Source organism: Xiphophorus maculatus, chromosome 22 (assembly GCF_002775205.1).
Source record: "Xiphophorus maculatus strain JP 163 A chromosome 22, X_maculatus-5.0-male, whole genome shotgun sequence".
NCBI lineage: Eukaryota > Metazoa > Chordata > Actinopteri > Cyprinodontiformes > Poeciliidae > Xiphophorus > Xiphophorus maculatus.
The window spans coordinates 16,295,081-16,554,123 of record NC_036464.1 but is presented as its reverse complement, the minus strand read 5'-3'; the positions used below and the strand labels follow the sequence as shown (position 1 = coordinate 16,554,123).

Below are 259,043 nucleotides of genomic sequence, written 5' to 3'. Positions count from 1 at the left end.
TTCCTGTTTATGATATTTAATTTCTTTTATGAAGACACTAATTTAAAAAAAATTACCTGACTTAGCTGCAGTGACATGCTTTTCTCTTCTTCTGTGATCTTCTGTGAAATGAAGAAATCAATCACTTATGGCCTGATATGAAACACCAGTGAGCATTAATTATAATCCAGAAGGTCCACCCATCACTTGTTACAGCCATGAAATCTTAACAATCAGAGAAGGCAAGAATGATTTGCAGTTATAACACACAATTTCAACCTGAAGTTTGTTGTTTATTAGAACTGAAATATCTGTCTTTCCTAATAAAAGTCAAGGTCATTTAATCATTATTTCTTGGGTGATGAAAAAGAATGGGAATGTTATTTGTGTAAATAAAGATTTTATGTATGCGTTTGTTTATGTTTACCACAAAGCCTTATGTTTGTCCTCTCCAATCTCAAGGAGTTTTATTTTTGTTCTCAAATGCCTTTTATCAGTCCTGTGTTATTTTTTCCTGTTATTTACTTTTGCAGAGTGCCACGTGTCAGATTTTTAAAAAAATACTGTATATAGAGAGAGAGTAAAAAAAAACCCAATGCTTTTGAGTCATGCTTGTCTGTTGTAGTTTTTGTCTTAACTGATTAGGGTTAAGAACAAGACAAAGAAGTGGATGCAAGTTCTTAATATCATCATGAAACCTTTCAGTTGGTGGGGTATAATTCAAAGCCAACATTTTGTCCTTAAAGTTGATGAAGCAGGAAAAATGAACAGGGGACAAGGGAGATTGAAAGAAAGAAATCAAAACCTGGGCATTCACAGTTTGTGGTGCATGGGACATTTGGTCATCTGTTTAAAACATATGGTACTATATAAAAACATTCTGGTTGAGTGGTTGATTGAAAAGAGTAAACCAACTACCAGTCAGTTGCAGTTTGCCGAAACTGCCACTTGAGGGAGCGCCTGGCTAGAAAAATTTCCTTTAGGTGAAGAGCCAGGGTCTTCTGCGAACTGTAATAATCAGTCCTGGAGTTAATGACATGCACTTTAGAGGGAAATGGAAATGATTCAGCTCGATGTTTTTCGCACAACTGAAATCCGTTTGGGGGGCAGGGAACTGGCTTCGCTCATAACAACAGGGTGACATATAGGAGATCAAAGGGGATCTACTGCATCAAAGGACCTCCACCTTACCTGCTCTGACATTTAGTAAGGTGGAGATAAAAGCGCCACTTCAAAAGATATGCACCAATTCAGACGCGCAAAGTACTGCGTGTTTGTCAGATGTCCAAGGACGACCATGCGTGCTCACACAAACGCATGCACCCCCACGCAATCCGATTGGTTCGCTCAGACACATTCTTATCGAAATTGACCAGCAGGTGACGTTCAAGAGCATATCTGTCTGTCTGTCCGTACGTCCGTCCGTTTTTTGTATATTGCTGAACACAAATCCTCTCTTCATTGACATCTGTCGCGATGCTGGAGCCCAACAGGTCATGGGGCAGATCAGAGTCGCCTTTAATCTCAAAGTGCCAGTCACTCCTTGAAGGCCTCCCCTACGGAAGTCCGTTAATTCGGCAAACTATTCACACCCCATAATGCCCCGCATATCCTAAACACATTGATGTCCGCCGCTGGTGTAATCAAGCACACTTTGGTGGATAATTGCCACCTTTTGGCAAATCAGAAGGATCAAATGAAGTGGTTAATCGACCAAAGTAACTTCAATCACTTTGGTCCTGAAAGTGCCAAAGGGTACTTTAGAGTTATCTTGGATGTGAAAGAGGCTGGAAGAATCAAATGTGCCGGTATTTTGCACCGTCATAAAGATTGCTTATGGCTGCTATTGAAACGATAGATGAAAGTTTTTTTTGTTTGTTGGTTTTAAATTTTTATTTTAAGAAAATGCTTACAATTTTACGAACTGAAAGGTGATTTTTTTTTATAATCTCAACAATCTCTATAAAAGTATAGAAAAATTAAACGTGCATATTTGATGCTGTATTTGCAAAGAGGACGGATAATACCAGCCTAAACTTTAAAATGTTGTTCAGTTTTTGTATTCAAAAGACAAATAGATGAGATATTCAATAGAGATTTTGTTAATGACTCTAAAGTCTGATCGTGTCTTGTGGAATCTAGGGGTGTTGCTGAATGTCCCCTGCGCGCCGCTGATGGGTATTCAGACAGACTCTGCGGGTCATTATCTTTCCACAAACACCACGAAATGTAGTCCTGTGCAAAGGATGGCTATTTCCGTACAGTGTGGCTCTGTTTGAAATTCCTCCCCCTCCGCCTTTGTTGTGCACAGCGAGGGGCGGGAAGACAAACAGGTCTGCATGTATAAAGAGATCACCCCAGGACTTTTCTGAGTCAGGAGGCATCCGAGCATCGTGCCGAAACTAGATAAGATTTTATCTAGATTTGATCAAAGGAAACTTTGGGATACCCACGCCGTTTGGACTTTGTCACTTTTTGCTATTCAGCATAACATAAGGGATATCTTTTTTTTTTTTTCGTTCTTTCTCTATGTTTGTTAAAGAATTGAAGAGAAGAATCATGCAGATGCCCCTTGCGCACCATATTTTGGCTGTGCAGCTCTTTCTGTTTGGATACTGTGGAGACGTTTACGCGGGAGCAGTCCTGATGAATTCCAACGCGATTAAAACCTTACCCGGTGCGGGGAAAGGTGCAGACACCGTCAGTCCAAGTCCGCGCACCTCACCGCCTGGTGGCATGGGACACAAATTACCCCCTGACACCTTGCAGGTAAACTAACTCTAGTATGAGTAAAAGTCAAAACCATGCGTAAGAACATAAACATGTTCGGCTTTTTTAATTAACTTTTTTTTATGCTGCAGCAGTCAGGTGCTTGCACAGATGACGAAGATTGCGGAGGTGATGAATTCTGCAACGACGCCCGGGGTGTTTGTCTCCCGTGCCGTAAGTGCCGGAAGCGCTGTGTGAGGGATTCCATGTGTTGCGCAGGAAACCGCTGCATCAATGGTGAGCAGACATCAGAGATGTGATCATTTCTGTGATTCATCTGATTCACGTAGTTTGAGTTTTCTCTGTGCTCACTTTACATGTTTATCATTCAAACTTTCCATTTGCCATCTTCTGTCGCAAACAGTTCTTTAACACTCTTATTTGCTGTCTTCTTAAAGGTGTTTGTCAGGTGAATGACATTCACAGCTCAGACTTATCTGTCACCACTGGCTGGAATAAACACAACAACACCATGGAGCATCAAGGAAAGAGGACACCCACAGCCTCTGGCTTCCAACCGAACACTGTCAAAGGTGTGTTACCTGTCAGATATGACCGGCCTCGTGTCACAGAGTCAACAAAATGTTTTCAGACGTGTTATATGTGACAAATGTCAATTCTATCCCTGTCTCCAGGCCAGGAGGGTGATGCATGTCTGAGATCCACAGACTGCTCCGAAGGTCTGTGCTGTGCCAGGCACTTTTGGTCCCGCATCTGCAAGCCTGTGCTGACAGAGGGCCAGGTGTGCACTCGCCACCGCAGGAAAGGCAATCATGGCTTGGAGCTGTTCCAGCGCTGCGACTGCGGCGAGGGCCTGGTGTGCCGGGCAGAGAAAGGAGAGCGAGACCACGGAGTCAGCCGAGACCACGGAGTCAGCCGAGACCACGGTGTCAGCCGAGACCACGGTGTCAGCAGGACTGCAGCCCGGAACTTACACACCTGTCAGAGACGCTGACACAACCACACAGGCGCATACAGGGGCATAAAAACTCACACACAAAGACACACATCGATAAATCAGTGCAGACTCTGCAGACACTGACAAATCCTCCACTTCCAATTTTGTGTTTACCAAAGATGCTGACACACACTCATATGCACGCGCGCACACACAAGACACTCTACACCTGAGACATTCTTTCCTGCTAAATTTGCTGACACCAACACATCACCCGGAAGGATGGACATGAATCCTGGAAAAACGAGACACCCGCAGGGACACAACATTGTGAGACCAGCATCTCCGATTCCCCATCATCAGGTGAAGAATCTGAAATCAGGAAGTGACATTCCAGAAGGATTTGGGGAATCGATTTGTGTCGTCAGTGGCAGAGCTGCTTTTGTTTCTCTTTTATGGAACTTTGAGCCACTGTTATTGCAGTAAATTACTGTAGTGTAAATAATATCCTGTAAGTGGCACTTATTTGTCCCATTGAATTAAGTCAACACCAGTATTATAAAAGACATGGTGCTGCATGTTTTGTAAATATGTGACATATAAATATATTAAAATATATTGTTTTATATGAAACTATGTAAAGAAAATGTGAATATTTGTTTTATTATTAAATGTCTCATGATAACCTCACTCTTGCTGTCCATCATTTCATAAAACTTTTGCAGAACAGATTTAGCCCAAAATTTATTGGGATTAACTGTTGCCTGTGCAGGAAAGGTGTGTTTACAGTAAAATAGTTACTATATTGTGGAAAGTAAAAATTTGTGAAATAAGAAGGGTTGGTTTAAGTACAATGTCAAGCCCTAATGGCGTTTTTATTGAAAGCAAATCCAAATTAGTTGATGTTTCAGATCAAATCTGATCTCCAAAACTTTATGCTGCTTTCTGATAATACAATTTTATGAAACTTCAAGCTATTCTGAGACTATAAATACCGATTAGAGTGTCTTAAAGGGAATCCCACAGTCTGTCAGAGGGCGACCAAGACCAAAGTGCACTTAAGCTCTTTAGAAACAACTTCAGTCTTAGAAACATCACTGTGTTTTATCCAAATGACATTTTACGTGCCTTAAATCGGTTGTCACTTTTGCCATGGATTTAGAGAGAATCCTATAATTATTTACACAGGAAATGGAGGAAGAAAGAAGTTTACCACCATTGATCTTTAAAAATAAAACGCTTACTGAAAACAAAACAGCAAAGTGTTTTTAATCAGAGTAATTTCCTAGTATTAAAGAAAAGCAGTGTATTATGCAAACATATTATAGTAGGTTAAATTATTGTCAGTTTGCTGATTTGTATTATGCCTAACTCTTCTGACAGAGTCGAATGTGATTCTCAGTGTATCATGCAAGAGAATAATTGCTGGCACAGTTCTTCCTATTTCCATTTGCCCTTTAAAGAAAAGATTTACATGACTCCTTTAAATGTTTGAACAAGACCTACTCCCCATTCATAACATCTGTCAAAAATATGCACTGAATATCTCCTTAAATCATCCAAACATTAGTCACAGCAGGAGAATAAGTTGTTCATTTTAACACAACTGAATTGTAAGTGTGATTTGAGAAGGCTACATCACAGGGAGAGCACAGGACAGGATGTGGTCATATCAAATGTTAACACCAAAGTGGTAATAACAAAGTATGTGTGTTGCAGTGAGTGTTTGTAACCTAAACCTTTGGTGTTGGCTAGTTTCTAATTATGACTTATTTATATGTAGCAGAACAGATAGTTGCCTATCTGGTTTAAAGCCTCTAATTACTTCATCTTTCTCAATCTGCACCAGCATTCATGAACTAAAGTGCAGAACAACACTTACATTTTTTGTGTGATGCAACCCCAAAAAGGATCTTGCCTCTCAATCTCTGTAATCTCTCGAGTTGCACAGCACAGCCTGCTTCCTGACATGTTGTGCAATCTGTGTGCTCTAATATATAGGCTATAAAACCTCTCAAATTCACATGGGTGCCTGTAATTAGGCCTGTTTAGATTAGAAGATGGTGAGAAAATGACTGTACTTTTTGCTTGATTTTCTTGTCAGATCAAAGGAAACGTGAGACTCTGTTGATATCTGAGTGTGGCAGATGACCTCTATCTGTTTGGAATCATGTAGACACAGATGTTAAGTTTTGCAAACAAAACAAGAGCGGTATTACTCTGTTATTAAAGAGCTATACAATATAAGAACTGGTCATTATTTCTATACTCTCCCCCAAACTCACCAAATTTACATGCTAAAGAGTTAGTTCAGTAAGATTCTATTTAAAGGCTGTAAACAGTTCAAATATTACCTGCCGTTGATAACTCTCTTGCTATCATGTAATATAAATCCAGATTAGAAGTTACCAGAATATGCAGTTAACAAGGACTCTGAGACAGGCCAAGAATAAATTTCGTTTTTTGTATACTTTACACAGATTCCGATGATTAATCACATAGATAATAGAAATAGGAGGAAGTCTGTCACCAATGATTTTTCTGTGTGAAAGATTTACTTAGGACAGGACTTGTAACGCATTTATTCAGTGAATAGACCTGATTAAAAAAAGGATAGGGTGTAACACTACTCAGACTACTATATAATTTTTTCATGTCATACTTCTTTACTTTGTTGACAGTTTCTGACAGTTTATCTGAAGTTTTTCCGAAAATGCTTCTTATGATCCCTTCTGAATTGGGATGTTTCACTCAAGAAGCTCATTAGTGGTGCACTAGTTCCTGCCTGTATTTCCATTATAAACATCTGTTTCTAAGTAAATTACCATTCAATGCAAATCATCTGTTTATGACTAAATATCCAATGCAAAAATTTAAATATAGAGAAATTTATGATTTTTTTCACATGGTTCTGGAGTCAGTGCACCATCAATGATCGTCCTGCTTGAAACATACTTTAGTTTCCAATTGGAGTAAGTGGAAAAATAAGGCAGTGTAAAAATCATTAGAATATTGTTCACCAAAACTGTGGTCACATTTTTAACCTTCTAAACTGCTCTACTTTTAACTCAGCTGATGCTCAGTTTTTTACATGGGAATATCACTGGTGGCACACCACCTCCATGTTCCCAGTAAATAATCAACAAAGGCTGATGGTTTAAAGGTCAATAAAATGCTATTCACTTAAACCACCATGATGTTTTTAACAATGGAGTTGTTTTGAGGCAGTAGAAGAGGGCTTTGGTCTTCACATCTTTCAGAATACCTGTTAGTCTCTGTCTACAAGGCTAACTCATATGTATTTATATCATCACAGTGATTTGAAGACTCATAAAATAGTGATTGCATAAGCCCTGATTTGTCTTGGGTCAACCTCCAACACAAACTAAACTAAATTTATAGTAAATGACAGGATAAAAAGAGTAAGATACTAACTTCTTATAACCCTGGAGCTGGATTGAAATATTCCAGTCTATTGGTTTAATGCATGATAAATAATTGGAAAATAGTAGAGTTTCATACACTGTCATATAATGCCAGGAGCCATTCTATCTCCGTAATGACTGTTCATGATTAAAGTGTATGGGCTCAGGCAGATTATGATTAAAGCTACCACGGATAATATTTACAATTAACTTTTCATGGAGCACTTTCACATTGTGGTATTGCTATTTTTACTCTTGTACACAAGTATGTTTTATTACTGTTGAGACACAACCATTTAAAAAATTTAATGTCCATTCTTCAGAGTAATTGAGAGTAATTAGAGCATTGTCAGCAGCACAATATACCACACGGAGGCCCAGCCAAGTCATGTGTGTGGTGGTCCTGGAATCTGTGTGCTTGTGAGCCTGTCATCATTACACCAGCCACAGACTAAGTCAGGCCACAGGCATGTGCCCCAACTGAAGGACGGCCAGACTGTGTTTATATATTTATAAGTGTGTTTGTGAGTGTGTATACTTTATACACACAGCTATGGTACATTTCGTGGACTTTGGAAAAAGCAACAATGCACCACACACACACAGAGCCATGTTGCTACATGCTGCTTTGCAGCATTTTACACATTTATAAACACAACTCCACAAGCTTATTGAGGTGTGAACGATTTAGGGAATAGTGCATTCACCCACACAGTGGAAAACAGCAACAGTTGATATTTTTATGCCAGAAGAATGAATCATCTCGTCTACTGGCATGCATTTTACCTCCTTCCATGCATGTCCAATTTGGAGCTACAACAAACATCTATCTAAATAGCAGATATGCTATTTAGATAGATGTGTGATTGTCAGTCTGTTTGAAAAGACTGACAATCATTACCACAAATATTTGTTGGTTCATTTTGCATGTCAGAATAGGTGATCTACTGAGAGCGATAGAGCGCGACAGTTCCCACATGCAACTCCAACAAGCAATGCACTTTCCAGAAGCCATAGGTACCATGCCAAACTCAGGCGCATTGCATATAGAAATCCATGCTGATATGTATATAAATATATATATATATATACAGTATATGTATATACACAATTCATTTGAAGAAATACCACACAAATGACTCAACTTTATGTGCATTTCCCTACTACTCCACATGTATTTACATATTTGTGCGTATTATATGTGTTCTTATTACATCACCTTATAAGAATGCATAAACTAAAACAAACTGCACTTTGATCTAGATAGATGGGCATTCTGCAAGAATCTTGTCATGATAACACTTACTGGATTATAAAATCCAGATATTTGTTTTTATTGCAGTTGTTAAATAGAACGTTCTATCTCCCCTCATGATCTTGGACTCACAATAAACCTTTTATCTTCATTGGTGTGATGTTTGACTGTTGTTGTTGTGCTGGTAATGGTGCCAACCATTGCTGACTGACATCCAACATGTAACAAATTCATAAGTCAACCATCGGAGATCAAACGTCTAAAGAAATAAAGCCAGAGCGCACAAGTGCAATGTGTTTTATTTTGTCAGATGAAAAAGATAGGATAGATAGTGTTATGATCAAAATCAAGCTCTTATGTAAACATTTCATTAGAAGGTGTCACACTTCTGGTTGCTGGCAAAGATCATGTAATAGAAATGAAACACAATGCTTGCCATTCATCTTTGAGGTATAGCAATCACCTCGATTGAGCAACTCAGGCAATCTCCCTATCCTTGGGGAAATAATAATTAAACAAAGGACAATGTGTTCAGTGTGTGAATACAGGTGAAGAACAGGTTTGCTCCACTAATTTGGGGCCTGCGTGATGTCAACACAACAGAGCAAACAAGGGTTTCACAGATCGAGGTGATGACGCGCTGTGCTTTCGTCGGGTGTCATGTTACGCTCCTGGTTCTTAGTCACTTCCTGTGTCTTTGTTTATGTTTGCTGTTGCGCACTCCTCGTCGACCCCTATCTTTTTTTTTTGTCTTTCTGTACATCCTTATCCAACTCACAGACCTAAGCACTGCTTCCGCTCGCGAGATGAGAACATCAACATCACTCATGTTAGTGGGCTAGAAAAAAGGAATCCAGATCTGCTGACCTCAGTGCTGTAAAGATGTTGGATTTAGATCTGATATTCAACCTTAACTAAAAGAAAAAAAAAGATGAATGAAAAAGATTAACGGTCTTAGTTAAAATCAAATGGGTGGGTTCTAAATACTTTGATTACAGAGTGGAACCACAAACACGTTTGATAAGTTTTGTTGTGGTATTCATTTGCACATTTGTTTTTGCTTTTTGTCACACGTAAGTGCTTCAGATTATTAAACACATTTTAAAATCACATCAACAGAAAAGTGAGCAAATAAAATAAAATACAGTTTTCAAATATTGATGCTCTTACTTGTTATGTTATAAGTTAAAATTTTCACTACGTTTTCTTGAAAATACAAAGTTTGCAAAAGTCAACTGGAGAAAAATAAGTACTTAATTGATGACATCACAAGAGACACAATAATAAACACCATGACAGATTATATTTTTTTGCTAGTCTCATCATTCTGATTCCATTCCAGTCTGTCCCATTAACCTTAACAAACTTTGTCTATGTGTGATTAAAATAATTTAGGGGGTTCTACTAATTTTTCATGTCAGCTTCCCACACATTTTCATACTTAATATTCAAAGCACTCTTAGCTGGCTAATATTTGCTATAAATACACTAGTTCAATATAAATTTAGCTAAAGATAGTTCTACAGTGTTGAGGCTGAATTTTAAAAAAGTAGCACATCTTTGTACTTTAACAATTTTTTGTCAGCTGACACAAATATAAATTGCACATTTCACAGGATGGCTTGGCAGCTGATTGCTGGGGTAAAACTTTCAGGCTACAAAAGTTAAGTGCAAATTTACTACTCCAGTTGTAAAACATAAATTCTAGAAATGTTATTAGCATTTTTCAGAGGTCAGCAGATACATTCATAGATTTATTAACATAAAAAAAAGTTTCAGCAGTATTTTTTTTTTTACTGTACCTACTTTTTACTTCTATTTGAGTAATATTGTTATGAATTATTACTATTTTTAATTGAGTAATATTTCAGTCACTGAATAAAAAACAAGCTTTCTTTATCCTAGATATGACCAGACACAAACTTACATTTTAGGTAGAGTGAGACTTCTTGTTTGCTCACAAGATTTGTTGTTTTAATGCTATTTTCTGTCTGCGGATGTAAAAGCTTAGTTCTCTTTTGGAGGGATGTGCTTGCTCATTATCCCCAGAAAGAAAACCTAGTAGTGACAGGATTCGAGTATCATGCTGGCAACATGTACCACCTGTTGGCCTCAAATGAATTTAACTCATTGTTATTCTGTCCAATATAGTTTGCCCTTACACAGGTGTAAGAGTTAGACCATTGATTTTATGAATAATATCCCAGCATGCAATGTCTGCCTGCTCTGTCAGGCAAGCAGGGGGCAAACAGATGCACCAGGGGATAAAAATGCCTACTCTTCATTATGGTTTGTCCAAAAGCTTGCTGGTGGCGGCATGAGGCTGAGACATGAGCCAGTGCCAGGGGCTGGCAAACTTCCTAGCTTCTATGTAAAGTCTGCCTCAGCCACAGGCACATTGAGAAAAGATGTCTTACACATATAATTGCATATAATTTACTCATTATTTAAGTTTCGAAGAAGTTTAAAAAAATGCTTTCGCAAAGTGGGACAGTTGTTGAAACTCCAGCAGAGTGAGTTACTACTCAGTAAGAAATAAACTTATATTAAGTCGTGCAACATAGGACGATGGCAACTTTATGGAGTCACAGTCAATTAGCCAAGATGACTGACAGCAGGTTACCGCAAAACCAGTATTCTGTGAAAAATAACTTTCTAGCTCTAAGGAGAGACAATTTAAGCAGTGACTCGCAAACCCCAACATAAGTGCATGCCATCAGTAAGAATTGCTGGTGACCGTATCTAATTCAGAATGCATAGAGCAGACTGACTATTGCTTTTATGGGGCATAAGAAATAGATGTCTCTAAGCTTGTGAATGCAAATGGAAAAGCAGTGTTTCTTAAATGTTTTTAGAGCAAATATCTCCTTGGTCAATTCAACATTCTCACAACTTCCATGGTGCAGGCAGAAATTCGAAACCTGAAAACGAGATGAAAAATGTTCCCTGCTTGACTGGTATTAGCATTTGCTGTGATTATGAGTTTTATTTCCAGTCAGAGGTTTAATTTTTCTTTCGATTTTGAATTTTGTATTCTTAACAGTAAAATTTCTAGAAGTTGGAATTTTGAGTTGGAGTTATTACCAAACTCAAACCTCAGTTATTATTCATTCTTCAGGGGATTTTTATCTTATTAAATCATTCGCACCCACGGACCACTTTGGTGAAACTTTTGGTAGTATTTTGTACAACAAACAACTAGAAATGCTACCTACATCTAATTTAGCTACCTACAGGAGATACATTAGATACTCAACTAATATCTGCTTGGTGGTCTCTGACTTTCCTACTTGAAATTCCAACTTCAGAAAATATTCTTGTGATTCCAAAAGGAAATTCTAAAAATCCTACTTTCAGGTATCAACATATAGCCCAAGTACTGCCAGTGGTAAATTGAATCATAACTTAAGAGCCATAGTTCTAAAGCTTCCAAATTTGGAAGTGAGTGTATTGGTTTAAGACAAAATATCTTTGGCTGAGAGCATCGAAGGCCCAAGTTGTTGTGTAATGGCAAAGGTTTACTCAATGGGGTAGCAATTTCTCAGACAAAAGCACATTAATGGCCCCAGTTCAACCATTGTCCCATTAATAGTCATCAGACCTTAATCAGAGCTTTTTGCCACTCACCACCTCCTTTCATGCCACCTTTCTCCCCCAGTCTCTCTTGTCTTGGTCAACACCCAAACTCTTTAATGTTCCTGCTTGTTTTTTCTGTCCTTTCAAAAACACTGTCTTTAACCCCGCCAAAGATAAAGGCACAATCTTATTTGTGCGGAGACTTTACAAAGGTGGAGTCCTTAGAAACAGAATGATGTGGAGGAGGCAAACGCTTTGATCTCTGTAGGGGGCAAATGGATTGGATTGTCTTGCCCCTGCTGGCGGGGCTAAGCCGAGGACAGTTTGAGTCACAGGGGGTCATATCAAAGGTAGTTATCTTCACTGGGCCTTCTCAGCAGCACATTAGTACGGTATCTAAATGTTGATTTGTTGACACCAACATCTAAGCAGCTTAAAATGAGCTGACAAAAAAGGGAGGCCTTACAAATGTAAACGAGTAAAGTGGTCAAGTTCACTCTGGAAACATGGGGTGCTCTTATCTTCTCTCTGGCAGCGTTGACTGATAAACATGACCAAAGCACAAGATTTTAAAAGGTATTCTATGAATCAAAATGTCAAACAAATTACAACCTGACTTGCATCTGCCTTTTCTTCTGTGCAGCCTGGCCTTCTACTCACAGAATCAAATCTTAATAGGACAGCATGCTTATTGTCTGTGTTGTGGGTAAGAAAATGATTAGGAACACCCTATAGCCACAGCAAACAGCTACGCTGAGGTCGCTAACTGTGTGTGTGTTCCCCCCACATTGTGTGTGGGAAACACTCTCACAACCGACTTTGGGGAAAAGTATAAATCATACATGCACACACCCCAACATTTCTCCTAGCTGCAGCCGGAGACAAAGAAGTTAGTTTATCATGCATGACAAGTTTGACCGTAATTTGGTACACTGTGGATACTGAGAGAGTTTGTTCGTTCTGCTGTTACAAACCACATACTACACATGCATTTGTTTAAGAGAGTCAATGCTGGTTTTCATGTTATCCCATTTGCTGAGCAAAAGAGCATTTCCTCAGTAAGGTAATATAAAAGAATTCTTTCATTACAGCTACTGTACAGGTTTAAGATGCTCATGTTTGTCTCCAGTACTGTGAGCGTTCAAATAATTTGCTTATTATTATTACTATTATTATTATTCCATGCTTATTTGAAAAAAAACAGAGACATTGGCTGGTGTCATCACTTGCCATGCTCTGTTTACTGGTAGCTGTGGGACTGCAAAAAAAAAAAACATCTCTATTTTTAGTCGTTTTATGACCAGTAGCGCCCATCTCAGGCCACTCCATGTCATTAGAAACAGCTCTGGAGATGAACATTTTCTGCTGGCACTAAAATATAATTCTGGTCCTTGAGTCTATAAAGCCCTGAATCAAAGCCAAGTCTGAAAACTCCCTGCAACCTTGGTGTTATTTTTGAATTCCTACTGAAATTTAGGTTGACGTGATGATTGAAAGGGACTTGTTCTTTGCCTATCTCATACATCAAACGTCCAACTCAGCACATGCACCGGGGGGTTGACAAACCTCAGTCTCACCCCACTGTTACTGAAATGCACATTTTAACTTCTCTAACTTCCCCAGGCTCAGTCATTAACCATGTTCCAGTATTTTTCTTGGTAAATATTTGCTAGACAATAATTGTAATCCAAGTTTCTACTCCTTTACTATTTACTCTGAAGGCCTATGTTGTATTATTTAAACTGACCACATTCTGTAATTGTGTGATGTTGGCCAGGTTTTTCTTCTCAATCTCTCTAATTAGCATTCCTTCCTGATAAAACAATGATCACTCTAAGACGACTGAGGTAAGCTTGCAGGAAGTGATCTGAAGAGCTGATAGGTGCTCATGATTACCAAGCAAGTAATTCCAGTCCTCCATGCATAATGTTTTAATTCAACATCAGCCCCCAATATCATTTCGTTTTGTCCCATCTCTAATCTTAAGTTATCTTCAAACTACCGCTTTGCCTTGTGGCTACGACTCTTATCAATTATTGATTATGTCTCTAAGATTAAAGGAGCTGCTTTCATTTCCACAAGAATGTGCCCTGCTCTTTGCGTCCATATGGAAGCATTTGCCAGACAGATGGGTAATTTTTCCTTCTGGACAAGGTTCCACTGGTCAGAAAGGGATGCATAGGGCTTGTGAGGAATTGCTCTGTAGACGTTGAATTGTTGCTAAATTTGAAGTGCAAGTGCTTGGTAAAATTTTCACTTTTCATGTAAATTTACAAGATATCATTGTGATAATGCAGTGCAGTTCCAGTCATCTCAAGGATGTCAAATGGTTGCTTTTGTATTATTCAAAAACCTCCGAAGCCTCCCAGACATAATTCTATGTGCTGAGAAGCTGAATTGCCTGTAAGTGGGTTACACACAAATGACGGACATTTTGTCTTGGGGTAATTACTAATATGCCACTGTTGTTGCCCAGACTGCCCGTATCTGGTTTTTGGTTTAAATGTTTGGTTTACTCTCCCTGGGCTGTGTGGTTTGCAGCAGCTTAATCATGAAGCCACAAGCATTTCAGCCATTTTGATTGGAGCCAAACTGAGAGAACTTTATATGTAACAGTTTTTTTTTTCTGTTTTTTGCTGCATCTTCATGATCATGCAGCCTTTTCTGCATTATCAGCAGAAGAATGAGGCTGAAAATTTTCCAATTCAAACAAGAAAATGTGAGTACATTATTGTAAAATTTAAATACACAAATAAGCATACTTAAGCTTTTTTGTATGTAAAAATATTAGAGATTATTGCAATTTGTTATATTTATCAAATTAACTAAAAAATTGACCTTATTTACTGTAAAGGGAGGCACACTTGAGTTTGTTGCTTTTTTAATTTTTAATTTTGTTCTTAGCCATATCTATATACATGTATTTATATGTGCATTATGTACTATTTACAAAACATCTATTAAAACAAAAACAAAATAGAAAAAAAATACTGTGATGCTAATAGCTCAGTACTTTGCTGTTTTTTTGGCATAATGTCTTGTCTTTCTTGTCAGTAACAACAGCTGGAGCATCTGGAGACGGTTTCCGGGCACTTTCAATGTTTAAAAAAGAAGATGAGTAAGTACCCGAAGCACGGTTTTAAGATTAAAGAGAATAACGTGATGATAGATCTTCAAATGGAGATTAATGACCGCAAACTTCTACTTCTGTAAGATAGCACAAATCACCAGTCTGTAGGCACATGGATGGCATTACACTTATCAGTCTGGGACAAACTTGTGAGCATCCAAGTGTCCTGATCACACATGATATTTTCCAGCACACAGGTGCTTCCAATGGCTTTCTGCAAAGATATCTTACAAGAAAATAACAACAAGGTCAGTTGATTAAAATAGAAAAAAGGAATCTTGGGAAGAGTGTGTTTTAAAACCAGATCTGTATGTGGATGAGTGTTATGGTTGGATTAATTTTTAAACTGAAAACATAGAGATGTGTTTGTACATTTGTTAATTTGACTGTGAACTGAATTTAGGATTATGCAAATAGATTGAGAATAGTGCCTTTGCGACTCCTGCAGTGAAATCGTGCACATGCTCCTTTTTTTATTAGTATCTACACTAATTACAGTTAAAGCATTTTTGACAGAAAAAAACAAAACAAATAACTTGACATCTTCATAAAGAGACCAAGCTTTTGCGTGAACACCAAAGGTCTCAAGAATAGCAGCTGGTTTGATCTGGGTATATACTTTTTCAGGCGCTTTTGTTCATTTTGGTGTGGCCAGTTAACTAGTTAATACCACACATGGTTTTATAGTAGGGGTATTAGGGCAGTGAGGGCAAATACTAATACCATTGTACAAATAGACAATATAGGGTCAAAAGCACAATCTAAGCAAACATCCATGTGCTGTTCTGCTTACAGCCACCTGTGATGAAACCAAAATTAACAGAACATTTACCGGACAGAAATACCTCCTGCTACTTGTGTGTAAGGGCAATCTATGACATGATGAAGTAACATTCTCCAGAGGTAGTCTGTGAAAACGGCTTTAAGCTGTTATCCATCATTTTTCCTTACATGGTACTTTCTCTTTTTACATCCCTCCTTTCCACTGATGTGTCAAATGCATTTTGAGGAAGCTGAGTCCCATGCTTTAGAGGTCTGAGACTCCATTGTGAGGAATGTGTGTCCTTCCTGGCATTACAGCGTTCTTTATCAACTAACAAGATGGAGAGAAGAGGATGTTAAGATGAGGGGAAAAAAGAAAAAAGAGAGCTCTTTGTGGCTGCTTATCTGACAGGAAATGAAGGAAACCAATGGCTTTGGCATTTGACAAAATAGCTTCCTTCAAAAGGCAGTCACAGGAAGAGGCATCCATTGACATGACGCCACATGTGTTTGAGGAGCTGATGGGTGAGGAGAGAAAGAAAGAATGAATTTTGGGGTTGGAAAAAAGATAACCAAAGGGTGTTTTAGAAGTTCCGTATTTTCTTAATTGCCCATGATAAGATGCAGAAATTAGACGGTAGTTGCGATGATTATCAACAGCAGCAATTTGACAGATGTTGGTGAATGGTCAGAACTTTTAATTACATCAGTCGTTCCAGTGCTGAGTGAGGACAATACTGACATGTTTGTGAATGCGGCAGCATTACTGGTGATAGACCAAGGCAAAAGCATTGCACACTTGTGAAGTGGAGGGGAAATGAAACATGGACCTATCACATATATTAAGCACCCATGTGTCAATGCTTTCCAGAACCTTGTTTTGCTTCTGTTTGAATAAGGCTTTATCTTTTACCAACTTAGCCTATCTAGAGTCTGAAATCTATACCAAATCTTTGTAAAGCAGCTCAAGCTATGTCAGATTGAGAAAAGAGTTTTGTAAGAGTTAATTTCTAAATGGTGCCACAGATCTGTATTAGACTGGGAAATTCATAACATAAATATGATTTGATCAAAGCTATTCCATTGCAGCTCTAGCTGGTGGTTAAAGGGTCATTTTTCTGCTACCAATTTAACATAAATATTTGCAACCCTTAATTGTCATTCTTCTGGGATTGCTCTATTGTGCTCCCCATCTTTCCTTTAACTGTGATCAACTTAACTGGATCTTTAAATGAAAAGTATCCCCATAGAATGATGGCTCATGGAGAGACGGAGAGATGGAGAGATGGTATTGTTGGGATTATTCACACATTTAGCTTCCCTCTTAACATAGTGCTTTGCATGAGGCTGGAAACTTTTTAAAAAAATTTATTCTACATGACTTGTGGCTTTCTCTAATCGATTCCTTGTGGTTTTCTTTCAGCAATTTAACTTTTCCATCATAGCCAGATTTATAAAGTCATTGGCTAATAATTGTCCTGGTGACAGAGTCTCCTGGCTAAGTTGTGGGTCTCTGCAGTTCTAAACAGTCATCAGTAGATTGTACACTTTTTCTCTGATCAATCATCTCGTTGTTCTGCCTGTAGATGGCTGAGTCTATGTGGGTTTATAGTTTTTTAGGACTCTTTCCATTTTTGGATGATGGACTGAGCAGTGCTCCGTTAAATGTTCAAAGTTAATTATATTGTTTTACAACCTAATCCTGCTTTAAACTTCTGAACAACACAACTCCTACCATCACTCATGTGTTTTCTTTGGTTTTCATGACATTGTTTATTTCTCTAATATTCCCTAACAAGTTTCTGATGTCTAAGAAGAATGGGTTTATATATGATGAAATTAATTTGCATATAGAGGCCGAAACACATGTATGACACACTTTTCTAATTTTTATCTGTATATTTGCAAATAAATAAAAAGGATAAATAGGTATCCATAGGTACATAGGTATCCCTTTACATCAACTTCAAAATTACAAGATACTGTGATAGTGATGTGACGTGGTCTGTCACATAAATATCAATACAAAACTGCAGTTTGTGTTTATAGCACAACATATTGTGAAATATTTCTTTGGGAATCACTTTTTGCAAAGCACTGCATGAAGTTATTTTTACACCAGTGAACATGCATAAGGCTTCTAGCACACAAATACACATATAGTATGTACACACAGATTACAACTAGAAAATATTTTTTGTTAATGGGATCCAAGAGGACATTGCTTTCCTCATGTGGTGTAATTGAAGCTGCTCTATTAAAGGGCTGCCTTCCTCTCCTGCTGCTGAGACACAAAGTAATGCAAACCTCATCCCAGTTATTAACCCAGGAAGTCCCCACAGTGCATTGCAGTCTAATGAAAGAGGCCATAATGTATTTTATATTTTTTATTTAGATGTTGCTCTTCTGACCTAGGTGAAGTTTATTCAGTACTCAGTGGTCCATGTCTGTCCCCGTGGATAGCTTATAGTATAAATTATAAAATACTTTTAAGTGGTTCCTTTAATATCTCATTTTCCATGCAATAAGGGGTTAGACAAAAACCCCCACATCATTTAAATATCCACCTTTATCCCCTTTATTCATTTATACCTTTTCTATAAAGGAAATAGTCTATAAACTTTGGCGAAAGTGAAGAATTTTGATGGTGTGGTCATTTCAGATTTTTTCCCCTTAAACTCTCAAATTTACTCTGTACTGTGTGTATTCTGTGATCTGCATGGATTCCACACACACCGGATGATTAAGATTTCATACTGAAGTGAACTGATTGTATACATTTCTTGTGACAAGTTCCTTCATTTCCCACAATCCAAATGGACGCTGGTATGATTGATGTGCTAGTTGTGTGCCTATCACTGATTCTTCTCAACCAAACAACTGTCGCACAAAAACGGTTCAATGTGAAAATGTTTTCTCACTGAGCATTTTATTATGCGACAATTTGAAGAAAAAAAAAAAAACTAGCTTTTTTTATCAAGTGAAATTAAATATATAGAACTAAAATAATGTTGCTCAAAGGTCCACACTATTAAACTAATGCTTTGATCTGATTTGGCCTGTTGATGCTGCTTTCAGTGTTTTTGGGAAAAAATCTACCATTCTCTCACATTGTTTTGGGGGAGATGTTTTGAGAAAATTTACTTGCAACATAGGTCCGTTTGGGTCAGTTCTCCTCTTATACCTCTGCAGACTCCAGTCTTCAGCCCATCTCACAGAAGTAGATTTTTGTGCTGACTCACCATGCTGACTGACCACAACTGGTGCAGACTGACACAGACTTTCCCTGAGACAGAATCAAGTGTAGAATTAGACTGAAAATCATGCAGTGTGTCCCCAGCATCATAAAATATCAGGAAAAAACAGAAGAACAGTGGAATACACTGTATTGTTTTATTTTAATTAATACTCTCCCTAAATAATTTTTGTTTTTCTAGATAAGAAAAGTTCTAAAATAATAAGAATTTTTACATGATATGAAAATGGATCTATACCAGGCAACAGCAGATAATTTAAATGCAATGGAATATTGTTTTAAGCAGAGTAAGCAAAGAATCTGAAAGTGAAAGAGAAGAAAAGTTAATGCAGGTGTCTGCTGTACCTGTCACCAAACCAGAAGCGTTGCTGTTTGAACTCCATGAGAAAGATACACAGTGGATTTACTGCAGCGTGGATCAGCCATGTCATCTCAAAGATACACACCTATAGTGTCTCATTATGTGGTTAGAGGGTAATTTGTGTAACAGGCAGTCCCCATTCAGTCCTTCAGCTTTTTCAATTCAAAACAGTTCTCTCTTTTTTTTTTTTTTTTACATATTTTTATTGTTCTCTTATCCAAAGGAAACCTTGTTTTAAATTAAAATTGTCAGTGGATTTCTGCCCCTTTTAACCACCCATGCTCACATATCCCCATTCATTAAGATTTTTTTTCTTATTGATGAACATAATCAGCAATAACATTCTTTCTAGACACAATTATTATTATTACTTTTATTTATTTATATATATATATATATATATATTTTTTTTTTTACAAATCAATAGCCTTTTGTTTTGTTAGTTTCTTTTTTTTCCTCTAGGATAAATCCTGATTGGAGCTGTGAATTTTTGATAACATTTTGATTTTCTCTGCTATTTGTTGTCTGATCTATTTACTAATTTTTTAAAATAATTTTTCTTTATTTATTGGTTCGCTTTTTACCTCACCGTATTTTTTTTTTTTTTTTTTTTTTAGAGTGTGACTCCAGGAGAATGCCTCCACTGTTGTGTATCCAAAGAAGAGATTAACTGCACTCAAAACACTCCAGATTTTCTCACACCAGGACAAAAAAGAAAAATCCTGCTTGCAGTCGTATCGTTTCCTTTGCTTTGATGTAGGGCTTGAGCTCTGACGGACGCGCATGATCACTTACAGTCCGAATCAGGGGTGGTCCTTCACTGGTGTCAACGGCTCACGCTGCTTTTGTCACGCCAATTCCGGCAGGCCAGGTTTTTATGAAGCGATTGAACATTTACTGAGTGCTTTAATTACAAGCAGATTGAGAGAAATTAATATTTGAATCATGCTGAGTAAAATCGTGGCTCCATCTGTGTTTGATAACGTCCATGAATGAATACCATCTGAAGCGTTACACTTCAAACAGTTGCATTAATTCCAGGGCACCTACTATGCTCTGACTGTGGAGTGAACAGTTAACTAATCATAAAGCAGACACATGGTTGGACGAAGTGTAGTTTCATGTTGTGAACACATTCCAGCTTGACTTGTATTGCACACCGTGAAAGAAAAAAACCCACAAGATTAAAAAACACATGGATACTGCTATAAATAGAACATAAATACAAGACCTTATTCAAACCCCCATTATTTTCTTCCCCCACTTTTTTGTCATGTTAACCTGTATGTTTTTGTGGGGACATTATTTCATAGGCGAACATAAAGTACTGCAGTAAAGTAGAAAAGAAAGTTACCTATTTTTCAAAATTTACAACAATTCTGAAAATTTGACAAGTTTGTCTTAAGCTCCCTTAAATGCATATTTAGTAGAATTACCTTTCACTATAACCACAGGAGGGCATGTTTTGAAGATTTTCCATTTGTTTTCTCTAGATCCAGTTCAACCAGACTGGATGCAGAGTGAACATCAATTTCTTGCCAATACAAAAATGTTCAATTGGATTTGAATCCAGACTTTGACTGGGTCGTTCTAAGACATGAATAGGCATTGATAGAAAGTATGCCACATCAACTATGAATGTAGTTATTTCCCTGGAAGAAGAACTCCGCCCCAGTTTCAACTCATCCATTTTCTAATCAGTTCTGTCTAGCGTGGGGTGGTGTGTTCAGGGTTATGTGTATTGTTAATTGTCCCCTAGCCTGATCACTGCCTTCCTATGCAATTCTGGTCAATTCTAATCTCACTTAACTGCTCAGTCTGGGCTTTCTCCCATTGAAATGGATTTCAACTGCAGCAATCAGAGAACAGAAGGAGAAGCTGTGAACAATGATGTTGGGTTTTCTGCACTGTTTTAGAATTGTAGTCTGTCTGTAGTTTCAGCAATGGCAGCAGAGGAAGTGAAGGAAGCCGTTCAGTCTGTGTTGGCCACGCTTCTTACTGTTGAATCAACATCAACGCCAGCCTTGTTTGGCTCGACACTTCTCTCTCTGCAGTAGGCAATGGTTTCCAGCAAGCTTCATAGCATTGAACTGGCGCACTGCATATGCCATGAGCACATGTTAGCAATTGGGTAAAAATTAAAAGTTCAACTGAACTAAAGCAAATGGCCTAGAACAGAGTTGTCAAAATCCAGGCCTCAAGGGCCACTGTCCTGCAGTTTTTAGGTGTGTAACGGGTACAAAATACCGGAATCAAATGGCTGAATTGCCTTCTTATTGTGTAGATTAGTTATCCAGAGTTCTGCTAATGACCTAATTATTCTATTCAGGTGTGATGCAGCAGAGGCACATCTAAAAGTTGCAGGACACTGGCCCTCCAGGACTGGAGTTTGACACCTCTGGCCTAGAACAACGATCTGGTTTTTACCACCCTAGTTGTTTCCTTCATATAGCGTCTGGCACCTAAGCACTATGTTCTGACAAGAGCACATTCTTCCCTGTTTGCTTGATAGTCTTGATAGATTTACAATATTTCAGATGATGCATTGCATAGTGCTTTGTGAGAGAAGTAAAGATTGGGATGTATAACTAAACCGTGGTTTAAACGACTCCAAAGCTTTATCCCTGATCCCTGTGCTGTGTTCCTTCATTTTCACGATACTGCTTATTCAATGTTCTCTAACAAACCTCTGAGGCCTTCACAGAACAGCTGGATTAACACTGAGATTAAATTATGCACCGCAGGCCTCTACATGCTAACTCAGAGACTTCTGGAGGCAATAAACTGCTTTGAAATTTATTTAGGTGTGTCAGAGCAAATAAGCCTGATGCAAATCTTCATATTTTTAGTAGTAAAACAGAATAACAACTATGTAGCCTTGCTGTTTGAATTTGATGTTGTAACAACAAAATGGGACAAGCTCATGGAGTATGAATACTATTCCATTTCACTGCAGATAATATTTGCTTCCTTGTCACGGAGAACAATATGACATTAAAAAGGTCTTCTTCTTGCATTCAAGTGATTAAAGGTTTGTCACTTTAACAAAAAAATTTAATCAGTAATGAAGACAAAAGATAATTTGGCCAAAAGACGTGCTTCAATTTAAGTAAATAACATTTCAATGCTGACAGCTCTCTTCTCAAGAATTTATGAAAATGTGTCAAAACAAGCTGCAAGAGGTAGCATGACTATAATTATATAGATGGTATAATTATGAATCAAGCACATATATGATTCATGGTATAATTATGAACCATTTCATGATATGCCACTAATGGTAACTGAAAGTATAGAGTTATTCAACATGCAGACAGCTAATTACTGTGTAGGCCTTGTTAATTGGTTACGCTCTCTGTTTAGATTTGGAGCCCTATCAGGTTGGCAGATTTATGGAGCAGAAGAACATGCGCACAAAGCCGACGTTTTAAAAAGGCACTTGTTTGGTTTATTTCAGCTGATTTGTTAAATGTATGTAAATAAAAAAGTGGCACAGAGGGCTTAAACTGAGATTATCGTCAGTCATAGTTGTGACTTTCAATTTCTGACAGCAACTGAGAGTGACAAAAATTACCACGTCACCCTGAGACCTTCACACATAACACAAACACAGCAGCCTCGCAGATACATCCAAGCAATTAGCTTTGTGGTAGTATAAAAGAGGGAAAAAGTGTCGGGATAACCAAAGCAGCTTGGTTCGGAATGGAAACAACTGCGGCTGGATGCTTGGTTCTCATGGAAGCCACATGACAAAGAGGTCATGAGAGAGACAGCAGGCTCGGCGCTGTGTGTGATCTTACCACACTCGTTCTTCACCGTGTCTTTGATGTTTTCCTGTCGTCTTTTATCGAGACTTTCTTGAAAGACCCCTCACTCTCGTTGTCGAGAAAGTAGACACGCATTCCCCCTTCAACCTCCGTCCTGGCTACTTTTACATCTGTACAGAGGCTTGGCCACTGTCCCTCATTTCTTGCCTCACACAACTATTTTAACAAGAACAGAAATCATTTAGTGGACACTTTCCTGGAGCATAAAATGCCAAATGAAAGCTTTTGGGCTTCTATTGATTTGCATTCTCTGATCAAATGGGTGCATCATGGGCCAAGTTTAGTCAGCTTGTAGGAGAGGAAAAGGAGGTGGACGAGAATGATGGCGTGCGTGTGTGTGTGCGTGTCTGGTGTGGGGTGCGCTCATGTGGGGCTGAAATGCGATATGAAGCCTGTGTCGCATTAGCCTTAACGGGTCGTGTGGCAGACGCACTGGCACCACAGCACAGAAAAGACGAATGGAGGAGAGCTCGAAGGAAGATGACTGAAGCAAATCTCCTGACAGACACCCTGATGCAGGAGGAGCATGAGAAGCATTTATCACCATCCCTCTGGAAGTGTTTCTATGACAGAAACTGAAAATGACGCTCATCACTGCATCTAAGTCACCTTTGTACCCAAGACACACACACACGCATACACACACCCCATCACACATCCCGTGTCAGTCTCTCATCCCAGAGGGTCATGGTCAAGCTGGCGCTCTTTCTCAACACTGTGTCATGTTGTCTCCCTCCTACTCTGTAATTTCCTTTTTTTTCTCCCCCTCCTCTTCTCTTTCCCAGAAAGTATGCGTCTCCCGTCGCTCTAGCAGTCAGTGTCAGTGAGTAAAAACAACCCCATTTTGGTGTCTGACTCCGTCACAGAGTCTTTACGGTGCCTTAAGGATTCCATGAATTCCTACTTTTCCTCCCTCGACTGTGACGCCACCTGAGGGAATGCAACACAGACCATACCAGACACTTCCTGTACACAGGCAGGACTCATCTTCCTGCTGTTTCAGTTCAGGTAAAACACAGACATGAGGTAACAAAGTGATGGACGCAAATGTGGACAAAACATTCTTGCTTTGCACACCCATGACTGTGAATATACGGGAGAGTGGTAAAATTGGAATAGAGGCAGAAAAAGCAACAGAGGAGAGGAGACAGAGCCAGAGCAGGAATAGTGGAGGGAGTAATGACTATGTCTGCTCAGGACAGACGAGGCGACAGAGGGGGAAGCGTCTCCGATCGTCTCCTCGTGGCTCCTCTTTGGCGTCTGTGATCCTCGGACCCTTCACGCAATCTCTTTTATTACAAGGCTTCCCCTCTCCACACGGGCACCACTACAAAATGGAGCAATTACATTTAATTAGGCTGCAGAGGGTAGCTAGCCTGCCTCAGCCCAAAACCTCAGAGAAGCACAGACTTCAGGTAACACAACGGTCGGGGAGAACTTCAAAGAGATGCAAAATTACAGCGCCATTAGTGGAGCCACCACAGAACTGCTGTGAAGCCAGGGAATCATTTGACCCAGAGAGGCACATTCAAAGGAGTTAAAGTGAAAAGCAGAGCAGGAGAGACAAAAACACATCAACAACAAAGATGAAGGGGCTGACGGAGTGCTTTTCTAAACATTGTTTTTGTTGGATGGTAGTCTTGAATAACTAAGGAGTCATCTGTATGTCTATTAGTTATTCCATACCATGCTAGCAGGAAGGAAGTCAAGTATTCAAAAACACACACAGCTAAAAGGACAGCACAGCTTAACTCAATTTTAACACCATGTAAATAAATCTTCTTATACTGATAGCAACACCATAGAAAACAATATGATTTGACAAAAAATTGGTTTGATGATGACAGTCTTGGTCTCAAACAAAAAGTAAAAATTGTAAAATTAGCAGTCAGACAATCTCCTGTTTGTGTCATTAGCGTCAGCTTAGTTAGGAGAACTGTCAAGTAACTAAATTAATTAACAAGCTATTTTTTCAAGGGTTTGGCTTAATTAGTTAAAGATTTTTTTTACGCATGCAATATATATTTCTTCCAGCATTGAACAGTTGGCGCAAAAATAAAAAATTGTTTTGTATTTCAATAATATCAATAGCATTACTTGAGATACTTACATAACATTTATTTAGGTTATTTAGGCTCAATTAAGATCAAGCCCTAAAATTTAAACCTACAAAAATATGTTTTATGATGTTTTTAGTAATTCTGGATCTCACTGACGTTTATCTCACTTTGCCTTCAGTATGTCTTAGAAAAGGTAACTGAAACTTTTTCTCTGTTTGAGCAACATCCTGTTATAATCCTCGGTGGTTTTGTTTTTGTTTTTCATTTGTTGTTTATTTTGTTCTTTAAGTCTTGCTAAATTTTGTTCATTGCTCGTTATTGTTGATATGGTGTCATCATATGAGTTAATGCAGTGGTTCCCAAAGTGTGGGGTGCGCCCCCAAGGGGGGAAGCAGTGCCATTGCAGGGTGGGGGGGGGCGTGGAAAGCGGTATGGATGAATGAAAAAAAAAAAACAGCGACATAAAAGTGTTTCACTGTAAAGATGGTTTGTAGTGTTTTTTGTTGCAACCTGAAGTGTGAAATAAGCTTCAGTGAAGTTTGAAAACAAAATATGTGTGTAGGTTTATGTCTGGTTGAACAATGTGTGTGCCCAGTTGATTTGTTTTTCTTTTTTGGGGGGGATTTTATTGTAATCTATAGGGGGGATCAGAAAATCTTTGGGAACCACTGAGTTAATGTCATTGTGTTCAGTTTCTCAATTTCTTTTTTTTTTTTTTTTTTTACTCTAATGTCTCAGTATTTGGATTTAGTTCCAATAAATCAGTATTGCTCTTTTCTCTTTTGGTTTGTAGTTTCTTTGAGTCCTAATTCAGCTCGTTTGTGTTAATTATCCACTTCCTGAGTCAGTGTGTTTGCTCCCTTTTACAGATGATCGGCTAATTTCCTCGCCTCCATTCAATCATTCTTCATTAATTTCTCAGTATTTAAGCTGACCAGTTTCCATTCCTCCTCTCTGGTTCCTTGAGTTACTGTACTTGCTCTGCATGTCCTCATCATTCTGTGAAACTGTTGTACCAGCTGTACAGTATATCCACACTACATCACAAATTAGCAAAATTATATCTAATGAATAAATATAATAATGAGTGAGTAGTGATGTACTAGTAAAGTACTAGTAGTATCTTTTCAATCTTAAAGAGGAGGACACTTCTTTAGTGTTTCTATCCAGCCAGGAAACTAGACAAAAAGTCTCATTTTGGTGTCTCTGGTAACACAACTATTTTATTTCTCAATCAAGATTATTGCACAAATGTTTATGTCCTCGTTCGAAAATTTTACCGCTTCATCTAAGTGGTGTTATTATGGGCTGAACTAGATAAATGAGACAAACTGAGATATTGCAACATTTCAATGTGACAAGATCTTGTGCTGTGATTTTTGGGTTTCACCAGTTTCCCAATTTTTTAAAAGTTAACCCAAAGTGCAAAAAAAGCACAAAGTCAACCATGTTATTATGAACCAAAGAGAAAGAAAAATGGAAAGACTTGTGAAAAGCCTAGTACACAAACTACAGTACAACAAATTGCATGTAATCTGTAACTTAAAGGTGTCTTAACATGACTGTATTTATATTTATTGCAAGTCAATCAAAAAAAAAGTTGTCAGATGATTTTCAGATTGCTAGATATGAACTTCAGTACTAATCCAAAGGCTCACCATCAGCCTTTGAAATGCACCTCCTTTTTGGGATTTTTTGTTTTTATGGCAAAATGTTGATCGTGCAAATAGAATTTAATGCACATTTGGATCTATGTAAATTGGAGCTAATTTTCCATCTCATGTTGGCACAACACCTTAACAAGTCCCACAGCATGGCCTTGATTTTCCACCAATATGCACGCCCTGAACATACTGGGGTTGTAGATTTCTTCACTCTTTTTTCATGGCTGCTGCGCTCTGTCTCTCTGCCAGTGAAATGTTCTTTTGCATGTGTTCTTATGTGTATTTTACAGTTAACTGCATCTCCATAAAGAATTAAAGAATAAGTTCTTTTTTTGCCTTGCCACAAATTAGTCTCATGCAGAGTCATGATTTACTGTCTCCGTTATAGTAATTATAAGCAGGTCTGTGCTTGAAGACGGTGACCAACTGCTGGAAACTTTGAAAGTCGGCCAGTAGGCCTGTTGTCGCCTGAGCCACTGTGGCTCATGGGATGCAAGGAGCCATACTTCATTGACTGGGCTCAATGCGACATCAACAGTTTTTGAATCTATAAAACCTCCATGATACCTATTTGTTTGCTGTTATGTTGTTAATGGCACAGTTATGCATCAAAGTAATGTTACCCATAAAATATAGATATTAAATGATGATTAAAAACAGTAACTGAGTACTTCAACAGAAAGTATTATTATCTGTGGAAAACATTCAGGCTTGTAAGCAGTAAAACATTCAAATTAATAAGCTGGGCGACTGAAACTTTTTACGACACACTATACCCTAATAAAACTCAAATGTATCAATAAACATATTCAGAGACCCACATGGTTATTAAATTCATCAAGTAAAACATCTTTTTATTATTTAAGTGATACATAAATACATTTTACACTCCATTAAAAATGGATTGGATTGAACCAGACTCAAAAATATAAAACCCTTTTTTATTGCGTGATGAGAAGAAAACGTTCATAGCGTGATTGGGAATGCAGCAAGTTCTTAGAAAGTTTGATTCCTTTTTTTTACTTCCCGAGTGTCTGTGGCTGGATCTTCATGACAATACCATAAGACTAAAAGCATTCCATTGTGCATCAGCTGCTATCTCTAACAAGGCCTGCCTCCACTTTAGACAGCGCTGCCTCTTTAAAGAGAACTTGAACTAAATTGCAGTGTCTGATGATGGGATCAAAGTGAGATATCAATCCAGATGCTATTTAGACTGAAGTTCTCTGGCATATCTCCAGTTTTGCACCTCAGACTGTTTGGATTTGCTTATTTATTTGGAAATACAATCATATATAGAGTGGCAGTTCTTGCAGGGATACTTTCTGTGGACAAGCTGCTCCTTGCTGTTCAGAATGTGAAAAGAGATAATTATTTACATTTTTGGAACAACTACGTTTCTCCACAGATTTTACAAGCTAACACGGTGTTTTAAAGAATCTGGGGTCTGTGTGAAATTATGCTGTTCTGTTATTTTTATGCTTGACTCAACATAACATTGTGTTGATGTCAGAAAAGCAGAAATATCTGGTGTTTTCACAAAAAGTATAAATATTTAATGAATCTCAAACTGGGCTTTACAGAGTCAGTTCAGTGAGTCCGTTCAGTTCCCTACTTTCATTTCCCCATTTATATCTTGACATGCTAATAAGCAATAGAAAACTTGTTTAGGATGGAATTATAATATGACCTTTTTTGCACTATAAAAAGTGCAAAAAAGTGTTGCCCCAGCACTATGACGCCCTGAGTCAAGAGCCATATCACCGACATCAAAAACTGCCACTGCATGCATGCTCCATTCAGGAGAGGAGTGAAGTTTGGTATCACTTGACGTCATTATGGGTTATCAGAGTAAAAAAGGCAGAAAACAAAATGTAAGTAACACGCTTTTTATAGGTAGAAAAATGTTAATTTTATTCATTATGATTTAATTTGGTTATTTTGCTTCAGTTGGTAAGTCACAATACATTCCAATAAAGTACTTTGAAGTTTAACTTGACAAAAAGTGAAAGGTTCACAGAGAATTAAACCCATTTCCAGCCCTTAGTTTAAACCAGGCAGTGTGCAAAACGTATTTATAAGCTAGCAAAGATGCTTCAGACTAAGAAATATTTAAGACATGGTAATTACTTTTGGATTTGGGTTTCAACAGTGTGTGTCCAGAGGGCGATATCTCTCAAATGCTACGGTTGAATTGGCATAACTCTTCCAAAACAAAGATCTGACCTTGCACTTTTTGTGCAGAATCCATTATTTTACTTAAAATTGAAATTGCTAAACGCCATGCCCAAAGCACAGGAAATGTGCAGATGTTGGCAAACTAGTCTGGCTTGTAGAAGGTAAGAGGACACTAGAGTGAAACAATGGCGGGAACAATATCCCTGAGTGCTTAGTTTAAATGCAGATATGAGGCATGTGGTGTCCAGCTGTGCTTAACCTGAGCCCTGAGGCAACCCAAAATATTACTCCAATAATGGTTTTCCTGGAGAGCAAAGTTGAACTAATATATTTGGTTGTGTGAAGTGACATGGTTAATGTCTGAGATTAGTAAGGGCAATGCAGTGACTCAAAGAAAGCAAATACAAAGTGGATTTATCTCAGGTGATCAAAGATAAGTAAGAAAAAGAAAAAACTATGCAAGTCGCTGGGAGGAATACTTTATATCATACACTGTCTTAAAAGTATGCAGACTAACCTTTGTATAAAACAATAAACATATAATTGGTCACTTAGGTGAAGCATTTAATAAAATTCAACTAGTCATGTGTCATACATCCCTCTGAATGATCATCCAAAAATTACGACCCAGTTTCTTTCAAAGCTAAACATGTCAGAATTTATTCTAGCAGCCTTCTTGGAGACATGAAAGGTTTCTGAGATATGGGGGCCATAATTTTCTTTAAATTGATGACATAAAGATATTTTCCATTAAAGAAAAAAAAACTAATTTAAACAGTATTTAATAAACAACAAATCACAACCCCTCTTCTCCCACTGTCATTTCTCATTTCTTATTATCACAGAGATAAAAAAAATAATAAAAAAACCTGACTCCTGCTCTCCTTAACATTAGCTGGTAAGATGTGGGGGAAAAAAAACCTGACGCATTGTGCAATACATCAATCGCAGCTGAGACCACGATGCTTTCAGACTACATCATGTTCCTCCTATAGAGCGTAACATTCACTCAAACCACTCGCTATAAAAGATTAGAAACATAGACCCTCTGTGAAATTTTACATTTCAGATCTGGTCACTCCTCTGGACTTTCAAATATAACACATTAGTTGGGACTTTAGGGTTGCTCAGTGAAATAGATGGTAGAACTTTTGCCTAAAAACAGAAAAAAAGAACAATTAAACATATCTTTAACTTAGCATTAAATAAGAAGCTTGAAAATAAGACACTAACTTCAATAATAACAGTACGATGTATGCACATATTCTACTACAAGACCTACGCTTAGCACAACACAGGAGAACGCTCACTCCTTATTAACTGGACATGCAAAATAAGAAATAATAAACTCATCCAGGGTGGATATAACAGTTTTGTATTTGGAGGGGGGAATGCATGTGTCGTTCTTCCAGGCTAGGCTGCTGTGGGCAGTGGAGCACAACACCCATTTCAAGAACTACTGCTGATAAGCAGTGCCATTTTAAGAATGCTGAAGGATTTAAACATGTTTCACTGCTGAACCTGACTCATGTCAAAACATGACATCAGAGAGACATTGGGATAAAAGTAGATGGAAAGAAGCACCAATTAGATTTGAAGTGATACTCTATTAGAGGAGGATGAAGGAAATTAATAGTGTCACTGTCACTGATATACTGACTGTTAACTCAAGCATAAAACCAGAAAATATTTTGGCAATTCTGATATTCTCAGAGTGTGGGCCTAATTCAGGCTGAGAGGGAGAATGTTTATACAGCAGGAAAAAGTCAAAATACATCAATTTTGAAGAACTGAAATGCAGGAAAAGTGTCCTGCCCAAGGAAATAAAAACTAAGACAAACAGAGTGGGGATTTGAACCAGCAACCCTCCAGTTACAGGATGAATTCCTACCACTGTCTCCACTGCCAACCCATTTATATTAATCCTTTGGTAAACTGCCACTTGACTCAGTTTCAGCCTTCTTTGGTATAGGATTCTATCATCTCCCATTTCCCATCTTGCCCTGGCAATGCTCGCACATTTTGAATTTGTTTTGCAAAAGCTCTCAACATTTATCAAATTGCAATAAAATCTCTTGTTCACAAACCTCTTCCTGGTGAGAACAAAATTCAAATTTAGCTTTGTAAAACTATTCTTTTCTTTTCTTTTGATGATTTTGACAGAACTGAACACTCAAACAAATTTTAAGATCTGTTCAAGATTTTATCCATCATGACCAACAGCCCAGCAAAAGTTACCCCAGAGCATGATGATGGCACCACTATACTTCTCGGTGTATCATTTTCTTTAGTTAGTGTATTGAGGGCTTTTGTTGTTTTATTTTTCCCAATGCTGTGCCAAACATTTCATAATTTATCACATTATAACACATACTGTAACAAACTTTTTCAGTTTCTTAGACTGACCATAAATAACCACAGCTGTGTACAACTGAAGCCTGAATGCTGATGAATAATCAAAATATGCCTTAATAAAGTGCTAGTTTAAGGGTGTGGCCATGACTGGCTGTGTAAAAATACCCTAGCTAACAGATTTAGTTGTTTTTTGCTGAATAATATTTATTATATGATACATTAAAGATCAAAAAAGTTTTGAAATGATTTATCTTTATATTTCAAAAGCCTGGTAATTTGTGAACTTTTGTATAAAGTGCATACTGGTGAATACAGTATGTACAAAAGTGGCTGCATGAGTAATTGTTGCAATTACTGATAGTTGAGGGATTCATTATAACTATTACTACTAAATTCATTTGACGTAATATTGGAAAAAAAATACATATTAATCTCCTGCAAGTTGCCTAGTAGGTAGCTTACGTATTTATTAATAAAAAAAAATCTGAATTAAAGCCTAATCATCATCTTTGGTGAGTTCTGGCTGCACCCTTAAAATTCCTGGCCTTATCAGCCAAATTCATTCGCTATGCTTGTTTGTCTTGTGCATCAAATAAGTTGCATAACTCTCTCTCTTTCTCACTCTCATAAGGCCTCCATGTCTTTTTTTCTCATTCATGCGTGTCCTCCTTTCAGTAAATACATCTATTTTGACATGAGTGGCAATTTTCATTGCACTGATTGAAGAGTAAAGCTACTAATGGTCCGCCACACAGACTCCTGCCCTGCCCTGCATTGCTACCTCTCACACTTTGCACCATCAGTCATTTGAAAGAACCTCCCCCATAATCTTAATCCTTCATCTCACAAAACCCCTTAGGACTGAGTCCCTTAGTCCTCTGTGTCTCCTGGGCCCTCTTGTTGTTAATATTGGAGACTGTAAGCAAAAAAAAAATAAAAAGAGACAGTTTTCCATACTAAAAACTGTCACAGAATAATAAAATCAAAGGGCTATTTTTCCTAGAGTGCAACTTTGCGCATAAATCTTCTCGTGTCAGCTAATAAGAAAATTAGGAGTCCTGAACAACAAACTCAAAAACTCAAGTTTTAATGAGTCGACTGCCAGCAATAACACAAAGAGTCACTTCATGTCTCCTCACTTAATCTGCCAGTAGCCTGTCGCTTTAATAACACAGTTTAATTGTAATGACTGTGTCTGTTTGTCTTGGGATGAAAGCAGCTCTTGGATAGGAGGGAGGCGGCAGGCCTAAAACCACATCAGCGAGGCCAGGCAGTCATGACGACTCACAGCTCATCAGTTTTAAAGACGATGGGCACCTCTTCAAAGACTGAATCAATTGAAATCTCCCCCCACAGATTAGAACCACTAGTGGCCGAAGGCCGAAGCCTCCAACGACTGAGGATAATCTTAACCTCACCAAAGCCTTAACTAATATGAAGAGAAAACACAAAACTAACCACAGATTGTGTCTAGACAGAGCCTTAATCTGCTCTGATGACTTACTCTAACAGCTTGAAGTTAAGTAGATTGACATCATGAGTCTAGAGTGAAAAAGACACATACAGGCTCTCAGGAAGAACCTAATTGGTTCACACAGCATGTTTTAGCACTTTAGGCGAGTACTGAAAGAAACAGACAGGTGGAAATAAAAACAATCTTCATAATAAACTTAAGCTTAACAGGTCAAAACGTTTTTTGTGATCCATCAAAAATGATTAAAACACACTCGTAACTTTGCAGTACTTTTGGCCTGTTCTCACTTATTTAAAAGATCATTTGTTTTCAACATTTAAGAAATAAAATGTGTAAGAGGAATATGCATTTTCCTGCCACCCCTCAGAGTAGATGATGTGAAGGATCATCTTTTGCTGCAATTGAAGCAGCAAGTCTCTCGTGGAAAAGGTTATACCAGCTTTGCAGCAGTTGTTAAGTTTTGCCATATATTCTTTATTGGATTTAGGGCTGGTCTTTAACTTGGCCATTTCTAACATAATAATACGATTTGATTTAAACCATTCCACCGGAGCTGTATTTTTAAGGTCTTACTGGAAAGTGAACGCCTCCATTTTCAAGTCTTTACAGCTTCAAAAAGTTGTTCTTCCAGGATTGAGGTGTTTTTGGCTCCAAACATCTTCCCACCAACTCCGGCCAGCTTCCTCATCTTTGCTGAAAAATCATCTTCTCATTATGAAACATAGTAAGGGATTGTGTGTTCAGGGTGATGTGCAGCATTAGTTTTCTGAAGTGTTAAGACTTCTGCATGTTGACCAAACAGTTCACTTTTGGTCAGTTTGTCCCCTGCATAGTTACAAGTCCCTGAAGTTTGTTTTGGTAATGTAACAAAGTGTAAAAAATCTCAAGCGGTATTTTAGGTTCTCATATATATATTTTTATCTACAATATTTTTCCAGAACTTGTGATCAATGCTATAAATATTATGTTGTATAATATGCTGTATTTGCATAGATGGACAGAAGACTAGCGACAAAAATAATAATTAGTTTCAAGAGTAATTCCAGACCTCAGGGTTCATGTGATGATAACACCACATTTGACGAAAGGAGCAAACCAGTAAATCTCTTTTGCATTTTCCACACAGTGATGTTTCTGTATGATGAAAGCGTCCCGTAATCCTGTTGGAATGACAGTGGACAAAACATGGATAAGACTGGGGAGGAAATTGCAGTACAAACAGCCTGATGAGTGCCAGAGACACAGCCCAGTGAGAATGGGCTGATCTGTGTTTGCACAGGACCAAAGCATGCAGATTGATGCTGAAAGCTTTTCTGTGTGTGTGTGTGTGAGGGGGTGTGTGTGTGTGGGTGTTGAGCAACAAGCTGAGGTTGATGTACAAACAGTGAGCAGGGGCAACAGGTGATTCAGGGGAAGACACTTCTGCAGAAAAGGATTCCCGTGGGATTTGTAGTCAACCATTTTATCTTCAGCCTGTTTCCTCTCACAGATCCCTTAGGTGTGACCTGAATGACTTTACCTGAGATCTGTTGTGGATTATTGACAGGCAGGTTCTCACTTAAAATAAACAGTTTTTTCTCCGAGTGAATTGGGCAAGGCACACAATTTGGGAGGCTAATCTTTTCTTCCTCCCAGAAAGCGTCTAATTGCAATTGGCTGGTAAGCCCACACAGAAAGGAATGCAGTTATGAATGATATGTTTACGCAGGTCTTTTTTTATGTGAAGTGTATGTTTGCTCTCATATTGCATATAATTTTCCCAATAACACTCAGATCTGCTATTAGCTTACCGCAGAGTTAGTTCAGACAAAGTCTCAGGGGATTAACTATTTGTTTCCCCGTTTTGTGCAGCTTGAACAGCAATACAATCCACAACAACATCTCTTAAAGACAGCAAATATCAAACAATTTCAAATTTCAAATTCAATTCATGGCTCACTTATCTAATAACTTTATCTCCATTTATCCATCATTGGAAGTTTAGAGGGCTGTGAGAAATTAAACAGTGCACTTTCAACTAGAACATTGAAGTTTTGGGTACTTTACTATTTACTGCATCAGAAATCCATCAAGACAGACATGTAGTGGAGAATATAAGAACAAATTATTTCTGTTACCTTTGATCTTTCACATGAATTGCACTGACAGCCTTCAGACAACTATTTTCACATGTAAACAAATTGTCTTTCACAGACTAAATATGGTTAAATACTTTGAAAGAAGGCATAATTAGCTTTCATTTAAAAATGTCTAGTAGATTTTTCCAATATTATGAGGATGACGTGAAGAAATTTTGATTATGCGTATTATCATATTTAGCTACTTAATCTAATCACTATGGGGAAAAAAGCAGAGACGAAAAAATATTAATTTAAAATAAATCAGCTTTTTTTCCCTATGCTTTCAAATCAATACATTACCAATCTACATCCAGCCATTTCTTAAACCTAAATTGAATTGCTGTACCTATTTCAATTCTAGACAGATATGACTAGAAAGTAAAACAGTCCACTGATCGCAGAGTCCTGTTTCACTCTGGCTGCATGTCTAACAAGTCCCTACTGAAGCCATAAATTAAGCTTTGACTGATTATATGAGCAGTAGCTAACAGTATAACATGTGGTCATGTTCAAACATGCCTGAGCTTTGTAGGGACATGCACCTGAGCGTGTGAATATTAGGACAAAAAAAAAAAGAAGCGATTTGGTTAATTTGCAAACCCATTAGCTACTTTTAAAAACATAACTTAAAATAAACTGCTTTACTGTAGCCAAGAAATTGGAGCCATCACTAGCGAAAAAGGTGAAGATGCTAGTGGCTCATTTAGCTGTGTAACCTTTACCTGTAAAGTTGGAACTTGGATTTGGGAGTGACATCAAACCCAAGTTTGAAAAGCAGCAGCATTTACTTTATGATATGTTCAGTGTTCAGGCCAAAAACGTCTAACAATGCAAGCTAATAACAAAGCAATGCCTTGCAATTTATAGTTATGTTTACTTAGAGTGGTTTGATAAATACGATTTCGCAAGATAAAAATCATCAAAAGTGTAAAAGAAAACCCTCTTATATTGTAGATGTAATGTCAAGGTAGCATTATTAGATTTTATTAGATGTTAGAACATCTATCAATTTTTCTAACTTGATACTTGGAAGTATCAACTTCTGAGTGAACATGACATTCATAATTCAAACAATCAGGCAGTGCAATATGTCAAAATATGAAAATATGCACATTTTTATTCTTATTTTTCTTCCATTTTAAAACATCACATCAAATAAGTTGTGTTTAAACTGTACTGTTGTTTTAAAGTGTCTGTCAGTGATGATACTAGGAAAAGTTGGGATTTACTGAATAGGTACTTGTTATAAATAATTTGGGAAGCATCATGTTAAGCTAATTGTTCTTTGCAAAGAACAATCCATCAAGAAGACTGAACTGTATTTCAAGTTGATTCAACTCATTTTCCTAGGTGCAACTGGGATCTAAGCATATTGAAAAACCACATTAACTGAATGATAAAAACATGTTGATATAAACAGCAGACTTGAATAAATAATGAGAGATCAGTTGTAATTGGCGGACACTGTCTATTCCCATGCTAACAATTTACCTAGAAAAACAGCCATGGCTAAATCAGTGGCGCCATAGCCACAGAAGCAGGTAGTAATAAGGCTCTGGATGGTGGCCCATAGATGTGTTAGCTGATGTGTTACTCAGAGGGCCCCAATGAAAAGACCCCAGGCGCCTATCCCTGTGCCTGTCTCCACAGCCCTAAGCGACCATTAGGCTTGATTTAAAGGGCAAGACATTTAGGCTGCTGTCATCTTGTGTCAGTTCACCACAGGGACTGCATCGTGGTTAAACAGGCTCGTAAATAAGCACCACAGGCGCACAGGCAGGGAGCTGGGCTGCGGCATTGCTGCCGCTGGTGGTGGGGTATAGCTGACCGCAGTTTTGGACCAAAACTCTTTTCAGCTCCCCTCTTCCCTACACCGCTGGCATCTCTGTGATTACCAGACCTAACCTTCAGCTTCATAAGTTATCTGCTAGAATGACAGCTCCCCACGCATCTGATATGACCCAGTCTTGCTTTCTCCTCTTCATCTCCCCCAGACAGAGCCACAGACCTCACATCTGCCTCACACCGTCCTTTGGCTCTGCTCTCAGGCAACACCGCCGCTGCGGTGGTGGAGACAGAAGTGATGGAAAAACTGAAGGCGTCTTTCTGAGCAATGCTGGGGTCCCTTCACTCTTCCCCTCCCCTTCTCTGTTCCTCACCCTCTCTGTCTCTCTCCTGTCTGTCTTCAGATGGAGTGTGGACCACACAGATGTTCCAAACCACATCCAAGCAGTCTGGCTGTGATGAGCACATTTGCACACAGAGTGTAAGCTAACAATCTGCCAACAGCTAAAATGTGTCTGGCGATGGCCTAGCACTAATCTTTGTCTAAGACAACGACCATTAGAACTAAACTTAGAGCTGCTTACGTAACTCCTGCAGAATTACTCAGAGTCGTGCACATATAACAGCAAATTATTACATAGACTACAGGATGAGCTGTTGCTTTGGAAACAGGGAGAACAACTTAATACCTCAGAACTGGTTGATGAAGACTCTCGGCTGTCATCAGTAATGTTTTGATCATCAGAAGTAAGACTGAGTCTAACACTGTTTGCAGAAAGGCTTGTGCCTGAAATCGCTAAAGAAATGAGGGTAAAGAGAAAGAAAGCCGTGGATTAGGAATGCATTACTGTCAGGAACAGCTTAAATGGTGTGATTCAGTCAAACTCCACTAAATATAAAAGGAATTTAATAAGAGTTACTGAATGCCACGTCCTCTTTGAGTAATCAGCCATTTTTACCAGCCTTGCAGGCATCAATGCAAGTATGTCTCAGCCCCTATCATTTAAAGCAGCTACTGTTTTAATGCACCAAAAACTAGTCAAACCCCTCAATTACTCTTCATGTGAATACTCTATGTGTGTGTGTTGTGTATGAGTCTGTGCAAAAGTGTGTGTGTGGTGCACATTGCTGAAGTCTGTGGTTTGGTATGGTTTGGCGGGTGTGGGAAAGTGTGGTTGCAGCTACATTCACACAAATAGCGGTTTGCTGTGTGAGCAGACAGTGAAATACTCTGTTTAAGACGACAACAACACAGCATCGTACCTCAGGGCTTGCCAGTGTCCAAACCACACAATGTTTAAATCATTTTGGCTTAATTGCTTTTTAACAAGGCTCCCTACTGCGTTGACATTATACATTAACACTGTGGGTGCTGAAAGCTCGCAGTCTGACAAGTTTGGCCAAGTACTGATGTGCCAAAGTCACAACAACAAAAGGAACACTTTTCGCAAATGAAAAGGAATCCACGATGTGATGTTATGAGAATTTATAAGAAATGTAGCAAAACAATGTTTCAAAACAGCTTTATGCCCAATTTTATATGAAATTAGTTTTAAAAACAACTCCTTAATGAATATCTATAACTGTTCAGCATTCAGAGTGACTCAGGTCAATATACATGCCTCACAAAAGCATTGTTAAGTTTACAGTTTAATTCTCACATTTTGCCACTTAAAAACCACAAAGTTCAATAGATCTTACTGGAATTTGTTTGAAACAACATAAAGTAGTGCATAATTATGTGGTAAAAGGAAAATGATACATGTTTTTTTTTTTAATTATTTCTCAAGAACAAAAATCTAAAAAATGTTGCAAAAATGTGCATTTATTAACTAAAAGTCTTCAAAAGTTTCCTAATTTGCTAGAAGAGTTCATTGGGGTGGAGTTTGATTTCAGTATTAACACAACTGTTATAAGAAGACCAAAAAATTGTAAAACAGCATCATCCAGACCACAGCAAAACACAGCAGAAAGGTCAGTGATGACGTTGTGGAGAAGACTAAAGCAGGGTTAGGTTATAAAACCATAACCTCAACTTTGGATATCTGAGAAAGAACAGTTTGCACATCTTCAAGCCTATCAACCCCACCTAAATCAGAAAGCATGGAAAGGCTAAACTTAAGAAGAAAACAGATGAACATCTAGAGGAGCTGCAAGAATCCACAACATCCACTTTATGGAAAAGTGCCAATACTGTTGAATTGTGAAATATAAGCCATAAGAAGTCTGATTTGCAGTTTTTCACAAGCCATGTGAGACATAGCAAGTAGTAGGAGAAAGAATGAGACCAACACGCAAAATGTTATGTGTAGCAAAATGTATCACCTTACCACCCCCAATAATGACACACAGTGGTGGCAGCATGAAGCTGTTTGTGTTTTATTTTTTTGTTTTTTTCTAAAGGGATAGAGTAAGAGTTCATAGAAAGTTTGATTGAGCTAAATGCAGAACAATCCTAGATCAAAACTGTTTAGAGGCTGCAAATGGCTTGAAAGCAGGGTGGAGGTTGTCCCCCCCTCCACACCTCCAACAGAACAACGACCCTATACATACAGTCAGAGCTTCAGCTAGATGAAAGCAGGTTCATGTGTCAGAATTTGCCACACAGTACAGATCTAAATCCAATGGAGAATTTATAGTAAAACTTAAAAGCTGCCTGACTAAGCCATTGGCAATCGTGAGCTATTTTACAAAGAATGAGCAAAAAAAATTCAGTTCTTAACAGGGCTAAGTTGATTTAAACATACCCAAACATACTTGTTGTGACCGTTGCAGAAAATGGTGGTGCATTATACAGCATTCTGTTTCTTTTTGGAGAAAATGCCTGACCCTTTTTTGCAAAATATTTTGAGAGTATAATAATTGTTGTTCCTCTCCACAGTGATGCTCTACTTTGTGTATGTTTGTCATATTAGATCCAAAAATGAAAAAAGTTAAAAAAAAATCATCAATATTTGTAGCTGTAACATCAGAATGTGTAAAGGAAAAGGTATGAATACTTTTGCAAGCCACTGTGTATAGAATGAGTAGAATGAGACTGGATGTGAGCATTAAAGCAGCGCAGGGTATATGGTACTAACATCGGACTACCAGCCACACACCCCTTCATTAGCAGAGCCAGACAGTGTGGAGCGTGTACTTTACAGCACACCTAACATTTCAGCTAGAATACAACCCTTGGGTGAGATGTCAGAGAACTGGGCTCAGCGAGCAATGGCATGTGTGCATATGGGAGTGTGTTTATGTGAGACCTCTCTGTCAGTTAAACCTTACTTTAGATTTTGAGTTCATTTCTAAAATAACAATGTGCAGCACAGAAATTATAAAGCACTCAAGATGTACAATATATAGTTAAGAAAGCCCAAATGGATCTGAGAAGACATGGATGGCAGCAAGTCAGAGGGCGCACACTCAGCGCACGTGCGGCAGTCGATGAAGATTTAGCAATGTCAAAGCAAAACAGTCGGAGACATCCTAATATCCTTGAATTAGTATGGAAGCTGGTCCCCAGATAGCTCCGACTGCGGTCATCGGGCGCCTGTTTTGGGACAGGCGCAGTCTTAAATAGCTGCAGGAAATGAGAAGATGATGATGGACTTCTACTCACTGCCGGAGCATGGCTCTATAAAAAGAGGAGTGTTGTGTTGTTTTCAACATAGTAAGCAAAAAATATGAAAATAATTGGTTTAAGCCAATTAGAACGGAATACTATCCTTCACAATGTTATTTTTATAGGAACAGGGTATAAAATATTTTACTTTTATGCTGATGTTTAACTTTGTAAATATATTAACGGGTAAGAAAGAGGTTCAATAAATCTACAGTAGAACCCCTCATCACACACAACAAAATGCCAAAACGAGTCTGCATAATTTCAGTTTTCACAGAGCATAGCTAGCTAAAGCATAAGCCAATCTGCAATATGTCTAAATTGTATATACTGCAGCAGGCATGAACATAATCTTCAGATTCCTCATCACTTCATTTAAATGCCCATTTCAGAGGTACACTTCATCTCAGTTGTTGGTATCAGGCGCCATCTTGTGGTTGTGCATGCATTGCAGCTAGTAAAAACACTTCATAAATTAAAACAACAACAACAAAAAAACTTTCAGGTCAGTCAGATGGGACTTCTTTTGCTTCTTCACGTTTTGTTTTATTTTACTGTATTTTCAAATATTTACTTGATATGTATATTTTAATCCCTTCATTGTATTATTTGCATCTCAGAAATGTAATGCAGAGTAAAAACCTTAAAATAAGACAGACTTGCACACAGTGATGCTCCTCAAAAACAAATGACCCCATATTTCTAAACCACCTCAGTATTCATTATCATCTCTCTTTACAGCTTTGCAAATCCTTCATGTGACAATCAAATGCTGTGTTAATGTATTCTGCATGAGTGACAGCCAGAAGTACCCAGTAACTGGCACATAATGCCTGAAATCTCAACAGAATGTAGAATAATTATCACTAGCTTAATGCTATACATAAAAAAAAGCAACAACGGTTTTTGACACACTGCAGATTTCAAATGTTCAACCGTTCAATTTGCTTCTGCTGGTTAGCATCTTTGAGAACATCATGAGGCGCTTTTGTTTCTTAGTTTGTAAAAAAAGTCTGGCCGGCATTAATTCCTTGGAAGGCTTCATTTCAGTCATGGACTGCGAGTTCAATTTTGATGTTTTAAGGATGAAGCATTTTGTGTAAATTTAGACTGGAAAATTTTAAGGAGGCACATTAACTGCATCGTAGGGTGCATTAAGTAATGCATTGAATGTGGCAATGCATATGCTTCTAACGTATTGTGACCAATACTTATTTCAGAGTGCATCTTCAACTCTCCACTGTAGAGAAAAAAAAAAGATTTCCACCATTTATGTCATAAAATAAGTCAAAATCATTTAATAATCCCTGTTTTAAATTTGAAGAAAACCATATGTTTTCAACTTTTACATTGGTAAGTATTAATGACTTTCTAGTATTACCATGTAAACCTAAAGCAAACATTTTATTAATATAGACATATTTTCAGAAACATGACATTAAGTTGGCCCATTAGATCAATGGCTCTCAAAGTTTCTGAAATAAAATAGCACAATTGAAAACTATTTTTATTTACTTTAGTTAGAATGAAGAATGAAAAGTTAAAACTTTTAATTAAAAAACAATTATCAGAAAATATGAGTATTATGGAAGATATTTTTACCAAATCTCTGTTGCATCTTAAGAATTTGCATCAAATACTTAAGATGCAAATACATCTTAAGTATTTGCATTTATTCATTGCTTGAAAAAAAAAACAGAATTTTATGAATTAAAGATATATAATTTTACTTAAAGATATGCAAAACAGTTTGCTTTCACATATTTTATACAAAGTTTGCAGATTTGAAAGGAATTTACCATTTCAAAAGTAGCTAGCTAGAGAGAATTTTGCTATCCACTAGCCGTCATCTTTTGACGCAAGTAAATGTGACAGAATGAATCTTGCTCACTTTAGAAAAAGAGGACAACTTCAAAGTTAAATTAGCAGCAAGGATCCTCAGTTCACACTTTTACTGTTTATCAAAAAAATTGACCTGGAGCAGATGGTGCAGCCTGTCTTTGATGACACCACAGCACAGCACCCTCTAATGTCACTTCTCTGAAATACCAGCCTCAGTCTGCCCTGCAGGACTAAACTATCCCCATCTGCCCGTCTGCTGGCTGCAGGGCAGTTTGGATCTAATCCAGTTGGTAAAGTCGGAGATCACAGAGACAGAGAGAGAGAAAAAAACCACAATGACATAGACGGTGGTTCTCCTGCACAACTGCTCTGATGTATTCTCAAAGTCTCTTAATTTTTTGATCAGAATTTTGTGTAGCAGAGACATGTGGGATCATTCATTTCACCTTCTCAGGTTGCCATTTTTCCTCTTAAATACTTACGCAGTAAAGTAGCTTCCTTATTTCGGAGTCAGGCTTTGGACGAAAAGGAAGAAAAAAAAAAACCTCCAGGTCTGAGCTTGCAAAAAGCGATGGTGACGGATAAGTATTATGAGGAGTTTCCTTCTGCCTCCTTTTGGGATTTGTGATAATCTCTTTCAAACTGAGTTATAGGTAGATTACCGTACAACTTGTTGTAGGTCAGGATATCCTAAGTACACATGCATACATACATACATGTTTATAAGTTAATTTATTGAGTTATCTCCTCTTCACACTAACCGATGTCTAGGTATTTTTGTATTTTAAGATCTGTTTGGTGTCTTAAAATGATTCATGACTATGAGATTCTTCTTAGTCCCTCATGTGGAGAATCTTATTTAATATTAGTGATGATTTAAGGAAATAAGCCCTTAGCAAAACTTTCACGATGGAGAAAGAATAGAATGTTTTCCTCTTTATTTGATAAATATTGCAGTTTAAAATTTCTCACATCAAAAGTAATGAGATAAATACCTACAGTCCCAGTAGGGTATCATTATTCTTCTGGGCTGTTTCATATCAGTCTAATCTGACTCCTGTGTATTTGAAAAATAAAAAAGAATAATGTTAATTCAGGCTGGCTATTAAGCCTATGTCCTGGTTTTACTTTCACTATGAATATTTGATTGCCAAGTGATTTGATATTGATAAATGTTCTTGTAAAGAACAATATCTAGCTATTGCCAGTTTGTATGTTAACAAATCAGAGGCTAAATGACTACGCACTGTCATTCACATTCCCGTGAAGCCACTCCAAAGAGGCATCAGACAAGTGACTGAATGGATGCTGGGGGTCTTTTCTGGTTTAACAGCAGGTCAGTCAGAGGTCCTCAAAAGTCCAATTAGAATAAGAAATTTATATATGGACCATGACCCTGGTGTAGCTTTGCTCATTGGATACATACCATTACTAACTTAGCAAGCTCCCAGTGAATCCATAAAAATCTTTAAAGTTTATGAATTACTGTGAAGCATAGCAGAATTTTTATGTCAAGATTTATCTCCACAGGGATATTGCAGAAGATGGTTTCACATGAACACAAACTGCAGCTGAAGTTGTTGTGAAGGTTGCATGAATATATTTAAATCAACCCTACGGTAAAGATTATATAATGAAAGGGTACAGAGAAACCGCTTACCCCTTCCGTGATTAGTTGATAATTTAAGTTTTTAAATATGCTGTAAAGCCAAAAATTGCTTGTGGCAATATCAATTTAAAATAAGAAAAGGAGGGATTTTTTAATGTGTGCACAATGAAAAAAAGAGGCACTGCATCTAATTTTCCTTCTATTTTATCTGGACTGAATTAAATAAAGCTTCTTCAGATTTCAAAATGGACACAAAACAAATTCAAAAGATTTGGTCATCAATGTTCTCTAGCTAATGCATTTGCAAATTCACCACTGATGATCTTGATCTTACTTTCATTTATAAAAATATACTCGTGTTTTACTATGACTGTAGGTTTTCAGTCAGACCATGAAAACAAAAATCAGTTCAGACTTAAGACTGTACTATGTAAATATAAAAAAAAAACAATAAACAAATCAAACTACTTATGCCAGTTGTACGATATAAAGGTGGAGGACCTAAAGCAGGGGTCTCAAACTCCAGTCCTCGAGTGCTGCTGTCCTGCACCTTTTAGATGTGCCTCTGCTGCACCACACCTGAATAGAATAATTAGGTCATTAAGGCTCTGGAGAACTGATCTACACAAGGAGGAGGTAATTAAGCCATTTCATCCCAGTGTTTTGTATCTGTGGCACATCTAAAAACTGCAGGACAGCGGCCCTCGAGGACTGGAGTTTGAGACCCCTGACCTAAAGCAAAGCAAAATTTGACAGTAGAAAGTTAATTTGTGGCAATTAGGGGTATATTTTTAGGGGTATGCAGCATCTGTCCTATCACTTTAATGTTCATTCCTATAGCATCCATTTCAGTTGAATGCACATGGCCAATTATGGGAATTAGTAGTGGCATCATTTAGTAACAGAGCAACTTTTTCCTTGGTGAGGAGACCACAACATTAGCTACTTTACTAAGTAAAACAATGGTGACGACGGTGGTAGTTGTTCACCTGGTAATTGGTGGGTTGCTGCTTCAAGAACCCACTCTGTACGTCTCGGTTGTTCTTGCTTAATCGCAAGTGTCCACTTCACCCACCTTTCCTGCTGGTGGGTCAGACGTACCAGTGGCACCGCTGGATGGAAGCCTTGCTTCTGTCAGACTGTCCCAGGACAGCTGTGGCTAGAATCCAGCAGCTTGCCACCATCAGTGTGTGAATGGGTGAATGACTGAATGTAGTGTTAAGCACTTTGGGGGCATCTGGAAGTGATAAATTACTATACAAGTACAGGTTATTTACCTTTTAAAACTGGTGAGGCATAAAATCTGTGCATTAGCTTTTACAACTTAATAGCTCAATTTGCAGTTACACTTTAAACTTGGAAACATGTTCCAGGTAGATGCACATAGAAAATGTCCCATTATATTTAACTTGAATTTAAAAACGATTATGAATAATTCAAAGAATAACATGATTTTACAATAAATACTTTACCTGAAAGGCCAACTTTGTGAGGCGTCTGTATGAGTCAAATTCTGTTCCAGCGTGAAAACTTATTCCAGCTGACAAATTGGAGACTCTTTTCAAGACTTTTCATTCTGGCATTCAGTCCCTGATCCCTTTTATTAACAAAACTTTCTGCAGTCTGCAATTTTGACTGGTATTTTTAAGATTTTGATTGACTGCAGGAAACGTTTATTTGAATGTCATTATGCACGTGTCTTATATGGTGTTCTGATAGAACTAGTAGAGACAGTTGGTCTCTGAATGCAAAAGTATTTCTTTCAGCATTTTTCTTCAGATAATTGTATGATGAAAAAAACTTTTTCCTTTCAGTCAGCTTACGAGGTGAGGAAGTGAACGTAATACTGGAATTTCCAGACACGTTTCAGATGTATAGCACATTTTTTATGTGATTGCTTGGTGACCTTTCATTGCTTTTCTTTCTGGTGAAAAGCCACTTAAATTAACAATCTTCATTCTGTTGGGAACAACATTAAAACTGCACTTGTGTCTTTTTTAACTTCAAACATAGTGCTCGTGCAGCTGCTAAAGATAAAGAAAAAAATCTACTTTAGTTTGTGAATAACTTTTAGCATTTTCTTTTTAGGTCATTTTTACATAAAGTGCAGCACCAAATTGGAGAACTGATGCATGCTTGCAATTGTTACTCTCTGAACAAAGAAACAGATTAGAGATTTATTGTGGAATGTGACACCAATTTTGGTGTTCCATACTCATGACAAGAACAGAGTGAATCTGCATCATGTAAAGGGATTGAAAATACCACATTCTATAAGTACAAATGCAGATATAAAAACACTATGACCATACTGCCACGTTTCACTGTTGAAAGTCAGCGATGGCAGTCATGTTTATATATTTATTCTTAATGATATTGTAGATTTTTCATCTCTCTTGGATATAAAATAGACAAAAATAATTTACTATATTGCTCAGAAATTTCTAAAAACATTTCCAGGTGGTCACAACATTAAATAATCAGCAACATTCTGGAGTTTTTGCAAGTAAAACACAAATAGCAAAATATGTTGATTTTTATCATAGACTACATAATTACGGGTTCTTTGATCACCAATATTTATCTGTAAATGTCTTCAGCAACACTTTGGAATGACCAGGAATCTCTCGTGTTTAACGATTAAAACAAGAATAATAACAAACAACTCTGTTTAACAAAAAGGGCCATTCAGTGTTTTCAAGAGATGAAATTAAGAGTCGAGCATAACTCGTATAAAATTCTCAATTTGCTGGAGGCATTCATTGTCTTTATCTACTATAGCCCTGTCAGTAATAAAAATCTGGTACTAGTATTCTCTGTCTTATAATTCTCTCAATAAAATATGATTATATGTCCAACCACCTGTCAGTGATTGAAGCTTTAATAGCTGAGGCACACATTTCAAGTTGATTTTCTTAACATATGTGCAAAAACAAGAGAAGATGAACAAAAGGGGATTTCAGTTTGTAAATGACCAGTCATAGTTTTGTCATAGGTATGTGCAGATTGTTCCAGGGTCCCATCCACAGTTCTTCTTCATCTGATATTGTGCGGTCACTGTGTTGTGACTCCAGTGTTTCCCTACTACTGTTGTGGTTGTCGACAGATGTCTCTTGCTCCCCGCTGACACACTGCCCGCTGTCAATTATGGCCTTGGTAATACTGGCTTTGGACCCAAAGGTTTTTAGATTTGTAATGGTGGATCCCAAAGAGCCACAAGAGGACAGAGTGTTGAGGTTTACGTCTTTGTTAGAATGTAAACCCGAGCTCGTTCCATCCTCCGTGTTGTTTTCTATAGCCTCGTTGTCTACAGTAGGAGGGGGTTCCTCGTGAGTCACACCTAATTTGTCGAGTCTTTTGAAATGCTTACTTAGTCGGCACGGAGAGCCCATTTTTAGGTTGTTTAGATGGGCTGGCCTCCTGGTTCGAACGATAGTGCCATTCTGCGCGAGGTAGATATTCCCATTGATGTTGCTATGACTGTTGGGCAGTCTATTCTGTTGACTCTCTGTAGTGCTTTCCTCTCCAGTAGAGCTGGACTCGTTCTCCCGATCAACCACAAGTTTGATCCGTTTCTTTCTTCCAGGCTGTGAAAAAGAAAATTAAAAGGTCAAAGTCAATGCATTGCTTTTTTTTTTTTTTTTTTTGGAAGATAGAGCAAGTTGTGGTTAAAAAAAATACATAAAAATGCAGGCATAGAAATCAAGTTCTCACAGCACAGCAATCAAACAAAAAAGCGTAGACTCTTTATTGAGGCTTTATGTTTCCATTAAAATCAAAAAGTATGTGAAAGTATAGGTAAACGTGGAGTGGTAGGATGATCTTGGTTTTATGCAAAAACTGAGAACAAAAACATGGATAACAGTTTCATTTACGTATTTTAATACAGAAAATCAACAAATGTCCCTGCAATTGTTAAATTATTTCCATTAAATAATCATGGTATCACTAAATATGTCTACCCTGTAAGCATGGAAAAAAATATTTTTTTTTTAGCCAGCTGATTGGTAATGTGCAATAAAAATTCACAAGGCTGGTGCCACATGCACACAATGGTTTTGGTAAAAAAAAAAAAAAACATGCCAGAATGGGGATTTTAAGAAAGCTCAGGTTTTGGTGTGCTCATGTGAATTGGAGATCTGGATAAAAACTAAAAAACAAAAAAACACACTACTGATTTTTAATTTTAGCATCATAATAATGAAGAGGTTTTTGCGTTCTCCCCTTCTATATGCAGTGGAATAGATAGACTGGATATTTCTTGAAGCAGATTTTTTTTTCCCGAGTAAAAAACAAGTTCTCATACTATACGACATCAAGCAAAAGTTAAAGAGCATATTGAGAAAACATCTGTCAGTTAACAGTGAGAAACCATTTTTCAGTTAAGTATAATATTAACATTCAGGGAAAACTGATATAAAAAAGAACATGTAAAATTATACTGTAGAAATAGCACTACAATATTGTACAAAAAAACCAAAATTATGAAAAGCACACAGAGAACATCAAAGAGAGAAAAAAGTCAACGCTAGAAAAAGGAGAGTCAGACTCAGATAATGTGCAGTAGGAAACCAGCTTTTCCCCTACTCAGGGAAAATGAGAAAAAGCAGACATTTGAAACAGTCCGTAGAAGCAAGCAATATTTTTCACTCCCATGCAAAGGTAATTGATTTTATTCACTCTTACTTCACAGGGACAATAAATCTTGCTAGAAGGCCGTTGAGCTCCCTTCAGATTCTGAAACACCATCTGATGTTTCTTCAGTGCCTTCTGAGCCCTTTGATGCACTGACTGAAGATTTATCAGATGAGATGGCGTCCTCGTCCACTTCAGTGATAGGGGACAAGCCTCCGTATGTCTCATCAGAGGTGCTTCTGATCTCAGGACTATAAGTCTGACCACGGTAGGGAGCAGAGGGTCCTGGGCCTTCAGAAACTACACTAGATCTTCTTGATGATGATTCATCACTGACCTCACTCGCAGAGTCTTTGCTCTCATCAGCAGTCCCAGATTCTTCCTCATCCTCACTCTCCTCTGTGATTGCATCCTCTGAACCATGGCTCAGGAGAGACTTTCGAGAACGTCGACTTCCGCCAGTGGACTGGGAGCCAGCAGAACTCCCCTCACTTCCAAGGGAATGCTGGCTGCCAGATGAAGATCTTTTACTCAGCTCTGAACCGGATGTTTTTTTCTTGCTGGACCCCCAAGATGAAGACCGTTCACTTCCTGACCCTGAACCTGACCCTGATCCCGATTCTGCATCACTAGCTGTCCCTGTTCCTGACTCAGCTTCACTGAGTTCTTCGCTGGACTTCTCTGAGGATGCTCTTGTTGAGCTTGTTCTCTGTGTTGATCTCGCACTTGATCTAGAGGAAGATCTACCGCTTCTGACACTACCACTGCCACTCTCACTTGCACTTTCACTACCTTTACTGTCAGTCCCACTAACAGTAGTGGAAGCGCTGCTCCTTCTGCTGGCCTCAGTAGCTGAAGATCTTATAGAAGTGCGTGCAGAAGATCCACTTTCTCTAGTGCTTTCAGACACCTCTTCTTCCTCAGACTCTTCATCTGAGTCTTTTTCTGTTGCTGAATCCCTTTCTGTACTCGTTTCCTTTTCTGTTGCTGTTCCTGATTCTGTTTCCTTGTCAGAGCTGGACTCTTCATCAGACTCTGACTCTTTCTCTGTTTCTGACTCTTTCTCTGTAGCTGAGGACTTCTCAGACACTGATTCCTTTTCTGACTCTGACTCTCCCTCAGTCTCTGATTCTTTTTCACTGCCTGAGTCCTTCTCTGTTTCCTCATCCTCTTCAGATTTGGACCTGCTTTCCTCATCAGAATCACCTGGCTCTTCATCAGGCTCTTCCTCTGAGTCCACAGTGCTTTCATTTGTGTCATCTCTATCCAAGTCAACTTTAAGATAATCTCTGTCAACACTACTTTTCTCAGAGGATTCTTCATCAGAGTCTTTCTCCTTACTGCTTCCACTTGCACCTTCTTCTGGCTCACTTTCGGTCACACTAATAGATACTTTAGACTTCCTTTCATCCTCGCTGGCTGCCTGCGAAGCCTCCTCATCTTTCTCGCTGCCTGTGGCTGAGCCATGACTCACACTACTCTGTGACTTCCTCCTGACCTGCAACTTGTTGCCAATGGTAATTCTCTTTAAAACTTTGCTAAGCCGGCTGCGAGCATCCGACTTGCTATCTATTGGCCCAATAACTGCCGGTCTGTCCGTAAGACTATCCTGGCTGTCAATACGGCGGGCTGACATCAGTTTGGCATAATCCTTGTCCTTCTTTCCAGCGCCAAACATCTTGAGCATCTTGGCTTTCTTCCATGGAGATGGGCCAGGAGGGCCGGCATCAGATGGTTGCTTTCCTCCCTTGCCGGCTGCCAGGAGTTTGCTGAGTTTCATGACAGACTTCAGTCTCTTGGCAGCCTTAGAAGGTTCACCTTCCTCTGCTGCCTGAGGTTGCACTATTTCATCCTCTGGTGGCACGTCCCTAAAGGCAACTCTCTTTGGTGGACCTCTACCTCTCATGCCACCCCGGCCTCTGCCACGGCCCTAAGACAATCATATTTTATTTAGGAATCTTTGTAATGATATAACCAGGGTATTGTTGTGTCACACACTGAATACAATTTAAATGATTGGGTATTCACTGCATATTAATGGTTGTTTTTGCTAATACCATTAGTACTTAAAATATACAATATACAATTCAAGGATCGGTAATACCTCTGGGCCATGTGGACTGTAGTAATACCCATCATCCTCCATGATCACCTCACCATATTCATCATACATGGGTGTTATCAGCCTCCTCCGACTCCCATACTGAGGAAAGTCATATCTGAGAAAAACAGACAACATACATAAATATATGTATTAAATAATGCTCTGCATTGCATTTAATCCTTGTTTATTTAACCGTTCCTTTAATAAACCATATGCAGAAATATCAGTACACAACTTGAAAATGGAATTGCCCCTAGACAAGCGTATGCAGTGTTTTGCAAAAATACCAACCACAAATTTCAATGTATTTTATTTTGTATGTCACAGAAACAACACAATGTACCCTATGGGTATCTGAGATGAAGAAAGGAAGTGATGAATAGTTTTAACAATTTCCCAAATAAAATTCGGAAGTGTGCATATATATTCAGCCTCCTTACTCAGTGTGGGTGTAGGATATTAATAAGCCACCAGAGGGGGAGAATGATATAAAGCTAATGCACTGAGTGGCTTAGCTAATTTGACACAACAACACAAAATAACTGCGGGTAGGTCACAGTGTTTCAATTGAAGCCCCCCTCTTACATAACATTTTTATAATATCTAGTAATGCATGATTAAACAGCAAGATTAAAATGCATCATTAAATTAGTGACTGGGGTGAATGAGAAATAGTCATTTAATTTAACTAGTATGTTTCTTGACATACACAATCTGCATTGCACTGCAATAAATTTATAAACTTATCCACGTGTTCTTCTAAATGTTGTAATGCAGGGCAATGTTAAAAAAAAGCAAAAGAAGATTAAATATATTGTTAGAATTTCATCAATGTGTGCAAAGATTCTTTATATAAATTATTTTCTGTTGGATTCGCTCTGCAAAAACCATGATCCAAGACAACATAAAGTTTTATGACATAGTTCCACAGTCAGCCTCAACCCAAACCCTAAACGTTGAAATACTGCTTTCTTCAGTGGCACTGTGATAAATTCTGTTTACATTTTCAGGATTATTAAAAATATAATGACTATAAATCCACACTCCTAAAGATCCTAACTAATGAATTTTATCTGCACAACCCAATGGGTAAAACAGCTACAAATCTCACTAAGGAATCTACATGTAAATACTTTGAATAAAAAGTAAAATACGAGTATATTGCTTATATTGTGCTTAACTTCGAGGACATTCTGCATCACATTACATTTAATCTAGTAGATTTTCAGCAGATAAACATATGCATGACTGTACTTTCCCATGTTTAGTTGATATGTAAGATATTTAATATCCAAAATTAAGGAAAGGGCTCGTGGAAAACAGGCCACTGGCTGTCTGTGTTTGTACAACCCTCTCAACATTTCATGTTCCCTGTGAAGCCCAAACTGCTGATTGCTGGATTAAAAGCTTATCCAGTAGGTAAGTGTTCTCTGCAAAAATAAAAACATCAAAGGATCCACTTTCATCTACTGTCATTTGTAGTTTTTACAATAAACATGAGGTCATATCACTGGATACATGCAGTGACAATTTCTTGTAAATGGATGTCAGTGTGCTTTAGACACTATAATTAGGATTGCTAAAGGTGACTCATAAAATAAGCTAGAGCGTAATGACATTGAGAATTACCATAAGCATAAGTTAGATCTCCTCTCTTTGAACTAAGCTTGTAATGTGCAAAAGTTCCTCTCTGTTCTGATAAAACTGCAATGTAATTCCCAAAGTGGTGCAAGTCAGCTGCGACAGGAGCAAGCTGACTAATGAATAACAATTTCGCTGCAGCAGCTTCGCCTCCAATTGACATGCTTTTCCTCTTCAGGCCCTATGGGTCATGTAAGACGCAAGCCAAAACAACCTGAATACAATAAAATAAAATATGCTTTCAGAGGTGTGAAGACAGCATCCAGTTAAACGATCTTGTTTGGTTGGAGAAGAGTTTGATATGCAAGCTCTGGGGGTATGGAATGCAAAAGTGGGATGAAATGAACCATACTTCTGGAAAACATGTGAAAATCATCCCCGCGTCTCCAAGAAAGACCTTACCACGAAGAGACTTTAAGAACATTGTTAAATAAACTAATACAGTATAGTCAATGCTCACCCTTGGTCATAATTATAATAGTCCTGTGCGTAATAGTCTTGGCCTGGGTCAATGCCCGACTCCATGGAGAGTTCCTGTGTTTCAGAGAGAAAGACACAGAAATTACTCAGCATTCTTTAACTAGAGAGCTGGGAGACAGGAGGAGCTCAGTAAAGAGTGCGTATACAACAGAAGGAATGCAGTTCCTATGAATTAGGGAAAGCAGGGGAGTTTCTACCTCTGGTCTCAGAAGAGATGGCCTCAGCAGTTGTTGTTGCTGCTAAAGGTTAGTGCAGAGAAAGGGTAAGGCAATGAAAGTGAGGCATAGCCAGGAAAGAGACAAACGCATGACGAATTTCCAGTTTGTAATGAAAAGTCAGAAAGCCCTTTTCATCTTTGTTTACAAATAGGCTTATTTTATAAACCACTGTGGATAAAGGTTAAAACACTAATAAAATAGAAAGGAATGAAAAGAAATATTGTCACTAAGCAATGTGATTAGGAAATTGGACAGAAATTAACATTAAAAACCTTAAACAATAAGAATCAATATACATTTTGAATCCTGATATATTGTTAGGTTTTTAATTAGCTTTTTTACAATCAAATATGCTTTCCCGTTTCTGTAAAAGATGTAAAAAAAAAGAGGAAAAAAAGGTAAAAACTACCAATTGTTTAACACAATTGAAATCTGGTATTTTAAATTAATTTATTCATGTTTTATACAGTAACAACACCATCAAATGAATTGCATGCAAGAAGATTGGGATATAATTCACCACCAGACACCATTAGAACAAAACTGCTTACCTTTCTGCCAGGGCCACGCCTCCTGAGCAGCACAGAAAAAAAAAAAAGACATCTGACTATTGGGTGACAGCAAGATTTAAAGTGCTTTTAAATATGAAATTCTAAGTCTACATCACTAGTGTATTTATTTTCTGCAGACCAGTAAGGAAGTTGCAGCTTTACTTACTGTGCATTTTCATCTGTTTAATGAGAGTTGCAGATATTGTTTTCAAAAGGTTGCAAAGTTGTGATGCTGATAAAAGCAGTTTTTTTTCCAACATCACTATCTCAATTAAAAAGAGAGAAAGAAAGATGCAGTGAATGCAAACATCAAAACAGAAATAAGGATTGTAAAGGGAGACTCGGTGTTTAAATGGTCATAGTGGGGGATGCTGCTGGCAGACATAACAGAGACAATACAATAAGATGCTTGTGGTCAGAATTATTAATTTATAGATTTCTATCATGATACTACCAAAAGCAACAGCAATCCCTCTCCTGGACTCTTTCTTTATCACAAACATCAGCTGTTAATTTTTCATGTTAACTTGAAGTGAGCTGATCTTCAATAGTCTATCTGACATAAAATAAATATTTCAATGCTACTTTTGAGAACAATGGGCATCTGCAGTGGCATTAAATAAAAAGTCACAGAAAAATAGCGAGTAAACAAATCACTCCATTCAAACCTCCAGCTTGTCAGGGCAAATAAATAATGATCACTTTTATGCTCTTGGATATATGGCCAGGCAATGATGTGAGATTCCTCAGGAGAGCTGTAATCTGTTGTTATGGGCAGGGACCATGGGGCAGGGACAGGGCACAGCCATATGCCACACCTCCCAGGCACAGCTGATGATGGGAATGGGATCTGATTGATGACCTGTTCGCTTGGCTGCTACCCGTTGCTGCTTCATACTACATGAAGAAAAATAACCCAGTGAACAGCCTTAGGAGGTCTGCACACAAAGAGACTTGGTGGAAGATAATAAAGCACAACGAGTTAAGAATATTGACCTAAGTACCACATTAAGACAATAACTTTGAAATTATTAGATTATATTCTACTGTAGAGTTCACAAATGAGAAAGTTAATAAGTCTTGTTAAGTTAGTTTCTTTATAAAAATAAATAATTTAGCAAAATTAAGTAAACTGCTAAATTAGCTGGCAGTGGAGCTGCCTGTGGTTATATGCCACACCTCCCAGGCACAGCTGACTTATCTCTGGCTATATGAGTTTTTTAGACAAACAAGTTCCAAATAACAGACCACTAAAGATTAAAAAACCACAAACATGGGGAGAATGTGGTTGTGGTCACCCTTAAAAAATTGCTGGCTGCTCCACTGGCTCCCTCAGAAAAGACCAAATGCCCTCTTAAACACTGAAATGGGCATGGTGTCATTTTGACTGTTTTACAAAATGACACTAGCGGGAAAGTGAAAAAAAACAAATCGCCTGGTGGTTCCGGGATTTTCCTAAAAATTGTCAATTTGAATAAAAATAGAATACATGTAGTCTGTTAAGAACAAATAAATGGTGCCAAAGGGAAGATCAGTTTATTGGTGGCAGTGGAAAATAAAGGATGGGACTGTGTGGACAGTTGTTGAGCCTGCTGAACATCCAGCAGGCTGCCACCTTTCCTCCCTCCTGGCTGAATGGAAGAGAGAAAAGGTGGCAGAGTCAAAATATACACATGAAAGCTGCCTTGCCTACACCCTAGGCAAAGTGAAAAATCAATGGTTGCATTCACAGCTTCACAGTGGTTGAGGTGCATCAAAATATTGCGACTGTTTTTGTGTTAAATGATGTTAGGTGTCCTTGAGTGCCAAGAAAGGCACATAGAAATAAAAAGTATTGATAGTATTATTGTTATTATTATTATTAACTTCATGGTGACAGCTCAAGTCACATGCCGAACTGAAAGGATTCTTTGTCCTATAGTATATCCGAGGAACACAGAGAACAAAACATGTAGACACGGACAGTCTTTGGTGGGAAAAGTAGAGCTTCCAGTTCTTTCAAAGAAATTTTATCCTGAAATAGATTGAGATCATTAGATTTCTTCGTTTTGCTAAGAATGAAACCTGACGTGCATAACTTTTGCAAGCAGACTTGAACAGCCGTGTAGAGAAAACTAAAACTCCATCACCACCTTATCGCCAACGCTCACATGCCATTCCCACAGGTGTCCACTAGGTGGCGCATAAAGCAAACCTTTGAAAGTGCTTTCAGTACCCTTCAGTACGGATACAGCAGCAAGTCTTAAGTGTTGATGAAATCCTACCATCCAAACAGGAGCTATGGTCACTACCTGTTCCATTGGGAAGGATTGGTGACGACGTTCTGTAGGCTTTGGAACACATCATGTGTGGTTATGAATTGTTAGTGGACACCGTTTTAAGTTTATATCATGCAAAGCGAAAAAGCTGGAGGAGTTATCAAAGAAATCTAACTTTGCTCCATGGAGTGGTGTTAAGGTGGTGCCATCAATCTACCACACTAATGTGTTGTGCAATGGTAACTAATGATGCACCAAAAAATTTGGTGCAAATCTGGTGGAGATGTATGAGGGAGATGTAGCTGTAAATTTTTTATCATATAGTCACTGTTCTCCAAAACACACCTTATTATGATAAGTATGCTAATACTGGTTTTGTTGTCACACAAAACACAACTTCAACTGATCCTTTGCAATTCATAATTCTGAATCATTTTTTGAATGGATTTAAAAAACTATACTTTTCTAGATCAGTTAAAAATAATCAATTATAACCAAAAGGAATTAAAAAATGATGACAGAATGCTAAAACATACTATCCATTCAGATTCGCTCCACTTTCAGGTTGACAGAAACAGCATGTGAGCTGATAGTCTCTTTAAAAAAGAGATTACCCCATGTAGTGAACACGGAATACAGAATTAGCTAGGCTTTGATCTGCCCATCAGGGGTAACATATGATGAATCAAACATTACATTGGTCTGGATGTGAGGTATGCTAAGTCCATTTGCCTGGGGGCATCACAGATGAAACAAAAACAACAAAAAGTAAGTGGGAGAAAATAAAAAGTGGAGAAAGTAAAGAGGCCAAGTGCAAAAAGGATGGAATTTAGAACAACTCAACTGCATAAAAAATATTCTAAAAATCTAGTAGGGACTGCTGGAAACCAAAAACAAAGATTACCTAGTAGAAGCCAAGCATTAGAGAGATATCTGCGAAGAGAGTCGAGGGTAAGTAAAGGAGAAAAACACAGTCACAGGGTCACAAGAATAGGAGAGGAAAAAAGGAAGAAAGCACTTGTTGATAGTCCCAGAGGCAATGGCTTTGAATAACAATTGATTAGGTCTCCAATTAGCCTTTTTTTCATTGAGCTAACATAATAGTTACTACTTTTTCAAGCTGAGAGGCTGAGATCTCCAGGGGAATGTGAAACGAAACTTTTTATCCACACAAGTAGACATATTTCCACATTATTTGTGTGTATTTGTGTATATTATCCAGTTGTGTATATTGCCCATGAGACACTATTTCTGAGATTCCTACAGCTCTGCAGTTTAAAATCATTCATTCCTGTATGTATTTTGAAGCAGCTGCAGATAATTACATACTCCAAGCGTCTTCAGGGACACCACCGCATCTTTCTGAATGTGGTTAAGTATAAAATATCTGACGAACCTTACTGAATCTATGACCTATTTCACAACTTGGCATTCACTAAGGGTAATTAAGAGAAAACAGATGAAATATAGTAATAGCGTAAAGCACAAAATTAGTTATACATTTCTATAGGAGGCATTTTCTAACGTAAAATTCCAGTATCAAGAAACATACATGAGAACTGGGAGCTGTGAGCGGCTTGCTAGGGCCTAGCCTAGAGCTTATATGATATAAAGTAACAAAATGTGGCTGTGAAATATTAATACTAAGATGGTTAAATGAAAAAAAAACACCTTTCTAAGACCACAACCTAGATAATATGTTAATGCCAGTTTATTTTTAACACTAATATCAAAACCTTTCAAAAAAATCAAACATTTTCATTTTCCTTTTGAATGTCTCTTGCAAGCTTTCAAGCATATTACGCAGGTAGTACGGCAAGTTTGTTAACATGTTCTTGGCAAGTTGCTAAAATTTGTTAAGCACACAAAAAATAAGTAAAAAAAAACAACATTTTTGTCTAAAAAACTGTCAATTGTTTAAAATATTAGACATGAGTCAGATACTGCACATAATAATCCATACAAACAATATAAAAATGACAGGCATAGAGATGCAGACGTGAAAGAAGATATGAAAATAATAATAAAAAATACTAGAATACTGTGGACTGAGAAGAATTGAGTTCACCGAGTTCTGCAGGATCGGAGCTGTTTGTGTTCAGTTGGCTGGTTGGCTGAAACTCCTTTGCACTGTCTGATTTACTTGGTCCATTTTCAGCACAGTTCAAACTTGTTGAATCACTTTGAATTTCACAGCTGGTGTCGATTTGTTTTGGCGAGCTCTGCTCATCACCTGGATCAGAGCTTTGCCATTTGTTAGCACCATCTGATTCCTCAGTCGCTTGTGGCTTCTTGTTAAACTTGGGCACCTTGCAGTTTTTGTCTACTTGGCTATAAAGGTTGGCAACAGATCGCTCGATGTCAGCCAGATTCTGGATGTTCTTCAGGATTCCTTTCAGCTCCTTTTTCCCAATATCGTTTTCTGATGAGGTTAGAGGAGGAGGGTATTTTCGCTCCGACACTGGACGAAGAGAGGATATAGGTGGTAGAGAGGTCGGGACAAACTGGATCACTGGTCGTGGCTGGTTGCTAGTAGGTGAGGGAGGAGGAGGAAGCGGTGGGGGCGGTGGGGGAGCGACTGGCTTTCTAAAAGAAGGAGGCGACAAAGGATTGGTATTCTGAGGTTCATCAAAGCGGGGAAAGGAAGGTGGATTGGAGCAAAGAGATGGTGGAGGAGATGAGGGTGGAGAGGGTGGAGGAGATGTGAGTGGGGATGGTGGCCGCGAATGTCGAGGAGGAGGGGGCGGTGGATTTTCTGGTGGATCCGGTATGATTTCGACAGTGATCTGACAGGGCTGCACTGTCATGTAGCTGGAGATGCTTGAGCTGAACTTTCTCAGAACAGGCGGCGTTGGTCTCTGGTTTGATGGGGACCATGAAGGATTTTTCTGCGTAATGATAATGCTTGGGGGCACATCTCTGCCGACACTCATGGGGCTATGAGGGTTATCCATGATGGAGAGCAGAGTTTCTGAGGTCAGCTCCAGCACGTCATCGCTGTCCATATCTCTGATAAGGATGGAAGAAAGGGAGCCAATCGAGTCTCTGTTTTGTTTATGTTCTTGAAAAGCTTGCTGCTCAAACTGCCTGGCCTGCTGACGAACTGATAACTTAGACTCCATGCTGTCACTCAGGTATGGTCTATCCATACTCTTGAGATTCTGTTGGGCTCTTCTGTCTGCTTGGAGAAGCTGCAGCTCCCACTCATTTTGGTCCATAAGACCTTGCCTTCTTGACACATCGTTGCCCTGCAGCCCTCTGTGAATGCGAGCAGGCATTGACCAGGCACACCCTGACCCGGCTGAATGGGAGGGAGAAAAGGCAAACCAGTTTTCATTTGGATTCTCCTCCCTTGCAAAAAGAACAGGACTGCTAAGTGGGCTGCTGTCATCATACACAGGGTTGTGGGTGGTGAGTGGATTTCCATCAGAGAGATAAGTTACGTTGCTCTCTGATTTGGGCAAGTTGACAAGGAGTGCTCCGTTGCTGTGGGTTGCAATGGTGCGATAGGTGAGGGTGCTAAAAATCCTCTGATGGTTGGTTTCCTCAGTGGCAGACTTTTTAGCCCTATCCCAGCAGAAGTTGAAGGTGAAAAGAAAAAAAGAACTTAAAAGAGGTGAAAAACAGCAGTGGAGGGGTGAGAATGCAGAGAAAGTTTGAAAAGAATAAAGCAGCGGTGCTATTCAAACTAAGCTCATTAGTATTGTGACAGATTTTAAAAGCAAATCATTTTGCTATAAAAGTCCAAGTTCACAAATACAACTAGTCAACCCACCTGGGCTATTGCCATCTGCACCCTCTTCAAAGTTAAGAAGGCAACTTGTCTACATAACCAAGGTTGCCAAGGTTGGTTGATTTTCTGTGCATAATGACCTCTTATGCTTCCTTGAACAGGTTAGGATCAGTGTCTGGGCTATACAAAACATCTACATTAGAATATTTGCAAAAAATATTCTTAGATAATAAGAGTTCAGTCTGGTCAGTTCTGCCTATTTTGAACTCCTTTCATAATGAGCTGTTTTAGGGCCTCTTATTCCAGCAGACATTAAAAACTAACTAACATGCTGGAGATCCGCTTGGGTTGCTAGGTTAACAGAGCAGTGCTTCTTGTTAGTGACTTAACAATTAGGGAGTTTTTGACATCATTACTGTCTAGAAAGTTGGAAATATAAAGTAGTACGTGCGGATAGTAGGTCCACCTTGCCCTTCTCACCCACACCAACAGGCAAGGTGGGCAAAGTCTCCTGTCCATGGACACAAACAACAAGACTGGGTGGACCAGGAATCAAACCATTGATACACTGATTGCAGGGTGAACTCCTACCGCCATTTCCACCATTGCTATGTGAGAAGAATTAATCAATTTTATTTTGAATGTTGCTTTAACCCTAAAATTTGTCCTTCATGGGGGTTTTGTTGACCAATGTCCTTAAACAGACCTCTGAGATCTTTATAAAGTAGTTGGTTCAACTGGAATTAAAAGACACTCAGGTGAGTTCAATTTAGTAACTAGGGGAGTTCTGAAGTCCGTGTTTAAATTTAATAGGGTTTTCAGAGGAAAGACCATGTATTACAAATGCATGGTTCACTTTTGCCATCCCATTAAAGTATAATGAAGTTTGTGACTGTGATGTGACAAAATGTGAAAAATTGTGTATGCTTTTGCCCTGTGATTTAGTTTTAGTCTGACGAGGTAAAATCCTCAAAAATATTCAAAATAGAGCACCATCCTTTGGATGGCTTTAAAAAAAACAAGACAATATTAAGACTGAAACACACTGGGTTTTGCTAGAAATAGCTAATGAAGCACAAGTCCATACATCTGCATTTTCAAAATCAGTCACAACACAAGGATATATGGAGAAATATGAATATAAGAAATGACATAAAGCAAAAGAGTGGCCTAATTGGATGGGAGAGAGGATGGATATCTTTAGAAGTGCACTACTACAGCTAATAAAGCACATTCTGATTCTCTTGACATACACAAAAGAATAAGTCTAAAAAATACCAACACATGGTAGTGCATGAAACTACCACTCCTTCACAAAGCTCATTTAACACTGACGCAGAAATCATTCAATGTTAAGAAGAAGCCCGGTATTAAGATAACCTCTGCACCAAAACATATTCTTACATTTTTTCAATATGCATATCTTTACCTAAAGCTATAGGCGACAGTGGAGACGAGGGAACAGCTGTTAAGTGGTAATTACTCACAATATTCATAAAGCTCACAAGGGAGGATTACTTACTGCAGTCTGAATCCAGAGAGACAAGAAATGATGGGAATACAAAAACAGACAGATGGTAAGAAGACTAATACACAAATGTGAGAGGTGTTGATGATGAAATAAGGGTACTCAAAAAAAGGTGTGGGAATGTAGCACATCTCTGCAAAGAGACTCATTAGTAGTGAGGTTTGTTTGACTTAGACATAAAGGACATATAGACTTTGTTTTTTCTTTTGTTTCTGAAACATATTAGGAAAAAACTCCAGAAATGAATAGTGCTATCTAAAAACCCTTGCCTTGTTTTCTGTAAGTAAACTTTATGTTTTTCAAAGACAAATAGTAGCATTACTGCCAGAAATATTTCATTCTACTGCACATGCAAACAGCTACATTCAGCACACATGTGAACTCGAACAGCAAGTATTAACACTGCATTATACCCTCACGGCCGTGTTTTATTGTGGGAAATTCAATTTTGCTGATGGCATAGTACTCTGGACAGACATGGAAGCTAAGTAAGCAGTTGAAGCACTGTGTGTATTAATCAAAGGAAGGTTTATAGCAATTTATGAACTCAGATACTCTTACCTTGAGAGAGGGTTTTGCAAAAATGCATACACTGTCATATTAGAAATACATACATAAGCTATTTTGTTTTATCGCCAGATGTTCTGTGTCAAGTATAGAACTTGGATAAGAAGACAAACGGCACAGGGGTTCAGTGATGCAAAGAGGCATCTACTATTATGTCATGGGTAGCAGCGACATTTCTCAGGTTAACATCTAGAATAACCAGCAACATTATTTAGAAGAATGCACTAATGCTTAGAATCTGAAACTGTAGTTGTATAAAGCAGGAAGGATAAAGCCAAGACAACAACAGAAGCTTTCATTTCAGAGCAACACCTCTGAGCCAAACCTCAGTGGAAGAAAATCTGCACAACTAGATAAAGTACCTGCACATCACTGTAGTTAGTGGGATGTGCGGGACAAGTGACAGACTCCAAAGGGACATAACTCACATGCTGCTGTCGCCCAGCTCCTCATAGAGGTTAGCGGTAGGGGCAGCGGCTGGAGCTGTTTTCCCTCCCGGTGGCAAAGCCATCTGGATCCTGGCAGTTTTGGCACACTCTGCTTGCCGCCTACGGAAAGTGTTTACATCCACACAAAAAATGATAAGCAATTCACATTGCAATGCAGAACAGAAAGACACAACCTGGAACAATTAAAACACAAAAATCTTTTATACATCAAATGCGGTTTTGGTGAATCAGTGATGTTACAGACAATGGTGTCCTGTTCGTTGCTCAGCTGCCAGAAGTAAACCGTTTCCATTTTCGAGATCCACTTTTTTCCCCTTCAGCAATAATGCATGTTATTGACAAGTTTTAAGGCCTATAGTTGTATTAGGAGAGATTTCTGGAATGCCTAGTGTGACAACTAATTATCATTTTCTTTTAAGTCAATGCAAAGCTTGCTTTGAAATTAAAATTCTTTGGACTGAATTTTAGGAAAGACACTGGCACAGCATATATTGAGAAGAATGAGTGCATATTTTCTTCACTTACCGGTACATCTGGAAAAATACCACAGTAGCATAGTTTTTTGCCTCATATGATTTTAACTTCCTATTTGTTTTCCCAGAAACTACAGTGTTTCTATTTTCTCACACTTTCAGATAAGTTTATATGTTGAACCTAAATAGGTTCGACAGCCCTTTCACTATTTTCCAAGGCATTTATTTAGTCACAAGAAAAATATTGCTAAGTGGAACTTTCTGTCTGAGAACACAACAATAGACACAATGTTAGAATGCTTTAGAATGCATAAAGAAGCAGTGATGATAAACCTCTTCCCAGACCTTTTGGGTGAAAAATCTCCTCCATATTCACAACTGCTGTGTGTGCTTTTTAGAAGCAATTTTTTATTTTAAAAGAACGAAAGAGAAAAACTTTACGGTACACGCAGTTAAGCATAAATGATATGTCAGATCAACTATTTCCAACAGAACGATCACGTGTGTTGGCTTTGGGTTCATTTTCCATTTGAATTTTATCGGATTTTCTGCATGAGAAGAACTGTTCTGCCAAATTACCCATCCAGCCTGTAATCCACAAGTTGAGTCAGTGTTGCTCCATGTCGTCATGTCAGCAACATTACAGAAAGGTGGCACTAATGGGCAAACATTTTTTTTACGTGACAGTTGCAATATTTGGTCTAGGCTTAAAAAATGAAGAAGAATGGAGAAAGAAGAAACCTAAATTTCTATAACACACTGAACAGTGAATTTAAAAAATATTACTTACTCTTTGAATCTGATGAAAGTTTCCAAGAAGCAGAGAAAAGGAGATGAGTTAGACAAAAAGACACGTTAGATAGAATTATATACATTTGAATCACAAATAAAATCATGTTGAACCTATGTGGGTAATGTTTTCAAAGGTATTTTTGACATGTTAAGTAGTTTTTTGCTTTTAAAAAGAAAAAAAAAGCAATAAAGACCAACAATTAAAGAAAAAAAAAATAGACCCAAATTGATGTAAGCCATTAGCCCTGCTTGGATGACTGCAGGGCTCCCAGCTAAAGCTCATTTGTGAAGTGAATCTTGTATGCTTCATATTGCTTATTAAAAACAAAATTCAATTATTCCGCACGAGTAAGCAAATTGATGTTGTAAGTATTATAGTGATTTCCAGATTTATGCAGCATCAAATTATGTTGACAAACATCAATGAGAAAATTACATTGTAATGTCATCACCTACAAAGTGCCATCTGCCATGACAGTTTGCATTTCATCTCTAATGTCGCCATCAACAGCTTTCAGATGTGTTTGGTGCATTCATTTGGATGTGGACAACCAATCCACCCATCTGCCGTGAATAAACATTTGCCACACATAACCTTTAGAAGCACATCAACTTCTACAAAGAGAAGGAATGTCGCTCTTGCAAAAATTACAGCACGTCTACTTCACCAAAGTGGATGCCGTTTAAAAAAAACCCAACAAAAAACAAAGACGGCAAACTCTTGCATATTGCAGCACAACCTGGAAAATAAGGGGTGCAATGCCCATTGTATGTGTGCATCGGGTAGAGTTGATTAAGTAGAGCAAAGACGCGCTGCGACAATAACAATTGGCTGTAGATGTTTGTCGCAAATGAGTGCTAATTAATCAGCTTTCACAGAGAATGAGCAAGAGATTAGCCCAGCAGAGTGCGCAGTCAGCATGTCAGATGAAAGATACATAATCAGAGAGAGAAAGCAAGAGAGCTAGAGGTGGCATTGAAGCGGGAAGTGCTTCCCCTTTATCCACAACACTTCACAAGTACTCTTTTCAGTGAATTTGTTTGTGTTTTTCCTGGCTTTCCCTCAACAGCCTACAGGGTGTAGGATGTTAAAAACACATTGAAACATCAATTATAAATATCTGACTTGTCTACACAAGGCAAACCCTTTGGCAAAAACTGCAAAATGGCATTTCCCAAGATAGTTTACAGCCTTAACTGTTACAAATTTCCTTGTGAAATTCCTTCAAAAAAGACTGCTAAAAGTTTGTCTATTAATTTCACAAAATCAAGAATTGTGGCTGACGAATTTAGGCACTAACTGTTTGTAGGTGACCATGACGATGAGGATGGCAGGAATGCAGCAGAGGATAATGATGATGGCCAGGGCCAGAAGCGCTCCCTCTGTGTAGCCCACAGCTTGAGCAGCCTTCTTCACACTGGCCACAATGTCTGGTGAGCGGATCTCAAGGATGCGGCCACCCTCGCCCACATGTGGCTGGACCTCTTTATTGATCTCCAAGACATTGCCATCAAGAAACCTGGAAACAGAGAAATCATGACAGGGGAACAAGATTATTTATTGTACTCAACCAAATAAACAGCATTTCTTTGTGTATTCAAGTCTATACACAAACAAATGCTGTTTATTTCTTTGCTTTCACACAGTTGTTAACATAAGAGACTTACACTTACACATTTGGTTTTATACCCACTTTTAAAGTTTCTAGTTGGCCGATGTCAGTACATATCAGACTAACCACACAATAATCGTTTCAATTAATGGAGAAGAGTCAAGTTAAATGAAAGGATAGTTCTTTGAAAAAAGTGTTAATTTTTTTGTGACTCTGCACAAAGGTTCCACACAAGCAGGTAGTGCCTTGCTTTTTTTTTAACAACCACATTTTGTAAAAGTAATATCCAACAAATCCATCTATTTGTTGTCTATACAAGATTATCCTTGCGGAGTTTCAGGTGGGCAGGTGCCCATCTCCAGCAGTTCTTGAGCGAGAGATGGGTTACACCCCTGACAGCTTGTCAGTCCATCACAGGGAGTGCAACCAAATTATTCACAATATTAATAGTAAAGCGAGAATGAAAAAAAATAAGACTCATAAAACCTGATTGAAAAAACAAAAAAAAACTTAAGAGAATGCCAGAGATAACTATAGAAATTTGCTGGTCAGAAACTTAAAAGTAAAATCTTAGTCCGATCAATGATCATAGCTAAACACTACCAAGCTTTACTGACAGCAGCCTTTAAAGTGAGGAAGTTATTACGGTCAATATTAGTGATATGTAATAACTCAGAGAAAGGAGAAGAGATGCTATTGTAAAAGAAGCTGTGTTTGTTATGGAGACATGCCAGGTGTTAAATTAGGCTGTTACTATAGAGAGCTAGACCAGCAGGTGCTGGACATTTTACTCATTCACCATGTTTTAATTTTGCATTTCTGGTTGTTTCATACCCAGACTTTTTGGATTCAAGAAGGGACCCTCCATCATATAACTTTGTGCCTCCCTTAGAGATGTTTTGTCAGGCTGTAGAAAGATTGAAGAGATCTAGACCTGATCTCACTCATCACAGGAAGATGTCTGACAGTAAAGCAGTTCTGTTTTAATCTTTTGAGCTTTCAGCACGTTTCTTTTGGAACACAATGTATTGGAGATGTTGGCAGCCTCTGGAAATCTTTGACCTAAGAGAAGAGTCTGTAGGTTCTAGAAAAGAGCCACAGAAAATAATTTTTACAGTAATCCAAGTCTAAAAGGAAAAAAAGAGTAAGATTTACAATCCGTCTGACTTTATTTTACTTTTACTTTATTGTAAATTGAGCAAATGATGATGACTGATGCACTTCTAGAAATTAACACTCAAAATCCCTAGAGTTTGAGAAAAAAAATCTATTTTTATCTTCAAATTTTAATGTCGGTAACACTGACATTTAATATTATGATAACATAAAAGCTAACTGTGGATTTGATCAGACAAAAATATTAAAATATTTACATGAGCAAAATTTAACATCCATGGTTATAATCACTGCTTCAGTTTTATTAACAGACATGTAGCTAAAATAGCATCTATATTGTAGAAATATTATGTTGTTAAAGAAGCAAAAAGATAATAGCTTTCAAACATCCTCCATCACAAAGAAGCACACATGATGCCACGTCCAATTACTGTCATTTCTCTTTTTACATAGGTGGAAAAATAAGTCTAGATGAAGGTCATTAACTGGTTTGTGGCAATCAATCCTCTAGAGAGCTGAAATAGTTGTGAGTGTTGCATTCAAGGTGGAACAGGGACAGGCTGTACAACACTCGCTAACAACACCGTCTTTCTCCTTCTGTGACAAAGTCACAGCCATATAACATGCAATTACCCCTCAGCACTGTCAGACATGTGTTGCATGCATAAATAGCTTTTCATTTTGAATTTATATGGGTTTCTGGCTGCATTTAAAGGAAGGAGATGCTTATAAAACAGCACTAATGTATTAAAACTAGCTACAATCTCTTTTTATTGGCTTCACCACCATTGCAACTGATAGTTTGGTAAATGCCAAAAAAGCAGCTTACAAAACACAAGTAATACCCTTCACTTGGCTCAAAGTCCTGTCTTGTCTCTAGTGCTCCTTAGATTGTGAAAAGTACACATGTATTTTTCAAATGAACTTAGTTTTTTTTGTCTCAAATGTGAAAGATGGGTTTCTTTCAGCATAAAAAAAGGAATGACCATCAACAAGGATTCATAGAAATATACATGGATAGTATTAGACTGATCAATATGAACTATGCAGGAAACTAAAAAAACTGTTTCATGTGTAAATGCTGTGTGACTACTACATGATGAATACATTATATTGTAAAATTCCAAAATGCTTTAAACCTTAGAATGAAAGATTAGTCGCTGAAATTCTTAGTGACAAAGCTTCTGACAAACTTCACTACGGTTTTATTACGTAACTGAAAATGTTAAATATTGGAACTCAAGGTGTCACAATCCTGACCACCTAATTAGCTTGAAGCACAAGCAAAGATTTTCTGAGCCTTTAAATAATCTTTTAGTCTGGGTCTGTTGGTTACACACTCATGGAGAAGACTGTTGATGTGACATGTCCAGAAAACAGGCATTGGTGCCCTACTCTAGGAAAGAAAGTCACAAGATTGCAAAATAACTATACTTCATTCACAGAATGCTGTATCCAAGCATATTAAAGAGCTGAGTGGGGTAGGAAAAGACACAGCGAGGATAATCTGTCAAGAAAAATCCATTCAAGAACTTGAGGGAGCTTCATAAAGGGAGAATGAGGTAGGAGTTAGCAGATCAAGAGCCAATACACCGAAACAATTCCTTTCCTGAACCAGAGACAACATCAGAGGTGTGGGCTGAGGGGAAAAAGAAATGGGCTCAAACATTTCTCAGTGGTCCACAATACTCTTTTCAGATGAAAATAAAGTTTGTATTCATAAAAAAATCAAGGTCCCAAGTTCTGGAGGAATATTGGAAAGGCACAGAATCCACATTCTATGAAGTCCAGCATGAAACTTTAACTATCAGTGATGTTTTGGGATGCCACATCATCTGCTGGTGTTTTCTGAAGTCCACAGTCAACACAGCCTTGTATCTGTCATGATTTTTCTGTTCTCTGCCATGTTTTGTACTGCTTCACTACTTGTCCCACTCCTGCTGATTAGTTCATTGCTCTTTCCCGTGCAGATGTCTATTTAAACACCTGCTCCTCAGTCGCCCCTCAGTCATGCAAGTCAAAGCCTTGGAGCATTCCTGTCCTATGTTTTTTTATTCTGAAAGTCTGTTTTCAGGATCTTTATCACCGTCTTGTGTCTGCTCCTCGTCGGTACTGTGAGTGACATTGATTCTGGCACTGAAACTTGTTTCATGTACCTGAAAGCTGATTATAGCCTCACAGATTTTTCTCCAATGAATCTCTAAGGAGGAGTGCCCAGGAAACCATCTTTACAAAGTAAAGGTTTTCTTATTGAAAACCTTTACTTTGTAAAGCTTGTAAACTTGTAGTGTAGCCAAGTTTGTTGTCTACACTACTCACCTGATTGTTTGTTCCACAGAGTTTTACCAGATAGCAGATTCGGCGGACAAGTTGCTAATCATCTTACACATTTCTATTATTATCAATAAATTTATTTAACCATTCCTGGATTACCTGAACCTGAATTCTTGTACCAGCAGGACCTGGAACTAGTCCTATTGGAAAGTAGGTGATAACAAGTGTTTAGGCACCCCTGAGTGGTTGCCATGGGAGATTCAATATTTCTTAAACATGCATTAAAGAATAAAAGAGAACTTTTTGATGAAGGAATGAAATTATAACATGATATGAAGTCAAAACAGTCAATTTTACATCATACCTCACTTTAAAGTATACATCTTTCAATTATCTTATGCAATATTCTATTTTTGAGACATTGATATTTGGGGTTTTGTTGCCTGTAAGACAGAATCATCAAAATAAGAAGAAACAGTATTTGACCCTATATGCAAGGAATCTGGGAAAAAAAACCAACAAAAAAACAAACCCTTTTTTAAATGTAACAATGCGATATTTGATCAGTCATCACACTTAAACTAGGAATTTTACAGAAAAAGGTGAATGATATTAATAAGCTGAATCATTTATGAAATAGGCCACTATTTACAGTTCAAATGGTGTGTCTAGTAGAATGGTAAATGGCCTATACAAGTATCACATTTTATCAAATCCGGAGGACCCCACAGCAGTTCACACTACAGTCAGTCATTCACACACACATTTACATGCTGTTCCTTCTACTATCTCCTGAAAGTATAAGGAAGCAGTTAGCTTTCAAAGATTACAAGCCAGAGAAATAATTTGACACCCTCCTCAATTTTTTTTTTCTATGAGGATTTCTTTAGAGCCAAGAAAAATATGTACAAAGCTAAACATCAAAAGCTATAGCACACATATATAGAAGGAGCTCACAGTTGTAAGTGCAGGATGGGTAAAATAGCACAAATTCAAATCTACTCAGTTTATTTACAGCACCATTTAACAACAAATTTCATCTCAAGATATTTTACAAAAAATGTAATTTCCATTCAATTCCACATACATTACAATTAATATTGATTATCAATCAGTGAACTAGGCTCATCTTATTATTCCAATTAGTTTAAAATGTTCACTGCCTAAAGAAACTCAGCAGAGTTAGATGGAAAATAAGAAATTTAAAATAGGTCCCAATAGTATTAATGTACTGTTCCATCAGAAAAGTGAAGAGATGTATTTTAGTAAGTTAGGAATTCTGTCTATAAAACTAAAATGAAAGATTGTTATATGATCACTTTGACAGGCAGAATACAGAACATGGCAACTGTGTGTGCAAGGATAGTTTTGAGTTTTACCTATGTATGTTCTCGTTGTGCAAAATATATTGCACCCATCTGGCTATAATGATTGTTTTCTTTTGCATTCTAGGACACTCTGAGGTCTGTTTGTTATGTTTTCCCAGCTCTGAGGTCCTTTAAGGGCTTTTGAGGTACTGGAATGATAGGTTGTTCAACAGATTGGGAATGACTCTTCACTAGACTCTCAGTTAATATTACTTTGACCTCACTCGATCCTCTTCACCTACATACTGTGACTTCCAATATTGACAGATATTGTACACCTGCAGGATAATCAAGGCTGTGAAGAAACAAGAAAGAGGTAGTAGAGGGAAATCCCTGTAAAGAAAATGCCTAGAGGAACTTGAGAAAGAAATTTTTGTTGTTCAAAAAAGACAAAGGTCAATAGAGGCTACAGGCAAAACACATTTATGTTTAAGCCAAAACCCAACATTCCTGAGGATTCATTTATACAAAGAACATTTGGACTTTAGTATACACAAAATGGTTTACTGAAAATCTTGTGACAAATTTCACCCACTTACTTGAAGAGCTCCTGTCGTGAAATGGCTCTGTTTGTTAGTGGATCGATGGCATACACCATTAGATCTGACTTAGTGTAGTCCTCCAGCTCATAGCCATCGCCATAACGACGTGGCCCGATAGACTCAACGATCACCTTGGCACCGGGAATTTGGTCCTGCACATGACGCTCCAGAATGCTAAAACCAAAAATTTATTTAAATTTAATGAACAGAGGGGAAAAATGGCCTACCTATTAAAAAATTGTTATTTTAGACAAACATAAAGATGATTTTGGTTGGAAATATAAAATTTGCACTGTTGGGTTTCATCAACTTTCTGACATTTATAACCTTTGCAGTCAAGACACTTGCACCTTGATAACTGTTTGATGGCTCTTAAAAGCACTGAAAAGCAACTGGGAATGTTCTCCCAGTTGCATAAACTTCAACTCTATCAATATTAACAAAGGCAGGAATATGAACAATTATCTTCTTTATTAATGGGCTAACTCTCTTTACAGAGAATCACTGTCTGTAAGGTGGACAAGTGAGTTTTCAAAAGATATTTGTTTATATATTGGTGTGGTAATGTTTTAGAGGGACTGAATTTGGGGTTTTCATTAGGTTATAAATCACAATAATAAAGAAAACAGAAATACAGGCTGGAAATATATTACTATGTGTCATAAATTTATGAGTTTCAAATGTTGAGTTGAGCAACTGAAGACTCTTGTTCACAAATTAAGGAAACATGGAGTGAGTGAAAAATAATACAGGTCAAGAAAATGTACTATTTTGCAGCTCAATTACACGTCACCTGACAGTATTCATAGATGCACATTTATATGTTTAATATTGCATAGGGTAAATATTTAACATATTTGTACTTCAGACAACATGAAAATGAGCACAGACATAATTTATAGTTTTGCATACTCTCAACCATGCTTTTCTTTTTACGTGAAATTGACATTTACTTTCAAATTTGAAGATTGACTCATGTCTTACCTAATGAGCTCTTCCTTCTTCTCTTCTACTAAGTAGGGAGGGACAGAAGAGACAACAACCTGCATGTCTAATGCATTGACTACTGAAACCTAAGAAAGTGAGTGGAGCACAGAGGAGAGAGGTGGTGGGGGGACAGAAAAAAATGGGACCGTGAGTTAAAAAGACCACAGGAAATCAAGATAAATTGTGATTAGGGGAGTTATTCATATGCCCTACTGTGAGTTTGGCCGACTCATTTAAATGATTCTTTTGATGCAGCAAGTCAGACCCTGTAATTGCCTGCTTGTATTGGAGCCATGCGGCAAACCTAGCAGGTCTATAATTCTGATGCCACAGTTAAGTGCATAGGCAATGGCCTCTGTGCTCTGAAGCCAAATCTCCCATGTGGCTCTTGGAAAATTAGGTTTCCCCTTGAAAATTAACGAGTGCCATGCTTATGCACTCGCCGCTCTCTCATATTCAGGCAATGTCCCAGACCCTCCTTCTGTCTCATTAGAGACCTGTTAGCCAGACATATTTCACTACCCAGCCTCCCCAGAGTAAGGACAAAAAAAGAAAAAAATAAACTGCATTTGGGGAACAGCAGAAAAGAAACAGTGGGTGCATGGGCAAATTATTTCAATAATAGGCAAACATAAAGCAAGGCAGATGCACATATAATTTTGAGTTAATTTCTGTACTGAAACAAAGAACTTGAATTGGATTATGAGCTAGTGGCCAAGGCCACACATTGAGAGCTTTTGCCCTCTGTGAATGATGTAGTTGACTAAACTATAACACACCGCATAAGCATTTTAAGGCAAAAGATAAAAGTCCTTTAACAAGTTAGCAGTAATACTAAGAGCAGCTTTAACGAAGGTAAAACCAATTTTACCTTTACATATAACCAGCACCCGTTCTTAAGAATCTTTTTAATGATTGTTGTGAATAACATATTTTGCCACTACTCGTTAAAGAATAAAGTAAATCTTTATTCTTTAAACCAAACCAAAATAAACTGTAAATGTCAATATAATCATATGTTGCAATTCCAAAATTAAGCACAATAAATATATAGTTTTTTTAAAAAAAGTTCATAGCTCAAAGTCAAAGTCTTCAAACCAGTTCTGAAGGTTTTGAGTTACATGTTTTCTTGTGAGGGCATGGGATTGTGTGTTTGTGTTCTTGTAAAAAATAAGGTATGTATATTTATGTTTTCTTTTTGTGTAAAACTGTTTGTGTGTATTTGTTTTTGCAACCAGTTGTGGACTTTCTCAGTAATATTGATGTGGCCTTTGAAAATAAGTCTTACAGGGAGTTTTCAGATTTCACGACTGAGAAACAAACATCCTTTTACCTGAAAAAATCTGAGATGCCTTCTAATGTTTTCAACTGAACATTTTTTGATGCCTCAAGTAGAACAAGTCTATAAGATTGTTTAATACAAACTTAATAGGATTGATATTCGATAAGAATTGTTTGTCTTCTGCATCATTTATGACTGAAAGTTCTGTGATTTCTGGTCATGTACAGTGTGATTGAAAACAGCATCAATGATAGCTAAAATAGCATTTTCTTAAATTCTACCTATAAAGATATGAAAGGTTTTTGGTCTGAGTTTGACTCAAGTTATTAATAACATAGGGAAATTAAATAGTATTTAATCAAAATCCCATATAAAATATGAGGCAAGTAGATCAGCTGTCTAAAACAAATGTTATATTTTGTACAGGAATTGTGAGGGGAAAAAAATCTGACAATGTATGCATCGGTTTGCTCTGTAAGCTGCTCTTAGAATAAATCAATAGGCTGCTACTATACTGGTGACATGTTAGTCAACAACTAGGAGTACATAATCACCTTGAAAATTGTTCTTAGTAATGTGTACACACTCACAGTGTAGACTGCAAAAACCTAAAAACAGAATACTCACCACCACTTCAGCACTGTTGCTGAAACCTTTCCCATAGTTATCAGTGGCAATGACTTCAAACTTGAAGTAGGACCTTCGCATATTTCGAAACATGATGGCTGACTTAATGATCCCAGTGTAGGCCTCGATGACAAAGCTGTTCTGGCCCTCTGCTGTGGGAGGTATAATTAGGCGGTATGCCATGGCGCTGAAGTTCCCTGTGTCCTTATCAGTGGCCTGTAATAAAAAAGCAGCATGCAGTAACAAAGTGGAAAAGAAATTAAATACTATCAACATAATATTTAGAAAAGAGGTCAAATGGCAATGTTGCTTTAAGTGCTCTAATTCCCTTTTAATAAATACCAAGCATGTGCCAAGGTGGCCTAGAGCTATGAGTAATATACCTGCCCATTACCTACTTGAATACATTTAATGTGTACTGTGAAAAAGTCAAATTGACATGGTGGAAAAGTGTCTTGCTGGTATTTATAAGCAACAAATCCAAATTCGTCTCCAGTGACATTATGTGCATCCAATTATTGCTATGTGCCTGACACTTGGTTTTGATGAGGTAGAGAAGAGTGATATTTTCAGAGAAAACTGCAGCCTGGTGTGCTTGATAATGGGAGTGTAGGGACTGAACAAAATTGTTTGGTCAGGCAGCCTAACAATGAGCTCATTTTTAGCTTAAAACAAACACCAAAAAGCAGAGGGTATATGTATATGTTCTTTAAAATGCATATTTTATTTACATTCTCACCATCAAGGACTGAGCAAATCTCATCAGAAACTGAGCTCAGATACAAGCGTGTTTTGTTTGGTGACACTGATAAATTGCAGCAATCTCTTTTTTTTGGTCTTGCAATTGAAACAGAGGGGATACATAGCATTGGATGCAGTCTTGAAGTGCATAAGTCAATATAGTCAGATATTCTCACCAGTGTAGATTTTATGAATTACATTTGCCAACATTCCAGATAGAGAGAAATCCCTTAAATTGTTATGGACACACAGTGAGGTGCTTAAAGTAGGGCACTAGAAGTCTGTGCTTCAGGTTTGGCATACATTTAGTTATTCTTTAAAGGCAGCAAAGAATGAACTTTTATGAAATAAGCCTGGGAGCTTCTCATGCTTAAGTACAACTATTCACAGTTTTAAAAGGCATGGGAACAGGCAGTCACAAGGGAACCCCAAAAGAGTAATTTGCATTGCCATGAGTCTGGTTAGTCTTTGAATAAAATTACGTTTCCCAAGGAAATATACTTTTTAAACCAAAGAACAGCTTTATCTGATTAATTGAACATTCATTATCTTAAGTACACACTACCAAAATTAAACCTTAAAAATATAATTAAATGTATTTATAAAATACTTGCAATACTCGTGTGTTTCTGTGGAGCAAAGTGAGACGTAAACTTTACTTTTTATAATCTTTATCTTCAAATATCATCCAGTGGAGGGGAAAATAGCTCTCAGTTTTGTAACTATGGTATATAACGAACTGACACACTTGGTAATAAACACTTTGGCACATTCCAAGTTAAATAAGACAAAAAGAAGTTGCCTTTTTGTTTTATTCCAATACTACATACAAACATTCAACAAAATACTTTGAAAGGTTCTGCAATAAACACTGTTATAGAAAGTTTAAATAACCATGTCTACCGTTTGGGTTTATATATGATTACTTTATAGACTAGTTGTCTGGGGCTCTACTGTTACCTAATCACAAACAATTCTTGACAAGTGAAGAGGTTTTAAAAAGGAACTATTGTTTTACTTTTCTGCTTGTTTTGCTGTTGGAGAAGTTACCAAGCAATGATCTTATTGATGTGTGGATCAATAAAAACACTGTCACAGCCTGTCAGAGTATAGACATTGGATTTTTCTTGCAGCAAACATTTCACTTCTGTCAGTTGAGCTCAAATGCATCAAAACCGTCAATGATGTATTCTTTTTATTTCATCTTCTGTGAAAGGAAGGCTAGTATTGACCCCTGGAGTAATACAAGTGAGAAAAATACAAATATTTAGTTAAAATGGTAATTATCAAGAGAGATTTTATTATATCTATACAATAAATAGAAATGCCATTTTGAGAAAGGTTGGAAAGCATGAACTAAAAATTGGTTTTATCAGTTTGCTCTATCTTACATTGTGAACTTCTTTTTTTTTATTCAGGAAAACTCAGGTAAGTAATATTGAAAGTCTGGCTTCAATAACTCATTTCACTCCTCCTGTTAGTTGTAAGGTGGACTTTCTATGGCTCGGTCTAGAGACCTGGAGAATCTGAGGGGCCAAATCATCACCTCAACTGTATATAAAGCAGCACTTAGGATCAATGGCAACATTATGTTAGAGAATGGCCAAAGTTTCATAAGTTAAATATCACAGGGGATCCCAGTAACAAAACATATGACCAACATATTCCAACATATTTCTATTGTATATATGTTGTATATTGAAGACAATGTGCAGGTTTTACCTGCTTGTGAATGAAAGTAGACAACAAATAGAGCAAAACTGAAAAAGAGATGTAACCAGAGATAGTGGAACAGAACAAACTGTGTGGAGTAAAGCTGATCGGATGAATTGTCACACCGAGGCTGCCAGAGAAGGGAATCAGGCACTGGAGGTTCAGCCAATTCCCTCAACATATATGGCATAAGCCCCCCCCAAAAAACGAACTTATTTTCTATGTTTTCTATTTTCTTACCACTATTTTGAGAACAGAGCTAAAAATCTTGGTGTCTTCAGTCACACCACCAATGTAGAGCTTTCTGGAGAAGACGGGCGGGTGATCATTTTCATCCTCTATGTAAATAAACACCTTGGCAGTGTTGGCTGCAAAAAGCAAAAAACAACAGTATAAATGTAAATAAATAAATGAACATATAAAGTTCTAGACAGACTTTCACTTGAGCTAAAAATGCAGGTCTAATTTCCATTTCTCCTAGGCAATGTGAAACCAAAAAACTTTGGCATGTACTGTGAGAAACACCAATTTGAGTGAGTCACTGTATTTCAAGAGTCTAATAAGCCAGGTTTGCTGAACCCTCATACATTTATAAATGAAAAAAAAGAATATCTGTTAGGAAACTTTCTTCTTTAACAGCCAGAAGCTTATTCAGTCACATGGCCTGTAGATCATCAGATGCTGTATAATCTGGCCTTGAAAATGTCAGATCAGAGTAAGTTTTTCTGTTCCCAAGACTACTCTGAAATGCATTACTTCATGGAAAATAACCCAAAAGTATTTTTTTTAAAGAAACCCACATCATCACATTAGGATTTTTTTTATTTCATACTTTCAAAGATCGTCACTTCTGAAACGATTTCTATCAGCTTTTAAATTGTTGTAAAAATGTAAAAACAAAACATGAAAAGCAAACTTTTCATTATGTATTTTTTAATTAGCTATGATAACTATCTGAACTGATTTTATATATGTTCTTTTCAAAATAGCTCAAACTCAGTCTGATTGGATGGAGAATTCATACAGATTGTCCAATGGTTTTAGGCTTGGTCTTTGACTGGGCCGTTCTAGTGCATTGAAATTCTGTGATCTAAACCTTATTGTAGCTCTATCAGTTTATTAGCCCTCCTACTGTCTTAGGCTTTATGGCAGAAAATGTGGGAAAGACTCCCTAAACCAATCCCTTATTTGAAGCTTTAGATAATCTTAGAACAATTACATTCTACACAAAATTTAAAATTTAGCAATAGCCTTTTAGTGAAGCTTCACATATTTCATTGCTTGCATTTTTCTTAAGCAATCGTCAGCACTCATACAATCCATCCAGGTCTGCCTGTTGGGCAAATATAATATCAAGAATATCTTTTTCTTCACAAAAATGTAAAATCATCCTGCAGTGAAACTAAGGATGCATCAAGGGAGTTGGAAAGAAACCCAAACACATCACATTGAATTACATACACACTGGCTACAGTGTGAATTACATATGAACAGGGCTCAAGGGAATGAGTTCATCTCTCCTCCCTCTTTGTTTTTAAAAGTGCCCATTTTCCTCCCAGACTTTTAAAACATAAATACAGCAAAGGCCCTTCTGTAGCTTTCTTTCACACACTCATAATGTAAATGCAAGGAAAAAACAGGCCCATTAAATGAAAGGATCACTTCAAAACAAGCTGGAGAGCAGTAAGGGGTGTGTTCCCATCTACAAAGCATGGCTGTCTTACACTCTGACCTTACGATAAATTAATGTGTGTATACAGAATGTATTACATAGATAAACTCTGCACTAGTCCTAAGACTAGCAATCACATACCCAGAGTATTCGCCCTTCTGGGTAAGTGAGATAGTTTCACTGACCCAAAAGTACACCAATGGTGTACAACCTAACTCAATTATCATAACCCTGAGATAAAAGCTGTTCTTTATTGTAAAGCCTCCATAATTGGTTACAAGTGAGGAAAGAAAAATACATCTACCCACTCAAAAACTCTCCCTTATGTGTGAGACAAGAGCCCTCTTATGGTTTGTGTGCCTGACTACTGTTTACTTGTAATTACTTGTAATTTACAATGTGAGGGCCACACAGAGTGAGAAGATGAGAGGCGTGAAGAGCAGGCCATTGATTACTCCTTGACCAAGTTTGGAGGCAGCATATTATTTGTCATCGTAGGGAACTTATATGTCAGTAAACTGGCCATTAACAAGCCTAATAAAAACCTAGTTGTAGTAATGATATCAGAGAAAGTGTTATCTAAAGTCTCTGTCAGCTACAAACAAAACAAAATAAATCCACAACAGCATTTAAAACTTGCATTTGTGGAAAAGGGCACACAGCAAAGTATATAGAGAAATCTGTAAAACCTACAATTTAACTCACATGGACACTGAAAAGATCTAAAATATGAAATTCTGTCATTAGCTTGCAGATGCAGTTCAATACAAAAGAGTATATTGAAAAGAAAAAATATTAATTTCAGCAATTTAAAGTAAAGAAAGAAACCCTTATGTTAATACATTTGATATAAGCATAGTGACATTTTTCAGTTTTTTATCCTCCTGATTTTGCGGTGAACAACGTAGGATATTTTATTTATGCATTAAAAATCTCTTCTTTTTTAATGGTCTTATGATGCATTTAATTTATCTGAGAAACTGGGTTTTCAGCAGCTCCAAGCCATAATCAAAAAACCTACCCAAATTAACCATTTGAAATATGCCCCTGACTGTGCAAGGGAATTATATGACAGTTTTCTTTAAATGATAGCCTTAATTAATAATGATAATATAAAAATGCTAATAGATTAGATTATTAAGGCCATTTCTAAATTCATATAACTGCAACAACCCAAACTAAGTAATTATATTTTAACAGAAATGTGGGAATCACGACCCTTAAATCAACAAGCACATTTTTTAAGCATATTTCACTTAAAAACAAAAAAAAGAAAGCACAAGATGAATTAATTAAATATTCTTTTTCTATGAATAATCTCACACATGCCCCATATAGAGAAGAAAAGCATAAATTAAAACAAATGATGATGAATATATTATTAAAATACAGTTAAAGCAGGGACAGGTGAATAAATGTCATAATAATTATGTATCAGACAAACCTTTTCCAGTAGTTTCTGCTATTGCTGCCCATTTTAAATCTCACTGGAATGTTTTTATTAATCTTAAACAATAGGTAAAAAAAAATAAAAATTAAACTTCGCGATTAAACTTACACACACTAAATAATCTATCTGGTTATGTGAAGATGTTGCTTTTCTGTGTCAGAATATGTTCTGAGTAAAAAGAAAAAAAAAACATGTCAAAGTATTTGACATGTTTTAAAACACATCAATAAAACAAACCACACAAAGCAGCTTGTGATGGAGGAATGCAGTGAAGATTTAAGTCAAATATGATTTTACTGTTATAGTCACAAAACCATGGTAAAACACCTAGATTTAAAAGTTATTTCTTACTTTTAGAAGGCACACGCAGGTTGGACATGACAACTCTCAAAGAATCTGCTTGCACCCTGAGAACGTAGCTGGTTATATTCTCATAGTCCAGAGGTTGGGCAATGGAGATGACACCTTTACTGCTGTTCACCTTAAAGTGACCTGAAAACAAGACAACATAGTGACTATTAAGTAAAGGGTTGTTTCCTCTTTTTTATATTTTGAGGTTCACATGCCTGTTTTCTGCTTTTGATTGAATTTGATTTGTCACTTTTCAAATGTAAAATAATTTTTGTTTCTCTTTGCCAACAAGTTTAGCAAACCATTTAAAGTTTGAGTGCAACAGAAATTTGATTTTCTATATCTATGCAAAGATGGAGTTAATATAAACTCTGTCGCCTTCAATATTAAGAAAAAATCCTGTTGCTATTGTTTTTCTCAGGGACACTTTACAAAAAAATAAAAATACTCATTCGCAGTATGTGGTAGTACAGACAATTTTGTACCTAAGATAGGAGTTTCTCTCTAATGAAATTACAAATAAAAAGCTTTTTTTTTCAAAGCCATAGTCTGTGTCACAGACAATCCTAGTTAGGAAGTGTGTGGAAAAGACTATTTGTATCTTGTACCCAGAGGAAATTCAATTAATCTTCATTTCCTGCACCGTATTTGATCTGTAGGCCATACCTAGTTCATTTCCTCCAACAATGGAGTAGAAGATCGTTTGATTCATAGCAGCAGCTAAAATAGTCCCCACTGCAGTGCCAACTGGAGACAGCTCTTTCACTGGCAGAAACCTGGAAAGACATCAAACAAATGGTAAGGCAGCCATTGCTGTCCAGCACTTTGGTGAAATCAGTATAAAGAAAGTAGAAGAAAGTATAACATCTTCTTCTCCTTTAAAGTTTTAATGTCTCTAAAATGTCGGAATAGATTTCTGCACATCTGTACAAACACTAGACGATGACATGAATCCCCAAATCATTACTGAATGTAGAAACCCATTTTGGTACTGTGGTTAATAAGTAAATGATCTGACCTTTCCCCGCTTCTAAGATCATATCTAACCTTAAATGAATACAACCCTACTGTACATCACAATGCTGCAATTTATTGAATAAAAAAAATATTTTAAAAGTTTGTAAAAAACAAAACAAAACACACACAAAAAAACACCAAAATACAAAGTACAGGCCAAAGGACAAGAACACAATATGAAAAAAAGAAAAATCCTAGAATACAGCAACTGTAGATGCAGATGACTAATCTGAAGTACTTTTTTACCTTCCATACTTTTTGGATTGACCAAACAAATATACCACAGCATCAGCAGTTTGATGTTAGCAGTGGTGTCCAGTGTGGCTTGTTCCAAATCAAAGACATTGATTCATCACAGTTACTACTTTTGCTGCTTTGGAGGTGCAACAAATGTCTGTCTCTGCACTTTCCACACAAAATAATGAGGTGCAATGACCCCCGGAGTGAGACTACTGAAAAATGTCTGCATGAAAGAGGCTTCTCACATAGCAAAACGAGGGAATACAACTTTAAGATTGAATGTTTTCAGTCTTCTCAGATTAAAAATGAGTTTGGTTTGTTGAAACACATACTGTAGCATCGCTCAGCGAGATATGCTGATTTTTCTTAGGGTTATCTTTCAATTTAAGAAGAAAATGAAGGCAGTCTGGAGCAGACACAATGTGAATTCCAGGAGGAGGCAACACTGTTATCACCTTCCTACAAAGTGGCTTTGCCTGAGGGTTGAAAACTGCTGAGGAATGCTAAGGTGGATATTATTATGACTAAAGTATGCCAATTATTATAAAAGTGGAACCACATGTAAACAGGACCTTGGACATTTAAATTGGGTGATTTAGACAGACAAGTGGAATAATCTTGCTTTGATAGATTGTTGCTCTACTAGTATCCAGATATTTGCATAAAAGCTGGCTTAAACAATGAAATGTATTTATTTATTTTTTTACAAAGGTCAATTCGTGAGGAATTCTATTACATCCAATCTGTTATTTTTTTCCTAAGTGGGGCCAAAGTTACTTTTCAATTGAGATGAAAAAAACCCCAACTAATCTAGAGCAAGAAGAGTGGCATAGACAGAAGAGCAACCTGACATGTCTATAGACAGCAGAGGGTCCCGGTGTCAACATGAGAGAGTGAATGACATGCCGCTGAGAGATGCGGGCGGCTCACATGTGTCAGCAAGCACTCTGCCCCAGGGCCAATGGCAGAGTGATGCTTACGAGACAAGGCAGAGGCGGATAAACCTTGTTACACACCACAGGGGCAGCTGTTGCCGTGTCTACCATACTCCACTTTATACCTCGGTTGCTTTGTTGCAATGCACAACAGACTGAAAAACAAGTAATGAGCCTAACATGAGAGTGTCAGATGTGACCTTCCTGTGCTTGATGAATTTTTTTAATACACTAAATTCAGATGTGCATCATGTGAATGAAGTGTACTTCCAAGATTGCACAAAACGTTCATCATAACACATAGGGTAAATCATGAATTTTTGTTTATTTTGCTACCCAGTTGTTCAGCATTTATCAGTTCAATTTACTGAGTGAGATGGATGAATTGAAGTCTTGTTTTGTACGTTTTGTTAGTAAGCTGATGTGCCACCCTGGTGTGTCTCTGCCTACAAGCAAATATTCAAATGATGAATGATGATTACAAATCTGAAAAACATTTCAGCTTCTGTTTCTATAAAAGCTGATGGAAAGAAAAATTCTTTGAGAGCTTAGTTTTTCAGTCAATACCACATTTAACAGCAAACTCAAAGTCAACCTACTTAAGATTTCCCAGTGGATTAAAGGTGTGATATAACTTTAAAAGACAAAATTTAAATGCTCTTTGCAGTTCTGCGGGTAGGCTAGGACCCCTTCCGTATTTAATGCCAACAAATGCGAAACAAGAAAGATCAAAACAATACTCAGTAACTGGATTTCAGTTTTTATTTTGTTTCCTACTGTCAGTGTTAAGATCCAGCCATGGGAAAAATATTTTACAAAATAATAGCCATCCAACCATTACGCACTTGTCCTTGGAGGGTCACAGGAGACCTGGTGTTCATCTCTGGGGATTATGAGGAAAGTGGAAGCAGAGTATTCCCTGCACAGGGCACCAGTCCATCACAGGGCAACACAGAGACACACATAACAGGCAACCATACACAGTCGTACCTAAGAGAATCTTAGAGTAACCAATTGACCGAACAGACATGCTTGTAGACTATTGGAGAGCTGGCATTTGTGCAAAGAGAAAACTCACAAGGAGAACATGTAAACTCCTTGTGGAACGACAACATGCGGGGAATAAATTCCAAGACCTTTTTATTGCAAGACGACATTGATACCAACTGCGCCACCATGCATTTTCTTGCTTATTTCATACATGATAATAATAAGACAAAACTGACCTTATAAGCATTATATTTGTCAAGATTGCGCATGCACTACATTTACAAACACTTATCTAAAAAGTCAGGGTGAGCCCTTAATGATAGGTTATGCTGCTTGTCTCCTCTGTCTTTCTGCATTGACCTTTATCTGATATTTGGATGTGTACAATGATGACTTTGTGTCAGTTAGACAGCTGCATGATGCCTGTCTATTGAGCAGATTTGAGCAAAAGGTCAGCAAACCTCTGGAGTTCACATGTTTAAGGCTCAATGCTACAGATTCAAACCTGCAGCTGGAAATCAATCATGCCCTTCAGTTACATTAAGAAGCCCCACGCCCTAAAACTACAAGTCAAGAAAGAAAGGAAGGAACTAAAGAACAAATGTTCACCGACAAACAGATTACAGAGAAGTTGATTTATTTAAATGTAGATTTTCAGTGAGGCATAAAGCCAATGTGTGGGAGAATGCAGTGTAATTTTCACAGCTCAGCCTTGAAATGCATGGCAGTGAGCATAAATATGTGGGCTCAGAGAACCTCTATAACTTTTATAAACAGCTGGCAAATCGCTAAAAATGCCACTAAAAGAGATGCATAGAATGGGAGCATGTCATCTGCTAATTTATGTAAGAACCGTAGCCGTGTTGAAATTTGGGAGGTGATTCTTAGCTACAGTTTAGTTACCAAAATATCAAGGAATGCTTTTAAGAATATATTTTTACTAAGTAATATATTGACTAGTACAAAGCGTTTGATCAGGTCTAGCTAAAATTTGGGCTATTTCTCATGTTATATGGATATTTCTCAGGGAATTTTTCAATATAATATCCTGGATTGATATTATTAGATGTATTTTATTCAAAAAGCATCTTAATAACAGGCTTAGGAACTTGCTGAATAAGGAAATGAAGAAAAAAAATCAATTCTGCTTAACACAAGAATTCAATAGTTGTAGTCCTTAGAGTTCTCACCTTGTGTATTGCCAGCAAACTCATGAATGGACTTTCTTTTCCCAATCCTAGTTATTCCTCTTATTTGCACAACTTTATGTCCTGCATGTTTTTCATAAACTCACATTTCCAAAAATATGCTTATACTTGGTGAACAGTAAATTATTTGTTCTTAACATTTTGTAGCTCATCCTAATAACTTTTGCTCAACTACTGTCAAATAAGTAGCCTTCAACATGGTTACATACATCATAACATGGCCATAACATTGTATTTATGTCTTAAAAATGATTTTTGCTTCTGTACTGTAATTCCTCTGGAAGGGACTTGTCAGTTTATATAAGCTGTAAGCCAAACTCATAAAATCTCTAATATACTCACTTGAAATATATCACTCTGTGTATTGAATTATATCATCTTCTTTTGCTTTTAAAACTGATTTTTTTATTAATTATATTTTTGATTATATTCTAATTCCTTAAGATGCACCTGTATCTGTTGTTGGCGTGTGTGTGTGTGTGTGTTTTCAAATGCAGAATTGGGAAATAGCACAGGGGCAGATAATTAAAAGAACATTTAGCTACTGGGATTATAGTAACAATGTTTTTATTACTCACTGAACCTGTCCCTGTCATGACTATAAAAATAAATATTGAAACTGATTTGTATTTAAGTAGAGCAAGCAAAGCTAACTTCAATGATGAGGACATTTTATATATATATAAAAAATCCCTGTTTATTCACCCCTTTAGAAAAGTGATGGTCCTCTGACTGTCAAGTGGGGAGTAACACAAAGGGAAGAAAAAGCGAAATAGTAATAGGCTGAGAAGAAAAACTCAAGGGACGTGGAAGCTTGGCTGCGAGTGAACAGAGGGGACGAGGAGAAGGAAACATAAAATGACATAGTCAGAATCAGTCAGGCAAAAGTCTCAAGCGATTTAGAGTAGATATATAAAGGGAAGTGCTGAGGGGAGATAAGCAGCACAAAAAACTGCTCAGATAGCAGGTTTGTAACACCAGGCCAGAAAACATAGCCTTAGAGCAACTGAAGGTAGGGAGGGACTCACATATCTGGTCTATGTTATACAGCAAGCTAACCCCCTATCTCCAGTTACACAGAAGGAGAAATATGTGTCCATTTGCTTGCTTTATGACCAAAACTTAAGACTTCCCTTAAGGATTGTGCTCCTGACTTGGAAAAAAGCAAAAGGCTTCAGTATAGTTCACCAGGATGCTCCCTGGGGCTCCAGGACAGTCTTCACCAGGCATGTGGAGGAGGAGAAGGGCTCCAGGGGAGTGACATGTGGAAGATTGGTTCAATCCGAGAGAAAAAAAATGCTTCTGCTCCAATATTCACCGAATCATATTTGTTTCCTGTTGGACAGGTATTATATACATGCTCCATGTTCAACATGATCAATGAGGGTGGTTAAAATTAATGGCTGCCAAACAACTACTGGGTAAGTGGATATGGGCCAGCATTTGGACTGAAATGTCAATGACTCCACCAGAGCTCCCTCAATCCTGCCGTAGGTCTGAGTGTCAGGGTCTTTGGCCTGACAAATTCTCTAGGAGTAGGAAGGGCAAATACTAATTTGAGGCAGTCTCGGGGAAAGAGGCAGAGATTAGCAAAAAGACGAGCTGAGGAAACCACCAACTCACTTTCTCCAAGCTACTACACATTTTACAGAGGTGTGTACTGCTGAAGGCAGATAGTTTTCTAGGGATTCTACTACTTACTCTCTGAAAATGATGTAGACAATGAAATTAATGTCTGTCATCAGAAACAAAATTATCATGGAATATGCATTTGGAAATGTGGTCCTGTTAAATCCTAAATGCATGATTGTGCCCGTATGTAAATACTTATTGGTCAGAACAAGGCCACCATTTTTGCATAGCTTATAAAAAGTAATTAATTGAAAGAGCTCACTTTAAGCAGCTGAATCCAATTAGTGAGTTGATACTCATTTTGCTACTTTAATTGTTGGAGAAAATACCTTTTTAATTGAAAGTTCTGTTTGTTGTCTTCAAACCACTTCTGTGTAGCTTTTGCTGGATGCTTTGGGTGGTTTTCTTCAAGGTTTGATATGGATTTTCTTTAACAGTGACTTTCTCATTGCCACTTTTCCATAAAGCTTTGACTGTTGAAGAACCAAGGCAAATGCTGTTTGGCCTCTCTCACTAGTCTCCTTCTTGCACAGTCACTCAGTTTGGGAGGATGGCCTGATCCGGGCAGATTTACGCATCTGCTATATTCCTTTCATTTCTTCATGAAAGGAATATGAAGAAATTTAACTGAATTCCAGGGGTGGCTAAGTACCTCAGATATTCTTTGTATCCATCTCCTGACTAATACTTTTCAATAACATTCCCTGATTTGTTTGAAGAGTTCTTTTGTCTTCATGCTGTAATGTCAGCTGGGAATTCTGATTAACCAGTGAATGGACCGTCCAGACAAATGCAATCATAAGTGATTGCATTTATGATGCAATCACTTCAGGCAAGCTCACTACACTCAGGTGATCTCTATCCAACTCATTGTGATACTATTAGCCAATTGGTAATAAAATCAGCCAATCGCTTATTTGATGTTACATATCTTTATGTAGTTTGTATTTTATTTTGTATACATCAGTTTTCACTTTGATGTCAAACGGATATTTTAAGTTGTTTATTTTTTTTTTATCAAAAAAGCCAAATTTTGTTGATCGTGTTTGATTTGTGTAAACTATAAAAGACAGTGTTGTGATGGTTAGCCAAACATCTAATGCATATGTGATGCTACAAAAAATATATACAAGATGTTTAGTTCCATAATTTAAAAACAAAACAAAAAGAAAAAAAAACAAGTAGCAACACAATGCTCAAAAAGCAACAACAGTACAAGTAATTTGTTTTCAATGACTTAACAATGACTAGAGCACCTAATTTCCCTTTGACAGATGGGGAATGGCAACCATAAAGCAGGAGAAGAAATCATTAAGTCAGCCAAGGCCCGCTGAGATGTTTTAATTGTGTACCCCAGAGCTATAGGCATAGCTTACCTGATTCCTGCTATAACTAACTGGGGCAGACAAGAACTTCTGTGAACATTTAAAAAGTGATTTGTGTTGGAAAGATTTCTTAAGGGAGAAGACAATCATTAGAGATTGAGAGGAGAGGAATGAGTAGATGGTTAATCGCAAAGGAAGCAGATTGTATACTCTCCACTGGAGAGAGGCTAGTTCTGCAGGAGAGGCTTGAGCACCTGGCTAATGATTTCATGCTCATAATTTACAGTAGGCCTCCCACTGTGTGGTAACGTTGGAGGTGTGACCAAAGATCCCGACCAGTTTGCAAAGCGTTTCAGGCTCGCCACTCATTCAAAATGTCAATCAATGGGCTTTTCAATGGCTACATTGCTGTCCCGGTGTATTAATCATTGAATAAAACTGCGTGGAGGTGCACGCTGCCTTATAAATATGTACTTAACACTTTTTTCAAAACTTGTCAAGTTAAAACCACAAGCTTTTTTTTTTTTACTGGGACCACCACAAAGCTGTACACTACCTGTAAATTTGAAAGAATAATGTTAAAGTTTTAATTGTGCTTTATTTCAACCAGCTTACAACACTTTGAAAATGAAATAAAAATGTGGAACTTTCTTCCACATTTTTGCTTGTGGAAATATGTAAACATAATTCTTTAGACTTCTTTCCAGTAGTAGCTTACTCCCTGATCTGAAGCCTGTGTGCCCACCTGTGGTACTGAGCACAGATTCTTTATTTAACAGTATTCAGACATTAAGGGTCCAGAGTGAGAAGGGGGGAAAGACATGCGGCAACAGATCCAAGTTGAAGTTGGGATGGCCGCGTCGAGTCTGCAGCCTCTGTGCTTAGAACAGTCTCCGCCTGCTCCAACCACTGCACCATGCAGTGCCCCTGTTCACTTATCTCGTAAGACAAACTTTAGATACCTACAAAGAACAGCTGTATTTAAACTGAGACCAAATTAAACACAGATGAACTCTATTTACAGAGAAAGCCATGTCTTAAGGCAACTGGCTGCACTAGATTTTAAATAAGGATGACAGAGAAAAGGGGGTTTTATTTAAGCAATTCTTGAGAACCATGTATCATTTTCTTTCTACTTCCAATAAAGGCATCTCACATCAAATCACATTAAAATACATTAAAGTGTTTCTGATGTCACAAAATGTAAAGAAGCACAAATGGCATTAATGATAGACTTTTTAAACCCCAATAAAAGCACACAAACTTCAGACATACACAAACTCTCAACAAGCCATAGTTTAACTAATACCTGCAACATGGACAAGAAAGCAAAGCCGTGAAAAAAGATGCAACATCTCAAGTGACGTGTTGACAGTTTAAGCCACACTTACATTACCCCTTCCATGCATAGATAGACTTGTTAAATTCGCACACAAAAGAGAGTCTGCCAGGACTCTAAACATACAAGATACTAAATCAATCCACTTAAAGTAAGCTGTACTTTAAGCTCCTAATGACTAACTACATGCCAGATGACTTTGCCACGAGACCTTGGAAGCTTAAAAGTCTGGCAAGGATCCTCTAAATCTCTGCAGAACAGTACCTACGGCAGCATGACATAATAGCCGACAAGAATCAGCTCTATTGCTTCATCATACAATATTTTTCCAAGCAGCTTAAACCGGCCTGTTAATAATGTGTTTATATTTAATAAAACATTTCTTTTTGGCATCCTCCCAAGCTTCAGTACCATCATTAGTGAAAAACTCCACCCAACCATGGCCTAGTAAAGCTGTGTGTTGCATTTCAGAGCAGTGGGGAGAATATTTTCCTCATCTGCTCTCTGCCATTTTAACCATCTAAATAGTTCATCTTTTTTAAAAGTGACTCTTTACAGACTGAGAGTGTAGCCTAGTTATCTGCTATGATGGAAACAAATGGGGATTAAAGTGGTGCTGAAATGTACAGTCTGCTCCGGTATATAAATACATATAAAACTTGATCAGTCATGCTAAAAAGAGAGCCATATAAAAGCTGAGCTTGAGAAACTAGAGCTGAAAACAACAAGCCATATACAGATAGCTAAAATTTTCTTAAACATAATGAATGCATGAGGAGAAGTGCCATCATTGTAGCGCAAATCAAAATATATAATTTATGAGGTCATTATGGTTCAGATTGTCAAAAAAGTGGAATAAATGACAGGATATCAAATAAGCTGTTCTTGCCCACTCTTTCTAATCGTTGTCAGCTACCCCCCTTTGTCTAGCAGCACATCTAAAGCTGCTCCAAGGTGTGAGAGTGTACAGGAGCAGTCAGCTGCATCAACAGCATGTCAGTGATACTCACGTATACTCTTCCTCAGTGAAGATCGGGATGAGAGAGGGCTGAAGGACAGTGATCTCCACCAAAGTACTGTTTGACTTCACCGGCTCCCCGTTATCAAAGGCAATCACAAACAGCTACAAAGAGACATCAGAACGATATACTCATGAAAGCGCAAACACACAATTATCACAACTCCAAACCACACTGCATCTCTCTAACTCCTCTTTTGAAGTTCTTGCCAGGTGTTTTTGGTAGACATGTTCAGCATCTTAATAAAGACATGATATCAAAACCTTGCAAAACTAATACAGGGAAACTGTGATTGCACTGATCTACATTCATAGACTGTGCAAAGGGGCTGAGAGAGTGAGCCAGCAGAGTGAGAGAGATAAGTAGAAAGAATAGACATAGAACTTTTGAAAAAATATACGAAGAACAAGAGTTGAAAAAATAAACAGAAAGACAGACACATTAATAATGAAAAGCAATCTGCAACACTACAGCTGATTGACAAACTTATGTTTCAAATAGTTCTATCTAAAGAGATAGATAGATAGATAGATAGATAGATAGATAGATAGATAGATAGATAGATAGATAGATAGATAGATAGATAGATAGATAGATAGATAGATAGATAGATAGATAGATAGATAGATAGATAGATAGATAGATAGATAGATAGATAGATAGATAGATAGATAGATAGATAGATAGATAGATAGATAGATAGATACTAATTAGAGAATCAGTTTTTGTGCTTATCCTGACTACTTTCATTATGTCCTCCTTAAAATAACAACAACTATATTTTAAATCCGATATGAAATCATCCAATGTGTGTATGGATTTTCAAATGTAAAATAAAAAGTAGCATTTACTTTGTGTTTCATTTCTGCCCGCTGACCACCCAGCCGGCTGAAGAATTTGGCTGCCCTCATCAACTATTTCTACCAGAGCTTTGTTCCAATTAAAATTCTTTTCAATGTCATCACCCATCTTGCACATGTTTGGACCAGGGGATTTAATTAAAGGGGTTTGTCAGTTCCCTTCATTTGGCCATTTTAGAGAAACATTTTCACAAATTGGCACTTTTATGGTCGCTAAATTATTGAAATTGAGTGTACTGATTATATTTGGAATGATTTGCACTATAGTAAATTAGAAACAACTGAGCTGAACTAGACAGTAAGACTGGGCTTTAAATCAATTTTTTTTTTGCTGGTCCATGGAGTTTGTTTTGAATTAACTCAACCAAGATGAATAGACATACAAAACTTATGGCAAAATATAAGATTAAGGAATGCTTCTGAATACATATGATATCGTTTTAAGGGGACAAAATCATATGGGTTAAATAACTAATGTCAAGAAATAAACAAAAAACGTAATTTCATTAGAGTGACTGAATTTAATACTTTTTTTTTATGTAAGACCCTCTTGAGCATAGTAGACCTGTAATCAAGTTTCCACTGGTGACTAAATACTGATCAGGAATGATAGAGGCAAGGCAAGGTCACCTCCTGGGAGTGATAGTGATTTATGTGAGTACCTGGGATTGTGGTGTGAAAACAACCCCAGTTCTTGTTTCAATATTAGCAGATATTACCCATTTACAATATATCAGTACAATTTCATACATTTTAGTCAAGCTCTTTCAACAACTGAACAACGAAAATCTATTTCTTTTAAGCTTTAAATTTTCACTATCACACTGTGAAAATCAAGACAACACGGGTTCCTGCGACACAACCAACCCAGCCTTCTCCTTCTGTGCTATATATAGCTACTATGACTCAACTTGGATTCCACGGGAGCCCTTTTAAGTAGCGCATTTTTTTCCCACTCCTCAATACATCACTGCACCTCCTTCTGAATATCTGTGTCAATGTCTGGCAAGGCTCCAGTTAACATGACAACCACAAGGACAATATAAGTAAAATGTATGAAATGATGCATGTATACATATCTATCATGCATGTTATATACGTAGCAACTTACTTTAAAGGTAACGCTAGGCTCTTCATTGAGGTTGACCTTGGTGATGATTCTCCCAGTTTCCTGCTCTACATCAAAGATGCTCCCGCTGTAAGGAGACCTTTCCTGGTCAACTCTGTAGCGCACAAAACTGGCCGGAGTGCCCTGTAAAAGCAAGAAAAGAGTTAACATAGCTCATAATGGATCATTCTATCAATATCAAAAGTAACCTTCACAAGTTTAAAAAATGGAAAAAGGCGGCATAAAAAATAATGTTATGATTCAAGCCACAAAAATGTAGAAACATTGTTTTTCTGAGCGTACATGTAACTATTTAATTGACTTTTTCGTTGAGCTGAAACGGATTCTGAAGAAAAAAAGCAGATCTGCTCTTTGCCTCTCCTGTGTGGAGCTGCCATAATGCATAACTACATTCTTGTCTTTTTTTTTAAAAAAACGCTTAGCCTATTATATCCACCATTAGCCTGCCCCTCACCAAACATCTGTATATGCCCTCACTTTGATTCACTTAACTATGCTATTCATCAGAGACTTAACAGAGAAAAAAATATATTTAAATGTATCCCTTTGTCCAGCTTAGCACAATCCAGTTCATCTACGGCAATATGGACTTTACCATGACCCTTGATTATGATTAATCATGGATCCTGATTAACAATCATTTCACAGTTAATCTTATTCAAGACCTATCCATCCAGCATTCACGCCCACAGTAGTGAGGAACAGTCCATAATGTAAAACATTGCAAACTGGGGTAGAACCGAACCAGACATTAAGCAGCTTGAGGAAGACTTGGTAATGGACAAGCAGCTATAAGGATGATGGCCACCTCTCTCAGAGGTACTCAAGGCATGTCACACTGGAGAGGGATGTGTAGGTTTCCTCCCAGATATAGTATGCTTCATCCCGACCACAAATAACCAGAAGAAAATGAAAATATACAGTAGGCTGATCTTGCAAATTCAATAAATTTTAAACAAGTATTTATTTGAAGCAACTGAAGGGCCAGAGCTGAGTGAGTGGAATGTCTTAATTTGGTTATTTTATTTGTAAATGGATTATTGACTAATCAGATCTGTGACTAAAAAACTACAGGGAATATAAGAGCTGCCAGAATCAATTATAGTAAATTTGCACTTCTGCAACAGACAGAAAAAAAAGGACTTTCATTTTCAGCTACAAAATAGCAGATTTCTTACATCTTGTTCTGAAGAAAAACAAATATTTATCACCATGGAAACCTCTTGTTCAGACAGTTATAAATGCCACCTCTTTCGAGGAACAGGTAATGAGAAAGGAGGTAATTATCAGTATTTACGGCTTTTTATACACCATATTACTATGAGACTTTCTTTGTGAGTGCAGTTTGCTTATGGCCTGGTGCAAATGTTTAAGCAAGGGTGTCTGTGTGTGTCATGCTGTCAGTTAAATATCAAATCCAGGCCAGGAAAATTCTGGGATTAGTTTGGGGACCTGGGTTGTCAAACCATTTTCTCTCATCTCTATTACACCACTCATACTGTCACTGTGCTTCTGGCTTTGTTTTTCAGGTTTTAGCACTATTGAATATTTACTGTGGTGAAAAACGTCCCTTGTGAGGTTCAGAATGATAACAGCAACAATGTCAAAGTTCAACTTAAAAAAAAAAAAAGTTTTAGTTTTACAAAAACTTGGCGAGGGCGAGCAACAGGAGGGAGAGCCTCCTTCCCAGGTAAAGTGAGACGTAGAACAGCCAGGGTGACATTGTGAAGATGTTCTACCACCCACAGCTAGAATTGACAGCCATCCGCTTCCCTCAGTGTCCATGTGCAGTAGAGAGAATACAAGCTTATTCAGCCTTGGTGAGATCCCACCAGCAGGAGAGCCACTAATAGCATAGGAGTCCAGCCATGCACAACTTTACAAAAAAACCAACTCAGAGCTGAAGACATTTTCCGTTCCACTTTTTAACATAGGATGCCTAAAAAAAAGCTAATAAAGGAAAAACTTAAATATCAGAAGTAGCATTGCCACATAAAAAAGAAAAGTTTTAGACCAAAAGCATGTTACTGAGCAATCTCAGAAATAGTAGAGGCCTCATACAAGGACAGATGCACACAAAGATAATCTTACATACTGTATATAAGTAAGTGCAAAGTGAATACACACACAGCTCTGTATCTCCAATGAGAGGATTGCAGTCTTGAACACACCATGAAAATGGTTTGTGTAATATACTGCAGCTGAAAATGATTCATTTTCTGACAGCAGTATGCAGTCACTAGGAAATATTTTGCTTCTTATTAATTTCACCTAAGCTGTATACAGAGACTGCAATGGACTGGCGACCTGTCCAGGGCGTACCCTGCCTCTCGCCTATTGACAGCTGGAGTTAGGCACTAGCACCCTTACTGACCACAATGGTATAACGGTGTAAGAAAATGGATAGATGGATGAATGGATGGATGGATGTCTACAGAGGAGGTGTAAAATGTGAGTTTGTCGTGTAGCTCATTTTTTAATCTGCACTCACTGGTGGATCTTGGTCCGCAGCAAAAACGGTGGTGATGACTGTTCCCTTCTCTGCATTGGGGGCCACCAAGCCCTTGTACAGATCTTGACTGAAGACAGGTGAGAAGTCATTCATGTCCTGGAATTGCAAGATTTTTTTTTTTCAGCACAAAACTCTGAATTAGTCTCTCGTACAAACATCAATAAATTGCTTGTAAGCAGTGCAACTAGGAAAGAGCGAGTTTGAGAATCTCACTGCGTGAAAAAAGGTTAACAATACGGTTAGATATTATCAACACAAAGCTTTAAATAAACGTGTAAAATAATTCTGACACTGAAAAGCTTCAGCTAAATATAGCACAACCACATAATAAATGTAGAAATAGGTTTTGATTCAATGTGCTTGTCTAAGAATATTATTCCTACTTGTCCTGCTGCTTTTTATGTTTTTTAAATGGAATTAGAACAGGCTGATATTAGCTGGCTAAAAAAAAAAAAAACATTGGTTCACTTACAGTCTGATGCTTAACAAACATGATATTTTATCAAGTCAGATGTACTTTCAGCAACAGCACTACCTTAAAAACAGTAATGGGCAACAGGCTTTTAGATTTCATGGCATGACATTTTTTTGTGAACAGAGATGAGTGACCAGTAGTGTGCTGATTCCTTTTAAAGAATATACACAGCATGTTCTCAGTTTATAGTGTTTAAATATTATGGAAGGGAGATCAAGTTTTTATTCAAGTTTTATTCAGCTTGTTCAAATGATGCAATGTTTAAGAGAGAGTCAGAATCTCACGGCTTAGTTTTATGAAAAAACCCTAAGGAGCCAATCTTGTTATTAAAATGGCAGATTGGAGCTTTTCAAGTAAGAAAATATATTTTCAAATATCAGCAATAAGACAGTATTTTGCTAAAAGTCAAGCCATGGAAGTTAAGACAATTTAAACAAGATCAAGTGTTAAAAGCAGTAGCAACAAAGATGAGATTCCACAAACTGCATTAAGGCATGCAGTCCAGAAAAATGAACAGCTGTCCAATTAGATTAGGAAGCCTGTTTAAATATTAATTTTAGTTTGTATTTTCTACCGTAAATAGTAAAGTTTCAGACTTGTGTGCAATGCATCCACTCAAACCCCTCACTCTCTGAAAAGATAGTTATAATTAGAAAGGTACATTTATGAGCCAATTATGACTTTTATATCGATTTATTTATTGTTTAGAGAGATATTTCAGGGACCCAGATAATTTCACATTTGGAAATGGAAAACTTCCTTGAAATAACAAAAAAAAATTCTTCTCACTTTTTATAGGAAAAGCTATGGATTTCAGTTGAAAGCAACTAAACTTAAAGGTCAAGGTAGTTTAGGTGGTATCCAGGTCTTGTTAAATTGTAATAACACATGTAACACTTTTAATCAGCTTTCTTAGGTTAAATAAAACAAAACAGTGCAAAACACTGCATAAAAAGTTAGAAAATAAACATCTTGCTAGGTGATTTGCCATGTGAAAATAGGAAAAACGACAGGAGCAAAATCAAATATTTGTTAGTATTTAAACCTATCCAATAAATAAACTCTTCCTTGTCTTGATTTTTCCTCTTCTGAAAAGTCAGAGCCATGAGCAGTAGTCTCGCGCTTTGATCTTTTTTGTAGGTTTTGGGATTTTTTTTTTGCAGGATCATATTTATGCTTTGAACAAAAAAGCTTGATTTTTTAGCAACAAATGTTACAGTGGATCATTCAGTTTGTCTTACCTGTACTACACTGAAAATCCTTTAATGTAATAAACATGTGCAAATGTATAATCTCAAACATTTGAGATACACAGAGTAATAAAAGGAACATTGAGAGCTGCAAGACAGGTGCAACAGAAAATCCATCACAGCTAGTAATACAATGTAAACAGATAGCATCAACAGCATAAAAGGAAAGATACGGAAATTACTTCAAATAACTCTCTTGAGGTGTTACATAAAAGACAGAGTGAAATCAGTGGAATCAACTCAATCTTTAGTCCCCTTGAGGCTAGACTGAATCCATTAGACTCATTCGTAGTCATTTCAAATGGCAGAGACAGGTTTGGTGTTGATGCCTGTGCCATTCCTTTACCCTTGGTGACGGCGCACATAATGCCACAAAGCGTGTTTTTATCAGGACATGTTAGAAAACCTTCTCATAGCTTAATTCTGCGAATCTTAAAGAGATAGGCCAGATTCATGAGCAGAGACACTGTGAATGTGCACACATTTTGAAGAACTAATCAGAGCAAAAAAAAAAACACACATTGTTAAATAGAGATGCATGGTCTCACAACACAATCCTTTTGTTCGCTCAGCTTATAAAAGGCTGCAAAGAAAAGACAAGCTTCTGCAAAACCTGCCATAATTGCTGTCACAAAGCTAATGAGTCATTCAGATCGTGAATAGCAGTGCATGCGAGGCAGAAACACCAATCCATCAAAGCTCTTTTTTGTGGTGTTGCAGTGTGGGTGAGTAGGTCAGCAGGCTAAAATGTGTTTTACAAAGGTAATTCAATCACCCACTGCAGTGAGAGACATAGCGCAATGACAGCACAGCTGCACTACTTTAATGTTTTCAATTCAGTTTGGCATTATGGTCTCTGTGTTGTGCCCTTTGAAAGATATTATGACTGCGAAACCTTGCTAATGACTCACTGCATAGTTGCTTATCAAGGCCACATCTCCAGAGCAACAATGAAGGTGTAGAGAGAGTAGGAGGTACAGAGAACAGAGAACTGAGAGGAGGCGCTGCACAGGCAGTCTTTGGGCTCTTACTGTGATGCGAACTGTGACAGTAGCTTGTCCCGGCGGCATTCGGGCTCCTTGGTTGACAGCTTCTACCTGGAAAGTGTAAGAAGCCCCCATACCCATAGCTGCCAGACCCTCGAAGTCCAGGGTCTGCAGCACAGCTAGTTCCCCAGTGATAGGGTTAAGAGAGAACAGCTGCCTGGCTGACTCAGTCTTGATGCGGTATGTGATGTTGGAAAAGAGGTCTACGTCCACAGCCTGCAAGAAGAATGAAGAGAAGCAGAGATATGAGGATTCTAGAAGACGAGAGATGTTGGAAAAAAAAAAATCAGCAGGATGTTTAAAAAAAGCTAGGGTTGTGTTTTAATTTAAAATTTTGCAGCTCCAGGGATTACCCAAATCATTCATTAATCAGTTTCTCATTAAATTAAGCCGCTGAGGAAAGCCAAAGTTCATAAGAATGAAATCCCAACTCACAAAGCAGATATAATTTCCAAAGGCTAATGCAATATATTATAAGATTAAGCCTGCAGGTATTGAAATTATTCAAACCCAGGCCAAATTCAATTTACTGGAAATGTTTACTCAGAAAAAGTTTATTCAGGCAGGAAAACAATAAGTTCAAAATAGTATTGTGTCAAAGTTCTTAAATTACATCTTCTATAAAGAGCTGTGTAAATTCCCATGAGTTCAAGAAAAATAAAAAAATTAAAAAATCTGCAAGCAGATTACACTGCCACCATAAAAGCCATAGGAATGCAGTCAGTTAGAAGAAACCCTTAATGGATAACATAGACATTTTAAAGAAACTAAACCTTGAATTTAGATTTGATGTAACTGATTCAATATGTCCAACTTCTTGCAAAAATATTCACATCCCTTAACTTTTTTCCCCATTTTCTTATGTAATTCATTGGGGTTTTATGTGAAAAACCAGCACCTAGTGGGCAATTCTGAAGTAAAAGGAACACAATACATGGTTTTTGACATTGTTTATTAATAGAAACCTGTAAAAATGTAAGCATCTGCCTTTTCTGTCATAGATCTAATCCCTTAGGGTGGGAAGCTTGGTCATCCAGAAAGGGCTCAGTGTAAAGTCACTGCTTCTCCACATTGAGAAGAGCTCATTTAAGTGGCTCATACATCTGGTTAGAATGCCTCCTGGATTCCTCCCTGATGAGGTGTTCCAGGCACATCCCACCCAGGGGAGACCCTCAGGGAACCCCAGAACACGCAGGAGGGATTATGTTTCTCAGCTGACCTGGAAACACCTTGGGAGTTCCCTGGAGGTGCTGGCCCAAGTGGCTGGGGAAAAGGAAGTCAGGGTTTCTCTGCTTAGGTTACTGCCCCTGAGACCCGATCCCAGTTCAGCATAAAATAATGGATGGACGGATGAAGTTCTGTGCGTTACGGAAGTTTGTATATGCCTGAAGGCATCTTTATATTGATAAAAATAACAAAATGCTGCCAATGCTAATGTAAATCTGGTACATATTTGACTCTGGTTTGTTTTCCCTTTGCCCAGTGGGTATCTACCCTGCCACCAGTGTCAGTTCAGGGGTGATGTGTTGTATAGTTTATGAAGGTGTCACACTGCCACTGTCACTCAAGTACCTTGCCTTCTTTACCTCCCTATTCTTCTTACTCTCCCCACCTCCTGCTATATCCCTGTCTGGGAGATGTCATTCACGATATGCCAGCAATTATTCGACCCCCTGCTAGTGTTTGCTCTACGTGAGACCGGTTTCTCTATGCCTCACCTCACTGCACATATTTATGTTGATATTCAACAGTGTTAGGGCCAGATGCAAACACCTTCAGTTTTTTTTATTATTTATTTTATCTTGTGGAGTGTGTTGATGTTTGCCAGTTAGGATGGATCTACCGAAGTTTGGATATGACTCACGAAAAAAAAAAGCTTCAGGTCTTGTTCTGTCAAAAAGTGCCTGTGGTAAGAGAGAAAGTGTGTCTCTCCAAGAAGACTGTATTTTGGTTGCCACAGATTTTGCCAATTTTGACAATTTTCTCACTGAATAACCAGCCTAACTACTACTTTTGGATATAGGAAGGGGAAAATGGTGACTTTGATGGTAAAAACTTACACTTAGTTTCAGAACCACAGTCCCCACTGGGCTGTTCTCAGGTACATTCACCACATAGTCTCGCTGTGAGAAGACCGGGCTGTTGTCATCTACATCCAAAATCTGGACTAAGAGCGTCAAGGTGGTTCTTCTAGGGTCTACCGCCCCATCTGAGGCCTCAACTATGAGGCTATACTGATCTCTTAACTCTCTGTCTAGAGGTCGTTTTGTGTAGATGCTTCCATTGGCACTGATTACAAACAAGTCAGGATGATTGACAATCCGGTAGTAAACCTGACCATTGGCTCCTGCATCAGGGTCAGTGGCCTAAGGAGAAAAAAAACCAAACAGGGTGTTTAAATGAGTGTACTTCTACAAGAAAAACTAAAATGAGTCAGTGACTTTAGTTTGTTTCGTCTCATGCCAACCAGTTGCAACTGCTGTTTGTTTTTTTTAAACAGACAGACTTTAAGTGCTGGCACTAGTAAGGTGCTCTTGAAGTAAGGTGACCATAACTAGCTCCGTTTATTGCACTAGCAATTTAGCAACAAAATGAAAGGAAATGGTGGAAAACAGATCTGAAATAATCAGAGGAAAGCTTAATAACAGAAAAGTAACGTTCTGTAAAATTGAACATCACAAAAATAAATATTTATGATAAACAGTGGAAAACACTGAATCTTTTTAAATTCACTAGTAATAATAAAAAGATAGATATTCACAAAGAATTAGCAGATGATTAACAGGCTTTAAAACAGCACTGAACACATATTTCACTTCATGCAAACAGCAACTGGGTTGGAGTTGGATCCATTACATGATTTGTTAGAGCTTGGCTTTGTCTCGATGCCTTGCATATTTACAAAGCTTTCAACAACAAAGCCCTGAAGCTTCAGTGATGCAGCCGAGCAAAAACAACAACCTTTAAGTCTCATTTCTCCTCTTGATATGGAAACTCAAGCAAATGTGTGATTTGTAAACCTTGCAATAAAAGAATAAATCTTTAATAATCTATTTCTGAATAAAACATTCGATAAAGAAACAGAGTCAAACATGACCACAGAAAAAAATAGAGATTAGTGGCTGAAAACCACAAGAAACAATGGGCTACTCAGTGGTAATGCAGACATGTAGAGGAACTTACATAGTTCCCTATTCGATTCTACATGTTTAGCACTTTCCTGTAACAGAATGTTAGGGGCATCGTAGATCAAATAAAAAAAATGAAGCCACAAAAGGAGTAGATGTGTGAAATAATGTGCCATAAGTCCTTTAAGGTTTAAGTGACACATTTAGGAGTTGTTCATGTGGATAAATGGAAGTGGTACAGCCCAGGTGCGGACTCGATTTAGCCATGTAGCAGCTTCTTATTTACTGTCTGAGGCCAACGCAACATTTCTCCTTCAAAGTGTTCATGGTGAGTCTACACCTGGGAGATATTGTTCTGATATAGAAAAAGAGCCACTTTTTTCTCAGCTTTACGAAGATTTCTTTTTTTTGTTTTTGGGGGAAAGTTAGTCAAGTTCACCCCGTGTGCACAAACATCTTGTGGTCGTTAGACACGGTTTCAATCATCAAACAGAGTTTATCCAGAACACAACAAAACATAAATCAAATTGCTGCAGAATTTTACATGACGCCTTTATGATGATCCTGACACAAGCTCTTATGAATTTGTCCACCAGTTGTCAGCACTGATGAGTCTATGGCTCCCCTGCTGAGAGCAGGGAGAATGGGTTTAAATGTTGCATGAGTTATCGGTTCCAGAACAACGACTGTCAGTGGCGGTAGCCAAATTTTTGCTAATCTATTCAAGTGTGTGTAAAAAAAGAACAGGTGGGAACTGGTTCCAATTACTGTCACGATAATCCAAAGCACTTTAAGGCTAGCATTAAGCTACTTAATAGCATTATGTATTTAGACTCCAGTCATCCAAACCCATGGCAACTGCCTGGAGCCTCATTGCTGCCTCCATTATGTCTCCAATCCTGCAGGTGAATTCAAGGCAGATGATTTTACTATAACTTCATGTTTTAAAAGAAAATGCTTAAATGGACACAAATAGTAGCTTATTTTCAACACTCTTGCTTCTCATCCACTTGCTCTTCTGTCACTCGGACAGTTACTTAACATATCATGCAATAGGGAGCTGGAGGCTCCTGTTTTGAAAGGAGTAAAATGTGTTCAGCTAGGCACAGGATCTTCATCTCAAGAAGTTACTCAGGCTTGGGAAAAGGCACAGAGCAATTACTGATCACTTCTCAGCTTATCAGAAAGGAATGATGAAACTGAGAGCAATGCTTGGTATTCATGTAACACTGTCAGTTAACAAAAAAATCTATCAGGCTTCACAGCTTTTAGCAAATGTTGGCCAGTTCAGGTGTGTTCAACGCTATGTCATAAATGGCATATCCTGGGATCTGGGCAGACCGTCTTTACGCTCTATATGTTATCTCAGGGCAAAATACGATCACTTAGCAACATAATGACACACTTCACAAATGAACTCTACGAGTCAAGATTATTTAGAAGCTGCATCCCGAGGGGAACGGTCTCTTCAAATGCTGTGCAATGAGCATGATGTCTTAAAATGCAAATCTGTGCTCCCTGCATGAAAAATAGCATAGCATCTCTCTCTCTGAAGACATATGTCTCTCCACCATGAAAGGATTACCTCAAGATAGATAAACCAGAAGGAAACTAAAATATACTGAAGGCAGACACAGAAATAATAGTTAACACAAATTTAAAGGCAGGTACTGCAAAAGTGCTCAATTTCCAACATGTAAAGACATTTTGAGTGCTTCTTATTTATATGAACACATTTCTATTGGACTTTAAAGAACGCCAATTTGACTTTATTTAAAAAAATGAAAGGGTTTATGCTGCTGTAGATGGGCTGAGGTGAGACAATGAAGCAGTCATGAGGTTCAAAGAAGTTCAGGGAAGGTTCTGTAGAATTACAAAATGTATTCTTATCTGTCTGAAGAACAGATATGCATGAAAATAAGATTTTCTGTATTTTCAGTACTTAAATTTGAGCCAGCTGTACTTTTAGTTATTACAGCTCAGCAGAGGGAAACCATACACAGGGTATGTACTCTGCCTTGCAACATCACAGTTAAGTTGGATTAGTGAAGCAAGTTGGACCTTGTATTTGTGCACTATAACTCAGTGACGGGATGTTTGTTACTGTAGTATAAATCATTTAAAATGAAAAGAACAACACAACACTTAATTTTGATCTTTCATTTCCAGGAGGACTTTCGACTTTCCCACTTCAGTTAGCTTTTCTGGATTATATAATTTTTCCAAAATCAATCTAGAGTTTAGCCATTAAAGCAGTTCTCTTTAAGCTGGTTTCTCAAAACAATTCTATATTTTTTGCTTACATCAAAACTACCATTACTGTGGCGCTACTTTTAATAATCTCCATCAATCAGATGCAGTAACAGACATCCGTATTTGATAATATAAGTCTTCTTCCATCAACCTGTTCCTGCAGCTACGCCATAATCCATGTTTATTGGCAAATGAGTCTCTCGTGACAACTTCTCTCCACAAAGCCTCTGGTTGCCAAGAAACTACTGATTTTAAAGAGACTCAGCAAGAAACTTTGTCCAATCAAATCAAAACCAAGACTGATCACCACGTTTTGTGCATTACACAACACTGTAAGTTGTTCATTTTTGAGGAGAGCTCTTTTTATTTAATATATCTCTGATACCTCAGGAAATGTTTTTTCAAACACTTTTTTTTAAGTTAATCTGATTCGGACATGACCCAAAGTGCGAAACCTTCAGGACATCCATCATAAGGTACCGAAAATAAACAAGCACCGCTATTGCATCCTAAAGTCTCCCAATGCAACATAGAGAGTAGGTTAGCGCTGAGTTAAGCACTTTAATGTACTTTTCTAGTTGGTGACAATCTCAGCTCAAGATGGTGAGTTGCCAGCTCAGAAAGGCTTTCAAACCAGGGCAAGACGTAGGGAGTTTGTGCACTGGACTAAGCCCCTTTCTAGCTGCTCACTGTATTTGTGAGGAAACACTTGCAAGGGAGACTAAAGAAAGCTTTACTGCTTGCAAACACCAAGTTTCTTTCATGTGTCCTTTTGTTCTCTTTCACACTTCATAAACTCATAATGCTTTCTCATATAACAGTGTGTACAGCTAAACTGAAGACACTAACAACTTACAGACATGAACATCTGTTTGCACTTGTATGTAATAGAACGCAATAAAAGAGAGACCAGTTAACAAATAACCAATGTCAAAAGATATATAGTAACCTAAATATCTTGGCCAACTTTTTCTGGACTTCAATAAGTACAGGAATGTCTGCGTATTCTGTAGAGTAAACCTATAACAATGGTTACAAAAACAAGAATAACAGGCTGGTTTATATTCTTCTTCTGGGTCATATTGCATATACTGGGAGACAATGTCAACTATCTCAATACCCTGATTAATCCACTGACAGAATTCAGGCCCTTTAATCTACATGAGTAATAAGAAAATATGACTACGCATGGCAGCTCAGCCAAGGCAGCCATCAGGGAGGCAACTGTGAGTCAACTGTGTTGAATAAAATCAGGTAATTCTCAATGGACAGCAACAATAACTAAGTCATACCTTACTTTGCAATCTGTATCAGAAATGTAGCTGTGTAGTGGTTAAAATGAAAAATATATTACTACTTTAAAATACACAATTATCATATTTAAGTAACATTTCACTTACCCTGACTTGTCCAACAAATAGATCGCCTTGTTCTTCTTGAACAGTAAAATTGGTGCCGAGGGTGATGTTAAATTTTGGGTCGTTGTCATTGACATCAGTCACCACTATGCTCACGGTAGCAGTGGACGTCTAAAACAGAAAGGAAAAGAAACACCAGGATTAAAAAGAGTTTCTCACATGTTGATTTAAAAGAAAAATGAGTGTAGAGACAATGAAAGAAACTAATAACCCTATCACACTTCTGAGTACCTGCTTTCCATTCCAGTTGTGTTTTCCAGCATCACCTTGTGCATTTGGCATAAGGTGAAGCAACAATGAAATCAAGCAGTCACAAATATTAGGGGCATTATTTTGTTGTTTCGTTATGGACATGTTAAACAATTTGGTGGCAAGATAGTTGCAACTGAGCCCATTTGCACCACTGCTATTGAAAAAGCTCTCTGAGATGGTGCAGCAATGAAACAATACCTTAATTTCATATACACTACACAAATAGTATACACTGAAAAAGATTTACTCACTTTTGGACACTGAATGCTCTCAGGTTCCATCTAAATCATTCTAACCTACTTTTGGATTAGTGCAGCTAGCAACAGTTCGAACATTGCACTGCGGGCTGCCTTTTGGGCACTGGATTAGGTAGAGAAAACAATGAAAAAAAGATATGGAATAAAAATTAAAATGAGAGGATTACTTCTTCTAGAAAAGCAACCTACCCCATTCTACAGCAGTAGAACAATAATAAAGTGTAAATTGTACATCCTTCATCCTTTTACATCCAGATTATACAAACTGTGACATGCAGGTTTTCACACCTTGCACATGTGAAAACATGTAAGGTATGAGCAAAAAAAAAACAAAAAAAAACCTTTCAGACATTTTATGATTTTTTATTTATTATTTTTTGTCAACTGATGATGTTTTTAAAGTAGGAAATAAATTTAAAGATAGCATTGCAAACTGTTAATTTGATTGTTCATGTAGAGTTAGGACAGACAGAGTCTATGTGTTGCCCTGTGATGAATTGGTAAATTGTCCAGGGTGTACCCTGCTTCTCGCCCAATCACTGCTAGAGATAAACACCAGCTCCACCTTTACCCCTTCTCCCACAACCCTGCAAAGATAAGTTTGTATAGATGATAAGTTTGCATAGATGATGACTCGATGGATGATTGAAAACTGTGAGATATAACAACACAATATATCAACACACAAAGTCAAACAGATCCACATTTTATCGCACAATAAGTACTTCCTATTAGAGGAGCCCAACTGTTCTGTGGAATACTTGGTTATATTTAGTAAAAAATAATCACCAAAAAGATTGCTTAAAGCATCTCTGTAAGGGTTAAAACACTTTGACTGCTTATTCACTGATTTCGAATTACTCCTGTGTTTTCTGCCTTTCTGCATTAAAAGCAAGAAAAAAAAAATCAAATCAATTGTTTTAAACTCATTCTGTTTCACAGATTAGTCCAACTGTCTGACATCTTTGTCTCATTTAGGATATATATTTTTTTAATGCTGGCTGTAAAAGATCAATTAATTTCAACTGCCTCCATAAATTGCTTATTAGTTGAAAGAATGAATCTTGGAATCACTCCTGCTTGATTTCATGTTCTAAAGAAAAAATTATTCATTCTGAATATTTTGCAAAGTTTACTTCAGCTATGTCAACATCATTATTCTGTTCTTCCTCCTGCCAAAAACTCTATTAGATATGAGGATAAAATTCAAATCAGACAATCTGATAGTTTGGCTGATTTCTGTTGTTTTTTTCTACACTGTCACACAAAAAGAAAAACATTATGTTTTAAGTGTGCCTAGATTGAACTCAAATGATGTAAATTATTCTTTCATCAACTGTGCAACTCAAAAATGTTTAAAGCCAGTACAAATAATTTGGATAGTTCAAATGACGTAAAAATCTAAATATTTAGTATGATATTAGTCAGAGAAAAAGATGTATATTTTTATACAGTCCATGTAAATACATGGTTTGAATTGTAATGTTAAAAACAACACTATTTGCAAAAAGACATCCAAAATACTGCTGTTTGTTGATTTAAAAAATGACTGCACATCCTTAACATTGAATTTAATGATTTTAGTTATTAGATGATTAGATGATTTTAGCTTGTGTCAAAGAAAGAATTTAATTACCTTTGGGTTTTGATTAAAAGAGGAAGGTGCTTTTATATTTATTCTCAGACTGTAGTTAGTCTGAGAATAAAGCAACATTTTAAAATATTGATTAAATTTTTAACTGTGTTTTTAGTACATTATATAATCGCATAACAACAATCTGTGTTTTTCTCACCACATTGATTTCAGTGAATCAAATTACATTTGTATCTTGCCATCTGTTTTCAATTAGTATTTCTGTGGGTTTTTTGATCCCATAGCTCACTTGGCTAAACCAATTCCCCACTGCACCACTCATTAGCACAGCCTCTGAGGACAAGTGTATAGCTTATGACCTTCATATAGGAACAAAGTTCAAACCCCTGTGGTGCTTCGATAAATCAACATAGAAAATGACACAATGTGAAGAAGCTGTAATTGTTGCAGGGCAAATATGCCTGCAAATAAGGGTATGGACTGCATTTCTTTGGGGATGGAAAGATGTGTGATTGTGGTGTGGCCCCAGTGGGTGAAAATACCTGCGAGAAGGCAGCCGTTTGAAGCTTCCCTGCCAAACAGGACAATTGTCACATGGTATAGTTATTGTAAGCCTCCCCACACTATCGTTGGGGAATCCTTTGTTATTGTTTTTCTTTGTTGTTAATTATCATTGGCACTGTAACATCTATAAAAGACGCGCCAAGGGAATGTTGAGATTGTTTACAAGAGTGTCTTCATTTCCAAAGGAAAAGACAATGTGAATGCATGCAGGACGCTGTTGTAATAAGATCAACTCATTTTCCATTTCAAAAGACCATTTGGTAAATTAAGGTCAACTCCCAACTGTGGTTTGACTTATATATGACAAAGAAGAAACAAAATAATCACAAGCCATTGGACTTGTGATCCAATGGCTGGTTAATGTCTGGTTAATGAGATATGATTTTTGATTTAATGTTAGATAGATGAGGCTCTTTGATGTCTGACCTTCTAAATCAGATGTCTGATAGATACAGAGGTGGTTGCTGACATATTCGCTTTTAAGAGATAATCTTGACCAGAAACGTCGTTTAGCAACGACTGATACGATCAGACTATTAGAAGTCTGGTACTCATTCTCGCCAGGAGCGATCCAACTTGCCAGGGTGAATACTTGGGATCCAAGTCAGCTTGGTAGTTTTCACTAAAGTCTGACGAGAATACAAATTTAGAAATCTGTTAAAAGTGGAGGACAATTTGTTTTGTGCAAAACTAGTTGACAGAAAAGAAAAATATCACAAACAAATGCTTGCTTTCTTCTTTCACTTTTCCACACACATATGAAGGTTTATAGTTTTGGTCGTTTTGTTTGTTCCCAACCGTGAGTTCTCTTAACTTTATTGGCACTGGAGTGGTCAGAAAATCATTTAAGTGTATTTGTTAGTGAGTATATACTTAACAACGCCTCCAAAAAGGAATTGGTGTAGCCTTGTGAAATTCAATATTTAAATCTGATTTGAAATGCTTTTACAGGGAACCAGGTTAGTTTGGATAGTTGTTTTCCTTTGTAAAGGAAATTCTCATTTGAAAACTAACATAATCTGAGTTACGAGTTTTGTCGCACCCCCGGTCACTGGGAAGTTTTCTTTTTAATAAATCAATAATGTGCAGAGCAAAAGGCCACGGGGTGGGTTACTAAGGTCTTTTACTAGAGATGCACTCATCTCTAGCTTCTCCTTCTGTTTTTCTTTGCAGTCTAACATTCCAATTTGTAAGGACTATAACACAAACAAATGTGCAGTAAGTCTTTTGATAGAAGTAATAGTTTCAAATCTAACTTAACATAAAAGAATAACCTAATTTATGCATCAAAAAATATACTCAAAAAGCACGTGAAACTACATGTCAAGGTCAAGGATGATGTGTTTATAGATTGGTGTAGGAGTCAGTATTGGACCAGCCAATCAATGTTCAGAATAAAAAGAACATTTGTAGAATATGATCTCTTATCAGTCGATTGCAGCGTTCTTAATGTGATCAAAAATTTCTCTTCATTGATCTACACTTTATATTTATAACACAAATAAGGCAAACTGCATGAAAGTATTCAATGAACGTTTGATCGTTGCCTTCTGCACACCACCTGCATCAGGGGCATCAATTATTTAAACTTTCAGAGAGCAAGGAAACAGCTTAGTGGAGATTACAGCTGCTGATTTTTGATATGTGGTGAAAACTCCTGTAATTGCTACTAAATATCAGAATTCAGATCCATCACCCTTTACTTTGAAGAAGCAATGGTGCTTGCATGTAAATTAAGATCTGAGATGTTAAGAAATATAATTCACTTTTGACCTCCTTATGGGACCTAAACTTCACAATGTCTATTTGCACAAAAAGTATATAAAGCAAAACATAGGTCCTTAAAGTCTAAAAAAAATATAATGTTGCACTTCTGATCCTTTTTGTGTTTCTGGCCAAAATGGCAGCACTGAATGAGTTCCTCACCTCCACACTCCCACAAGCCTTTTCTCCTCTCTCATTTAATTTTCTTGCTGTTGTAACAGGATTACTCTCTAGCTGTGACATAGAACCTACACAAATCAAACGTTAATACATGAGAAAGATTTTGTGCAACAGAAAAAATATTCTTTATATAGCTGTGTGCACAACATTTAGACTGTAAATTCACACTGGGAATTGACGCCTCAACCTACATGGACCTCAATTACCTCCTATTTTCACTCTTACCAAGGCGCCGTCCTACTGTGCCTCTCTCACTCTGTGATGTATCACATAAACGCAGGAACATAGAGTTCGATGCACTATGCCTGCCAATGAGTTACGAGTGTGCAGGTGAGGGGGCAGCAATCAACATCACTCTTGTGACAGCTCATCAGCTAATGTTCATTGCCCATCATACACTGCATCTTAAAAGGGAAAATGCCTTTCACCTCTGCCTGGAATGAAGACAGCTGCTCAAAAGTGAGCCAATTGAGGTGAAGTCTAATTAAATTAAGACAGTTTACGCTATTATCAGCTCTCAGAGGGAGAAACCACAACCAGCATCAATGTTTGTTGATGTCTTTTCTTTCTCAAGGCTGAGGTGTCCTGTTAAGAGCCTACTTGTCGTTTATTTTTTATGAAATGAGCAGGCCTCAACTTTGTGAAAATCTTACACTGCAAATTATACATTATGGCTATGGTTAAGTGAATATACTAATTTTGATTCTACTTTTTAAAATGCAGATTCATGATAACTTTAGGAAAAATAATACGGTATATGACTTTGACTAGGATAATTTAAAAGAAACAGGGAATTCAAATAAAATGAACTAATCCATGAATGTCTAAAAGTATGAACTAGTGAAAAACAAAGCAGGCGGGCATAAAAATAACAATCTAACGTATACAAAAATGTTAAATAGTGAAGAAAACATTACTAAGTAAACACTGAGAAATTAAACTTGGAAAAAAAATAACTTTTTAGCTCTAACACTCTCAGTGGTTTAATGTCTGTCTTCATCTGCCAGTATTAAGCTCCAACAATTAACAGGAAATCAACTGATGTTCTCTACCAGTTGTAAAGATAAAAACTTGGTGAGTCATGTGTTTCTAATTTGAATAAATTGAAAAGACTTATCTTATACTCTGAATGAACACAGCATGGACAATGAAAATCTAGTACAATTTTTTTAACTGTCATTTCTTGGTTTGTAAGTGAGGTAACAAAATCCGACTTTTCACTTTCACTTCATTTGGGTTCCTTTTGAACCCAAATGGTGGTACAAGTACCACTGGTGATACACACCTGCATCTAGTAGGGGTGGTAATTACGTGTAACTGGAAATTTAAAACGTTAATGCAACAAAGTGGACTGTGGTGAACGGGCACCAAGACTCTGGAGGCATGTCTGTGGCTCCTCTCTTCCTAATGTCAGCCCTGCGATTATGTGTGGGCCCGTAAATCCACATTTAACCTTCTATACACAAACACACTCCCAACTACACACACCTACAGGTGTTTAGATTGAGGTGTTTTTCCAGATACATTCACAGGTTGAGCAGCGGTTGCCACTGAATATATCTTGTATAAAATTGTATGGTGTACTTTTCAGTAGTGTCAATGTGTTGGTTGTTGCTATGGTTTCTCAATTTTGTTTTTTTCCTCTCTCTGCAGGTGTAGAGGCAGACTTCTAGGGTCTTAACTTGTATTCTCTTCATGCTCATTTCTCTTCTCTACTCTTGGTTCCTTTTCCCTTTAAATCCTTTCCCCACCTTTCTACCGTTGTTTTCTCCTTCTCCATTTCTATGTCCATTACATTTAAGATAGAACAAATTCTAATAGTTTTATACACATACATGTATATGCATATGTACTGTATATATCCATCCATCATGGAGCATCAGAAACGAACGGAAGCCATAATGCTCCGCTTGTGAAAATAAACTTGTCAAACTCAAACAATGATTCACAGTCATCCAGAACATGATTTGTTTTGTTAATTTAAAAGTTTTGTTGGCTTAAGTAGTCTTTGTTTGACAGTTGTGGGACAGGAAAGTAGGTTGTGAAAGACCAAGAGAACATGCACCAAAGGTCATCAGGCCGGGACTCGATCATGTTACCTTCAAGTCAAGGACTAGGGTTTTCATAAATGGGTCACTCTTTAAATAAAATTAACAAAATAAAATAAGGTAAATAAGCAGAATGTTGTTATTTAACCTCAGCTCTAATTTGGTTTCTCCTGACAGTTAATGCAACAAAATGCATTTTGATGAAAATCACAAACTTTAGTCTCTTAGATCAAAATCCCTACCCATGTACTTTTATTAATCTTTGTTTCTCTCAAGAGAGCAGCTCTCTAAACGAATCCAGTTGATAAGTGAAAAGAATTGTGCCTCACCCCTCCAGGGTTACCGTCTGAAGCAGTGACAATCAGACGGTACTGGTCTGTGATCTCTCTGTCCAGAGGCTTGCCCAGAAGTAAAAGGCCAATCCTGTTGATAGAGGGCAGAGCAGATATTACAGAACAGCACATTCAGATTTTACTTTTTCCCTCAATTGCTTTATTGTAAAACATGAGCAGCTTATTCATGTTCAGAACTTCATTACATATTTTACCTTTGATACAGTATAAAAGAGTCAAGAAGAGAAGAATTCAAAACATTGTATTTAAATCAAGGTTTATTAAACATGGTCTTTGATCATAGAACATTGGTGGTGGGTAAAGAACAAGTGGGAGTTTAACTGCTCTCTTAGTCTTTCCCTTCAAGAAGGGACGCCATACTTCCCTTGGCTTCCCAATGGGAAGCCATACTTCCTTTCCTTTTAGGAAGAGAAGTATGGTTCGTGCGGCACAAACGAGCCCTCCTGCTCATTCGTGCCACTAAGTTTGACCCTGGCATTCCAAGTAAAAAGTGTAGATGGAGTCCTATGCATGAGGCTGAATTATCTCTGTTTGCACACAGAACACACAAGGGCAAGTCAAGCCACACACAAACTCGGAGACAACAATTTTGTTCCTGCACTCAAGAGAGCCTCTGCCAGAAGGATAAGCGGAAAGAAAGATGAATGCATCTGAACTCGGTGCTAAATTAATGCCCGTAGCAATTCCCCACTGTCCCCCGCTCCTTCCCATTTCTGATTTAAAGCTCTTGTGGTGAGGCAGTCCAAGCAAAACCTGACCACTCCATTCCTCTGCAGACCCTGACCATTATACCACAGTGCCTCATTTTAAACTCTGACAGGCAAATTACTGAAATTCTGTCAATGTTATCTATTCCTCTAAACAGATGCCACGAGGTTAGAAGGAGAGAACTGTTTTAAATTCCTCACACTCAATGATCCTTGAATTAAGAGGGCAAAAAGAGCTTTGCAAAAACACAATAAAACTGTCTGTAAAATTAATATTTTACAGACTGGTATTAATATATGAAAAAAAGGGTAGAAACCTGCACTTTGAGTTCAGTGGAGATATCCTATACATTACCATGATAACGATTATCTTGATGGGTGATAATGGCATCAGACAAAATGATTAATGCAGAAAAGCCAACCTGGGGAGTTTATTCCTCACTGAAGCTGGATAGTTGCACTACACTCAATGGAATGAGTCTGAGAGGTTCACTGATCATGTGCGATAACATCCCGCCTTCTCTGCCCAGCCGCCATAAATGAAAAGATGTTGTCAGATGTATGGGACACTATTAACAGCATTGTCTGGGGTGTTGGCAGTGTGGTCCAGAGGCTATCCTCCTCAGTCACACTAACAGTTGATCTTTCATTCTGCTCAGATCATGTCTCTCAATGCTACATTGGACTTGATGCAGAAGGTGCGAGTTCCCAGTGGCAAAAATGCTTTACTTGAGGCAAGACAAGCAAGATAAGTCACAAAACTGAAACTCAATTTCAGACTCACTAAGTCTCAGTTTTCACATTCAGCAGAAGACGGTGCCATATATTTAAGAGAACAAGCAGCTTTTCATAGATCATAAAATTGTGATTGAATTTTAGTAGTGTGTATTGCTGTATTAAGTCTTATTATCTATTAATGGACATGCATGGACATATGACAAAGTCAGTGGCGGATAGCATTGTGGGTTTGGTGCTACATAACCTGTTCAGTTAAAAACATTGTTGATAAGTGGAGATGTAGAAAGGTTGTTTTCTAAATGAGGTGAAAGCTAAGGGTCAAAAGCACGTTTTGTCGTCTTGCTAAAAGAACAACGTCATGACAACTACAGCAGATTCAAGGTGTCTTGTTGGTCATCCAAAAATACCAGGAGTTTCCTGACAGAGGGCCTTGTGTAAACGTAGCTTTAGCTTTGTTCTCGTACTTTGTTTGTCTATGCATTAAAATCTAAATACCAATAAAAAAAGTCAGAAGTAAAATTTTAACTGCAGCAATTAATGTTATAATATTCTAGCAGAGACTACAAATAATAGTATTTTTCTGTTGTAAATAATAGCAACGAGATCATGTTATATATTCCTGTTTAAGATTTTGTGTTACTATAAAAGAAATTAAGATTGAAATTGTGTACAAATGTACACAGGGCAGTTAAAACAGCAGCAAGATATGTTGTCAGAAAGTCTACATTCATCCATGTAGTGATGTGTGTTTTCAGATTAGCTGTAGGGGAAGATCTTCTACAGGAGGTGAGATATCGAGGCACAGCTGTGACCTGTTTGTAAGCACCCTCTCTGTCTTTATCTGGAATGGTGTACGAAGGTCCAATGACACATTTTGCCTTAGAGCTGTGGACAGCTGCTTCCACTGAGTGTGTCACAAACCTTGTGAGAACATAAATAAATAAAACAATTCCCCCCCCCCCTTTAATACACTGTGTGTGTGAGGTTGGCGTAAGGCCAGAGGGAAGGCTAAACGAGCATGTACTAAAATTACACTTCTGCATCTTATGAGATTCCTAAGTTGAAAGCTATAGTTTCATCTTCAGTTATTTAGAATGATACATCTCTGGCAGAACCTTTTCTGCAATAAAAAATATCTTTAGCTTTTAGTAGAGATACAGTACTTGAGCACATTTTAAATCTGACTAAATTAATTTCTTCCCCAAAAAACAAGATCTTCTGCATTGGCTTGTTGTATTCATTAGCTAGATTCTAAAACGAACTGAATTTATCTGACTTTCTTCCCTTTGATACTGTCTTTTATCAGTAGCAAAAAAGAAAATATTTCTCTGAATCAAATTCTATTTTGTTCTCAAATCTTTAAAATTGAAAGCATCAACCAGGCATGCACCACAAAATTAGGCTTTTTTAAAACCACAGGAACCATAAGTTGTCTTTGTATGTTGCATTTTGCTTATCAAAGAAACAAAATCAAAATAAACAATATATTAAAATGAAGTGGAATATTTTATCTTTAATTGTGAATATTATTCTTTAATCATTCATCATACATTCATCCACACTGTTTTCAGAAAAAGTGTGGATACAACAAATACTTTAAAAAAAAAAAAGACTAGATTAAGCTACAACTTAACTTGCAAACAAGTAGAGAAAGCCGGGGGACAAATTTTTGCACTCACGTTCGAGAGAGGTTGAAGACATTCTGGGAATCTCCGCTCACAATTTGATACGTGATTGGATCATTTTCTCTGTCTGTTGCCTGGAAGAATAAAATGACACCAGAACCAGATAATTTTATCAGCCTACAGAAGAACATGACAAGGAGAGAGATAGGATGCATAAGCATAACATAAACATTGATATTAAACTGTCATATGAAAGGAAAACATGCTACGTGTGAAATCTATGCTGTGAGTCAAGTCTAACCTGGACAAACTGTAGCAAAATTTGAACACTTCTGCATCTTATAATGCAGGAATGTGCGTCATACACTGGGGATTTGAATTAGTGACTTACTTGCAGATTGAGGAGAATAGCTCCAATCCTCATGGCCTCGCTGATCTCCAGGTTGTAGGTGATGAGGGGGAAGCGGGGAGGACTCTGGTTGTTGGGTGGTAAAACCTCAATATAGACTGTAGTGATCGAGCTCCTGAATAACAGAAGTGCCCAACGATGGTATCAGTTTTTGCTTGAACTTTTTTTTTTGCCTAACTGACGATGTTCATTTCCAACACTTCCCCACATCTCAGAGAAAATTTTAAAGTTAGTTCACTCAAAGGCAAAGCTCTCATCAGAGCTGGAATGCATAGACCTTTTCCCTCAAAGCTTTCACTTACAGTTCATTTTCTAGTGAGATCACAAACACTTCTTCAAACAGTGAACACTAAAACTGATGAAATACACGCCAGAAGACTTAAGACTGGGAAAAAAATTACAAGTCTTTGCTTCTTGATCAGAAAAACTTCAAAATACAAAAGGAACAGAAGCAGGTCGTTAGTTTCCGAAACCACACACACACAAAAAAAACCTTGTACAAGCACATATGGTGTCAGTAAGACCCCACCGGACAAAGTTAAAAACTGGCGGGATCTAAATTAGCGCTTTTAGATCCCAAACCAAGTCGCACATTAACCCTAGGTGGTGAGCTTCTCCATTACAGTCTGTTCCTCACTATTGAGGCATCCAGCAGCTCTGGTCAAGTCTCTGCTGATGTTTGCAGTGACATTCAGAGATGGAGAACCTCAAGGTTCTGGTTCTGATGGACTCAAATAAATCTAGATATTGCATTTTGTTTTATAGAAGTTCATCGCTGCCCCAAACAGATCACACATATATATATATATATATATATATATATATATATATATATATATATATATACAGTACAGACCAAAAGTTTGGACACACCTTTTAATCCAATGAGTTTCCTTTATTTTTATGACTATTGACATTGTAGATTCACACTGAAGGCATCAAAACTATGAATAACACATGTGGAAATATGCACTAAACAAAAAAGTGTAAAACAACTGAAAATACCCCTTATATTCTAGTTTCTTCAAAGTAGCAACCTTTTGCTGTGATTACTGCTTTGCACACACACTGCATTTTCTTGATGAGCTTCAAGAGGTAGTCACCTGAAATGGTTTTCACTTCATAGGTGTGTCCTGTCAGGTTAATAAGTGGGATTTCTTGCCTTATAAATATAATATAAATATAATATAATAATAAAATAAAGAAAACCCATTGAATTAGAAAGGTGTGTCCAAACCTTTGGTCTGTACTGTGTGTATATACCGTATATATATATATAACCCAGTCAAAAGATGTAACCGAATAGCCACTCATGGTCTTTACACATATTTTATTTTTAATACAAAAAATTTAATTCACATCACAAGCTAACATTATGTAGTCTGCGCAATCCTGCAGCTCCTAAAAAATGCAGCAAAACAAGTAATTAAGAAATATCAATCAATTTAACTATATTAAATAGACTGATGATATATAAGCTAAAATTAAGAGCAAGTTTCATGAGAAGAAAAACTTAAAATCTGTTCTTTTATCATTATTAATCTTATTATTAATCTGAAATAACTATATGTCTCCGTTATGGCCTGGTAATACTGCTTAAACCCAAAAACTATGCTGGCAAAAGTAACAATTTCTGACAACCAGGAGATGGATAGCTTGTATTCAGCTTCTATTGCTTAATCATCTACAAAGCAGCTCTTACATTCCGCCAAAACCTCTATTCAGAAAAGTATTTCAATGTGTTCACCTACAGAAAACTTTTAGAGTCAAAGTTGAATAGCATATTGCATGTTAAAAACAACTTAGTAAACAGTAATCATTGAAGGGATGACTAGTCTATCACAGTTCACAACAAACTGAAACCAACTAACAAAACATTAAGAGAAAGAGAAAATCTGCCCCCCTTTAATGTGTTAATGACCCATATGATTAATAACAACAAAATAAAGTTCTTATTTCATCATTGTTATGTGACAAAGTTGTTGTATATCTGTACCTTCTCTGGGTATCAGGCGCATTATCAGAGGCTTTGACCGTCAGTGCATAAGATCGTCCCACAGATAAGACGACACCAGGCACCACAGTGATGCGTCCAGAGCGATTATTAATAACAAAATCTCCCTGGGCTCCAGCCAGAATCTCATACGTTACCAGGCCATTCAGCCCCTCATCAGCATCCGCTGCAGTTAACTGAGAAAACAGAACAAGAAAAATAGTACGATAACACATTATCAGCACGATTTGTCTGCTTTCTGTACTGCAGTTTGTAGTTTTAACCGGAGGGGGTTACAGCTAACATTACTTGTGAAACAGTCAAACAGCCAATGTATTTTTTCACAGGGGTTTGTGAGGCTTGTTTCTGTGTAACATTTTTTTAATGGACATGTGACATTTATGTAAAAATTAAGAGCTGTGTATTCTACTGTTAAAAACTATAAATTAATGGTCACATTCCACTTCACATTAAGTAGATTATAGATTTGTAAAGAAATAGATTAAATATTCTTTTTTTAAAGGTAATAAGTAAACTCAAACAGCGCATTTCTCCAACATTCAAACTCCAAATGCAATAAGGACATTCTGCTGTTTGTGATTATTAGCCTTCGTGCTGCAGCTGACCTCATATCGTTAAAGCTTTGAAACTTTAATCCAAGCTTTCACGACCTCCTTTTTCCATGACACTGACACTGGAGTAAAAGTTGTAGCATCAAATAAGCTTCAGCATGCTCAGGGGGGACTCCAGCTCACATAAACAGCTTATAAAATCGGTTAAGCGGTCAGAGCAGACACTCTGTAACCTCTGGCCTCATTTCAGGCAGGGTGAACTGGCTGCTTAAAAAATAAAGATTAAACTTGACCTTTTCTGTGTCTTATTCTTTTATTTTGTTTTGGAGAGGCTGTGCTGTAAGAACAGATCAACTAAAGAAGAGAAAGAAGAAGAAAAAACAGGCTCAAGCAAAATGCACTTAGTAGAGTTGGTTTATAAAAGCGTACACACGCTTGTATTTGTGTACGCTGACTCGCAAAAGCCACCATAATTTTTGATTCTTTTCACAAGTTGCTACACTAAAACTTATTTTTATTTAATTGCAAGTTTATGAGCTAGACCAGAATTAAGTAGTGCATAATTATAAAGTAAAAGTAAAATGATACATGGTCTTCTATTTTTTAAAAATAAAAATCTGAAAACTTTGGGTTGCATTTGCAACCAGCTCCCTTAAATTGATCAAACCAGTCAGAGCTGGTAAACTCCATCTGTATGAATAAGTACAACTGTTCTGCAAAGGCCTCTAATGTTATTAGAAAAGGTTATTGAACTAACAGCATCTTGAAACCCAAGATTTGGCACTCTTTTGCACTTTTATTTGTACTCTACTTCCCTAGAATGAACTACTTTGTGTGATCGATCACATTCTTCATATTAAAATACACTGACGTTTGAGAAAAGTCTGAAAACAGTTAAAGTGGTATGGATACTCTCTATACATGTTTGATTGTCTTTGGATATGTTTGACAGAAATAAAAATAAAGACACGGAACCCTTTAAAGTCAGTGTAGTAATTAAATCAAAACAATGACCCAAATCCACAGAGCAATAAAAATGATTGAAGTAATAGAAAAGCAATCCTGCTTTATTTCCAAATCCTGTTGTATGCTGTAAGAGGGGTTGATAAATTGACATCACAAAATCCTTCCGCTATGACTTACTGATGCCAGAGAAAAAAACATTTTCTCTTCCATGTCTGTTACGACTGCAGATAAGACAAAGGGATATGCTCTTGGGCTTTGCCTGTCAACACAATGGCTGTTGTGGTTATTCTTGCTGAGCATGAAAAAGCATTTGAAAGAGAGATTCTGTGTGATGAGGACAAAGTCCAGTGTCTCAGCAGTAGATGAAAAAAAGAAAGAAAAAAAAACACAAAAAAACGGAAGGCAGAATGGAAGAGAATGATCGCTCTGGATTGATTACCTGTAGCACCGTCTCCCCTGGCTGCATGTCTGTAAAGACTTCAACGCTGTAGGAGACCTGAGCAAACGTAGGCGTATTGTCATTGGCATCAATAACAAGGATGTTGACAGTTACTGGACTACTCTGTTGGACACCATCTGATGCCACCATCTGAAAACACAAAAAAGAGAAACACATATAAAACTGAAGACCTGTAAACAAAGAACACTTATGCAAAGGAATCATAGATTATTTGTTTTATTCAAACTTCAAAGATGTATGGTTCTGGTATGTCACTGTGTTTAAGAAACTCCTCTCTATATCTTTGTTTTCCACTTTGTGAGAGTAAAAGAAATGCCTTCAAAGGCGATTGCTACCAGTAAGTTTGCCTGAAGGATGTTTTTCAAACTGAGCAATCTATGTTTACTTGTTTGTGGCAGCTCTGATCTGCAGCTTTTCTGAAAGAAGCAAGGAAACGGACTAAGCAGAACAACAAATCAAGAGCAGAAAGCAGAGAGGATCGAACCTATAGCTGTGTCAGGAACACTAACAATATACAGTATATCTCAATGCAGACAAGAAATCTCTCCACAAAACTGAACAGCTAAGCTTAAAATTTACAGTACATTAATAGCTTTTTGTTGCAGGGCAAAATATGTGTAGTAAAGATATTCTTCTGTTTCAGAGACATACATCAAACAACTCTGCTTTTCACTTTTGATAGCCTTGTTTGGTCTTACATAAAGCCTACTGAGATTTGCATAACTAATTACTAAGTACTGGTTGTGTAAAAATCTGGCATTTAAATATATTGCACACATTTTCAGTAGGGTGGATGTAGAAGCTTGATTTAACCTTTACAACACCAATTTTAATATACGTCTTGAATCACAATTAGCACAATATTAGATAAGTCAATTATGGGTAAATTTTTTAATCTTAACATCAATATCTTTACTGTGACCACTTCATATTATTTAGATGGCAAAGCTTCTTTTTATTGAACAGGCTTTGTAACAACACCTTCATAAACCTTCTATTCAGTGTTTGAGAGCACAACCACTTAAGTTTTCTTTTTCTACTTTGGCATATTTGCTTCAACTGAAGATATTGCTCTTAATGAGATATCTAATTATTTGCATTTTTAAAAAATGGCGTAATAGATACATTTTGCCCCCCCCAAAAAAAAGTCACATTTTCAACAACCCATTCAGTTTGTGTCTCTGCTGCATTGATTAATATAACTTTGTGAAGCACTTGTGTAAAAGCAGAAAAACACACACTGAATGCTACGCCTACTCGTTACAGTATTACAGAGCCTAGACAGATAGCAGCATGGATTACAACAGAAGCGTATTGATTCTGGGAATTGTTTCAGAAACGTGAAAGTACAATTACCGATACAGCTTGTTAGGAATGCAAAGACAAACTACTCTCATGACACTAAACAGTATGTAAACAAACTTCTTGCACTAGTTATGTCTGCCTATTCTACCTGGAACATTTTAATAAAAAGTTTTGCCATGTAATGTTCCCAATGTCTTGAGTGCTAAAACATTAAAATCTTTCACACAAGGACAGCCTTTGTTTGAATTGCGACCTATTTATGACAACCAAGTGTTATGAATACGCCATAGTGAAAATGTTCACAGTAATTCCATCTCTTTGGTAGTTTTTTACTTTTAATTGGATTTATTTTAATATATTGACATCTCTTTGCTCTCCTACTAATCTGTTTTCAGTATCCAGTCTTTGTGTCTGCAAGAGACATGAATGCTTTTGAGGATCATTTATTGAACACAAACACATTATATGTTGTTTTTCACATATAATATTGTCCTTCTAAAAATAGAAGTTTTAATTGCAAAGTTCAGCTGTCAGCTTACAATGTCAACAATTATCACTGTCAGACAGGGCCTAGAGCTGAGAACTTGTCAGTCACTTACCAGTACTGGGCTTCAAACAAAACAAACCACATATTTCAGTGTACTGACAAAAGCAAACCTGACCACAGCACAGTGACAGAAAAAGGTCAACCTTGCACACACACAATAAACTCAAACTCCTTCAGTTTCTATATAGAATATGAGCTCACTAATCCAAGGAAAGGAATCCTTTATGGGTGCAGCTCCTGTACTGTCAGAGACACATTTCAGCAACAAGGCAGTCCAAAGTGCTTTACATGAGAAAAACAAAACACGGTAATCTATTTCTAGAATAGGGAAAGGGGGTGTTATGTGTGCATTTTTGAGCTACACATCATGTTATGATGGTATGATTATTTAATGCATGTTTAAGTAATCATTTAATCTCCTATTGCAGCCAATCTGGGTGCATAAACATTTTCCCTCATCAAGCGCCACCTTTTCCACACAGCTCCTCCTTGGAGCTGCAGTCTCTAGTTGAGCCTCGGCGTCACAGAGCAACCCCTCTTCCACTCAACTCGTTCAGACCAGTGGCAGCAGCCATTAGCAAACACCTGGTGGAACTGGACATCTACTGAGCTCATCATAGGAATTATTTCTCAGTGGAATGCTTCCAAGAACATTGTAAATGACTTAACAGAGAAAAGTTGTAATGGTGTGATGAAGGTGGAGTGTCAGAAAGAGCAAGAGCTTCTTAAAGTGACAAAACCAAGGTGTTAATTTGCAAAGTCAAATGTTTTTAAAGTCACGGTTGATATGTATTACATTTTTATAATAGGTTAAGAAAAATAAATTTTTTTGATTGTCACAGATAGTGTGACTTTATGTAATTTTTTATTCTATCTATTCTATTTATTTTCAAGGAGAGCAATATTTTCTTTAAATGGTAGTATTTCCCAAATGTATACCTGATAAAATAGGGTCCTGAACACATTTTAAAGGCTTCAAGACATGCTTCTATTTGTTAAATCAATACCAAATTAAAAGCAAAGTATAGAAATTCATGACATTTACAGCGTCATAATAAACAGTGTCCAAATTTTGTCCATTGGTACCCATCTCCAAGTACCTCTTGGTTTAACAGTAACAAGATAACACAGAGAGATGTTAGACCTCAGGGCTGTTTTGAGGATGCCTGCACTGAGCTTGAGACTCACCGTGAAAGTATAGGTCATCTGCTTCTCCCGGTCCACAGGTTTCAGAATCCTCAGGTAGCGGATTATACCAGTTGGGGTCAGGCTGAAAATTGTGGTGTAGTCATCCAGGGTAATCTTCACCATAGGGTCTTTGGTCTTTCCGACGGAAAGAGACACCAAAAGAGACATGTAACCATGGTGACACTCGTGCTGTATCACTTTTTTCACGCCTAAGGTTGCAGATGTGGGACTCGGAAACCTATCAAAAATATATTTTGATGTGCTGAAGTGTTGGAAAAAAGTCATTTGCTGGCAGGTGTCTCCACAAAAAGAAAGCATAAGCAGAGGACAAAATCATTAAATTACGTCAGTTAAAGTACAGTTACAGCGAAAATGTTTACGTACCACATCCACGTAGCCGTAGTTTTTAATTTTGTGCTTTTAATGATCCACTTGACTCATTTTTAAGGGTCAATGATAATATTAGTTACACCATCAATACATTTCTGTGAAAGTATGATAACATAATAAAAAAATGCTGTTTATGTTGTCTCATTTGTTAGTTTTACAATTCTGTAATGTCAGAATAAATTGAAAGATGTAAAAAAAAATTAAGACGGGTACACATTTGAAGTTAGACCACCGCATCATTGGAATACCAAAATTTATGTCTATGAATAGTACAGTCTATAAACTGCTAACTGGCTTTAAACTCAGAAATATTGTTCTGTTCATAAAAGATGGTGCTTCTGTTTCTGTAAAAAGAAAGCAAGCAGTTAAGCCTGTGAATCAAATGAAAATGTCATATTTATTTTAGCCTCCATATGAAGATGAAGGCAAAATCCTTTCAAACATTTTAAGAAAGTCTATTTCACTGAAGACATATCTTTGTGTCCATTTTCAGAAAAAAAGCTGGAGTTTATTATGCTCCGTTGCTGCTGGTCAGCTTCGATTCATGCCAACAAAGACTCGTCCTCAGAAAGGTTGGTAAACATTAAGCCTGGGTAGCTTATTGATTTTATCTGCGACTCCACTTTGATTTGTTCATTTTCTCCAAGTAAGGGGCAGAGAAACGGGATATTTTGAAAGTTGAATTAAAGGTAGTGATCAGTTCTTCTCAGTTTTATGTAAACACAGTCACACTGCAAACTGCTAAATTTGTCAACTTTGTAAAAACAAGTACAATGAATATACGTTTTTTTTTTTTTTTTTTTACAAATTACACACCCAAATATCAAGTCACAAAACCATGCCAGAGAAAAGATAACATTCCAAGAGAACAGTTGAATATGTTTGTACAGAAATATCAATCCAAATAAAAAGAGCAGTGAAGAAAAAAACTATAAAGGACTTCAAACACACGCAGGCTCATTGATATATAATATGAGAATACACTTCTCTAAAACTACAAATATTATGATAAAGAAAAACATCCATCACAACTGGAGACCTGCTTGACACTTCATCAGTTGTTAGGGTTTTCTTTTCCCTTTTTAATAAAAGTCTTAATTTTCCATGTGTGTGCTAAAGATCTCCAGCAATGAGGAATGACTTTAATTTATTTACAACTTCCTCAGAGTGATGCATGCATTAACAGCAGGGATGTCCTGAGTCAACTTGTTGGAGCGTAGAAAAAGATCTGGTTGAGAAATATAATTGGACTGGGGTTGCCTGAGTAAAGCTTTTACCCTTCGGTTCTTGTTTTTATTGTAACTTCTGCTTCATGTATGGAACATGAAAATCAGTTTTTGAAAAAAAAAAAAAAAAACACAGGACAAATGAACAACACGTGTCCAGATGGTGAGAACAATGAAGTTGTTTCATTGAGCAATGCAAAAGTTTTTTTTTTTGTTTTTTCCCCCCCCCCCATTATATTATATGGGGGAATATAATATAATTCCCCCATATAATATAATTATATGGGGGATATAAATCATTACTTTAATCTGCACATATTTTGCTCTAAATTGATTACAAAATATCTCTTCAAAGTTGAAGAAATTACGTAAAAACTGTTGAGCACTGTTAATCAAACTAAGTTCAGGTTTGTGACACTGAATTAATGCAGCGTTACTAATGCCATCAAATTCCTTGAATTTGATTAACATACTGTATTGTACTATATAATATACTTTACTGGCATATTTTAAGTTCCTACGTGCAGTGCAGATGTGTATAACTTTTTAGACCATAAATACTGGATAAAACTAATCAGAAGGCACTAAAAAACGTTTAAAAATTACTCAAATCATTGGGAAATTTGGAGCAATAGAAATTGGGTCAGGACATCCTTGCATTACACAGTGTGTCATTTCATGGAACATCACCCGCTTTTACCCACAGGTCTATCACCAGGAGCCAGCTATGTGTGAAAAAAACACAAAAATAAATAAATAAATGGCTAAATATGTGAAAATTAAAAGGATTAATAAATAAAAAAGAAATAAATGAATAAAAGAAATTAATGAACAAGTAAGTAAATAATTAAAAAGAAGCAATGACTAAAGAGAATGAATGAATAAAACAAGCAAAGAAATGAACATAATGTATATAAATAAATACTGAGAAACACATCTAATTTAAGAAATAATGAATGAATGAATAAATTAAATTAATGACTAAATACATAAGTACATACAATATTGAAGTTTGTAGAGCGCTTGATGCGCTAAAGGCTTTTCTCTGTTTCTACCTCTTCAATGTCATTATCCAAAGCGATGATTCCTAGCGGGGCCGTGAGGTTGGCACTGGCAGAGATGGTGGTGCCCACTGGGGAGGCCTCACTCACGTATCCCTGATAGGTGGCAAACTGGAAATATGGCGCCTGGTTGTTCTCGTCCAGGATTTCAATAATGAGGTCAGCATAAGCTGGCAGGGGATGTCCATTGTCCTGTTCTGCCTGCATAGAAAAAAAAACAGAACAAAAAAGAAGTACAAGAGAAAAATGTCATTATGGAAAACTTCCAAATGAAAGATATTATGTTCCACCTTTTATAGCAGGTAAATACAGGATAAAAGATAGACATGTTACCTAGTTTAATTTCAATTAGAAATGAATCTATATTGACAAAGTTTATCAGGTGCCCCACTAAGGACTGGTACTTACTAATTGCCAGGGCACTTAATGCAAATACCAATGTTTGAGGCAGAGAGCCCATAATTACTGGCTCTCCCACTTTGTCAAATGAGTGATCACCAATAGAAGGAGAGGAGAATTCTAGCAGAGTCGAAGCTAAAATTAACCTCTTAACTATTTAATGTATTTCTACTGCATCAAACTCTGTCTCCCTGGTGTGCAGGGGTGGGTGGGTGTGTGTGAAGTCAATTATGAATCTCCAGTCTTAGTTTCTGTGCTGTGTTTCTGTTCTGCCTGAAACCTGATTGATTAACCATGCAACAATCTGATAAAATAAAATCCCTACTAATCGCCTTACCACGTTGATTAACTTTCTCCAAAAAACTAGATAGCTGCATCTGTCTGGCAATGTTGTTCTAATATTTTACCCCACAATAAAGTTGGGGAAAACAAATAATATCTAATCAGATATTTTTATGTTTTTGTATAAAAATCTGTAAAAGTAAAAAAAAAAAAAAAAAAAAAAAAAAAAAAAATATATATATATATATATATATATATATATATATATATATATATATATATATATATTTCATAAAGCTTCATCTAAAAATTCAGATTTTGCTGATCTCGTCTTCTGAAAATGAATATTTAGCAACTGACAACTTTCTTTACCTCTTACTGGTTGTTTAGTTGTGCAAAGAGGGAAGAAGCAAGCAAGCTGCCAAATGTTAAATGTGTGCCAAACATTTTGCAAATGTGTTTCATGGTGATGTTGGCCAGAAAGTAGAGAGATTTTTTTTTTAGTTTGGTTTTGCCAAGGTTCTCCGGCTCTGCAACTCTGCGTCCTTTTTACATACATAAAGCAAAAAAACACACTGAACGAGAAGAGATAAAAAGAACAAACCTTAATGTTAATATCTCCTTTTGTCTAATTTTCTTTCTAACACATACCTGAAAGGGTTTCACTAAAAACCTATTAAATTGTTCGGGGACCCAATTAATATGTTCCGGTGAGTTCACAACACAGACCAATATTTCAGCATTTCATATAAAACTTAAGAAGCTATTTGTTGGGCAGTCAAAGGTAAAGCGGACAGCCTAGGCCTTTATTTTCACCCACTCCAGCGGAGTGGATCAGACTCCCACTCTGTGGTCATACGGGACAGCTCTGAATGCAACCACACGTGAAAATATGTGTAACATCACAGATGTTTTCTGTTTCAGAGGAGGAGAGTTATTTGACAAGATAGTATTCCTACCCAACTATTTCGTGCTTGTAGTGAACAAACTTGAAATAAAAAAATACAAGACTTTTTTTTATTTATTCAAATATAATAGCAAAAGTTGCAAAGTGCATGCGTATATATGCTGCTCCTTCGCCTAAAAGACTTGCAAATCAGCTCAAAGTCTTTTAAGGTGTACCTTACCAGCTTTGCACATCTACGGAATCCATTTTTAATCATTCTTTGCAACACAGTGCAGTTCAATAAGTTTGGATGGATTGTGTCTGTAGATTTTATGTCTCAATTAGTTTTATAGTTAATAACCATTTCATTAGATACCAACATTTTATGTGTAAAGAATCATCAAAAGTTTTCCAAAGCAACTCTGGCTATATGTCATTTTTATGTAAGAACTTTAGCTACATAAAATTTAGATTTGCAGTCTGCATGTCAAATAGTTGCTTTGTCAAGGGATCCCCGGAGATGTGGTTAATTACTGCTCATAAATTACTGCTCATAAAATTGGCCTTTTCGCTGCTTGATGTAGGTTTACACTACTGCCCTACTCTTTCCATTTTAGAGGTTGGCTTAAAAGTTCAGAACTTGTAATGCTGTTTTATAACCTAAATTTGTTTTAAACACTTGTATTGCTCTTTCTCTTTAGCTGTCTGGTGGTTTCCTCTGTGTTCATAGAGCAATTTCACTAATGTTCTGTGACAAACCTCTGAGACCTTTACAGAACAGCTCTATTTGTACCTAGCTAAAATTAGACCTAGCTGGGCTCTATAGGGGGTACTATGAAGGCAACTGGTTTTGCAGGATATTTTAGGGGTATCAGAGCCAGCAGGATGAATATAAATGTATCCTGTGTGCTAAAGGTGGTATTACGCAAAATTGACATTTTTAGCTTTATATTATTTAATCTTATGCCCTCATCAAAAACAAACCTGGAGTGTTGCTTTGATTTGCATGTCTGACAACTCCTTGAATCTCCTGTGTCAACCATTTGGGGGTGCCTAATCGATTGCTTTCACAAAGCACCACCTTTTCCACAAAGCTCCTTCTTGGAGCTGCAGTCTCCAGCCAAGTTTCCACCATACAGAACACCCAGCCCCTGCACCTTCCCCACTCAGACTAGCGGCAGCAGGAAATAGCAAACACCTGGTGGAAGTGTGCTTCAGCTGATCTCATCAGCTGAACTTCTTCTCAGTTTAATGCTTGATTATAAAAGGCATGACGGAGGAACATTGTTGTAATGATGTGCTGAAGGCAGAGGGTTGGAAGGAGAAGGAGCTTCTTAAAGAGACAGAGACCAATTTCAAGATGGCTATTGTGAAGTGAAATTTCTTTTAAGTTATGCTTGATATAAACAGCATTTTTATCATTGAATTTAACAAACTTGCTTGATTGTGCTATAAAACGGCACCATCTGCCTACATCATACTGCTCCTTCAAGAATTGCTAAAACAAGCAAAAAACATAAAAAAATGTTCACATATGCACTACAAAGTGCGGCTCTGTCACATAAAATGTATGAATGCATATCTGAAATTACTGCTGAAGTGTGTTAGGTTTCCATTTTAGAAACCACTTTTTATAAAATTCAAATAAATTAGAGGCAGCGGAATAAAACTATTCCACAAAATCTACAAAGTAAGTTTAATTTACAGAAGATGTTTATGTGAATTTCCTCTGCAGTGTATAGTCATTGTATTTGACTTAAATATATTTTGTATATTATGAAAACAATTATAACAAAGTGTTCTTTACTCTCATTACTTAAAAAAAACCAGTAATGAAAATGCTAAAACTGTTTCTATGCTTAATAATTACCAATATTTAAAAACATTGTTGTCTCTTCTTCCTGCACAGCTGGCCGCTAACAGCTGCTTCAGCAGCAATAAATTAGCACAAATCAGAAACAGCACCCTCTCAGCTTTACAAATTGTTTAAAAGCTGCAAATTACACCTGACACTAACATAGAGACTAAAGCAAATGAATGTGATCCAGTTAAGCTGGTGCTGAAGTCTTTCCCCCCACTGTAAGCACGAATGTCACAACTGCCTCCCACACCGGGGAAGCTTCACACAAATGGCGAGGCTTTGAAAATCCAGATGGAGAGGGAGAGAGAGGCAACATCAGTTTAGGTCATGACCTGGAACAAATTTTGTGAATTAGCTTGATTTTGATGGCCTTGTGTTTCAGAATGTGGATTGCAGCACAAGGATATACATGTGCATCTGAATTCCAGAAGTGAGCAGAGTGTTCTCCTAGTTGTCTGTAAATTCAGTTTTGTCCACTTACAAATTTTACTTTTTTGTTACACTTACTAAAATTGGGTGATTCACTGCTGTTCTGCTTTTTCTCTATTTGTGAACAATTTCTCTCACTGGGGTTTGCTGGTGATCCAAAGCCACCTATTCCAGGTTGATAGATGCCAATGACTGTTCTTCATCTAACCTGGAATTTCTTTAGATCAGTGGAAAATGTGTCTATTTTTATTACCTCATTGCTACAGAGTCTAGAGAAGTACTTTTTTGTTCGTACAGGCAGTCACACTCAGGCTTGATCCCGACAGTAATTTTGGAGGTAATTTTGATAATTTTTCTCCTTACAAAATGCAATAAATTTAGATTTATTTGGGTTATATTGTGTAGTATGAAACCTTGTTTGATAATTTGAAACATTTACATGGGACAGAAAAGCAAAAACCAAAGCACTGCATGAAGGAATCCTGCACCTCAACATTTGACCCATCCAATTAAACGTCTTCTAAGGTAAACATCACATCTGTTATTGTCTGTCACAATGTTTTTTCAGGCCATGCCTCTAAATCTTCAGCCATTTTTCCTTTTTCCCAGTGATAAAACAGAAAACCCACAGCATGTCGAACCAGAGATCCAATCTGTGCACAAAAACACTGGAGGAGGGGAAAGCTCTCTTATTGACGTGCATTCTACATCTACACACACTTGCACAAAGACATGTATACATTTCTGTCTATAAGAGCTAAAACAGAGCGTATTATTACATCGTTCCCTGGTGATTTTACTCTTTAACGGTGTCCTTATTTTACTGAGGCGCTGTTCAATGAGCCACGCTTTACAGCAGCAACACACAGTCCAGATTTAAAATTCAACGCTAACAAAAGGCCCCGCTCATCAATCAATCTTGATTTTCCTGTCCTGATTCCATCATCCTTTAAGTGTCACGCGGCTCCTCTTCCTCTCCCTCTTTTCATTTCTTACCTCCCTAATTTTCCAAACAGTGTTTCTCCGTCTCCATGCGGCTTGCACACCTGTCTTCATCTCCTACAAGTCATATTGGTGGATGTGCCTCTATCAAGATCAGTGATGACCATTAAAGAATAACAGATGTGTTTTTCTGCAACCCGGACTCGAAGTGAACTATGTATTTACAGGAAGCATTAGGCATGTATGCCACATACACCAAATGTGCTGTATCAGTAAACCCTCACTTCTCATTTCCCTGATCTTCTGAGTTCTCCATCTCCTCTAAATGACTTAGATAGATACGGCCTCCTACATTCTAAATACACATCCCCCTCCATCTATCATAGTTTCCACCTGCCTCCTCTTTGAACTGTCTCTCTTCTTTTCCTGATCTACACCATAACCTGCACACATGCAAAAGTTCATATGTGACCAACCTGCCTTTATGTCTCATCTTGAAATAAAATCGTTCGCTCATCTCTTTGATCACTAGCCATCCTGGTTAAATAGCAGGTAGTAAAGTGCTTGGAGGTGCCTGGAGGTTAGCGATAGAAAGTTCATCTGCACTACTGCTCTGCCACAGCAACACTGAACGCTCGCTGCTCAAAATTACGATTCAGAGCGTTGAAGCTGCCTATCCTCCTGTTAAGTCAATAAATCATAGCATCTTTCGCTCTCATGTTTTCTAAGCAGGCAAAGATAAGCTCACTGACCTTCGGGACTCAGGTTATCTAGGTAGAACAGGTGAACATGAACACCAAAGTATAAAATAAACTGTATGTTTCACTTGCTCTGATAGCAACACATTGATAGTATAAAAAATATTTAAGGTGTATAGTTGTGGAGTCAACAGATATGTTAGCTTTGACTAGATCAAGAATATTAAAGTCTATAATATAATTTATTTATTTTTTTTTTCAAATTGAGCATTTACAAACTTTGAAGGCCCGAACACATTGCAACCAAATAAATACTTGCTTTGAACACATTTTAAAAATAAATTTAAAGTTATTACTACCTTAAAAAATGCAACACTGACATGCTGAGCAAGTGAAATTTAATCTCAGCTGTTACCTTTATGATAAGAGTGAACCTCTGATACAAGTCTCTGCTGATTGGTTTCAGAACGCGCAACTCTGCAGTGGTCCGGTTCAGGGAGAAATACTCTGAATATGTGTTTGGTTGACCTGCAAAAAGCAAAAAGGCAACACCAGCAACATCAGAGTAAACATTCAAAGTACAAATCATGACATAGGTGACCCAGAAGGACCCTTTTTTTCAATAAAGGTTTCTAAGGAACCTACCAACCAAGATGTAATAAAGAATGCCAGGTCTCTCCGATGGGGGCTGGATGTTTCTGTCCATGTCCACGGCACGGATAGGTGGGGTCACATTCAGTGGGTTCAGTTTAATCTGCATCAAAGGAGAAGATGGGAGTCAGAATCAGGATGAAAAATAGATGTAATAAAATACAGTTAGGAACAAAATCCTCCATACCCCTGGCAAATATAGATTTAAAGAAATCTGTTTATTTAACCAACATGTTTAATCTAACTGGAAGTAACATTTACACTGTGAAGTGACCCGGCAACAATCCCAACTAGAATTTTTTACAGAATCTGTGAAGGCTCATAATCAAAGTTGATCCTAAAATACCAGCAGAAGCATGCAAGAAGCTCCTCGGCAACTATAAAAAGGGCTTGACTGTTATAATGCAAATAAAAGTTAAACCATAAATTAACTTCCAAACAGACTGGTATTATGACAGTAAAGGGGTTAAAGTGTGCCATTTTTATTCAAATGTAGAGGTTTTATATGTTTTTTTGCTGTTGTTTGTTTTGTTTTTTTAAATTGAGATACCTTTTAATTTTTTATTAAAGAAATAAATTATTGGTTGAATGGACATTTTCATTTAAATGTGTCTACAATATAATTAACGTTAAATAAATAAAGATAATTAAAAAGTAAATGTACAGCACCTCTGCAAGTAGTTTGTCATCACTGGGCCCTTAAAAAAATTTCTATGCAGTACCACAATATTTTCTAAAATGCTGAATGTAAATAAATAAATGAAAAAAATCTTTCCAGGTTATTGGGCACATCATAAGCACAACCAGGTAACCTTGATAGTGGCACTCTTCAGTATGGACACAGTGACTGAGAAAAGTTTCACTTTGAATCTGACTTTTGCCCCAGTGTAGAACTGAACTTGTTGAATGTATTACTCTTTGGTTGATTACTCTTATAGATTAATCAATCTAAAAGATGAGATTAAAAAACAAAAAGAAAATAAATTGGTGAGAAAATTCTGATAACCTCAAACATAAGTCAATGTTGCTTTTATTTTTGGCAGTAATAATCAACCAGATAAGTTGATTATCTGCAATGTCATACAACACTTTTGGAGCAGTTTCTCATCACCACATTCCTCAATGTGCCTAACAGTAATGTACATCAAGGATATTATGTTATAATGATTTTGGCTACTTCCCCTGCTCCTGTATACAGCTAAGCACATATTTACTCCAGTTCCACCTCCGCACTAATGCACTAACATATGGTTAAGAGAAAAAATGTTGAGTACTCTGCATTAAAGAATTTCTCTCCTCATGTGAAATGCCTCCATGTTGCTGCTACAGTATGTGCAAGCATTAAAAAAAAGCCTGTGACGAACCTCCTTAGCAGACAGAGACAAGGCAAGGAGCTCTCGGTAAAAGACCTCCTCCCTGAGGGGGTATATTTATATCTTTCAGCTCTGGAGTAATCCTTACACCCCTCACCAATCAGCCCTCTCGCTTTTACAATGTATGGAGGTGTACTAAATCAAATCCCCCTAGCTCTGCACAATGATGATTAGCTATAATACCCTCCTCCAGCAGTCATTATCCAGGGGACTCCACAGCCCACACTGTATCCCCCCAGGACAAAAAATAAATACGGATCAACTTAATATTGCCTGTCTCCCCATTGTGATTAATTGTATTCACTCATCAATTACGAGAAGACAAATCCCCCAGTGGACAGACATGTTAGTATAACGATTACAACAGAACGGAGAGGAGACTGAAATAAAATTTGAATGAGAACTGCAAAGCTTGCGTTGGTCACTCATCTTATATGCTCCAAAGAAATCAAGAACCTGTTCTGGGTGCTTAACAAAGATGAGTGGCATCAATACACTGATAGACCAGTTAGCTAGGAAGTATATTCCAGCATGCTGATGATGGCACTTTTAAAATTCCGTTGTTCTTGTGACAGTAACAATAAAGATTTATCTATCTATCTATATGAATACTGTAGTATACAGTACAGACCAAAAGTTTGGACACACAGTTGTGTCCAAACTTTTGGTCTGTACTGTATATGTCAAAAAGTAACAGTGTCTTTAACATCTATCAGCATGAACCTACAACTCCTATATAGATTTGAAGTAAAAATAAGATTACATGGGAGGAAATGTCAACATTCTTAAAATCGACAATAATAATAAAAAAGTGGAACAGAGGTTCATTGATCAATATTCTTCAATATTAGGGGTAATTTTATTTAACATCTATTCCTTCCTTTCTTTCTCACTTGAAAATGTCTTTTAATTTAGTCTACCGTGTTTCTAGGGTTTTAGCTTCCTTGTCTTGGTAAAACTGTCCAAAAATACTCCCTTAAATAGAAATTCTGTGGCCAAAACCAATAAACCAATCCTCCACTCCAACTGAGGTGACACAAGAGGATATGCGTTGACAATTAGGGAACCTGAAAGGTGCATAATGAGAGATACCCAAGTAGACTAAATTTGAAGGTGATGACAGTTGTGTCTCCGTCTTCTTCTCACCGGTTCAGTAAATTCAGGGATAGCAGCACGATAGGTGAGTGGGTTGCAGTCACGGGTGTTGTTCACCAAAATGCAAGGCAGAAACATGGGACCCAGGTCATCTCCATCTAAGATATCCACAGTCAGAGTTGTGGTAGCGGTGAGTCTGTTTGGTGGGTAAGGAGCACGGTCCTGGTGGGAAAAAATAGAAATTAACTCCTCGACATTGATCCAAACAATCCTTTAACATACAAAAGTAATCCATTGTCCATCATCTTCTGCCCAATCCACTTCAAGCTAATGCCGTGTTCTGCTTTGCTCTATGGGGGTCGTTTGTGAAGAAATGTGAGGTCAAATGGTGCCAAGGTTGGCGTGGTTGAGTGATGTTATCATGTAAAACTTACATTTCAACAATGATATCATTGCTCATAGTCTGTCAAACATTTTGTTGAGGAAAACAACTCAGAGAAAACATCCAGGAAAAGAGCTGTTCTCAAGAAAGCTTCCCTGTTGAAATAAATCTGCTTTGCAGCAGGAGTTTAAAAAAAGACTAATCAGCACAGCTTTTCAAAGATTTACCTTTTCACTATAAATGAACCCTTGACACAAGTGGAGCAGAGATTGATCATATTACTTCCTTGCATTCTGTAATTTGACAAGTACATGTCAAATTCAACAGTTTAGTCAGGTAACCATTGCCAGCTAAGAAGAGCGACATGTAAAAGTTGCTGAATGCTAAATTAATATCAGTGGGGCTGAGCAACTGTCCATTCTTCTGAAAATATTGATGAGCATAAAGCATAAGGAAAGTATAATGATGCTTTCTGTCTCCCTCAGAAGTCAAAGATGGGAATAAGGTCCCATTCCAATAGATACTGTTCCAGCTGCAAGACAGAAAACCAATGTGTTCAGTTTGTTGCTGAACTAAATGACCGGGCTTGCTACTATTACTATGAGAATACAAGATGACAACAATGTTGCACAATGGGTGTATTGATTGACCTTAACACAATTACTGCATAATGTTTTCACACATAGAGTATCATTCTCTTCATCGCTTGTTTCTGAGTGATTTAATGAGGTGAAAACTGAAAAGAGCTGTCGAATATTATCAATATGGGGATAACGGGATACAAAAATAACTTTTCAGTTTGCATCTTGGTTTTGCAGCCGCAAACATTTCTACATTTCTTTGAAGTCAAACAAAGAAGTTCATAAGAATAAAGTAAGAGAAAACATCATGACCACACTTTTTTCTTCCACCAATTAATATCTCTGCTACACCAATAGCCAGCTTCATTAGCGATGGTCTTTTGCAGCTCATCCTTCTTATGAAGAGTGTCAATCACTGCTCAAAAACTTGAGCTAAACAATTGAAATGCACTTTTTGAATATATTCTAATTTATTGAGATGCACCAGTCAGCCACAGCTGAGGAAGACATCTTGAATATTACAAAACAACTGTATTCAAAAATACCTGTAAGCATAAAGGTTAGTTCACTTACACTGGCTCGGACCAATACCAGGTAGCGAGTTTTGTCCTCGTAGTTTAGCCTCCCAGCCAGGAGAATAATTCCTGAAAGTGTGTTCCCAACCCTTACTGTGTTGTTAGATACCTTAAAATGAAAAAAAGAAAGCAAAGTAGGGTGATAAATCAGAAATTCTGATGAAATTACAGCAGCTTAAAAGGTCCTTAATCTGCTCTAACTTGTCCATATACCGGATCATCGGGATTGTAAAGGATGCTGTATTCTATTTGTCCATTGGGCCCGTCATCAATGTCTGTCGCACCATTATTTCCTGAAAAGCCGCTGAAAATGGTAGTTCCAACTGGCGTGAGCTGAAAAAAAAAAAAAAAAAAAGTGGGAGAGAAGGAAAAGAATAAAAATCAGCTCATGAAGCTTCCTCTGGGCAGAACATGAGCTTACAGGAGAGAGCTATCTTATTCAACCAGCACTATTGCCACTCTATCCCATTAATACAGAAAAAATAAAAATAAAAAGGGAAATGTAGCAGTCAGCAGCAGTCTGAAGGCTTTCGTGCGCCACTGACAGAATAACAAAACCTAAGTATGAGAACCACTGCTGTTCCCCAGAGCCCTGAGCAAAGTCCACAGGACCAGGCAGCAGGCAAGAAATGTTGTTCAGGGAAGTTGACAGCAATGTAGAATGACTCACTATACTGTTGGGGTAGCTGCAGATGGCAACATTAACAAAGTGTGACAGAAATTTTGAACTTGCAATGCACAAAAGCACTGAAAGCACTGTGAGGAGTAACAACTGCAGAGCTCTGCAGGGAGCTATATTTGATCTCAAAAACATAACTTCAAAGACTAAAGATTCACTTTCTAACTACTAGTTATATCAGCAGGTCAAAATGTACTGAAAAAGTACTGCTAGTAGAACATACACATTTACAATATGAGAAGAAGCTCCTGTAGTGCACGTCGCTAATGTGCAAAATTATTTGCTAATAGCAACTTGTCCATAACCAAAACTAGAAAAAAAATACAATTATTTGCATGAAAGAAATGAGCTAAAAAAATTATATGAACACAGGTGCATCTCCATGAATTAGAATATTATCAGAAGTTAATTTATTTCTCAATTTAAAAAGAAATAATAATAATAATAATAATAATAATAATAATAATAATAATAATAATAATAATAATAATAATAATAATAATAATAATAGTTATTATTATTATTGTTTTTATTTCTAATAAAACCCCATGTTAAGTTAAAAAAATTACTTGAGGTCCAAAGGAAACAAAATTTTGTGAAGAAAATTCCATACTACTACTGTGAGTGTTAAAGACTCAAAATTTGGTTGAATTTTTCTTTTTTTGTTAGTGTGGGCATCACAATCATCTTGAAACAAAAACTCTTTTTTTTAAACCACAGTTTCTTTCTTCCATTTAACTTTCTCTTTACATATAACTTTGTGAACATTTTAGCAACCACCTTTTCTACCTTACTTTTCTTGGAGGGTTTCAATGACAGTTTGCTGGACAATTGTTGAGCCAGCAGTCTTCCCCATAGCAGTGTAAGCCATAACGTGGCCACAACGTGATATTTCCGTATATACGAATATTTGTTTTCGTTTGTCTTGCATAACACTGACAATTTGTGAGAAACTGTATTTTGTATTTTTGATGAGATGTGTACCATGATTATCTTATTGGTCCATACAATATAAACAATTTACACTTTGAAGTGTATATAGAAATAAATCAACTTTCGAATGGCTACCCAGTTCATTGGGATCCATCTGTATCCAAGCAGATTAATAAAATTTTTAAGTTTTAAAGGAAACCATAAGGATTTGAGTCTGTTGTTGGATTTTTATGTAAAATTTTGTTTCTTCATACTTGATTATTCTTCATAATAATCAATTGATTATCGATCTATTCAATAATCAATTGACACCAGCGGGTTAAGGTAAGAAGCACTCAGTGTATGTTGGAATTTAAAATTCTCTGACAAACTCAAAAAAATTAAAAATAAAATTCTGGCCAACGGCAATATAAATGACAGTAGTATATTCCTGGATCCTTTTCAAGAACTCCATGACTGAGCTGAAACAAATTTATTGGACAGATGTTAAAGCAAAATTGGTTCACTATGTTTGTGCATATTGTTTTGTTTATTTATTTAGGTTTATTGAAATATGTCTATGCATGCAGAGCAAGAACTGCTCCGTTACCTCATTTATTGAAACATAGTAGCGTGGCTGCTGAAACTGGGGGCTGTTGTCATTCTTGTCCCTCACAACAATTCGAACTTCGTGTAAAATAACCGTACCAACCAGCTCATTGGTGCATTGGACCTGAACCACAATCGTTGTGATGTAATTAGGTGGCTGCAAGACAGGAAAGAAAGACAAAAAAAAAAAAAATTAGTCATTGCACTGATCTAATTTGTTGTTCTTGGCAAGAAAATTTATTTCATGAGAAAATATTATCATATTTTCTTAGATTGTTAACTGTCTAAACACAAAGCACATCTCTAGAACGCAGAAGAGACCACTGAGAGTCCCAAATTATTTTAAAATATTTCTGGTAAAAATGATGTTCTGTTAGGATGTAAATAGAAAGCACTAGCCTGTTATATTAACAACAGTATTTGTCAGTCATAATGTAAACTTAGCAACAGAGGTTAATGTGCCCTTTAATTAAAGCATCAAGTTATACCTAACCTCTTCATTTGTAGTGAAGTGTATGTTGTAATTTCTCCAATTGATCTTTCTGAGCGTTCCCATCAATAGCATAACATAAAATCCACCTCACTGCACTTAGTGCATTTAATCTAACCACTAGCCTTAAAATGGTCTTTAATGTGCTAACTACTTTGCTTCCATCTCTCACATTCTAAACTGCACCATTCAGCCTGATCTATGTGAACAGCATTTTTTTATGTGCACCAACGAAAGATTAACCAAGCATATTATCCAAGATGCAGGTATGCATATTGGTCTGCATGAAGTCGTCAAATGACTGTAAACCTATTACAGTAATTATCTAATTCTAGGCAGAAAATGCTCTCAATTACCCCCAATTCTGTTGTAAAATAATTTATGACTTACTGCAAAAATAAACAGCAGCGAAATGCAATAAAGACCAATAATAAATAATAAACTGTCCAATTTAAGAACTGAAAATGACTATTATTGTTTTAAGCAGATTAAAAAGGTAAAAGAAAACGTATACGTATCAGAAATGAAATGTTTTTGCTTAAAAGTGTCTTGACAAATTTTAACCTCTCCTGTACTCACATCTCTGTCCAGAATGCGCCCGGTGCTGTTGAGATAAAGTCTCTGCCGTGATGGTTCCAGTATAACCCAGTAATCATAGTTGTCAAGTAGAGTCAGAGAGATGGTTCTGCCTGGGTCCTGGGCCCTGCCATTGATTTGCATGTTTTCCACCAAAACCGTACCTGTTCACACAGAAATGTATCCATTTAATGCAAGACACTTTACTTTTGTCATTTTATTTGAGGACCTGTTGATCAGTGAATATGTCAGCAGGACACTAATGACAATGCAGTTCATTTCAGTTTATTTATATAGCCCAAAGTCACAACAAATGTCATCTCAATGCTCTTTACAACACAAAAAAGCCAAATACATATAATCAAACCAATACAACAAAATCAAATTCAATCATAATTATTATTATATAATAACATAGTTCCACTCTTTGGAGCAATCACTCCTTAAAGACAAGTACGTGGCAACACTGGAAAATTTAACAACACTTCTGTCAGGTGCTTTTGAGTGTGCGTGTACAACCATTTTTAACTAGAAAAGTGGCAGCATTTTATGTGTTATATTTTATCACTGTAACATTTCCAAAAATGAAAACAACCGATTGTACAACCTTTTGGTAAACTTTGCAAAGAAAACCTTGAGGACGAATATTAAGATTTATCTCATGTGATCGTTCAGCGATTGACCAATCATATGAAGATCATATGTCTTCCAAGTACTAGAAGACGTTGCAATTTTTTGTTTTTACATTATACACTTAGAATTAATTAATTACCAATGTTTGTAGGCTTTTTTGTTTACATAGGAAAAACTCAAAACTTTATCAGCTTACAGTAAATTTTCCCTGGCTCTTCTCATTCAAGTCGTGAGTTCTTTTATTTACACACTGAATTCAGGCTAATAAAGTGCAATTGAAAATACCAAATTTAGAAGTTATATTCCAACTGACTTCCAGCAGTGCCTCAATGAAAATTTAATGGCATGTGTAAACAGAGGGATGGTATAGTGAAAGTCTTCTGTCAGTATAACTTAAATATAAAAAGCTTGTCCACAGCTGTTTGTGTTTTGATTATCTCTCAATTTCTTAGTTCTTTTTTGTTTCCTGTTCTTCATATTGTGGTTTAGACTCTTCTGCTTCTATTTGTCCTTATAGCGTTTTGTTAGTAAGACCCTCTAAATTTCCATTAAGTTTCTCCTGTATTCACTCTTCATCCTTTCCTCAGTTCACTACTTTCATGACTGATTTTTATGTTACTCATCACATCCCCACAGTATTTAACTTTCTTGGTTTCTTTCTCTCACTGCTGGATTCAACTTTTACTCCTGTCCTGCTTCCCCAGTGGTTTTTTGATGTGTCTCTAACTTCTTTGTTATTAAAATTATCATTCTACAGTACACTGTGCATCAATCAATTCTCTTTTTGTTGAGGTCATTTCAGTCGGACTAAAAAAATATAATTTGTCTTGTTGCTGTTTGAGTCCTCAACATGCACTGATCACATATGCCAAGCATCCAGTCATTTTAAGAATGCCCATTTGTCCACTGCAAACAATGAAATCCCGGACATTATCATCAATTAATAAAATCGGACCAGACCGAACTTAAAAGTCGGACGCAATGCTATTAGCACCTAGCATTTGTCAATAACTCAGGTGGAAGTGAGAACATTGCACAACATAAATAATCACCTGGGTGAAACACAGTGTGCTAAGTAGTAAAACATTATTCAATGAAGCTTTGAGGCAGAGAATTTGCCCTGAGAAATTTTTATAATCAAGGTAATCAAATCCTTTAAAGAATTGCGAAAGCCCCATTTTATAATGTATTATTTTGCTAGAAGTAGACATCAGATGATGGACTCACTGTTGTCAAAAGGATGGGCATATTCTGCAGTAATACTCAGACAGGCCATAGCGTCTGGTATGGTGTTTAAAAAATCGGTTTCTATGGTACTAAGTGCCACAAGGAAAAAGCTATAACACCATAAAACGTCAATTCAAGTCAGAGCATGTTAATACTTTTATACCAAATTATAACACTACCATCTGAAAATGGATAAAATTGACCAACTGGACCAGGTAACACTTTGAAAATTCAATTTGTGGTAATCCTTCACAGTTCAAGTTTTTGTGAGCTCAAAGATGATATTCTCCATACTTTTACGAACATTCTCAGAGATGGTTGTGCATGAGAATCCCAGTAGATCAGCAGTTTTTGAAATATTTAGTCTACCCAGCTGGCGCCAGCAACAACACCACATTCCAAATCATTTTAGTGATTCTTTTGACCATGCTCTAGCTCGGTTTGATCATCATCAAGTCACATCCACCATACTCAAATGCTTAAATATATTGAGTTACTACCATATGATTGGCTGATTTGCTATTTGTGCGAACAAACACTTGGATATATGCACTAAGATCTAAAATTATGTTTAAGCTTACAATCTGAACCTTAAAAAAAACACAAACTAAGGCCCCACAGGCTGAACTAATCTATTGCATGTAAAACAGAGGATGCTGTTGTTTTAATGTGTTTTTTTAATTACAGACTTTAACATCTTGTGCTTCATAATTTCATAAAGCAGGTCTAACCATCAAGTCATTAGTCACTCTGACTCAGATCCTCAAGAAGGAGCACAGATGGTGGTGTGATGGACGCTCCCACATTGTAATTTAAAATCCCACGACTGCATTTTTATGCTTTTATTAATGACAGAGCTCCTTGTTTCAAGTAGTCAAGATTTGATGCATCTCTGCATGTTGTGATTGCAAGAACCAGTAATTATCTTTATCACTTGGACTCAACTGTATCTGAAAAATGGTTCTTCTGAAAATTTAATTTAAAAGTCAAAAGCGCCCCATGTTGCAAGTTCATTAATCTGAAACGCAGCTTTACATAAATATGACTGCCTCAGTAGCTCAAGAGGAAAACTACATATTTTTTTCTCCCAAAGTCTAAGGTTGTAATTTAGAAGGCTGCTATTACAAAGGAAGGGAGAGAACCTCTTATTTCTCAAGTTAATTGAACAACAGTTTACCTGCTTTGACAGGCAATTCTACCACAGTTTTGGCTACATCCTATCTCTGTTGTCCTCTTCCTAGTCTGTTGTTAGGCTGTCTCTTGTCAAACATGGCTCCGTCCTATGTGCTGCTTTTATTGTACTTGTAAATAAGTAAAACCCTTTTAGTTGCTTGAAACCCAGCCAGTTCCATTAGTAGTTAGAGCAATTCTCTGATCTGGATTTCACAGAGTCTACAACCCACAAAGACAGCACACATGACTTACATATATCCAAATATTATTATTTGCGGCATCCACCCATAACTGCACCAGAAAAAGAAAAAAAAAATGGAGAACCACTTTCAGTCTCAGAGCAATGAAAGAATAATTATAATTTAAAAATCAGTATGTAGGATGGAGTTTTGTTTAAAAGAGGTTTAAATCGAATACATAAAAGGGTCTCTGTGTCACAAGAAAGAACATCAAATGTGTTTTCTCTCAGTCTGCTACTAGTCAGACGCATGTTATTGGGCTTATTGTTCAATAATTCTAGAATTAAACAGTTATAAAAATATAAAAGTAGAGATAAAGAAAAGAAAAAACAGGAAAAAAATAATACCTTTACACTAAAAAAATATAAGGTAATTTCAGTTAAGGTCTTGCTTCACTGTATAAATGAACCAATAAGACTAAGATGAATAAGAATGAACAAATTAATGAAGTACACATGACATACTTGAAGGAAAATCTGTGTACTCACTTAATGTGCTGTTCGACCTGCAGGTATGGAAATGTAAGTTTGTTCGTCAGTCGAGAGGGCAAATGACTCAGAAAAGTTTGTGTTTAATTGTTTAATTTTACTTAAGACACATTTAATTAAGTTCCCTTTCTCTAAGTCATGTGTGACTGCTGTTCCTCAGGCATGCACTCAAACAAACATTAACAATACAAACTTGCACCAGCTGCCAAGGGACCTGGGAAGAAATATTAAAATAGGAATTTTGAATTCTGTTTAACCAAATGAGGAAAGATGTAATATTGTTGCCATCTTACCACTTGCCATCTTGTCACATGTAATTACATACTTATTTCAGTATTCCAATACTGATCATGCAACATTGAAAAAGCTGTCAGTCAGCAATATTTGAAGGTATAGCTGCTATACTTATGACATAGATAATCAGAAACATGTCAAAACACTTTTTATGAATATTTTAAATTAAAAATAAAATATATATTTATACAAATATGAATATAAACTGCCAAAGTTAGGATAAAATCTCAAGGTTAAAATTGTGTTTGGTTAATTCATTTATTTATTTATTTTTAAGACAAAAATGCTCCTTGCCATTAAGTCTTTTACTGTTGGAAATCCTGTTAAGTTTAGTCAAAGACTGTGAAGATAAAAGATTGGCACTAGATGCAGAATGTGATCTTGATTTCTTAATGCATAGAGTCTGCCTTCAACACTAACAGGTCTTACTTTTATTGAGGGAGAATCTATCCCACACCAGCAAACTACTTTCACAAAAAGCTGTGAGGCATTGGCAGAGAGGATTAGGCAAACCCACAAGTCACAGATTCAACTCTGCTGCTCATCTCAGGGATGTGTTGATATTACAAAACTGCTCAGTGTAAGGGGAAATAAACTGGTCTTCCAACAGCACCAGATCTAATTCTAAAAAGCTTAGATAGAAGAAAAGTGAAACTGACCAAGCAGAAATCGCTTTACTTTTTGGACAAGATTTATATTCGTTGCACATGTAGTCATACTTTCCAAGCATTTACTTTTTTTAAAAAAAGATTGGGTTTTTTAAAATGCTGATATTGATTATTTAATCACAGACAAAATGACATGTTCAAAAATAATGCATTTAAACACACTGTGGAATGCAAATCTACATGCATTTGTGTATTTTAATTAGTAAATGTTAGATGTCCAATTGCAAGTAAATGAAGTACATAATGATCTGCGGACTAGTAGTGCTCACGTGTCAATGGAGGGGAGCAGGTGAGGAGCATTAAATGAATGGGTTATGTGATTAAACAGCGCTGATAACAGGGTGGAAGTACATTGAACTCTGCTTTGGTGAGTAAACGTCACCTCTGATTGTGAAAAATAGAGGCCTAACTTTTAAATCCTCAAAGGTGAAAGTTATCTCAAAATGTTACTCTACTAGTTTTTCACTTTTTTGTTACTGGCTTTGATTGAGACTGAATGGTAGATCTCCATAAAATACACCAAGTGTAGATGGTGTAAAATGACTAAAACGTGTGGCACAAAGAGAGCCAGAATACTTCTAAATATAGGACTAAATGACAGAAATCCTATTCTGTGAAATAACTTTCCTTTTTTCAGTTTTTCCAGACATACAGTAGGTACTGATTTAGGAGAGTGCAAAGTGTAAAGCTGCTGGTTTATGAGCCTTCAGAAGCATCGCATGTACTTATTGTGTCAAATTGATGTTTGATGAAAATAAATATGAATAGTCATGATTAATTAATGACAAACACTTATTAATTTGGTATTTCTTTAAGGATGTACCATCACTAATTTTTAATACAGAGAGGCATGGTGTGGCCTAAATCATGGGGAAAAGTGCAGACTTGACATTTTAATGAAACTCTCCACAAGGAGTGTAAGTTACAAAAAGTCATTGCTGAAGAGACACACACCAAAGGACTTGCAACTGTAATTGCAGCAAAAGGTGGTTACACAAAGGATAGTCTCAGAGGGACTGAATACTTTTGCACACCGCACTTTTCAGTTTTTTTATTTGCATAAAATGTTTTGAATCATTTTCTTTCCACTCCACAATACCACGTTTTTTCACATTACATTCCAATGGAATATGTGCACGTTTGTGGTTGTAATGTGGCACAATATGGAAAAGTTCAAGGGGTATGAATACTTCTGCAAGCTACTGTATGAGAGTTTCAAGAGAGAAAGAGAGAATAGAAAAGCAAGTCATCTACATGCAAAGTATCCAAGGTTATGTACAATGGTTTACAGACACTTTTGGTAGATCAGCAAATTTACCCTTTTTTGGCCTGTTTAAAGCCATTTAAACAGGCCAAAACCCTCAACCAGTAAACACGTAGTCTTGGAAGAGAAAACATTCATTTTGTCCAGACTTAATACAGACCTAGTTTAGGAGAGTACTGGGATGAACTGAAAAGTTGTTTTAATTGCTATTTCTAAAATACTAACCCAGCTGTTTGGAACTGGTGCAATATTTTTTTGTTTGTTTTGTTTCTTGAGAACTGAGCAAATTACTGTTAAAAAAATAGTTCATCCTGCATCAGCATCTGTTAATGAATATCTGCATAAGAAATAATATTTCTCCAAAGCTCAGATTTCAAGAATAAAGCTTCATATCTTATTTAAGGTTCTAATTTATAATCAACTGAGGTTTCATTAATAATAAATAAGGTTTTGCTAAGACGGATAGCAAAAGAGTGATACAGCGGTCATATTTTTTAAGCACATACTTGCGCAAATAATATGAGACCCCCAGAAAAAAAAAATTGTTTTAAATGTGTTTTTGCATGTTATCAAGCGACAAATATTCCTGGGAATAGCGAAACTACTACAGAGTAAAGAAATGCCATTTAATTTTTATTGCAGCAAAAAGAATTGGCTTTTAAAGATCTGGCTCAATTAATTTCCAGTCTGTAACTACTATAAAATATATGACAAAAGATTCTGTCTAAATCTATATAGTCACGGTTCAGTGTGGACAAAATGAAAAATATTTTTTCAACAAAATAGCTGTATATTTGCAGTTATACAGCAAGAGTAATAATACAAAAAATTCAAAAACACAGCTTGCTCAAAGAGGAAAAAAAGGCACAGCTTAATTTAAAATATTCTTAATATTGCCAAGACATTAATAGAAACTTGTTGAGCAAAGCAAGCTTTATGAAGACATAAGAGATAGCACTGCTACTTGTGCTCAAATATCCAAAGAATCACTCTCCTTGAGCTTAGGTGACACAGTGTCATGGTATACTTATGAGTATTTCAGACTTAATCCGGATATATGGCAAAAGACACCATGGGCGGGTGGGGAGTGAATCAGTTACAAAACACTGATTTTGTGGCAACGGGGTTACTGCTGTGCATGCAGAATCTAATTTACGACCTTAACCAGAACTGCAATCCAAACACAAGTGTAATCTGCTTTGTGGAAAACCCTCACTCACGAACAGAAGGCATCACCTGCCTGTGCCTTTTATATTCATTCCACCCTCATTTGTAACTAGATTAAAAAAAGGGAGAACACAGAGATGAAGAAAGATGGATGCACACAACAATAAGCCCCTAACCAGTGAACCACCAACCAGCATTCTATGAATGAATCCTATTTATGAATCACCGCCATTTTTACCTGCAACTGAATCACTGTAAGAAGGTGGTTATACCACCTGCTGGTAAATTTGACAAGACTACACACTTGATTTCCAAATGTCAGACATACTTATTTACTTAATCAAGTTGCATGACATCTTTGACACATCATAGTTGAGAGCTAATGTACACTAGAACTACTACATCTTCAATACCACTGATATGGGAAAAAGTTTTCACTCTGTCAGATCGAAGTGCCACAGCTTTAAAGACGGCTGTATATGGTTTGTTCTGTACATGCAGGCAATCAAAGGTAAAATTTAAATTACATCAGACTAATGTTTTAAAGAGGTTGTCTTGTAAAATCTACTTTTTTGAGCTTTGTGTGTGTGCCACAAAGTTCTAAGTATTTTTACAACATACCTAAAACCTTCATAAATATCTCACCACAATGGCAATTAAATTGAGAGCAAAAATATATCTTTTGTTGTTTTCTGGTGTGAAAGACATAGCCCTCTCTAACCCTAACCTCCACTGGAGATAAGCATCATTAGTCCTTGAACATCATTAGATAGATTTGGGCAATGGATAGATTTTTGTGAAGGAAGCATCTAACGAAGAGTGACAGATAAATCAGGAGTGATCCAGTTGACCCTGAGTCAAGTCATGCAACCTGTGTAGAATAGAATTATATACGTTTCAGCCAGACTCTTTAGATTCCAAACAAACACCATGAAAATGGATTATATCATGCCACTCCCTAAATAGTATTAGTATTTATCCATGTGTATCAGAGAATATATTTAAACATATTGTAATTGGTCTATAAATTATTTATAAAACAAATGTTTTATAAACCAAAATACATTTTTGAGTTGCATGTTAAGTACAAACCGGCCGTCAGGACTTCAGAGAACCAGAACCAGAACAAAGCAAGCTGCGATTTCTATAAACTAATACAAATGAATCTGTTTTGATTAGCAATGGAATACCAGTTAAATAAAAAAAAATAGTTTTGAAATACAAATGATGCCTGAATTTCACACACAATACATGCATTCATTGAGAATTTAACTAATATTTCTACAACAAATCAGTAGTAAATCAAAAATCTAACAAACTGTATGTTTAGAGGATATTAACTTGTTTTCTGATTCTTCTTTCAAGGTTAAAAGCTGAGTGAGGAAGGATTTCAGTTTTTCAGTTGGTCTGTGACACAGTGCAGAGTAGAGAAAGCCTGAGCCATCTTTCTGCTCTGCAGTCTCTTCACGTACAAGGAAAGGGAGGCTGCAGTAAAACAAAACCAGGATTCCCTAAGAGAGACGTGAATAAAAAAAGCATACGCTATTATGACACTATTAATCTAACATGACAGTCCTACTATATTCTGGGAGAAACCAACTGAATAAGATAGTAAGAGCGGTGAGCTCACACTGGCAGCACCACTCATAAAATATCCATTGCCGTCTCCTGCCAATGATACAGGAAAAATCTGCTAAGAGAACAACAATATTGCCCAGTGAACATAGTGCAGACCATTTATGTAGCATATTGTGATTTTCTGAATCCTTGATCACACATAAACATTAAATTAGATTAAGCATTTGGAGACGGATAAGATTTACATCTGAAAAGCCACTTTTTTGCATTCCTATTTATACTCCCAAAAATCCAAGTATTCTCATGCAGATAATAATGCAATGCATTGTAACACATGAACGGCCTGTTTTAAAGGGATAATGAGGATAAACAACAAGTGATTTACAACATAAACAGAGGTAATTATGCTCTCTGTTGATCTCCACAATATACTGTAATTGCTGCCTGTAAATGCACATTAAGATGTAAAACATGCTGTTCACATCCAGAGAAAGAAACAGCCCCAACACTTCATGGAATCCCATTTAAAACATGCAGAAATATAAGTAATAGCAGTTATGGTAAGTTCCGTGTTTTTTAGATTAAAAAATGTATTGTTGTACATGTAAAACATGTACTCTTCCGTTATATCAAACTGAGCAATAAACCAATCTTTCGGCTTTTGTCTCTAATTCACAAGAAGCATGTACAGTATACACTAATCCAACTTATATATTGATGACTAATAAGCCGGCAAATTATAGATTTATAAGTTTAAAACAGACCAAAGACCACTGAGAAAGTGTTGCAACTTCAATCAGACATCTACAGAACAGTATTTTAAAAAAGTAAAATCCATATACTACAGCAAATTCCTGGTGACGCATCAGTCTTTAACTCAATGAAACCACAGTTGAACATAAACAAGCACAGACTCAGGCTACATCAGACAGGCCTGCAGTCCAGGCAGTACTACTTACTCTATAGGTAACAGATTAATATATATTTTAATGATCAATGATTTATTAAACTGAAGATTTTATCTAAAGCTTATGAGAACTCCTTATTTGTTGGATATTCTCTCTCTGAATAGGATCCAGACTTAGCTCAGTACAGGTGCATCTACAGTCATGGAAAAAGAAAGTTGACCGTCTGCCAAGTTGACAGTTTTATGCATCAGGACTTAATAAAAATGCCATCAGCTGTGAAGCAACCTTTGCTGGATATCAGCCTTGGAAAGCAATTTGAAGTCCTTCACTGCAAAGCAACATAAATTAGTCCAGATAAATTAGTGCTATATTTATCCCCTGCATGTACTATGCACTATGTGTGGTGGCAACATAACTCTAAGTCCTAGAACAGGCTTGTTGTCCATTTGTTTAAGTTTTAGTTTTTGTTCTGATTGTAGATATTTTGAGGTTTTTCTTTGAGTAGCTATTTTCTTTAAGCCATTTCGAGACATATAAAGATCAAAACATATCTCTCTTACTTGAATGACATTGGCATGTTTTGACAATAATAGTTTATAGCATTCTACTAGCCTTACAAGAAGAAAGAGCATTTGATATGCTAGGAGTGAGTTGTGGAAATATTATCCCCGCTACAGAATGCAAGACATTAAGACAAACTGCAACATATGTTTAGAGGGCATTGTAGGTCTTTATGGGTTAATCGGATAATAATGAACAAAGCGCATGTATAAACCCTGAGTCTTGCCAATCTCATTAACTACCACATGTTTATATGCAGTTTACCCTCTTGTTGTACAGAACTTTGAGATAGTAGCTCACGTAAATCTTTTTAAAGTGCATCTAAAAACTTATGCTGGCAGTTTTGGTTGGTTTATTACAAAAGAGCTTATTTAATGACACCATGCTAAAAATGTATCAAGATTTTTTCACAAGCTTAGCTCTAACTTTGCTGATCAAGGTCTATGATTGTCAACTCCACACGGAGGGTGATTGACAGTGTCGAGACTCTCCTCCTGGCTCTGATTGGTTGTTTCTAGTTAGCATGGGAGACAGCAGAGGAGCTCAATTTTTTTCAGATTGTCCATCTTATACCATTCATTCATTCATTCATGACATAGTGACAGTTTCAACAAATATGTAAAAACAATATTTTTTTTTTGTAAAAGTTACAGACTGCAACTTTGAAAGCTGATGAATAACTAAATATTTATGAAGGATGTCACTTGCTTCAAAGTGAAATTCAAAATACTAACATTATGTGGTAAATGCAGTTGCACCAGGAGGAGATCCAGAGGAAGACCCAGGACATGGATGGCAGATGATGCAAGTCATTGCATTAGTAAAAGTGAATCTGTTACATGGACTTTTCAACAGTGATAAAAACACAATAGCAACTCCTTCATCAGTCATTGACAATGAATATTCTTTTCTCATCAGACTAACTTCAATATTAGTTTTTTTTTAAAAGAGGTTCTACCTTGGCAACATACTCACTACAAATACGCTATATCAACCTCCTTTTTACTGCAGCCCCTTGGGTAGGCATAGTTCTGATTTTATGTGAACTGGTGCTGGGTAATTTGAAAAGGACTAGGAGGATGTGTGTACTGTATGCTTCACACAACACTTGATGCAAATCATAAATTTACCCTGACAAGATAAAAGCAAGAACTCAGCATCCTAATTTATGGTCACAATGATTTCCCTTTGCTCCCGTAACAAGCTCTCTGTCAATAAAAGGATATACACCTACCCTCTTTATTTTCCCCCTCTCACTCCATATATATGTAACTCCCACATCACAATGGGATAAAAAAAACCTTCTGAATCCAATTAAATGCTTTAGGACACCAAAGGAGTATATACAAATGATGTTCTTTTTATCCCAACTCCTGAAGGGAGTGAGACTTCATATGTGGTGTATGGTGTATACCCACCTATCAGCGGGTCTGCAGATGTACCGGTTAAGATAAATTAAACATGTTACGCTTGATTTGAGCAACAGACTTGCAGTGCCCTTGTGGTTTTGCTTTTTCTAAAGTGAAAACTTCCCAGAATAAAAAAAAAAAACAGCAAGCTGAAATAAAAAAGAAGGTGGTATTGATTTTTCAATCTCTAAAGGCAGACCAATTCCCTTAACACAGTCAGACATATCTCTGTCCAGACAATTAATAAATACATAGCAGCTAACAAAGATTAGTGACACAAGTATTGAATTTTCATGAACACCAAACCCAACACTTTGTGGACTTGTTTGCTTCAAATCCAAATGTACAGGTGGTACTGCAGTTGGAAATTGATGTTTTAGAGAAAAATGTGAATATTTATTCAGAGAATATACGACTTAATAACTTTGGTCAAAAATAATGACAAATTGATCAATGTTTTAAAATATAATGCTGGCTTTAGCGGTATTTCCAAGGCATCTTGATGGAACACATGTATAACATTTATGCAAAGAATAACACAAATGACTCCCTTGGTGGAAATCTACTTACTCTTTTGACAGCATTTTTGTAAAAGAAAAAAAAAAGAACAATGAAACCACATTTCACTACTCTCAATCAACAAAGTTTGATGACTTACAATATGTTAAAACCTAAAATAAAGAAGAAAATTCTTATTTTGTCTATGTCAAAGCTGCCATCATGGTTATACAGTATATATTGTAAAAGTAAGCTTCATGTAGCTTTAGTGACTCCAAACAAATTTAGCTTACTGAGGGAAAAATGGTTCTCGGAGTTGTAAGGGTTGCCCTGGCCTCTGCTGTCACTGTTTGTTTGTTTTTTAAGCTTTGTGGCTCTTAATGACTTTATTTTGCTTATTTAAACTATCCAATATTGGATCAGAAAAAAGACAGAAACACTTTTGAAAAAATGAAATGTGAAGTCTTAAAAACGTTCCATCTAAGTAAACACTGTAAAATGTGTTTTTAGATGTAAGCCACAGCTGATCATAAATGCCACATCACCACTTGCTTAGATGGGTCATGTTGATGCGACAAGAAAAAGCTGTGCCTGTATTGCTGATGAATTAAAAGTTGGTAATCATCAGCTTTGCTCGTTTGTTCCTTATTATTTTGTCTATCTCAAACCTGTTATCATGGTATGAAATACATATTTCTGTCTGCACAATAGATAATTTATGAGTATATGCCAATTTCCCTGGCTACTACACGATTATTCCTGTACAGTTGTATCTCAGTAAATTACAACTGAATTTGTGTCAGTAATTAAATTTAAAAAAGTGAAATTAACATAGATTCATTAATAACAGAGATATGATTCATTTTTTGTTAGTTTTGAAGACTCAGGTAATGAAAACTTAACATTTAGTTAATATACAACATAAGTGCAAAAATCAACCAAATTCTTGACTTTGTCCAGCATCCAGCCATGATCACTTTCCACAAGAAGGGTAAGACACAAAGTAAAAAGAACATGGCTATTCACAAGAGTTCTCATAAAGATGTTAATAGAAAGCTAAATGGAAGGAAAAATGTGTTTAAAAAAAAGGTTAAGAAGCAGCAAAGATAACTGCAGCCTACAGGTAAATGTGAAGCAAACCCCATTCAACAGTTCTGCATCGACTGTAAGCAAAATGAGTCCAAACAAGTCTGAAGCACAAGCACTTTACAATGCATATACATTATTTCCGTTGGCCAACATCAGTGTAATAAAATAAATAAAATAATTTATTTTATTGGTCTTATGTAATATGTTTAATTTTCTAAGAAACATTTTTTTCCAAATATATGAAATTTCTAATTGACCCCTTACAACCTGGTTGGAAATATAGAAAAAAAAAAATCGATACCTTGGTCATTTTGCATAATACAAGTCGGTCCGCCAAGATCACAACCCGCTTTCAAATATAACATACAACTTAGACACAATTGTCTAAGTTGAATCTCAGTCAAAATCCAGCTAATTATTGTGCTCCATCCTCATGTTTTCAACATTATATTGTACTGATTAGCATAGGCCCCGAAGGCTGTAGAGGATCATCTTGTTTCAAGTTTTAAATTGACTTGATAAAATAAATTCAATATATTCCAATTTCTTGAGATACACCTGCACATGCTTAACTGTAAGTCTTTCTATTCTGACTTGGAGAATTAAGTCAAACAGACTTATGAGCTTTACAACTCAAAGTTATAATGTAACATAAGAACTTATAGTATATGACAACTTGCACAGTGTCAATGTAACAGAACAAAAAAAAGGCACAACACATTACACAGCATAATTGCTTTGGTCAATAAAGGCAGGTTGCCTCTTTTTACATTCCCGTACTGGGAGGGCGAGCTGAGGCACATTTCATTACAAAAAGATAAACAAACCATGGTGGAGCTAGAGGAGACCCACATCCCAGGTAAATGAGAGCTTTATGAAAAAGATTAGTGCAAATCCCTCTCAAAAAGCACTAGGACATGTCGGGTGAGAGGCTTTCGGATACAGACTTGGCTACCTCCATCAAGCGAATTCCCTTAGTGATCGATCAAAATACAAAAATCACAGCCTTGGTCACAGAGGGGGAAGGACGAGCTGAGACCCAAAGAGCAGTGAGCAACTGCAATAACTAATGGGTGGATTTATCTGAATTCTCATAATAAAAACAACACATAGATAAAGCATAAGTGTGCAATTTTGTCTCCAGACAGAGAGGCTCTCACAACGACAGTACAGCAGGTAAGCTGAACATCTGTGGAAACTACTCTGCCTGTAAGCTGCGGTTGCCATCTTTACTAAGAGCTGATCATTAAGCTCTGTTAACCTGCTGTACTAATATCTGCAGGGAGAACTGAGTGACACAAACACACACCTGCTCCATTTAGAGGGAAATCATTTCTTATTCCCCTAGCGAACATATAACTCCTCCCCAAGTAGAAGTCTCATTCCCCTTCCTCTCCACAGGACATGTCTGCATGTGCACACCTACTGCTCCCTAAATTGTTGATGGTAAACACTTGAAACCCAAAGAGAAAAAGGGAGAAATAAATCTGAGCGAGGAATGTAAGGAAAATAAAGATGAGAAAAATCAGAAGCAGGCAAAAAGTAGGTGCAGGCGATGGGGATATCTGAAAGAAGATGAAGGAAGGGAAGGAGCAAAACTAAAATGGAGGAGTTTCATCTGACCCACTCAAGTGCTGCATGTCTGAAGTGTGCTTCATTGCCTCCTGTACTGAAGTAGCACAGGTACACCACAGTAAGTACAATCTGCAGAGGGAGCAGACAACTCATTACTGGAGCCCTAAAAATTTTGATATGCCAAACACCATCTGTATGTCCTCAGATATAAATACAAACTCAGTTTCCCTCGTAAGTGAATCTAGTGGAATTAGAACCTATTTATCTTCAGCCTAAAAGAAGAGCACAAGTACATGTCAGTGTCTGAATAAACATCCCTCTAAGAAGAGTCACCACCTATAAGCCAGTGCACATCATTCATCCTGCAGAGTTTATTGGTTACAACATGTATTAATATGCATTACATTAGGTGAACAACATTCCCTGTAGCACAGAAACAATTTCACAGAGCACACCACTCCACTTGAGTGCAGCAGCAGTTACTGTAATCTGATAAACTATGAATAAGAAGAAATACGTGTGAATCATCGGTGGATAAATACATACCATTGGGACTCTCCTCATCAATGGTCACTATGGTTGCAGGAGGGCCCGGCCGAGACAGCTTACACTCTGAATACAGAAGGAGAGAAAGAAATATCAGAAGACAAACATAAAACTCAACCTGCTTTTTTTTCCACAAGAAACATTCCAGCAAAATATTAATTTTAATATGATGCGTGAGGACGGCATAGCTGGCATAGCTTCCACATAAAGATGACACCCTTCATAAAGGTGTGTAAGATATCTTAAGAGATTAATCTTCCACAATTGCCACAATTTTTTTTTCCTCTTAACAATTTCTATGAAATATTGTAGCTGAAGTGGTTTTCTTGTGTAAATTTATGCTCTTCTTTTTTAAGTTGATCGGAGTGTTTAGTATCTTAATTGGCTATCAGTGTCTTTTTTGCTAAAGAGACACAGATTCAAATTGTTCCTAGGTATTCTCCAAACTGGAACTGTAACAAACTAAGGCTGAATAAACCGTCAGGTTTATCATGTCACCGCACACAGTAAGGAGATAGTCAGTAAAAGAGTGCAGCAGAGAGTGACATTTTGGAGTTGCCAAGTGTCTATAACAAGTATTTATTTTAAGACTTTTGCCCACAGCTTTACCAGGAGCACAGTTATTGTGCACTATGATAAGACAGTTCATTTTTAAATATGAGAACGCACATTATACTAGAATATATATTGAGAATATTTGATGTACAGCTGAGTAATGAAATGTCCTTTCAGTTTATAACATGTTATAATAAATTTATCAATGAAATATCTATCCAGCCATTCTCTACACCTGCTTATCCTTGCAGAGTTGCAGGGGTGCCTATCTCCAGCAGTCATTGGGGGAGAGGTGGGACAAACCTTGGATGGGGTACAAGTCCATCGGGGGGCAAGACAGAGACACACAGGACAAACAACCACGAACACACTCATACTCACACCTAAGGACAATTTAGAGAGAGAAATTAATCTAACAGTCATGTTTTTGGACTGTGGGAGGAAGCCAGTGTACCTAGAGAGCCCACGCATGCATAGTGAGTACATGCAAATATCACACAGAAAGACCGCAGGCAGGGATTTGAACCCAGGACCTCCTTGCTGTAATGCAACGGTACTACGAACTAGGTGTATTTGTCTATCTATGAAACAAATACACCTTTTCTGGATAAAAAAAATATAGTTTTGAAGATATTTTATCAAAAGCTTGATAACAAAACATCATCAAATATAGTGGAACTGTGATGATCAACCCACAGTTTAGATCGGTTCACATAATCAGAAAATGAATTGATGTACTTTTAGGGGTGCCCCAATCTAATCCCTACAATTTTTAAACAAGCTGTACTGGTAGTCCCTGACAAACTCAACTCCAGTGATACCTGCAAAAGATACAGCTGGTAAGATCTGTTTTATAAAACATGGCCTTTTATGTAAGGGGCTTCCATATCTGAATTATTGTTCTTGGGCATTATATTAATGATTACACCTTGATTTCCTGCTAAGAAGACGCTCTAAGACCTTTTTCAACTTTTTAAAAGTCACTGACAATAGCAGTAACTGAGAAACTCCCTGGACTATCTGTCTGTATCATGTGACCAGCTGTGCCCACAGTATTATTTACCGACGTCAAATGTGCACCAGAGGGAGCTCTGGTTAGTGCATCTTAAAATCAACATATTAAACTTTATCAATTTAAAAATAGAGGGTTTTTTTGTCCTATCTGCAAATAATTACCTAGAATCACCTTAAAGATGATAAGAACAACATTGTGAAAGATTCATATCAAAATAGAGCTGTGGTTGTAAACACTATCAGCAGGAGCAAGGTGAGTGTGTGTCAAGACAAATATACAGAATCTTTAGAATCAAAGGATAAATCTATGAGTACTTTAGGTTACATGCTGTCAGAATACCACGGTAGCTTTTTAAACTGAGCTAAACCTGTTTGGGAGAAACATATTACTGCTATCTCATAGAAGCTCCGCTCAGGGTTAAAATATCTGTGAGAGTGAAGGAACTGAAGCAACCCAAACTGTCAACATGTAGTGTATGCTGCAATGAAAGGTCACAGTGTGTTAAAGAATGTAAACGGCATGGATTTCAATAAATCACGTGGAGTACCAGCCTGGAACTTGGCACTGGGTAATTTTCAAATGTATATATTTTTCTTCTGCCCATTTTGAGATTTGCAATAAGCACCACTTGTACAAACAAGAATCATCTTGTAAATATTAGCATATAATAAGATCACAGACAGATGTATTTCTAAGAAATGTAACATAGCATTTGGAGATTCACAGAGTTGTGAGAATTGCAAGCAGTTTCTGTTTATTTTCGGATACTACAGACAGTGAAGGCGATTTAATAGGTGTTTATGCACAGTTTCCCACAAAACAATAATTAACAAGGAAGGTTTTATAACTTGTAAACTTGTAAAACGAGCATCTGTTTTTGTTTTCTGCACATTGATTTATATTTCATGAGGGTTAAGCAAATACAGCTGTAGTCCATAAAAATGGTATTCAATTAGCGTTTGAGTATTAAGGGAGAGATAACTCCCAAATTCAAGTATAAATATATTTTTTATATGTTAATGTGATGTAGTATTGTTATCAAGTCATTTTAAAGTGTCATGTAATTTGCATAACAGCTCATGATTCGCACTGCACACCTCGAAGAACTGTTTGAGCATCTTCCTGTCACACAGATGGATCCTCTTACAGCAAGTGCAATCAATAAGTCCTGTAGCTGCATCATCAAGAGTAACTGGCTGTACAACTCGGGCAACTAGACAAAGGGTGGTGAAAAGCACAAGGCAACATTGTGAACAGAACAAGAGGGAGAAAAGCTTTGCAGATGGAGGTCACAACAGCTAGATGGTATAAGCACCTGGGACACAGGTGATGGCAGCTTGACAAACGGCACCAGATGGGGTAGTGAAGGGGGTGGGACATGTCATTCTATATAAACAAGCACTGAAAGGTAACTTTGCTGATGTAAGGAATGCTTGGGATTACATGTCTTTCAGCATGGGGGGGAAACGCAAGAAGAAAACAGCAAAATACCGAAGTTAATAAAACAAAGGGAAAACAGACAAAATAATTTTGCCCTCTTACCCTCATACTGCCAGTCTGAAGGAGTCAGAGCACAGTTTAGCCAGAGGGAAGGAGAGCAGGAAGGAAAAAAAGGAAAATAAAATAAAAAAAGCAAACATCAAACATTTAAGAAACAGCTCTGAAGTTAGGGGAAAAAAAGAGAAAAAAGTCCTTGCAAGAATACAGTGATATTAAGGAAAAGAGAAGGAGACATGTTATAAGCAGAGAAAATGTTAAACAGGGATTGAGATTTTAGAGGAAAAATATTAAGCAATCCAAAAATGGCAGCTTTTAAGATGCTGTCACAGCATTTATCTTAGTAGTTTGTTAAAGATAAAGTCCCGTCACATATATGAATGATGTGACTCTGTTAACACACCCATCTGTGGTAGAAGCCACATATATTGGAAGAAGGTTGTTACCTTCACACTGTGCTACAATATGAAGATAAAATGTGTTATATTTTATCTTGCTTATTTGTTTGTTAATTTTTTATACCTAATGATGTCTTGACCACTTAAAGTTGAAAGGTAAATCTATAAGGGCCCCCAAGATGTATCAGTGAGTACCAGTTGAATACTCTACATTAGGTCCGACTGTCCTGCTGGAAAAGCCACTTTCACCATACAGAGTTGAATAAATCTTTATTAGGGAGTGTCCAAATGTGAGGTTTTTTACATGTGTGACAAAAGAGGAAAAACAGAATAAATTGGTAGACCATACTGTCACTACATGCTGACAGATTTAACAAACATGTAAGAAACTGTTTATTTAGTTATTTCATATATATATATATATATATATAAGTTATATACTGCTCACCCCAAAGAAGGAAGCCTATTTTAAGATTATTTTTACTAATAATTATTTGATCCCTTGGGGGCCCTCAGACTATGTATAAACAATTTCCAATCCAAAATGATCGGATAATAGAATTAGGATTATGCCAAAGGGATCATGACCTGTTCAGCATTACAGTGTAAATTTTACACATCTTTTTACAATATATATTCACTATAATTAACGAGGTCAAAGCAGACAAAAATCAAATACATTTTTAGATACACAAAAACATGTGGCATGATAAGAAACTGTGTGATAGTAGCTCAAAGATTTGGTTAACAGGTGTCTTGACATTGCTATTTCCTTTTGTTTGAAATAGATTCTACAGCAGACGTTCATTAAAACATTCAATCAAGAAACACACATTTTGTCTATAAAGTAATTGTTATACACAAATTGTCTCTCTTTTCCTAAAATGCTCTTTCAAACATTTTGAACTTTGTGAGGCTTGTTACCAAGTTGGGTCATCTTAGATTACATGTTATCAGAGATGGGCAGGACAACACATCAACAACCACCGGTCTAGTATTTCACACCCACCTTCTGTCGCAGACCTTAGTTGTGCAACAGTGCACCTGTTAGTAGGTGCATAACAGGATAGTTTTCTCATTAAATATGCATACCCATGAGCCATGTTTTAGAAGCACATAATGCTCAGAGGAAAGGTTTTGGATGTGACAGCCTTAAGAAATGTTCAAATTTGTAGATTATTTGAAACAAATTTATTGAAAAATTTACATTTTATATGATTGTATGTTAGGATGCTGTTGTGCTAAATATTTGCAATGAAATGAGACATACAGTTGTTTTCCATATGTATACATCCATCTTTAAAAGCTCCTTAAGACATGTGCACTGTTAATTTTCAGTCAACAATTTTGGAGCAATTAGAAAATCCATACCTCTTTACTAAGGAAATGGAGTCTCCCACAATAGCAACATGATGAACAGAGGAAGTGGGTCACACCTTGAAATCTGAGTCACAAACAAGCAAAATAGAAAAAAAAACAAAAAAACAAAAGAACTCTGCAAGTCTGATCTGAAAAAAATCTTTGCGAACCCAAAGAGCATGCATGTGTATGTGAGTGTACAGGGCATAAGAGTTTCCTGCACTCACATCTTTTTAGAGGATCACATGATCTGTTTTGGATGTGCGCAAAGGTGTGTGTAGGTTTTAAGTGATAGTCGTGGCAGTAGGGGAGAGATATCTGAGGAGTCAGGTTCCAAGAAAAGAGGAAGAACCAAGCAGAGATAAAGAATAGCACCTCCATTTGCAGTGACAACAGGCGTATACTATGATCAGAGCACTGCATGTGAATACATACACAAAAACTCAAAGCAAAAACTGATGCTCACATTCCCACTGCTTGACATATTTAAAGCTTTTAACAACAAGTGATCTATTCTATTTAAGATGCTTTTCAGCATAATGGGACGTTATATTTGATGTTTGCCATTGTATCGTATATACTTAGGTCTGCATAGAGACTGGAAACATATGGAGTTGGATTTCTGCTGGATAATTGTAAAAAATAAAACAATTTTAAAAAAGCATGAAGAGTATAGAAAAATATTTGTAGTTACAAATTTCTTTGTCCACATTTCCTTTTGTCCTTCATTCATTCCTTTCTTAGCCCCTTAAGTCCTTAATTCCTTGTTATGTTAACTTTCTGCATGGAGATTTTATGTTCCTGTGTGATGGACTGGTCATCTGATCAAGACACACCCTGCCCATCACACATTGACTGATGAAACCATCTATTGTTTGATAGGATAAGGTGAATGAATGAATGAATGAATGAATAAGTGAACAAATGAATGGATTGATGGTAAAATGGGAGTAAAAAACTTAGAATTACAGAAATAGATAGAGTAACAATCCATCACATCCTCAGCCTCTGGGTGATAAAAAATACTAATGAAACGGCTGAAATTTCAGGTTTCAATACATGTAACACCTGTGACAATCTACAAAGCTCATCTTGATCGTGTTCTGAGCTTAGACTGCATGCTACTTTTTAACTTGAAGGTTTCTCTGAACTGCAAATAAAACAGAAGCCGTCTCATGTCTCATTCAGTGCTGCAGCAACAGGAGACAGCTTGACCTCATCTAGCCTCACTTGCACCTTTTAATCCCCAGCACATTTGAAAGGAGCCACCAAGAGCTAACAAGGACCATTCTGACTGTGCTCTTTATCCCACCTGTGCTGTACAAATACACTTGTGCTGCGCATTAACAGTCGATGGTGCCAGAAGGTGAGAAGTATCCAACTTGTGTGAAGCACGATGGGACTACAGCTCTCCTATTTCAGGCCTTACAACTCCATCGAGTTCACATCAATCAAACCTGTCTGTGTATGTCTTTGTGAGAGATGGTGAAACGCCAGGATAAAGCTGGTTGCCTTCTATGGAAGGGAAACCAAGTGTGAAGTATATGCTCTATGGGATGGAGAACAGTCAATCTTGGAAAACCTTCAGTAGAATTTTTACTGCAAACTTCACCACTGCTGGGGATTGCTAAACATTATCAAAAGTAAAAATAATCACTGTACCGAGTCTGAAAGAATTTGTAAAAAAATCTTTTTTTGCAAAAACCATTCAACAAAATATCAAAGTTACACACAGAAACAATTATCACAAAATGTACATGACATTTACTCTTAGAAAAAATGCATTCTTCAAAAATGTGCCAGTGCTGGTGTAACAAATTGGAAATAATAAAAATCTGAATATTTGAGCCATGTAGCAAAACTCTAGCAGTACTGCATCGCCACTCACTGAGGTCTGTAGATTTTCAACAAGGTTACTTATTAGCCAGGCTTACATCGTGGAAGGAGCTAGATTTGTTTGTTAACAGTGCATCTCTCGAGTCCACCATTCACTGGACTTCATGGTCCCATGAATAAAAAGGCAGGTTCAGGTGTTTTGCAGCTTTCATAAACACCTTTGACTACTTTAAATATGCAGAAATGCTTTAGGCATACAATATTGTTTATGGAAAGTTCAACAGTTCAGAAATATTTTGAATTATTCATACTTAATGATAATTTCTACCTGCCTATTTGGATACAAATCATATTTTTCTGGATCTAGTCACTTTATTTCTCTGAACAGAGTCTCTGTATATTTATCTAAACAAAGTTTGACCGTTTTTGTAACTGAGAATTTTCTAAGATGTTAAATAAAGATGTGCCATGTAATTCACTAATACGATGGCACAGGTTTGAAAAAAAGACTGAAGGCTCTACTGTCAAATAATATCTGTCAGTTTAATCTAGCAATGAAAAAAAGCTTATCTTTAGAAAATGCAAAGTAATTTCCAAGTCAATAGAGCAAAGTGGAGTGTATTTGTCTTTCTCACAGGTTCATCACAGACAATTAAGAAGTCATTGAAAAGTTTGTTTACTGTCTATTGATGAAAGCTGTTCATAAAATGGCCACCGACATCATCAGCAATGAGGAAAAGCATCAAAAGGTCATTGCCTTGCTAATCTGGCTGGCTAGTCACCATTTCAAGAAAATCTTTAAACGGAAGGTATGCAGTCAAATGTACGACTGAAGACTGTTCTTAAGCCAGACACTCTTCTGCTGCATAAACAGACGTTTTGTCCTTACTTTTTGACATTGCATCAGACTTGTCCTATATCAATTCAGTTAAGAATATTAACAATATTCTATTTTCTGAACAAACGTTCAACATGCATAGCTTAGACAGTGATCATTAGTCAGCCAGATCTAGAGAAACTCATCCATGCGTTTATCTTCAGTTGTATTGATTATTGCAACAGAGTCTTCACAGGTCTGTCCAACAAATCAATCAAACAGCTGCAGCTGATCCAGAATGCTGCTGCTCGCGTTCTCACTAAAACCAGGAAGATAGAGCACATAACACCAGTTTTAAAGTCCCTACACTGGCTCCCTGTAGCTCAAAGAATAGACTTTAAAATACTGTTAGTTTACAAATCACTGAACGGCTTAGCACCACAATACATTAAAGATCTGCTTTTATTGTATCAACCTTCCAGACCTCTCAGGTCTTCCAGTTCTGGTCTGCTCTGCATCCCCAGAACCAGAACCAAACGAGGAGAAGCAGCTTTCAGCATCTATGCACCACCAATTTGGAACAAACTTCCAGAAAACTGTAAAACAGCTGAAACACTGACTTCTTTTAAATCCCAACTAAAAACCCACATGTTTAGAATTGTATTTGAAATGTAATCAATTACAAATTTATTGATGGAACTTGACTTAATGTCGTGTTTTGATTATTGATTCTATGTTGCTTTGTGTTTCTGTGTTTGTAATGATGTAAAGCACTTTGAAATGCCTTGCTGCTGAAATGTGCTATGCAAATAAAATTTGATTGATTGATTGATAGTCATCCTCAGTTGTACCGCAGCAGTACTGTAGCATAAATGACAGCTGTGTGAATTCAGTCATGCGGCTCTGGTGACAGAGTTCAGGGATTTATTCAAGGGAAACATCATCCAGCTTGCTTAACACCTACATAATGCAGCTAACGCTAAAACCCAACCAGTGTTTGCAAAATGTGAGTTTTTGAAGTATTTATGCATTGTTCTTCTCAAAGTTGAAATAACCTTTCTAAATAGTTCCAATTTTTTAATAAAAGACGGCTAATAATGAGGCTATGGAGACAGCCTGGGTCACTCATGATTTTTAAACTGGGTCTTTACATAGAGGAAAAAGAAGATGCATTACTTCTCTGACTCCAACTGTATCTTTTGTAGATAATTTTTGAATTGATATTGGTTCAGAGTCCAAGGTGGAAATGATAAATTGATGTGATGTAAATTATTAGTGGCTAATAATGGACAGAGGGTATACTTTACTTTTCTCCTGGGCAGATTCCACTTTCCCAGTTAAGATTACCCCCTCATTGCCCCGCTCCCTTTATTCCCCTATAGGGAAACCACACAGAGCGCAGGGCAAATATTGCAATCACAGTTTAAGTGCACAGATCAGCACGCACACACTGTGTTCCAGGATGGGCCTGTTGGAACACACCACAGGCGGGTCACACTTCACAACAGTGTCCTCCCTCTCCCCCTCCTTTTTTGTAAAGCCCAGAGCCTGATTACAGCCTGGTGGCAAACAGATTAAAAACCCCTCCTCCTCCCCTCATTTCTCCACTGCATCCCCCACCCCACAGACTGCAACAGCTGCTGTCAGACACAGTCTGCACATCTGGCTCCTGATCAGACAATCCCAAAAATAGACAAACGATTGTGGGTCAGAATAGAAGTGCAGATGTGAAAGGCTGGGAAGGATTGGCTCGAGATGGAGGAAGACTGAAAGGGAAGGCTGATGGCAGAAGTGTCCACAACCACATTAACTAATGCACAATCCCAGATACTGCTAAGCGGAGTTAAGCACCTGTGAGTGTACGTGGATTTGGGTGACATCTGGATTTGTGGAGTGGGAGATTTGCATGTATAGATACAGTGTGTCCCTCTGTCAAGCATTGGGATGGATTTAAATATGTCATTAGTCACTGATGAAGTGCTGTAAAACACTGGACTTAAAGTCACAAAAAAAAGATTAGGATTTGTCTATTTCATTGCTTATTGGGAAATAGTTAGATATTGATGCATAATCAAAATGTTATTCAGAGAAAAAGGTGATTCATTTGAAATTAAACATTAGCAACTTTTGCAATAATTTTGCAGATTAATGAGATGTTGGAAATCGGCCTGTAATTCTGCAAAAGTGACTTGTCCAGATTGTCCTGGACAATCAGATTCCCACTGATTTATTCTAACAAGCATGAATACATTACTTCTGATTATTCACACCGATTAGATCTATGAGAGACCAAGTCAGGCCAGTGGTCCTCAGGGATCAGTGCCCTGCATATTTTAGATGTGTCTCTGCTCCTGCACATCCGACTCAAATGATAGCATTAGCTGCTGCATACCATTAAGTGCTGCAGAAGCCTGTTAATCACCCACTTATTCAGGCCAGGTGTTTGGCAGAAGGGAAACTCCAAACAGAGCAGTGGTCCCTGAGGACCACAGTTGAGAAACACTGGCCTAAGTATAGTTCTTTATAAAAAGCATTCATAATTATTTTAACTTACAATCAAAGACTTATGCGTTTTAGTGTGATGTAATGTGACACTATCACAAAGAATTCAACACTTTGAAGAGCTACCAATTGCTCCAATTACAGCTGTTGTTGTGGAGTGTGTCTCCACCAGTTTTATACTGGTGAGGCTAAAAGATGTCCCTGTTCTTTTTAGCAAAATTGGTTAAGCTCAGTCAGACTAAATGGATGGTATCAGTAGATACTAATTTCCAAGTCGTAACACAGGTACTTGATCTGATTTATGCTCTAAAGATTGACTGGGTCATTTGGACACATGGATACAATTCAAATCATTACTCTGCAGATCTGACCATTTGGCATCACTGTCCTCCTGAGGGTCAAGCTTTTACGCCTGTTTCAAGTCATCCTCTAAAAGGTTTTCCTCCAGTATTGTCCTGTATTTAGTGACGACCACAACGCTGTTCAAACCTCTTAGGGCTTCACAGAACAGCTGTGTTTATTTTGAGGTAAAATTAAACACAGGTGAATTCTGTTCACTTGTTTGGTCACTAATGAAGATGGGTGGTTATGTTTTATTTAAATGTATCAGACCGGAAGGAAATTAACACAAATATCCGTTTCACAGCTTTATGTTTTTTTTTATCCAAAAGAACAAGTATAATTTTTCCTTCACTATATTGGTAAACATTGCAGTGATTATGTCAGTTGTGATATATGCCTATTTTATTCTTTCTTCTCTTTCTCATCTGTGCTTTTGTGAGTCTGTGATCTTTAGCATTTTGGATCAGCATCACTTGTGTCCTGTGTGAGGATCTGTTGCCGTGCAACGCTTTTCAGCCAGCCCCAGCTGATGTTGAGCGGAAAATTCACCATCAGAGACCCACACTCTTCATAGTCAGACTATGGCATTGTGGGTAATTTGGGCTTCCAGATTAAAGATAGAAATGTGTGAGGACACCAATTCTCAACCAATAAATGCCCTGAAAAATGAAAAAAATAAAATACAGCAGTGCTTGAACAGATTTTTTTCTTCCACACACTTTTTACTCCTCTTTTATCCTCCTTTTAAAGACAGATACTCAGAAATTTAAACCAGTATTAAGAAATGGTAAATTACTGTAAATGATTATTAAGTCATGGTCACACTCATGCCTTTCGATGAATAATGGAATACCTGAACACACATTTGACATAAGTTAAAATCTTAAGACATTAAGGCAAGGGTGCCCAAAGTTGGTCCTCGAGGGCCGGCATCCTGCGTTTTTCAGTTCTCTCCATGGTTTAACACACCTGGATCCAATGATGGCTCATTAGATGGCCTAAGAAGAACACTGACATATTGAAAAGGTTGTTGGTATTACCAGGGAGAGAACTAAAACGTGCAGGATGCCGGCCCTCGAGTACCGATTTTGGGCAACCCTGCATTAAGGAGATGTTTCACATTTTGTAAGTGACATGAGGACAAAGTCACTTACTATTTGCAGTGACATCACCATATCCTTTATTCTTTTTCCGTACTCAATGACCTGTTACAGGTGATCAAAGTTCAATATTTTATACATGGTCAGTGAGCACCCGTAAGTTATCAAATGTTTACGAGCTGAATCATGTAGGTTGTAGATCAGACAGCTGTCACCTGCTTCAAGCATTTAGTATGTCGAAGTGAGTTTAACTTTATCAGTGCATTAAGAGCCTCTGCAAAGCATAGAAATATATTAGGTCATTGCTATATCATTTAAACTAGCACTTGCAGCTGTTCTTTATCAGTTGTCCATGTCTGGTATCTCAGTTACAATATTTTTTAACGTCCACAAAAATCTGTAGGAGGGAGGTTTAACTTGTCATCAGACTGTATTTGAAAAATATAACAAGACACATGGGAAAATGATGTTTTGAAAAAATAAGACATGTGGAAAAATTGTGTCTCAGCCACAATACTGAGAGAGACAGCAAGACTGAGGCAAAATAGTGTAATGTGGATATTAAGTGCTGTCTAAACAACTGAACTCTTATACTCTATCTTATAAACTATTCAGCAAGTATATCTCTAATCTAAGTGTTTTCAATCTGTGAAACATTCAAAGAAGCCAAGCAAGGAAAGACTAAATGAAACAGTTTTAAAACAAAAGAGCATAAGGTTTTGAGAGAGTAGATAAGTGACAATATTGCCATTCACGTAAGAGACTCTGGCATATCTCACTCTGTGTGCAGCTTTGGGCCGCCCCTGTGTTTAAGCAAAAATGTCAATCTCATCCAGTTGGAGTTTGCTTTTAACTGGCACTTGCCACAAACTCACTGAGCTGAGACTGGAAGATTAAAAACTGCAGTCTCAGCATGAAAACCTAAAATATTCAAAGAGAATCCTCTGTGATCAGTGAACCGTGAAGCAAAAAAAGCTGAATTCAAACTCATCCTTTAAATAATGACTTTTTAAAGTTTTGGATAAGACGATGGTGAGGATTTTGTAAGAGTGATGTACTTTTCATAGCACAACTTTGTACAGTGTTGGGGGATCGTTTGACTTCTCAGTGGTCTCTACATCAAATTTTGTGAACCTCTTCAACTTCAACAAGTGAAATAAAATAACTTGCTTTATCTGCAGCATATTGGATATTATTAGCATAATTTATGCTGTATTTATTTCTCAGACATCATTATGAATGAAGAATCTTTAAGTAGCGACTTTTACCTCTCAAAATTTTAGAACGATTTTCCAAACGTGTCCACAAAGAACAGCACCAGTTTCTGGCGAATCATTTTCCAAAAACAACAGACTGTGCCAGTGGGAGATAAAAACAGGTCATATTACAGAGAAAATAAGAATTACTTAACACATTCTGCGTGTTCCCTCTTTGCAGTGTGGAAAAAGGAGAAGCCAGAGAATGATGGAGTAGGTACAGGCCACTCATACCTTCTGTATTCTGGCCCCAGCTGTGGGTAAGCAAAGCGAGGATTGCCATTCCGGTCCCCAGCCATCTGACAAGCCACCGCCCCCGTCGCATCTTCTGTCAAGCCTTATTGCCTGCCCACCTGGATGGAGCAAAGAGAGAAAAAAATGAAAATGAAAAAAAAAGAGAAAACATTTTACACCATTCATGTATCAGCACACCCTGAAGGCTTTTCGCTTGCACAGATGTGACTAATACACAAGATAGAACCCTGGTGCAGATCTTACCAAAAAAGCATTTTCATTGGGTCAATATTTTCTCTAAAAGAGATTAATCTCCTTTGCCAATTTCACTGATGTTTATACATTGATTTTTTATGTTTTCTGAGAAAGAACTTGCGTCTAAAATACTTACTAAAAGAATAAACCCAATGATTGTTTTCATTTTCAAATTATTCACTTAAAAAAATGCAGTCATTTCTTCGTTACTGTTCCACAGGTAGGGCAGTTGATCACAGTTTGTACATTTTGTTGGTATTATGATCATCTTGCTTTTTCCATTATGGAAAACAATTTCCCCTTCGGTGAGCAAATGGCCAATTTTTTCACGTCTCTTTGACAAACGGAAAACATGATTGATCTCACGTAGTGCACATTCATCACAACCTCTTACTTTACTTTAATTTACTTCACATCAGTTAATTTCAAATTGTTTTTATACAAGCAGAAAATCACAAAACAGTCATTTTAGGATGCTTCAAGAGAAACAAATTCAGCTAAAAATTCAACCATGTTTTGCATAAATACTGTGGTGCCAAGACAAACTTAATCAAGTGCATAGTAAGTCTAATTTTTAGATGAACTTGTATTCTTGTTTTGTGTGTTTTTCTTGTAATGTGTAATTAGGCATCTTGAAGGACACCAAAATAAAATGCGTATTCTTATTATCATTATACAACAGTTTGCTACTGATGGCTACAGTTAGCTGATGCTTAACAAGAGCAATAGGTTTGGTACAAGGCATCACAGCCTGGCATTGCTTGCTCCAATTAGCAAACAATTACCACTTAGCAGAAAACATAGTACATATGACTGTTTTTTTGTGTTTAACATAGAACAGACTCAACCAGAGTTTGAAGAAAATACCAGATCTAAGATCAGACTTCTGAAAGCACTCAGAGTATTAATAATTAAACAAATTTGGACAAACGTGTCAGAAAGAGAAAGAGTGGCAAACAAAAACTTCATAGAAATATGTAAAAATACATGCAGAATACACTAAGATTAAAAACACCATTTTGGAAGATTGTGTGCAACTTGTAATTATTTGTAGAAGAGGTAATTCCACATGAAAAATCTACATATCTTTCTTGTAAGTCAAAAAAAAAAAAGTATTATTTATTGATCAGAAGAATACATTTGAAGAATAATATTCCTACTAGTGCTAGGCGTTTCTATCTGTCTATAGTGTTTGATGTCACACCTTCTCACGATATTTCTTTTGTAAGCAAGCAGTAAGGTAAGAAATCAGCTTTCACGCCACATTCCGATTGGATGAGAACCGCAGGCCACTCACAAGCATCACTGCCTTCATATCAAAGCAGACTTGACAAAATCAAAGATGCTTTGCAGGCTATCAGCACTTCATTTCAAATGGAAATTTACTTCTTTGTTTCACTTCAGCCATATTTTTATACAAACACTGAACAATGTCTGGAAAATCCCACCAGGACACTCAGGAATCAAGTGAGAAAGCTTTATGGAAGATTATCTGAGGGAAATGTGCCTCTACTTCTGAAAATGGAGTTCTTGGTTGATACAGAAACGCAAACAGGATGAGACATATCTGCTGTTGGCCTTTTTTTTTGCTATTGAAAATCAATACAGCCTAATATACTGAAAATAAAGTAGAGGTCATATATCCAACTTTATGTAACAGACAAAAAAGTTTTGCTCTACTGCAAGTGTTTCAGGTTGGCATTATTCCAAAGATTAGCAAGATGCATGTGTAGATCCTACATTGGAACTTTTTGTGTAGCTCAAAGACTAAAGTAGAAAATTAGCCTGGAGCTCATTGTATTTTAATATTGTGAGAAACTGTTATTTTGCTGCCACAGCCTTTCAATAAATTTAAATCAAGCTGGCCAGAAAAACAAAATTACTTGCAGTGGTTATGCTTGTACTAGTCTATGAAAAATTAGAACAGAAAAAAAGTATAATATTCTTCACAACAAACACTTTTACAACATTTAGTGTTGGATGTTTTAGCAAAAGCCGGGCTGTCAAATCAAAAACTGCAAAAGAACTTATAGATAGCTTTATTACAACTGTTCTCATTATACACAATTACATTAGCAGAACCAGAAATAATTGTTTCTTAAACTGTCAAAGCTATTGTTCTGATTGTTATTTTTATTTTAGGAGGTGGTGATTTTTTTCAAGCAAAATTGAAATATTCAGAAAAAAGCTGAATAAGATAAACTTGGAAACGTATTAAGTGCGTCTTGAAAGTCACTGCAAATGAAAATTAGAAGCAGCGTCTGCATTATCTGTAGTTGATTAGACATTTCCTAGTCATGTCCAGTCAAGCTGAAAACCTTCAGATCAAGCTGCACATCCTAAGACCAGTGAGAGTAAACTGAAGCAAAAGCTGGAGACAGTTGTGGTCACACACAGACCTCAGTGTATATTCAGGAAAAAAAGTCAATATACAAACTCAGACAACATGTTTGATTTCTGTCTGTCTGTCAGAAAGATCAGACGGATGTTCATTTGTGCACAGCTTATTCTTATGATATCTCAGAAAAGAAAAGAAAATGTCAAAGTCTGGATTAAGTTAATATTTAATCGTTTTAAAATCATAAATAGAAACCAAACATCTGTTTGAAAGTAGGAACATTCTCACTGTTAATATTCTGTCTTTATCATAACAACATATGTTTTTACTGTAAAAATACTAATAAAATAAAAAAAATCAGATATTTTTTGTCACAATAAGAGCTTATTGCTTCAAAATCTTGCCTGCCATACACCCAAGCACATTATGAACTGATATACTCTGTGAGAACTCTGAACAGCAGGAGACTGCTATGTTCTCTTCTCTTGTGGTGTGGCAACAAGAGCGATTTCACACTGGTTTCCCATTCACTCGCTGCCCTCTCATCTCTCAGTCTCCCAGTGGTGTTCTCTTTTGAAGCAGATTTGATTCTTCACATTTGTACATCTATCTTTCTTAAGAGGGCCAACCATGATTGCTTTGATCCCTTTCACTACAGAAAAGTCAGACCTGAACAACCAGCCACCCTGAAGAGAGAAGTCATTTCCTCTAGCAGCTTACTGCAAATCTTCTCCTGGTTGACATGGGAACACTGTATACAATTTACATTGGCCAGCAGGAATCCTCCTGCAAACTTCATGAAGTGGAAAACTCAAGAGTGCTCAAAGAGATACATAACCAAAAAATGGCTGAGGTTTTCAAGAGTCGTTTTGTGAGTCACATAATGGATGGAAATCAATTTTCAACGACTATCACGGATTCTGTCTGAAAACAAGCAATGCTCACTTTAAATCTCTAACATCAACAGTTAAGTTGTGCCACTCTGTTCTACCTTAATGCATAACATCCCAAAATAGATGTAGAGAAAGGTCCACACTGAACCTAGCTTCTCCTGAATAAAAACGTAATTGAAAAGTTTCCTCTGCAGTCATTTCATGAAATATTAACAGCATAGTGAAAGTGACAAATCAAGTAAAGACACTTCAAATGGATTGAGGTCTGAGAAATTTTGAGACCAAGTTGACATAAAATTTGTTACGCCAATCACTGAATGCTTAAGCCATCTTTGTCTTATGAAATGGCTAAAAACCCTTTTGAAAGAAGCGACAGTTCTGAGAGGAACAGCACCTCATGTACACATTTTTCTGTGCAAGGGTGCACTTTAATTATTAGCTAGTAATATTTGTCAACCGTGGGCTATTAATGGCTCATAACAATCTGGTCATGTTAGCTGTAGGTTCATAATACTGAATAAACAGTAAACACACTATTAAATAACTCTTGTGTCTTTTCAGAACAAAAAAAATAATTAACTTCGCTCCAACATCATATCATCTTGCTTTAAGTCATCATTATAAGAGCACTTCTGGCTTATCACAATAAACAAGTTCTGTTTATTCAGACATACCCTTTCAATTACTCACCAGATTGAGCCTCTATAATTATGTTGTAGTTTATAACGTGCTTGCTGCTTAGACTGAAGAGCTGTTTATTTTTTTTTTGCATGTACCTTTAGACATCTTGTCCTTATCATAAAAGTTTTCTGGTTCATTGTGAGGAAAATAAATCATCACACTGAACATTTAACAAGTTTACAATATAAACACGAGGTATTAAATAAAACACTACAAAGACAATATTAAGATCACTTTGGTTCAATAATGTTTAGAAATTTGACATGAAAATGTGTTAATCTCTTTCTATCAGTTGTTTTTGAACACAAGTGCAATAATAATGAAAAAAAAAAACAGTTTTTCACGTTATCTGTTAACGCTCTGTTAATGTGGAGTCTGTACTCTGCTCCAAGTCATCCTCACTTGTGATGAGGCCGACTGTGGCAGAGACTATGAAACCTACATTCCGCATTAATAAAGTGTTACCTTCTTCTACGAACGATTGCACTGTTTTTTACTCACCGTTAATAACATTTCTGCTTTTTATTTATCAGTTTTTCTGCACGACTGCACAGTGGGGCAGTTGGTAGAGCTGTTGCCTTGCAGCAAGAAGGTCTTGGGTTCCATTCTCGGCCTGGGTCTTTCTGCATAGAGTTTGCATGTTCTCGGTGTGCATACTCCGGCTTCCTCCCACAGTCCAAAAACATGAATGTTTTAAATTGGTCTCTCTAAATTCTCCCTAGGTGTGAGTGTGTGTGCATGGTTGTTTGTCCTGTCTGTCTCCATGTTGCCCTGCGACAGACTGGCAACCTGTCCAGGGTGTACCCCGCCTCTCGCCCGAAACGCTAGCTGGAGATAGACACCAGCACACCTCCTGACCCCACTAGGGACAAGGGTGTAAGAAAATGGATGGATGGAGTTTTTCTGCACCGATATCCTGTGTTGTAAATAGCCTGTTGTGTTTTTAATACACAATTCTGTACATTTCAAGAAAGTCGTTCTATTCTGTAGCAAATCCCTTGGATTACAAGTACAACATATCTACTTCTAATAATGCCACAGTATTTTTTAGTTACAAAAAGAAGCCATCAATTTTAAAGTATTCACACAAAATTACTCTACTTTATAAAAATAAAAAGGTGAGCATTTTTGCAGTGCTCCTTCACTTCAAAGGCAGTTGTTTGAGAAAGAGAACAGAAGCAAAAAGAAGCAAGTTTTTTAAAGTACTCAGCCATCTGTTTCATCACAATGAAAAACATGATGTGGAAAGCAGAGAAATAGTGTACATCTTCAAAGCTAAATGGCCTAGTAAAAGTCTGTAAGACCTAGGTCAACAACGTAGAGTTCAACTTCCTTTTAGTTTGCGTGTGTTTACAAGTGTGGTGAAGCTTGATCTTTGTAAATTGTTTGCTTATATATATATATATATATATATATATATATATATATAAACATTTTAATGTAATGATGCATGGCCACTGCTGCAAATTACTGTGACAGACAAAAAATATCACATAATTTAATTAGTGATGTAATGACGACTTGTTGACATCTTCAATTTACCAGACAGAGATGGTCTTTGATATGAAATTCTTATAAAGTTGATTCTTTAACCTGTGTATTTTACTGATCTCTTTATTAAAAATGACCAGTTAGTCAGATATTTAATGTAAATTTCAAGGATCAACATTAATTAAACAATTTCTTTGTCTGAATTAAACTTTCCTGTGTAATACTCAAAAAATCCATTAATTAAACTCTGTCTTTCTTAATTAAGAAAACTGTACAATATATTCATGTATTCAGGACATCACCTTCTTTGTTGATTAAAGGGTTGATGTAAAGGTTACTGATAGAGATATAAAAAAAAGTAACTAATGGTATGAAAAAAAAAATCTTAGATGTTATATGAATAAGCATTAAAGAGAGATTTTGAATATGTCCTCTGGTTTGTAAATGTAAAGTCTATCTTGAGATGAAATGCTAAAATATAAACCAGACATCCATCATTTACATTTTAGCAATTTATATCTACTGTATGTATGGCTGCAGAAAATATGCGCACAAACATTTCAGAAACAAGCTTTTATCCGGTTGCTCCTGCTGCTACACATTTTTGTTGTAATTGGTTTTCTAATGTCAAGTCCTTCGATGTTCTCCCCTAAGGTGTGTTTACGGAACTTGTTTTACGCTTTTACAAAAGCGTAAAACAAGTTACTTCTTGTGGAAGCAAATAGTTACGACATAGTAAGGGTTATTTCTCAATACATGTTGTAGTTGAATTAATTTACAATCAGCCTCTAATATTTTAATTAGCATAAGACCTTTTGACTTTTAACCTTGTTACCTTGTACCTTGTTACAGTACACCAAAACAGTAGGTAAACAGTTTATAAAAACACAAAAATTCAATCCAACCACAACCTACAGGTTTTAGCCCAACTTGAGAATGGAAATAGTACATACTGTAAGTGCATTTATGTAGCTTTCAATTTGCATCCTCCTCACCCTCTTACTCATGCAGCTACAGCAGCATGTTACACATCACTGGCCCTAATGTTCAAGGTTCAGTGCTCTAAAACACTTCAGCATGTGGACAGCCGTGCTTTGCCCTCTACACAACAGCCATCCATTATCAAGAGCTTGTGCTATACATAAAGCAGGCAATCAAAAAGGTATAGTAACTGTAGGATGTTATTGTGGGGTAGTAGAAGAGAGAAACAAATCAGCTTGTCTCAACTCCACGACGTACCTCAAACTGCAAGACAATCTCAGGTTGGCAGCAGTCTTACAATCAAATACGTAACATATCTATCACAACAATATGATTGAGTCTCCTTAGTTCTGGTGTGTAACTCAAGACTTAGTGACTTAAAAAAAAGGTGATACTTCTTTAGGCAAGGTCACATTCAGAACAAATGCGTTCATGTTTAGAAAATCCATGAAAAGCAGGAAAAATAATTACAATACACATTATGGAGGCAGACATTTTTCATCATTATGTGTGCGACAGAAGAGCCATATCAACTCATAAAAGTAATTAGCAACATCAATAGTCTAATGATGGAATTGATTAGTGCTGGGTGAGGGTTCAGAAGGCTTTCATTCAGTGGGAGATTGCATTCAAATATAAAAACAGAAGAGATCAGGCTAAACTCCCTGACAAGCCGCTGCTGATACAGCCTTATCTCTCTCTGCCTCAGTGTTTATCTCCACAACCCACCTGTAGTTTAAAGATAGAGAGACAATCTATTAACTGAGACAATTTGGTCACAGAGACAAAGAGACGATTGAGAGGACACTGTAACTTGTGTGCCGTACCTCTGGCCCAGGTCTTTTGAAAACATACTTTTTTCTTCTTAAAGTTTACAAAGAAATGAGACGTAGATATCGCACACTAGATTTTTTTTTTCCCATCTTATATTCAATGATACAACCTTCCCCTAAACTGAATATTTTTAATGACTTCTTTGACCCATCTCAGTTTATGCCTAATGGTATAAACTGTAAAGGGGAGGAACATACATTCAGTTAACTACAATCACAAAGTGACAGAAAAGCATGTGATCTTTATCAGTAGCAGGTTCCTCTGAACAGTCAACCAGTCAAACCTACGGCCATGTCATTGTAATTAGAGGTGCATTACAATAGCTTAGAAAATGCCTGAAAATGTCATTTATTTCAGTCATTCAATTCACAAAGGGATAGTCATATTAAAGAGATTGATGTATTTATTTTAATCAACTCATAAAACTGCAAAAAAAAAACCGTTTCTCAAAAAATGACAATATTGCAGGAAACATGCCTATAAATTTTCTCATCTAGGTCATACCTACTACAACAGGTTTAGATTGAAGGCAACTGGGCTTGCACCTAATCCACCTGGATAGGTGGCTACTATATTTAGTCACCTATCCAGGAGTCTTTACCAATTTTCCTCATCCTCCTTGGAGCATATTCAAAAGACCAAAATGAGCCAACACCCTCATGCAAAGGCTGATTCAACCCAGGGACAAAACCCCAAACCTCAAGCTGAGAGGATTTGTGTTACGGTGGCCAGTGCAACAAAGTTTGAACTGGTGAAACCAGATAACTGCAACAATGCATGGCACAACAAAGAAGAGCCAGCAACTCAGGGCAAGATTTGGCCATACATTTGCACCTTAAGAGCAAATTGCACACCTTTAGCAGCAATGATGTCCATGATCTAGATGGGGAGAACTGATGGTTTGAAAGAGGGCTGAAGAAAGCCGTCTTTGTCGAAATCGAAAAACCAACACTGAACCGATGGGGAGGGTTGGAGTTTCAATTTTCAAGAATATATAACCCTGTTTAGTAACTAATCCCAAAGAAACTCTACAAGCAGTCCCATCATGTTTCATGTGACCAAATGCACAACCCACTCCAAACAAAAGACAGAAACAGCGAGATGGGGAACAAGCTGATCGCTAATTTACGAATGCGCCTCCCTGTGCTTAAACAGTAATTCATCAACTTCAAGATGCTCAAATGCAAGCTTCCAGAAATGACAGACCTCTGGATATGTGAAATGTCTTCAAAAACAAACAAACAAAATATATACTGTATATATACTGTATAAGCAAGTGTCCATCTGTCCTCGATTTAAACCTTGTAGCATTGCAAAAAACCAGCAAAAGATTTTCCAAACAGGAGTGTCAACCAACTGAAAAATATGTGCAGGTTATTGTGATGTACAGTTGAAGCACTTAGTACTTGGTCAGGGATGCTTTTGAATTAATTACTGAGTCAATGCAGGCGGCATAAAGGTGATCAGCCTGTGGTAGTGCTGATATGCTAGGGAAGCTCAGGTTCCTTTAATAGCCTTCAATTTGTCTGTATTATTGACTTTGGTATCTCCTCCTCTTGACAATACTCCACAGATTCTATTTGGATTTTAGACCAGGCTGGTTTGCTGGCTCATCAAGCAGAGTAAAACTAAATACATTCTACATATTTTGTTTTTCAATAGTTAAACCCACAATTAATCAAAATACCAAAATAAATGCTTGGAATAAATCAAACATTATCCGTTAAATCTACAAAATATATGAATTTCACTTCGTGAGTAAATACTGATGAAAATTTAACTTTTGTTATTTCTTTCTTAGATGCATATGTAAGAAAGTATTTCATACTTGTATAAAATATATACCAGCATAAAAGAAAAAAACTGTAGCATTAATAAAAACACTCTAAACAGCCTTGCTATAAATGTTTTTCATTTTCTGTTGTGATGATCCTTCTTTGATAAAATAATTAAAAACATTGTTCTGTTTGATACATAATCTGCAGTATTTTATCCAAAGTGCTTATTTAACTGCATGAACAACAAAAGTATCACAACCAATTAAGCTTAAAATGTTTAAAGCACAACTGTGGCATGCTTTGCTGCCCTTATTTTGATTAAATTATGTTTCGGGGAAAATGTTTCTATTTAAATACATATTAACATGAAAGTCACGCTAAAATGCCAGGTGCAATCAATATTCATATAATTATCGATGGCATATGCATCTGAAGATTTGGTAATTGGCTTTAATAAATCCCGATTACATAACTCTAAAATGTAATTCAACTTATTTGTCTTCAGTCACTAACACCACAGGTGCTCCCTACTGCAGGATGATATAATTTCTATTATGAGATGAGTGAGTCCTGAGTGTAAGTTCACTGCACTGTTGTGGAAATGGGAGAGAGTGGCCTTGAGTGGAAACAGTGATCTCAGTGCACTTGACACAAAAATGAAAAGCCATTATGCATGCCATGTTCATTCTGTTGGTATGATTACGTAACATTTTTATTACTTTTCAACCTGTGTCAAAGTGTGCTTTACTAGCTTCTCTATAATGCAGGAAGTTAAGGTTGGTCACTTTAACTGCAAAAACCGTGGGAAATGGAAGTACACCATTATGCAATTATTTTTATTTTTGCCTGCAGCAGCAAAAAAAAAAAAAAAAAAAAGAGAGAGAGCTCTGAGTGCTGTCATGTCATAGGCTGGAATAGTGTAAATATGACAAATCCTGAGCATTTATTTATGGATTGCTGTTTCACAGAGAAATGTACACTTGTTTCAATAGAAAAAAGAGAAACAAATTTTAGGATGTTCTTTGCTGTGCGACAATATGTAAAATTATGGTGAACAAAAACAGTTTTTAAAAGACATTTGTCAATACCGACTATGAAAGTTATGACCAAATGGTAAGACCCCACACATAAGGAGTACCAGTCTGTACCCCCTTTTCATACATAGAATAACAGTATGTACCCAGTAGGGCTGTGTATTAACACCACAGGATTACATAGAATAAAACAAGGATTAGAAATTGATTAAATTATTGAGTACACGTTGTTTAAAAGAATTTGTAATGCATAAAATATGTACCCTATTTACTTAAAAAAGGGATTCTAAGATTTCAGAAAAGGATTACAACATTCTTGGCTCATCCTAATATTGTGCATCATCTCATGTTGTGAGCTGGATGTGTTATCACACCCCTTGTTCCCGCAGAACATTAAAACTTCTCTATGAATCTACAAAGCAATGCCTGGAAACAAATCAAGTTTGTAATCATAGTTAGGGAGTTGTTATTCACTAGTACTTGATATTTCATTTTTATGCTCTGCCTTTGTAAATAAAGCACTGTCTGAGAAGCATGCTATATAAAAAAATGTTACACACTTTTTTTCTTAAGTAGAGCCTTTTAATTCAAGATCATAAGATGAATCAATCATGTGCTTTTCAGTTTATCTACTCAATCATCATCCCGCCAAAATCTACAGATTAAAATTTGCCTAACTGCTTAAATCTGACCCATTTATATGATGAATTGAAGTACTTCTGTTGATCATCTTCCATTTCTTAAAATTATATACAAAATTGAATACCCACATCTTCATAATGACACTAAATGAAATTACCTAAATTTGTTGGTCTGTTAGGTAAGACTGTCTAATCTAATTACTAAAGGCTGAATTTGTCCTTAAGAGGTTTATGCAGATCCATATGTCTTAGCTTTACCATTTTGTAGCTTAAATTAGAGCCAATTGTCGCAGCACATTTTTTTTAACCTGTAGTATATCCTAACTTGTAGCGATGAATGTGTTTGGAAAGTCTCATCTTAATCTCTTGTGTAAAAGCAGTTTGTGTAAAAACTGAATAGACAAAAGCCAAATTAAAGTAGAATCACAGTTGTTGCCAAGGTGTCAATTATGTTCTCAATTACAGGAAATGGAAGTGTGTTTCATTTGATGGTTTACTTTGAAGCAGTTGGTCAGACTACATGATAAAGAATGAATGAAGTTGATTAGTTAAAACAGGGATGAAATCAGAGCCATGACAATCCCCACAAATCAAGCACAGCATATTAAACTTACGGGAGTCAGAGAAACAGAACAGAAAAATCACAACTAGTTAAGACTGACAAAACACAATTATGACATTAGTAAAACAAAGGAGTGAGATTAGGTTGAACGTCTAAGATAACACTTATAGATTATATGCTGTACACATAAGAAAATACATTCATATGGTACCGAGGTCAGAGGCATGTTTAAACAAACACTGAATAAGTCAATTTGTTCAGCTACTGCATCCAATGTCAACAGAACTTGGTAGTGCTTTAAATCTCCCACTTTCTCGGACGGGAAAATCAGACCCAGATCTAAAAGGCTCTAATCCTGCAGCCTTAGTCATCTCATGACTACACCATAATTCCCTAAACCCTCACTGAGCCAAGTCCATGACCGAACTGCATCTGCTTAGCATCAACAATGACCTATCCATGTCACAAGGCGCGCCGCTTTGCACAATAGAAACCACTTAACCACATGGTTTTAAACACATGCAGCTGATACAATACAAAGGATTTCTTTTGACTTTTAGTAATCTGTCGCTCCAATAAGCTGACTTTCACCCCATTTAATCACAGCACAGCCGTGACTGTCACAAGGTTCTGTCTGGGGGTTTAGCACATAAAGGTATGGTAATTCCAAAAGCACAGGCAGACAGACATGGGAGCAATAAAATGTTTTGTCAAAAAAAAAAAACGCTTCAGAAAATCACAATTACAAAGAAATGAAAAAATATATTTTTTACAATGTTTTCCAAGGTCAGCACAACTGTACACAAGCAATCTTTTTCAAATAAAAATCTTTATCTGGCAGCTGCATTGTGCCATATAGATTTGTAGCATAGCCTGAACGTTCACAGAACTCAATTTATTTTATTGTAAAGCCCTTTCAATACTGAGAACCTGCCAGGAATTAAAACCATGTTTAAATGGCAAGTCAGACACACTGCAGTACAGTCCACACTTTCCTGTAACATAAAAAAACATACTGAAATGTGTCCATTATGCCAGTGCAGCTTGTGAGTAATATCCAGAGGAGTCAGTGACTATTTTAGACTACTCTAAAATAGTCAGTGACTATTTAGACTATTCTAAAAAGCTTTTAGAACCTTTTAGAAAAGGTTTAATGCTTTTAGAAAAGGTTCTAAAAGCATTAAAAAAAAAAAGCTTCCCATCTGAATTTCACGTGAATTAAATGTAAATGAGAATTGTGTTAGTTGAATCTTTCTTAGTACCCCTCTCTTTTAGTTCAACCAAGCTCAAACAAGACCAAGACAACAGAAGATGCCATCAGGTATTTACACTATGGTTGTTTTACAGATGTTGCAGTTTGAAAATCATACCATGTTAATCATGACAAACAGCTCATATGTACTCGCTTCTTTATTTTAATTGAGATTTAGAAATGTAATCTTATGTTGTAATGACTCCAAGTATTGGCACAGGTTTGTGAATACAACATTTCTAACTGATTGATATTAGGAGTTTCTGACCAAACCCATCTATGTTGTTGGTCTATTCCAGGGATCTCTGATGTGGACTTAAAATTTCATTGCAATATTTTGTGGTTGTTGTTGCGATTAGTATGAAGGTGACAACAAAAGGCAGCTAAATAAATATGGCTCACTCAGTCCTGCAAACATAAATGCTACTGTTAAAAATAAGCTCCCCATTATTAAACTCATACTAAAGGCAATCAGTCATAATTTACAATCTATTGATCCATTTACTTACATTTCAAATGTACTTACATTTATTGATCTATTGTTTTATTTGATATACCTTTGGGCACCAACACAAAATGAATCACGGGGGCATGCTTTATGTTTTTTAGTTAAAACACTAAAAAGAAAGGAATTTAAGTTGAGAGGTTAAGGCCTGTAATTCTCACTACACAAGGCTTTTAAATGAGTTGAATATCTATTCAAACAACTCATCGCATCTGTGCTTAGCAACAATCAGTTAAGATTATCGAAAGTAGAAGGTCTGATACATAGTAAGAGCCTAAACAATTTTGCAATTAATCATCAGCACATCTTTTTGTGCTATCATTGGGGAGCATGAGCTTATAGGATCAATGTCCTGTAAGTAATTTATTTTCTCTGGGTATGAGATTTTTTTGTTTTAGAAATCAAACAGCATAGAAGTGATGAAAAGATTTCAAACCTTTCTAGAAAGCTTTATTTACTGATGTCTTTGAGTTGAGTTTTGCTCTTTATTCCTAGGTGGCCTTCTATTGTGTCCATCTTGAAATATGTCCAGTCAACTTGACTTAAGCATAACTGGAGCTGCACTCATGTAACCAATTGCAATAATAAGCAATTCATAATCTCTTGGTTGTACAAACATGTTTAATGGCACGGTGTTGATTACTGCGTCACATTTGCTCACATTTGAATATAATGGTGACGAACACCTTCGAAAAAGCTTAGCTGATGCTGATGTACGCTACAAAATTTGAAGCATTTGATCAAAAATAATTTCTGCAGTGGTGACAGAAACCACAGATGTAAAGCCAGCAGGCCTCCAGTCAACACAGCTGGAACACTCAGCTTGAATAAAGTCACAACAAACAAATAAATAATGCAAATGGCCTCAGCTCAACTTTCAATTACAGTTTTTATTGCTCAGCTTCTTTTGGTGTAAAGAAATACACTCAATATTGAGTAAACTAATAATTGGCCACAGTCAACACCATTTGTTCTTCAACACAGTCTTGTGACATTTGATGCATTTCCCCTGGAATTCTTTGTTTCTAGAACTTGGCTTTGTTCAAGATCAATACTTCCTAAAGGTTAATCAAGAGATCAAACACTGATATCAACTTAAAACAAATATTAAAAAAGAAATGGATCAGGCATGGACTGGTAAGAAATTATGACGGTATGATAACCTTCAGTAAAAAGTTCATGGTTTTGAGGTATCACGATTGCAGCTGTAAAATGTGTTTTTTGCATTTTCTTTACCATGCTTTGATGGCTGATCTTAACACTTTGACATGACTAGTTCCTGTCAAAGCCACTGCTGTTCTAAAAAAAATTAGGTGAATTTAACTGGAACTTTACAGTCATTGATCACCAAAATCTCCATAGTCGTAGCCAACTTTTACCATCTTTGGAAGCTGTTTTTAGATCAGAGGTATGATGCTGAAATTTCTTTCTTCTCCTGTGGTTGTGTTCATACTTGATTGCTTGACTTGTGGCACATAACACAATCAGGATATACTGATAAAGTTTACATCTAACTGCATTTCCACTGCTATAATAGCTAGGACAAATCAGGTTACAGTGCACGACCCCAGTCATCTTTTTATTACTGTAATGTCTAGCTGCATCCGACCGATGGGACTTGACCTACACCTTATCTTTGACCAGACACACAATCACACACGCACCCCCGCACACACCTACACAAAAACAGCTTACACAGCAGAAACCATATGGTGGAACATTTTAGTGGTCTTGAAACTGTGACTTTTTCACATCATGGTGTACGTTGAAATCAGTAACCGGCCCATGCCCAGTTGGGATTATGTCCTTTAATACCAAGTCCCACATAGTGATTAAAGTGACAAGACCATTAAACTCAATCTGGTTTACATTTAATTAATTAAATCTCATGATCAAGGAGAAAATTTACCTCATTATTTGATTAGTTATTATACTATATTTGTACTGGCACACAGAATGAAAACTATGACTAATATGTATGAGGACAACTGTAGTGTGAAAGTGACACACATCAATAGAAGAGCAAGAGAAGCAAACTAAACTTAAACCAACAAAAGAAAATATATCCTAACCAAGAAGTTGCTGCATTAGATTAAAGTAGAAGTTTTCAAGCATTATTGTCACTTTCTGGTGATATGACCACATTGTCATTTTCATTATCAGAGCAGCATGATATACTAGTTTCCTGCAAATAGTTACCATTTGGATTCCATCCATTTCACTCCTCTACAGGTGGTAGAGATGAAATGGAGAGTTTACTACCTCTGATATCTGACACTGAGCTGCTGATCTGATAATGGTGGTCTTGCTGTGCAGTATCTGCCCTTCCCCACATGGGAAAACAGAGAGGTTGGCAGTAAATCACAAAGCAAGCTTACAACCCACAGCATCTCTTCTTAATGTGTGAAATACCATCAGTGGAAACTGAAACACCACGGATGAGGTGGAAGGGGGAAAAAAAGAGAGAAAGCACACTGCAGTTGTGCCTGTCTCCTCAGCTTCTCACTATGCACTTGGGTCCAAATCATTTCAGGCATCACTACCCACGAGTCTCTTATCAAATAATACTGAGAAGCTGTCCAAAAGTTTCCGTTGTGCGTGTGAATGAAATCATATTTTCCGAGTGATTATTAAGTTATGACAGGGATGTCCTGGGAAAAAAAATAAAAAATCTTTTTCTTTTGATGAAATCCCATTTTAATAATTCATCTTGGTTCTTTACTTCTTTCAAAGGTGAAAATATTTCTAGTTTTCAAGGGTGAGTTTGAGATGCACCAAAAAAATCAGCAGACACACTATACATAAGTGCTACCATGTTGCACTCACAAACGGCATGCTTTAGTGTGGATGCTGGTACAGATTGGGGAAGACTCAAAATTAGTTGTTTTTAGAATGTATGAGATGTTGAAAATGAAGTCAAGCAAAGCACAGGAATGCAAGACCAATCTTAAAGGAAATGATATTTCCTAAGACAGTCCAAAGTATGCTGGGGGTTGCAATGATTAGGGTGCCATCATAGGGCAAGAGGCAGTGTACACACCTTGGACAGGTTTGGGCAGGTCCATCATAGGAAGAGATAAAGAGACATGTTTGACAAAAAAATAAAAAATGAATCATACAGGCATGCACTCCAAAACGTAGTTAGATTTTGGGAAAAACCAGAGTACCTGTAAAGTCCCCATGCATGCAGAGAAAGAAGATTCAAAATTCATGCAGAAGAACTCCAGTTGTGATTCAAACCCACCATCTTCTTACTGCAAGGCAACAATCATAACAACTGACACCCTGCAGCTCTGGAACCCTTCATATAGTAATTAATGTTCTTTACAGAAAAACAAGTGAACAGATAACGAGAAAACAAAACCTTATTTTTTTTTCCAGCTTGATGCATTTCATCCAGTTATTTTTTTTAAATCATTAAAGTTTAAAAAAATAACAAAATAAAAGAATAGTTCATATTCATTACATGTTTGATTAAAGGATGGGTTTTACTTATGTATTTCATATTGTTCCAAAAGTCACATTTTCTAAGCTATAAATTGAAAACACAAATAGGAAGGTCTTCTCAGTTCCAAGTGGAAATGTTAGACTATTCTCTCCAACAAACACCTCACAATTAGACCTGACTGCAGTGGATTTGAAACATTGTGATAGCTGTAAAAGTGCATTGAAATGTTACTTCCCATAGCATTGTATAACTACTGTTTGATTAAGAGTTGCTATGATAAAAAATTCAGTTTCCCCCCCCCCCCATCTATTGCTTTTGGTAGTTAGTTGGTCAGTGAGAACTACTGACAGAGATGCCATTTCTAGATCCAAATTGCAACTTTGGAAGGAAACAGAACGCAGTGCAAGTATCCACCAGCACTTGTTCTATGTTCACTGTCATCCACTTAAGTTTCTACTGGGGATTCTTTAAATGTTTCACACAACACCTCTCTTTAAAATAGACTTAGATTGAAGCAAAAATACATGATAGTAATCGCTTTAAATCAGAGTTTAATTTATGATGATTAATTTGCATTATATGTTTCTATTAATAGTCAATACCAAAACATATTTTATCAAAGAATATAATTAAATGATGCTCAAGGACACCAGTGCTATTAAGATTAACAGCTCCATGGAATTCACACAGACTGCTTCAGTCACGCAAACTACATTAAAGGTAGTTTAAAGACATCAGCTCCAAAATAGTCTGGCTGTTGTTTTAATATAATTGTTAAAACCTAGTATTATGGTAACCGTTTCTCACACATGTGGCATGAAATCACCTCTACTCCTAACATGAATAACTAAGAAGCTCTCACGGCAGAAAAGGAAGGAAAACAAAATTCAGAACTTAGTCTTCTGCTAAATTTGGGATATGCAAATCAAATTTGACAAACATTCCAGCCAAGAAGATCTGATCAGTGCCTCTTCAGAGTGAAATGTATTCTTCATGATGCAAATGTGTGTGCAATTTACAGTCACTATACTTATCCTGAAATTATTTATCTAGTGATACCTGGGGATAATTGATATAAAAGTTAGATAGTAGGAATGTGCAACTCCCAACTTCATTGTTTACATTCCAGCTCTATCCCTCAAGCAATAATAAAGATCGGATCATTAGAATCTCATGATCACCCCTACACACACTTGCATCCACCACTTTGAAGCATACATTTCAGAGTGGTAGAACCTGAATGTAAGTAAACTCCCTAAAACTGACAACTGCTACAGCTTGCAAATGTCTAATATCGAGCAGCAGTGTTACACTTTTAAAATATGGCTTATATTTGAAAATGATGTACAACTGTACATCAGGTTTAGCCAGCAAGAGCCACAAGGTGATTTGTCTCTTTTTCACAGTCATCTATATTGTCAAACACATTACAGTCTTTGCTCATCTTTCATTGATGAGTATAACAAAGCACTCTTTCGTTGAAAGATAATTTAACATCTATTCCACTCAGGTTCACTTGAGTTATGCGAGTATTTCATAATCCCTTCTGTGAACTCTATTAATACTTAAACAGAAGCCATTTGAGTTGCCTGCAGTTCATCATAGCAATAAGGATCTTATATTAGTGTTATCGTTCCTAAAGTACTTATCAGCAGTAATGGTGTTTTGTTTGCAGGAATGCCTAAAAGTAAAAATTCTGAATCTTGTTGAAAAATATTCATATAAATAAACACTGCCATGCAGAAAAAAAGCAAAGTGTAAGATCCTGATTTAAATCTTGTCACAATTTATGCATGCGTTGGGTTTTGTTGAGACTGTACGCCAGAACTGAGCTGATCATTAAGCATCTTACACACCTTACAGTGTTAACAACACAAACACAAGTAGGAACCTTTGACTGCAGTGGTGGTTTAATAATTGTTTGAAATGTAATTCAACAACATTTTGAAATGTAATTCAAAAAGTTTTGAATTACATTTTTGAAAATGTAATTCAAAAATATGCATGACCTAAAACAGCTTCTGCAACAGCAGTTTAACTGCGGTTAAGGTAACTTTAAGTAATATTGTAAACCAACAAAAGCACAAGCCCATTTACAATACTGTCAAATTTTGCAAACTAGCACTTAATTGAAATCTAAATAATTTACATTCAAAATCAGTTAGAATACACAACTCTCTGCCTTGAGGATATTTAGAAACACTTTATAGGTAATTAAAACATGCAAATCCTTTTGGACTGAAATGTTAATTAACAACATAGATATTGTACGTATATTTCACTGTACACTTTTAAAAATATTTCAGCTATTTCAGCTGTCGGCTCAGGTCAGTCTTAATTAAAAGTGAATCTTTAGTTTTCATACAAGATCTTACTTCAATTATTTTAATGAATATGTGTTAATTGCTTAATCTAACTTGTAAGATGCTTCTGAAAAGAAACACTGAGGTAACAGTAGCTCAAGGTTCACTTGATAGTCTTTCCTCTTGCTTTTATACCTTTTAAGGTCTAAAAGTCATACGCTGAACAGCATCCTTACAGAAAACCTTTCATCATGCTATTGCAAGGATAGTGTTAGACTAAGAGAGATATCCATAAGTTTCACTGTCAGTCTTTTACAGTTTTGAATATTATAATTAACTGTCCATGAGGCAAAATCCAGTTTCTGGTAAATATGTATGCCATAGTTTAATATAATCACGGCTTCAAAGCTACATACATTTTACATCATACTGACCCAAGTTATTTTACTTATTGTCAAAACTTGTGACCAGTTTTCTCTGGGTGTTTTGAGTTTGTTACCTATTCCAAATTTCTCTTCCATAAATCAAAGAGAAATTTGAACATTCAGAAGATTTTACAGTCCCATGACTATTGACAAGGTCTGGAAACTATCACTTTTGTAAGACAACTCTATTGAAAGTGAAGTTGGCAAACTTTGAGTTGCATGTCTGTTTTTTGCCGAGTTATTTTTTTTAGTATGGCTGTAAATTAGCTGACTGAAATTTAGCTACAAGAGCAGACAGTCTGACTAACTAATCAATTAATATCAGCTAGCTACAGGTAGGTGCATCACTCTATAAAACAAAAAGGCATGTTAAATATGCAAAATTTGTATTTTTACCAATTCTCATTACAGTGAAACTCCCACAACAGCAAATCCCTGTTTTTAGAGTTGCGTCTCAAAATAAGCCTCTAAAAGTCTTTGTTATATCAATAATAATTTCAAAATAAAGCAATAGATTACATTATAGCACAAAGTTTTAACTTCATTTCACGCTATGTTTTTCTACTATTCAGAGTGTAGCCTAAGTGCTTTATATCATGATACGTTTTTCAGCTATATGCCAGCAACACGTTTGTTATTTATGCACCAGAAAATCGGGCATTTTAAGGAAATTAAGTTTCCTGATAAAGTCATTTTGGAACTATGTGTAAGCGCTTTCCTTGCTAAAATAATTAATGTAGGAAGATACAACTTTCCCAATAAAACCATGTTGTTGAGACAGAAATATTTAATTTTATTCCACTAGCTGAATAGAATACACACAATCTTGAGTCTGTATTTGCAATAAACCCCAAGCAGAAGTATTCATGTATTCTCATCATATCATTATTGTGATATTCACCAACATGACTGCATATGCTGTGTTGCCAACTTGCCATAGCTACTTTTTTTTTTCTGGCTTATGCTATTAGTGTGCCACTCCGACAATATCAGCGGACACCATCTGGCCGCCCCTTAGAAAACTTTGTAGAGGTCCCTCACTGTATAATTACCTGCATTTTTCTCCGTCGCTGGACTACTTCCAGAATAAGTTATTTTGCATGATGCTTCATCGTACACTTTTTTCTTTAAACTTTCAAAAAAGAAAAAGCACATTTATACAGCTTTTTCTAACACAAATATTAAAAAAATCATATACAGTGTGTGGATCCAAACACTTTCCTCTCGGTATCATAATAGCCTGTATCATCTTTGGATAATCCAGAGAGTGCTGATGCTTTTAATTAGTGTTTGGATACTTCTGCCTCCAGAAATGAACGGCACAGACCTGGGAGAGACTTATGGGAAACCTGACAAATGGGTTCATCATTACACAGCCGGAGATACACTGCAAGCACTGGTAATGATGGAAGAGACAAGCACCAATAGTGTCGTGAACCGCTTACTGCAGACCGCGACGGCTACTCAAAAAGCAGGGGGGAAAAAATAGGTGTCTTACCATGTTTAACTTCAGAAGTATGCTCAACAAAAAACTGGCAAAGGAGGTACGAGTAACTGCTGGCGATAGAGCCACAGCCTCCGCACAGGAGCTCATCAGCGTTTCGCTACCAGCGTCCTCAGTCCAACACGCGGAGACTCAGTAACAATCCACCAGGCTGATGTAGACGGTCTCTAATAGCACGGATGGAGTAACCCGCTCCCTGCGTCTGTCCGTCTCTGTTGTCATGACGTGTGCGTCAGGTAATCTTATTACAGCGGTCAGGAAAGGTGAGCCCGGTTAAAGCTCCGCAGCCCCTCCTTCCACCGTATCCGCCTGATATGCTTCAGCCCACCGCGTGTAGAGAAAGATTATAATTCGACAGAATGTCTCGCCGAGCGGCTCAGTGTGAAAAGTCATCGAAATCCACTCTTGACAGTCGAAATTCGCAACTTTCTCCCCCAACTGCTAAGGAATTTCTGGGGGTCAAGAATAAGAGCGTTTCACCGACAGCTGTCAATTATTTCAGAGTTAAATCCATTAGTCGAGCCTGCCCGCACCAGCTGGAGCGGAGCTTAGATATAATACCACTGGAGGCAGTTTGCTATAATTCACCTGTCACTTTACAACAAAGCCTAGGCCTTTATTCCCTACAGCTTAACCAGGATGGGAGGTGAGCGGTTGGGGGGGAGAGAAAACTCTACATCAATATGGTATAATTAGCTACCGTGCTAATTAAGTCTCGACTAATGATTGCAAAATAGTCCAATTTAATAGAACAGCTCCTACATAAGAGAAACAGATGGAGGTCTTGTTCTCAAAGCTGTTGGAAACACCAATGCAATTTTTAGAGAATTCCTCTGACAGTTAAATAACTACTAATCCCAAAATGGGGGTTTATTTCATCCGATTAACTCACCTGCATCCATTTAAAAGGCTAAATAAAAAGAGACACAGAGAGGACAATGAAATTTAACACAAGGACAGAGCGTCACAGCCATCCGACTCATGGAAATTAAATTGCCACGAAGAGTCATGACACAGTGTACAGTTGTAATTGTTGTGAACAGATGGGCATAACTACGATTGTAAAAGCAACTGGGTTTTCACTACAAACTGGCGAAACAGTCATTCTACATATCATCAATATCGTCAAAAGAAAGAAGAAAAACAAGCCTAAACTTTGACAGTGAATTTGAAAGAAGGCAGCCTTTGTGTCAAACCGTGTAGAGAAAACTGTTGCGAGGTGTTAAAAGCTGTTCCAAATAAAACATGAATAATTTGTAATGAACGCTCCTTCCTGTCCATTGGGAACAGCGAGAATCTTAACAAACAGCCTCGCTTACAAGCATTTGGAGGTTTAAACTGCATCTTCATTGAATTAATGTGCTTCAATTCCCATGTATTATTCAAGACCATGGGCTTGTTGAGAGTATCGTTTCTGTTTAAGAACAGCAGCAGGAGTAGTGTCTACTTTTGTCCAAAAAAACAAGGTGTTTTGTTTATTGTATATAGGTTGCATATTTGCTTTACTATTTCCTTAGTATTATTTTTTTCACATAAATATTTCAAAATCATACAAGTTCAGATCTTAGGCCAGACCAGGTTAAATCACTTACCTTTGCTTGTCATCACTCATTCAGGGTGGAAAGAAAAGGCTTTACTGCAAAAAACTACCTAATAACACACTCAAATCCATTCTACAACCCTTAACTCTCTGTCTCACCTTTATTTCTTAAGATACATAGTAAATGAGTTTCTAGGTGGAGGTTAACACTCCACAGAGAAGCAGATACATATCTAATCCTTTTTTTTATTAAAAAATTATCACATTCACATATGTAACTTGATTTTGATGCATAATGTGTGTTGTATTTTGAATCTTGACTGATAATGTACATTTGAATGTATATACCTGCAAGCAAAGCTTTATCATCTAATAAGTTGAGTGGAGAAAGAAACAAGCAAGGGGAATAATGTGTGTTAATAATTTCTACCATTCGTCTAATTTAATTTCCTAACAAGCAACTGATATGTGTATTAATATTCATGATATTGCTTTTCAAATAGCTGCAGTCTATGCGCCAAGGCTAATAATGTTTACATAAACAGCTAAATGCAAACAATAAACTTTATTCCATTTGTTTTTCTCTTTAAAATCTGTTTCTGAGATAAGAGAGAAAGAAAATCCTCATCTCAATGCATATTCAATTTAATATTTACAACGATTTAATAGAAAAAAATACTTTTCAGTTGTTGAAAGTCAAAAGCATACCCTTTACTCCCGTACATCCTGAAAAAAAAGTTTCTCAACTGTTGAATGAAAGCCACATGTTGCATGGAGTTTGACACAAGCTTCGTAGTTGACACAACAAACTGGTAATAAGGGACAGTGTGTTTTGGTCAGAGAGGACCAAAAGTGGTGAGGAACTGGATGGAGCCAAATGTTGGACAATGATGGAAAAAGACCCATACCTGTCAAGAGTGAGGTAAATGTCACGGTCAGACAACGGGGATGTAATGGAGGTGTCCTATCAGCTGTTAGTCCCCAAAACAACAAAAAGTTTAAAAAAAAAAACTTGCAAAACGCGCAGAGGGTCCACTCAAACCCTCTTAGGATGGCAGGAGAATTAAAGGATGTTTGATAAATACAGCGTTTTTATAACTACTCAAGGTAACATAGTAATTCTATTGTGCTAAGTGGCACTCTCTGGAAAATACATAATACTTCCACTTTAAATCGAAACCTCATTTTCTGCTACCATAGCATTTCTCTTTCAAATGCAACCCTATTCTTAAGGACATCCTCATCAAAGCACTAGCAACAAATGCCGCAAATTCCCACACAAGAAAACCTGGAGCCAAAAAAGATACGAGCAATACCATAAATCCAAGTTTTATCTTGAATTTTCTTTCTGGACAAATGGAGCAATTCTTCTTTCTGAAGCTTCATTTTCCTGGACTGAATGTATGCACTCAGCCATTTAGTCCCCAAACTCACTGCCTGCGAGCTCCCTTCAGGCTACCCAACGGGAGTGTGCGCACACACACACATGGAAGGGCAAACCAACACCTTCATACACAAAAACCGAAAGAGCTGAAAGCTGCAAAAGCAGAGGCAAAAATTGCACTGTAGCACTTTAAGGGCTATATGCAGGATAATTTCATTACTCATTCATTTAATTCAGTGATAAAAGAAAATAATGTATGTTTCTAATTGTCCCACCATATTTAAGAATAATAAATAGTATAGGTTTACTGATAAGAACACAACTGAAAATATAGGACACGATATCTGTGAAAATTTTGGAAAAAATCACTTGATTTTTGAGCAGACAGGCGTAACGACAAATAATTTTCCATCAGTAACTCTCTGGGTCATGTGAACTAAACTTCATCATTTGCTCCCAAAGAACAAATAAATCCTCAAGTGTGTGCAATTCTTCTCACCATAATAATCTAAATATTTGTGCAAACATTAAAACTTTTGCAAGTCAGTGATTGTGTCGGAATTTTTAATTAGCCAACTTTCTATCTACCAGCAAACTGTAGGAGTGGTCTTCCGATTGCCTCCTTTGTTAAATAAACTACCCATTTAAAAGTGCAAAGTCTAACAGTGACATATATCAGCACACAGAGCTGTGTTTAGGGCTCCAGTGTTTTCAGCTTTGACCTGGTTGGACTGCACAGAGCTCCCCTGCTTCCCCTCAGCCCCACTATAAAAGATTAAAATTATCTCTGTGCAAATGGCAATGCTGGGGTGTCTGAGTCGTTTAAGTGTCAGGGGACATCAATAGTTCGGCACTGACAGCTTGTGTGATATTGAGAGGTCAGAGCGACTGAGACAGCAGGCAAGTAACTGGGAGGGGAAGAGGACAGTAGAAAAAGTGGGTGGAGGGAGAGAGAAGCCACCAAGACAACATGTGGGTTTGTATGTGTGCAAGCAGAAGAGAAATTAAGAAATGAAGTGATATGGAGAGCCAAAGAGTCTTAAATCTGATTATCCCCAGAAACAATGTCTCTATAGTCGTCATAAACAGCACTTCCTAATCTTCTGCCTCTTAACCCACAATGTTACGAAAGTGGCTGTTACAGCGAGGCTTATCCTCCACTTAAAAATAAGCATATTGTATTATAAGAAGTATTGGTGGCTTGTTACGTAATATCATATATTGTCATTACAATTAAAATATTCAAATCAGTAAGAAACTTGCAGAATTAACTGAAGCAACACAACTGACAAACCAATGAAGTGAGAATATGCATGAGTCTAAGGATTTCAAAAATGACTTGCTTGCAGAAAAAATACTTCTTTTTTTTGCCTATACAGCTTTTGCCTGCTGTGTATCAAGTTGTCTAAAGAATGTGAATTTAAATCAATGTATTGATCAGCAATGTGATATCAATGTAAGTGGCAAAAGAATGATTATACAATCTCTCAAGCTGTGACCAGTTTCAGTCATTGTGCAAACATTAATTGTTTGCGTTTGATGTGAAACTTATTTATTTCTGCTTTGGGTTGACATTAAAATAATACAATTCTTGGTTTAATAGGGGTCTTAAAAAAGTAACCTGTAAACACAGACATGTAAAGATGCATTAGGTTACTCATTGCTAAACATGGGCCAGCATAAGGCTCTCACAATATGATAACCTTAATCTGAGCTGCTAATTGACATAAGGCCGGATTCAGAACTAGACTGGGAACAAATTGCCACCACCGATTGGTCGGTTCCTGTCAAACCCATAGAATGATGGACAGGTGGCGTCATGTCATGATATTACGCCAGCCCTGTGTCAGTCACTGATTTTGATGGATAATTAATGCAATATTAAGACCAAATTGTCCAACATTTTATTGATTTCTCAGTCAGCTAATTTTTCAATTATTATTTTTATTTAAAAGTAATTAAATAAACAAGCAACATTCAGCAACTAATAAAAAAAGTAATTCAAATAATGTCAGTAATGCTGTTCTGTAATATTGGAGTATACAATGAGTGTTCTTTTAGTCATTTTTAAATGAAGAAAATCAGGGAATACATTCAGATTTTAAATCTATACTATCTTTGTGTAAATAGCAGAAATAGAATTAAGTATTATCTTGACATCTAAATTAAACATGACAAAATTAACATGGTCTAATTACTGGCTAGCATTTCTATTTTGGCACATTTATCAATCAGAGAACAAGAAACAAACAGCAAAGATCCTCAGGGGTATCTTTACATCTGATGGTTGCGCTTCTAATTTTCCAGAACCTTTTAACAGGTTTTTTAGTCTCCAGCTACTCTTGAGGAAAATGTTTGACGCCTCTTTAGCCAAGAACAGCTCTGCTGCTTTAACCACTTTGTGTCTAATGGGACAGGTAACACTCAGTGGGCTTATAATAGCTTTTACTGTGCTGGAGCCCCTCTTGACCAAAAGACAAGAGAGACTGTAAAATTACTGAGTGACAAAAAACAAAAACATTAAAATTATTTCTGGTCTCTTAAAGCTTTTAATTATGTTAGTCATACAAGCCGTAACTTCTCATGCTTCTAGTAATAGGTAAACTGTGAGACATCTGTGGGACAGAAGCAGACAACTGCATGGGTATTTTTCTGTACTTGTAGTTCTTTCTTCTGGTTACCCATGCAGTTCGGTGACAGCAAATTCTCATGAGACATGCCTCACTTGGACATAAAAGCTAAAGGGGTTTGATAATTGGATCACATGGGGACTAAAGCACTGCCACCAGATCTGTTACAGGGAGTCCCAGAGGCTAAAGAAACTAACAGGATTTAATAAAAATGTTCCCCCTTTCTTTTTTCTTTTTTTTTAAACCATAGTCTCCCCTCTTTTTTCTCTGCAAAGTTCATCTTAGCACCGTGGGATAGAGAGCTCCTTTGACACCTACCACAGGTTATTACTTTTACAATCACAGACAACCAGACCTCTAGGGAGTCCATTAGCACCTAGAAGAGCTGTTGACCTCTTCAACTAGCCCAGAAAGACATTAAACTTTCAAACTGAATGGCATCAAGTGCTAATAATCCATCAAAAACTGATGAGCAAGTTTGAGAACTGCAGTCAATTAAGTGGCAGACTGAGTAATTTCTGTGGACCCTAATTGGTGTCAAAGTCTGCGGACTGTGATGGGATAGTGTCTTTTATCACTCAGGAAAATCAATGCTCAAAAGAAAAAAGACACAACCACAATTCTCCTTACTTGGTTGAAAGAAACCCCTTGAAAAAATTTAGAGTTGTTAAAGAGAAATTTTAGGTGGCAGTTTACTCACAAAACTTCTCTTTTCTTGTTTACTGAGAGTTTTAAGCTTAAGGCTTGTACAGAAAAAAACTTTTTTCACTCTTGGACTTTTTTATTTTCTATGTCCCGCCGCAAAATTCTTTTAGGCTTGTTTTTTTTTTTTTGTTTGTTTTTTTTAACACTGTGCTGTAGACCGCCGCTCCTCGTTTTTGGCACTGCAGTGAAGATGCTGTAAGGATATAAAACTGAGATGATTCTATAATAAATAAGAAAAAAATCATATTGGGATGGAGGAATAAGCAGCAGAGGCTACATACATTACTTTTTTATTAAAAAATGACAGAAATCTCAGTGCTCTGTAGGCTCGGAGCCCATATTAGCTGAATTTGGTTAATTATGCTTGGCTTTCATATTCTTTGGCTAGAATTGAGTCAAGCTATTTTATTTCCAATATAATACTGGCTGTGTTTCATAGAAGCACACACTGCCACAGCTGCAAGTACTTTGTGAACAAAGTTCTTTCCTGTGTCCTGCAGTTAGAGGGCCTCTGCACCTGTGGACGTGCATGCTCGTATGTGATGAATATCTATTGCAAGACATTCACAAACGCCGTTCAATATGGGCAATCAGACAAAGGTGACTTGACAAAGACTGGAGTTGAAGGAGGCACAGTGGACCAATTTTCAAGAACTCCATTACCACACAATGTAGAATACATGGGGAACAAGAGGAGCAGCAAGACAGATGTCAGGAAAATGGCAAATAGGCAAGCCCAAATCAACGGTTTAGGCTTAGCAATTACGATTCCATTTTGAAGCACGTCAGATGCTGTGTCTCCTGAAAAAGCAATTTCACCATGGATTGAAAATAAGATGTTGTATGCATTATTTCTTTATGTTTGATACACCTATGGCAAAACATAATTCCAACATTTAATAAAATTAAGTCTGTGTACTTAAACAAGATTTTAAACAATTTTGATTCAAAACTACACCAGCATGATTTGTGTGTGTTTGCATTTTGCTTTTCATTTGTTTGTCTTTTAAGAGTATTGTATATATTGTTTGTTATTTATCCAATTTCACATGTTTTGTGAATATTGTGAAGCATGCTGGTCAGATGATAATCTTAAATGTTCAAATCAACATCTTCCTCCTGTCACATTTTCTGTTCTTGTTTTTTGGACTAAAGATGGACAAATGACTGGCTACTTTTGAAAAAACAAAATAAAATAAATGTCATGGACATCCAGGGTTTACACACTCAGACCTTAAGCTTCATGGCAATTTAGTTGAATAATACAACTGTTTCTGCATAGAAAACATTTTTTTCTCTCATATTTGGAGGGTGAAATCATATCAATGTATCTGTAATAACACTCTTAGGGATTTAGATATTATTCAGAAGATTCTGATCTTGTCCCTTTTTTCATACATTCTGTAAACTGATGTGCTTAGATGTTTGGTGTCAAAACACTGCCTTCTTTACCACACAAAGAAAAATCCCCTGCCTTGCTCGGTCTTGTTGCCAAGTAGTAAGTAACAAGTAATTTAGTTGTCATTTCACATATTAGAACACATACTGAAGCAAAATATGTATTTATTAAGTAATATCTTTCAAGTTGGGATGTGAGCAGCACCAGCCACATTTCTTGGACCCTAGCAGTAGGATGACTTGCTGAAAAAAAGTTTGTCTCCTTGGTTACCAGGTGATGGTCTACTTCTACTTATACTGAAACATATTTAAATCCAGCTGGATTCAAAGTGTTGTTATGCAGCTGGTCAGAAACACAGCCTGGTACAAACATTAGAGATAAAATGCAGTGGCATCATGGTTCTTTAAGTTGTACTCAGCTAATGGTTCTGCTTCTCAGCTTCCACCTTCAAGCACGTCACACAGTGAGTGCTCCTCAGCTGTTTCCCAGGCAGCTATTCCTAAATATCAAGCCATCTAATAAGTTTTCATATCAGTGAAGATTAGCCCTATCTCCATCCAAAATCATGGATTTTATGAAAGGGAGTCAACTATTCTTTGATATGTTTATTTATTAGCATATTTATCCACATATTTATTGCCATCAAATCATAGTTTTAGAGACATAATTATGTCAAGTTAATATGTCTGATGGACACGAACTAGAACCTATCTTGCAACGTTGTTGCTCTAATTATTAGCAAACAATTTTATAAAATAATACAGACATTTTTGGATTTTCAAATCATTTTGCTAAAACCAAGATAAAAATTGGTGCTGATTTATGCTCACTGGAAGCCTGTCCAGCCCTCAAACCATGATTTTAAAGAGCAGATGGATTTTTTTTTGTCACTGTGGATTTGTCCTTTTGTTGGTAGAATGCTGAGAAAAGAGTTGCACTTCTGCTCAGCATCCACCTTTTAATGATATCCTGTGCAAAGATCTCCTCAGTGATGTGGAGAAAGTTTGGTTCTGCGTGGGCAAGTCCTCTGTTCTTGACAGGAAAAGGTTCCTGTCCAGTGTTTAATACATGGACATTGATAGCAAACACTCAAAGTTCTAGTATAATTTGATTAAAATTAAACAAAGATAAAACACTAGAGCCCAGCATTTTCATAGTTGTATAGCCTTGCTGCCCATTAAATAGCACAGTGAACTTGTTCCAGGCAATTTAATGTCACTATCTTTTTATAAATATATTCTGCTCCTATTTGCTGCTACCTTAATTGGCTAGAGCCAGCATCCCACTGACGAAAAAGGTAACCTGTGAGACAGCACTACCTCCTCCTACTCCTGTCTGAAATCTGACTCAAAATGTGTTGTAGTGTAACAACAATCATCATGCAGCAGTTTGATCCACTTGGTATGGAAAGTGGACACTCTGTAGTGGACCTACAATATGTGAGAACATTTCCACAGCTTTTGGGGAAGCATGTATTAATTGTCACTTTACAGATGTAATAATGCTAAGCTGCACTGTCTCAAAATTAAAACCTTCCCCAGCATAATTGTTCCTAACAGGGTCTGGTAGAAAATGAACCCAAAGAGCGGCAAACTGCAAGATATTGTGACACACAGAACATCACTTGGAAAAATGCCTTAAGAACATGTGGATAAGCATTAAGGTTCATGCACAACACACAGTAGATCAGCTGTGAAAAGTACAAGCTAACACCCTGAAACAGTTGTTTTCACACTTTGACAGACAAGTGGAAGACAGTGAAGAGCTGAACCTGCTGCTCCAGCCCAGCAGGTTTTCACTCAGCACCATGATCTAGTGAAATCTCTGGTGAGGAATAGCAACACTCTCAAGGCCACATGCCCAGATGAGTTGTTAGGATGGACAATAAAATCTTGTGCTGACCAATTCAAAAGAATATTTTTATTTTTAACCTCTCACTACAGATTACTGAGTCTCCCATGTCTCTATTATGTATGAAGAGAAAAAGCCAGCTGTCACCTGTGACAACAGCCATGTTGGGTTGACCCTCCAATGGACCTTACCAGAGAGGCCGCGTTTCATTGGCTGATGCCCATTCTACGTGGTCACGTGCGTGGCCATCTCACAAACACACCGTTAGCTTCCCGTTAGCTAAGTACAACATAATGGCAGAACTGATACAACTTCTACACCTTGAAGCCTGTCTGCTACACAGTCTTACATTAACTAAACAGATCAATTTCCAATGTGTACTGTATCTGACATACACTAAAGATTTTATTTTAGCAGAAAAGGCTTTGGACTAAACTGTTACTCGTGTTAGCCACGTTAGCACCAAGTACAGCTAGTCAATCAACCATCGCTGTGTTCAGGGAAGCGCTGATTAATAATCGAGAAATTAATATCAAGCCTGGAAACTTGATATCGTAACGGACTGAATGTTATGTTTTTAATGTAATCTTTGCTCGTTGTTACGACGCGCTCTCCCACGTGCTGAAGCAGGCTGCTTATATCCCGAGGACGCGCTGGGCCTGGCGAATCCTGGTCCCGCCCCTTCTGCTCCGCCTCAGGACAAAACACAATAACTGACGGACGTCACACTCGTCTTACAGGGTGCAGGCGGTTGCCACGGTAACAGGTGTGCTTAAACTACAGACTCTGCCCATTGTAGTAGCTGATATATTCTGAAAATCGGGTAGCAATGATGCACTAATCCAGTCATGTTTACATGGAAACAACGCGCTGCGAGGCTTTGTTTGTGAGACTTGCGGTCACGTGGGTCGGTTGTGGGCGGAGCTTGGTAAGGTCCATTACATTACCCTCTTTCATTTGGATTATAATTAGTTTTACAAAAGGGGGGACAATTAATGATGAGTCCTGTTCGCCTGGAAAATATCAATACATGTTTGAGATGGCATTTGTAGTCATTAGCTTCTACATAAACAGGTACTTGAGCTTCAGTACCTGAGGTTGCTCACATTACAGAGTGAGCAACCTCACACAGTAATGTGTGTCCTGCTTTAATTACCAGCAGGGCACAACTGGTAAGACAAGACAGATGTCTAAACCTGAACAGATGTGCTCTGCAAGATTGTGTTCTGATCCTACTTCTGTTTATGCTCATCTCATGACTACATCCCCATTTATACCTCAAACACCAGGCTGTTGTTCACTAATAACAGCAATGCTTATGCAACAATGTTGAAGAACACTTGATGAGTTCATGGGGAATTGCATCAACCCAGGACCTGAAGACCTCACACTTCATGAGAAAGGTTCAATCTCTCCTTCCTGAGTATTTTCAGGAGGGCAAAACTTCCATCGAGGCATCATTGAAAGTTTCCAAGTCTGTGTATGATTTTGAGGTATACCAGCAGCCGCAGCACAAGGCGGGAAGTACTTGGCACAGGTGCTGAACAACAGTCCAAAAGACTTTGGAAGACAACTCCCAGAACTTGACTCAGTGTGTGTTGATCAATGTCTGAAGAAGCCCAGCAGCGCTCCCACTCAGGGAACAGACAGTTGGTCCCCCTGCATTCATGACAGAGATTTAGATGTATAAGAAATCAAACATCCACACTCACAAGTTCTTCCTCAGAGCCACGACCTCCATCAATCCCACTGCACTCTGCCACACACATCGAAACAAACTTCACTTTTCACTTACTATATCTCCTATATTTATTATTACTTCTATTTATATTTATTGATTTTTTCACATGCTGGGAGGATCTTACCATTTTTTACAGGACAAAATTAGAAAGATAATATAATTCTAATACATCTTTTTTAAAATGTATTTATTCTATCACCTGAGCTCTTACGGGTTGACTTAAATTCAGTGATAGATGTTTTTTTTTTTTTTTTTATCTTTGTGACATATCTGATTAAATAAAATAAATCATGTTGAGTATTTGACATCGTCACCTTTGCCTACTGACTTTGTCTCAAAAGTAAAAAAAACAAATCAAAAAAAGGAGAGATGAATAAAACACTAAAAGTGAAACGTACATAGACTATTTTTATTTTTTATTTTTTTGCTAAACTGGTGCGTTCAGCTGCAAATTTCGCTTTAAGAAACACTGATGGAAGTTTGGATGAAACCAAGCTAGTATGTACATATTACATTGATGACTTATTCTTCCACCAAAGCACAACCAGTTTATGTTTAAATTAACTTTGGAAACAAAATGAATTCTTTTAAACCTTCCTGGATATGAAGGTTTGGATATGATATAAAAACCTGCAAAATTTAGAATCTTTTGACATGTTAAGACCTTTTAAGCATTTTTGAATACATTCATAATTAGATTTCAAGCTTACAAAGTTAAACACAGTGATAAATTGTGATTAATTACAGCACTAAAGTGTGATTAATCTGATAAAAAACATGTAATTGATTAATAGCACTAAAGTACGTATAATTTAACACTCTGAGATGACATTCAAACTTTTATTACCAATAAAGAAAGAAAACTTCTTACCATGACAATTGAAAGAATTCATGTTGGATCAAATACAATAAAACTTGGTGTATTATGTATGTGGTAACTTTATCAAGGTCAGAAACTGGATTTTGCTTACCTGCGAATGTCCTTTGTTAAGCAAAAGACCTTGAATACTGCACCTCTCTGCACACCAGGAGCCATTGTTCCCTTTAGAGAACAATTCTATTATCTTGGCATTGGGTTGATTTTTTTTTTTTTTTATGCTTAGAACGTATTTATCTAATATGTTAACAGAACCTGGGGAAATGTCTAAAAAAAGAACTTATGAGAGGTGAAAATTATTTTGAAAATGTACTTTTAATCTGACAAATGAGCCTCAATGGAACTCATATTCTAATTTACTGAAAATGACTGTATACGACCCTATTAAATTCCTAAAGGAGGTAAGGTTGAGAAATCATGAAGCAGATGTCAGGTAAATGTATCAGTGGCAAAATAAAAACAATACAGACATTACCTTGATAGTTTTTAAAATGCTTTTATAAAAATAAGTGAAACAATGGCCTCTTTTTGCTTGATCACTCACCACCTTCTTGATTTTCTGATCTCTCCCTCATGTCGACACAACAACCCAGCATATACTGTAAGTGATTCCACTTTGAACCTCAGTCATGTTGCACAAAATAGCTGGATCTTTTTTGACAGAACTAATTTATTTAAGTTCTGTTTATCAATCCATGTTTGTGAAGTCCTATTAGTTGGTCTGTTTCATATTCATAAGGGGTGTACTTTTAAAGAGGAATTGAGTATTATTGTATATAACTATTTACTTGATTAAAAGTAAATTCCCCCCCAAAAAACATCAAGTAGATTTCATTGTAGGAGATGATGAATTCTACTTTCTGTAATGGTTGTGACACATACTCGTTTAGAAGAAGAATTACTTTATTCATCCCAGCAGGGAAATTATTTTGCAGTTACAGAAAGAATTTTTATACACAGATAAACACACACGACAGGAGCTGCGTCTGCAGGCAGCCAGCTGAGCCGGCGCCATTTTTGAAGGAATGCGGCAAAGGTCGTCGGGACCGGGAGTCGAACCCGTGACGTCCGCGGGTCTAGGGCCTCCAAATGTGGGGCATGCTAACCCCCTACGCCACCACAGCACGCCCTATTATGTCATGTAAGTCACATTTTTCTTTCTTTTTTTTGCTCCATGGTATAAAATTACAATCACCATTAGCAGACAGGACCCTTTTCATCTAATCTGCACAGAACAAACAACTCCAGTCTTTAGAAAAATAATAAATTGAAATTAGCACTGACTAAAATTAACATAACTATACATAAATATGGGTGAACTTTGCCCTAAATGCTTGCATAAATCTTATCTATATTAGGGTCAACTGCATTAACACCAATATAGACTATTGGCTTAATATAGCTGTTTTAGCAGCAGATGTGGGCTTTCGTCTAGTTTCAGAAATAGGATGTGCAAACTCAAAATGTGCATGCATTTGGCATCTGCAAATAACTTTTTGAATTTGTCCAATTCTGTAGAGTCCACTTGATTTATCACAGCGAGACACGCATCCTAATGACTGGGCATTGTTAACTGCTACTCGTACAGGTGCTGCTACTTGACATCAGTTCACCAAGTCCTTTTTTTATTCTTCACTGCAGGGTTTACAGCACAATTGCTGCAGTGAGTTTTGCTTTTGAGCCAACTCGAGCATAAAAGTTATTGCAATGCCTAAAACCCATCCTCTTATGACAACAGTCACATCCCGAATGGATGCTCACTATCTAGGGAATGGCTAATACTGACAGGGAACCCCTTAAAAATTTAGCAGGTCAACCCTGGACAAGCTATTTCACGATGGCAAGAGATTCACTTAGGACCGAAAGCATCAGCAAATGTCAAGGTGAATCATCTTTCAAACATAAATAAAACATAAGAAAGCATTGCCTGAAAACCCTCAGTGGTCTTCCCTGTCTGATTCAGTATGTCTGCAAAATGCCCCACTGTAGTATGTCTGACCAAAGTCACTGTAAATGAATAACAAAGAACTGAAAAAGACAGTAATGGGTACGTGTTTTAGCGTAACAGAAGCAAACAACAGAAAATATGAAGATCTTGAGGTAAAAGCACCTATTGAAAATTCTGTTGACTGTGCATTATACCACCCTTTCAACAAATTATGGACAGTAATGCCCTAATAATATCCAAAGGACTTTGTTTTATAAGAACAGAATCCTGCCTACCGTATTTTCATCAGCAGCACAATAGTCTATCAGCCTCTAAATGAATGAATGTAATTTAGTTCTTCTTTTTCTCATTACCTTTTTTATTTTCCTCACACTGTCTGTCAGTTTCCATTATATTATTCATTGATGCATACTTTAAACAGCTTACAAACACCTGGGGTTGGGATGTTGAAAAAATGGAGAGCAGGCTTGTTCTATGGAAGATTTTTTTGCATTAATGGGGATATTTTCCTGGATTTGATCAAATATGTAATTTTCCAGACAGAAGATGGCACAAAGAGAAATTCCAATGCAGAGTTCCCTGCATATTGCTTAAATTATATTTTACTGAGGGGAAATGATAGATTTGATGCTTAAATAGCTATGTGTGAGTTGGCATAGTCATGGTACGTCAGGTACATGTGTTGTTTATAATAACAATACAGAACTTATATAACAGGATAAAACAATAAACAACAAAATGATGGAGCAGCAATATCCAGTATTTTCCTTTCTTTGGAATGTTTATTCCAAAGAAAGGTCTGTTAATCTCAGGGAGAAATAGTCAATTTTAATCAATTTTAAATTTGCCGCAAGACCTAGTTTAGCCAAGTCAATTAATATTTGTAACTTTAACTTGGACCTATTTGTTTTGTCAAGGCTTAGACCAATCAAAACTCCCTGGTCTAAAAGTTTGAACCTTAATATCTTAAACAAACAAGATGGTAAACAAAGCAAAAGTGCCAGAATCTATAAACTGAAATTCAAAGACGGGTTCATTTTATTCAACATTTTTAAGCTAATTTAATTTTTTTTTTTTTTTATTTAAAGCAGAACTTTGACAGAGCACACTGTGGGAAAGCTGCTCATTACACAGGGAAGCTGCATTGTTGATAGACTATCACAGAGGCAGATGTAGAGTGGAATTTAATCTGTATAACAAAAAATAATGTCATTATTGACAATAATGAAAAATGGTATAATTCACTTTGAAAGTTTCTGCACTTACATATACTTATTTGTGCAAATAAGAGTAAATTGCCATACAGCTCAGTTTGGAAATCACAGGACAAATTTGTGAAGAAATCTGTACTGCTTAACCTGGGAGAGAGCAACATATTTTAGTTTTCATGCAACTGGTTAGGCTTGCTAGTCCAAATGGAGCGAGGTCAGTCTCATTCAATACAACATTCATTATAAAATTCACAAATAATAAATGTGTGACATAAAGATCAATTCTCTGATATGTGGAAATGGAAACTATTAGAGAAGGAATAAAAGTCAAACATCACTCTGACCTGCTTGCTTTTCTCCCATCCTCTAAGAACCAGGAATGTAGTTAAAAACAGCTTTTCAAATCGTTCTCAGTATTTCCAGATGATCTTCTTTCAACTGTTTCAAAAATGGTCTGTTTGAAAAAGGCTGCACTCTAACATTACCATAAAAAACAATTAGACTATTTTCTTCCAAAAAAATGTAAGCTCAACAGCAATAATATTGCTCTGTTTGCAAAAATAACCATGTGCAGCTTCTCCAGGCATTTTGCATAATTGTCCATCAGTCTGTAAAATTCAGCCATCAAGGATTTATTATCACTTCTCAAATCGCACTTCGGTCGGCTGCAAGTTGTTAGAGGATTGTGGTCTACCACTTTTAAATCTTCCTTACAGTGCAATGTAATTTACATCCGCGCATTCATCTGACAGTCTTCCAGTTTGTTTGGAGCCGTCAGAATTGTTAAACGAGCAGATATTTTTGAGCAAAGAAAAAATCTGATTGATCTTTCTCCTCCATGCATGCACAAAATCATAAAAATGAATGAAAATGCATTTGAAAGTCAAACTGTCATAATTATTCGCAATTTGATATTAGCTATGTGACTCTGATTCCAATAAGCTTCTCTGTGTAGTGAAATTTTGGAGCTCCGTCTGAAACAGAAGCGTATATGCTCAAAGAGCAACATCAAGGAACATGCTGCACCGTTTGCATCGATACCTATCAACATTAGACATAAACAGAAATGAAGAGTCTGCCCAGGAGAGAAATGATACATGTTTACGACAGAACTGCATACATTATAAAGTCTCTAAGTACGACATATAGCTGTTAGGAAGAATGTGGGAATGCATAAACATATCTTGGATGTCTTCACAGATGATAGTATATGACCCAGTCATGGCCTAACCTCCCACAGTACTAATTTTACCTTTTTTTTTTCAATTCCAGCCTTTAGTAATGAGTAGCATTTATCACTGCAAAGAAGTGTCAGGTGCATACATGAGAAAAGGACAGCAGGGAGAAGGCAAAAGAAAATGGAAGGAAAACTAATTGTGCTTCTCCACTGCAGTGACAGGCTGGCCTGATGAAATTCACTACCTTAATCATCACAGTCAATAAGTTCTCCATAATTATACCCTCATGGTGTTTTTTTTTTTTAATTATGCCTTAAAATGGACATAAGTCAAGGTCCAGCAGTTGGAACAACAAAAGCAGACGGATAATTTTTTTCTTCTTCTGGACACGAGTCGCAGGTTTTATCAGCTAAGCTGCACTGATACAGCTTGGTTAAGATTTGGAGGATCAAGGTTCTGAGCATCCACTGACATTGTCGCTGCATGTTGACGATACGTCTGATGCTGCTACTTCCTTCCCACCCTCCTGTGATCACAAAGACTTGATGCTGCTGTGCTGCACTGTGTACTGCAGCTTCAGATTGGATTTCCCTACAAGATTGCTTGGGAGAGAAGCCATCTTACGGTTTAACACTTCAAAAGAAAACATGAGAAATGAGAAGGAAGCAAGAGAGCAAGAAAGTTTGAGAGAAAAAAAAAAAAGAAAATGATAGACATCTCGGGAAAGGGAGCATAAAAAATTATAAGGAGGAAGACTGGATCTGCAAAGAAACAAAGGAGGGGAGTAGGTGAGAAAATATGAAAGAAATCTAAAGAGAGAGATAGTGGGTGAAGGCAAGAACTTGCTTTCGCAACAGTTGAACTGCCAAGAGCTAGTATTTTCATACTGAAATAAATTGTTGACAGACAGACAGACAGACAGACAGACAGACGTAGGTCGGTCGGTCGGTCGGTCGGTAGGTAGGGTGCACACTGGGAATAACAGGATGAACTAATTCACACCCATACATGGACACAGACACATAAGATGTAAGTGAATCAGTAAAGCAACTGAAAAAAAAAAAAAAACATTTGTAGGAGGTTTCATCAGTTTTCATGTCATTGTGTTAATGAATTTGGACCGTTTTAAAACTAACATGTGCCATGCTTTTGTTTAGAAACATAATCCACCCAGTTGTTTAAGTTATGTGGGGTTATTCTTCTTGCTGACATATACTTTTTGTCAGAAAGCACTGCTGCGGTGTATGTCACAACCAACAACAAACACAAGTTGTAGATTATGGTAAAAATGCACACCCTATCTTAAATTTAAATTATGACAACTAACCTAATTTCACAACTGAAACAGGGACATCCGGTGAATGGAAAGGTCCAGCTGTGCCCCATTTTTACTTGCCTCAGGTTTGGATTTGTTTTGACTCAGAAACTCCAAAGCAAGCAGAACATTTATTTATTTATTTATTTATTGCATTGACCTCCGCACTAAACACTAATATTGTTCATAGACAAAAACAAATGCCTTAGTCTTATTAATTTGTTGAGATATCTAGACTTAAAGTGTTAGAACAGGGATTTCATAACTTGGAGGTGAACTATCCATTATCATTACAGCTATGTAGTAATACTGGTATGTGTTAGTTCTTCAAAAAGCAAACCATAAAATAAACTTATGTTTTATTATTTATAATGTAGGAAATTCATTTTACTTGCTAAATGCTGTTACTGATGGATTGTTAAGTACATCTGCAGACGGGCAGTTTTTTAAATTTTCCATTAACAAATATACCAAGCTATCAATTGATGAAAACTACAAAATAGCAAAGGAGGGCATAGGAAGGAAATGACAGCTTTAATGTGTAAGTCTCAGCAGGAAAATGTAAATATCTATGAAATTAAGTTAGTTTCACATAATAATTCATACTTATGACTGACCAGCTTACTTTCCAGAGTTTGCAAACCAATATTTTTTGTTAACCTGCTTTTGTAATCAGATGGTCTGTAGTTAGTTGGTGTGAAGGTTGAGGATGCAGAGTAAAGGACTAAATGAAGGCAGATGATTCACTGTGGTAATCCAAGAAGGAAAAAGCCAAAAGAGAAGAAGAGTAAACAGATGGTCTTTGTGTAACAAAAATAATGCTAAGCATCATTAGATTATTCATTAACACAATGCATTCTTGATAAATCTTTTGTTTCTTAAGACTCTAATTAGCTTGTGGTGCTCACAGTCTTATCGCCTTGGACATGTTTTGCTAGCCATTAAGTTGAGGGATTTGTTACAATCATCAACTACCATGGCTAATGTTTCTAATGGCACACTGGAAACCACAAAACACTTGAGTACCAACAGCTTCATTCAAACACCTATTTTGGTTTTAAAAAGTCTAGATAAAAAAAGCCATATCTTTGCTTTTAGTTGTGGAAAATACAACTGTAAGACGGTAACATTTATGTTTTTCTCTTTTAAAGCTTTGTTGAGACAAGTGATGCCTGTTTTTCAGACCCAAGACAACTCATTTAAAGCTGAAGTTCTCACATGGACTCGTGAAAACTACATCAAGTCATTCAGGCAGTGCTGATGATGGGTCAAGGAAAAACTACATCAAACTGTAAAAATTGCATCTGTCATTAAAAGATTCATTCTCGAATATCTCTCCAATATATGTCAAGTCTGTGTGAAAAAGGGACAAATAATTTCTTAAACTTTTAGATTCAACACAAACTCTGCAGTACATGGTAAATGTTTTCTTGTTCATTTGAAGATAATTACATTTTCTTTAGATTTCTGGGAAAATGTTAGGATTTCATAAAACTTGTATTATTACTCAAATTTTTTATACTGCAATAACCTCATAAAAAAACAAAGCACATCTTCTGTCAGTTCTAGGTTCATAATGTACATATTATGCTGTCTTTACCAGGTCCTAATCTTAAACAATTTTCACAAAGAATTCAAAAGTGAAAATGTTTTTGAAAAATAAAGTACACTTCAAAAACCCTGAACACAAAAAAAGTTAAAACATTTGAATTAAAAAGGTTTAGTTTAGTTTTACTATAGCTATACACAATCAAAATGTTCATATGTAGATTATGTCACTATTTGCTCAAAAACATGTTTTTACTCAGCCTGCCTCTTGTTTTCTTTTCAACTTTTCAGGTGCCACAGCAAGACCAAGTCCGGTACTCTGAACTTCCACCATATTGCATTAGTTATAAAACAACTGTAAACTGTAAAATACCGTAAGTTTCTCATTCACATAGCCTTAACTTTTCTTTTCACATCTTATAATTTATATGACAAAACAAAGCAATTGTAGGAAAACATAAAACATAACATACACGGGTTAACAAATGCACAGAGTTGAAAGTGTGCAAAGGATCAAAAAAGTACCCATTGAAACACAGATCCTTTTGCTGAAGTTCTGTTACCACTCTCCTAATAGTTACTCTTCTATATTTTTATTTAGGATAGTTCTGAAAGGTGACATTATTAATTTAATGTGTTTGTTTTGTGTTATATGTACAATCCACAAGAGAACCCATACACACTAAGGTCAGAATTACTCTGACTTTAGTCAGAATAAGCAAAACTGATTCCAATTGACAGAAAAAGTTAATTTTCCATCTTCCCCCTTACCTAAGAGTTCCTCATGAGATTTGGCTTGTTATATTCTGCTGATTACTAATGGTGGCTCATTAAGCCAGTCACTACCTACACCAAGATAACGAGCCATGGAGATGCACTTGATTATTAAAAATACACAAAAAAATAAATAAATCCCTGGCCAGAGTTTGAATAGATTCAGTTTTTCTAACATTTACTGTGTTAAGAGCAAAGCTCAAACACTACACTAAAAATCACCACCAGTAGGGCCATTAGGAACCATAGCAAAGTCAAGCTTAAGCAAATAAAAACATTTTAAAATTGTGAAAATTCCACAGTCTGTTCCTGGTTTAGTACAGACATTTCATCTGGCTGTGAAAACTAAGACAAAATCTGCACAGCTTCTATTCAAAGCTATGAATAACGTTTTCAATCAACACACCTTAAGCTGGCCAAAACTGGCAGTACAAGGGAGTAGTTGGCCTGAACAGCTGTGCCTTGGCCAAAAACACAGCTTGACGCAAAGCAAGACATAGTTTATCATGGATAATATCTTGTGATTCTCATGCAGCTGCAGCTGCATTACAAGGTAATTTATTAGTGTTGTCACACTGACAAAGCAGCGCCAAGCAGACACAGCTTAACAAAGACATCAATAAAATCATAAAAAAAGATCTATGCACTTGTTTATCCAGTGGTTGTAATTTTGAGAATATTGTAACATCATCATCAAGTGTGACATTATTTTGTATTACTTTAAAGCAGCACATTTACCATAAGTAAGCTCTACCACAACTTTTCTCAAAGCAGAAGGTTCAGATTAGAGGTGCTGCAATATAACAATAACAATTATAACAATGCATATTTCTAACACAGTGTCCAAAAAGCCATAGTTTTTCTTTTTTTACACCTCAAAAGTTAATTGCACCTGAAATTAACTTTGAATTGAATTGAATTTAAAACTGGTTTATTTCAGTTTTTAATTCAGAAGGCCAGACTTGTATATTTTATTTTACATTATATAATCATCAAAATAAACGGAAATGCAAGTCTTATGATTTGAACTGAGATACTAATTGAGTCAGATTTCTTGTTTATCACCATAAACCTAGCAACTGAATGTTTCATTTCTAAAATTCATTTTCTGTTTGAGCTAATGTGTTATTTGCTAAATAACATATGGCAGATTGGAGAGAGGGTGGTGAAAAACAATTGTGGACAACAAACCTAATACATAAGAGTGTTTTAGCAGTTTATTACTATTTTCGTTTAAAATACTTTCCTCTAAATTAATTATTTCACTTTCACCAGAATCTACCTCACGAAACCCTAAGACCTCATTAAAGGCTTAAAATGCACCTTAAGAAATACATTTAATTAAAAAAAAATAATTTTTTGCAGAGGACTAGCTAGTGCTGATCAGCAGTCCTCAGGCAGCAACAATGAAAATGCCAGCAGATCAATGTAATATTGCTGCAGAATTGGTGCCCTTTTCAAGATGGCTATTTAAGATAGACATTGTCAAAGAAGGACCAATCCAATTATCAGCAGCTTTATGAGCCTTCAATTTGCTGTTTCCAAGTTAATAATTGTGTCACAATTTGGCCTAAGTGGCTTAATTGTTTGTTGTTTGGGACCCTGGCAGGAGTGAATTGGAAAAGAAATAGTAATCTAAAGAGTATAAAGTGTTACTAAAGGACAGATGTATTTTCTCTGTGTGAATATTTTATAGTAGAGCATAGAATGTTATTTTGATTCACGGTCAAGTTTTTACCCATATTATACTGGATTAACTTGGATTTTAGGGAGGGGAGTTTCTGTGAAAGTTTGCAATGTCTACTTACCCCTCCTTTTTACTCTGTGTGCAGCCCAGTGGGGTTATACTGAGCCCATGTGCACTTTAACAAGTTTTTCTTTGTGTGGTTTTTTAAATTGATGGTCTGACGGGACAACCCCACCGCTTCCTCACTGTCTGACCGTGACATTTTATTTTAAGACCACGGGAGGGTTAAGAAGACACGTTTTAAATTAATGAAGCGATGTAGATGAACAATTATCAGAAGTGAACAAAGAAAAACTCATGACATCACCTCACCATTTTGCCCATCACCCTGCAGATTTCACAAGAATATACACTTACAAGCCAGTTTATGTACAACTTTTTAACTTAACCAATAGCGTGATCAGAATTTGGTATAAACAACATGGGAACATTGATCACCACTGGTCCAAGCTGGTTGTGTTAGTGCACTGGTGCTGGGGATATGGCCCCTAAGTCAATTCTCCACAGAGCATGACTTTAACCTCTTCTTTAACCAGATAAATTTGTCTCCATTATCAGAGTTTGTGCCATTCTTTGCCATTTTTTGTTACCACTCCATTGGTAATGCAAGCTGTGCTAAGGAATTTGATTGACAGCTGACTGAATTCTTTGATTTACAATTTCATGAATGAGTGAAGGCTGGACATCGCAAACTCCAAACAACATTTCAACCACTGCAGTGGACTGATGGACATGGAGTCTGCTATCAAAGAGCTGCTCAGTGTGGAGAAGTGTAGTATGAGCAGCACAGGGAGCATATGCATCAACTTTAAGAGCAAAATGACCATGATTTTGCAGCTATGCAAGCAGCACACCTCTCTGAAAAACGCACACGCAAACGAGAAACAGCTCTGGTCAACACTCTGCAGGAGTTTCAGATCTTTGCCGGCTGATGAAAAACACCGGGACAACATTAATTTGCTGTGATATGCATATTTTCCTTTTTTGGGGGTTATTTTTTTTCATTAAAGTTCATGTGTGAATATTGGTGAATATATTTTGACTACATTGCTTAAAGTGTCATTGAGGAAGTTTTGGATGAAAAAGCTATGTAGAGATGAAGAAGAGGAGGCTAGTTCTACTGAAGGACCGCAACCCTGTTTCTCTGAGTCATATAGTTCAGGAAGCAACAACGACTCTGACATTTCTGGGAACGAAGGGTCCAGCAGTGAAGGGCTGGAGCTGGACATCTGTCACCTCCAAAGCACTGAATGGTAATGAACGGATCTGTGAACATAATAATTATTCATAGCTACTTTTGGTTTAATTCAAACAATCCATTTAGTGAAATAAATGGTTCAAGTTCTGGTTGCGTTCCAACATGTTCTGAGCATGGCATGGAACTAGAAGAGAGTGAAATTTCCTACGGTCAAAATGAATACTAATTGTGACCAAAAGCTTCAGATAAATCAAATTTTTGTTGAAATCGCTCACAACTTCCTTGCTTCTGTGTACTCTGGCTTAGTTGTTTGTTAATCCCACCGGCAACAATTGATGCCGAGTATAAAACCCACATTTTCACTAACATAAATAACGTAACATGTAATAATTCATAAATACCATGTGTTAGGGAGGTCCAAGGATTGAAATGCATGCACTTATTTTGCAAGAAAAAATTTGGGATTAAACGGGATAACTTACCCTCATTATGTCACAAGATGGCGCCGTTGTTTGACCCAATTACTAAAGACGAAAACACTCTGCATTTATAGTATTCGGCGAGAAATGTTTATTATTAAAAGTTTTAGTGTACACAGAATGAAAGCACGATAATTCATTTGTTTAAATCATGTCAGCTGTTTTATTGTGTCAGGAATACTTTAAATCCAAAGGCTGCTATGTTGAAAACATAAAATAAAATAAACTGTCACAATACAGATAGATTCGTGATCTTGATCCTTAATCTTGATTATTTGACACCTTAGGCTGTTCGTCGTAAGGACAAAGTGAAATATCTGAGTTTATCTGAGTCTATTAAAACCACAACCTTGAGGTTCTCCATTGCCAAGTATCACTGCAACCGCAGCTCCTGCAAGCCCACAGCCCACCCACGTTTCTGCCCATAACATAGCAACATAACCATAATATCTCAGTATGCAACAAAATATATAATACTTTATCGTAAACTAACTATTAAATCCTTGATTAATAAATATTATTTGAACAATCTTTGTACTAGTAAAACTCAACACTAATCTAAATCGCGTCCTCACTTTGCTGCTTTAGGTTGGTGTAACTATACCTACTGTGCAGTCAGCGCTGTACATAACATTACTGAGCCAGCCTTTTTTTCAGGCCTCAGTGACTATCGAGACTCCATTTTCCCGTCTGCACTTTTGAGAAACAATTTCACTTTAGCTGTCTAAATACACAGCTATCTATGCTGCCTGGAAGTGACTCAGACACCGCAGTTACAGTAATCATCTGTAGCATCAGCAAAAGATGCGATACCTTACTTAAAGAAAGTGAACAAGCTTGTGAAAATGTCACTCCAACGTCTAAAACTTTCTTGAGACTAATGAGTGACCCATATAAGTAAGTTATGGTGAGAAACAGGAGTCCTTTGACCATAAATGAAGGGAGAATTAAAGTTTCATATGTGTACATAAAGCTTTTGTGAAATGATTACTTTGTCGTTTAAAGAAATTACAAGAGTTTCTTCTTCAAGCCATGTTCTATAGAAGTAATATTATTTCAAATGAACTAGTGTAGTTATGATGAAACCTCATGAATCTTATGCTAAGTTTCTCACTTAGTTCTGTTTATAAGTTTTCTGTGTGGGAAAATACGGTATCGATCTGAGGACTCTGACTTAAGTGGTCTTCAGAGAAACAACTTGGGGGGAGAAACTATGTCTGTGGTGGCTTGTTTTTGCAAAGTGCTCTGTAGCAAAAGTGTAAAAGTCTAAATAGTTCGTCTACAGGGCGCGTAGGGTCTGCAGAGACTTTCGGTGCCCTTTTTCTGACCGCAGACCTGTAGAAGACTAACATGAAGGGAAGGTCGGCCCTGCAGATCAAATTATTAGTTGCAGTCTCGTCCTGTCTTGTTTTGTGGACGAGCCAAGCGATATAGTGATAGACAAACACAGGACAGACTGAATAATTGGGAGTAGCGTAGTAGGGCAGGGATTAGAGTCCCGTTTGGGCCTTTTTCCAAACAGTGTCTAACACTACTCCCACAGCAGGCAAATGAAACCCAAATTTGATTTAATTTATTTATTTATTTTTGCCCGAATCCAAACCATTGCCGACATTTTTTTTATGGCAGTCTGAATGGCCCAATTATTACTTTTTCAACCCATCTGATTTGTGTCTGTTCTATGTGTGGTAATAAGTCAAATTCATAACAAGTAGTTTTCAAAGTGTCTACAGCCTGAACATTTTATTTGATTTTTACTTAAGTGATGTAAGCAATGCATCATAATTCTGCACTAGAAGAATCCGGATGAAGCTGGACATAAACAACGGTGTTGTGATTCTGAAAAATCCAATATGCATCATCCTCAGAGATCTTACGTCAAGGCAGAGGTCAAAAGAGAGGAGGGTTGTCAGTGCGTGGGGAGCTTTTGTGAAATGAGAAACGTATAGGGGTTGGTGGTCAGGGTGAAAAGCTCACTTTGAAACCCTGCAGTAGAGGTCAAGTAATAGGTCATCTGGTATTCGCGAACTATTGGATTTCTGTGGTATTATAGCTACACATAACACTTTCCCCATTCATTTTGAACGTTAACTTTCTGAAAATACCAACAAAACATTACCTATAACAACATATCTATCAATTAGTTTTAATAACTACAAAGTTCATATCTGACAATTTGACAGTTCTGATTTATGAACATACTGTATGCTAAAGAACAGAGAGCTCTCTCAAACATTTTAGAAGGCTTGGATAAAAGGTATAGAAAAAAAACATAATAAATCATTGATGAACAACTTTTTGCATCTATATCCACTTTAAATACTGATTCATCTTCTGTAAATGTCTAACCATCCTCCGCTTAATTAATCAAATTGCACACAGTGAATAAATAATAGATCTGTTTACTGCAAAAAAAACTTTGCTTTTAATGTTGCTAGTTTCATTCAAGTGTTGAAGTGTATACATTTTCATAAAATTACTCCTTTGGCAAGGTTTGAATAATGCAGAATACGTGTTGATAAGCTTTCTTTATGATGTTCAAGGTGCTTATATGCTAAATAAGCTTTTCTTTAGGTGAACCATGATAAACCACATTCTATCAGTGTAGAGAGGACTATAAGGCGTTTTAGTTAGTGGCCATCTTTCAAAAATCTAAAGTCTTTCATATGTTTTAGCAGCTGTTGATGGTGAGGTTATTTCCATTTCATCAGATAATAACAGATTATTAACTTGCATTAGGGTTTTTACAGTGTTCAATGAAGAGACTGCAATGGAGAGGATGTATTATGACAAACCTTGTCTGGAAGTAATGATCGGTCACACAAAAGCAAAATTGCAACAAAGAGTCTGTATGCATGCATAGGTTTGTACAGGGTCTTAGAAAAACATTCATACCTCTTTGCCTTTTTGTACATTTTGTCTCATATCAACTACAAATTTTAATATATTTTATCTTCTTTATCTTTCAGCTGAAGCATTTTTTGATTTTTATCTTGAAGGGTGCTTTATAAATAATCTTTTAATTGCTTTTAACTTACCTATTTAGACTTCTGTATGATAAGCCATCACAAAGCAGAATAAAACAGAGAGCTAAAGGGACAAGACAGAGGAATTCCACAATTGTCTAAAAAGATCTGGGAACAAAACCTGACACTGACCTGCTAGTAAATTTCACGAACAGCTCTTAGATGTTCAATTACAGCAAAGTACATATTTTTATTTAACATATCGTGTGATGTAAAATTTCTATATTTGTACTTAAAAGCCTTGGGTAAAGAAAAGAGTTAAATGAATTGCAACGGAACGGTTCTGCAAAAAGACAATCAATCAGATTAAAGCTGGAATTGGAAACATAAAAGCAACATGAGAGCATGTTTCACCTTAGGCTCCAAGAGGAACCTTCTGGAGTACAAGATTCACTTTAGCACTGTGGCTTATAACTAAAACTGTAAAAGCGGAGCACATTTAACCGATATCAAGAAAATGAACAGTTTTTCTGATACAAGTTTGCTGTGCAGTGTATTTGTAGAGGACTAGCCTGTCAGTATATGAGGACACCTTCAGCAGCCATGAACAAGGGCTCATCCACAGAGACAAGCAGACGAATCTGCTCACTGGATAAACTGTCAAATATGATCAATGATTTACTTTTTAATTGGATGGTTTTTCCATGCTCTGTTTGGTAATGGTGGAAAATTAGAGAAAAATAAAATTCTGTAATTAAAAACTGACATGAGCACCACTGTAAGTTTCAGTGAATTTACTTGAATTGCAAGGTTTGTATGGCTGCTGTACAGCTTTACTGAGTTGTAATAAAACCTCCCACACGTTCAGGGTTTTATTAACAAATCCATCTAAAAGATACAGCCTCCATAATATGAGAGGTCAACATTTTAATCTAGAAAAAAATCATGTAATTATCCATTTGAATACATGGATCCTATACATAACATACACTTAGAAGAGAAAATGCATTTGTATGCAACAATGGAAAGCAAATGGATCCAGATAAACATGTTTGCAACAACATTTAACCTTTAACAACCTTGCTTTAACTTTACAAGGTTTTAAAGTTTTAATTAGATTTAGAGTCGGAGGTAGTGTAACCACAGTGGAAGGTAAGAATGAGAAGACGTTCATCTTAAACCAAATTGTCTTAGCAGTTGTGCATAAAACAAAAGAATTTTGTGACTGAAGAAATTTTGGGTGGCACCTGTAACAAGCCATCCAAAAGCTGCAGTACATTACTGAATTGATATGCTTTATATGATTATGACCTTTTTGATGCTAATTTGGGCTTCTGCGATTCCACAATTAGGTTTTGTGTTACATGAAGTCATTATTAATTTCAAAAAGGATTATTTTGTGTCTCATTATCCCTCCCATTGTGACAACATGTTTTGGAATACACCTGGGCCAAGTGTCAGAAAGTGGGATAAGTGAAAATCCTACGTACGTTCTGGGGGTTTTGGTTTCAGAAAGCCAGATAGTCATTATGCTGAGTAAATTTACTCTCGCAACTTACTTTTGATAAAAGCTATTCTGTTCCTCTATTATCTTATTGGTATCAAGCACAACTATCTTAGTATTAAGACAATTTTATTTTACAATGGAGCTTTGTAGACAAGAGCCCTGCCACTGTTGCAGAGTAGATCATTGTGGCTTGAATATTTAGAAATAGCTTGCCATATGAAAATCATGGACAGTCCTGTGGTACGTTAGTGGGGTTCCCTATTGACTCATAGATCTCCACAGAATTGCAGGTATTAGTGAAAGCAATAATGTAATCGGTATCACATTTTTAGCTGTCAAGAAAAATCTATTCATATATTTTTGGGTGTCCAAACTACAGTAGATAGATATTTTGTTCAGGCAAATAAAATTATCTTCCTTTTCTCACGTTAATATGTTTTGCGTGAAAAATGTAACTAATTTTCTGCTAAATCATACTCACGCAATTAACTTGCTCTCTACCATGCTAACTCGTTATAGTACCGCAGCAACATTACTGCCTTTCTTGTTAAATATGTTTGGATATTCTCCTGATGCCGTCATTAAAATTTCTAATTCCATTGGTAAGAAATGCATACTTTCAGGCTTCTTTTTTTTTCACTCCCGTTGTCATGGTGAATTGCGTTATCTGTTATTATGCCACAGTTTTTGTAATTCTGTTACTGTGTTGTGTTACTGGGACTCGGAGGTTATTTAAACCTGTTTTTTTTTTCATTGATGAAGGCGTGCGATGATGATGTGGATGGTGTTTTGGATCAGCGTTGCATAAATAAACTTCTGAAAAGGTCATTTTGACTCTTTCATTTTTTCAATGGATGTCTGCCAACAAAGTTGTTCAACCAAGCAAACAAGCCAGTTCAGATTCAGTCCTACTTTCTCCTTCCTATGGCTATATCCCTTTGGCTGCAGAGATAAAGCTAAGATGAAGAGGTTTTATGGGGCGTTTCTGCATTAGTTTTTCTCTGCTGATAATGGCTCTGCTAGGGAGACAGGACAGTTTGGGTCAACCCTGAACTATAGCTGGAGCATTGATGAGAGGATGCTAAAAATCCCCAGAAATTTTATTTCAGTCATCTCCTCCTGCTTGTCATATTTCCTGTTAACTTTGAAATACATGGCAGGAGTTCTGCATTTTCCTTTGCAAACAAAACATTTAAAGCCAGCCGTCCATGCTGAACGTGAAAGGGTTATACAGTGTTTACATTCATACGTAAGAACGTTTTTGGAAATATTTAATTCGCGGAGGCAAGGGCTTTTGCTTTAGCATCTCCTCAAATATGGAGGAAAGAGAGATGCTCTCATCATAGCCTTTTTTAAGAGTGTTTAAATGGTAAAATTAAAATAGTTTTCATAGTTTATGTTCTGACACAAATTAAAGTGATTGTGACTGCAAATCCTTATCCCACATTGCCATCCAGATAGCACATGCTTAGGGCCTAATCTTAAAGGATTCCAAATGATATGTTCTTGAGCCCTGTTAAAACCACAGGCAGATTATAGTTCTAAAACAGCGCAGTGAATCGACATCATCATTCACAACTTCTCCTTCTGTTTGCTGATTGGCCTGGTCAAAAATCTGCTGGAGACAATCTAATTCAAGTGGAAAAAGCCCAGTTTGTGCTTAGAAGCAAGACTTTTTTTTTTTTTTCCAAGCGGAATTGCACAGAAAGGCAATGGCCAGGGTAGGTACAAACTGACACAAGAAACATTTGGGTAAATTGGCACCATTCCACATCCTAAACATCTGGATATGAAATCCTTAAGGGCTTAAATGATCAGCATGGTGCAGCACACCAACAAATTACCTGCATAATATAATCAAATGCTGTGCGTCTGCCTGCTTTTTAATAGTAGGATTAATAATTGCAGATTAAAACTAAAAATATTGCCCCTGCTTTAAAATATGCAGTGCCTTTGGCAGAATACTTTTTTTTTCTTTCCCAGCCTCAATGCTTCATGTTTGAGTGCGTTAAAGTCTGTATGCAATCACTTGGGGGTTTCAGTTGAGTGCTGGCAGGTTGACAGTCTGTGAGCGTGAGGACTGCACTGACTCTGCAATCCCTTTTCTCACCACATCCATCAGCAGAGATCCTGTCCAGGAGTTTGAATCCAAATATACACACAACCAAACAGCAATCATCAAAAACAGCAAACTATATTTTGAATAGATATTTCACAAACATTCATCACCTTAAGTAATGAAATGTTTAGACAAGTCTTTATATGCGCTGCCCTGCATCGCATACCAAGTGAACATGACTGTGTCCAAGTTCTGCTCCTTCTTAAGATGAACAGAGAGAGAAATATTGCAAAGCAATTAATAGAATGAAATGAATTTGCAGTAGATCTGTCACAGCAGCTGTGAGATTCTTGCATCATATTAAAGTTGATGACCTTTTCAAAGAGCTGTTAGGATACTTTTTTTTTGTACTTTAGCTTACTAACTAGATAAATGTTCTGAATTTTCTACTCTTGCTCAGATTAAACTCACATTGTGAAACTGTGTTTTCTCTGTTCCAATGAGAATTTTCTACCCAAACATCTGGCAACAACCTTCAAGAAATAAAAACAGGAAACAAAAAGCGAGATCTGACATCACTTCTGCAAAGTGGGAAGCTGTGACCTGCACGCTTATTGTGCACAGCTCATGTCTTTAATATTCCACTTCGAGAAGACTATAGCCATCAAAAACAAATTAAACACACAGCCAAGAAAATAAACTGCATATTTTAGCATAAACTTGTAATTCAGTTCAAATGAATTTCATGAGCTCATGCTGAATAACAGGAAGGTAGTCCCATCTTTTATCTTTCCTCCTGTATTTTTCCACATCTGGGCTTGTGATTTCTTACAAAAAGAAATTATACTTCATACTGATTGAGAACTTGCGGAATGCGGAGGATAACTTTAACAATAGCAAGAATTAAATCAAATACACAGGGTTTTATGTCTGACATAAAACCCTGTGTATTTATGCCAAACATAAACACACAGACACATTAAAAAGCAATGTATCGCTTTTTAATGTAAGCAATACATTTCAAAAATCTGCAATTTTTTCCCTAATTATATGTTCATGATGAAGGGACTGAACTTTAGCAGTGTAAATAATCATGAAATAGTTATTATATATGCATTTCTTGTCTTACTTATTTCTGCTTTCTGCTTCTAGCAATTCTATATCATTATTATTCTATCTGTTTTAATTATTTCATGTGTTAAAGATATAGCCAAAGTTACACTTTTTTGTCTTCTGTTATTCAATTCCTGTTGTCTGCAAATAAGTCTTAGAGACAACAGGAGTTTATGTTTGATATTCATCTGATAATTGTCAATGCTGAATTAAAATAATAATAAAGATTCGTTATTAGTACTGCTTTAGTAATCCTAAATAGGGAATATTCATTTAAACCCATTCTGGTAGGGTTTTTTTTTGGGGGGGGGGTTTACGAAGTAGGAACTATAATACATTGCTTTGGTTGAAAATCTGGTTTGGTCGGAGTCATGGTTACTCTTGCATCATATTTAGCTAAAAAAAAAAAAACTGCCAGAGTAGTTTCTGAGGAGGAGGTTCTCGATACTCTAAAAATAGAAAGCTCGCGGAGAGGTTTCAGATTTTTTTTTTAAAAAAGTGGTTTTGACTTATATAAGAAATAGCAGAAATATTGTCCGGGTTGATCCTTTCGTGGTAGGAGAACTGATCAATTCCTCCCTCCTTCAATGCAAACGATCAAACTAAAAACGACACTTGTTTTTGTGTGTGTGTGTTTTTATCCCCCGTTAATCAAAGCATGAGGCCGGCCTCTCTAGGAGGAGGACCTGAACAAAAACATAAATAAAAGCTCATCTACCATCTCTAATCATTAGCATCACTTTAGGTCATTAACAACATGCATCATTTTGCAAATGATTAAACTGTCAAATAATTAATAGACTTCAACAGTGGGTCAAACCCACAACTCAGCACTGCTGTGTTAAATTAACCCAAAGCTGGACCGGTCCACATTGCGCTCAAGATGGATCGTTCCTGTGGGTTATTTAAAGCCACCTGTTTTTAATGTTTGCTCTAATATGTAAAAAAAAATACAACACAAATTCTGTTTACCCTATGTACTCCACTTGTTTCAAAGAAACACATTTGAGTTATTTATGATATCTTATTCAATATCAAAACATTCCATGGTGTTCCCAAAACAAGGCCTCTTTCTAAGTGGAAAACACTTTAGCCAGACTTTAAATTGTTTTGCAATGATTCTAGCGAAAAAGTCTATTTATTTTTAAGCATTTTATTGTACTGTACACAGAGTTTTATGAATTGTAAAAACACATTATTTTGTACCATTTTGTTTCACTTATAGTAAAAGTGTTTATCCTATTACATATAGGGAGGGAAAAATCATTTCTTTCACTGGACCAAAAAGTCATTTTCAGTGGTAAAACTACTACCACTCAGTAGTGAAGTAATGGGCCGTGACTGTCTGCATTTACACACTTCTGTCAACCAACTTTGTTCAACATGCACCAAAAACACTACATTTCTCATCTTGTGGAGAGTACGGCAGACGGAGATGCTGATGGCTAAAAACGGACAAAGGAGACAATTAAAAAGGTTTGGGATTTATGTGAAGCAACGCAAAGTACTGGGTGAATGGAGCACTTTTAAAATTTTTATTTCGGTTTAACTGAGGTTTTCCCATAAACTTCAAAGCATCAGGGAAGTAATTTTCACTCTTGGTTTATTCATTTTTCAAAGTTAACCTTATTCTGTTGATTAAAGGTTCCTCCCTACACATCCCCTTGCACTTGACATGTTCAGTGTTCTCCGTTAGACTTGATTCATTAAATATTTTCACATAAAAGGTCAAAGTAAAGAAAAAAAACTGCATGGACTAGGAGCCATTAGAAAAAAAAAATAATAATCAGATATGGCGGCTTCTACAATACTTTTATCTCGGTCTTCGCTGTGCTGCAGCACAAGAAAACTCACAAGCCATGCAATGACAAGAACATGCACCAAATGAATCTACCTCAGACTAAACTGCTAAAAGGTTTTCAGATTCATGACAGAAATAAGAAAACATACAGCAAATTTAAGCCCATCTGTCAAGCTCCCTCTGTCAATTATAAACAATTACAGATGAAAAAGTGTTAAATTTCCCATGAGGTATGGTTTAGTCATTTTCTTTAACGGGAGGCGGGGAGGTGGTACTAAGTAAAATCAACTTTTTGAGCTTTATATGATGTTATAATGCTATTCCTTCATCAAAATCATACCCAGAGAGTTGCTTTGAGTCTTTGATGCATATTTGAAGAAATCTTCAGTGGCAGTCATTCAGGGAAGCCTAAACACCTGCTCATACAACGCTCCACCTATTTACCCAAAGCTCTGTCAGTTCCCAGCCGACCTTCTGCCCCAGAAAGCACCCCTCCCCGCTCCTCCCCCACACAGCTCCATATATAGCATGTGTGCTTTCATAAACTCCAAAGTATAAGAAAAATAATGTGTCGTGCACACTGACAACATTTTAGTGCTATTTTAAATATAGAAATAAAATTAAAGGCAAACCGAACAGAGGACAAAAGTGGACATGTTGTTTTGTCAGAGGCAAAAAAAAAAACAACAACAAAAGAACGTCTGCAACAAGTAGCCAATGATTTGACCCTTCTTAAACAGACTAAAATTTTTTCCTCCTCCACAGAATGTGTCTCTCAATATAAAAATAAATGAGAGAATACTCTGCGTCAGCTGTTGATAAATAACTTTATGCCAGCTAAAACATAATCAATCATGTGGTAATTGTCAAATAAGTGGCTTAGTGGCTTTAGTGAAATCCAAGTGGTGACATTTGAGCATTTCATATAATTACGAAATCTGTAAAGGTAAAACTGTGTTTAGGATTCAACCTCAGCTTTCAATCTACTTTTTAAAACCCAAAAAAATGGCTCTATCACTCAAAATAGCCGTACAAATCACAATCAACAAACACAAGGACTGCACAGATCACATCTTCATTTTATGCTACTAAATACATGTATAACTTAGATAGAATGAAATAGAAAACTACACTTTTAGTAATACACTGCAATGCTGTTTTCCGCTGTTTTGATTCATGTACGTAATTTTACGTGGGCAAACAACGAATCAAAATTCATTTATTTATTAGTTTTCACGTTTATTTATTTACATGCTGGCTTTTAACCCCTTTCTAAAGACTACCCCACTGAGTGAGCCACGACAATGGGCTGCCTATGGAGCGGGACTCAGGCAGAATATAAATGGACTCTGACTGGCCTGAGCCACGCTGCTCTTCATCTCTCATTTCCCAAATGTGTGCCTCTGGAAAGAACAGGCCAACCCTAGATTGAGGAAGACATCCTGCAGCAGGGCTTTTTAAATATTCCCCACACACTTCTAAACCGTTGCCCAAACGTTGGAAGCGGTAGTACACACACACACACACACGCACACGTATATAAAAAAATAAATATATCGTAAGTGAGAGCAGAGCAGAGCAAGCCAGACGATATGGGAGAAAACAAGAGGAAAGAATTTTAAACAGATCCCTCAAATATTATCTAATTGGATCATGTGGCTTTTCCCTGATTCACTCACTGTTAGAAGCACTGTGCACATGCTCCAGGAGACAACATCAGCATGACTGTGTCCAGCCAGATGAAAGCTTGCCAACCTCCAACAGCTTGCCCTAACACAAATAAAGTCAAATTAGAACATGTGGCACACTGGGGAAATAATAATAAATATAAGGGGCTCTAAAAAGCTCAAACAGAGCTGATCTTATCAGTCGGAGCTGGTTGTGGGTTTACATTCACAAAATCTTGCAGGTAAGTTAGTTGAATTTATGTAGGTTTTTTTTTTTCTCGTCATGCTGCTACTCAAAGAAGTTTTACGCATTCACCCAAATACACACAAATTCATACACTGATACTCAGATCGGTAGGTAACTTGGGTCTCCAGAGGGGCATGAAGATGTGGCAGGAGGAAGATGGAATCAAACCAGCAACTGTGAGATCACTATTCTTCCCGCTAAGACACAGTTAATCTGAATGCAAAAATTTTTGCAATATGAACCACATGAAAAATCAGCAGTCTACTGAATTTATACTTGTAATAATATGTTGGCACTAATTATGAAAGCGTATCAACTCTTGTTTTTAAAAGTATAAAAGGAACGTAGCCTGCTAATCAATCTGGCTAATGTCACATTTTCTTTGCAGCATGATGTCTCCGTTTACAATTTTCTGAAAACATGACCTCTATTGCAGTGTGGACAGTTGAAAATGATGCCACGTCCAAATCACATTTGTTAGTGGAGAAGGTGAATTTTCATATGAGTTGGTAACCCAGCTCAGAGAAGAGGCAGGACAAAACATCAACTGCATAGCCACTCTGAACATTCATACATTCTGCAAATTATACAGATATGGACGTGCAGAATCTAGAATGCGTTCAGCTTCCCTGGCTAAAGTTGCTCTATGCTTTTTAAGATTGAGCTCCACTGTTGCATCTGCAAGTTTTGCACATAAATGCAATAGGACAAATGTGTAGCTTGGAAGAGCGAAAAAAACAACCACCACATTGGCTTTTTTTTTTTTTTTTTTACTTAATTTCTCTATCCAGCACATTTTCATATAATAAATTTACACAGCTTTAAGAAAACTAATCAGTGACTTAAATGATCCTCTCTTACCTTACGGGCGCAGCCGCTATATTCCAAGTCATCAAAGGTCATTGCGCAAATTTTCAGAGGACAACACGCAGTAATAATGAGAAGTATGTTTGACTGCACACGACCTAATCCCGTTCTCGGTGTCCTTCAGACGTCGTCAACCCAACATAATCTTCAATCCGAGGGGATCGCAGCTCTGGCTCTCACAAACTGTGATCTCCCCCCACTTTAAGCGTGCAGTTCACTTTCTCCTCCGCAGATGACAAAGTTGTCCATGTTCATGTCTTTGTTTTTTTCTTTTCTCTTTTTAAAAGCAGAGGAGCCCAGTGACCAAATGTTAACGTTTTCCAGTGCAAATGAAAATAACAATAAACTACTGAGATATCGGTCCTTATATCTATTGCCCACTCCCCGTTGTTGATGGGTGGCAAATCCGACTACCCGCTAAATGGATCCATACATCATCCAGCCGCGATGTGGAGACGGTCAGAGACGTAAAGCGAAATCTCCCGGTGTATTTATCGACAGCTTGGGCTGGCTGGACACCCACCACCTTATTTCTTGTGCTTTGGCGCCACCCAAAGTTAAACTGAAGCTTGGGATTTCCATCATGATTTATGCTAAATTTATCACCTCCCAATTGATAAATTTGTCTCTCTCTCTCTCTCTCTCTCTCTCTCTCTCTCTCTCTCCATATATATATATATATATATATATATATATATATATATATATATATATATATATATATATATATATATATATATATATGTCTGGGGTTTCATTTCAAGTTACAGGTCAACACTACATTATGGCAGTTTTATTTTGAATTAAGTTCTGTAGAAATGTTATAATTTTTACTCTGACATTTTCCTCTCAACAGGACAAATGCAATTGAACTTTGCTTTTATGCCACCCCACAGCTGTTTCTTCGCCCTTTTTTTGTGTGTGTTTCGTTCTGCAAAGTCCTTTTGTCATCTTCAGACTTCAGATCTTCTTCTACAGACCATTTGTTACTCCAATTTACAATTTTCACTTCAGCTTAAAAGTGAAGTCCGGTTTTCTCTTCTCCTGGTAAGTTAACAACCTTTGTGCTAAATGTATATTTTATGAACTGACCACCAACAAAATACTTTTTTTTCTCTCTTTTTTGTTGTTCTTGTGTTTTTTGCTCGACTGACCTAGAAGCAGCTTTTTCTTATTTAGACACATAAGACCTGAAATTTGCTCTATCGAGAAACATTTATTCAGAATTGTCCGTCCCTCTTGTCTTTCTTTGAGGTGATAATAGTGTCACCTTGATCATGTAGTTTACATGTTTCCTGACCTGGATTGAAAACACCATGACCTAGCTCTAATTTGTGTGTTACCCTTTCATCAAACTGTGCCATTTCATTTATTTTGATGTTAGTGTAATGTGTTTTAACATAATACATTGCAATGCAAAATTATTTATATCTATTGAACGTTTTGCTGAAGATCTGATGTTGTTGTACCATCCTTCCAGACCACTCAGGTCTTCTGGTTATGGCCTGCTCTGCATCCCAAGAACTTAATATGAAGAAGACACATTCAGCTTCTATGCACCACAAATCTGGAACAAACTTTCAGAAAACTGCAAAACAGCTGAAACACTGACTTCCTTTAAGTCAAGGCTAAAACTCCACCTGTTTAGGAGTGTCTTTTAAACAATGATAAATGAAGCATTGACCAGCTTATTTGTGTATTGATGATTTTGATGGTGGCACTTCACATTTGTTGGCCGCATGTTGTTTTAATGACTATCTGTTCTTGTGTTTTTATGATGTAAAGCACTTTGAACTGCCTTGTTGCTGAACTGTGCTATACAAATGAGATTGACTGCTTTGATTTGATCATGTTACAATAATAGATCTAGATGCTGAATTGTGAAGTCGAAGGAAAACAGCACATGGTGTTCAAATTTTATAAGAGAAAATGTCTGAAAACAGTGGGTTGCATTTATTTTCATTTTTCCTTAAAACTTTGCAGAATTGCCTGTTTGTTTAATTATATCTGCTACTATTCTAGGATATATTTTACTAGCTTAGCACATTTATAGTACAGACTGAATTTTTATCATACTTTTCTATGCAAAATAGTAAATAATACATAAATAATTTTAAAGTCTCAATTGGAACTGAGTCAGAACTGGGCCATTCTGACAGATGAATATACTTAGATGTTAACCATGCTATTGTAGATCAAGGCTGTATGTTTAGTCTTTGGCAAACTTCCGTCCCACTCTAATAGACTTTGATAGCCTCTAACAAACTTTCTTCCAGAATTGTCCTGTATTTAGCAAATGGCAGGCAAATGGCCTGTCAATGGCAAATGTATACTTGGACTTGGATTGCCTTTTCTTTCATTACTGAAGAGAAGCAACCCCAGGGCATGATTCTTCCACCATCATGTTTCACATTGGGGATTTTGTATTCAGTGCGATGTGCAGTGTGAATTTCACACCACACACATACTAATTTGAATGTAGCTTAACTACAATTGTACAATTCTGGTCTCATGCGACAAGAGCACCTGGTTCCATGTCCCACACATGACTTGTGGCTTTCTCCATTCCACTCTTGCGTAAAGGCCACATTTGAGGAGTTCATGACTAATAGTTGTTGTTGTGACAGATTATCCCATCTGAGCTGTGAATTTCTTGAGTTCCTTCAGAGTTAGTCTTACCATAGTTCTTTGATAATTTCTCTTATTGCCCAGGCTGTTAGTTGGATGGTCCTGTTTGGTTAGGTTTGAAGTTGTGCCATACTCTTTGGATTTTCTGCTAAAGGAGCAAAGGGTATTATTTAAGTCCTTCAAAACTGGGTTTATAATCAATATTTGCTTTATACTTCTCTGCAGCTTCATCCCTGTACTGTGTTCATGACTCTTCGTGATGCTTTTTGTTCACTGCAATCCCCACAAAAATGAAATAATAAATAAATTCTGTTTGCAATTTTTAAAAAAAATGAAACTGATCAATACTTTTATAAGGCACTGTATTATCAGTGCAGGGATTTTTCTCCACCTAAGCAAGAAGAAGAAGAATCTTGTTTTTTCTTCTGTAAAAATGATGGTTTTACCCTATTTTAAATCAAACAGTATTTTTTAACAACTTAGCTCCCCTCTATTGAACTCACTGACTTTGCATTGTCTCCGATATATTAGTGATCGACATATGGTTCATGCAGGCAGCTGCCAGAAATCTATTTACTGTGTCACATTTCCATCAGGCCGAATATCAGGTCCCAGACGTGTCTGCGACTAAATTTAAGTTGGTTCAATAGTTCAGCACCGCAGAGCCCTTTTCCATAAGAAAATGTAAAAAAAGAGCATTATTGAGATTACTGAACCTTGTTTTTATGCAGATTTAGCAAATTCCTCAGAGTGCTTACCAAAGCACATATCAGGTAAAATCGATCACTTGTTGTTCACTGTAAATCGTGCTAAACAAAATATCCACTATAACAAAAGCATTAAATATAAATTCCAAATCTATATGTAGGGCTGTGTTAATACTTGTAGAGTCTTCCTGGACCATGTTCTCCAACAATAAGCTCTTATCTGTAAACTTCAAATCTTATCAACTTGCTTTTTAGGAATTAATATGTGTTGTTTGTTTTTCCCCTCAACTCTGCAAAATTATTCTGAAATCTGCATCCGTCCCCGTGTTTAAAGACTGAGATGATTTAAAGAACTGTGGGAGGATAAAATTAAAACTGTGGCGTAAATAAAAATCAACTGAGTTAGCAAATATACCATCACGAGACAACCTTAAAGTAAGATTTTTTAAATTTTATTTTTAATTTTGCTTGATAAAATGCAGTAATACATTTATCAAACTGAATGCCTTGAAGAAAAGAAGAATCTAGAATTACTGCACACAAGATTATAAGTTTGTCATTTGTAACTGAAAAACTGGAGAAATATTAAAAAGATAAAGGAATACAGATGTTTAGAAAAAAGGGTCCTCATTATTTACTCTAAGGAAAATTCTGTCCCATTAGGTCAACTCATCAAATCTAGTTTTATTTCATTTTATTCTATGTTTATTCTTGATCATGTTAAACACAGAGACACACAAAACAATCTGTCAAGTTAAGCTGAGATTGTAGGAAGAAAAGTAAAAGAAAAAAGTGGGGAAAAATAAAGCAAAGTTTGTGCAATTTTGCTTGGGAAGCAGGTGGTGTTGGGAACATGGAGGGTGGTGGAGAATTTGGGGGTTATGAGGATGAGCAGGTTTTCACAATAATTAGAAAGTCAGTTTTTGATTCCTGGCTACTCTGTTCCACACATGAAAGTGTCCTTGGCAAGGATGCTGAACTCTACACAAAACCCCCCTGTGTATTATTCAAGAGGGAGGAATTCAGGACATAATGTGTGTACAAAGGAAAATGTGCCCTGCAAAATCGATGAATGCGACTCATGCTGTAAAGTACACAAGTGGTGATTAAAAGTAGGGAAAAAATGGCATGTCTGTAATAAATTGCACATTTGGAGATGTTTCATATTCCCTACAAAAAAATATGGCTCATAGCCTCTGACCTAAGAAAAAACACTGAGTACAAGTGCCACAAAGCTGACTAATAAAAGCTGAAGTTAACAAATGGGCTATGTGAGGTGTTTCCCATCTGTATACCCTTGGGTGCCAGAAAATTCTCATGAACAATAGTAAGAGCCAGCAGCAAAAGGACACTACACACTGAGAAGGTGTGGCTCAAGGGCAAGCTCGGTGTTGTACTACATCAAAAAGATGTGTGACATTCAGCTTGATGCATGACCACATACTAACAATGGATATTTGAATGTAAAACAGTCAATAAGAGGTTTGTGTTTTTCTTCATAAGCTAAATGACTGTGCTCCTTAACAATATTGAACATGATTAATCACTGTCTGGAAGAGGATAAAACTTTATTATGCAAAAACACAAGCTTATTCTGATGTAAAAAGAAAACTAAACTATAGTAAAACTTGCAGAGTCATTTATTGATTTTCATGCGAGTTATTAAACTGTCCATAAACACTGAGTTGAATTATAAAAAACTCATTCTGTCCGGTTAAATCATGGCTTTGGTCGTGACTTTAGACAAGTGTTTACTAAAATTAAAACCCATTTTGCTTTTGTAACATATCCAGTGGGCAACAAATGTAAAGGATGAAGCATTGCTATTTAGGGGGAAACAACAGCAATTACCCAGAGAGAATTTCATGCTTAATGGCTCAACATGCTGCACTTTGTCAAACCACAAATCTTTCAGTTAGTTCTTGATGAATAAAACACATTTCTCTTTCTCTGACAAGTCACTGTCCCTCTTTTTGTTATGTAGATAGAAATGTCAGATATGGGTATTTTTTTTATAATGCAGAAAGGTTCAGTGGTGCTTTGAATGATTCATTACACCCTGCTAGAGCTGAACAGCTATCTCACAATAAAAACGCTGTCCTAATTTGCATAAAGAATATTACTCTTGCTCTCATTTTGTAAAAGTGGTAGACTTTCTGCACATTATATTAAGCTTGTCTTGTGTGATGTGTGTCCTATTTTTTGGTTCTATTTTGTGAAAGTAGGATATATAGTTTGTGTTGAAAAATTGTATTGTATCAACAAAAATGATAGAAAAAATTCTAACATTATTCTCAAACAACTCACGATTTCAACCATTATTATAAAAAACATCTCAATTTTGTCGCTATTAATCTACATAACAAAATATGAATATTTGAATAAAAAGTCCAGCCACCCAATAAGAATCAAAAAGAAGACATTTTTATTAATTTACAGACATTTTGACCCACAGTCCTGGTTATTTAAAAAAACAGGTGCTTGAAAAACTTGACAGAATTGTATCGAAAGGACAAATGTTTGCTTAATGCTAATTTTTTTTTACATTTGTATATTTTGCATTTCAATTCATAGTATTTTTTGCAATCTTATATTGCTAATTGTCATAGCAGTTTGTCACAAGGCATTTGTTGTGTATGTATATTCTTGTCCTTTGATTCTTGTCATCACCTCACACTAAATCTCAATTTGTTCAATTTAATTTAGAACTAAACACTTCAATGTATATCAGAAATCCTCCTTTGTTCAAAAGCATCCAATTTGCATTTGAATCCTTGACTGCGTCTACTGTTTTTGTTTGTTTTGTTTTGGAGTGAAATTGGTTGTTTTTGCACTTCATTTTTCCTCCTTTCTCTTGCTTAGTGAAAGGAAGGAAAAAAGCTCTGTTAGCCATGAGAAACAGAGAAAAACAACTCTATTCTAAACTTAATCAATACTTCTTTAAAGCAGAAGCAGAATGCACTGTACTAAAAGACTTTATGCTACAGGCAAGGAATTGACCCCAGGGCTTAGTGTGGATGAGCCATCTTTGCATGTTCTGAATCACGTGATCAGAATAGAGAAAGGCAGGTAAACAGCTTTCTTACGATATTTGATAGGGAGGGGATTTTCCAGGCAAGTTTAACTGGATAAAACCTCATGGCAAACCAGACACAGTGAAGGGATTACCCCATGTGGCCTCAGAACCTTTTTGGATTCCAAAGGATAAACTGGAGTGGAAGGCAGTGGATGAAAAGCAGCCCTTCATAATTGGAGGGATATAAGGAAATGTGCAGAGATGAAAATGCTTATGCTTTGCCTTAGATCAAAGGCTGCTTACTTTAAAAAAAAAAAAAGCTGATTCAAAAATAACAGGTCAACCTCATTCCATCCGGGTATTTAAAGTGTTATTTGCAGAAAACAATTATTCTGATAAATCTCCAAAATGCAACGATTAGCTGTCAGACTGCATTTGTGGTGTTAATCTCCTGTATTATTATTTATGGCATAATATGATTTGTCATCATCAATAACAGGAACAAAATGTCTGTCTCCCAAGCAGAATTTCATTAGGGGGCCAATGTGCAGTTAAACCCATTAGCCAGCAGAGCAACACTGACCTCCCAATTTATATTTTCATGGTTGATCTTATTATTATGATTTAACTCTGGACTAAGCACATTTCAACTTTTACTTGTACGTTAAAATTTATAAACATGCTTGACAAAAATGTTTTATTTGTATTATTAAACAATCTATTGAAAATATTTGTTAAAATATTTGTTTGGAAGCAAAATAATTTTTTGTTTCCATAACTTGGCCAAAGAAGCTGATTCTGATCAATTATCTATAATTACCAGTGTACCAGCTACCTTTCAGTGCAACAGGTAAGAAGCCTTAAAGAGTAAATAGAGGAGCAATATGATCACTTCCTGAAGGTAGAGATTCAGAAAGAGCAGGAGATTTTAAAGAGACAGAGGCCCAATTTCAAGGCGTTAAATTATGAAGTCAAATTTATTTTAAGAACTGATGGTAACATAATTACTTGATTGTGCTATAAAATGGAAGGTCAGACATGGGGAAGGAAGTCTGAGTTATTCTGGACACTTAACTATTTCACCAGTTTCACTTCATTTACCCATTGCACCAGCGAAACAGAAGTGTGTGTTTACCAAGATGCTTAGCAAAAGCATTAAAATAGAAAAAAATGGTTTGTGAAGAGATGTCCCAATATCTTGTAGAAAGTGACACACTTTGAACAAACAGTGAAGGTGACTCTGACATTTGCCTTATAGCAGTCATACACAGTGAACTTCAGAATTCAGATGAGTAGAATCAGGGAGGAACCGCCACATTTACTGTTGTATTTACAAGTTACCATAGGAAAAAGGGACACTCCCTGATGCACAAAGACCAGTAAGAGTGCACAAAAATGGTTTCCCATTTATGACACAAGCAGCAGAAATGATTAGACAATGATGATTCTGTTGACTTCACTTTCAATCTATGAAGGTCTTCCTTAAACCTCTGATCAGGTCAGAATTTTGCTCTGTCATCCACAGCTTGAATGAAGACTGTGACATAAACTCAGCCTTTTGGGAATAACCCCATATGTCCTATGCACTGCTGAGGTGAATACCGAGTTGTAAATCTCTGTCTATGGAACTGTAATCACAGTGAAGGCTGTGTAAGCACAGCCTGTGATCTCTGTGGTTTGACTTGAATGATGTGAAAGGACAAAGTGATCTGTAATTGGGATTTGTTGTTGAGTATTTATTGTGGAACTATGATCTGAATGAGGCTTGGTGTTGTGTGTTTTTTATTTTTACATGTTTTGTGGTACAACTTCTGTTGAGGCCCCCAGACCACAATATGGTCTTATATGTCAGTCTTAATTAAGTATACTTTAAACCATTACAAAAACGTATGGGGCCAGTGGTAAGTGGTAAATGGCCTATATTTGTATAGCGCTTCATCTAGTACAGAGGATCCCAAAGCACTTTACATTACATTCAGCCATTTACCCGTTCACATACAAATTTACATGCTTTGCCTTAGAAAAGTGTAAATTAGGAGTAAAGAAAAACATTTTCACAATACTGTATGTGACAGAAAATTTCCCAAAATCTTAAACATTCTACATCGCTATCTAAATTAAAGTCAAATCCTGTAATTACTGCAGTGTCCTTCGGCTCAAGCAGAGTTTGAAAGTCATTAACCTGCTGACTGAGGTGCTGAAGCCTCTGCAGACCCCTGGAAATGCAGTGTGGATGTGTGTGTATTGCTGCAAGCCTTATTATCTCCAGGGAGATTTGATTTATGTCCTGCCTCAGTCTGTTGTTTGGCATCTTCACACTCCCTGCTAGCCTTTGCCCCCCAGAGATGCAGCAAACCAGGCCTTCCCATCAAAACATATTATTTCCTTATCATTGCTCTCATTCAGCCTCATATACCTATGTTTGATTCAAATTGCATAACTCATAGAAGAGATTATGTAAATTAACTTAAAGATTATTTTTAGAATTTGTTGAGTCAGAACATTTCAGAGCAAAGAAAAAGCAAATGGTCACCATTTTCCACTTTGGATGGTATTTTAAATAAAATAAATGCAGCAAAATTTTTGTCACATCTTACTTAAATCAAAGGAAGGCTGGTTGCATGGCTTTACTCAAAAAATATGCCAACTTTGGGGCAGGAATTGCACATCTAGAGCAATGTTTCATGCATACTTTTGGGAATGAACATTTATGCATCAGTAATGTTAGCACATTAGATCAGATGGAAACTGTGGCCATAAAAAAAAGCATTCATTCAGTCATTTTATTTTATTTATTTTTTGGAACTATGGGGATATAACCAGATGGTTCTTTTCACAGGCGTTCCCTAGGTACTACATTTCAAATACACTTTATGTAAAAGCTGTCTTGAGGGCACACTCAGACAGAGAGGTTCGGTGCAGACAGAGCTCATCAGTGCTTAAGTCCAGTGATGAAAGGAAATCACCTCAGAGCTGCTGGGCTCTTACTCTAAAGTGAATTCCGTTTTAAAGGTTTTTTGACGAGGCAACGCTCAGAAGCTTTCTGCTGGCTTAATGCACATGGCTGTTTCACTATGTAGAAGCACAATATACACAGATGAACAAAAATCAATGTACAGCCATTATAGCTCCGTTGGAGCATTCAACCATCCGCAAAGAGAGGTCAACAATGCCAGTCACTTTTCACCTCCCCCCCCAAAAACAAACACAAATAGCTGGTAGCAACACTACTGGAAAGCAAAAGAAAAACATACTTACAGTATCTGCTTTGTACTTTGTTTTCTAAATGTCTTTGAATTATATAGAATTAGTGGAAATGATAAAGAGCAGTATGCTAAAAGGAATATTTGGTGTTAATATATATTTTTTTTGTTGGTGAAGTCTGTTAAAAGCAACAGGGTGGTGGTCATGGTTGCAATGTTATGATGTTTCCCTGCAGGGCTCTCAATCCTATCCTCCTTATTTGATCCTAAATTAAACTGTTTACCCATTAATTTTCTCCTCATTTAATTGGCAGATGGTGGAGCTCCCCCCTCTCATCCCTCTCTTGAGTTAGCCTGGAGGTTTATCAGTCCCACCACAGTGGGGCCTTGTTTTCCAGCATCTCATTTGTTTCTCTTTGCTGTCAGTTCGAGTTGAGAACTGGATGTCTTTGCCCTTTACTGGGGTACTTTGAGTGAAGAAATAGCTTTTTAAAAAGAGCGTATATTATTGACGAAAGATATTTTTAGTTATGTACAGAGACCCAAAGACAAATAAATTTTGGCCTTTAGCAACTTTCTATCTTCATTAATTTTGCACGTTCATAATAATATAGAATTATTATGATCACGCAAGTGGACAAATAAAAAGGTCGCATCTTTGAGGAATCCTTGAATCCAAAGTGGAGTATGTTATTTGTGTATTTGGGACTGTGACCCTAGCCAAAAATATAACTTTCCTACTGAAACTGTCTGTTTGAGCTCCTGTAGCCTTTGACGTCTGAAAGAATTATATTTATTTCCAAAGAATGAACGGTGTCTCTTGTTATGTCCATGAACTGGTTCCCACTCTACTACCCTTTGCATTCTGTGACAATATCATAAAATAGAAAGTCACTTTTAGAAAAAGAAATTACTGGGCACATTCTTTATTATCGTGGTATTAATCAAAAGAAACAGTCGTCATGTCTTTTTCCTTTGCCTCACACTCTTGTCCTGTCTGTTCTATGAATAAACTTTGGGTCAACAATTTATTCATGTGTTGTTATTACTGTTAGCAGTAGAAAAATTTAAGAAGATGCTGGAAGAAAAGAAGACAAAATGAACCTTTTTAAAATATTTTATGCTAATCAAGATGCGCTTTTGAAGGAAAAACACGTTTGACAGCTAGCCTTCTATATATGAGATGTTAAGAAGCGAAACACCAAACCCAGAGGAAAAATAGGCCGTTTCAAACAAAACCAAAAAAGAAGTCTTACTTAGTGCTGCACTTCCTCAGTATAGTGAGATGAAGCAGATCCAGTAGCACTAGAAGGGGAAACACAAGGTACTGTAAGCATGATGAAACTGAGGAAACAAGGCAGCCACTGCCTTGAAATCATACAACAAACTCTTCAGTGTTCTGCCTCTCTCCACTTAAAATGATGTTTTATTTAAAAACCCATTGTTCAGTCGTTTTAAATGTTGCAATCTCAACAATAATACAAAACCATTGACTTTATAAATTGGTTCTGATTATTTGGAAAAGGTCATTTGTCCTGTCCACAAATTCTATCGCCTAAGTTGAAAATCTCTTCAGCTCCTAAACTGTTACCATAGCCCGCTTGAGAGTGTTGCTCTCCTTGTCTTGCCTGTAGGTTTAGGTACATGGTGATGTCTTTAGGCATGCAGTTGTGCCATAACCTTTCAACATTCCGAATATGGCATGAGTAGTGCTCTGTGATATGTTCAAGTCTTAAAACATTACTTTCTAACCAAACTCCCTTTAAAACTTCTTCATAGCTTTATCCCTGACCTGTCTGCTGGGTTTCTTGATTTTTATGACGCCGTTTGTTCCTTAGAAAGACTGTTCTCCAATGAATTTTTGAGGCCTTTATATAACTTCTGGATTTATTTGAAATTCAGTTACATACAAGTGGACTTGATTAGTTAGATACCTTCTTACAGCATTTGGTTGCACTAAATTTTGGCGTAAATACGTCACACTTTCCAGAACATTTCTAATAAAGAATTGATATCCTCCACTACAATTTTGCATTTCTCTCTGTTGGTCTATGGCACTACAGAAGAAAAAAGTGGGACAGTTAAAGTGGCACTAATATATTTCAGAAGGTCTACATAATTTTATCTGCTTGGTTTAGAATTTGCTACATCCAACACTGCTGACAAAAAAGAAGAAATATCTGATTTGCTTTACAGCCATTTATCAATCTCTTTATTTTTATTTGAACATAACATTAAATACTTCATGTGTTGTTCTCTCTGCTGGCCCAGCCTTTCTCATAGCTCTTGTTTTGCAGCCCAGGGATTGAGACATCTTCATCCCAGTCTCCCTGTATCTCACAGGCACTATCAATTATTCTGCTAAAGAGTGCACTGAGCTGAAAATGGGAGGGGTGGGTGGTGGTGGGGCCAGTTGATGGCTTTTCCCTGAGACACTCAATCTCTCTCCACCTCCCTCACAGTGCGGAGTGAGGGAGGTGGAGAGAGGAAGTACTCCCACACTTCCTAACATGACCTTCTGAAACGCTGTTTTCATTTCTGTGCCGTGTTGACAACAGCAACGCGCACAGGCACACAGCTTTTAGCCCCTTTAATAAAAAGGAAGCAATCACTTCGAGGAGCTGATGTAGGTGGCAAGAGAACTTTTCCATCAGTGTTTATAGGGCAAACAGCTATCAGTGGTGACCATGGTTAATCAATGAAAAAAAAACTTAAATAAAAAAACTGAACTTGAAGAGTATTCTTTTTAAACAACAACTGATGATATATTTTAAAAAGTAGCAATATATAGTGCAAGTTTCCTGCTCATATATGATAGTCACCTTTCCACAATAAGGGCCTAAGTCTTTTTTTTTTTTTTTTTGCCAAAAAAAGATTTTTCTTTCTGCCGAAAACATTTTATGGAAAGAAATAGATGGTGTTTGGTTTTTTTCTTCTTCCCCAAAATGACTATGAAGGTGACTTTAGGCACTCAACAGTTACTAGTGTCACCTTGGCCTGTATGATGGCTTTAAGGTAAATTAACTGGTTGGAAAAAAGTATTTATAAAACACCAGCTGGAAGGTAGACATGGAGCTTGAAGTGAAAAATTTCAATTGTTAATGTTTGGATGAGTGCTTGCAGAGTCTTTTGGCCTACGGCAGCCTGCACAGAACAAACTATATTGTAAACACTTCAGACCTAGTGGTGGCCACTGTCTAAGCATTAGCAGACACAACGTCTTTACAAGAACTATGCAAACTTATTTTTATGTAGGTTAGTGAGAGAAAAGAAAGTTGAAATAGACAAAATATGCTGACTATGCAGGACTAAAAGACTCTCAGTTAACATATTTACAAAACAAATTTGAGTTAAACCCAAACACCTAGCATGGCGTCATGGCATTATGGCATTATATGCTGTATGCCAAAATCAACAGAAATAAATGGTTGGAAAAGAAATGGTTGAAATCCATGTGTGTGACGAATGTACAGGCGTTTCTTTTTTTTTTAATTGAATTAAACTCTTGCTTGTTTACTCTTCTTTCTGATTGCTTATTTTGTTACCTAATATAATGTACCTCTGATGAAATCAGTTTGATCAGATTTCTATGAATTAACAGCGCCCTCTAGAGGTATCATTACAACATCTAACAAGAAAATTGCTGTATAAAAATGAATTAGAAAATTAGAAACTGAAACCATGCGTTCTGACACATTTTGGATTTATGTCACTCAAGACATCTCATAGGCAGAAAAAACTGTGGCAAAGCCTTGTTTAACAAAATGTTCCTTATGTTCTTTCATGTAAACTGACACGTCATTTAGTCACCCAGCATTTTCTGTGGGGTGATGGGGCCCATACTGGAAGTGGTTGTTGACCATGATGACAGCAGCTTACATCACAGATATCATTTCCTAGTATGGTGTAAACGGAAACTTTGAGCAGCAACTGCTTCCACGTGATAGACAATCCACTATATATGATGGGTTTTTTTTTTCCCCTATGACGTTTTTTTCCCACAAACAAGTTTGCATGAATTATTCAGCCTTTTTAAATTCCTGTCATGCATTCTATTTTTAAGTCTTACATGAAGTGTTTCTGCTTCCAGCTGAACTTTGCAACTTTGAAATGACAAGGGAACGTTGAGAAATTAGAAAAAGAGGAACTCCCTGTTTCCAGAAATACATGGGGTCTGACTAAGGGTAGGTACTAGAATTCATCCACCCTTATCTAAATTGAAACAGTCACACCCTTTGACTAAAGAAATGTGTATTTTTACTTGCTTTTTAAAATTTCCAAGTTTTAATTGCTTAAAACATGTGGTGGTAAATAGCATCAAGATGAATCCCTTAGGTTGATCTCAGTACAGAAGACTATTAAACTGTTCTATATAATGTATATGATCAAAGAAATAAACAAGATTTTAAGACATATCCAAAACCTCTGCAGCTTGTTCTTTCTATATGAAATTTTAGAATCGGAAGTAACAAAAATGAAACTAGCTACAAATAGAAAGACAGAACTATAAGGAAAAAATGTAAACTTAATGTTGGTAATAAGGTCTTATAAAGCTATTTTAGACGTGAATGTTTCTACATCAGCGGACGTTACTGGAAGATGAACACATTTGTCTCCCACTGCGTTTTTTCTCATTTTAATGTGACCACAGTAAAACATACTAAGACATCCAAACTGTTGAGTCCCATTTTTGAATTCAATTGAACAGAAACATTCTCAGATACCCACCAATCTTCAGCTATGACTAATAATATATTTGACCACAAGGAGCTGTGTCATCCTTATCACACCCAATGCTCACATTTCCTGCTTCTGGGTTTCAGTGTCTGTGGCTTTCACAGACACACACATGGAGATAGAGAGGGGGTGAGAGAGAAAGAAAGAGAGTGATATAGACAGACAAAGAGAGAGAGAGGAGGGTGGCAGTGGGAGTAGGTTAAATGGACGTGAAATGCTTTTGACAGTCACTAAAAAGTGACAAGTTGCAGCAGACAGCAGCAGAGAGCCCAATAATGGAGCCACAAGAGATCAGAGAGGGATACCTTGTTAAAAAGGTAAGAACATCGACATAAAAATACACTTCACCTCCTAATATGTTGTACACTTCAATCTACCACTAACATAAACTTCTTTTAAGAATTATTTTCAGACAGGATTCGTAACACTAAAACTTCAAGCTTCATTTTGGTCCCATTAAATGTAAATACAAATGTTTAGCCTTGAGATTCAAACAGTGCACTGTTGTTTCAGAGAAAGAAAAACAACACGTGAGTTGTACGCTTTATGCATATGTCGCTAACGTACTAATATGGACTTTCATATTAAGAAATGACAACAGCAACTCTGACAAACCAAACGACCAATATATTGAGGACATGGGTGTGTACACATAAGCACTGGGAATGCATACTGAATGTTGTAGCTTTGCTTAGACCAACATTTGAATAGAGGAACAGATGTCACAAAGTCCCAGCGCAACACAGAAATGCACACTTCTGTTCTGTAGTCAAAACAGAAGCTCAAGTTCCTATTAGAGCTGAAAGTAAAACATGAAATTCCCCTCTCGTTTTTTTAGGTTTATTCAGCAATGTTGCATCCAGAGAGAAGAACTTCATAGTCAAACTATGCAATATGTACCAGTCAAGTAAAATCCACAATAACACAGCAGAGTTAAGTTTGACTTCTGGGACTAGATGTGTGTGTACACACAATTCTTAAGCCATTTTCAATAAACACATTGACACTTTTTTTTTAACACTACCTACACTCATATGCTTTTCTTCACTTTGAGCAAGGTGTGAATTTTGCTCTCGACCCAACTAAAATGTCAAACAGTGGTGGAGTTTTCACTTTGAGCTTTTTGCTTGCATGGAGTCAGAAAAATATTATTTCCCTGTTTTCATCAGCATGTGTTTCTTTCAGTAATTTAAAGCTGTGTCAGATTAATTTCAATTCAACATTTGTTTGAAAACTTTTATCTGAAATGTAAATTATTGACTGGTGTCACTTATTGTTTAACTGAAAGTATACGAAAGTATATGTCTCCCTTCATGAAAAAACCTATTGTGCAAGCAGGTGATTAAAGTATGAGTCTTTATTTAGTCATAGAAATTAAGGCAGGTTTAAAAATCAGCGTCATAAAAGGGTGTTACATAAAATTCTGGTGCTTGCTCAAACAAATAAAATCCTTCAGCTCTAATTGAAAATGTTCAAGCAATACAGAAAAGTTGCATTATACCATCCATCTTCTATACCTGTTTAATCCATGCAGGGTCTGTGAGGCTGGAGCCTATCTCCATCAGTCAGCAGGCGAGAGGTGGGATATACAGCCTGTCAGAGCAACACACAGACAACTAAGCAAGTACCCTGTCAGATTTTAAGGCAATTTAAAATGGTTTGTTAAACCAGCATGACTTGAGAGTGCATATGAGAACCAAATAAACATGTAACTGTGTGAGAGAGACAGGAAGTCTCACATACATGTGAAGATTACCCAAACTACCTCCAGAGACGCTTTTGTCCAAGATGTGAACTTAAGGTCTACTTGCTGTGAGGCAGCAGTGCTAAACAGCTAAGAATTAGTATCAAAGTGTCAGGAGGAAGTCTGATAAGTCTTGCCTGATATATGAACAGTTTGTGCAAAGAGTCTTACATCCTCAACTGACAGTCAAATTAAATACACAAATGTCCTGAACGGGCTAAAAATATTGCAAACTTTATCAAATATATTTATTTTCTTTTTCTCTCTTTTTTCTCTTCTTTGTTGTCTAGAGTTGTGTTCCAAGAGAATGATTAATACAGTCGATTAATGATAAGAGTGCTGTCTGTCTAGAATGCAAAACTGACCACGTATTCCTGTGCACTTGATTTAGCAAGAATACGTGTGAAATTCGTATTCACACGTATTAAATTAACTTAATTTAATTAACAGAAGTACAAATTTTCATGAAAGTACAGGAATGCTTCCAAGTGTCATTGTGACAGCGAAGGATCTATTTTACATGTGTTAAATATCACTATTGTTTAAGTATTTTCTAAGCAATATGCTTTTTAGAAAAAATAAATAAATATCTGCTTGTAAAAAAAACCATTTTTGTTCTATTAGAGAATAGGGAAAAGAGAAAGCTGCAAACCTGACATGATTAGTCTAAAACCAAACTGAAAATAAACAACATAACATTTATAAACAACACTATCATTCCAAGACTCTCCCTGGACACTTTATCTGAACCTGTAAGTCTATGCACTGCGTTGAAAAACTAAAGAATTCTGTCAAAAGCAAAAAGTACGATCCACAAACTTTTGTGAGTCGACGGGCAGAATAGGAAGCAAGACGCATGCCAACAAAAGTTGTGCTAAAACAGACATTAAAGCATTTACTTCAAACACGCCACACCTCACGAACAGCTCCATCCTTTGTCAGTGCTTTTGCACTTTTTGCTCAAGGCTTCCTGTTGTATTAAACAATCCTCAGGGTACAGTGCTGAACTCCTGGAGTGCAGTGTGGGTGGTGTTGTCAGAAGATGGTTTGGATTACTATAAAAAGAAAACAGATCACTCACCGAAAGGGATGATCCCACTGAAAGGAGCAACCCTCATCAGTCCCTGTCAAGATTTTAACAAGAGAACGGTAAGAAATTGTCAGATAATATCATCAGCTACAATGTAAAACAAGGGCTGCAGGATTAGACCTGTGAGAATAATCATTATCACTGTTTAGCACTGTCAAAATTGAGACGTTTAGTAATTTTCTTCTGAACTACTATTTGCATTAGCGGATTATTTCTCTTTGTGTAGAATAAAATGTTTAATCAAGAGAATCCTGAATCTTGAAAAGTGCAGCTAACCGAACTTGCTTGATTTAGCTGGTCTTCAAGATCACTACAGAGAGGAAACAAGATCACTTCTTTCAAGCCTCGCATGTGGAGGAGAGAGAACTTTGGGTCAAGGACATTAGGAGAACCTTATCCTGCTTGAAAGATGGGAAAAAGTTTGCTAGAAAGTCCACCAGACGCTCCATTCGCCTGCCAGAGACAGTCAATCTTGCGTAAGTTAAATCAAATCTTGTCGCTTTCAGAATAATTAATCAGAATGACAAAATGAGTGGTAGTTATTTTGGAAAAAGACGAGATATTTACTGCAGTCAAAGCACTTGACGTCAGTAAATAAAGCTAAGTTGCTAATTTGATACAGTGCCTTGAAAAGTACTCATATTGCTTGAATGCTTTAGTTGTTGTAACCTCTAGCCTTATTGTATTTATTTTGGATTTCATGTGGTAGGGCAAGAGAAAGTAGAGCATCGATGTGATGATAATATTTTTAACAATTTCTACAGATAGATATGAGTTATATTTGTATTCAGCCTGTTTTAGCTACTAGAAGGGGTTAATTGTAACTCTGAAAGACCTGCAAAGATCAGAACAGCTCAGGGGGGAGAATTGGTTGACACAATAGTTATTAGTTGTGCCTTTCTAAGAGAGTGGTTAAAAAGAAGACATTTTTGAAAGAAAGTCACAAGATGACATGACATCAAACCGAATGAAGGGGGGAGCCACAGACCTGCCCCATTAGTCTCTATAATAACCTATAAATTTATAAGGCTAGAAAAATATAGCCTTATACCTTAAACCCATGGTCAAAAGTGAAGAAGTCTTTTGGAAGAGAGGTGAAAGGTCATCGAGAAATAAGCCAAGAGGCCTACTTTTGTTTCTGGTTTTACTACATAATGTAACCTGGGAAGCATATCTTTTACAGACTGCAAAATCGAAAAAATTAAATAAAATGAGACTGGGAAGAAAATTCACTTTCTAGCAGAAAAAATCACTTTAACATTTGGTAAGAGTCACAGTGGAATTGTTTGTACGAAAACACATATCACAGATGCTATCCTCTGAATCATAAATCATTTGAGCTAGCTTGTGCAAAGAAACAAACATTTGTAAAAAATATTAATGTAAAAAATATTCTTGCCTTTTCTTTCACTTTACAATTATGCTCTACTTTGTGTTGATCTAATGTATAATTTGCAGCTGAAACATAAGAAAAAGTTTTGGAAAAGATCAATGAGGATTAAATCACTTTTCAAGGCACTGTTAGAACAATATAGGCTCTTAAATTATTCAAATATAATAATGCCTGCAGCCTGATTGGCTTAGCTTCACTGCTTAATCGTTTGATGCTTAAATGTTTTAGATTATGAAAATTGAAGGTGAAGGTTACTGAGCTGCTAAGTGCTTGTGGGTATTGACAGAAAATGTAATAATAATCCTGGTTGTGTTTTCCTAGTGAGCTGTATGCACTGATGAAAGACCAGGACGACGGAGTGAAGGAGTTAAAACTTGAGCAAGATAATCAAGTTTTCAACCACTGCTTCACTGGTATTGAATTCTAAGTTCTTTGGATGTTACCATAGGTGTGCAGGAAGGTTTATTTCTTTTCTTGACCCTTTTTCACCGCTTCTTTATTTTTGGCACAGGTGCGACGGTAGTAGAGTGGCTGATTTCGAAAGAGAAGGCAAGAAATAGGCCGGAGGCACTCATGTTAGCAACGGGGCTTCTGACTGAGGGCTTTCTCCAGCCTGCAGATGACCTGTCAAAGGAGGGGGCAGAAGGCGGAGAAAATACAACCTTCTTAGATCAGACAACAGCTCTCTATTACTTTGTGAGTTCAGCTCCGGAAAACGTACTAACAAAAACATGTCTTGATTTAAACAATGTATGGATTCTATGATTTGTTTTGTGTGTGTGTGTGTGTGTGTGACAGATAAACACAACATACCGTATAGCATGACATTGAAATAGGAAGAAAATGATGTATGGTTTTCAAAATTTATTATCTATAAATATCCATCCATCCATCCATCCATTTTCTGTTCACCCTTGTCCCTAATGGGGTCGGGAGGGTTGCTGGTGCCCATCTCCAGCTACGTTCCGGGCGAGAGGCGGGGTACACCCTGGACAGGTCGCCAGTCTGTCGCAGGCAACACAGAGACATACAGGACAAACAACCATGCACACACACACTCACACCTAGGGAGAATTTAGAGAAACCAATTAACCTGACAGTCATGTTTTTGGACTGTGGGAGGAAGCCGGAGTACCCGGAGAGAACCCACGCATGCACAGGGAGAACATGCAAACTCCATGCAGAAAGACCCTGGCCGGGAATCGAACCCAGGACCTTCTTGCTGCAAGGCAACAGTGCTACCAACTGTGCCACTGTGCAGCCTATCTATAAATAATTATTCAAAAATCGTAGCATGCACTTGTATTCAGCACCTCTTATTTTGAAAGTTTCCACCCGCCCCGATCAGGACGACTAAGGAACACACCAGATATACAAAGGAATAAAATTGTGCAGGAGCTTAAAGCAGGGTTGTGTCATAAACTAATATCCAAAGCTTTCACACATCGTATGGTGTCCAATCCATCTTCCAAAAATGGAAAGGATGTGGAACAACTGCCTGGCAAAGAGAGTGATAGTCAGAGAAGCCAAGAGGTCTAAGGTAACTCTGGTAAAGCTGCAGAGCTCAGGTGGAAGAATCTGTTAACAGATACAACTCTTAGTCAAACACTGCAAATATAGACTTTGCCAGAAGGGAAGTCCTGAAAGAAAATCTGTTAGAGATTCTAAAAGATTATAATGGATGTTCCCTTTTCAGCAGGACAGTAAAACTACAGTCAGAGTTACTATGGGAACAGCTAATAGCTAATGGCCCTGACCACAATCCAAACACACCAAAATTGCTGACTGACAGTCTCACATTAAGTCACAATGAGAGTTATTTGTACTTTTGGTAATAACTTGAAAAAATGTGGAGAAAAAAATCAATAAATAAAAACTGAAGCAGTGTCAATACCTTTGCCAGGGACTGCTCACATTGTGGGTAATATTTATGTCCATCTTTGTCCTTTCAGACAGACAGTGGGTTCTTCTGTGAAGGCTACTCCAGTGACGAAGATGTTCTGCTGAAGGATGAATTCAGGGGAAACATTATAAAACAAGGCTGCTTGCTCAAACAGGTGAACTGGTGGCACAACAAAACTTGACTGCCACTGTTCAATATTCCCTTGGTGGAAAACACCTTTCATACACATCTCAAACACATAAAATCAATTCCAGTTACTGAAAGAGGAACTTAGTTTTGCATTCAAATTTCTCAGGGTTAAATTTAGCATTTTGATATTATGTATTATAAACTTCATTGTCTGATCACTATTTATTTTATCATAGGGACACAGAAGAAAGAACTGGAAGGTACGAAAGTTCATACTTCGAGATGACCCCGCTTATATGCACTATTATGATCCTTCAAAGGTAAATGTCTTGGTTCGGTCTATGCTGCGTAAACTCAAATTTTGCACAGCATGACACTATTTTTTTCTCCTTCCTTATTGTCAGGGCGATGACCCTCTAGGCTCAATACATCTCCGAGGAGCTGTGGTTACAGCTGTAGAGTACGTGCCTGACGGTGGGTGATGTATTTTAGTGTTGGGATGTAAATATAGCTTTTCAAATGAGACAAAAAAAACAGAACTCAAGTGTGCTGTCATTATAGTATATATTTATTTTTGTTATTCATTTTAACTCCTCTTTTGTTTCTATCGTTTCCTGGTTTCAGCCAAGAAGTATGACGTTGATGGCAACCTCTTTGAGATTATCACTTCAGATGAGACTCACTATTTCCTGCAAGCTGCAACATCTGAAGAAAGAAAGGAGTGGATCAAAGCAATACAGACGGTGTCAAAAAGTGGAAAGTAATGAAAGCAGTGAAGCAACAGGGGAATATCTGTCAACCACAACTGCACCGACACTGATGTTCTATAAAACCTTTATGCTCTTGTCTTTCATTGTTAAGCAAGTAGTGAATTTTGCTTTTATACACACGTTACATTTATGCTTCTTTATGCTAAATTAATGGCAATTTATATAGGAGAAAAAAAAATTCCTGCATAAGTACTATCTATTAATACCAGACGAATATTTTTGAAAAGCACTGTATGTGTTTGCATAAGTTAGAACTACAAGTTAAATGGACACATGCTTTTATTTGTGGAGATGCATATCTCTGTCCTTTACATGAACTACTTAAATAAGCCGGTTTGCAGAGCAGCGTAGCAACAGTTGTTTTTTTTTTCTAAACCAGTTTCACACCTAGAATTGTCTCAATTTAAATTTGCATGCAATGACCGTAAAAGGTACTTCCTTGGAACAACAAACTGTTTTAACCTATTTAGATCTATTCTTAATTCACACTAGTTTTACTTCCTCTTTGTTCAGTTTCAAAAGTCTGAGATAGTTGCTGTCATCACGCAAATGCTTAGCTTCTGGGTGTGAACAAAGTCAGAGTTGCATTGTGTCTTCACCGTTGCACTGCCACTTTTTAGCAGTGCAATGCCTGCTGCATTTGTGTGACAGTTTATCAGCCACAAAAATGACTAGTTTGAGCTGGAGCATGACTAGATGGAAAAAAAAACCCACAGCAGAGATGACCACTTATTTCAACAGCAGGTTTAAGGACAGCTCAAAGTTGTTCGCTTGCAAAGCAGTAGCTTCAGACAATACTACTTGTTTGACTTCTGGTTTGCTTTAAATGTAAGTACAGAATATGAAAAATAAGCAGTACACATCTGTTTGCCTGTCCTGTAAGATTTAAACATATTGGGGGCATTATTAATTGTGTGAACCTAGCCTAATTTGTGAACAGTAATCCCACATCAAACTAAGTACATCAGGGGTGTACTTAGTTTAAAATACAACTGTTTGCTTATTTGTGCTATTCTTTTTGAAGCGAGTGACTAAATGCTTTGAATACATGATAAAGTGGCAATATTTATTTGAATTAAATCCACATATAATTTCTGTTAGAGGTGACCGATTTCTTTTGCTGGCATTAGTTTTAACCACAACAACATCTTTTGTGAAGAATTCATGGTAGTTCAATGAGGCATGTCAAATGTCTTGAATAACATTGTCACGTCTATGCAGCCAGACTCGCTGACACCTAACACCCACTGACGTTCTCAGATAACGTTTCAGCTTTGTGTCAAAATGCTCTTGATTACAGACTGCTAAAGCACACAGCGCAGGCTGTGTATCAGACCGCTGACAGTAAGCAAATAACGATACAGAAGTCTGATATATCATATAATTGGAACCCTGGGATTGAGTGGTTTGCAAAGATTTTTGCAACATTTGGCTGTACAAAACAAAACGAAAACAAAAGCAATGCATCTCTGTGAGCATCTTGGAGGCTGCAATGACAACTACTAACGCTGTTAATTTTATTGCTCATTCAAATTTATTGCTTTCTGTATGAAAATTACTAAAAAAAATCAAATTAAGGAAAACTGTGCAAATCATTATTTTACACTATTACGGGCTTTGTTTTTAATACAATAAAACAAATTAGTACAATAATGATGCAAAGCTTATGCTCACATGCTTGTATAAGTTTTATATTATCTTGAAAAACTTTGACTCCAGTAATTTTTTTATTTCAGGCAGTAAATCATTCCACAGTTGTGCTGCGCTTACTGCAAATGCATTATGGTAACTTACAGAGGATTTTTAAATCTAATGCTTACAATAGGTTTGCAAGAACTCCCTGGTCTATTATTTATATCGTCACAGTTAACAAAAGTCAGTTTAGAATTGCACATATCTACAGCTTCAACGATCTATAAATAAAGAAAATAAAAACATATTTATTTCTTAATTATTTGGTGCAGAAAACTGGTTAAAATTGTTCTATTAACCGGGTATGCATGTTTGTGTAATATATGCTAGCAGGAGACAGGACTGTACATGAAAACGGATCACTTATTAACCAGTCAGTCTACGAACACAAAGAAGACTTCACCAAAACTGTCAGCAGATGGCAGTATTACCCCATGATGATTACTCAAAGTAGTTATAAGGTCCTTTCTTTGACTCCTTGTTTCTTTGTTTCATAGAAACCCTGTGTGTAACCCGTTTTGTTTCCAGCAATTTGCACAAACGTTTGTGGTGCATTTGTATCCTAAAGAAAAACATATGAAACTCGATGCAGAAATGTATATGAAAAAAGTAAATAAATATATTACAAATCACCAGGTTAAAGCTATACTATAACAATGTTGAGGACAATCTGAAGGATAATAAAATATAAGTCAGCAATGACGACAGAAAAACGCTGCCTTTAGCATTCAGATTGCGTTTGACGCAAACCGGAACTCCGCCCCAAAACCAACCCGGAAGCAACGCCCCCCAAACAAAGGTTCCGCCTAGCCACTACTTCTCCCATCCCAACCTCAGGAAAGCACTATAAATGTAGGCAGATTAACATGCCGTACTGCAAAAAATATATAATTTGTTCATTTAAAAAAAAGGATAAACTCTACATGAAAATACTTCAAAATTATAAAACAACCAAAATAATGCGGTGACATTTTTAGATGCGTGACATTAGCACTGTTAGTGATCCACTTGTATACGCTTCAGCTGTGCTAATGGAAGAAAAACAATAAACCATAACAGAAAAAACTGTTAATCCGCCATCATCAGTGGCCACACTGACTAGCTTGAGGGTTCACGGCATTCAATTCATTTTTAATTTATTTATTTATATATATATATATAGCACCAATTCACAACAAATGTAATCTCAAAGCACTTTACAAAGTCATTTAATTTCAATCACATGTACATTGCAATTAACAGTAGTTATCAAACAGTACAGTTTGCTCAATTAATTATTCAAAGTAATTTCAAAAGTTTACACCAAAAGAAAGCCCACCAGAATCAAGTCAATGACTCGCAGCATCCATTCCTCCTGGACCAGCACATAGGAACAATTGCTTGCATTGTGTCATTTAGTCTATAGAGTAATCCCTCATACTGACCATGCATGTACCGAAAGTGGAGAGGAAAAACTACCCTTTAACAGGAAGAGACCTCCAGCAGAACTTGCCTCATAAGTGGCAAGTATAACAGAATGAAACAGCTGAACTGATATACGATTGTTTTTGATGTCCATGAAAGTAAAATGTCTATATACACACACAATTTGTACAGCAGGTAGAGAGTGTAGTGAAAAAAGCAGTAATTATTACAGCCATAATAAAATGAAGCTTCTTGGCTCGTTACAATGACTTTCAGAGAGGTACTGCTTTGATCTTTTGTTATTTCCGGAAGGCTTCCCTGATGTGAATTAGACATTCCTCTCTGCATGCCTTAAGTAATCCATTTGCTATATCACTGCAGTCTATTCATGTTTACCAATGAGCTTTCAGGCCCAAGCAGTAATTGAAAGACGTGATTGACAAAGATTCAAATCCCGCTGCTGTCTTAGTTGGTGAAATTGTTATTGATGGCCTTGGTAGGGCGTTGCTATGTGATGAGAATGTGTCGTCTTGTTTACTTATGCTCATAATCTTTCATGCTCTAGTGTAGAGTTGCCAAAGCACTCAATGCATTAGACAAGAGGTCAGGCAGGTACAGGGGAAATCTCTAACAATATCTACTGCATATCACTCAGGCAGTACAATCCCCTGATTGTACAATCCCCTGTTCTGTAAAGATGGATGTTCTGCCTTCATACTCTGATATGAAGGCACTTGTCCAAGCTCACTGCATTCTACTGCAATTCTATTGTTCTTTTGATTACCATTAAGCAGCCTTTGCAGTTAAACAGGGAGTTGTCCCTTCAAAACAAAAGCACCAGTCGCAGGCAATTGTCCACTAATCAGCCTGATGGATGGAGAGTGGTTACAAATGAGTGTTTAAGGTGGTTGTATTCACACAAATGAAATATGTAAATACATTTCCCTTGTATTTACAAATAAATCTAATCAGGAAGATGCTATCAACCTCCTCCCTGAGTTTCTAAGAACATATTGAAATGGCTGATGCACGTGTTGAGTCGGACAAAATGTTCTCAGCTTGCCTGATGGTCGTCTGCTCAAAGAGATGTTGCTGGGAGAGTAGGCCAGGAGTAATAATAATCTTGCCTGCCATCGATAACAGACTAAACTGGGAAGTTTATACCGTACCTGAAAATGGACCTGTAAAAAATATCATAATAGTTTTAGAAACACCAAACAATCAGAGGTGTCTAAGAAAATAAAAAGCCTGGTGAACCTTTGCTGAAACACTTGCTACATGTGTGCGTCAGCTAAGATTGCTAGTATCCATATGGACACCTAAGTTCATGTGTAAAACTACAGTGTACATATTAACACAAAAATATTTCCAACACCCTTGGCACACTGTTGCATATCTGCCTTCTATATTTCATTTGCCTTAGCAAGACATCCCACCATGGGTAATGTTAAGGAAGAATAATTTATAAATTAACTTTGGACAAAACGTTTGGCTCTCTTCTTCCTTAAACTTCCGGGTCCTCTCAGCGGGCGACGTGCAGCCACAAGGAAACAACAATGCGTGTTGACGTCACAGAGTTACAGAGTTTAATCCCATACAAAGCAACATATGAATCAACAACAAAGCTGCAGAGGAACAGAGATATGCATTCTTTACCTTATACAGACAAAGACAGACAAGACAGACCAACAAAGACAAAAACAAAGACAAAGACAAACAAAAAAACAAAGACGCGTCTTTGGAGAGAGTGATGCAAAAAAAAGCAAAATAGTGGCAGCTCTCTGAATTTTTACTCCTGTACATGAAGTCTTATACTGAAGGTGTGTCTTCCCTTTTTAATATATTCAATTAAGGCATACCTCTAGTTGGCCAAATGGAAGCTACCTTGGACACTCAGAGAAACTTAGAAACTCCCCCTAATTTACGCCAAAGATCAAAGGCCATTTGCTCTCTGATAAAACAAAAGAGCCAACAGCTGCGTCCTGGCCTCCTGGATTCTACGGTCATTTGAGCAAAGAAAAAACATGAGATAAGATTTCACAGATACCTGTGAAATCCGAAGTCTCTCCCGTTATCTCTTCCAGGCTCAAGTGTTATTGCCCTGCAGTAGATGCTAATTTTATGGCCTCCTGTGCTCTGACAACACAGTGGGAGGCCCATTGAGAGATCTGCATTTGGTTCCTGTTGTCCGAATGCTTGCCCATCTGGTTTAATTTTAAATCCTTAACACAAACCTGTTCAAAATTAAGAAATTTGTTCAAAATAAGAATGTTCAATATACCTTTTACACATGCCGTAAGATTAACTGTATTAAGCACTAAAAATAATCATTTTTCCTCAACAGTAAGTAATGCTCTTAAATGATCTTGCTAAGCATTTTGAACAATATGATGCTGTTTGATTAATGAAGAAGCCAAGCTGGCATTGATTTTTATGATATGTCAAACATTTCTTCCTCACAATGGAACATAATTTAGCTTTTCTAAGAAACAAAAGACTTAGAACCTTCAGTGTTACAAAAACTGTGTGTTCACTTTTAGTATAATATTCACAATATTATGTTGGTAGTGGTTAGGTTTATATATTAAAAGATGATTGAAATGTAATTACTTGCTACATGGCAAAACCTTTATTTTTTATAATGAAATAAATTACAGTTTCCATAACAATAACTCAATATAGACAGATATGAAATGACAAGCTCTTTCTTGCTCTAAGCCTGCAGGGGGGCTCAATGCAAACAGAATTTAAAAGCAGCCAGTTTTGACATGGTGAAGCTACTTGATGTCTCTGAAAAGTTCAGGCTGTTTTTACATTAAACTTTTAACTGGATCATGATGTAGCACATGAATGAAGGCGTTTGTGGTGTCAGTTGTTAAGTTTCAAAGAAAACAATTGCAATAATGACAAGTTGTATAACTGGTCCTCACTTAAAAAGCATTTTCTGTCTGTTTCAAAAAAATGTTGTGCTCTTTTAGTATAACTTTTGATCTGAATAGTGAATGTTTCATAGTGCTGTATGCTCTTCACTCGTACCCTGTAAAAAAAACTTATATATATATATATATATATATATATATATAATAAAAAGGTTCTTGCTTTTATTCTTGTGCTCAGTTTCACTTTCAAACTTTTTTGTGGTCAGACAGTGATGCATGTCATAATCGTTCCGCTTTTCAAGTTATGACTCATGCCATAAGGCCCCACTTCTCATAAAGTGTTACTAACTGGGTCACAGAAGTCAAAAGAGTAGTCTAGTTAGACCCACAGCAATGTTTGGTCCAATTTCCTTCCATTCACTGCAGTTAATCAAATTGGTTGTGAAAGGAGGTTGTAGCAGGCACCATGTATCCTACATGGTTTATTATGCCATAACCTTTATAGTAGCTGTGTAATAATTAAAGACAATTTCTGCAACTAAAAAACTGACAGCAGAGGTTTATATTCCTATTGTTGTTTAAACAATGCCAGCTCTTACTGCAAAAAAGTACAGGGGCTTCAGGGGCTGTTATCAAAGAAAACATTTATCCATAGATAATCCTTTGAGATTTTCAACAATTAAAAAAAAATGACTCAGATGACATCCTGTCAAAGCGACTGGATAACAAAAAGAAAAATGAAAAAAATGTGGCATTATATCAATTAGAATAAGTTTGTCGTTAATTTTATTGCCGAGTGCTTTTACACGGACATGCCGGGTAAACTGTAAATAAAGTGAAAACAAAACGTCAATGCTTAGTATCGCAATATTCAATAAACACAAACTTAAACATAGATTTAGGAGCTAGGCTTGACTTGACTAACTGGTTATAAGGCTGTACTTGTCTCTATTTTTTCTCCATGTAAAAAATACCACCCAGGTGTCAAAGTTGCTACTCCTGTCATATCAATAATTACTTATTTCATTCATATGGTTCTTACAGAACCTCAGTGAAAACGTGTTTATTATTATTAACTCTGCTGCAAAAAACTGATTGAAAGTCGATTTATTTACTGCATGTTTATGTCTGTTAAGGTTGAGATGGAACTGAACATGAAAACGGCCCTTTATATCAAATCAAATCAAATTTTATTTGTATAGCACATTTCAGCAGCAAGGCATTTCAAAGTGCTTTAAACCATTCAGACTACGAACACAACAGAGACACAATTAAAACTGTCAGATGACTTAATAACTCAGAAATAGTCCAAATTAGGATGCATTTTTATTTCTTTCCTACTTATGGAAAGTTTCTGTTTATATCATAGGTTTGAGGTGCCTTTCTATCCTAAAGAAAAATATATAAAACTTCAGATATTTCACAAAGAGATATTAACATTCATGGAAAAACCTGATGATAACCTTATATTAAAGCAGAAAGTACGGCGGCCACCGTAAGAAAGGCTTACAGTATTCAATTATGCCGCATTAACTGATCAGTACAGTACTGCGAGCGAACGTAAAAGAACATTTTTTTTCCCCATGTCCCCCAGAGGGCTCCGTAAAAATCACCTCTGTGGGCGTTAAATCAACACTGGGCTTTTTGCTGTGCACAGTGTTCGGTTGGGCTTCCTGCATTTGGGGACAAATCAGGCCAAGTGGACTTTTGTCAGGGTTTTCTTTTATTTTTTTTATGGACTTTTCAAGTGAGATAGACTCTCATTGTTTAGGGTACTGCTGTGATGTCATGAGCACAAAGATCATGACATAGTGATGTCATAGTGAGAGGCTTTGACTCTGTCAAAGTCCCGGTCACAGTCATTGTGTTCCAAGAGTTCCAAGGTAAGGTTACTTTCTGTGAGTAGGAGACGTAAAGCGATTGCTATCCAAAAACAAGAATAAAATGAAACGTTCATCACAAGATTCGCGGACCAAGGCCAGTTCGGATCATCCACGGTCCCATAAGAAAGTCCTGAAAAATGATTGTGGAAGAGCTAGAGAGACAACGCGGCCATCCATACTGGAAGAGATCGAGCGAAAAGAAAGTTCTGCGTCCAGGGAGAGAATTCAAAGTATTGAGAAAGATTTACAGACACAGATGGAGAATGTATGTAAGCAGAAAAAGGAAATGAAACAGTTAGAGGTTAAACATTTTAAACTTTCTAACAAACATAAAGGGACTTTGACTAAACTTCAGGAAAGTGCAACTAGAATTCAGGAACTCGAAGGTCAGGTAAAATACACGGAACGATGTCTTGCAGAGAAGACATATGCTCTCATGGTTGAAACCGGACGGAGGCGCGACCTGGCTGACACAGTGGCAACACTGAAGGTGTACAAAGAACGAGCGCTGGACGCAGAAAAACAGGTGAAGGAGCTTACAGATGATAACCAAAGAGTGAAAATACAGCTAGACATGTCTATCCTGAAAGCAACCACATTTAGAAAGGAATCAGAGGCCCTTAAAGTCGAGCTTAAAAAACAGATAGATCTTCTGAGAACGAAATTGAACACGATTGGCAATCTTAAGATTGGATTGGATGCAAAGGAAAAGGCAATCGATGCTCTAAAAGAAGAGATTCAGAAACAACGCAAAATTGCCCAAGAGATAGAACTTGAAGCGAAAAGAAATCGACAGAATGAAGAAACATCACTGAAGCGGGTAAAGCACATGGATGAAGAAAATTTGAGCTTAAGAAAAGAAGTCAGGTCACTACACAAGTCTTTGTATGATTTTGAGATGAAGTTGTCAAAACAAGATTTGCAATACCAAAACCTCCAGGCGAAATTTGAAAATGCAAACACAGAAAGAGCAATCCTGCAGAAAAAAAACCAAAAACTGGACATTTCTACAGCGAGTCTTGAGAAAGAGGTTGTTGAAACCCAGACGCTCCTGGAAAAGTCCCACCAAGAGAATCAGTTTCTTAAGAATCAAGTGGAGCAGATGAAGATAAGGTTGGCTGAAACGATTCAGATCGCCAAGGAAAGTAAGATCAAATTTGAAAAAGACCTCCAGTGTACACAGGAAGATTTTACGAAACTGAAGATGCAGAGAGAAGACGCTCTGACAAAAAACAGAAGAGCCACAGAAGCATGTTACTGTAATGAGCGAAAAATTGGAATTCAGGCTGATATAATTCGCGAACAGGAATGTAAAATTACAGAATTAACTAAGGAAGTTCTGCGACACCATGAGAATGCTCAGAAATTTAAAATGGTTAGAGCAACTTATTCTAAGGTGCAAAGGTTAGGGCTAGATGAAGAGAGAGGAGATATTATACTTCTCCCAGACACCGACAGAAAAACGGAAAAACTCAAAATGTATCGCATTGAGAACCGCAGATTGTCCAAAAAACTGGAAGAGAAAGAGACAGAAATTAAGGATCTCAAGCTTGAGGAGCAGAAGCAGCAGCATGTGGTGAAGAATCTCAAGTCTAAGTTAGACTATCTGCCAGAAGATGCACTGCATGAAGTGCATGTGAGTCAGACCAAAGTTAAAGCTCTCAGAAGACAGATAAAAGCCCAAGAAGCAGAGATAAGTGCATATGTAGTAAGAATAAAACTGCAAGATGCCACCAACGAAGAGTTGAAAAATAAGCTTAAAGACATCTCATTTTCAAAGAAAAACAGACTTCCACCCATTCAGTCAAAAAATATCAAACTGAAATCTGAGGACTCAGACCCAAAGTCTATGAAGAAACCCCAAAACATTGTTTATCTACCGCCTCTTCAAATCAGTTCATTTGGAAGGGCAAAAATGTAAAAGGATGTGCTTGACTGTCTCTGGGCTATCACAATGACGTCATTGAGCACGTGGGCAATGACAGCGAGACCTGGAGGGGCGTGGTTGGGAGGAACGGTCCCCCCGATCTGAACCCGAGTGGTGTTCTGTTGCTGGACTTCCGTGCTCATCACGAACACCATGTTGAGGCATAAGGGTGTCCATATGTGCACTTGGCACCAGGACACCCTAGGCCGCAGTTCGATGATAGACTTTGTCGTCGTTCATCGGATCTGCGGCCGCATGTCTTGGACACTCGGGTGAAGAGAGGTGCGGAGCTGTCCACTGACCACTACCTGGTGGTGAGTTGGCTCCGGTGGAGGGGGAGGATGCCGGTCAGACCTGGCAGGCCCAAACGTGTTGTGAGGGTCTGCTGGGAACGTCTGGCAGAATCCCCTGTGAGGCGGAGCTTTAACTCCCATCTCCGGCAGAACTTTGCCTTATAACCGGTTAGTCAAGTCAAGCCTAGCTCCTAAATCTATGTTTAAGTTTGTGTTTATTAAGCATTAACGTTTTGTTTTCACTTTATTTACAGTTTACCCGGCATGTTCGTGTAAAAGCACTCAGCAATAAAATTAACAACGACAATCTTATGTTCTTTGTAACACTCTATATTTAAAACCCTGGACAAAATGATAAACAACTTTATTTGGGAGGGGAAAGCCTAAAATGTCTGTCCTAAAACTCCAAACTAAAATAGAATACAGAGAATTGTGGCCTTAATGTTACGCATGGTTAAAAACTACAAGTGGCCACCTGTGATGACATCATAAAAGAGCGTCAGGCTTGGGTAGTCCGGGTGACGCTGATTATTATAATGAAGCCCACGCTGGGAGTTTGTTGGTCCTGAATAAACCAATAACGATGATACAGTTTGACTCAGCGCACTCTTTGTAATACCGTATTTTCCACACTATAAGGCGCACCACAGTATAAGGCGCACCTTCAATGAATGGCCTATTTTAAAACTTTTCTCATATACAAGACGCACCGCATTATAATGCGCATAGAATAGACGCTACAGTAGAGGTCAAGTCACTGGGGAGCTGATCCAAGACACCCTCCATGTTGCCATCCTGGATATCTGCAGAAGATGCTATCAAGTGGCTGATGTTTGAGTCTCCCATGTCTTAAAACACACACTCTTATTCTGGGGGAAATTAAACAGATTTGGCCCAACAATTTATGTTGCACTTGGTGGTACGTGTGGCCAGTCTTTCCCCTCCTTCAAATAATTTGCATGTGTGAAAATGAAAATCTTGAAAATCTCAATCCACCAATCTTCTTTGGAAGCAGAGACACATTTCCACCTGGAACAGAGAGTTGCAATTTCACTCATAAACAGCCAGTTACTGGAGCAAACAAGTCATTATGGCAGCATGTGGAATGCGTCACTTATTCCTAACGGAGCCTAATTGAGGGTGGAGTGATTACTTCTTGGAGATGCTTTTGCATAATTCACTGTGTTTTTATAGAATGCCAGTGGCTCAGTCTCATATAGAGAGTGACGTCAGTGCATGAGAAGTGCCACTTCAGTGACAAGCATGATGATAAAGACACCCTTCAATTTAGGCATAAAATCAAAGAAATAAAGATATTTCCAATGAGCAACAAAGTCTGATAGCTGGTTTAAATGAAATCTGATACACATGTAAGAACACTAGAAGATATAAAATGGATTTTCAACTGTTAAGTATTCAATAGAAATTACCTGCGTACGCTGAAATTGGAGTCCAACCATTTTCGAGCCTTTTCAGTCCGATAAAAAAAATGCATCTATAAGTTAAAAAGCTCTTTAAATCTTCCGCAAATGAGCGATTGAACGAGTAGTAGACATAGTCTCTCCATCAGCCTGACAGCGCAAAGACCGCATCTGCTGTCAGAGCACTCCTCTCCGCTCTTCTGCTACGCTGTTTTTTTTTCCAAAAAGAAAACTTGCGCTTGTCTCTCCACCGCCTAAAGTGATATATAAGATGAAAAGAGAAGCTGCCGAGACCGCAAACCGTCTTTCAAGAAGGGACGTGCTCACACGGAGGAGACAGCTGACTATTTACAGCACCTGACTTTATATATATATATATATATATATATATATATATATATATATATATATATATATATATATATATGTATATATACTGTATGTATAAATAATTACATAATAGTTTAAATCTCGAGGCAGGATTATAAATTTGAAATACCAAGAAAAGAAATCTAATAGAATTCCCTGTATGTGGCTGTCGCATATAAATCAATAAAAGTTATTATTTGCACTTCTGGTGAATGCTCACACTTACTCCATTTGCAAACAGGCTATGTACTGTTTATAGATACAGAATATTAAGAAACAGGTTAACAGCATGTGTTGTGAATAGAAAACATCTTTGTCACTTTTAGCAAATCCCAATGGTTTTGAAAATAAAACATAGCAAAATGTCAGGAAATCTGAGGATCAAAGCTTTGACTTCTGAGGCTTTAACACATCATAAAAACAGTTCAATTAGTTGACCATGTGATATTTCAGTTTTTCTTTTTTAATACATTTGCTAAAAATAAATATCTACATTTCTGTTTTTTTCTGTCATGGTGGGATGCTGTGTGTGCATTCATGAGAAATAATATGAACTTTTTTTGATTTTAGAAAATGGCTGCAATGAAACAAAGAGTAATTAATTTACAGGGGTCTTAATACTTTCCGCACCCACTTTAGTTCATAAGTGTCAGTGCAGGGCCTTTGCATGAAGCAGCCCAGGTGAACATAACAAGTCAGGGTTGCCACTGACCAAGTGGGATGTAAAATTATTCTAGTTCTGTAATCTGACACATTGTCTCTACAGTACAGTATCCACCATGTCAGCCTTTGTTATTTCAAACATAAACTCCCATGAGCTAAATTTAATTAGTTTATTTATTAGGAATAAAGACAATAACACTCAAAATGTAATAAATTTGTGGGTGCTATGGTCTTGAAGGGCTTTGGTGATTTGACTGATATACATCCTAATAGTGATAGGTCTTGTTTTGACTTGATCTCAGTGCAATTGACACAGTTTGCTGCTGGTGTTTAAGTTATAGTATACATGTGATGTTTACTAAACAAAGTGGTCGTATAAGTGAAAGATGTTTGTTTTTTCTTAGTTTGTAACAAATTATTAGTCCATTGTTCAAAATTATATTACCATAAAAAATTATTTTCTGTAAACTAAGAAAAAAACAGTCTTTATTTGATTTTTTTTTTGTATCAATGTCATATTGCCTTGTTGATATAGCTCAAGTAATTTTACACTACTCTACAAAATTAGTGGCTCTTGGTGAACGTCAAACAACTGGCAGCTCCTGTGTTTCTTAAACTAACAAGACTTTGAAATGGATCAATTTTTGTCCTCTTGTTTTATCTTAACACAACAGCGAAAAACTTTTAGGACCATCTCTCCATGGCCAGCCATCCTGAACAGGAGAAACCAATCAACAGAGAGCAGCAATGATGACTTGGTAAGATCAATTTCTCATTGTGATGAAGACACAGCACTGCTGCTTTGTGCATTACCTCCAACAATCATCAGTCAATAACAGCAGGATGCCTTTTTCTATCCTCCCCCACAATGGGTTTTACAGACAGCTCTGAAATACAAGACACAGAGGTAAGCCATCAGACAACTTCCTGTGTTAACTAATGAGCAATTTTCTTCAGCCAACCTCAAAGCTTAACACACATGGAATTAAAGTTTAATTTCTGATAGCAGGATAAACAAAATACTTTAATTCCCAGCTATGGACAGGTCTCTGGACTCACTGAACCCACAGATTTATTGCCACAGATTTATAACTACAGCTACAATTGAGAAGGAGAGTGACACTCATACGCCATTCAGGCATTCCCCTTATCCATGGAGAAAATGCACAAGACCTTTAATCTACCGTCTGCATGAAGACAGAGGGATAGGAAGTGTTTTATTGGTAACAGTGATAAAATGAAACAAGAGTAGAAAACTTCAGAATCAAGTGCAAGTCTGGAGATTTAAATTTGAACAGAAATACTCAATTTTGTTTCTCCCTTCTAAGTCACAAAGGAGAATTTCTCTATATTTTTCAGAACTTGTTTAGTAGTTTCTGTGTGTGGCCTTGTTTAGTAAAAAGGTACACAAAAGGTATTTAACAGGAGTGTAATGGTAGACAGATGTAATGGTTCTTTCTGTGCTTCAGTTTTAAACTCTTGGTTACCTAAGATTTTTACACAAACCCCTAAAGGGGCTTTGAAGTAAAAATAAACTTCAATGATTAAATTTAATAAGTGAAATAAACTTACTCGTGTACTCCAGAAAACTCAAGGCACCTTTGAGATTATTTTGGACCTGCTGTGTTTACTGAAATAAAAAAAATGTGATATAATTCAGCTTTTTTTTCCCAGTTTGTGCTAACATACAAAGACATTGCTTTGTTGCTTGCCAGACTGTCAGAGGTAATTAGCACACCAGGTGTTTGCTAACTGCTGCTGTCGCTAGTTTGTGAAGGTGTAACAGGGGAGGGGAGATCTGTGAGACGGAAGCTCAGAAGGTTTGATCTCAGAGGAGGAAGCTGCACTTCCGAAAGCGGAGGAGGCGCACCTTTAGTTCCCCCAGGCGTTGCGCAGCTGAATGGTTGCCACGGGAGATTAAAGGATTTCTCAACCACGAATTAAAGAATCAAGGCAACACACCAGGTAAGTTTTTGATGTAGGAATAACATCATAACATGATGTTAAGCTAAAAAAAAAAAGAGTTGATTTTACATGACTGCCCTTTTAAAAATGTCGGAGTCCACCGAGCTGAAACTAAGTTCAGCGCGGTGAACGTAGTCGTTTATTTTGTAAACGATTGAGAATTATGTGCATCCACATAACAGGATGCCGCACCACAGAAAATGGTGTAGTAGATATTCGCGACCAATAGGAGGCGCTGCAGTGTTGCCAGATTGGGCTGGTTTCTGGGTTAATCCTCAAGTCTGGAATGGAAAAGTATCTGTACAGTTGCAGGTTGGGTATAAAATCTGGACTATTTGTCCATACACCTAAGTTATTACATAAACATTTGATAATCATCTTGCAATATTTTAATATGTATTTACAAAACCAAAAATGTGATTAAGCTAATTTATTTGGTCATCCTGTCGTACTGCACTTCCTAGAACCGAGTAACCACTCGACACATAAGTTGATGCTACACACACAGCTGTTGGCATCAAAACCAAAATAAAACACATCTGAACTGTATTTTTGGAAATGTTCCATGTCCTTTTGCTTGTTTGGATTTTACATGTCCATGCTTTGTTATATATGCAACTGTAGCAATAAATAATGTTTAACACAGTGTAAGAGAGTTGATTTTGTTCTGAACTGAGTGTCCACATGTGTGAACACAATTTTCAAAGATAATATATTGTAGTTATATTTATTGGGCCATCCAAACCAAAAAGAGCTAGAAGAAATTGACAAGGTATGACTTTTCAAAATTCTGGCTCTATGAGATTGATTATTATATTAGAGTGAAAGAATACTTTATTTATTCAAATGTTAATTGAAGGTTAAACCATTAAAGACGACTAATTATCAAAGGAATACAATTGGTGGTCATTCTAAAAACATAAAATCTCCTTTTAACACCAGAAACAAACTAAGCCATCCTCAGAGACTTATTTGTTAGTCTGTTCTTGTAATAAGGTAACATGAAAGACAGCTGACATTTACTACAATTACAAATGTGCATTTTTTCAACCATAATTTAAAACTCTGCATGTATAATTAGTTACAATTGCATATGAACTTTGCTTGCTAATCCCAGGAGAAATCCTTTACCTTTGAAGAAAAATATCAAGTCAGTTCCACTAGGATCCAGATGTTTAATTTGCACATTGACTAAAGGAAAGGAACATGACTTTCTATTCAGAATTTTAAGATTTGTAGCACACAGGCAGACAAACATGGGGGACAGTTGGGGCTTCAAGAAAAAAAATAAATGCTAGAGCAACTTAGAGCAGATGGTTTTAAGGTCTTGGCAGACGACACAATCAACACCAGAGCGGGAAGATTGGACTCCTCGGGCGTCCAGTCCCATGTCTGAGGACTCAGTCAGCACATCTCTAAAGAATACCCTGGGGGCTAAACACACTTCAGGTCAGAGGCATAACAGCTAAAGTGGAACCCACGCAGTGGTGAAAGGAACTGTCAGCGATTGCCTCTGACCCAGGCAGAAGAGGCCATTTGCTGTGTTTGTGAGCAATAGATGGTGTAACCTTTTTTTCTTTGCTGTGAAGGAGTGCATCCACACTTTGTGGATGATTTCGCTGTTAGCTGCTACCAAGTAGAAAAAAAGATAAGATAACTGGTAATTAGGAGACAGGCAGCTGCTATAGAAAACAAACCAAAATGTGAAGTTGTTCGTATGTGTAAAAAAGCAGAACAATTAATAAAAAGGGAACCAAATGTCCTGGTGAACAGCTTCCCACACAACATAAGCACCTGTCGTTCTTTTTCTGCAGACACTGCAAAGCTT

The 259,043-nt window shown here is 36.9% G+C and overlaps 3 protein-coding genes across 13 annotated transcripts; 2 read left to right on the top strand and 1 right to left on the bottom strand.

Annotated features, from left to right (window-relative positions):
- Nucleotides 1-2,337: 2,337 nt before the first annotated feature.
- Nucleotides 2,338-4,265, top strand: LOC102234982 (dickkopf-related protein 1-like). Of its 2 annotated transcripts, none has more exons than XM_023327190.1 (4): nt 2,338-2,748; nt 2,844-2,985; nt 3,147-3,281; nt 3,384-4,265. In XM_023327190.1, the coding sequence occupies exons 1-4, from the start codon at nt 2,509-2,511 to the stop codon at nt 3,701-3,703; spliced, it is 837 nt and encodes a 278-aa protein (XP_023182958.1). In that variant the 5' UTR covers nt 2,338-2,508; the 3' UTR covers nt 3,704-4,265. The 2 variants fall into 2 exon arrangements, with proteins under 2 accessions (XP_023182958.1, XP_014328185.1); XM_014472699.2 differs by having other exon boundaries at nt 2,841-2,985.
- Nucleotides 4,266-46,098: 41,833 nt separating this feature from the next.
- On the bottom strand, nt 46,099-221,870 carry LOC102234462 (protocadherin-15-like). 9 transcript variants are annotated; one of them, XM_023327529.1, is made up of 39 exons: nt 221,394-221,870; nt 220,298-220,388; nt 164,723-164,841; nt 154,924-154,938; nt 151,812-151,877; nt 136,498-136,658; nt 135,430-135,585; nt 133,442-133,561; nt 133,227-133,337; nt 131,742-131,912; nt 129,217-129,325; nt 128,987-129,099; nt 123,069-123,275; nt 120,398-120,532; nt 117,337-117,486; nt 115,363-115,556; nt 113,349-113,481; nt 113,012-113,091; nt 109,864-109,957; nt 102,858-102,986; nt 98,137-98,442; nt 96,062-96,292; nt 93,285-93,401; nt 90,776-90,916; nt 88,796-88,908; nt 79,766-79,875; nt 79,100-79,240; nt 75,867-75,994; nt 73,173-73,388; nt 71,261-71,349; nt 70,274-70,450; nt 64,666-64,884; nt 63,363-63,371; nt 62,079-62,198; nt 53,565-53,586; nt 52,993-53,034; nt 52,776-52,849; nt 50,675-50,789; nt 48,023-50,500 (listed from the first exon to the last, which is right to left on the bottom strand). In XM_023327529.1, the coding sequence occupies exons 3-39, from the start codon at nt 164,811-164,813 to the stop codon at nt 48,644-48,646; spliced, it is 6,462 nt and encodes a 2,153-aa protein (XP_023183297.1). In that variant the 5' UTR covers nt 164,814-164,841; nt 220,298-220,388; nt 221,394-221,870; the 3' UTR covers nt 48,023-48,643. The 9 variants fall into 9 exon arrangements, 7 of the variants coding, with proteins under 7 accessions (XP_023183302.1, XP_023183299.1, XP_023183297.1 ...); XM_023327534.1 differs by lacking the exons at nt 48,023-50,500; nt 220,298-220,388 and adding an exon at nt 46,099-47,522; XM_023327531.1 differs by lacking the exon at nt 220,298-220,388 and having other exon boundaries at nt 48,022-50,500; nt 52,993-53,031.
- A 13,996-nt stretch (nt 221,871-235,866) lies between these two features.
- Nucleotides 235,867-243,814, top strand: plek (pleckstrin). Of its 2 annotated transcripts, XM_023326903.1 has the most exons (10): nt 235,886-236,007; nt 237,225-237,269; nt 238,428-238,583; nt 238,819-239,000; nt 240,239-240,330; nt 240,429-240,613; nt 241,870-241,974; nt 242,186-242,269; nt 242,354-242,423; nt 242,574-243,814. In XM_023326903.1, exons 3-10 carry the CDS (start codon nt 238,524-238,526, stop codon nt 242,711-242,713), a joined length of 918 nt encoding a protein of 305 aa, XP_023182671.1. In that variant the 5' UTR covers nt 235,886-236,007; nt 237,225-237,269; nt 238,428-238,523; the 3' UTR covers nt 242,714-243,814. The 2 variants fall into 2 exon arrangements, with proteins under 2 accessions (XP_005809600.1, XP_023182671.1); XM_005809543.2 differs by lacking the exon at nt 237,225-237,269 and having other exon boundaries at nt 235,867-236,007.
- The last annotated feature ends 15,229 nt before the right edge of the window (nt 243,815-259,043 follow it).

Bases quoted from the DNA above. Each gene is read 5' to 3' on its own strand.
- LOC102234982 (XM_014472699.2), top strand. From the start codon at position 2,509: ATGTTTGTTAAAGAATTGAAGAGAAGAATCATGCAGATGCCCCTTGCG. The intron at 2,749-2,840 runs GTAAACTAACTC...TTTATGCTGCAG, and splicing joins TACCCCCTGACACCTTGCAG to CAGTCAGGTGCTTGCACAGA. The intron at 3,282-3,383 runs GTGTGTTACCTG...CCCTGTCTCCAG, and splicing joins CCAACCGAACACTGTCAAAG to GCCAGGAGGGTGATGCATGT.
- LOC102234462 (XM_023327529.1), bottom strand. From the start codon at position 164,813: ATGCGACGGGGGCGGTGGCTTGTCAGATGGCTGGGGACCGGAATGGCA. The intron at 93,402-96,061 runs GTAAGAGCCCAA...TTGCAATTCCAG, and splicing joins CTGTCACAGTTCGCATCACA to GACATGAATGACTTCTCACC. The intron at 64,885-70,273 runs GTAAGTGGGTGA...CTCTGTTTCCAG, and splicing joins TCACGACAGGAGCTCTTCAA to GTTTCTTGATGGCAATGTCT.
- plek (XM_005809543.2), top strand. From the start codon at position 235,966: ATGGAGCCACAAGAGATCAGAGAGGGATACCTTGTTAAAAAG. The intron at 238,584-238,818 runs GTAAGAAATTGT...TGCTTGATTTAG, and splicing joins AAGATTTTAACAAGAGAACG to CTGGTCTTCAAGATCACTAC. The intron at 240,331-240,428 runs GTATTGAATTCT...TTTTTGGCACAG, and splicing joins TTTCAACCACTGCTTCACTG to GTGCGACGGTAGTAGAGTGG.